General features: G+C 45.6%; 6 protein-coding genes, 1 long non-coding RNA gene and 2 pseudogenes across 17 annotated transcripts; 2 read left to right on the plus strand and 7 right to left on the minus strand.

Moving 5' to 3' along the window:
- Positions 1–7,277: 7,277 nt before the first annotated feature.
- UBR4 (ubiquitin protein ligase E3 component n-recognin 4) lies at positions 7,278–141,506 on the minus strand. 8 transcript variants are annotated; one of them, XM_058553050.1, is made up of 107 exons: positions 141,281–141,506; positions 135,090–135,187; positions 133,717–133,820; positions 132,813–132,942; positions 132,559–132,698; positions 131,934–132,036; positions 131,672–131,813; positions 131,383–131,507; positions 128,212–128,336; positions 127,548–127,607; positions 127,246–127,436; positions 124,028–124,127; positions 123,753–123,890; positions 123,176–123,293; positions 122,143–122,330; positions 121,032–121,191; positions 120,829–120,914; positions 113,494–113,663; positions 111,919–112,201; positions 111,146–111,281; positions 110,121–110,200; positions 109,510–109,638; positions 108,591–108,773; positions 108,318–108,440; positions 107,998–108,227; positions 106,423–106,544; positions 105,091–105,188; positions 103,947–104,104; positions 102,945–103,154; positions 101,774–101,875; positions 101,358–101,458; positions 100,909–101,107; positions 100,343–100,531; positions 99,859–99,922; positions 98,170–98,361; positions 97,562–97,632; positions 97,324–97,471; positions 96,671–96,898; positions 95,550–95,720; positions 94,246–94,428; positions 92,991–93,149; positions 92,465–92,617; positions 91,779–92,006; positions 91,315–91,472; positions 90,152–90,323; positions 89,693–89,894; positions 88,953–89,116; positions 88,303–88,519; positions 87,227–87,443; positions 85,225–85,288; positions 84,655–84,789; positions 83,491–83,665; positions 82,704–82,787; positions 82,474–82,611; positions 81,465–81,586; positions 80,703–80,814; positions 78,809–78,939; positions 78,511–78,688; positions 77,944–78,048; positions 76,254–76,409; positions 75,235–75,409; positions 63,357–63,453; positions 62,614–62,721; positions 62,035–62,151; positions 60,880–61,089; positions 58,947–59,096; positions 57,484–57,711; positions 56,626–56,704; positions 55,901–56,146; positions 54,897–55,065; positions 54,240–54,384; positions 53,597–53,682; positions 52,809–52,896; positions 52,350–52,543; positions 50,485–50,724; positions 49,937–50,075; positions 49,055–49,180; positions 48,813–48,941; positions 47,657–48,000; positions 45,895–45,985; positions 45,440–45,524; positions 45,141–45,268; positions 41,730–41,859; positions 41,447–41,604; positions 40,587–40,696; positions 39,737–39,878; positions 39,263–39,344; positions 38,761–38,934; positions 36,408–36,529; positions 35,285–35,482; positions 34,228–34,308; positions 32,091–32,178; positions 31,428–31,555; positions 30,428–30,535; positions 29,788–29,907; positions 28,847–29,037; positions 28,204–28,377; positions 27,734–27,833; positions 23,262–23,480; positions 22,229–22,342; positions 21,097–21,239; positions 20,514–20,639; positions 19,193–19,387; positions 16,150–16,374; positions 12,814–12,904; positions 11,942–12,104; positions 7,278–9,433 (listed from the first exon to the last, which is right to left on the minus strand). In XM_058553050.1, the coding sequence occupies exons 1-107, from the start codon at positions 141,454–141,456 to the stop codon at positions 9,369–9,371; spliced, it is 15,645 nt and encodes a 5,214-aa protein (XP_058409033.1). In that variant the 5' UTR covers positions 141,457–141,506; the 3' UTR covers positions 7,278–9,368. The 8 variants fall into 8 exon arrangements, with proteins under 8 accessions (XP_058409033.1, XP_058409035.1, XP_058409037.1 ...); XM_058553052.1 differs by having other exon boundaries at positions 78,809–78,936; positions 82,474–82,614; XM_058553054.1 differs by having other exon boundaries at positions 76,254–76,385; positions 82,474–82,614.
- A 22-nt stretch (positions 141,507–141,528) lies between these two features.
- On the plus strand, positions 141,529–143,882 carry LOC131412882 (uncharacterized). Its single transcript, XR_009221867.1, has 2 exons — positions 141,529–141,773; positions 142,217–143,882. It is a non-coding gene; the product is annotated as an uncharacterized LOC131412882 (long non-coding RNA).
- Positions 143,883–150,168: 6,286 nt separating this feature from the next.
- EMC1 (ER membrane protein complex subunit 1) lies at positions 150,169–174,536 on the minus strand. Of its 3 annotated transcripts, none has more exons than XM_058553059.1 (23): positions 174,427–174,536; positions 171,973–172,097; positions 171,229–171,294; positions 170,893–170,986; positions 169,920–170,048; positions 168,908–169,034; positions 168,199–168,348; positions 167,727–167,894; positions 167,149–167,220; positions 166,718–166,777; positions 165,983–166,105; positions 165,117–165,213; positions 164,654–164,776; positions 162,786–162,985; positions 162,477–162,626; positions 161,652–161,813; positions 161,178–161,297; positions 158,888–159,025; positions 155,118–155,291; positions 154,309–154,519; positions 152,993–153,077; positions 151,713–151,842; positions 150,169–151,532 (listed from the first exon to the last, which is right to left on the minus strand). In XM_058553059.1, exons 1-23 carry the CDS (start codon positions 174,519–174,521, stop codon positions 151,353–151,355), a joined length of 2,979 nt encoding a protein of 992 aa, XP_058409042.1. In that variant the 5' UTR covers positions 174,522–174,536; the 3' UTR covers positions 150,169–151,352. The 3 variants fall into 3 exon arrangements, with proteins under 3 accessions (XP_058409042.1, XP_058409043.1, XP_058409041.1); XM_058553060.1 differs by having other exon boundaries at positions 164,654–164,773; positions 166,718–166,780; XM_058553058.1 differs by having other exon boundaries at positions 166,718–166,780.
- A 163-nt stretch (positions 174,537–174,699) lies between these two features.
- On the plus strand, positions 174,700–180,315 carry MRTO4 (MRT4 homolog, ribosome maturation factor). 2 transcript variants are annotated; one of them, XM_058553063.1, is made up of 8 exons: positions 174,700–174,865; positions 176,044–176,102; positions 177,027–177,130; positions 178,056–178,137; positions 178,419–178,486; positions 178,766–178,917; positions 179,288–179,364; positions 179,469–180,315. In XM_058553063.1, the coding sequence occupies exons 1-8, from the start codon at positions 174,838–174,840 to the stop codon at positions 179,616–179,618; spliced, it is 720 nt and encodes a 239-aa protein (XP_058409046.1). In that variant the 5' UTR covers positions 174,700–174,837; the 3' UTR covers positions 179,619–180,315. The 2 variants fall into 2 exon arrangements, with proteins under 2 accessions (XP_058409046.1, XP_058409047.1); XM_058553064.1 differs by lacking the exon at positions 174,700–174,865 and having other exon boundaries at positions 176,062–176,102; positions 177,005–177,130.
- Positions 180,316–180,367: 52 nt separating this feature from the next.
- LOC131412884 (aflatoxin B1 aldehyde reductase member 3-like) lies at positions 180,368–187,579 on the minus strand. The gene is made up of 7 exons (XM_058553062.1): positions 187,342–187,579; positions 184,696–184,883; positions 184,395–184,499; positions 183,758–183,854; positions 183,419–183,518; positions 181,777–181,906; positions 180,368–180,945 (listed from the first exon to the last, which is right to left on the minus strand). The coding sequence occupies exons 1-7, from the start codon at positions 187,577–187,579 to the stop codon at positions 180,775–180,777; spliced, it is 1,029 nt and encodes a 342-aa protein (XP_058409045.1). The 3' UTR covers positions 180,368–180,774.
- Positions 187,580–203,562: 15,983 nt separating this feature from the next.
- Positions 203,563–210,806, minus strand: LOC131412891 (aflatoxin B1 aldehyde reductase member 3-like). The gene is made up of 7 exons (XM_058553069.1): positions 210,556–210,806; positions 207,667–207,854; positions 207,366–207,470; positions 206,494–206,590; positions 206,186–206,285; positions 204,526–204,655; positions 203,563–203,724 (listed from the first exon to the last, which is right to left on the minus strand). The coding sequence occupies exons 1-7, from the start codon at positions 210,791–210,793 to the stop codon at positions 203,563–203,565; spliced, it is 1,020 nt and encodes a 339-aa protein (XP_058409052.1). The 5' UTR covers positions 210,794–210,806.
- Positions 210,807–222,749: 11,943 nt separating this feature from the next.
- LOC131412890 (aflatoxin B1 aldehyde reductase member 3-like) lies at positions 222,750–230,348 on the minus strand (annotated as a pseudogene).
- A 17,732-nt stretch (positions 230,349–248,080) lies between these two features.
- LOC131412887 (aflatoxin B1 aldehyde reductase member 3-like) lies at positions 248,081–255,266 on the minus strand. The gene is made up of 7 exons (XM_058553066.1): positions 255,024–255,266; positions 252,407–252,594; positions 252,108–252,212; positions 251,250–251,346; positions 250,922–251,021; positions 249,291–249,420; positions 248,081–248,499 (listed from the first exon to the last, which is right to left on the minus strand). Exons 1-7 carry the CDS (start codon positions 255,259–255,261, stop codon positions 248,338–248,340), a joined length of 1,020 nt encoding a protein of 339 aa, XP_058409049.1. The 5' UTR covers positions 255,262–255,266; the 3' UTR covers positions 248,081–248,337.
- Positions 255,267–267,372: 12,106 nt separating this feature from the next.
- On the minus strand, positions 267,373–274,367 carry LOC131412342 (aflatoxin B1 aldehyde reductase member 3-like; annotated as a pseudogene).
- Positions 274,368–286,828: the final 12,461 nt, after the last annotated feature.

A 286,828-nucleotide genomic window follows, 5' to 3' on the forward strand; every position in this document is an offset into this window, starting at 1 on the left:
GCCTTAGGTGGGCTTGGACTCGTATCCCTGCTCTGCTGCTTCTGACAGGGCGGCCTCAGCTTCCTCGCCTATAAAATGGGGCTGGTAACGGTGCCAGCCCACGGGGTGGCTGTGAGGACTGCACACTCTGTCAGCACTTTCCACGAGCGAGGCACGTGTGGGCTGTCTATTATGATGTGGGGAAGTGTCTGGCGGCCCCACCCTGGTCTGGGGCCTCCTCTGAACAGCACCTCCACCAGCTTCGCGATGAGGCTGCGCGCCCCGCAGGGCCTGCTTCCCATGAGCCGTGTGCAAGTCCCTGCCCGACTCGGGCCTCAGTTTCCCAAAAAGTTGCTAATTGGACAGATCTCTGTCCACCCTCCACCTCCCGGGATCCTTTCCACCCCGCAGGAGTTAATAAAATGAGAACATGCGTGCACGTATGTGCATCCTGTCGTGACAGCTCTCCCAGGCCGGGTGCAACCCAGAGCATCACAATGCAGCATTGAGGGGAGCCCGGCCTGGCCCGGCCCGGGCCCGACCTACCCACTGGGCTCATGGCTGCCTCCGCGTCCCTGGCAGGAGAAAACCACAGAGCCCAGGCTCCGGGCCCTCCAAGCCCCTCCCGGAGGTGTTGGGGAGGCCCTGGGGAGGCGGGAGGGCCCTCTCCTCAGATCCGCTGCCTCCCTCCAGGTTCCCTTCAGACTCTGAGCAAACCGTCGGCCACTGTCCCCGCAGCCCAGCCCCACCTGCTGGGGGACAGCCAGAGTAGCCGGGAGGGACGGGCGGCTCCCAGCAGGGTGCTGTGAAAGGCTCCTCAGAAGCTTGGTTCCCACACCAGGAGACGCTTCTTAGAAGCCACAACTCTTTGGCACCTGCTCTGAGCCGGGCACTTGGCAAACCTGGTCACATTTATTCTGTGAGGCAGCACTGCTAACGCCTTTAGAGGGGACATCACTGAGGTTGCAGGCTGAAGCTGCTTGCCAAGGTCACACAACACAGAGAAGTCAGAACTAGAACCCAAGACGGTCTGACTCCAAAGCCCTCGACCGTCCTACCTGCTGTCCGGCCCTTAGAGTTGGAAGTGACTTTCAACATCATCATCCATGTGGCACATCTGACCCACGGCAGGTAAACGGGCTTCTGCCTGGATGCCTCCAATAACAGGAGGCTCACTACCTCAAACAGCTCTTGTCACTGTAGAAGACCTGCTGTCAGCTGCGTTTTCCTTAGATGGAACCCAAACCATGATCGCAAAAGCCCTTCCCGGGGGTGAGTCATTCATAACTCAACAGCTCAGGTTTCCGGAGCCTCCTCCGTGCCAGGTGCTGCACAAGCGTTCTCTTGGTTAAACCGATGAGGCATGGTCATCTTACACACGAGGCCCAGAGAGGGGAAGGGCTTGGTCTGAGCACAGTCCTGTGAAAGGGAAGCTGCTGCAGAAAGGCCAGAGCCGAGGCTTCTGGAACCTGCCTCCCCTGCTCGCCACACCTCAGGCTCCTCTCGGCCCTCAGGATGGGCCTCTTCTCCGGCCCGTCACGACCCCTCCCCTCACCCCAGTCCTGTCGACCTTGAAGTTCCCCAGACACGCCCAGCTCTCCCCAGCCTCCCGGCCAGGGCACCTGCTGCTCCCTCGGCCCCCACAATGGGAGCTTCGGGGGCCTGTCTCTCCCTCTGAAGTGGAAGGGGCTTCCTCGACATCAGGGCTGGAGTTTGCTTAAATTTGTGTGTTCAACGAACACCTGAAGCAGGTTGCCAGATTTAGCAAATAAAAGAGCAGGCTGCGCAGTTAAATTTCAGATAAATGATGGGTCAGTTTTTAGTATAAGTGTGTCCTAACTATGGCACGGGATAAACTTATACTAAAAAATTGTCCTGTGCAATAGTCAGGAGATATTTATACTAAAAATATTATTTGTCGTTTATCTGAAACGCAAATATGGCTCAGCACCCAGAGTTTCACCTGGCAACCCTAATCGGAGTACCTACCCTAATCGGAGGCGCCTCCATCCTGGAGGCTCGATTCCCTCACTTTAATGGAATAACGCCTACCTCTGCGAGTCGTGAGCGTAAGGGAGGTGACCGTGGGTGCTGAGGACAGCCTTGCCATAAAGGCCTAAGTAGGGGCTGCCGAGGCTGTGAAGGCACAGGAAGGGAGAAGTGGAGGATAGTGGGCCTGGGACCCCCTGTGAGTTCACTCTCGAGGTGGCCAGAGCCCTTCAGGCTGTCCGGAGCAGGCGGGGAGGGAAGGATTGGTGTCCTGTGCTGTGAGGAGAATCAGCCACTTCTGGAGCCGGGAGAGGAAACAGAGTGGCATTGTGTGGCTGTGCGCAGCCACGCTCTGCAGGGCTGTGACCCCGTCCCCGTGAACGAGCAGAGCCCTGCCACGTGAAGAGGCCAGGGCTGGGGGCGGCCGTGTGACTGGGGCCGGGGCCACCGGCCGCTCGCAGCTGCACGCCCAGCACTCAGGCCCCTCCGAAGAAAAGCCACCTCCTAATTGCTCTGTTTGGCATGAGGGCTGATGGGGCCCACGCATCTGCCCTGTCGTCTCCGTTCGTAGCCAATTCCCAGGGCCTCGCATCTCGTCTGTCCCAGCCCTACACGGGTCCCAGTGCGAGGCGGGTGAACCTTTGGCTGCAGCTGCCCCACCTGCCTGGGGGCACCTGGCTGAGCCCTGGGTCTCAAAGCTGTGCCCTCCTGCTGGGAGCTGGGCCATCTAACCAAATCTGTGCCGAGACCGGATGGGGCAGGACCAAGCCAATGAGCAGGGCTCGGGTGGATAGCAGTGGCATCCCGCTTAGGGGCTGTGCAGCCTTGGGCAAGTGGGTTTGCCTCTCTGAGCCTCAGGCTCATCTGTGGCACAGGAAGAACAACAGTAACCAAGGATTGGAGGTCATGCCTCCACAGTGCTCGGCCCAGAGCAGGTGCTCAGTAAACGAGTCTTGTGGGGTCCCCCAATATCTAAATCCGTGAATGGCCTGACAGGGGGCCAGCAGGTGCCCCTGCGGAGACCAAGTGGGCTGGGGGACGGTTGGGGCAGACAGGGTGACAAGGTCACTGGGCAAAGGTGGCAGAGGGACCTGAGGGACAGAGTCCAAGAGCAGCTAGCCGAGTCCCCCCCACCCCCCATCTCCTCCAGTCCTGCCACGCCCAGAGCACCCACCCCCAGGGTGGCACTTCCCCCAGGTAGAGTTCCGGGCCCACTCACTGACTCCCCTATAAACTCGTCTTCTGGGGCTAATTCTGGTCCTGTCCCAGCCCCCTGGCCCTCCCCAGCCTCCCCTGGCCGTGGTGGCCGTAGCCCCCTTCCTGACAGCTGTTTTCTTGCCCCAGACTTCCAGGAACTCATCTCTCCTGCTCCCAAGAGGCTCAGCCACCCCCCCTCACGCTGAAGCACGGGGCCTGCTCCAGACTCCGAAGTTCATTGGCACGCGTGGGCAGTGGGCAGTGGCCAGAGACCCGCGTTGGGTGTGAGAGCCCAGCGTGGATAAGGAGAGCTGGCGGGGATGCTGGGCATGTACCCGGTACTCTGAATTCCACCTGCCACTTTCTATCCCAAAAGGGAGCTCCTCACTCCTCCAAGCCGGTCACTCTTCCCCTCTCCTCAATGTCAGCCATGATGTGGAAATCTTTCCTCACACACTCGCGGTGACAGGCCTGGAGTGCCCTCTGAGCCCGGGTGCCCTGGACCCTGTTGTCCTGGGATGTGGGAAAGGGTTATGGTTGCAAGCCGGGGGCCTTCGGCAAGCTCTTCTTCCTCTCTGTGCCCCACTGTCCCAGCCATGGAGGGAAGGGGTCAGAGTGTACCTCTGAAGCTCCGAAGCTGGCAAAGGGGCACAGGTGAGAGGTAGGAGGATGTTGGTCCTGGCTGATGGTGCAGCCCCGGGGTCGGGGCCAACAGCGGCGGGCACCTCCCCTCCCAGGCTGGGCCCCAGTGCTCTGCAGGGTGGGGTCTTATGAGCCAAGCAGCGAGGAGATGGCTCTGCGCGTGGACTCGCCTTGCCTGGCTGCTCCAGGCTTGTCAGGGAGGCCAAAGGGGGCGAGCTGGCAGCACATGAGACTGGGCCAGGCTCCGAGATTGGGCAACAGACAGGGATGGGCAGGAAAGGGAGTAGCCCCCGGGGCTGGGACCGCAGAGCAACAGAGACAGAAGTAACGCACAGGAAGCAAACAGAAGAATCACCAAAGCAACAGCCTCGTGTGCAAGCGTGGAAGGCACGTGCACGGCCGTGTGTGTGCATGCCTGGCCTGAACACCTGTCCTGACAGACAGGAGATGAGCCGAGGCAGCTCCTAAGGGCTCCTTGCCTCAGACATTCTGCGTTTCCTCTACACGATACACTCACACGGACCATTGGAGCGACGCTGAAACACGCTGGGCTGTGCCCGGTTCTAGGAGCTTCTCTCGCATTAGTTCACGTCCTCCTCACACTCAGACAGGTGAGGAAACTTGCAGGCTCCACAGCAGACGGGGCCCCTCCAGAGCGCTGGCACTCCCCCACGACACCACGCTGCCCCACGTCTGATGGAGGACAGCACGACAGACTCGGGGCTCACGAGATGCATGCGTTCACTCAGTCTTGGGAAAAGCATCCTCAGGCACAGGCCCCTGAGCACATCTCCCCGGGCCTTAGGGACAGGAGGGAGCGAGCTGGGTCACTGCCAAAGTCACCCTGCACACCCTCATCCTCCTTCTGGTCCCCCCTCCAGGATTAAGTGTAACCAGCTCTCCGCACATCAGCACTCCCGCTGACGACGGGGTCTGGGTTCTAATCTTGACTCTGCCCTTCTCAGCTGTGTGAACCCAGGCAGGCTATTAGCCTCTCTGCACCTCAGTTTACTTGTCTAGAAAAGGGGGTGCCACCCACCACAAGGATGGCAGGAGGGGTTGCCTGAGGCGCTGTAGAAGCACCAGCTTCTAACGGGCACTTGGGGAACTGGTCCTCACCCCTTTCCTGTTCAGAGGCTGCCCTGCTCCCTCCTCTATCTGAGCTGCGACCAGCCAGACCCGAGGCGGAAAGATGGTCAAGAGAAGCCGGAGGATTGGGTTCTGGCCTTGCCCTGTCTGCAGCCGGCTCCAGGGAGCTCAGCCTGGGGACTTACCTTGTCTCTGTCTGCTGTCCCCTGGTGCTGCTGGGAACAGCCCAGCTTAATAAGACTCTCTGTGGCCGGGGAGACAGAGCTAGCTCCAGGCAGAGAAACGGCCCTGCCCGTGGGGTTGTCCATGCCAGGAGAAAGGGGGTACAGGAGCCCCAGCGGGCACTCAGGCCTGGGTGCTCCAACTAGGTCTGAGCCCAGCCCTGCCTTCAGCACGTTCTGGGACCTCGGCCCAGTCTCTGCTGCAGAGACGAGGGGATGGTGAAGGAGGACCCAATGGGCCCACCCCGTTCCAGCCTGTTACCCGAATCAGGTTTAGATTTACTCCCACCGTCCCAGAATTCCACAAAGGGTTGTGGGCACAGCTGATCCTGACTGTCCCCTAAGGAGATCCTGGCGTGCAGCCATCATCCATTCGGCAAACCTTTACTGAGTGTCCATTATGGAGCAAGCGCTGTTCGAGGCACTGAAGATACAGCAGTAACTAAATGCAAGTCACCAGCAGTCTGGGGCTGAGGGAGATGAACAACCCCAAGGCCGTGAATGAGCCCGCCAATTTCAGCTTGTTAAACAGAGTAAGCAGCAGAGAGGGATTTGGCAAGGCACTGCTCTCTCAGGGTCGGCCGTCAGGGACCATCTCTGAGAGGAGGCCCTTGGAGCAGAGGCCTGAATGGAGGGAGCGGACGGGCCATGCCAACGTCTGGGGGTAAAGGGGCAGTGAGTTCAAAGCTTGTGGGTGTGCGAGAGGACAGCGGGGAGGCAAATGTGTGGAGCAGGGGAGGGAGAGGGAGAGGAGTTGAGGCCAAGGGCTGGGTGAGGAGGCCGGTTACACAGGGTCTGGAGGCCACAAGAGGGAGTTTAGACTCCATCCTAAAGGTGAATGCGCGAAGTGAGAGTTTGAGCAGGGAGCAACAGTCTGACTGGCATTTTTAAATGACTAGTCTGGGTGCCCGAAGAACAGACTGCAGGGGGCAGAGAAGAAGCGGGAGACCACGAGGAGGCCCCCACGGGCTCCGGAGACGAGGTGCAGAGGTGAGGAGAAGAGCCAGAGCCAGGCTCTATTTTGAAGCCAGAAAGCAGAGTGAATCTCCCCTTCTGGCTGGTCCCCAGGCCCCCAAGGGCTCACCCAGACAAAGCAGCAGTAACTGCCCAGAAGCCAAACACAGACTAGGTGCCCCACTGGGGTTTGCTGAATGACCACCAAGATGCCCACCACAATGGGGCGTGGGAATCGGGTGGGCAGGTGAGAGCTGGAGGTGCACTGACTCGATCGTCCAACTAGAAAACTGCATGGCGGCCACGGCCTGGTGCCCCACACCACCACCTTCATCCCCGTCTTTACTCAGTTACTGTCGCCCCTCACGGGAATCAGCTCCATGAGGACAGACTGTTGATGCACTGCATGGTGGTGCCTGGCACCAAGCAGACACTAAAGACTCAAGCAAACGGTGGAAGTGGGTGATGTGGAGACGACTTTGGAGTCCCATTCACCTGTCAGCGCCAGACTCCCTAGCAGGCAAGTCACTTCCTCTGGGGGCTGTTTCCGCAACTCTAAGGTGGAAATAACACCACTGAACTTGTAGGGTTGATGCAAGAATTAAATGCAAAGAATCTAGCATAGCCCCGGGTCTCAGCACACATAACTGGGGGCGGGGAGGGACAGAGAGCGGGCCTCGTGAAGAAGGGAGCCACCTAGCCTCCCATGCGGCCCCTACAGAGTACTGAACTTGGAAAGCTGGGCAGGAGAGGTGAGACCCACTGAGGAACGCCAGAGGCTTCAGCAATTCTAAAAGGAAGGTGCTGACATCCCTTCTCTGGCTTTATTGCTGAAGGCTGAGTTCAGGGGCCTAAAATTCACAGCCATCATCAGGCGTAGCCGGTCTAGAAGCATCTGAATTCCCTAACTGGGGCTGCCTGTTGAGAAAGACAGGGACCCACAAGCAATTAGCCCAGAAAATGGCTTGGGAAGGGAAGGGACTAACTGGTTTTTCGCCTGGTGTCCTTCAGTGCTGCCGTCACGAGCCGTGGGCTTGGGGAGGCGGAGTTCTCTCCCCAGACCAGTTTCCACTCCTGCCCAAGCTCTGCCCGAGGCTCTGCTCTGGGACCTGTCACAGACCCGTGTGGCCACCATGTCAGCAGTCTGTCCGAGACTGCGGCAGAGCCACTGGGAAGCATCCAATGTAGACGCCACAAAAAGCTGTGATGGTGAAAACAAGAGGCTTGACGTGTTTGGGTTGGGGCCAAAATTCTCTGAGGTCTTTGCGAGAAATAAAAAAACAAAAGGCAGAGAAAAATAAGTGAACACCTTGTAATGAGCTTTGGCGACTCCAGCTCTGCAGGCCAATGCCCCGAGGTGTCGCTACAAACACGGCTCAGCCGACAATGGCGTCACACGGAACAGCAAGGCCGACACCTGGTAGGCAGGTACAATCCTGTTTACACTGGCACCTTGCCCCACTCTCCCTTCTCGCTTTGCTGGCCCAGATGAAGTCGCTCCAATTTCTTCCCTGCCAGGATGTTATATAACAGCGATTCTGCACACTAACGTATACCTGGAATAGTCTCTTGGGGAGACCATCAGAAAGTGGGGGACCACGGACGTGTGGGAGGGAATGAACTTGCTGTGGTCAGTGTCCTAAGATCGAGGTCCTTCATCCTCCTTCACCAGACACGTTAGGATCTCACCCAAAATATGGAGCTTTGTTAAAGAAAAAGGCAAAATCTTGAAGACTGAAAATGAATTCATTAACAATAAAAGCAGCCTTTTCCTTATTACACGGCCGGCAAACAATCTCACATGAACCTGGCAACCACCCTGCCCCGTAGACACTGATATTCCCAATTTACAGGTGAGGAGACTGTGGAGACACAAAAGGCAGTGGAGCTGGGATTTGAACGAAGGCATGTCGGACACCACTTAGACGATGCTGCGCCTCCCGCCTAGAGCCGAGTCAGTCCCTCAGCAACCCACCTCACCCAACACCAACACAGACGTGCAGAGGGGCACACATGCTTTCGTCTGCCAGTTCTTCCAGCTGAGCTCCTGCAACAAACCACCTTTGTCTCTCTAGCTCAGCCCCAAGGATGACACTCCTGCCTGCTTGTGACTGACTGGTCAGGAGCTCTGGGCAAGGGACACAAAGTCCTGGCTGTGGGGACCTCCTGTCCCCAGTGGTCTAGCCTGAGGATTGAGCCACATAAACTGGACACCAGGATAGGAGAAGCCGTCACTCGGAAAAGCAGTTGGCAGAGCAGCCCACGGAGAACAAAAGGGGTGACCATTGGCAACCTCCTCCTACGCACGTTGCCTGGATCAGGCTTGCCCTAAAATCTGGGGAGAGGCTCTTAGGAGTCCTGCTGCCTCAGAAGCATGGGGAAGCAGTTCTCCAGGCCCCAGAGGCAGCAGCCACAGTGGTTCCGGACATGGCTTCAGAGGCACAAACCTGTAGCTCTGGCAGCTCCAGGCTGGGCGGCCCTGGGCGAGTGACGCTAACTTACAAGTCCTCTCTCGCAGGGTTATTGGAGAGACTAGAAATCACACACACACTGGGTGCCTGGCACGGAGAAGGTGCTCAGCAAAGGGCAGCTACTCCTTATTCTGATTCTCAGGCTGCTCCGGGCCCTCTCCTAGCACGGCAGGCGACTGTCGAATGCCCCACTGCCCTGAGCCTGCCTTTAGCCAAGCACTAGAAAACCACTGGGATCCATGTCTTTGGGTTCCAGCTCTTAAGACCAAAAAATCAAGAGGCAAAGAGTTTGTTTTAGGAAGGACCACAGCCACCAAATGCAGTGCCCCAACTCACTGGCCGAGGACAGACAGGCTCCATTTGGTGCCCACAGGCAGCCCAGAGGAGGCGATTCTGATACATTAGTCTCCTTGCACTGACGCTGTAAGGGCTGTGCGGTCAAGGAAAGTCCTTGGCCAGTGTCACTAAGGATGGGTTTAAGCAGTAGTCAACACCTCCTTTCTCAATGTGCATTAAGTCATTCGTTTATTTCTCCAGATGTGCACACTCAAGTATTAAGTCGGCCAGGACAACTCGTGGCTCCTAGGTATGTACAGGTCCTTCAATGGCTGGGGTTATAAACAACTTCATAGCTAGTGCACCACACACACAAGATAAAACAGGAAGCCTAAAAACCCCAAGCCACTCCAAGAAAAAATGAGGGAGGGGAGGAGGGAGGAGTAATGATGCAGCATCCTGCGGGGGAATCAATGCACAGGAGGGAAGAACACAGGGATGGAAGGCAAGCTAGCTTCAATCTCGGTCCGCTGCAGTTTCTGTGGGACGGTCAGGGGACTGAGTTCAACAAGTCCTTCAGGAAGCTCTCCGGATCAGTGATTTCTGATAAGAGACCTGGAAAACAGAGGTAGAGGCTGGTCAGGACAGGCACGCACAGCCCCCAGCCCCACTGAGTCACAGCTGCCGCGTCCACGCCGAGAACACACTGTGCTCCAACAAGCCCCGACACGGGCGCTCCCTGAAGATCAGCATGACTGGGGAGACAGTCACTGAGCACACACTCTCGTCTGTTAAGAGGAGTCCTGTCTGGAACCAGGCGCTGCTGTTGGACGTAAAGACACGAAAGTGGCCGAGGCCGACCTCACGACAGCCCTGGAGTAGAGGTTCTAAACCTGGATCCCCCCACTGCAGGGGGTTTACAAGTCCACTGATAATGAGTGCAAAATGGAGGGGGGTCTTCTAGAGGGAGAGTGTCCACAGCCTTTAGCATATTCTCAAAGGGACCTAGGACCAAAGAAAGGTTAATACACCACTGCCCTTGAGGTTGGGAGGAGCAGAGTAGGGGGCTCCTCTGAGCTTCCATCCAACCACTAGTCCTGGAGCCTTGAGCAAGCTGCCAGAGCTCAGAGGCTCTGTTTCCAAAACTACTAGACAGGGACAGCGATAAGTCCTTGTTATGTCACTATGGGGATTAAACGAGGCCATGACATGAAAGTGCCCAGTGCACAACAGGTGCTCAATCAGCATCAGGTCCCGTGGCCCCCACCCTCCCTCACTAAGTAGGGCACTCACATTTAACCCATGTGGAGCTGTTAACCCCAAGGCCTGGCAACATGCAAACTGAAGTCACCTCCCCAGCATTTGCATTAACAGAGGGAAGAGTGCCACTGACCATCTCGTGATTTTGGAAGATGTTTTTGTCACTGCATTTGAATAGGGCGTGTCTGAGGTTCTAAAATTTTCTCCAGTTTAAACAAAGTCATACTGTAAAAACCCAACCTCGGAGTGAAGGCCACAGAGGCTCCCCCGGTGGCATTCACTCTCCCGTCTTCAGGCCGGGTGCTGCCACCAGCTCCAGGGTTCACGCAAAGCCTTGAATTGAGGAGAAGACCTTCCTTCCCCTGCCCACCTCCTCCTCCTCTTACTTGGACTCTTGCATTCACGCTGACAGTCTTTGTTCAGACATTCACCAGACCCCTGGGGACAGGCACGGTGCTCAGCACTGAGGACACACACACAGGCGACCTGCTCTCAGTCTCACTTTTTGGAATGAAAGCAAGGAGTGCAGCTAAGGCAGAGGTCTAGGCTGAAATGATGCTTGTGGGAACAGCAGAGTCAGTGAAGTTAAGAAACTGAGGGGAGCGGTGCTCACACCTGATAGCCGATAACAGGGAGGCACGAGGCCCACAAAGGCCCATCCCAGTTCATGGCTTCCACTGAGGCCACGGCAAAGGACGGCCAAACCGGAAGCCCCAGGGCTTTTTGAGAAACTCCACCAGTTGGCGCTGAGCTGAGAGGAAAGAGGAATTCACACCGAGCATCACCTCAGACCTTTGAGGGTTTAGTTCCCAGAGATAAAGACACACAGAAAAAATGCTAATGGAAGTTTTCTCTTGACAGTGGGATCTGGGGAGACTTTTTTCCTGCTTCTTTACACTTCACCAAGTTCCCACTGTGAACGTCAGGGAGAGGAGAAATAAGCTCACAGAAGTGTGAGGCGGGTTCCATCACCTCTGCCTTGGCTCTGGGAGCTGCACCTCAGAAGGGACAGCGGTGACAGGGGCTGTAACGCAGCGCTGCCCACCACCGGAGAGGGCACTGAATTCTTAATCCTAGGTGGACTGTCCCAGGCATCAGCCCAAGTCACCTCCCCCTGCTTCACCTGATGCTTGGTTATAAAGTCCAAACAAATTTTAATGTGTTTGCAATCAGGATGACAAATTTGTTGCATAAAGACTCTGTACGCAGGAGAGAACAATGAACTTCGTTCTTACTAGCTGCAGGATGAGGGGCTGAGGACGCCTCAGAGGACAACAGTTCAAATGCTGCCCTATTCTTACAATCAGAGATGCTCTTCACTCTGTTTTGATATCTCCATTTATTTTAAGAATCAGAGTTGAAATCTCTCACAACTCCCTGGAGGCAGGGAGTGACTAAGAGATCTCAGTCCCCAAGAGGCAGGAGGAAGACAGGTAAGGTCCACGTTAATTCTCTGAACTGTCATAAGAAGCCAGTAATCAAAAAGAGGTTCTACCAATTTTCCAGCTTTGCCCCATTAGAAACTTATTTAACCTTCAAAGCCTCAGTTACCCCATCTATAAAATGGGCATAACCACAGTTCCTACCCCATAACAGGGTTTCCTTGTGGATTGGGAAAGTGCATGCACGATGAGCAGCACAGGGCCTGAGACGTAGTGAGCACACAACACATGTCAGAGCTGCTATTCCCGTTATCAGCAGCCTGGCATTTACACAACTCTCCCAGACCTGGTGGTGGCCCACAGGCTGGTTCTCACCTCTGTTTCTTCTCGTAGGTGAGGATGAAAGCTACGGCCAGCCCCACTGAGACAGACATGGGTTTTACTGCAGAAGATCTTTGAAAGATAAAACCTTGACACTGACCGGCTGCATCAAGGAATTCCGAGAAGGTCTCCACTGGCATGAACTCCTCCTGGAAGGTCTTCAGGGCTCTGTCAGCAGCTTCGTAGATGGGCATGTCGTTGTGGCGGATGTATTCCGCTAGAGAGCAGGACCAGCCTCCCTCCGTGTTGCTGGTAGGCACCTTCTAAGAGAACCAAGAGGAGACAGGCCCAGAGAGTGGATTACTTAATGCCTCAAGTCAGTCAGGCCATTGCAGTCCCAGGGAAAAGAGAGCCCTCCCATACACATCCCAGTTTTCCCTGGAGGATGTGTTTTGCGTCCAGGCACAACAAAATTCCATTTCATTCTCCTTACGGCCCCTTGATTATACGCTGTGTCATGTGAACCCACAAGCTCCAACAAGTGACTGCGTTCTTCCTCCCCGCACATTTCACAGCTGCATTCCCAAAGAAGATGGAATCGACAGCATCTTCAATAGAGCCGTTTCATTGAGATCACAGAAGGTACCGCCCCAGGCCCTCTAACTCTCTCAAGGCAGAGAGGAGTGTCCTGTCATAAGCTGGGCAGGAGTAAGTCATCCGCACACAGGGCAATGGAGTTTCTGCAGCAGAGGGATGGAGCAAACCCAGGGACTCGGGAGGGAAGAGCTCCTGGAGAAGCAGGTTCGCAGCAGGCCTGAGACCAGGTGGTGGGAGCAATCTTGGCCACAAGTGTACATCACAGACATGGGGTCTAAGCTAGAGGGCAGACCCTTCCCATGGCATGTGCAGTCTGTTTCTCGGGAGAGGTCAGTGGAGGAGTAGCCACCCGGCGGCTGAGGCAGGGTGCAAGCCAGCAGCACAGGTATCTTACACCCTGGCAGAAACCAGCCAAGCCTCTGATGGCGTTCTTACCTTAAACATGTTGTAAATGAGATCGACAAGGGCCCAGAAGAGCAGGGAAGAGCGATAAGCAGAGTAGTCCTTCACTGCCTTGTCCGTCAGCCTGGAAAAGAAAACCAAACTCCACGTTCAAGAAGACCCTGGAAGGATACTCACAGGACAGAGCAGAGCATTCTGGGAGCAAGGAGAGAGCCACAGTAACTACTCATCACTCACTCCAGCCACCTGCCTACCTTCTCGGGAAAGAGCAGCTGTGGGCAAGAACTTCTGAGGCCCTGGGCCCCATGGCTTATCTACTACAAAAACGTCCCGTGAAGTACTCATCATTAGTACTGTCTCTCTCCAGATCAGGGTAAATCAGAAGAGGGGAGACATAAGCTGCAACATGGCTACAGCCTTAAAGAGATGCCCAAGAGGCTGTGTTTCCCATCCTTACCCCACACCAGCTCTGGACTTGATGGGACCTCATAAACGAAGCAGGAAACAAGGCCTACTTCAGTCTTCGCAGTCCCACTGTGAGAATTTCTAGTCAGCAGACCCAAACCAACCAAACATAGTAATCTGTCATCCACGTGCTGTTTTAAAAAAACAGCAAGCTGGTGGAAAACATGCTGAGCAACAGTAACATCCAGGATGGAGGCTGCAACCACCCCAACACCTCCACATCCCGGATAATCCAGAGCTGCTCACCACACCCCTTTGTTTCTAACCAGTATCACCTCTACTTAATCCAATGATTCAGTTCAGGATTAAAGACCAGCCAGTCCCTTGGAATCCTTAGGGCTATCTGTGACAATGTCCACTGCCTTCTTGGCAGGCACTCTTGGTGTGAGGAATGGTTACACCAGGTAGAGCCACTGTGAAATAGAGAAAGACCAGACTCCTCTCTGCACAAAGAGTGAAATACTGGTACTGGGATTTGGTTTCTACCGCCCAAGTCTATAAGACGTTTTGTTTGCAAACTGCCTTCACGTCTGTAACAAGCAAATAAAGGCTAGATGAACCACTGTCATAGACAGTCTACACCATGGGACAGAGTCCATAACTAGAGAGACTGGAATTTAGTATTAAAATGTGTGTGAGTGCGGGCACCTGCATGTGCGTGTATATATGTAAGAATCATAAAAATAAAACAAGCATAGATGTCATAGAGGCTAAAACTATACTGTATGTGCCTCAAGTGAAGGGACTGCCTACCATGGGACAGGCCATCCATATCTGCATTCAGTGCATGTTTAATTCATTAACAAAAGTAAAGTAAAATAATAACAAAACAATTCCATTTGCTAAAATATGCTTTCTATACCCTCCCTCCACCCCAATATCCTCTACAACACCCACTTTCCCCCATCTGCCATGCATGAAGATGCCTGAGCCTAAAGTGAAAATCCCTGTAAGGTGGGCCTGTGGATGAGGACGGTAATCCATTTCTTTGCAGTTCTACGGGCTCGCAGACAAGATAACAGGCAAGGCTCTGACAGAAGCCTAAGAAAGTCCCGGGCTTAAATACTTACAAGTTCCTGGCCGAGGACCCTTTTTTCCAAAATGTAAAACATACAAAAGAGGTAAACTTCTCTTGTGCATATTCCTAGAGCTACATTTTTGTGTATCTGCTACTGCTTCCCACCCTACAATGGACTTAGGACAAAGCCTGGTCCAATGACACTGCCCCAACCAGCAGGATGACACCCTTGAAATGTCCTTCCAGCTATGGTCTCTCCTTGGAGGGTGTCCCAATACCGTGCTAGTGCCCAGCACCTCCTGCAGTCTGTTTCAGGAGCGCCCACTCACGCCCCCACGCCACGCCAGGTTTGGTCCTTCTCTGTGGCTGTTTTGCTGTGGTAAGCAGGAATCTTGAGTGACCCTACCCAACTTAATTATTTAAGGCTAATTAGTAAAGGTGACTAATCTGCTACAGAGAAAAATGGCAACTCATGAACAGAGCTCACCCTGGATTTCCTAATTAAGCTATGGCCAAATTGGCTTCTCCTTAACTGCCTGGGACAGTAATGAAGTCTGGTCTCCTAAGTGAAAGCAAAACAGCTCCTGTGGGTTCAAATTTCACACCTGCCACCAAGAGCCTGTGCCCAGTCAACGGCCATTTTATTTGCTATGGATGCAGCCTGAGCCTGGCTTATCGACAACTTACTACCCTCCACATCTAACTTTTGATTTGTAGCAGCTAGTTAACTATTAACGCTTCCGAGTCTCAGGAAACACCGAAAAGCGCTACGTCTGGAATGGGGGCAGGGGTTAGGTAGGAATCGAACAAGACTTGCCCCCTCCTATTCTACACAAAGAACCTGGTACTGGACTCAACAGTAGAGCTCCAACCTGGGGGTGTGAGGTGCCTGCGACTAGCAATGCTTGCTTGATAAACCAGAGCTGATGGAGGTCAAGATACCAGGTGTGCCAATTCAGGCACATGGCTATTTCCATCTGGTCTGTCTGTATCAGGGGCCCGAAAGCTCCTCCTCTGCCCTCCTGTTGGCCTACAAACGTGGAAATGTTCCCTCGGATCCTAGCGAAAACAGACTCACAAAGACAGATCTTCCCAAAGTGAAGCAGACTTTCCTCAAGTGGCAGAAGAAAGCTGACAAACCCATACCCTCCCCTGTAGCCCGGGGCAGGCAGAGGCTGCACAGGGCCACTATGAGCCAAGAGTAGTGCCCACGGAGGCCACTCAGTGTGTGGCAATCCATGCGGTCATCTCGAAGGGCTTGCTGTTGTTTGCAGTCATTTCTCTCAAGACACCGCCCATCTGACCCAATTCACAGCACAAGGTCATGAACACAAAGACCACTTCCCTCCTGAGATGCCACTCCTTTGGAAAGTGTCCACATGAATAGGAGAGGAAGAAGAAAGGCTCAGTAACATAGGAGAGATGGGATAGGAATGTGACCAAGGAGGGAGAAGACAAGCTTCTAATCATCAGAAAACAAAATCCCCAACCACAGCCATGCAGAAGTTTTTCTAGTTTATGCCCAGACCAGGAAGGCTGGGGAACCTGGTTACCTGTCTCAGCCCCTTGCTGGCCCTAATTCTTCTCCTGGCAGTAGTCTCACCAGTGCCTACCTGGCTTCCTCTCTGAAATTTTCCAGAGGTAGGCCCGACTCCAGCTTTCTAGTGGCTGAAGACCAGACCCAGAGGTGGCTAGGCACCTGCCAGCCATCAGACCTAGACTCTCAGCATGACAGACTGAGAAGGGTCAGGGTCAATTGCCCAGCCAAATGAGCACACCTTCACTTAGCACACACACACATTGCTAGGCAGCTTTTAAACACACTGGGACTACATAATCCAGGTCACAGGCAGCCCAGGACACGGCTTCCTGAAGCAACTACTGACCTGGTGGCTCCCCCTGGAGCCACTGCCCGGGCCTGAGAGGTTACCAGCAGCCTCCGTAGGATCTCCACACGTGTGGCTCTCCACTTCTCGGGGGGCAGGATGTGGAGGGCCAGGACTGTGAAATAGTGGGGCCCATCCACCTCAAAGGCACTCTCCACCCACTTCTCCTTGGGCTGCTCCAGAAAGCCCTGGAGGTTCTTCTCCTCTCGGGAAGTTGCTCGGGTTCTGCGACAAAAAGGGCACAATGAAACCAGGGTAGAAGCCGGGCACCAGCAGCAAGAGGGGAGGAGGGTTTGCTCAATTTCTCATCTTCTGTTGAGTTTTTTGAACACTTGGATCACTGAACATCCCCACCCAGCCTCGACGACCCCTCCCACCTCCTCTCTGGCAATCCATGTGCTGCTTCCCCTCCCAAGCCCTTGTTGGTGGCATCTTTCTTGCCCTCCCCACCCCAGGGCTCAGCTCCAGCAGAGTTCCAAACAACTAGTGATTCTTGAGCACCCCACCTCATTCACAAACACTCCACCATCAAAGGGTCCTAACAACTCAGGAAGGCGACGGCTAGTACCTTCTTACCACGATATCTGAAGCCCAGAGCAGTGAAGTAACTTGCCCAAAGTCACCAAGCCAGTAAGTGATGGAGCCAATGTGAATGCAGAATCTCTGACTCTGAGCCCACAGCCCTCATTCTCCCATACTCCACGTGGACTCATTATAGCTAAGTTGTTCACACTGCATTTACATCCAGTTCCTTTCCTGGGCTCTCTACTTTGGTTTGTTTTCTTATGTATCTGTGTCCTCTCTCCTTCATTAGAACAGTTTCTTCCAGGCAAGCACTGCTTCTTGTTCTTGTTCTTGCCTAAATCGCAATGATAACGGTGAGCATATAACGCCTGGCACTGCTGTAAGAGCTTTATATGGATTGCCTCACTTAAATCCTCACAATAACCCTATGAGACAGGTACTATCCCAATTGTACAGACGAGGAAACTGCAGTACAAAGTAGGTAAATACTCTGCCCAAAGTCACACACTGGGGAGTGAAGGAACTGGGCTTTGCACGCAGGCAGTCTGGCTCCAGAGCCCATCTGTCATTAACTTTCCACCTTCCCTCTATGACAAAGCTCTGACCAGCGGGCACTGAATCAGCACTGAGATCACTGGAGTCCTTTCTGGTCTTAAGTCTCTAGCTACACTCTCTCCTTAGAATCTGGACGGTGCTCTCAGGCCAAGAGTGCTTGATGCCCTAGCCTAACTCTGTGGGGGAAAACAAACAAAATGCAATACTAGAAGCCACTAGAATCAAAGTTACCAGGTCAGCAGACAGCACTGCCAGACACCAGACTGTGGGAAAACAGGAGGGGAAGTGCAAGGACACCCTGCTTCCCTCTGCTCCCTGAAGAACAGGCACAGATGGAACAGATGCAGATACTCAACCTGACTTTCCAGAACTGGGGATCAGAAGCTTTTTGCCATTGCAGGACCTGCTCAACTCTGCTCTGGCTCATGGTGTGACATGCTTGCCTTTACATACAAATGTTCCACCAAAGGCGGCTATCACCCCTCCACTAGCCCCTTGTGATCAAGCTCACACCAGTGTGAAACGACTCACTAGGGAAGCAGTCTGGGGCTGGAAGAGAGTGCCTCTCTGTGAAACTTCTGGGTCAGCCTCTAACTGACCAAGATAACCAGGATACAGCCAACTCCCTCTCCAACTAAAGGACTGAGCATGAGTTACAAATGTCGAGCATTTGAGAAACCCAGTGACACTTAAGTCACTGGCTCTATTCTGCTGGGCAAATCATGCTGCCTCTCTGGGTCTGCTTTTCTCCCTGGAGAATGGTGCTCCATTCTCTCTATAGTGGTGTCCACTATACTTCATGGCTGCCAAGAAGAGACATGTCCCTGCAAAGCCAAGGGCTCTGTCCAAGGCCCACAGACAATGGTAAGCAGTGTGGCTCAGGCCTGAAGCACAGTTCAGTTAGTGGGAACACCTGTGCTGTCAGTGAAATAGGTGTGTCTCCTGAAAGTCTAAACAGTTCAGCAGATGATGTAATGCACTGACGGAGACCTGCCCATGCATCTTTTAACAATGAAGCCTGCAGTCTTGAGGTCAGCCTTTTATCTCACAAGGAAATGGGAGGGAAGGAGAAATAATATCGTAGAAAAGAAAAGACCAGAAAGGACAACAGATATTGTCCTGTTGCGTCAACTGAACTGCAGCCACCGTGGGTGGACTGTACACAGCCTTTCAACAGCCTGTCAACTCTCTGCCCAAATTTTGTAAGAGTCTTGATAGAAGATGGGGCCTAAAAGTATGAAGCCATTTAAATCAAATCTAAAAGCTAAAATACATGAAATCTCTTGATTTGCTTTTAAAATCTGGGGTGAGATGGAAGAATATTATTCTCTGCCCCCTAAGTGCTTCTTTAAAATGACACTTGTAGGAATCAACCTAATTGTTCCATAATGCACATATGGACAAAAACACACATCTATTTTTTTCTGGCTGCCTCTTTCTCAGTTGACTTTCCCAGATAATCTTCAAGACCCCTTTCCCCTCCCACTTGCCAGAAGCATTCCTCACTGGAGAGATCACAGGGACAGCAAGTCCAGTTTCCATTTATGAAATGGTCCTTGGTTCTGCACAACCCCCAGCTGTGAAACCACAACCTGGAACAACCTGTGTGCCCTGGACAGTGACTGCGTACGGCCCCAGCCCACAGCCTCCCCTCATCCAAGAGAACAGTCTCGCAAGTAGGAGGAGAGGTTACGTCAACGTAGAAGGGTCCATGGTCTGGCTTCTCCCAGTTCCTGCTCCCCTGTGGGCTGAAGGTCAGTCCAAGGATGCAGCCCTTGGCTGCCTATGGTGGGAGACGGGACAGTTTTGGAAAGGAAGCCACCAAAAAGCTGCAGACGAACGTCCCTGCTTCAGTAAAGGTCAGCACCTGCGCTGGAGTAACTAGGGCAAACACGGGAAACCGGGAGACCTCACTGGGGAGAAGGACACAGGGCGGCCGCCCAGTGGGGTGCGCGGTACTGACGTGTTCAGGACGTAAAGCACAGTGTGCATGATGTATGGAATCAGGTGGATGTTGCTCTCCCGGCCGCCCCCGCCGGTGTCCGCACTGAATGACTGCTCCATGGCAAAGCGCAGGAACAGCAGTTTCATGTCGTGGATGTTGAGCTGGTACGTGGGCTCCCGCTGGCCTGTGCATTCCTGGAGGTAGGTGTTGTGCCTGGGGAGAAGCGGAACAAACGTGGAAATGGAAGCAAGCTCCCTGGTGAAAACCCAGTTTGGAAGGCAGAGCCCCTCTTCGGCACCTCCCTGCCTGAGGGCTGCAAAGCTTACACAAATGGCTAGAGGAACGAAAGGGAGAGTGGAGGACAAGGGCTGGGGCCACTAGGAAGACAAGAGCAGAGGACACTGCAACTGGGTGAGATGCTCTCCAAGCTTTGATGAGAACCCGCCAGTTCTGGGGGGCCCATTTCTTGATGGACAAATGTCATAGGACATATCATGGCCGCATCTACAGGCAGAAATGTACTTCCACATTTTAGAAGAAGAAATGCAGAACTTACCCATCCTGACTGACAAGGTAATCTATTCATAAGAATTATCTCTTCGACCTTCAAATATAAGTTTTTTTCTATGTCAATATACATTGCCATCTATCTGGGCTCTGACTCTGACTATGTGCCCTTGAGTAAGTTACTCAACCTCTCTGTGCCTCAATTTCTTCATCTGTAGAATGTATATTATAATAAAACATGGTAAGCACATCAATATGTTGTCCATTATTATTTTCATCATGATTACTGCCAGGTACCTGTTTTATGGTGAGTACCTTTACAACCCTGGGCTTTAAAACAAGCCTTGGGGTGGCACACCACCCCACAAGGCATCAGCAAGAGACAGGCCCTCTTAGAAGCTTTAGCTACTCTGCTCTGGATTTTTAGGATGAGGGTGGCCTTGTGAGGAACCTGATATTCCCCATGCCACTAGACTAGTTATTTTCATTATTCAAACCTCAGAGGTATGCAGTATAGAACTGAACCCTAGGAAATTTTGGCCTCAAGAATCAAGTCAGGGGTCCCGTGTCTTATGTCCTAAGATCAACAGAGGAGGAGAGGTAGCAGATAACTAAAAATTCCATGTGGTGCACCAGACACTGAGGGTGCTGGCTTCTCTCAGCCAAGTTCCTCTCTGTTCTGACAGCTCTCCTGTCAGCAAGCAAAGAGACATGGGGTCCCAAGGAAGGTGATAGGAGATGGGTGTCCCCACAGGCTGGTCTGATAGCTGATCTTCCCCCATACCTCCTGGGAATCCCCTCTTTTCTACTATGCAAAATGCTCAACACTCACCTTGCCAAGCAGGTGGCAAAAGCTGATTCAGGGACGTGAGGCCCCCAGACTGGAAGGAGCCCATTGCACTTAGTGTTGGCGTTCTGAAGGGCAGCGCTTTCCCACTCTTCCCGGCCTCGAGCTAGCCTGGATTGGGAGGAGAGCAGGGACAAGTGACTGCTGGAATTAATTTGGCAACCAGGTACCTGGGCGAGTGGGGCAGAGAAGGGTTTGCTAACGCTAAGGAAGTAAATTAGCCCATGCTCCTGACTCTACAGAGGTAATTAGCCATTTGTAACCTCAATATGGTAAATGCTGGCTTCCCTGCTTCAGACTGCTTTCACCAGCCTTGGGCCAAAAGCCAAGTGTATTTTCCTAGCCACATGGCAAGAATGGCTCTTGGGCTATATGGTCTAAGACAGAACACCCTACTCCCCAGAGACTAAGGAATAGCATTAAAACCTCAGGTTTGGTGGGCCCACTCCCTCCCCCAGGGCCTTGGGCAAGCTGCCCACTTTTCTCAAGTAACATAGGTCTAGAGCTAAGCACACATGCGAGAGAGGTCTACTGAAGGAGCAGCCACTCTGCAAGAGCCAGGGCCTACCTGACCGCAGCCAGATGGCAATCGTAGTGCACAATGTTGAAGTGGGACACGGTGCTGTAGCCCTGCTGTTTCCGGGGCTTATTCTCCATCTCCTCCAAGGCTACCCGCTTGGTGAAGGTATAAATGCCCAGGACCTTGGTAGGCTACAAAGACAACATAAAAAGGAGAAACTCCAAGACAAGCTTTAGAAGGAGGTGAAGCAGAGCAGAGGGGACCCAAGTGTTGACTTTCCTAGGACGGGATGTGTTCAGAAGAGGGGGTGATGGTGAGCCCCCAGTGTCTTGGTGAAGATCTTGGCTGGGCACAGCCCTAGTGAAACGAGCAGTGTGGGGAACAGCGAAAGAAAGAGGATGGAAAGGCAGAAACGAAGTCTAAACTGTCATTCCTTTCTTTCTGCTTCACTTAGCTGAAAATGAAGAATAAAGTGCCTTCCTGATAAGTCACTTGCTTATCAAAACTCATCAGGCAGCTCTGAGGAGCCCTGTTACAGCAGGACTTACAAGGCTTACAGCCCAGGGCACTTGCCCTTCAACAGCTTGGGTGCTAAGTAGTAAATCCAAGCTGGAGAGGAAGAGAACCCCATTTAGGCCTCTAGGGGAATGAACAGGTCACTTGCTGTTCTGCTCCTCTCAGGTGTAAATCTAGTCTGGTAGAGCCTAAAGAGTTAAGGTCCTAATCTTCTCCCCGGGTATCCTGAGTGGAAGAAGCATAGTGTGATTTTAAAAGGCCCAGGTCTGGAGTCAGAGCGGCCTGGGCTAAAATTCTGGCTTTGCCAGGTGACCTTTGTTTTCTCATCCATAAATTAGGGCTTTTTACAGGTTTAAAGATAAAATTATCCAGTTACATAAAGCTCTGGGCACAGGGCCTAGCATACTGGAGGAATCCAATGAGTGGTAGCTGTCAATGATGACGATGAAGAAGAAGACAACTAATGTTCAAAAGAAGACAACCAATGTTTAGGTCAGTTTGCCTTCCAGCCTTCAAAGAGGACACCTGGCTCTAAGATGCAGGCCTTGCCCCTGGCCTATCTCAGAACAAAAAGGCCTGCGGGACAGGGACGCCAGCAGAGCAGGGGCCAGGCTGCGGCATCAAGGCCAGGCCCTCACGATGGACTGCGGCCCCACAGCCGTACCTGGAACTTGTAGCCCTCCCTGCAGATGCAGCACGTGAGGCCCGGCTCCTCAATCAGCTCTTCCATCTGCTTCAGGAGTGTCGTCTTGGTCACCACCTGGCCCTTTTCGTTTGTCTGTAGGGGAGCCCCAGGCGGCATGTGAGAAAGGGGTTTCCAACCCACCTCCCACCCAAGCTTGGGGCTGCTCAGAATAGTGCTGACCTTCCACACACACTAATAAAACGTCTGCTGCATCGAAAGGAAATCTCTTTAGTTAGCTTCTAATGAGGGTAAAGACCCAGATTCTTCTGCTATTCTCTTCCTACAGGAACCACTGAAGCAGAGGAAACCATCCAGCTGGAACTCTGGCGAGTTGCCACTTGCCACCAAAAAAGCCCCCTTTCTTTGTACCAGCAATACCAAGTCTCAGCTGCCAAGGGCTGCTGCATTGTGATTCATTTACTGTTCCCATGGGAGTTTTAAAACGGCTGACACTCAAGTCTGCTGGTTTGGATAGGAGTACTGCCTCCTCCAAGGTGGAGAGCAAAAACGGCACAGAGCCCTTGGCGTCAAAATCCTGTCAACAGATTATTAGCTATGTGCCTGTTTACTTCACCTCTCAGCCGCAATTAGTTCATCTAAAAAGGGGTATAATAATATCAACCTCATAGAACCACGTGAGGGCTTACATAAAATCCTACAAGTAAGGTGCCTACGCATAGCACCTGGCATATAGTAAATCCTCGGTAAACAAGGGTTAGCATCACCATTTTCACTGTTTCTGTGAACGTGTTAAGTCATTTAACCTCAGTTTCATCTGTATAGTGGGACAACAACAGTCACTCCTCTCAGGGTTGTTGGGAAGATTAAAGAAGGTGACTCACCTAGCACAGCGCCTGCACATCTAGTTCCCTCCTCCTCCTCTGTCCCGCCTTCACCTTCACCTTCACCATTCCCAACCCCAGCTCTCCCCCGAAGCACAAATGACCTTGCCACGGCCGTCTCCTCATCAACAGCGTGGGCAAGAATATGGGGACTCGGGGAGTGGCTTTACCGTCATGCCCAGGGTGCCCAGGGCCTTCTGCCTCATTGCCATGGCCATGCGCTTCTTCTCAGCCCGGGTCTCCCTGCGGGCTGCGTCAATCTTCTTGTTGACGTCAGGGTGCTCCCGCAGTGCCTCCAGCAGGTTCTCTGCCAGGGTCCCAATGCCCTCATCGCTGGACACCTGCTCCAGTTTATGCAGGTTTGTGATGGAGTCAGTTCCAATCAGAACCTGCCAAGAAGGGACCAGAGATGCATGCCTCTAATTATGTAGATAGGTATTCCTCCCAGGAGATTAAAAGTTTAGAAAAATCAATGGAATGTGCACAATTGCATGTCATCTGTTTAGTTTCAATCAGATTCTTTGATTCTACACTTAGAGAGATACAGACAAATAGAGGAAGGTTCAGCTCTGCCACCAACCTTTGACCAGTCACTATGCTCTTTAGCTCCAGCACCTCTATCTATAAAATGGGGGGAATGCCAGGGTGGCTGTGATGATTACAATTAGATGACATATGTAAAGCATTCAGGCACTGTGAAGGGGGCTCAGACAAGATTCCCTGGAGAAGCAGGCCCTGATGAGGCCTGAGTGGTGAACTCAGTGACTACACCCAGCAGAGCACGCCCTTGACATTCACAGGGACTCTGCTAAGTTCTTCATCTGGGGCCCCCTGGGTCCATCAAACCCAGGACCACAGGAGTCTTCTCAACCTAGGGATATAAGAGGTACAACCACAAGTGGGAGTGGGGATAAGAAAACACTTAAAAAAAAGATATTAACAAGAAACCCCCATGCTTGAAAAGGTTGGCAGTCACTGCACTATAGCACCACACTATGAACAGGGGTGGAAGGACATCAGAACACCGAAGGCAGGTATAGTTTGAAAAAGCCCTCCAGGTGAGCTCACTGAGAAATCGCACCATATCATTGAAATCAGCACCACCCTCACCACAAGTAAATTGATGACAATTAACTACATATAAGACAATAAATTGAAAACAACAAAGTCAACTTGCAATGTGCTAACTCAGCACTCAACTCAGATCACTCACTAACTCATAAATCTATTCTCATAGCAGGCACGCTTCAAACTTGTGCCTCAGCAAAATTACAGGTATCTCATGTCCCAGGCTCCTAAACACTGAACCCATAGTTCAGCTGCCTACTAAACTATACCACAGGTACCCCAAACTCAACACTCTGGGTATTTACTGTGTGCATGTGCATGAAACAGTGTTTTAGGTGTTGGGGAAACAAAGACTGTACCTTCCTGAAGCTTACACTCTAGTTAGGAGGCCAGACCATATGTTAATAGTCTAGTATAATGAATTCTCTTCCACCTTACCTCAAACCTCCTAGGTTCTCCATCTCCTTCAATGGCACCACCATTCACCTGGTCACCTAATCCAGAATCTAAGCAGAGTTCTTGATTCATCCGCCTTCTTTACTCCCCATGTGCAATCAATCTCCAAATCTATTTACTCCACCTCCCAGATCTCTGCTGAATCCCTTCACTGTCCACTTCACTAACTAATTCAGGCTGCCATCGTCTCTCACCTAAATTATGATAAAAGCCTGCCAATTGTTTTTCCTATCTCCCATCTTACTTCCCTTCAATTCATCCTCTATAACATGGCCAAGGCCAATGCCCTCATGAGAAAATCTCCCTCCTTGGAGAATGCGATCTGCACCCACGTTATGTCTTCATTGTCAGCTCTCGCCATGCCTCACCTCCCATAACACAATTGCTTTCAATTCCCGGAATGCTTTAAGCTCCCTTGCCTCTGAGCCTTTGAAGATGCCATACTCTTGTTTTTTTTGTTTTTTTTTTTTCTGAGGAAGATCAGCCCTGAGTTAACACCCATGCTAATCCTCCTCTTTTTGCTGAGGAAGACCGCCTCTGAGCTAACATCTATTGCCAATCCTCCCCTCTTTTTTTCCCCCAAAGCCTCAGTAGATAGTTGTATGTCATAGTTGCAAATCCTGCTAGTTGCTGTATGTGGGACGCGGCCTCAGCATGGCCGGAGAAGCGGTGCGTTGGTGCGCGCCCCGGATCCAAACCCAGGCCGCCAGTAGCGGAGCATGCGCACTTAACCGCTAAGCCACGGGGCCGGCCCCATACTCTCGTTTTTAAAATCCTCTTTCTTTTGACTCCTCCAACACTGCATTTACCTCACTGTTCAGTTATCACTATGTATTTGGCTATATTTTCCACCAGACGTAAACTCCCAGAGGCACAGGCTATGACTGTCTTGTTCGGCAACATCACCTCAGCCTAGCACAGCACAGGTACACAATAGGCACTAAATAAATATGTGTTCAGGGACCAGCCCAGTGGCATAGTGGTTGAGTTCATGCACTCTGCTTTGGTGGCCTGGAGTGTGCAGGTTCAGATCCCGGGCTCGGACCAACACACCGCTTGTGAAGCCACGCTGTGGCAGTGTCCCATATAAAGTAGAGGAAGATGGGCACAGATGTTAGCTCAGGGCTAATCTTCCTCAGCAAAAATAGGAAGATTGGCAACGGATATTAGCTTGGGGGCGATCTTCCTCACCAAAAATAAATAAATAAATAAATGGTGTCAAAGATAAGTAAATGGTTAGAAGTACATATGCCAAGTATCTAACCAGATAAAGCCTGATTCTAAAGAAAGTAATTTAATTCAGTAACTAAGAACAGCCTGGAAATCAGCTGACCTGAGTTCTCAGCTCACTGTGCTACCACTGGCCAAATCACAGCTTTGTTCCTTGAGTGATCCACATTCGAAACAGAGATGTTACAGGATAGAGAAAATAATACAAGTGAAGACTCTTACTTAGAAAAAATTACCTCCACAAAGATGTACTAATTACGACTACTTCCCCTGAACTGAGCAAAAGTTTAGAACAATAGAGATTTGGGTAAGACAGATGGAAGAACCTTACGTAACCAATTCACCACGTTTGTGAAGCAAGTTATCAGAACAGGTTACCAAATGAGAATGTGAACTATATTCAAGGCAGAACACTAAAAACAGAAAAAAATCCAGCCCTGAGGACTCCCAAAACTCAACACTGAGAAAAGAAAAGATATGAAGGACATTTCACTGAAGATGCAGAGGAAGCACATGAAAAGATGGGCAGCATTGTTCGCCATTAGGGAAATACAAGTTACAACCACAGTGCGACATCACTATACATCTATCAGAATGGCTACAATCAAAAACAGTGACACCACCCAACGCTGGTGAGAGTGCAGAGAGTGGGTCACTCACGCGCTGCTGGTGGGAACGTAAAATGGTGCAGTTACTCTAGTAAACAGTTTGGTAGTTTCTTGTAAAACTAAATACACAACTGGCAATTGCGCTCTTGGGCATTTACCCAGAGAAATGAAAGTTTGCATTCACACAAAATCCTGCACGTGAATGTTCATAGCAGCTTTATTCATAAGTGCCCCAAACTGGAACCGATCCAGGTGTCCTTTCACGGGTGGATGGTTAAACAGCCTGTGGCGCATCCACGGGCCATGGAACACTACTCAGCAATGAAAAGGAACAAACTATTGGTACATGCGATAACCTGGATGAATCTCCAGAAAATTATGTTGCCTGAAAAAAGTCAATCCCAAAAGGTTACATACTGTATGATTCCATTTTGATAACATTCTTGAAATCACAAAATTAGAGAAATGGAGAACAGATCAATGGTTGCCAGGGATTAGTGGCGAGGACGCGGGGGAAGGTGGATATGGCTATAAAAGTGCAACGGGGGGATCCTTGTGGTGATGAAACTGTCCCAAATCTTGACTGTATTAATGTCAATATCCTGGCTGTGATACTGTACTGTAAGTTTTGCAAGATGTTACCATTGGCAGAAACTGGGTAATGGGCACATATGATTTCTCTGCATTATGTCTTAACAACTGCATGTGATTCTACAATTATCTCAAAATAAAAAGTTTAATTGAAAAAAAAAATCCAGCCTGGCCACCTGTCTGGGCCAGTTAGGGTTTGTGGGGGGTAACAGACACCTCAGCCCAGTGGGGAAGAGATCAAGAATGAGCAGCAGAGTAGAAAGGGTGGGCATCACTGAGGACAAAGTTTTCAGCTGCCTGAGGCAGAGCAGAAAATGGTGGTGATGGTATTACAAATGTCCCGGTGACTGTGACCAGAAATCAAAACTGTTTTAGACTCTGGTCAGCCACACCCTCACAGTACAACTGCTGCTCAGCTGACCCGGGAGATAATGAAGCCCCACATAAGAAAGAGCTGAATGAGGAAATCACAGCTCTAACTTAATCCTCCCTACATACAGAGAGATGAACCAGATGACCTATGAGAGTCCCTTCTACTCTAGGAGTCATATATTAGGGCAAGTCATGTCTCAAGGCTAGTCAAGGTGGTTATCTCCATTCAGTCATGGGAGATGAGGAGCGAGTTTATGGCTCCCTCACACTTCATGTCCTCTCTCCAGACAAGGTCCACATGCATACTGGCTACTCACCTGGGTGGCAGGGTGCTGGATGGCCAGCCCCCGAAGAAGCCTCAAGATAAATGGCAGCGCTGGGCGAGACAAAAACTTTTTCCAGATGTCAGCATCCAAACTACAAAGCAAAGGAAGGCTTATTAGCAGGCCAAAGAAGCAAATCCTACCTAGAAACCAGTTGTTGATTCTGGCTCGTTTAAACATGACCCTTCAAGAGTGCCATAAAGAATCACAAAGGACCACCCAGCTCAGCTGAGAAGCCAAATAGAAATGAGTACTCTTAAACAGAAACCAAAAAGCTGCCATTTTCCCCACAGCCCCAAAGGGCTCTGCAGTGGCTGAGTGGTCACCTTGGTAGTTTCCAGAAGGGGAGGGAGACCCTACGAAAGGTAAAGGGGAACATGTGATGCTTTATGTCAAGAAGATGAAGGAGAAAAGGAACCAGGAGGAGGAGAAGGAAAGCAGCCACTGACAGAGACACTTCTTACTTCTTGGCACTGGGAATGTGCTTTTTCATATAGTCAAGCGCATTCTGGGTAATTCCCTTCTGGAGAATCAGATCCTTCAGCTGATGCCCATTGCTGTTGTTCTTGATGCCGGCCGCTATTTTACAGAAGCAGTCAAGGAAGACTTTATCATCGCCACTGTGATCTTCATCATACCTAGCAGGAAAGATCAAAGAGTCTGAGAGCGTGAAAAGAATAACATAAGCTGATCATGTCATTCTCTTCATTAACAATCTTCAATAGCCTGTAGGATCAAGTCTAAACTCCTCAGCACAACATAAAAACCCTGCTGATCTGGCTCCCGCCACCCTCCGTCTTACTTGCTACTCCCTCAAACTCCTAACATTCTCCTGCATTTTCATGCTTCTGCACACGTGACTCCCTCCATCTCGTCACATCCCCTTCCCGTCTCACCAACCACTTCATCTTCTCTGCGTAGCCAACCGCTACTTGAACACAATCTATTTTAGATATTGACTCCCCAGTTAGACCAAGCCCCTTAAAGGTCAGGCTGGCACACAAAAATCTAATAGAAATTCAGGCGATTCTTCCTGAGTCTCACAGAACTAGTTCAGGGTTCTTTGTGGGGACACTCACTTAGCTCTCTGAAATCTAAGCAACGTACTTATCAAAGCTGCAGTATGGTTTGAACCGCTCCACCAAGATCTGCATTTTCTCCACCTCTCCAAAGGAAAGGTATGGGATGATGCGAAGCAGGCCCTGGAGCACACTAGGGTTGGAGCGAACGAAGGTGCTGTTGATCTGGTCCAAGAGCATCACGAGTTGATCTTTGTCACCCGTCAGGAGAAGGTTGCCCTGCAAAAGGAAAGAGGATGGAAGGCCCATTAACGGGGTTAGGACTTTGGCTGTAGCCAGCATCTGCTCTCCAAAGGTCATCCACTTCCATCAGAGCCATCAGAAGTAGCCCTAGAAGAACTGTGTCTCAGCACTTCCTGGGGAATAATCAACAGTGTGAGTTCCGCTTGATAAATTACTTTCTAAATTCTGTGATGGCTCTGTAATAGTCTCAGGTGGTCAAAATATGCCAATACAATCTCTCCTCCTCTAAGAGAATGCAGGCTACCTGATACGCATTTGGTTTTATCTCTAGCCGAAACATTAGCACCAATAAAAACAGAGAAAGACAAGGGTGCAGTAAGTGGAGAGAAACTGAACTGGGAGCTGGAGATGGGGGATCTAGGCCTGATTCTGCCAGTAGCCAACTATATAACATTGCACAGCTCACTTCATTTCTCTGGGCTTGGAGTTTCCTCAACTGTGAAATGAGGGTTGGACTAAGACCGCTAACAGTTGGAACATGCCAGGATTCCATTAATGAGCAGCTTCTGAGTGAAGAATATCCTTGGCAGCTTTGTTTCCTCTGAATCCACAGATTTCAGGCTTCAATCCAATGATGTCACCATTATTTGGGCCTTGGCATTCTCATGACCTGAGCAGGCTCAATCATTCTTGGTTGACACAGCAAGACACACATAAGTCCGTTGCTGGCAATGAGACAGGGAAGGTTTCCAGTATCTGCGGATGGATATACGAGGCCCCACTCACCTTGTCCTCACTCAGGGGCTCAGCATTGGACTCATCCAGAATGATTTCCATGATGCTAAGCACCTGCTCGGCCACAGCTGCACCGCCACTATCCTTGCTTTCTTGTTCAGCCAGCAGGGCCTGTAGGAGAGGAAGACCCAGTCACTCTGGGAATAAAACCGCAACCACTCATTGCTGATGGGATCTATTCCTCAAGGATGTCCTTCATGGCCTTACTTCCCAGAGACTGTGTGTGTCTGTGTGTCTCCATGTGTGTGCGAGAGACACACACACACAAAAGAGAGAGACGAGCATGTAGGCTATGTGATGTTCCAGATTTCTTTCCCAGTTGCCCTGAGGACAGTGCTACTACTTTTGGTGTGCTGTCTGGACTGTTTCAGGCACTAACTTCCTCTTCTCTCTGATCTGAATTGAGGAAAGAGACAAGAAAGCTCATAGCTATCATGGCAGTAGCACGGGGGTGAGCCAGCAGGAGAAGGGACAGCCTAAATGATCCAAGTCCGTGTGCTGGTCAGCCAGACAGACGAAGGGCTTGAAAAGGCCAGAAATCCATTCCATCTGAGTCCAGAACTGAGATGTCCTCCCCCCACCCAGGACTTCCGAGGCTCATTCTCCACATTTTGCAGTCCACACTCTTTACCAAGTTGAGAGTCCCCAGCATGACATTCAAAGTGTTCATTTCCAGCTTGACCAGCTGCTGTCGGTTGACTTTCACCTTCACGCAGTAACTGAACAACTTCAGCAAGACCTGACAAGAAAAACCAGTCAAAACCCATGAGACCCTCTGAGAGTCTAAGATGAAGACGAGCAGGAAAGAAATGTTGAAGAGGGGCCATGTATGACCAGCAGGTACTCCTCCTGAAATGCAGAGGACAGCAGGGAGAAACGACCCTTAAGGGGTCATAGTAAGGTGGCTGTGATCTCCTATCAGGTCGGCCATTTAAATAACATTGTTCTCCAGTGGTAGCTTGTGTGGGCTGGGTATATCTCCGCCATTTCTAAAACTCCGGCAGTGACACCAATTCCTAATGGAATAGGCGATGCTCTGTTGTCCTGGGAAAAGTCCAGGACTGACTCAGACTCTGAACTAATAGTAAACAGAAAGATCCCAAAGCTCATGGCTTGTGGGAGCTCAGACCATGTAGGTAGGTCATTTAAAACATGGGCACAATAATATTTGTTCTCATGTCTCTTGGAGGTGAAAATAATAGTGTAATATTTGTGGTGCCTTTAGAATCCTCTACCCCTTATCGAGACAGCTGGATGAACACCCAAACAAAATCCTACAAGGAATGAAAGGGTTACTCACAAAATCCATTTAAAAAGCAATAATAATTTAAATAATAATAACTATTGACACAAGTGCAGTTTTTTGGGAAAGACAATTACACATTGGTTCCATGGGTGACTAAAGAGACACAGCAGAAGGCTACCATCACACTGGTTTTTTGGGAGAAGTTGGGGGAGAAGGCTAAAGTGTAGAGGGCTCAGGGAAGCTGCCAGATCCTTCATTGGCTTGCACTGGTCCACAGCACCATGCTGCCCTCTAGGGTTATATGGCACAGTGGCCACAAGCTTCTTTCCATAGCAGCCTCTCTCAAAGCAGAAGGGCTGGTCCCACCTTGCTGCCTCCAACTCACTGTTAGAAGGTGGCGTCCCTGCTTGAAATCCTTGATCCCTGCCAGTCTGTTAAGCATGCAGTCCAGGCCCCCACACTGGGCCATCACACCAGCCATCTTGTACACTTCTTCTTCATCTTCTTCTTCATCTGGGGTGAGCCGGGGAAAGCCAAGCATAAAAGGAGAGGAAGGTGAAGATGGGAATAAAACAGATAGCCCTCTCCCAGGCTGAAAGCTAGTTCCCTTTTCCATATCTCCAATAAAGACATAGCCAATAAAAGGAGTCAACAGTGGATATTAAACTACACTATCTCACTCCCAGTAGGAGCTTTTTTTAAGGTTCAAGTCAACTAAAATTACTTACTCTAATACGTGAAAATCTAAACACCACCTCCAACTGGAAAAAAAAAAACTAAGCTAAAAATAAATCTGATCTCAAGTTTGTTGCTAATTGCATTTTTCCAAGTTTTTCTTTTTTTTTTTTGCCTCCAACCCCAGAGGTGTCTGTATTAGGCCATAGATACCTGTACTTTTCCTCAGTTGGAGAAGTAATCCCCCCTCAATTCTGATCTGAGGTACAAGAGAGTACTTTCTCAGCACACCCCTAAGTCCCAGGAGATGAACCTCTCAGTGGTCCCAAATCTCAAATCCAACATGCAGCAGTGTCTGTGAAAAGGGCCACACCTGTGGTGGAGTCCAGGGACTCGATAAACTCCTCAGTGGCATCACCCAGCAGTCCCCGCATACGATAAACAATCCTCATTGGCTCTCCCTGAGCAGAGAAAGTTGGAGACAGGCACTTGTAAACAGGCGTTTAATTTCATTAAAACTCTATGTAATAACTATAACAACTATTATTTATCATTTTACTCTGTGCTAAGTCCTATGCTAATTAAGCACTTTATATTATCCTCTTATACAAGGTTAAGCAGCTTGTTCAGAGTTATCCAGCTGTAAGCCCAGGTCCAATTCCCAACCTGTGTTGGGAGTAGAAATTCTCTCTAACCAACAAGACCACTACTCAAAGAATTAGGACAAGGAAGGTCAATTAGATCAAATAGCTTTGATTCAAGTCTCAGGAATCAAAAGCAAGAAAAGAGAATACACCAATCTTTGCTTATGGAGATCCTGAGGGCTTCATATAACCTTACAGCAAGGAGAGGGGTCACCCAAATTTCCTCAAGCTAAAACCTATAACCTGATGGAATGACTAGAAACGAGAAGATTACAGCAACTGTACTAAATCGGAGGATCATGAGAGTTCACTATACACCAGGCACTGAGTTAGGTACTCTAGCATACATATTCTCCTTTTGGAGATGAGCAATAGAGGTTTGGAGTCACACTCTATGAAATTCAGTTGGAGAGAAGGTACCACACTAATTCAAGCTGTCTGCCTCTAAGCCCATGTTCAGCTTCAGGAGAGGAAACCCTGGAGGGAGAGAAGACATCAGAGGGGCCAGTTCTAGAAGTGTTTCCAGCTATGGAAGCCCAGTGAGAACTAAAAGAGAGAACAGCCATAGACCATGACAGAGAGAGAAAGACACATAGAAAACAGAACAGACTCTAGTAGCTAAAGAGATGGGCTATGTATCAGGGAAATGGGAGACAAAGTAAGAAGGGAGGTTGATGAAGGCCCAGATAAAAGGCGGCCACAAACTCTGGACTTTGCCAGAAGAACTCCTCAGTGGATTAAGCACACTAATGCGAGGGACCAATGATCCTCAACTTCTACCTTGCCTCGTGGTTCAAAAGGAGAGATGCTTGTGTATACTCTTTGGGTTCCATACCACCATTTACTAGGGTGCCCATAAAAGCTTGGTCTTAATTTTTTATATTCATCAGGGATTAAATCTGTATCATTCTGTTTTGATGCTAAAACGTCAGTGACAAGATGTACTGGTTGGGGCAGTCTCCTGCTGTGTCCCTCTGCCAACAGCGCTATATCTATCCAATTGGTAGCAGACCAACAGTAGACAATGTCCAGGAGTACCAGCACAGTGGGAGAAAGGAGAGAAGCAAAAATACGTAAGAAAGGCCAAAACGTGCCAACAGAACACTACTAATTTAGTCTCAAACTCTACAGAAATATTTGGGACTAAGTATAGAAAAGTTCGCTGTGCTTCACTGGTACATTAGTTTGCTGTAATTCAACTATTTATTTGATTCACTTACTAAAGATACACCTAATAGAGAGAAGAGATGGGAAGGAATGGGAAGGAGAGAAAGAAATGGAAGGGGAGGAAAGCAGACAAAAAGACAGGAAAGGAAGGACCAGAGGAGGAGATTAAGACAAGAGGAGGGAGAGGGGAAGTGGACTATAAGACTCTCCAGAGCAGACAGACAGTACTGAGGTGGTCCAAAGGACCAGAATGCCATGCTTCCTTTATTTCCCTTTCCCCTCTTCAAGAGTAACTGCCTGTTCAAGTCGCAATTCCCCAATCAGTAAACGAGAAACTATGCTCCTTGACACAGCTCTTAGAAAAATGTTCTCATAAGTGAGCAGGCCCACAAAAGCTGAGAATCTCAGTCAAGAGGCACCCGGATATAAAGCGTATGAGACAGCAAGCGTTCCCCAACACACTGCTTCCCCAGACTTTGCCCAGCCTGGGCTGCACACAGCCAGAAAACACTCGCCCTCCCCTGAAGCTCTTCTACCTCACTAGTCTGATGCCTCAAAAGGACAAGACAACTGGTTTTCTCCACAACCACAAACGGGAAGTACAGCTCCTTAGGTGCTGCTACAAGCTCCTCCTGGGACAAGTCCACATGAAGTCAGAAAGGTAAAACCACACCTCCAAGTGAGAAAACCAGCACATACCTCATTTGTGGTACACCAGACCTTCTTGTAAACCTCGGCCACAGGAAGGTCCAAACTAATGATTTTATTGTTCACTAGAAGCTGAAGAGAAAAGTAGATGAGGCTGTTATTCCAAATAATTGCAAGGCAAGAAAATTTCAAGACCAAAGGAGACTTTATGGCAGTGGTTCATAATTCATAATTTTTATGTCATGGACCTATCAACTTCCCCTTTCTGAAAAACGCACGTGTGTGCACAACGCCCAGAATTTTGTGCACTATTTCAGGGGTTACAAACACCCTTTACCCAAACCATGGACTCCAGGTTAAATTTCCCTGCTGAGGGGGCCGGCCCGGTGGCATAGCAGTTAAGTTCACACGCTCCCCTTCGGCGGCCCAGGGTTTACAGGTTTGGATCCCGGGCGTGGACTGACACACCGCTTGTCAACCATGCTGTGGCGGCGTCCCATATAAAGTAGAGGAAGATGGGCACGGATGTTAGCCCAGGGCCAATCTTCCCCAGCAAAAAAGAGGAAGATTGGCATCAGATGTTAGCTCAGGGCTAATCTTCACAAAAAAAGAAAAAGAATCGCTGCTGAGCACCTCCTATTCTGAGTCCACTTCAGGCTCAGCACCAGAAAAAGTAATTTTCTCTATCTCACCCAACATGCTTTTCACCATGTATGCCAGACCCTAGAGGTTATCTGCCAGAAGGTACCAGATATAGGGCCAGAAATCTACACAGGGGCTAAAGTGCCAGTATTTAGGGAGCTTAATTAACCTGGAATCACTGGGAAGCCTCTGCCAGAGCAACAAGAATAACAAAAGCCTATGCCACGACAAGCAAAAGCCACTAACAATTTGCTTACTGCATGCCAGGCATTGGGCAGAGCCCTTTACAGGTAATTAACCTTAACTCCAGGTGAGGTGGGTAGGTGGGAATCATTAGCCCCCATTTATAGATAAGGAAGCTGAAGCAAGCTACCCGCCCAATGCTAATCAGCTACAAAAGAGAGGAAACTGGATTTGATCTTAGCCCATGCTCTTAATCAAAGCAGCACTGTCCCAGGCTTGTTACCTCCATCCCACTGTCATCCTCCAGGAGAGCCACCAGGTCACAGTCCTGGCAAATCTTGTTCTTTATATCCCTCATCAGTGGCCCAATGCCTGGCTCATTGCTGCTATACGGGTTCCCAGGCATCCTGCCCTGTAAGAAGTCTTCTTGTTGGGGATCCTTCTCCAGGGTCACAAAGAACTCAGTGACTTCATTCTCCTCCTAAAGGACAGAGAGAAGGATGCATTAAAAGGGATGGCATAAAGATATGTGTAGAGGGATAGCAGAGGCCTTTTAGATTTATAGCATGCTACCTTGTTCCACGGACACTCTGAGGGAAACACATCAAACTCATCCAGCTCCTCACACATTCAAAGATACAAAGGATAGGAAGCTCAGAGGTGATTCAAAAAATCCAAATATAATTCACATAGTCTTAAATATAAAGCCTGTCCTAAAGCCTAACAAAATAAGCAGATGAGGAGTGACGTAAGAAAGCTGTGTCACTGAAACGAGCGGAGGTCCTGCTCACCTCCTCCTGCTTGTCTCATGCTACGCTAGCCAATCTGGGGCCAGATGACTGTCATAGGTGACCGTGACTTCGTCATCATCATAAGAGGGTACTCTCTATGTTACCTAATGCTTAGTATGCACAACCCCAATGACCTCTCATCATTAACTGATGACACTGGTGTTTTTCATCCTTCTTCAATAACAGGAGGGGTCTTTGGATCACACCACGCTTCTGTATAGCTCAGGCTAGGGAAACAAATACGCACCCACGTGTGCACAAAACAAGGGTGGAAAAGAAGAGAGCGAAAATTTCTTTATACTCTAGCTCAATATTGCCTCTTTCATAGTATAAATTGGACTGATAAGCAACAGGATTTTGGCAATGGGAAGTTAGACCTGATCTTGACCTTGAATCTAGGAAATATGATCAAGGAAGGTCATTAAATTTCTCATCATCAGGAGCAAGAAAATTACGAGGTTGCTTCTGTTTTATGTCAGTGGAGCTTTCTAAAATGTTGAGTAAATGGCCTACAGCTGGTAAGACTGCCCATGACTATAATGAATCACCAAGAGGCTTCATGGCAAAATGGCTCACGCCGAGACCCTGAGAGCCATGGGAAGGATCACTGCTTACAGGATAAATGATGCTGCAGAGCCTCTCAAAGATGAAGACAGGAGTCCGGTAGTCATCCAGATTGTAGCGCTTGGCTGTCTCAATGCACACAGCCATGAAGGCCTTGGTTTCTGACTCTGTACCTGCCAGACATCAAAGTGGCCAAATCAGTTAGGAAAGAGCTTCATCCACAGAAACCAAGATGAGACTCTAAATGAAGTACTGTCGCTGACAGGTTCTTTCTGCCTGGTAAGTTTTTTTTTTTTTTTTTTTAAAGATTTTATTTTTATTTATTTTTTTCCCCCCAAAGCCCCAGTAGATAGTTGTATGTCATAGCTGCACATCCTTCTAGTTGCTGTATGTGGGACTCGGCCTCAGGATGGATGGAGAAGTGGTGCCTCCGTGAGCGCCCGGGATCCGAACCCGGGCCACCAGCATCGGAGCGCGTGCACTTAACCACCAAGCCACGGGGCCGGCCCCTGCCTGGTAAGTTTTTAAATGCCCTATATGGCGATATCAATATTTCAGTTAGAAACTTGAAGTTGTTTGATTTTTATACTCAGACTGCATTCCATTTGAAAGCCTTAATGCCCAATTCAACACAGTGCATCCTGCTTAGTTGCGTACATGTCTTGCTCCCTCTCAGAATTATAACCTCCTTAAGCAGAGAAACTAAGCTTTATTCAACTTAGCATCCTCTTGGCCAGAATAGGTACTCAAAAATAGGTACTCAAATAGTGATCCTAACTGTATTCTAGTCAAATCAAAGGGAAGTTATAGTTTTAAGCTTCATTCTGTAAGATTAAGTAGATTTCCCTCTAGAAGCCAAAGAGACAACTTTAAGTTACAGGAGGAAGAAGAAACATGCTCTTTAAAAGGGTCCAGCTGACAAGGTCATCAACCAGCTCAGCACGGCATGATGAAAACGGCATCAGAAGGACCTCCATGTCTGACAATATGGCAGACTGTGTTCCCTGAACTACCCCCCACTCCTCAGCACTTACAAATAATTTAAAATCTTGAACTGCCACAATAGCCAAGAAAAAATGAAAGCCAAAAACTAAGAGAAATGAGAAACCCAGAAAGGTTATCAAAACTCGGAAGCTGGTTTCTGCCTTCAGCTTTGGTTTCCATAACCTGACAGGATTTGAGAGCTGATACAAAGCCCCCAATCCGCCAAGGTGGAGAGCAAAGAGGAATTCCCTCCCCCCACCCACACACACATAAATCTGGTACCCCAAAAGACTATACCTTTGGTATAAGGGTCAACTAGAAAATTTAACTCTCCCTTTGCCCCAAGAAAATAACTGAAAGGAAGTTGTCTTCCCTTATAATTTGGCACTGAGTAGAGGGGAAAAAAAATCTCCTCGGAGAACACATAACAAGCTGCCTCTCACCTCTAGGTGTTTGTGGCTCAAAATTCACACTACCTAGGTCTGAAAAACCTGAAGCTCAGAACTTCGTCGAAGGCAGCCCCAGATGGCAGTGCCCTGAGACGCCTCACAGAATCCTCACAAATCCTCTCTGGAGAAACCCATCTTTGACTTGGGTCCTAAAGAATTTCCACCTTAAATCCCCGAAACAGGAGCTCACAGTCAAAAATCACAAAATACAAAAGACTTAAGGCACCAAAAGCAAGACCCGGAATAACAAACAGCAGGATCAGATCCATAAATATTTCAAATTTTAGAATTATCAGACACAGAAGTATGTTTGATATATTTAAGGATTATAAAAAGGATGGGAAATGTGAGTAAATAAACAAGAGACTACAAAATCCAGAACTCAACGGGCAGATTAAATAGATTACACATAGTGAAGAAAAAGTTAATGAACTGAATGACAGAACTGAAGAAATTATCCAAAATCAGCATAAAGATACAATGAGACGAACACTATGAAAGAGGTGAAGAGATATGGATGACAGAGAGAGGAGTCCCACAGGGATGAGAGAGGGGTGGTGGGGGAGGGGAAGGGGGTGGGGAGGGGGAGGGGGGAGAGAGACGGGGGGGGGAGGGGGGAGAGGGAGAGAAAGAGGGAGAGGGAGAGAGGGAGAATGGAGCAGAGGCAGTTGAAGAAATAATGGCTGAGAATTTTCCAGAACCAATGAAAGACACCAATCTGAGAAGCCGTGACTTCTTTCTGCTCTGTGAGCTCAGTGCAAATTGACTGAGCCCAGCTCTGGAATTGTATAACTCCAAGAACTAATACTCTCTTGAGAGAAGAGTTTCTTCTCCTTCTTTCCTTGAATGTGGGGAGACACTTGCCGCCCCTCCTCTGGCTCTGTGGAACTCAAGGAAATCTGACTAATGCACCTAGGCAGACCCAGAAGGGGCGTGGGAGTCTCAAGCTCTAGGCTGCTGGGCAGCACTACCTGTGGTCATGTCTTCCAGCATCTCCAGCAGCATATCCTGGGTCTCATCGATCAGCTTGGTCCTCTGCACCACCAGCTTTCGCAAGCACAGGTATCCATTCAGCACAGTACCCACCAAGCGACTTTTAAAGTGCCTTTTGATGGATTCCACCTCGACAAAGGAGGAGAGAAGGCCTGTGGGAGACAGGAAAAAGTTGCTGCAAGAGCCCTCGATGAGAACATGAGCAAGGAAGGACTGTGTCTTCAAAAGTTTATGAGCAACTCAAAAGCAGGGAAAAGCTATCTTTGTGCTTGGCACAGAGCAGGTGCTCAATGAACTGGTCAAAGTGAAAAGGAGCTCAAAAATGTAAACCCATCGATGAGGAGAAAAAGGCAGAGCTTAAATCTGCACTATGGTCGACACAGACGGAAGAGAGTCAAACCCAGCACCCAAGGAACTAAGTGTCAGTCCCCAAAATATACCCAGGGTGCCCTAAAGGAAGGGACAGGTGGCTTTCTCTACCTGTGAGACTTTTGAGGGCATAGCCCTGCTGCAGATCAGTGCTCAGGGTGGCCTCCTCCAGGGCCAGCAAGCGAGCTATTTCCTAAACAGGATGATAAGCATAATTAGTGTGACAACACTGCCACCGACACTGGTCACCTCCACTACCAGTCCAGGAGCTTGCTGCACCAGCCAAAGACACTCCATCATTTTATTCTACTGATCCCTCAAACTGAACATCTGTAGAACTCCTTTCCAAGAAGCCAAGGACAGTTGCAATAACGTTTAGGGATTGCTTAAAAATTGGAAACCACCTAAATGCCCCCAACAGGTTGCTACATCAATATGATAAATACAATAAAGTCATAAAAATAATATTTTCAACAAATTATTTCTTCTCAGCAAAAAAGAACACCACAAAGTTTATATCAGAGAAAGAGTATAATGGAAGGAGAATTAGGGAAAGGGGCTCTCCTGGCCCAGGAGGTAGGATACCTTGGTGATGAGGTTGCCCACATAGGGCAGGACTCCCCGAGCTGCCAGGTAGACTTTCCAGTGAGCTGAAGTGATGAGCTTCTGGTAGAGGGCCAAGTACTCGGCAGCACACTCGCCAGCTATGCTCAGTTCATCCAGATAACTGCCATTGAGAGCGACAGGGAACCGTGAGAGAACTCTATTAGCTCCAATAGTTCTAAACAGTTCCTCTTTGTCCTTCCATCTTTCATGTCTTCTGCTCTCCTTCCCTCCCCTTTCCTTCTAGAGGGTGGAGCGAGGGCACCCAAGAAAACCCCAAACTTCCCACTTGGGAACCTCCCATACTTGGGAACAATTTAGAGCACACAACGAGAAATGCAACGCAATAAACCATAAGCATTTGGAACAATAAGCACCAAAATAGGCATAGTGGTTATCCACGTAGTGAGACTGGTTTTTGACTAAGTCATTTAGAAGGCAAGTATATCCCAGAGTTCAGTGGCCAATGCTGTGGGCTTTAGAATTAGACTGCCCGGATTGCAATCTTGCCTTCCAGTGGACAAGCTAACCAACCACGTTAAGCTCAGGACGCTGTGGGGATTGAACGAGATAATGCACGCCAAGCATTTATAAGCTCATAAGGTCTCAATAAATATTAGCTGCTAGTGCTACTGCTCCTATTACTACTACTGCCACCACTGAAACTCAGCTTCTTAGTACTTGTTTGTTTCCGTGATCTGCTACACGGACTGGGATGGTTACAGAGCAGAGGTGTGCCTCCCATCCCAATTCCCAGAGGATTCCCCCGGGAAAGCAGGAAAAGCTCTAGATGAAGCCTGACCACCCTCCCCATCCCGCCCTCAAATGGCACCTGGTGAGGAGGTCAAGGACCTGCTGCTTGCGGCTGGGAATGGTGGCTAGAGCTTCCACAATGGTACAGGCTGCCTGCCGTGCAGCCTGTGTCGCCGGAGTGAAGAGCACCTGCAGGACACGGGCGAGAAGCTCCTGGTCAGGTGACGGCTGTCTCACCAGCCCCCAGCAGGGCACACTCAACTGCCACCACTCAGAAGTCCTCTGGGCACTTCTCCAGGAAAAGGTTGAAGGTAAAAATCACCAGCTAACACAAGATGCAACTGCTGCAAACTGGGATAGAGGCAGCTAAGAAGTCTCCTTCTTCATGAGATTGTCTCCAAGTACTCTGGAGAACATACCTACAATGACTGAACTAGGAAAAAAGACTAGCGGGTATTTTCCTCAGCAAAGACTCCTATAATTCTATTTTGGGGACACCTATATGCCAAATACATTTGATTTAAACTAAGTATTTCTTATTTTATACACCAATGGACAAATGGATTCTCTAAAACATAATTACTTAAATCCTTTAAAACATCAGCTAGAAAGAAGAGGGAGAGGACAGCAGAAGATATGAAAGATGGAAGGAGAAAAGAGGAGCATAGGCACTGAGGCTGAGTTCCGTTGAGTGGTCAGGAAGGAGAGCAGAGAGGACAAGGAGCTTGATGAAAAGGGCAGAGAAGAGTTCTATTTGGGTCAGTCCACCATGCTGGTGGCTGCAAGCAAGAATCTCCACCTACTTCCTATTCGAAAGGAAGCAAGAAAGCAAAGAGAAAGAAGAGAAAGCAGAGCAGACAGGTGGGGAGGAGCAGAAGCAGACCGCTCGGTATCCGCGGCCAGCATAGCAGGGTGAGGGACCGGGAGGTGGTCACTCACTTGCCGCAGCCAGTTGTTATGGCCCAGTTTGAGATCCAAGGGGGAGGTCCTCTTCCCCCGACGACTCAGGAACTGCTTCCACCTCCACACGTACTTCTCAGTCAAATAGAGATGGCGGAGCTCTGATTTGCTGGGGGACTTCCCATTGCCATCTATCCCTGGCAGGCAAAGGGGTACAGGGAGAGGTATAAGGAAAAGAAAGTAACAGGAAAATGGACTTGTAGGGCTGTCAGGACAAGGGTAGGAGTGACTGATTTCCTAAGGCTTGAAGAGACAGACACACCTCGGATAGGAAGACACTTCTTCCAGGCTTCATAGGATGCTTTGGGGTCTCTCTTGAGCCACAGTTGAGCCTGGGCATGGATCTCATTGCAATATGGCTTAACTGTGGTGAGGGCCTCAACAGGAACATCCTGCGGGAGGAAAGCAGAAAAAGGTGAGAGAGCTCGAGGGACGACTGAGCCAGAGCTCCAATATAATGGCACTAGCACCCCAAGGGGACATATGCAAAGGCAAGAAGATCAGAAGGATCAACATTCATATCTTTTATGCCTGAATATGTGTTTCTGTTAAAGCATTTTGATCCAATTTAGCAGTAGCGTCTCCATGCTGAGCTTAAGGTCAACAATTTTGACTGCACAGGGTAAGATGTAGCTGGCTCCCTGCAGACAATCCTATAGCCGCATACACTAATTCCTATCCCAAGGCTGATGTGCAGTTTCCCAAACATAAATCTTCAAGGGATCACTAAGCAGTCTCCAGAATTTAAAGAGCCATTAGTAACCAGAACTAGCCTGTATATCAAAGAACCTCAGACAGCACTCTAAGCCAGCGGTTCTCAAACTTTCTGGCCTCTGTACCCCATTACACTCTTAAAAAATTATTGAGGGCTCCAAAGAGCTTTTGTGTATGTGGTTCTATCAATATTTACCATATTACAGACTAAAACTGAGAAATTCTTAAAATATTTATTAATTCTTTTAAAAATAAGAATAAATCCATTAGTTATCAACTTAAATGACATTTTTTATATTTTTCAAAACAAAAATAAACTAGAGAAAGGAGTGGCACTAATTTACACTTTTTTTTTTATAAGGAAAGACAACAGATCATTAGTTGCCATTAGTTTTCTTTCTTTTCTTTTTTTTTTTTTAATAGGCTTCTTTTATTTTTTTGTGTGAGGAAGATCACCCCTGAGCTAACATCCATGCTAATCCTCCTCTTTTAGCTGAGTAAGACTAGCTCTGAGCTAACATCTATTTCCAATCCTCCTCCTTTTTTTTCCGCCCCCAAAGCCCCAGTAGATAGTTGTATGTCACAGTTGCACATCCTTCTAGTTGCTGTATGTGGGACACGGTCTCAGCATGGCCGGAGAAGTGGTGCGTCGGTGCGCGCCCGGGATCCGAACCCGGGCCGCCAGTAGCGGAGCACGCGCACTTAACCACTAAGTCACGGGGCCGGCCCTAATTTACACTTTTGAAGATAGTCTAATGACTGCCTTAATAAGACAGCTGGATTCTCATACTTGCTTAGGCAGTCGAACTGTTATATGTTTTGGTTCAAGTATATGAGAAACATCTAGCCTCACACAGATATTAGTTAAAAAAGAGAAGAATATTTTAATAGCTTTTTCACTTAATTGTTGATTTCTTTCTTTGATACTACACCAAAATTCAATAAATCGTAGGTTCTTAAGGATTGGCTGTAATGTGGAATGTGAAACCAATCAATAAACTTTTCACATTCCATCATACAAAAATTCATCTTTTACCCACGCGTGATTCTGTAACATGCATTGGTCATTTGGAAAATACTGGTTCACTGGGTTGTGCCAATTCCTCTTGAAGTGACAGGCTCACTTCATTCATTTTTCAAGAAAATGTCTGCCCAACATCTGCCTCTGAATAACCACAATTTGCCTGTCAGTCCTTGCAAGCACAAACAGGTGCCATGGAAAAAGCAGACGGTTTAGCCCGCATCTCAATGACATGAGTGCTTTTCCTCTAGACAGCCACTGTACTTCAGTGTGCAGCAAAAGCACTTCGGTGTACTTCCTGTATTGTCACACTGAACATTAAAAACATTAGTGCTCGAGAGTTAAGATTTATTAAAATTAACTTGTGCTGCTTGATCAAAGATGCTCTTGAACGAAACCTCACGACAGTGAAGAGCATGACTACAAGGAACGGTGGGGCCACTGCCTGTCATGCCAAGGCCCCAGTGGTCCAACCATCATCGATTCTGCACCATCAGCACAAACATCCTTAGAGTGCAAAGGGCAATCATGCCTTAGGATAATTGCAAAAATAATGTCGACCTCGCAGATTCCCTGATAGTCTTGGGAACACCCAGAGACCTGTGAGCGAAACTGTGAGAACTGCTGCTCTCTCTAGGCTAAAACTAACCAAAATGTGAACATTGACACTGGGCTTCAGTGCTTAGAGGATAAGAATTCTGTGGAAATCTCCTTTTGCCTCACACTGCAGGAAAAAAATGATAATTATGTGGGGATGAGGTTCTTCTTTTCAATCTAGGACGATTTTATTTGTTGGGAATCAGCTCTGAGGGGAAATAAACCTTCACATGTACCTCAGTCTTGCCTTTTCTGAGGACTGTCTGGGCAGACCAGGGCAAGGGAAGTACAGGTAAAGTGTTCAATGTCCAGTTTCCTCCCTAGTACTTACTACTCAGAAAGCAATCTTCCTGCAAGGAAGACTTTGTTTCCCATTAAGGGACTCCATCAGGATGGAGCAGAAATCGGAATGGCCCAAGGACCACAAAGGGGGATTGGAGGCAGGTAGCCTCAGGCATGGCCGAGAAAAAGAATTATGGCCTGCATATTCTACAAGCCGGTACAAGCAAGTCAACCTGTGGCTCAGCTATAATTATTTCAGGATGAAAACTTGGCTTTATTCATTTACTTAACAATGATTAACTGAGTGGCTATTATATGCTAGGTACCATGCTACACACGGGACATAAAAAAAATATTACTAAACTGACAGTCCCTAGATTCAAGGAGCTCACAGCCAGTCTACCACAGAACTGGATCTACTAAGGAGCACTAACAAAGAGAAGGAGAGCATTCTAGGCAGAGAAGACAGCATATAGCCACAGCTAACACTTGTTAAGAACTAACTTGGGTTAGACACTGCTCCGAGCATGTGATCAGCATTAAGTCATTTATTCTTCACAATACCTCAACGTGTTGTATTCCCATTTTATAGATGGGGAAACTAAGAACCTAAGTTAAATAACTTGCCCAAGGTCACAATGCTAGTAAACGGAAGAGCTGAGATTTGAGTTAGACAGTCTGCTCCAGCGCCTAGGATTTTTACCACTGCACAATACCACACACGCCAAGGCACGTGGGTAGTAAAGAACACCGCGCTCTCTGGAGCTGCAAGTCATCTGACGTGACCAGAGAAAGGTAGTCCTCCACAGTGAACCACTGTGTTCTACGCTTTGGTCTTTACGTGTTGATTTAACTTGACTTTCCTCTGTGAAACCTTCCTTCTCAAAAACTCCAACCCATCTCTGCTGAACTACGGCAGAGGAAGTGACCATGCCCCCAAGACCAAAGTCAGGTGAGCTGGGAGTAAGGCAGAGACCTTCGAGAGGTGGGGCATAGCACCGGCTGGGGCAGGAGGGGGCTGCCCCCCTGCCCTTCCCTCTTAGACTCCCCGCCCAGTACCTTGTTTTTCTTGCTGGTTGGAGCAGGTGGTTTAATCAGCTTCTGCAAGATCCGCAGACACATGAGGGTAATGTTCTCCACAACCACTGGGGTCTTAATGTTCACAGCCATGAGGAAAAGGCTGAGAGCTAGGGATGGGGAGGAAAGGCAGAGTCACGACCGTAAACCCCTCGCACCTACCCCAGCAAGGCGTCCAAGTGCAGTTCTCCCCAGCTCTCCCCCTCTGTGGCTAGGACTGCATCTTGAAGCCTCCTTTCCTCTCTCGGAAAAGCTCCTAACCAGGTGGTCCCCAAACTCACCACAGCGTAACCGGAGCTCCCAGCAGCTGTCCTCCTTCGAGATAGAATCTGTCAGCAACAGCATTTCATACTGAAGGCTACTTGCCTAGAAGACCAACAGGAAGAGACATGAGTAGAGAAGGTCTGAAGGGTCAGTCCCAGGACTAGCACTTAGGTCCAAGCTCTGATCTGGCGACTCAGAACTCAAATGTCTGGTCACAGGTGGCACCACCAGAGAGAGAAAGGAGGGATGGAGGCCCTTGTACTCCATATGGCCGAACACCCATTGCTCTTTTCCCTCTGAAGTTGGCTCTGGTCTGGGAAAATTATTCTGGGACGTGAGCTCTGCAAATGTGCTTGCTGATCCTCCCTCCTCAGTCAGCACAATGAGACTGGAGGGGACTGGCGAGGAGGAAGCCGAAAGAACGTAGAAGGAAAGTGAGGGAGGAGTCAGAGGGGATGGCTGTGCAGCTCACCAGATCAGGATTGGCCCAGTGGCCCTTAAGGGCAGTGGAGACTTTGCCAATAATCAGGTCGTTCATTTGCTGAGTGGCTTCCGGATTGTCTCTGGGGAAACAAAGAAATGGAGTCCTGTTATTCACCATTGGTTGTGTCCTTCCTTTCCTCTTGAAGGAGCCCAGAGGAAAAGAAATCAATGTCTAGGGCTACCTGGCTTTCCCAAGGGCAAGACGACAGCACTGCCCCACAAAACTCTGGTTTGTAATAAAAAGGGCATGTCACAGCCGCCTTTCCTGGGAGGAGACACTGACTGAGGGAAGAGTAGCACCAACATATGGGAGATTTTCTCCCCACCCACGTCCCAGGCTGCAGAGCCCCCAGGTGCTGTCTGGCCTAGCACAGTCTCCAAAATCTAGGTGTGCACTCTTTAGTCTTGGCCACAACTCTTTGCTCATCTTTTCCAACTGCCTCCACCTCATTTCCCACAAGGCATCCACATTCCCATCTATGCCCCTTTGTAATAATGCCTACACTGATAACAGCAAAAAACAAATTCTATCTTGTCACTTTCTTGCTTTCCAACACGTTCTGAACAAAACCCAAAGTCCTTACAATGGCCCTACAGGATGTGGCCCCTAGAGACCTCTCACTAATTCCCCCTCCCTTCTGTCCCCTCCTCCATCACACCCTTCGCTCCAGCTACACGGGCCTCCTTGGTGCTCCCCGACCATTCCTGGCACACCCTTGCCTCTTGGCCTTCCACTTGCTGTTCCTGTGCATGTGGCCCATGTCTTAGATACCTGCATGGCTTGTCCCCTTACTTCACACAGGTCTCTCCTCAAGTATCAGCCCCTCAGAGGTCCTCCTTGACTACCTTATCCTAAATAGAATCCCTCCCACAATCAAGGTCGCCATCCCAGCTCAACTTCTCTTCACAATCTAATTTCCTGACACTATATCGTGTAATCATCTATTTACTACAGTTCTCTTCATCTAGAATGTAGGCTACACGAGGGCAGGGACTTTGTTTCATTTACCACTGTATCCTCAGAGTCTAGAACAGTGCCTGGCATGCAGTAGATGCTCAATAAATATTTGTTAAATGAGTGAATAAGTAACATAGCAAGTAATTTTTATCAACCACATAGCGTTCCAGGATTTATACCACATACTCTGTAAATAATCCACATTCAGCTCGTACTGTATCTGACACTTACTAAGTTCTCAATAAATATGAGTTATTACTTATACTACTTATTTCATTCCATCCTCACCACAAGTCATTAGGGTATTTACTATTATCAGTATTTTTCAGATGAGGAAAACTTAGGCTCAGAGAAGTTACGTAATTTGTCCAAGGCAGAGAATACAAAGTATCAGACACTGAGCCTGGGTCTTCTTGATTCAGAGTCCCAGCTCTGAATCACCAGGCTCCACTGCTCCCGTCTTCTCTCGTGTGAGTCGAGTCCAAGTGCCCAGCCACTCCCTTCTCCTCCCTCACGAGACCTCAGAGACCATTTCCTCAGGAAACCTCACGGGAACCAACAAAGTACAAGCCAAAGAGACTATTTACAAGGAAACTTGGGTTTCAAATGCCCCCCGAGTTCACTCATCTATACCCTGGACACCTCATTTTTTCCTCTACTGTCAACTAGCAAACCTCTTAGGCAGTGAGAAGCACAATCCTTTGCACCCCCTAGTGCTCCCAGAATCGCTGCTGCCACCAACCCGAGTGTTAGTAGGAATTACTAGCCCCACAGTCACGATGCAGGCTCTAACCGGGTTAGGAGGCACATGAGCTGGCGGACCTCCTCCCGCATGGCTGCAGAGCCTCGGCGAAGATTGTAATCAAAGAGCTCCCGAATCAGGCCCTGGGAGACGAGGATGTGCCTCAGGGCTGGATTGGTGGCCAGGGCCCGGAGTAGTGTGATACAATGTTCCGTGACAGCCGAGGCGCAGCCATAGCACTTGGTGGAGGACGTGTGGCCACAGCCCAGCACAGATAAGGCGCGGTACTGGCTGGCAGTGAAGGTGGGCTGCACAGAGGTCCGGGATGATTTGGTGGCTGCTTCCCTCTGCTGCAGGTCATATTCCAACAACTCTTTGCGTGAAGCAAAGACTTTCTAAGAACAAAAAAAAAAAACAAAAGAGAAAGAAATTAGCAATTAAAATAAGAGGGAAGAGAAAGTTAACTGGAAAATTAGCTTTGGTTTTGAAAAAACACTATACGTGCATTATCTAATTTAACCTTCTGGATAACCCTACCAGTTAGATACTTTCTCCTCATTTAACAGAGGAGGAAACTGAAGTTTAGAGGGGTTAGCTTGACCAGGGTAAGTGGCAGACTCAGGACTCCGTCTCCAATCAGGCACACGCCCTGAACTCCCACGGCACTGCCGCGTAAAGAGCAAACACCCAGGTCAGGGACGTGGCACGTGTGGTAAAGACGGCAATTTTCAGTGATGGGGAAAGTGGCTGCTCCCTTGTCTGCAGCCAGCATCCCACCCCATGGAAACCAGGTCCGTAACGGTCCATCCGCCACACGGCCCACCTGGTTGAAGGTAGGTGGTGTGCCCTCTCCTATTTGCAAACATGGCATGTCAGAAGAAGAGGAAACAGAATCTTGGGACTCGATTTTTGAAAACCCGTAACCCCTCTACTAAAAGATAGGTTGTATTTAAGGGCCAAGAAAACAGATCTATAATGGTGTCCATTATTCCCAGTTTTCTGAAATGAACTCAGCTCTCTGCCAAGCCCCAGAAACCGCCGTGGGAGAGCAGCTGTGTGGTGCAGCCACTCAGGCTCTGCCTTTCCAGCTGGACCAGGCAAGGGCAACCAAAAGAGCTGAACCGCTGGACAAGAGCAACCTGACTGCTCTGAAAACAATACTGATAACACTGGACAAAACACTCTAAGTCTGCTCCCATTTCTCTACCTGGATGATTTTGGAGAGTTCATCAAAAGAGTTCTTGCAATCTCCACAGTACTCCTGAGCCAACTGCAGAATGTAACGATTCACGCTGGCTGAAGTGGAACTGATGCCCCCAGCTGTTCCCGAGTCATCCTGCAACCCAACAGGTAAGCTGTCAGCTTTCCACCATGATGCTCTCACCCAGGAAAGAGTCTTCTGTTAGGATCCAAAGCCCTCTCCACATGCCCCTGCTAGCTTGGGATTACCTGGGGCTTTTCAGGAGCTGCCTCATTCACTTTGCAGAGCAGGTTCTCCAGCTGTGGCCGATGTCCCATCAGCTGATGATACACTCGATCAGCTTTGTCCAGAAGTGTGTTGATGTTGGAAACAGCCTAGACAGGAAAAGACAGCAATGCATGTTCAGGCTTTTCAGCACAATGATTTTCCCTGAGTAATCCCAACGGCTTAACCGCGTACTGAAACAGTTCCTACAAGACAGCTCTGTGTTTCAGACATTATTTCTATTCCTCACAATAATCCTCCATGGTGGGCGTATTATCTTTAATAATATACAATGTACATATATAACACGACATACATATATACAATGCTGGGAGAAGAAATTTATGCTGGGTCACACAGTATTAAAAAGCACAGCTAGAGCTGAACTTTTGTACTTCTGACTCCAAAGGTAAATGTTCTGCTTTCCCACGCTACTGCTAGTAGCTGTCCCAATAGGTCCCCCTTTTCACTGTCCTCTAATATCCAGTCCCACTACATCCTGCTGGCTGAGAACTAGCCCCTAGACAAGCTAACACTGGGGGAAGGCCCACAGCTGCACATGAAGCAGTCGGGGGACAAACGCAGGGCAAGTCGTCTAACTCCTTTCTGCCTTTCCAAATCCAAAGTTATCTGCCCCTTGAGATACTCTAGTTTCATTACTAACCAACACTTCTCTGAAATCCTATACAAACTATGTGTTCCAATATACCCTATGCCATTACTTGCTCCCACCCAAAAGCCAGGCCCTGCAACTCTTCTGAGTTGGAAGACTTGGGCTAGCAGGAAAAGCACACCACCCTACACCAGCTCTGCCCAAAGCTCAGATCAAGGCCACTGCCCTGAGTCGAGCATGAATCTGGCCTCACCTTCTTCCGGTCTTCTTCATTCTCAATGGGATCCACTGCACAGCAAGGCTTGGCATAGAGCATGAAGTCAAAGCGAGCATATTTACAGAAGCCACAGGCATTGCAGAGGAAGGGATCTTTTTCATCATAGTTGATGGACCTGAAGAACCAAAGTGTTTGGGTCAGGGGGCAGCAGAGGTTTGGTGGAGCAGGGGTGACTCTATGAGGAGATGGTGTGTGCCACATCTATACACTGAAACCACTGCAGGGACTATTGGAGGGACAATAACAAATAGGTAAGGATGACTTAAGCCACCAGAGAACCAGGAAGAAAGACTCAGACCTCAACTTAGGGACCTCCCCTGCCCCCACCCCACAGGACGGGCAAACACACACACACCACTCTTCCCCTCCCTCCCTGTCTCTCTCCATCCACGGGCTCCAGACTCTATATAGACATAATCCTCTAATTATTGTAAGGGCATCAGACACTGAAATTGTCCACACTGAGACTCTTATGGAAAAATACAAGGATGTGGCCCTGGCCTGGGTGACAACCTCTCGCTTACCTGCATTTGTGACACTGGTAGACATTCTCTCCACAGTTGCCACAGACCCCTGGGTTGGCAGGGACTGAGGCACTGCAGCGAGGGCACTGCAGGGTCTCTGTGGAGGCCTGGTAGTTTTCATAGAAGTCTGCAAACTCAATCATCAGATTGGAGGCCACAATGGGCAAAGGCAGATCAATCTTTACCTCCGTCTGCCCAGGGGTCAGCTGAACCTTCTTGGCTTTGTGCCAGCGAGCCGGCCTAGGAGAGATGGTGTCAGATAGAGGAGCCTGGACCTGAGAGCCTCTCATTTAACCCCCAGTGAAGATGGTCTGATGAGACGAAGAGAAAAACTGTCCTATGTACTTTTCTAAGGCAATGAAGTGGTTACTCTAAGAAAAGGACATCTGGCAAATAATAGCAACCTAATTAAAAAAATTTTTTCCACTACCATCTCTCTATAAAAAAGGATAGAACATACAAGTGCTTTAAGATGTTATATATAACATTTGAGATTCCAGAAAAACAACAGAAGTATTTATCAAGGGAAGACATTATTCCAAAAGCATGCCACTCTGAAGCCTGTAATCCCAAGAGGTACCATGAGGATGACTGTCATAAGTTCCCATCACAACTACCTTGTAAGCAGAAAGCTCAGGTTGCTTTAGAGAGGCAGAGGGACACACCAGGATCTGGACCAAGTGCCAAGTAGAGTCAGAAAGAGAAAAGGACTGTAATAATTTAGGGGTAATTATATTAATACAATTAGAACAAATATTTATTTTGTACATAGTTAGTATGTGCTAGGCTTTGTTCTCAGCACTTTACATGTACTAACTCATTTAATCCTTAAAGTGGACCTGGAAATGGACTTATCTTCATTTTACAGTTAAGGAAACTGAGGCTGAATAACTTCTCCAAGGTCAGAGAGAGAGGCAGGTAGTAGAGCTGGGATGTGAACCCACAGTCTTATTGCAGAGTCTGAGTGCTTTACCAGCAGCTGTGCTGACTCTACACAACAGAAAATCAAATCTACCTCCCCTAGAAAGGAATGGGTTATCCCAGTGAGCAGCGTCTACTTGCAGGTCACCAATGTTAACTGCCTTTCAAAGGAAGAGGAGAAAACTTCCTTCAGGCAGAGCTCCTGGGGGCCATTTGTTGATGTGGTACACTCTAGCTTTATTCTGCCTCAGAATAATAGCGATACTTCCATTCTACGTGCTGACAGCACACTGCAAGTCTTAATATTCAAGCAGCATCTACCGATGTTCTTTGTCCAATAGCAATGCCTGACACTTCAACAACAGAGACTTGTCTCTCTAAAAGTCAACACTATCACTCATGCTAGTGCCTTCTTTGGCCCATATACAACATGCCCCACCTCAGACACTGGGATACATGAGCTAAAAGATCCAACATCAGCAGACATAGAGGGAAGGCACCATGCAAAATGGAAGGACTGTGTACTAAAGAAGCTTCCTGAGAAAATACTTCCTGCTCTGTGAGCAAGAGAATAGCTGTCTTAATCCAAGAAATGACAAGTACTTCCCAATATAGAAGAATCTATATAAAAGTAGAACTGCTCTAGTTAACATGGGTTTGAGAAGCCTGGAGACCCCTCACTCAGCTTCCCCTCCCTAGGCAGGCTGTTGAAGAGCTTCCAGACCTCTAGGACTCCACTGGACATAACTTTGAAATAATCTTTGTCAGCATCCTTAGGAACTGGGGTGTTTCACTTTTGTCCCTCAGTCACGACAGAAGTAGGTAAGAGGACATACTAGGCCTCTAGGGATGTGCTGCTTTACCCGATTCCAGAAATCAAAGCCAACAATTGGTTTTGAGCCTTAGAAACCTGTTGCCCCTCTCCAAGCCTGAAAAGCCCATACTTGTTTTTCAACTCCACGATGGCCTGCACAGTTCGGTTGTTGTAATAGAGGTTGATAGTCCGCACCATCTTGGTCCGTTTCAGGTCCCCAATTTTCACCGTCACTTTGCTGATGGTGTGGCTGCCAATGAGCTTCACAACCTGCTGGGTGGTGGTGTACCGCGTGTCCACTTTAATGGAAGACAGCTTGATATACTAAATACAAAAGTATACACAAAACACTGTATTAGTTCAAGTCTAACAGCTCACCCTGTTTTCTTCAAAATTCATCAACATAACCCACTCTTCATCCACGGGTGAAGTTTTTATTCAAGGGAACAAGCATAGCAGGTAAGGATTCATACCACTGGTGACCTACCATTAGGAAAGGAACTCCTATGTGATAATAATCAATCTCTGAAAACAAGAACCCACTGGCCCTATAAGCATCAGGATTGTCCACATTAAGGATATCACTTACACAAAATGGCACTTCTGGATTATTACACACCAGGCAGGGATCACTCTCCAGGTAATAGCCATCAAACTCCACCAAGCCAGACAAGGTGCTAAGGAAGAAACCAGTCTCAGCATAAGGAAATTTTCATCTTAGAAAGTACTGTGCTTCACAAAGAAGCATGGAAAAGCCATGGCTCAATATTCCCCAAAGGGAGCCCGACCCTAGTGAGAACACAGAGAATGTGAGGACTCCCAACAGGGTGCAGAAGTCACAGGAAGGAAATTTCAACTATTAACCTTAGATGTCTCCTATTTCTGAGCTCCCCTGAGGTCAGCGAAATCCTAAAAAGTTACATTAAAATTTGACTCAAAGAAGAATCATAATTAAATTTACTAAAAATCGTTGAATTGTACACTTAAAATAGGTGAATTCTGTGGTATGTAAATCATATCTGAATGAAGTTTGGAGAGAAAAAAAGAACAGTCACTATTAAGCCAGGGAAATAATAAATTGTCAATTTAACCAATGCTCTTTCAAAAGTTTTTTTTTTTTTAATGCAGCCGTTTTCTGTAAACTTGTCCTATCTGATTTAGACTTAGACCTTGAAACTAGAGACCTTCTTAAATTCCTGCTTACCAAATCCTCATTCAGCAATTACATGTTGAGTACCTTCTATGTGCAAGACCCCAGCTCTGAGGGAGGGATCCAAAGATGAACTAGATGGGAGCTTATCAATTCCTATGTCAGAGCCAATCAGTGTGGAAACAGCAACTGGGCTTCAGAAAGGAAGAAAGCAGAACAAAGCTCACTTGTAAATGTTGGAGTTGGGATGGTTTGTAAGAATATGGTTTTGAGTCCGCAGAATCTCTACAGCCTTCTGTGAATATTCCTTCAACTGAAACAGAAGTCAATAAAGGACCATAGTTAAAGCCCAAGAGAAAGTCTTACTGGAAAAGACTTTTGTCTTCTGCTTTCCAACTGATACTGCCCTAGAAATACCAGACTTCTCAGTCTCCATTCGTGTCATACAAAGCTGGGACTAATTCCTAATCGTCTAAAAGATTCCATCTCCTTTAGAAGTTCCCACGATCTTAGTGACAGTCTACTTTTTCACGCCTTGTGGAGGAAGACAGCTTTTACTCTTATGGAGAAGCCACGATATGGTTATCTAATTTAGAAACACTTTCAGGTGTGTAATCAGGGCTGCCAGCAAAACCAGAAGAGTTGCATTTTCTCCCCCACTTGATTTACTTCTATTGGCTAAGCCAAATTCAGATTTTACTTATTTGCTAGTGTATATTACCTATGTGGTATACATATTGCGAGTGCTTAATACATATTTAAGGGATTTCATATATGCACCCCCTATGTGGGTTGGTCATAATGTGCTTAACTTAAAAAAGGTTAAATATGGCAAGTTAGCCTCTCTGACCATAAATCAATTACTGTTACCTTCTTCTCCGTTTGTGGGGTTTTCAAAGAGAAATATCCTAGTAGGTCCACAAACTGGGCAGCCTTACGACCATAGGCTGGGAGTTCTGGCCATATGGACCACATCAGATCTAGCAGGAGCTCCTGTTGAGATTTGCTCGAGTTTCTGTAGACAAATGACAGTTCATATTACAGCAGGCAGAAGAAAACTCTGAGGTTCCTTTATTTATCAACAAGGCCCAGGTTCTGTTTTTGTAGATGTATCTATTTCCCACAACTCTGGGTTCAGTTTGAATGGTTTTGTTGCTCTTCTGACAGTCAATGCTAACAGATGTGCACAGTCCTCTCCTGTCTTCAGGAGGCAGTCTATTCCCATCACCCAACATTACTTAATGGTGGAAACTGAGCTTTGTTACCCGAAGAGTCAAGACTGGCCATTTTACAAACTTCTAAACATAGCCTTCTTAGTCAAAAACAGATTATCTCCTGCTTATGACATCAGTTTAACAGCTAAAAAGCAGATAACTTGAAGAAATCTGTAATAGTCAAGAGAATTCAGGCTGGTGTAAATAATGACACTGTAGCCATGAGCATGTAACATAAAACCAAGATAGAACTACATCATCCATTCTGGTCCTAGACCCACGCAGACTACCAAAACTAAGCCCCGGATCCTACCTGTAGATATGCAGCGTCAGGCAGTGGGCTTGCCAGCGCACGGAGGAAGAATTGGACTCTAACAGAAAGCAACGCAGAAACTGGACCAAGGTCTCCTTATCTGCAAATTTGTTCAGCTGGTTCACCAGAGCTGTGCACAGTTGGTCCTCCTGGCTGCCTGAGCTCTCACCTGTAAGATCAGGGTAGGACTGAGGGCTGAAGAGTTAGGAAGAAGTGGTCCAGGGTCCTACAGCCAGTGCTACCAGATGGAGAGGGATGGGATTCTGTCCATGTCTAAAAGTTTCAACTAAATAGTTATAATTTGAAAATAACTTTCAGTTATTTACTGGGGGACAAAAGGTCAGCCCCAAATGACATATAATAATGCCACAGAAAAAGCACAAAAGCACAGGATGAAGAGCCCATACAAGTCTGGCACTGAACACAGTTACACTGGAGAAGGAATTTCCTTTCAGAGGTTTGCTATCAAAGAGTCAACATTACTACAGAGCTGCACAGACATCTGAATAATTGAGAGAATGTGAACCACCTCCATTGCTCTCCACCCCTGATCACCTGTCTCAGGCTTCCAAGGACCATGTAAAGCACTAGAGCAGAAAGGCTTCTGCCTTTCTGATGGTAAGCGGTCAGCTGAAAAATAGCTTCATTTGTAGAGCATTTAACAGTTTACAAGGCACATTTATAAGCATCATTTTGTTTAATGCTGACAACCTTTGCACAGAGCAGGTGTTAGAATTTCACAGAAAAAGAACCTTGGCCTATTAAAAATGTTCAGTGCTCTTTGACTTTTCCTGTTACTGACAGGTGGTATGGGAAGTCACACTGTTTAAGGTGTCACCTTTAACGTAACTGAAATTGAGACCAACAGTAGACACCAGAGGGCACTTGGGTTTTGGGTCCCCTGTAAATCAAGAAATGACCTTTCAGAAGAAGAGAATAAACCATGTGCTCCAAGAGCGATTAGAATAATCACCCTGGTCACCACACAAGAGGGTAACTCTTACCCTCTTTCTCCTTTTCCTTTTCTTCTTTCTTGCTCTTCTTAGTGGACGACTTGGACTGTGTCGTGGCTTGTCCAGAACTGGTGGCCACAGGGGCTGAGGAGGAGGAAGCACTAGAGGACCCTGCCGAGGCTGCCAGAGCAGCGAGCACTTTGCTGCCACACAGAGCACAGGAGAGCAATTGCAGCAGCACTGGAGACACTCCCTCGTCCACCAGGAAACTGACTTGGAGGAGGAAGTACAGGACAGCTGTAGGCAGAGAAGATGGTGGCTCAGCTCTGAGACGACTACAACCAGACTTACAGCCAAGAAGAGGAGCAACTTCTCTGTACAATTGGGACAGCCCTATTCCCACCAGCTTCCTTGTCCAAGTCCCGTCTGCTGGATGTGCCTAGAATTTATACCCTCTGTAGAAACACCTGATAAGTATCATAACTACATAGTAACTGGCTCCCAGCCCCCACTTCTTTGAACAAGATGATTCTATAGGTTTCGTAGACTCCTCTTTAGCTTTACTACCACAATCTGAGGTCATAGCACCTCCAATTTTGTCTACTGGCCCTTATCACTCTTTTTTCACTTGGCTTCTCTCCTTGGCAGAGTTCCGTCTATATGTCGTGCTCATGGCTGTATCTCTAGTATCCAGTTTATTGCTTGGGATATAGAAGGCCTCAAGGAATAGTTCTTGAAGGCATGAATTGGGTGAATGAATGAAGGAGCTTGCTTACAGTCGTCCTTGATGCAGAATTTCTGCCAGTTGATGGTTCGCTGGGCAGCGATCTCTGCACAGGCTTTCAGGTGCTCCATCTGAAATGGAAACCGATGGCCAGAAATGAGTAATCCCGCCAAGCAGCCCACACAGCACCACACCTGCTGCCTTGCAAACTGAACACAGCCCTCTGTGCAAGCTTGATCCAGTACCCTGGTGAACCTGGGACCAAGGCCCACACACTATAGCTGTCACTGAGCCTCCTACGTTCAACTCCCCACCAAACAAAGGTGTTTTGTTTTCAGGGATCCTTCAGAGCACTCGATAATGCAGCAGCAAAGGTAGGCCATGACTGGGGAAACTACAAGCCAGTTTACTTTTTTCTGCTAAAAGCACAATAGTAAGAACACTACATTAGGAGTCTTTAATACCAAAGATGTTCTTTCTAGATGCTCCCATGCAATACATTCAATTTACTCCCCAAATTCCAAACAATTTATCTTAAGTCAGTAATACATTTTTATACGTCAACCTCCATCATTTCTTTAGCATTCAAGGACAAAAATCAGAGGTGCACAAATTTCAGGTTGATCCATGACATGAGCAAATGACACTCTAAGAAGCTCAAGCCACCCCTCCTCACAATGGAGGAGCCACTGCCAGGTGGGGGCGGGAGTGGTGAGGGGCAACCCTAGACCCCGAAGCCAACTACACCTCGTACAGCACACAGTCAGGTATTATGGATTTACCTTGATCTCAACCCTGGCCATGACATTCTCTACATATTTAAAAGCCCTACTGCTTCATCCTATTACCTACCTACTCGCTGAACCTCATCACATGCCCTCCCTGCCCTACCATTTCCCCCTCCTCATACCAGGCTGATGAGTGTGTCATATTGCAAGGCGGAGCCAGAGCTGGCTGTAACCACACTTGCACGGAGGAATATCCCTTGCTCCTCCAGCAGCTTCTTGATCCCACGCACATGGGAATCCAGGGTGTGCAAATCCCGGAGTTGACGGTATTTCTCCTTTGATCCACAGATGAAGAGCAGAAGTTTGCGGACTTGACGGCGCACAAACGGAGTTTGCTGGATCATCAGGTACTGGAGGGGAGAAATAACACAGAGTCAACAACTCTGGGACTGCCCCTATACCAGCCACGGCTCCCTGAGTTTTCATGAACTGTTATTAAAAACTGGTGAGAAACACAAAGAAATCTATTTCCTCACGGCCAAGCCAGCCTCTGGTGAACTTTAGTATTCCGTACAGGCACCAGGAGAAGGAAAGAAGTCAAAGAGAGAAACACAGCAATATTCCTGCTTCCATTCCCAGAGTACTTAGGAATCTACAGGGAAGCTGGCCTCCACTCTGGCCCACCTAGAGTGAAACTGTAAAGAAAACTACACTCAGAAATCTCTCTTTCAGGTAAAAGAGGTTGGGCTATTATGTCTATACAACTTGAAGTGGTCATTTGGGGTTTGCTAACAGATTCTTCCCAGAGCTCTTGCTGTGCCGGTTAAGCTATTGTCTTTTGGCTCCAAACCCACCCCACCATACCCTGCTCTGTGACGTCCAGAATTATGCTAACTGCATTGCTTCTTTGCTAGCTGGCTCCCTCTTATGTTCTGCCAATAGGGAGCACTAGAGGGACACTGGAACGCAGAAGGAAAAGAAGGGACTTGCTCCTTCCTGTTTGCCTGCTATCCTAGTGACAGCCCTGAAGGGGAACCTGGGCAGCCTCCACCATTTCTTTAGTATTCAAGGACAAACCAACTACAGTTGGTTCTAATCATCAGCTTCTTTCAGTCCTTCCAGAATCAACCACATCACATCCCCTCAGACTCCTGAGGTACCAGTAGCGGCAGCCCCCTCCTCAGAGAGCCAAGTCCCAGAGCCACTGGGCCCCTGCTCTTCAGACAAGGGCTACTGGTGGCTGCTTCTTGCAGTTACTCTCTGTGTTACTTCAACATTCCCTTTTTATCTTTTTGGTTCTTCAATGGCAGTTTAACTAATTCTCTATATTAAAATCTTGGTTAATTTAACTAGTATACTTTCTGCTTTCCAGATATAGTCTGAATTATTAATCTTGACCATTATCACCATATGTGGGAAAAGTTCAATGTATAGAATCAGAAACTACAGTGGATGGCTTGCTTCAATACACACCATCCACGGTTTCACCATACAGTGTACTCCAGAGGGGAAAGACCGAAATGGGTGGGAGGCACTCTGCTGGGGGAAATGCTGCATGAGGGTGAGGAAGAAAGGGGGCCACAAAGGCAGTCACAGCTGCTGTGTCCTCTCCTTGACTGGCACGCTGCTTGGGACCTTCACTTACCTCTGAGAGAAAGTAAAACCAGGAATGATCAAAGACAGGAGGTGGGATTCGAGAATTGGTGTCAGCGATCTTTTTGATTTGGTATGGAAGCCTCAGTACCATCTCTGTTAGAAGCTGAGTATAAGCCTCAAATACATCAGCAGCATGACCCTGGGAGAAGAACATTTTTGTGAGAACCTATGATTGACAGTCTTCCACGACCACAATTAGGAAAAAGGCTGGCTTATTGCTCACTAGGCATAGCTTATGTTGGAGTTGGTAAATAGTGCCTTTCAAAGCTGGAGCCATCACTGACTGACAGTTTAGTTTACAAACCCAGCAAGGCCCTAGGCTCCTGGGGGCAACATGCAAATGTTACAGTGGAGACAGATCTCACTGCTCTTAAAAGTTCTAATGTTTCACTCCGTGGTTTTTGATACTGGATTGACTATACTCTGCTTCCACAAAAATTAGAGTTAGAATGAGAAGAAAACTGAAGAAACAGTAGTGGGGAAAGATTTCTGATCTTCTATGAGAGCTGTATTACATTCTCTAGAACCTAACTTTCCATGGGAACAAGAAATACTTAAATAAACCGAGAGGGAGAGGATCACTACACTCAGTGGAGACTCTGGGTTCATATCATACAAAGAGGCAGGAGACTGAGAGGTTTGAGGACAGTGGAAACAACAGTTATCCTACAAGCTGTGTGTCCCAAGGGAAGAGTCTGCAAGAGTTCGGGGGCATAAGTGGTCTCACATATTTAATCACCAGTTATTTACCGATTTTACACTAAGCACTGGGGGTGTATACAGGAATAAAATATGGTCTTTGATTATAGTTTGGAGAGGAAGACTCCACATGTGCACACAAAGTGCTCTGGAAACCCAGGGAAAGGCTATCTCCATTAGACGTGTGCTGGGGAAGGTTTCCCAAAGATCCAATGCTAGAGCTGGGTCTTGAGGAAGGACTAGCAATTAGCTAGATGGGGGAAGGAAGGGATGCAGAGGAAGAGGAAAGAATTTCAGAAGGAGAGCATGTACAAAGGCAACAGGCCACATGGGGAAATGCACAGATGAGTAGGACTGTATGCAGGCGCTTTGTAGGCGATAAAAGCTAGAGAGTTAAATAGATAGCTGGATCCACAAATAACTTTTTTGGCCTACAAGTTATGGGAAACCACCAAAGGGCTATAAAAAAGAGAGGAACATGATGAGAGTCACATTTTATGCCTGTTATATTCCTATACTATTCAAAGCAGTTCTCAGCACACAGGAAGAAGCACAGCTAGGCCAACCCATCTTGCTCCACCACATGGACTCAGATGGAATAGAAGTGGTAATACTGAACATGTATTGAGCACTGGCATGTACTAGGCACTGTGCTTTACAAACAGGATCTCATCCAATGCTCATAACAACCCTACAAAGCAGGTACTCTGTGTATCCTTATTTCCCAGGTGTGGAAACCGAGACTTACTGAGGTTAGATAAAACTTCTCCAAACTTCATGGCTGCTAAGTGGGAACACTTGTTCCCAGGAACTTTGTTCCCAGACTCACCTGATCAGAAAGCCCATCTTAACTAGCGTGTTAGAAGGCTTCCTATGACAGCAAGGGGTAGTACGTGACATACACATGAGAACATGAGCCACTACTGACAACACTTCCTTGTGCTTGCTCATCTTTTTCTCAGGAGCTTAATGTGCAAGGACACGAATGTCTGATTTCATTCAATTCCTCAGGTTGACAAAGTGGCAGGAATCAGAATCCCAGAAGAAGGTTAGGAGAAATGGTTATGTATTAAAACACACTGAGAGTAAAACCCACCAAGGAATGCGGGCTCCCTCCTGCAGCTCCTTGCCCTCATCTGCTTCAGCTCTACTCACTGCGAGTGAAGAGGAGAGTGCTCTGAAAGAAGGACCAGAGCAGTTCTTTGCCCGGGGAGAGACCTCACCTTCACATACTGGCGGAGGAAGAAGGGGCTCATGTCGGGTGGGGACGAAGTAGTATGTGGTTTCAGCAACTGGCTGGTAGCCACAGGCTCCTCGTCATTCTGTTGGCTCTTCCAGTACTCCAGCAGGGACTTGAGCACGTGCAGGCAGTAGTCCACAGCCCCGGAGCTCAACAGGGCTGCTGCTGTGGCACTGGAGATGAGGGAAGATGACTGGGAGGGAGAAAAAACAGGGAGAATGGCTTATCAATCCAACTAGGTTTTGGGGGTAGGAAACACACAATAGTCTTAGAATTAGCTGTTATGGAAGCCAGTTAGTCAGTCCCTTGAGCTACAAGTTTCCCAACTAGCTCAAACATTTCCCCAAGTCTTTTAAACAACCACGTGTCACCAGAAAACAAAGAAACACCAGTTCTCCACTCTAATCTCTCTACACACATGTGCCAGAGGCCAAGGTGGCAAGGATTAGATAACCTTTCCACCTGGAGGGGACGGGTTTTCTCTTCTTCCTTGGGCAACTAGAAAAGCAGCCCATGTCAAGAAGGAGAGAGAAGACTTGCCACTATAGGCACTTCTTAGCAACCCCATCCTCCCGGTAGGGGCTCTTCCCACAGAACTAGCTTCCAAAGGAGATGGGGTGAGTGATCACATGAATAAAAAAGTAGGAGAAAAGCTACTGTAAATAAAACCATTAGGGGAGCCTTGCAAATCCCAGCAAACCTCACAGCTCATAAGCTCATTAAGATTGGATGCAGTTCAGCCTCCATTCCTACCTTCTCTGCTTTGTGTTAATCTCCTTTCCACCATGCACACACTGCTTTCTCTCTGCTTTATTACCATACCTTATAGCAACATACAGTAGGTGAATCCTCTTAGCCACTCTGCACCTTGCAGAATAGACTCTGCTTTTCAATAATGGAACTTCCAAACCCTTTAACCCCTTCATTGGAGGGATTGTTGGCAAAGAGCAGGGCTTGGAAGGGATTCTGAAAAAGGTGGAGGCTCTACTCTTGAAGAAGTGACAGCTTAGAATCTTACTCCTCTTGGGCGACAATGGCCTTATTCTAACAGAGGGCTATCACCTCTGCCCTCAGCCTTAGCACCAACCAGACAATCCTCTCACCTTTCCCCAAACCCATAAGCCCAAAGCAAAAATACCTCGCATATGGAAGACTTGGATCCAGATTTGGTCCGGGACATGAAGACACTCAGGAGTCTCATGACCACCAGGTGGACTTCATTCAGGGCACTGCGCTCATTCTTCCTGGAGACGTCCTGCAGGCAGAAGCAGAGCCCAGAAGCCCACACTGACTTGAAGCTTGAGGCATCTGAACAAGATTCCCTCACGCCTATCAATGCTATAATGTTCCCCAGATGGAATGAGAGACAGAACAAGCTCCAATGTATCCATGGACTACACCTGGATTACCGAGAGCCTAATACCCTTAGGAAGCCACATTAAGATACAAACAATTAGCTTAACATTTTCACCTTGTGTAGCTACAAAAGGCCCACGAGGGCAAGGACTTGGTCACGTTTGTCATTTATGCCCAGATTCAAAGTGTGCCTGAGCCAAAGTAGGCATGGAAAATATTTTTATTGAGTCAATAGAACTAGAGCCCTCAATGGATCGTTACCACCCGAAACTAGGTGAAGTTCCTCTAAGTGAGGAAGGAAAAACTGAGAACTGATTCAGCCAATCCCTGCTTCTCACCCAGTATGACTCTCCGGTTTTACCTTTTTATCCATGCCCAGTTCAGCAATAAGTTGGGAGAGTAGGTTGTCCAGAGCCCCCTTGTCCTTCTCATCTTCTCCATCCAGATCTGTAGTGAGCATCAGAATAACCTGAAAGTCAACAGAGAGAGAAATCATGAAAACCAATTCCCTACAGAACAACTCTAAACACAAGGTGTTTCAGAAGAAATCCCAATCTTCCTGACCTCCCTGTCAGTCATAACTATAATCCATGAGAAGGTTCTAAATCCCAGGGTATCTGAAGTTCAAGTGTCCAGAGCCAGAAGAGTCAAATTTTGGTCCATGCCACTCTTAGCATCACAGAAAACGTTTTGCAAAAAGTTTACAAAACTAATTGACTAACCTGCATTATATCCAACCAAAGTGTCTTGTGATAGGGCAGTGTGCTGAGCTAAGAATTAAAGAACAATTCTGCCTAAGAGGAAGGCAGCTAGTGGGAGAAGAGCTCTCAGATCACACTGTAGTACTAACAGAGAGATACTAAGACTCTCAGGAGCAGGCTTTTATTCCCAGCACTGTCAACAACTAGCTGGTTGACTGGGGACATTTTTTTTTTAATTCTCTGACCCTCGGGCCTTCTCATCCATAAAATGAAGGGCTGTGACTTGAAGTTCAAAATTGCATTCCATTATTCTATGATCTAACATCAACCAAAGCCAGAGATGTGAGCATGCTTAAGGATGGTCCAACTATTACGTGACAGACCCAGGTAAACCGACGGATACCTGCATGTACGGGATGGCCCGGACACCTCCAACATTTCGTAACTGAGGCAAGGTCTGCAGTAGTCTCTCCAACAGCATCAGACGTACCATGTGCAGCCTAAAAGGCCAAAGAAAATACATGAAACATGAGCTAGTATACAAACACTAACCAGCTGAATATAGCTCTTTCCTCCTGTCACCAAGGTAAACAAGAAGCCTACTGCTTAGGAACAATCCTAACATTAAGGAAATGTTAAGAAATGCCTATATGGTATACCAGCAATATAGAAGGAGAAACCTCACTCTGTTAAAAAGGAGTAAAACTATGCAAAATACAATTGATGGTATTGAAAGCCTAATACAGCAAAGTTAAAATATTTCTCAAGCAATCAGGTCCTACTCACTCTCAGTATCAAAACCAAACATTCAATAGTAAGCTTTATGGCTCTTTCTAACACATCACCGTACTCTGCCTTCAGGCATTATTTTCTAGAATTCTTCTATCTAAAAATTCTACATCATCCAGGTGCACAGTGACTCAACCCTTTCTTTCTCATGCTTCCCAAGTCCTTGGGAAGGCCAGTCACTGTTTTACCCTCTCACACCTTGTCCATCATTTTTCCTAGGGTAAAATTCAATTTCAATGCCACTCTTTCCATACTAGAACCCTGAGTTCTCCCATACATTCAGAAGGCCACAATCTAGGCTTCTTCAGATGCAGATATACAGCTGGGCTTCCATACTAAATGTGTGCCTCTGAATCTCCAGTGACTATGCTGACTCAAGAGGCCCAATATGAAAATTAATTAATTAAGGTCTTGTTGACAAGTTAGTTTGCAGTCTCACCTAACACAATTTTACACAGACTAAGTGTGCATTTGCTGAATGAATTAATGGATTCACTCTCATAGTAAACCATTCTTGCTTCACTTTACTTTACGGACTGTGTGTGAGGAACCACATGCCTATACATTTTTTTGAAATATGATTTTCATGTATTATGTACCCTAGCAGGTATCCAGAATATTTTCAAAATAATAAAAGTTTGAATTAAAGTACAGAGTCTCACTTGAATAATAAATGATTATCATTCTCCAAAGAACTCGAGAGAATGAGCTAAATGAGCTTCAGAATACAGTAACACATAAAAGCCCATGCATGCATCCATGAATAATTAGACAAGCTGTGTGGGGACTACAAATGAGTAAGAATTGCTCAGGATTGGACAAGTACAAGTGAGGAAAGATGCGACGACAGCAGCAGTTCAATACTTTTAGGATAAAACATAAGTTTTGAGATGGATTAAAATCTTCAGATTTGGAGAATGTGCATGTGAATACACATGCATGAAGAAAAAAGTCAACAAAATGAGCAGAGTCTGGACCTGGACCAAGATCACACCAGATTATTGGCTTTTCAAATTCTTAGACAGTACTCTTGAAACTTAACAAAAAAATTAAACACTATACCAAAAATTGTAATTCCCTTTTCTTGTGATTTAAAAGTAAAAACAATTCAGTTATTATATTATTTAAAACAAGTCACTTAACAATTGTTTAATTAACTTATTCCTGAAAAAAAAAAAAAAGTTAATTTAGGGCTGGCTGGGTGGCATAGTGGTTAAGCTCACATGCTCTGCTCCGGCCACCCAGGGTTCACAGGTTTGGATCCTGGGCATGGACCTACACACCACTCATCAAGTTATGCTGTGGCAGCATCCAATATACAAATTGAGGAGGACTGGCACAGATATTAGCTCAGGGACCATCTTCCTCAAGCAAAAAGAGGAAGATTGGCAATAGATGTTCGCTCAGGGCCAATCTTCCTCACCAAAAGAAAAAAAAAAGTTAATTTAAAACCACTTTACTTCTCAGCAGAAACCTCACAGTCTAGAATAGAGTGGCAGGATATATTCAAAATGCTGAAAGGAAAAAACCTACAGCCACAAATACTCTACCTGGCAAGGTTATCATTCAAAATGGAAGGAGAGATAAAAAGTGACCAAGACAAGCAAACATTAAAGGAGTTTGTCACCAAGAAACCAGTACTATAAGAAATGCTAAAGGGACTTATTTAAGGGGAAAAGAGAAGACCACAAATAGGAAAAATTATCTATTTCCATGATAAGACTGTAATGGATAAAAATGCACAAAAAAGAGGTTAGATACGATATCAAAAACGTAAAATGTGAGAGGAGGGGAGTTAAAGAGTAGAGCTTTCAGACAGAGGTCAAACTAAAGAGACCATCAACTTAAAATACATTGCTATATATGTAGAATACTGTATATGAACCCCACAGTAATCAAAAACCAGAAACCTACAATAAATACACAAAAAACAAAAAGAAAGAAACCCAAACATAATACTAAAGAAAGCCAATAAACCACAAGGGAAGAGAGCAAGAGAAGAAAGGAACAGAGAAGAACTACTAAAACACCGAGAAAAAAAGTTAAAAAATGGCAATAAGTACATACTTTTCAATAGCTACTTTAAACATCAATGGACTAAATCCTCCAGTTAAAAGGCATAGGGTGGCTGATTGGATAAAAAAACAAGACCCATATATATGCTGCATACAAGACACACACTTCAGAGCTAAAGACACTCACAAACTGAAAGTGAAGGGATGGAAAAAGACACTACATGCAAATGGCAATGAAAAGAAAGCTGGGGTATCAATACTCATATGACACAAAATAGACTTTAAAACAAAAACTGTAAAAAGAGACAAAGAAGGGCACTACATAACGATCAAGGGAACAATCCAAGAGGATATAATTCTTCTAAATACCTATGCACCCAATGTAGGAGCACCTAAATATATAAAGCAATTATTAACAGACATAAAAAGAGAAATAGACAGTAACACAATAATAGTAGGGGACTTTAACACTGCACTTACACCAATGAAATAGATCATCTAAACAGAAGATCTATAAGGAAACACTGGCCTTAAATGACATACTAGAACATATGGACCTAGTAGATATATACAGAACATTCCATCCAAAAACCAAAGAATACACATTGTTTTCAAATGCACATGGAATAGTCTCCAGGATTGATCACATATTAGGCTACAAAACAAGTTTCCATAAATTTAAGAAGATTAAAATAATACCAAGCATCTTTTCTGACCACAACGGTATGAAACTAGAAATCAACTATAGAAAGAAAATCAGAAAAGCCACAAATACGTGGAGATTAAACAAAATGCTACTAAACAACGATTGGGTCAACGAAGAAATCAAAAAATACTTGGAGACAAATGAAAAGGAAAATACGACATGCCAGAATTTATGGGATACAGCAAAAGCAGTTCTAAGAGGGAAGTTTATAGCAATACAGGCCTATCTCAACAAACAAGAAAAATCTCAAATAAACAATCTAACAATGCACCTAAAGGAACTGGAAAAAGAAGAACAAAGCCCCAAATCAGTAGAAGGGAAATAATAAAAATCAGAGCAGAAATAAATGAAATAGAGACTAAAAAAACAATAGAAAAAATTAATAAAACCAAGAGCTGCTTCTTTGAAAAGATAAAAAAAATTGACAAACTTTTAGCTAGACTCACCAAGAAAAAAAGAGAGAAGGCTCAAATAAGTAAAATCAGAAATGAAAGAGGAGAAATTACAACAGACACCTCAGAAATACAAAAGATTATAAGAGAATACTATGAAAAACTATAAGCCAACAAATTGGAGAATCTGGAAGAAATGGATAAATTCTTAGACTCATACAACCTTCCAAAACTGGATCAAGAAGAAATAGAGAATTTGAATAGACCAACCACCAGTAAGAAGATCAAAACAGAAATCAAAAACCTCCCCAAAAACAAAAGTCCAGGACCAGATGGCTTCCCTGGTGAATTCTACGAAACATTCAAAGAAGACTTAATATCTATCCTTCTCGGGCTGGCCCCGTGGCTTAGCGGTTGGGTGCGCGCACTCCGCTGCTGGTGGCCCGGGTTCGGATCCCGCGCGCGCACCGACGCACCACTTCTCCGGCTATGCTGAGGCTGCGTCCCACATGCAGCAACTAGAAGGATGTGCAACTATGACATGCAACTCTCTACTGGGGCTTTGGGGGAAAAATAAATAAATAAAATTATTTAAAAAAATATATATATCTATCCTTCTCAAACTCTTCCAAAAAATTGAGGAGGGGGTGAAGCTCCCTAACTCATTCTACGAAGCCGACATTACCCTGATACCAAAACCAGGCAAGAACAACACAAAAAAAGACAATTACAGGCCAAGATCACTGATGAACATTGATGCAAAAATCCTCAACAAAATACTAGCAAATCGCATACAACAATACATTAAAAAGATTATACACTATGATCAGGTGGGATTTATTCCAGGGATGCAGGGATGGTTCAACATTCACAAATCAATCAACATGATACACCACATTAATAAAATGAAGAATGAAAATCACATGATCATCTCAATAGATGCAGAGAAAGCATGTGACAAGATACAGCATCCACTTCTGATAAAAACTCTGAATAAAATGGGTGTAGACGGGAAGTACCTCAACATAATAAACGCCATATATGACAAACCCCCAAAACTGAAAGCTATTTCTCTAAGAACAGGAACCAGACAAGGATGCCCACTGTCACTACTCCTATTTAACGTAGTACTCGAAGTCCTAGCCAGAGCAATCAGGCAAGAAAAAGAAATAAAAGGGATCCAAATTGGAAAGGAAGAAGTGAAACTGTCACTATTTGCAGATGACATGATTTTATATACTCTAAAGAATCCACCAAAAAACTTTTAGAAGTAATAAACGAATACGGTAAAGTTACAGGATACAAAATCAACATACAAAAATCACTTGCATTTCTATACACTAACAACGAAGTAGCAGAAAGAGAAATTAAGAATACAATCCCATTTACAATGCAACAAAAAGAATAAAATATCTAGGAATAAACTTAACCAAAGAGGTGAAAGATCTGTACACTGAAAACTATAAAACACTGCTGAAAGAAATTGAAGACACAAAGAAATGGGAAAATATTCCATGCTCTTGGATTGGAAGAATTAACATAGTTAAGATGTCCATACTTGCTAAAGCCATCTATAGATTCAATGCAATCCCTATCAAAGTTCCAACAACATTTTTCACAGAAATAGAACAAAGAATCCTAAAATTTATATGGAACAACAAAAGACCCCAAATAGCTAAAGGAATCCTGAGAAAAAAGAACAAATCTGGAGGTATCACACTCCCTGATCTCAAAATATACTACAAAGCTATGGTAACCAAAACAGCATGGTACTGGCACAAGAACAGACACACAGAATAATGGAATAGAATCGAAAGCCCAGAAATAAACCCACACATCTATGGACAGCTAATCTTTGACAAACGAGCCAAGAACATACAATGGAGAAAGGAAAGTCTCTTCAACAAATGGTGTTGGGAAAACTGGACCACCACATGCCAAAAAATGAAAGTAGACCATTATCTTACACCATACACAAAAATTAACTCAAAATGGATTAAAGACTTGAATGTAAGACCTGAAACCATGAAACTTCTAGAAGAAAACATAGGCAGTATGCTCTGTGACATGGGTCTTAGCAACATATTTTCAAGCATCATGTCTTACTGGGCAAGAGAAACAACAGAAAAAATAAACAAAGGGGACTACATCAAACTAAAAAGCTTCTGCAGAGCAAAGGAAACCATCAACAAAATGAAAAGACAACCTAACAATTGGGAGATATCTGCAAACCATACATCTGATAAGGGCTTAATCTCCAAAATATATAAAGAATTCATGCATCTCAACAACAAAACTAACAACCCAATTAAAAAATGGGCAAAAGACCTGAACAGACATATCTCCAAAGAAGATCTACAGATGACCAACAGGCACACAAAAAGATGTTCAACATAATTAGCTATCAGGGAAATGCAAATCAAAACTACAATGAGATATCACCTCACGCCGGTCAGAATGGCTATAATTAACAAAACAGGAAACAAGCGTTGGAGAGGATGTGGAGAGAAGGGAACTCTCATACACTGCTGGTGGGAGGGCAAACTGGTGCAGCCACTATGGAAAACAGTATGGATATTCCCCCCAAAATTAAGCAAAATTAAGGATAGAACTACCTTACAATCCAGCTATTCCACTGCTGGGTATTTATCCAAAGAACGTGAAAACACCAATGAGTAAAGAAACATGCACCCCTGTGTTCATTGCAGTGTTATTCACAGTAGCCAAGACTTGGAAGCAACCTAAGTGTCCATCAAGGGACGAATGGATAAAGAAGATGTGGTACCTATACACAATGGAATACTACTCAGCCATAAGAAACGATGAAATCTAGCCATTTGTGACAACATGGACGGACAATGAGGGTATTATGCAAAGTGAAATAAGTCAGAGGGAGAAGGTCAAATACGGTATGATCTCACTCATTAAGTAGTAGATAATAACAACAACAAACACATAGAGACAGAGATTGGATTGGTGGTTACCAGAGGGGAAGGGGGAAGGGAGGAGGGTGAAAAGGATAATTAGGCACATGTGTGTGGTGATGGATTGTAATTAACATTTTAGTGGTGAACATGAGAACATGATGTAATCCACACAGAAATAGAAGTATAATGATGTACTCCTGAAATTTATACGTTATAAACCAATGCTACCGCAATAAACAAAAATAACTAAATAAATAAATTAAAAAACACTTTAGAGACTTTCATTACCAATATGGCTAGGTTACCTCCTGCTAAAAACAACCGAAAATCCTAAAAAGATATAACATCATTTTAGAAGCAATGATGAGTCTTAAGAAATTTTAAAGGATTTAAATCATAGTATGTTCTTCAACCATAGTAAATTAAACTATAAATCAATAACAAAAAAAAAAATTTGGAAAATTCCCAAATGTTTGAAAATTTAGCAACATACTTCTAAATATCCCAGGTGCCAAAGACTAAATTACAACAGAATTTAGAAAACAATTTGAACTGAACAGCAATGAAAATACAATATATCAAATTATGTGGATTCCAGCCAAAGCAAGGCTTAAAGGGAATTTTAGAAAGAAATATACAGCTTCAAATATGCATTTAAAAAGAAGGGTTTAAAATCAATGATTTAAGCTTCCATCTCATGATGCTAGAAACAAAAAAACAGAAAATTAACCCCCAAAAAATAAGGTACTAGAAAAAAAAGTAAGCATAGAAAGGAAATAATAAAGAGTGGAAATAAAATAGAAAGACATGTAATAGAGAAAAATCAAAGCCAAAAGTTGGTTCTTTGTAAATCAAGTTGATAACTTCTAGCAAGACTGACTTGTGAAAAACAAAAACATAAGGTACCAATATTAGAAATGAAAAAGGTACATCACTACAGGTCCTAAAGACATTAAAAGGATGATAATATATTATGAACAACTTTATGACAATGAAGTTGATAACTCAAATAAAATGAACAAATTCCTTGAAAAGCACAACATACCAAAACTGACACATGAAGAAATAAAAATAATTCTATATCATTTAAAGAATGAATCTATAATTTAAAATCTTCCCTTAAAGAAAGTCCAGACCCAGACGACTTCACTGCTAAATTTTTCCAAGAATTTATAGTTGAAATAATACCAATCTTACACAAATTCCTCTAGAGAATAGAGAAAGGGAAAATATGTCCTCACTTACTTTATGAGGCCAGAATAACAAGAATACCAATACCTGACAAAAACATTCCAAAGAAGAAAAATTACAGGCCTAAATAAAATATTAGCAAATCAAATCTAATGATACAAAGGATAAAATATCATGATCAAGTGTCCCCACAAGGTTGGTTTAATAAAGAAAAAAATTAATGTAATTTACAACCTTAAACAGAGTAAAGGAGAAAGACATAAAATCAACTCAATAGGAGCAACAAAAACAACTGGAAGGCTTCAAAAACTTACTCAAGATAAAAATCTGCCAGCAAACTAGAAACACAACTTCACTAATTTGATAAAGAATATCCATAGAAAACCCTTCAGTTAACATCATACTTAATGCTAAAATATTGAAACTTTCCCGTTAATGAGATAAGGATGCCCACTGTTACCACTTCTTTCAACACTGTACTAGAAGTCCTAGCCAATGCAATAAGGCAAGACAGGCAATTAAAAGGTATAAAGATTGGAGAGAAAAAAATTAAACTGTCATTATTAGCAGGCGGCAAGATTGTGCATGCAGAATCTATAATTAGAATTAACCTAATTATCAAAGTCTATAATTAGCATTTAAGTGAATTTAGAAAGAATACAAGGTTAAATACATTGAATACAAGTCAAAATAAAAGTAGTAAGGAGATCACCAGCAATTAAGAAATTATTAGGCCAGAGACTAAATGAAGATAGAAATCCAGAGGGGTGAGCAGAGCCCTGAGACTGATTTTACGGCATCTGAAAACTTAAGGCCATGATGCTCTGAAAGCAACTTAAGCATCTGGTGGCTAGGACGTCACAGGGCATCTGGAATAGGAAAAAATGCCCAGAATCTGCCCCAAGTGGGTAGTCTTCTATAAGACTCAGAGAAGAACCACAGAAGGCTACAACTTCAGTTTAAAAGTCAATAGAAATATACCACTTCCCCTCACACCACTTTTTCCTCACCCAGGGGCCTACAAGAAAAATTAGCTCATTCAAATCTTGACACTGAGCGGAAGGGAGGGAAAAAAGAAAAGCTGCTAAGAATATAGTCCAGTTTATACATTTTTTTTCCTTTTAGTTAACAATTTTTGTGGCCTATTTAAGAAATCTTTGCCAACCCCAGTATGAAGATATTTTGTCTTTTAAAACCTATAAGGTGCTATCTTTTGCATTTAAAATGTATAGTTCAACTGATTTTTGGGTATAAGATCAGGTCAAGATTCATTTTATTCTATATTAATTTCCAAGTGACCCACAGCCATTTGTTGAAAAGACCACCCTTTCCTCCACTGTACAGAAGAGTCACCTTGTCATAAGTCTGGTGACCGTGTATGTGTGTGGAACTGTTTCTGAACTCCAGTCTGTTCCAGTAATCTATTTATTTTTCCTTAGAGCAATATCCCACTGTTTTACTTACCATAGCTTTATAATAAGCTACAGTCATGTAAAATCCTCTATCTTTACGGGTTTTTTTCAATATTGTCTTGGCTCTTAGTCCCTTATTCTTCCAAATAAATTTTACTATCAGCTTGTCAATTTTGACACATACATAAAACCAGCTGAGATTTTTGACTAGGATTATACTGAATCTATCAATTTGAAGACAATTATCTTTACAATAATGAGTCTTTCAATACATAAACATGATATACTCCTTCATTTATTTAGATCTTTAATTTCTCTCAATCAGTTTTTAATGTGCAAGTCATATATCTTTCAAACTTATATCTATGTATTTGACATTTTCTGATGCTACTCAAATAGATCTTAAGATACCATAAATAATTAAGTGTGGGGAATTAAAAAAAAGAACAAAGAGACATGGAGAAGAGAACATAACAGTCTAACATCTGTGGAGTCCCAGAAAGAAAAATAACAGAAAATGAGGCAGAAGCAACATCCAATGAGATAAATGGATGAGAATTTTCTAGAACTAATAAAAGACATTAACCCACACATTCAAGCTGAACAAATATAAACAAATCCATCCTAAATATATCCTAGTAAAACTATAAAAAACAATTAAAAAATAAAGATCTTAGAAGCAGCAATAAGGACATTACTTTCAAAGGAGCAATAGTTACACTAGCAGGTGACATCTTATTGGCAATACCAATGGATACCATTTTCAACTTTGGGGAGAAAAGCTGCCAGTACAAAATTGTATACCCATCAAAAATATATCCATAAAATGTGAGCTAAATAGACATTTCCAGACTAACAAAATCTGAGATTTTGTAACCAGGGGACCTCCCTAATAATGGAAAATCTAAATGACATACTTCAAAAAGAAAATGATCTTAGATGGAAGGTCTGAGATGCACAAAGAAATGTTGGGCACAGAAAGTGGTAAACGTGAGTAAATTCAAACAAACACTGACCACAGAAACTATATAAAACAGCAAAAATATCTTGAAAGCTTTGAAAAGACATTTTTTAAAAAATGAACACAAAAATAATAGCTTAAATTGATAAGAAGGAGTAAAGTCTTCTAAGGTCCTCATATTATTCAGAAAGAAGATACAGCTGGGCCGGCCCCATGGCTTAGCAGTTAAGCGCACGTGCTCCGCTACTGGCAGCCCGGGTTTGGATCCTGGGCGCGCACCAACACGCCGCTTCTCTGGCCATGCTGAGGCCATGTCCCACAAACAGCAACTAGAAGGATATGCAACTATGACATACAACTATCTACTGCGGCTTTGGGGAAAAAAAAAAGGAGGAGGATTGGCAATAGATGTTAGCTCAGAGCCAGTCTTCCTCAGCAAAAAGAGGAGGATTAGCGTGGATGTTAGCTCAGGGCTGATCTTCCTCACAAAAAACATAAATAAAATAAAAAATAAAAAAAAGAAGATAGAGCTATTAGTTAACTTTAGTCTTGGATAAGTATGCATGTTGAAATGATCAGTGTAATTATTAAAAGATTAGAAACAGAGTGAATAACCTCCAAACTTGTAGAGTTAGGGATGAGGGAGAAAAAGGAATAAAAAAATAGCAAATCAATCCAAAGGAGGGCTATGAAGAAGACAAAAAGAAACACAGAAATGGGCACAACAAATAAGCACAAAGTAAATGGTAGGCATAGATTTAAATACATCAGTAATTAACATCAATTATAAATGAAATTAACTGATTCAATTAAAAAGCATAGGTAGACTAGATTAAAAATATTTTTAAAAATAAATTTCAAAGAACCAGAAATCACAAAGACCATATTATCTGAATTCATGCAATTAACCTAGAAATCACACTAAGAAAAAAGAAAAAAAAAAAAGACTAAGTAAAAAAAACCCCTCTATGTTAAGAAGTTAAAAAACAAACTCCATCAAAACATCATCAGAGACAGAGGTCATCTTCATCAAAGAGAAGCTGCAAGAGTTTCAGCAGAGATGGCCAGATACACAGAACAGAGGGGACACTCTGATGCCCGGCTGCTTCAGCGACCTTTTCTTCTGATAGAAATCATTCTGTTCCAAGTACTGACTTGTTATTTCTGCACTCATGTGATAACTGCGGGCCTCAACAAATTCAACAAACATTCTGTCACAAGTATATTCTTGGGTTTTTCTTCTTCCTCCTCTTCTATTTCTCTAGTCATCTCTTAGTTAAGAATACATTCACTGTACCAATCTACTACCAAAACACCACCAGAATTTCCTGAGGGGGATGGATTAGGATTTTACAGATTACTTTCAATTTGTCAAACGCCCCACCACTGGTATTTCTAGACACAAACATATATTTTTCTAGAAATGGGTCTGTCTTATTTGTTACCTTATGAACATGCTGAGCAAGGAGCTATTTCTAGTATAAACTTAATAACTATCACTTTTCAGCCTAGAACAATGTCATTTATAAAGAGAACACTACAGAACGAGTTTATGGGTAATGCTGAAACAAGAAAAACTTGAGAAGGAGGATACATGTTTTTATGACAATCACTTCATAGTTACTAAGGGACATAGAGAGGCCTTCAGAGAAAAACCACTTTTGTTCTCTCTCCAATTGATTTGATGCAATTCTAATTAGCACAAAGAACATAAATCTAGAATACTTCCAAAGATTTTAAACTGGGAGTTTCACGAGTTTATTACCTTTATATTTCAAAAGAAACATACTGTTACCACCACTCCACCTCCTGCAACTGATCCATCATCCTACTCCTACAATGTTCTCCCACAGGAAAACCTCTTGACTGGGAATGACCAGGTCCTGACCTGTTGCTAGTGTGGACATCTCCTTCTCCTTCCCCTTCTCCTTCTCCCTCAGAGCCATCTCCTTCCTGGTGTCCAGTGGTGGTGCTGATGGCACCAGTGCTTGAGCTGACACTTCCTGGTCCAGCCGGATGCCCCTCCGCTGTGGCATCGCCATAAGCACTGCTCCTGCCAGATACTAGAGGAAAATGGTTTAAAAAGCACAAATCAACTACCAAAGCATGATGGAATCCAACACATTCTGAAGTCAGTGATAGTTAGAAGATGAGTGATAGCTTCAGACATTTTTTCTTCTGTGTGAAGCTAACTAAGAATTGAATTCATGATTTTGGTCTCACAGCACTATGCTAAATGAATGACTCTCAGGGCAGCCATTCATCCTTCTAAAGAACATAAGATCCACTTACAAAAACAATCTTAATCTCAGCTGCTGATAAATTTCCATCTCATACTCCAGAGGAAACGTACACTGATTTGAGAATCCAGAAATTATCAGCTACTCTTAATCTCCTCCACAGAAAATTTTCATATCCAATTTTTAACCAGAGACTAATTTATAAGATCAAACCAAAATAGCTATAATGCTTCCTGATTCTAGAACCCCACCCTATTAGCTAGTATACTGTGAAGATGCCCTGCTACATTAACACATCAGATCATTAATAGGATTGCCCAAAGATCTTCCCTCAATAGAAGAAGCAACAACTACAGTGTGATGGATTTCAAGGTCGTACCATAATTGTTTTAGATTAATCATGATTTGGGATTATGCATGTCATTGTTTTCTTCTACTAACAGATAATTAAAAGCTGCCTGTAAAACATTTCAATATTAACCTCACTGAGCTTAAGCTATTATCACTGAACATCTGAAACTCCAGGGGTGAGGTCAAATGAATTCCACAGGCTTTCAACAAGTCCTCAAAATTTCCCTTTGCTGAAACCAATCCCAAGACCCAGGCAGGAATTCCTATTTTGTCCCCACCCTCTGCCCAAGGAAATCAGGACCCCTAGCCACATTACCACTGTGCTCGCCAGCCACTGAGTCCACTGCACTGCCCCCGCTCTCCGAGCCCACACTACCACCATGGTCAGCAGGAGAGGTCCGAAGGGTGGAACCATCAGTCGCTGCTGTGCTGCCCTCGTCGTCTGAGGCTGGAGCTGAGAGAGTAACGAGAGCTGTTACAGGTAAAAACCCCTCCTTGGGGCGAAAGCATCAAACCACATAGTGCAGAGGACACAATGCAGTCTATATGTCCTGTCATCAAAGAAGAAAGGGAAAGATTTGCTTTGCTGGTTAATCACTAACAGGAACAAACACTATAACAGGGTGCATTGCGAACAGTACTTAGACAGAAGTGAAAACCCAGTTCACTGGGCATTTCCTTCGCTGTAACGTTACAGTGCAAATAGAACAGTGCAGAGATTCAGTAAGAATCTGTGACAGGGGACTCAGTTTTCTAGCTAAAATGCTTCATGGTCACCATTGTGTAGGTGTTACCGACACCTGCTGAGATTGGAAACTAGCCATTACCAATCAAAGTATAGACTCTGAATTTTAATGATTTATTTCATAATCAGTGAATTTGTGTTTACGTTAGGAAATCACTTATCATGAGCTCTTGAATCAACCCTGTTTGGTTTTTTTTTTAATCAGGTGGTTCAGAGGGGAGCTCATTGGGAAATTTCGCACCTCCTAACCATCCTCATCAGATGCTAATAATAAAGCAAGGAAATTCCCCAGAGACAGCCACAGCATCCAGGATCAGGGCTGAGCTGAGACAGGAGGAAAATGCTGGATGAGATACATGGGGGAGGAAAGCCAAGACAGCTACAGAGCACAGTAGGAACACAACTGGCACAGCATGACAGCAACTTCCAAGCCTGAAATGACAGCAACTAAAGAGACTTAAGAAAAGCAACACGCCAAGGCAGCAGGTGAGAGGGGACAGCCAATTTTTCCCTTTTTTATCTATCCAGGGTAAAACTCCCAAAAGAAAACAAACAAACAAACAAAGAAACACAGGAAAGCATCAGTTTGAAAAACGCTAAATCAACCCTTAAATTGCTCAGGGGTTGGTTTTCCAGTGGATTGTTCAGGTGTGCCATCCTCCTCTATTTGGTCCAACTCTCTACTCAGGAAGTATTATTTTCTTATCAGATTAGGAAAGAGATTGAAAGCAAAGACAAAAACGAGGTCTGAAGACTTAATACGCATTTGCATTGTCCACAAAAACCCTACCTCCCAAGCTCACAGATCCCTGACCGTTAGCCACACTGACCTGAAGCATAACTCAGTTTCCTGCAGCTTCGCTTTTATTTGTGAACGAAGATAAAAAAGTTAAAGGGTATGAGTGATATTTCTTATCTCCCTTTTAATACTGTCTAAAATGTTAGAACTCTAGTGAAGAACCCTGAAAGCTGTAATCTAAGCCCTAAAGCTGATCAACCTGCAGGCCTTTTGGCCTCTTGGCCTTTCCTGGGGGAATTAGCTAAAGCCAGGCAGCATGCAAAGTGTAGGCAAGCAGAGCCATGAGCACCTTTGCCAAGCTGCATCACTATCCCTTCCATACCCATATTTCTAAAGCAAAGGCAGAAGCAGGAAGTCCAGAATGGCCTGTCAAAGCAGCTGCCCATTACACTCTCACAGCACTGGAAAGGAGGCCCAAGGGTCCTGGGGCCCTGAGCCGTGCTCCTTGCTGTGGACAGTTACCTGATGCTGTGGTGTCAGAGAGGGTTCCTGCGTCCAGAGAGGAAGAGCTGGGTGCCTGGCCGGACAGCCCCAGGCTCTGCAGGCCCAGGGCACTGCTGCTGCTGCCTGGGAAACAAGTGGAGAGTGAGCACAACATCCCCTCCAGATCCCATCCACAATGCTACTTTGGCCACCTGCTGCCCTCAGGAGTCTCAACTCACCAGCGTGTGACCCCCTCTGGCCTAGAGAAAGTTAATCAACAGCCAGTGCTGTCCACCCACCAAGTTTGGTTACAGAGATGGTGGATGGCTTCCCTCAGCTCAGGCAGGACACAGGCTGGAGGAATCTAACAGATTTAGGAGGAAATAATCCAAAAGACCAAACTAACAGAAACTATGAGATTGGCTCTGAGACTGAAAATCCCACCACAATCTCTCACTCTCCACCTGTATCTCTGAACAGCTCTCACCCAGATCAACCTCTCCCCAAATCTGGGGACACGCTAAGTCAGCTGGGTATCAGTAACCTCCAAACCGTCTTTCCTGTGCAAGGCCAACGGGCTGCCGTGTTCCTGGAATTGCCTTCTACCTTGTTGGTCCTGCTGCAGGCTCAGGGCAATGGCTAGTTCAACCATGGTCTCGTCGTCTGCATCAGGCGGGATGTCCAGCATGGGGGGGAAGCCCTCTGCACCTGCCAGCAGGGCCTCCAGGGGAGAGGGGTTGCCATTGTTGACATTTTCAGCTGTCTCCAGGACCATCGACTCAGACTGCAGAGAGAAAGCTCTGTCAGTGTCCCATGGTAAATGGTAGCTTTTGGAAGTCCACTGAAGAAGAGCTAGAGGAGAGTTCTGAGGTTCCTCCTCCCTCTCCTACTGCCAGAGACTCACCACCATCTCAAAATCTCCATGGTCCACCTCACTCTGTTCCTGGCTTTCCTGACGGATGTGACCACCATTCGGGATCCCTGATGACTGCATTTTCTCATCTGCGTCATCATCGTCATCATCATCCTTGTCTCCTGAGTCAAAGAAACCCCAGTCACCCGAAGGTGCTTGCTCTTTCCTCCCTCAGCATGTGGTATAAGTCAACGTAGCAAACAAAAACCCAAGACAAGCTACCAGCTAGCCCCCTGTGCTTAAGACGTGAACTCCAGGTGCTATGCCTGGCCTTATTCTCTTGTTTCCTGGACCTGGCCGGACCTGGGAAGATGGGGTTGGCAGGGACAGCTTGCGCCCCTTAGGAAAAGATTTTTCCAGCTGATAAAGGGGAAAAAAAAAAACAACCTTGGATTCCAAAGGGATTTCCATAAAGCAGAGAAATCTAATACCAGTATGCCCCACGAGCTCTCACCAGCCCTCAGGAGACTTTGGGCAAGACAGGGAAATAATATAATCGAGATGTTTATCAATTATCTGTCATGGCAGCTTGGAGTGTTATTTTACTATTTTCTTCCCAAAACAACTGGGTCAGTGAGGTTTTTCACACTATATAATCATTAGGAGAAGAACCAGAATTGAAAGGTAAAACCATCGAATGGAAGCTGAGTTCATCACCACAGGCCCCGCCAAAGCCAGCTCCTGTGCGAAGAGACAGTCTTTCTTTCAACAAGGCAGAAGTCCAGGTCAGACTGCTAACTGTCAAAAGAGGATGGAGACCTCGCCTTCCACTCGATGGGCTGTGAAAGCATGTGAATGTGGCCTTAACTGGAAACAGACTATCTGCACTCGAGCTCCTCACCAGAGAAAAGATGCACACACTGTTGCCTAGCTCATCAAAAGCTTAGATAAGATAAATGATATTCAAGGAAGACTGTCTGAAGGTCACGAAGCTGCATACATTCCTCTAGACCTATGCTGTACCATACAGTAGTCACTAGCCACACTTAAAATGTGGCTAGTCCAAATGCAGAGGTGAAGTGTGTGCATACTACATGCTAGATTTTTAAAACAGAACAAAAAAATTTTTTTAAAGAATGCAAAGTAGTTCACTAATAATTTTTTATATTGACTACGTGTTGAAATATTTTTGATATACTGGATTAAATTAGTATTTCACATATTTCTTTTTACTCTTAATAATGTGACTAATAAAAAATTTTAAATTATGTATGTGACTTTTTTCATTGGAAATTTACTTCTGAGCCAAACCAAGTAACCAGAGAGTTACATAATATAATAACTTTGTAGAATTGTATATAACTTTGTAGAATTGCTTTTACTAAGATGTTAAATGTTATGCCCTTGACTTGTGTCCAAGTGTATCACAAGGGAAATCTCTTGTGAAATTTGCTGTCACTTACTGTCGGTAAGCTCATTGTGGATACTACCCCTTAGGCAACAAGAGAGACCTTAATAAAGAGCTTTTATGCCAGGAAAAGTATATTTTCCCTGAAAAATGACTTGTCTTTAGTCACTGTGATTTTTGTTGACTGTTCTCATTTTATTTTTGCTATGGCTCTTAGGAAGCTTTCAGCCAAATGTAAGATCTTCACTTAACAACTGCGCAGGACCTTGTGATGTGGATTTTTTGTATCCTTGGCTTGGTTTTACTATTGCACCTTTATTTTCCCATGGCCTTGATTTTCTTTATTTTCATTCCACTTACTGTATGCATCTTTATATGCCACCTGAAATTCTTTATGAGATAAGGTGGGGTAAAATAAGAAATATGTAAACAAGTCTCCAGGACCTTAGTCAACATGAGCAGCACACCCTAATGCTACACCTCCCTCCTCCCCGTCCCCACCACACGCACAGAGCCTAAACCCAGACTTCACATTACCCATTGGAGTGTTGCTTCGAGGGGAGGAGGGCAATGTCACATGTCTCCGCTTGTTCCTGGGCCTTAGGACTCGAATTAGAGCTTGTTTACAAGAGAAGCTCACAGCAGGATCCTGAGGTTGAAAAGGAAACTGTCATGCTTAGGTTTTATATTATTCATGAAACTGTCTATAAAGCACTTTCCTTTCTTGGTCAATCACTTACATCAATCTGGAAGATCTACCTACTCTCACCTGCAACCCTGCTGACCAAGTTCAACAATTAATCCCATTCCTGACCTGGCATACATAAGACCCATTCACTACATTCTTGTATCTCAGTTCCTGGTAATAGCCTGGCAGGTCATTTGCTCCTGAAGTCACTTTGGCTCTCTACAACTGGGTTTTGGCTTATAATCAGGCTCATCTTAGCTCTGTGCTAAAATAAGAACTTTTAACACTTAGTTTCTGTGACAGAGTCAATGAAAATAGATCTTGACGATGTTCACATACTGATTTAATTAATACTTACTTAGCACTAACTATGTAGCAACCACCAGTATGTTCCCTGGGGATTCAAGACTGAACAAGAAAGACAAAGTCCATCCCCTTTTCAAACCTTTCTTTTCCATGAAATGAGTAAGATCTTAAAGCCTTTATTGATATTCAAAACTCTTAATTCCCATTATCTTCAAGTTTATTTAATGAGTTAGTAAACTTATAAAAAAAAATTTCTCGACATTCCCAGACTGACAAGGGATACCTGGGGTTGTAATGATACGTACAGGACACAATAGCATCTGCATGTAGATCTTGGATGCTGTATTAATACAGTCCAGCTCACATGTACAGTAGCCATGGATAATGTCTACCAGAGCATTGACGGTAGCTTCAATATGAGTTAGGCCTAGAGGGGAAAAAAATATGGTGGAAAAAAATCCTAACTTCTTGAGAGCTTAAGACAAAAGTACAAATTCTTATCCCTGCATAAAGGTCATGCTAACCAAAAAAGTGACAAGCACACACAGAGCAAAATAAACAAACAAATAAAACACACCCACAGAATGTAGGCTGTCAGCATCATTTGTGATTTGTTTTATTAACAGTCTCCCAATCTCCCAAACTGTCCCCAACAGGCTTTCAAGATATCTTGCATCACAGAAAGGAGTAGTTGTCTACTCTTTATGGATATCAAGAGACAAGGCAGAGAAGTGTGAAGAGGTGAGCAGATTCTAATGTTCCCTAGTATCCCCAAACCTAGGTAACGATAAACATGACCTTGACGTGCCTTTCAGGTTTACTGTCCAAGCCACCTCCAAACACAAAGGAGCACCAGGGGTGGTTCTACTTTTCTAGATTGCTATTCAGATCCTCACTCTTCCACCTAAACTTTGGATAGTGTGTGAAGTTAGATACCAAAGGCAGTGGTAGCTTAAAAATAAAGTAATTCTCAAGGCTGATACTTAACTTTTACCTTTTGAATTGGCTTTGAATCAAGCTTTCAAAGATTTTTTTAAAACAAGTATAAACCCCACCAAGGACACACACACAAGTGTCTCTTTATGTGAAATATTCAACCCGACATGAAGAGACAGAAGAAAATCTCACTTCTCTGCCACACTGCTAAATTCCTGTATCAGGAACAATGCATTGATCTCAGAGACTTCTATTTCCTAACTATTAATCCTGGAAGAAATGGACGCTGAAGGCTAAAGGCTAGGGGTTTGATCTGTTCAGACAACCTATCAGGCTTCGCTATCTATTAAGATTCAAGCATCCCTTTTAACACGATACCTGGTAGGCAGGCGGGTGCCAAGAAGGCATTCTTGGGTTTGGATGCATGGAGTTTCCAGAAATGGTTCACCAGCTGTGTGATGAAACTACAGCACTCTCCTTCCAACTGCTTCTGAGGTTCTCTCCCCTCATCCACTCCTTCTAAGCAGGAGAAGAAAAATTATTAACGACGGTAAATCTGAGATGGAATTTAATTTGTTTTAAGGTTAACTCAGGTCAAGGAAGCTTGCCTGGGGAGGGAGTTTCAAGTGGGGCCCCAATCAATATGCCAACTATCCCTAGACTCCAGCAGGCACATCTAGGAAAAAAACAGTCTGGGAAAGGAATATCACAGAAAACGTATGTTAGAATTAAGTAGAAGGGGGAGCATTCAGGATCTTTATAGCAGATTTTAGAGATTTCAGGTCCAACTGTTCAACTTCTAAACACTAGGGGAACATCTGAGATTTTCTAGAATGATTCCTGGATTATAATACTAGAAGGAGGAACAGGATGATGACAGCATATGGGAGCATGTAAATAAAAGAATTATAGAGGCACCACTAAACCATATTTGACAAAGACAAAACAAGTTTGGTACCCAGCCAACATGAGGAGAGAGGAGGAAAACAGAATTGAGCACTGACAAAGGCCCCTACACATATTCATAAAATAATAGCAAAAGAACAGCATGAAAGCAAAAGATATGACCCCATTACTTTAAAGCAACCAGAGCCCAAGCTTAATCTGACCCTGAAGATCATATGAGGTAGTAACTTCAGAGACAGATTATATCTGATGTCCAGAGCACCAAACAAATACAAGAACAATCCAAGGGGCAAGCACTGGAAAGAGTATTTACTTAAAAAGGTACAATCCTAATGTCAAAAGCCCTACAAGGTATAAAAGACAAGAGAGTAAAATTCCTGTCTCAGAGCATGAAGTCAGTCAGAGGGCAGTGAGAAGAAAAAGAGGATGAGAGAGTGAGAAGGTATATCAAGCAGATTTCAGGACCACGGCCACACAGGCCAAGTTCACCTGTTTCCATCTGGGGCAGCTTTGACTCCGTAAAGTGGACAAGGTTGTTAGGGCGCATGATGGCAATAGAGCGAGCTGTGATCACCAGCCTCTGGAAGACCTCAGGGTCCAAATCCTTGCCTTCTTTGCTGGATGTGTTGAGACACTGCACAGCTTTGCTCAACAAGGCTTGATCCTATAACAAAAGGATCACAGAGGATGAACCAAAAGCAAGGGCTGGGTACTAAAGCAAAGAGAGGAGGAGAGCTGGCAGATCATCAAGATGACCACCTCCTCTCAAGAGAACAGCTTAATTACTGACTATCCGAAACAAATCTTCAAGGCAACCCAGTACAGGTAAACTCCTTAATACATAAAATATTAAAGGCACAGAAAAACCAGAAGCCACGAAATCAGTATCAAAGTATGAGAGAAAAACTAGAAACCACCAAATCCTCCAGAACTGCAACATCCAAGATCTGCTTCCTACAGTAGAAGAGTCACTTCTTTGCAAGTTCATGTCACCCAAAGGTCATGTTTCCACAATTGCCTCCTTGAGAGGTTCAGCAGGTTATACCTACACTTTTTAATTCTCTGGGTTGGGGGCACAAAAGCTAACCAAGTCATCTGGGCTGCTGGACTCTTCCTCATGGATCTGCACTGTCATCTTCTCCACCTACAGAAAGTGGCCTAACTTATTGCCTTTGGCCACTTACTTTTATAGGTGAGACTCTCTCTCACCAGATTTGCCCCTCGGTCCTCCAACAGCCATCCAACTATGTCCTCATAAGCAAGTACCCCTGACTTAGGGCTGTGCCACAGCTGACGGAGTGAAGACGTCAGCAGTTCTGATCTCAGGAGCGAGCCCCCTCCCCTCACTCTCTTCCACAGAAGCCACCCACACTCAAATGTCCTTCCCCTCTTTCTCAAACTTGCTGATCCTATTAGAGTGACAGAAAAAATAAATGCAAACCAGGGGCCCATTAGTCAGCTTGTCCTCAGATGTGAGTGAGCTCATTAATTTCTCAGGAGAAACCTGAGACTGTGGGTGGAATCTCAGTGCTGTCCTTTCCCCACCTGACCTCACCAGGCCCCTGCTTTACATATGAAAAGCCAACTGATTTGACTCCCTGTCAGCACCACAACTCCCACGTCTAGAAGGCATCCCAGAGAGGGAACGATTACCTTGTGGCTGTGATAGGCTGAGCGGCTGGTGTGCAGGCTGGCCAGAAGGCTCTTGGACTGCTGCTGGACACTGGCAGGTGCTGGCAGGGACAGCAGCAAAGTGGCCAGCTCCTGAGCTGCATTCTTGTTTCTCTCCTGATGCAGAAGACAGCAGGGTTATCACTAACCCTGCCAAAGCCATGCAGAACCAACTGTCTACACTCTGCCCACCCCCTTCCTCCCTTCTAAGCCACCAGGGATAGGTCACGCTCCATGGACTGCAAGGGCAAAACAAAAAATTTCAGAAATTATAATCCTCCCACAACACAGGAGCAGAAGTTGACTCCCGGCTCATGGCTCCCAGAACAGCGCTCCTTTACCAGCGCTCATCCGACTCTATGAAACACTCGTACTGTGGCTCCCCCAAAAGTAGGACATGAGGCCTTCAGCTGAAGACTTCTCTGGCGCTCCTTTGCAAATCAAGATTATGCTGTAAATGTTCTTTAGCTGTGAGACCTCAGGACCTCTCACGACTTCACTGACCTCCTGTCTCTTCAGAAAGCTCCCACGTACTTTGAAAAAGTAACTTGCCTTTTCAATGATTGGGCCAACAGCAAAGCAGCTTTCCAGGGCTTCTAAAGAACTTACAACCAGCCTAGAGAGACAGAAAAGCTGGCTTGAGTACAACAAGAACCTTTCTCTCCACCCTGTGCATTAGCCTGTGCAAACTACAGTCATGAGGACCTTGGGGACAGCTACTGAATGCCAAATACAAAATCAAAGCACAATAAGACCTGCCACAGGCACCATGCATATCGTTTCCTCGTGTTATGGGCCAGAAGAAACCTGGCTCCTGCTTGGAGATCAACCTGAGGCCATGTTCGTAATCCATAACTCAACGACAGGGCTTTTCTTCCTCAAAGAGGATGAACATGCTTCCTTCAGCTGCCTGTGGCAGGGACACTGAGATGGCTTCACAGCCTTGATGCAAAGGGACCCAAAGCTCAGTTGCCCACAGTTCCATAGGCACAGGGATACGCGACAGGCGAGGTGAAAGCCGTCTTATTACACTGGGGGGTTATATTTTACTTACACCTCCAAGAAAATGCACAAAGGCACTTCCTCTGAGTCCCTAAGTACGGGGAAGAGAACAAACTGTATTTTCAGGAGCATGCGAACTGCCAACATTCAAAGGGTACTACAAAGCACCCTTAGAAAACAGAGCAATTTTCTCTTAGGGAAGGAAGAGGAAACCCAACCGTTGAAGGGTACAAGTAACATGCCCCCCAGGGCTCACGCCTGTGAGTTTAATGTGGTATCGTAAAAAGACCAACATCCTGATGGCTGAAGCCCTGGACAGAGAGTGAAAAGTATCGAGAAGGCAGCTGGAAAGAAAAAGGTCGAGGGGGAGAGGAAGGCAACAAAGAGCAAGGGAAGAGGGACCTGAGGCCTAAAACCACGTTGGACAGAACAGGCTCTCCGGTGGCTCATCAGATGGGAGGACATTTCCATTGTCCCACCGCCCCCATCCCCTTCTCATCCACGGCAGAGAGGGGGCAGAGAGGAATGGGGTAAGGAAGAGAAAACTAAGAGAGTCTGAAGCAGCCAACATCAAGCGCACACACACAACCCTCTGCATACTCCACTTTTACACAGGATAGCTCTGCAGCCATGCAATGACCACAACAGAAAGAAGCAGGACTCTTCCACAGAAGCAGAATCAACGCAAAGCCACACCATTGGTTACACTGCTCTCTGACACACACTCACTCGTGCAGAGAAAAGAGAGAGGGCATACTAACCGGTCCAGCTTGGTTAAGGACTCAGTTTCAGAACTTGGGGGAGAAGCAAAGAAAAAAAAAAGGAAAAAAATGTGAAGCTCAGAGAAACCTGGAAACACATCCTAAGCAAACAATATGAGAATAAGGTAGGGGAAAAAAGAGAGAGAGAGAGAGAAAAGGGAAGGGGGAAGGCTGCGGGTGGGAGGCAGTGATTCCAAGCCAGGCTATTCTTATGACTTCAATGTAAGAAACGCAACATCTTACATCACGAGTTACTTCATCTACCATGGCAAACCAGCAGCTACCTAGCACAAAGCCAAGCGCAATGCTTAAGAAGGCCACTGGAGGGAGCCGCGGGAGGCTCTGAACTCTGCTACAAGATGCAGCAGACAGCCTCTTGCCAGCACTGTTGTTACCACATAAGTAGCTGCTGCAGAGAAAGATGAGAAGACGATGAAATCAGAATGAAAGGGAAGATTTTTCCCTATAATTTCAGCCAGACTGGATTCTAAGCTATAATATGGCTAAAGCATCTTCTAGTCAGCAGCCTCTGGCTACTCCAAAGGGTACCTAAATGTTAAGAGAAGGCACAGAAGCCCCCGGGCAGAGACTGGAGTCAGATGGCTCTGAGCTCGCTTTCAGGCTTTGTCAGCACACTAAGGAGACACCGAGTGTGGGGAGTTGTGTGAAAACTTGAAAATCACAGGCTAGACTTGGGACAGTTATTAGAGGCTGACTCTCTGAAGACACAGGTTCTGCAGGGAAAGTGAAAAATGGTGAGAACTGAAGCCAACCCCTGCCAGTGTTGGTACCTCTCCAGGACAGTTCCACTGGTGGTCGTAGGGGCAGCTGAGTCACTGTCTCCAGTGCCATTGCTCTGGTTCAGGTTTGAAGGACAGATGTTGCTGACGGAGGCAGAAGGGAATTCTTCTGGGGGCTCATCAGGCCAGCCAAACTGCTCCTTAGTCTTGCCATAAATTTTTACAGCATCGATCATAGTGACACCTGCTGGATCCACTGAGGCCCCGACTGCAATAAGCAAGAGAAACCTTTAGGATGCACATTCTCTAAATGGCTAACACCACCACTTCCAAAGCAAAGACCTGACTAGTTTGGGCAAAGTAGCAAATCACATCGATTTTACAGTCAGAGGAACTTTATCTCCTGAGACTTTAGCAGCACTTTAATCACATATAGATGCTGCGTACATGTAGAAACAGTTCCATCGACCAAAAGCCTAGGAAGTCCCCTACTCAGAAGAGTCCCTAAACATCACTGCAGGAATCTTCTTGTGCTACCTCCGGCCCCCTCACCCGCAGGGATCTCTAAGCACTCCCTTTGTTCAAAGCACAGACCATAGTCATTCATACTAACAGCAACTATTTCTAGGAGAAGGAGTATCAGACAGGGGGCCAGTGAATGGTAGAGAAAGATGCCAGCCGTACGGAAGGCTCAAGGATTTGTACTGAGGGTTTAAAGTTTTCAGTGGCATGGCAAGACAAGGCACTGCTAAACACCTCTCAGTGACGTGTGACCTGAGCCCCTCATCTGTGCTTTAAGAAAGGCTTGAGATTTCACATGCTCATCTTGGTGCCTCTCTGCCTAAACACACAGGCAGCCCCACTAGCAAGGCTGACACAACCCTACAGAAGTGAGCACTGAAGCAGAGGTTTACCCTAACTTTACCCCTCCCATTCTCCAGTGTATCCCTTTCCTGTCATCTTGCCTCCTTTACATCTCAAATGAAGCTCAGAGCGGCATGATGGCAAAGAACACAGAAATATCGGTCGAGTAGAGGGTTCCAGAATACTGGAGAGCCACAGAGAAGGGGTCCCCAAGTCAGCAGTCCTAATGAGGACACAGTCAGTGCCAGGGGCCAGTGACTCACTGAAGAGGTTCAGTTTCTTGTCAGCCTGCAGCGCTTCTTCTCTGGTGAAGGGGAAGTCAAACCAGCGTGAGCGACTCAGGTTAAGCTGCATGGTTCTGCCAAAGATCTCAATATAAGATGGGGCCCGTTCAATTGCCTGGGTCCCGATCTGGATCCGCATGCCTGTCATCACCATAGTGCTGTTGTTGTTAGTAATCTCAATGGTGAAACCACCGGGCTGTAGGGAGCAAAGGCACACGTCAGAAAATGATTACAAGCTCTTCCCTGCACACCTATAACCCTTCCTCGGACAGCGACTCAGTGTGGGATCCTAGACAAGACCTTTATCCTGTCAACTCCCCCGTAATGTCTTCCTTACTTCCAAGGATGGGAATAGAGGCAGGGGGTAGACTCTCCTCAATTTCAGGCTTCTTTCTCCCCAGTATTAACCACCTCCTGCTGCCCTCTGCACAGTAACCCTGCTGGTAACGTTAGAAGTCTTTCTGCATAAAAGTGAAAATATTCATCTATTCCAGGGACCACTTAACTAGAATCAGGGTTAGTGACTATGAGTACGTACTTTATACTTATATTCTGAAAGGAGATGTGTTCTTGAACCACACTGTGTATGAGTTCTTCTACCCAGGGACTGAACCCAGCCCAGTCCTCACCTTGGTGTTGGCCACGTACATGCCAGTGGAATTCAGCCGGTGCTTTATCTGTTGTGCATTGTAGACCTGCAGGAGGTCATTACCACCAAACTCCACATCTGTCAGCTGCTGGTTGTGTTCAAAGAAGTCAATAGGGAAGGTCACTTGGCTAGAGGTGCGGGTTGCTGTGGAGAGCAGCACCAGATTGCCAGAAAGCATGGGTAAGTATAGTCTCTACCACCTCTGTCCCCACCCCACAGGTGAAGACCCCTCCCAGACTGAGCCCACACTCACACACACACTAATCTTTCTAGGCAAACTCTGGATTATAATCTTTGCATCATACTGATGCCTACAGGCGGTTAGCTGTCCAACAGCCATTATCCCTAATCACAACAAGACCTAGCAGGCCAAAGAATTCTGATGTTGGTGTGGGGTATAGTTAATAACAATAGGCTCTCTCATAGCTTCGAATAAGGTCTAAGAGATAATTCTTTACTGGGCACTGCTGACCTGAACTGGAGAGCCAACGGATGCTTGCCATTTGTACTACATGTCTCTAAAAGTCGCAAAGAACATTGGTGCCCTGAGGAACACTGACTCTGCTTTTCGGAAATTAGCTAGCACATATGTCTACCTTTACAAAACGTGAAAACAGGATAGTCACCATTTCCTCAAGGATATTTACAACAGTCTATTTTGAGGCATCATCTAGAAGACTGCTGATTCCCTTCCCCCAGTCTTTGCAGGAGGAGCCTTACTGATGGTAGCTGTTTTGCGCTTTCGAACAGGCTTCATTATGCTGATGACACTGCTGGGCTGCAGGGACGGCTGAAGCCAGTAGGAGGTGTTCTCCACATTGGCCATGTAAATGCGCAGGCTGCCATCCTCACACAGCAAGATCATCGTTGTCCGCTGCTGCTCGTTGCAGGCTGTATGCCTAATGGCGACCATGTCTTGTATCTAGGAGGAGGGGACGAGGGAGAGTGTTAGTTCCCATACCTGTAGATCACTACAGAAAAAAAGAGGCAGAGAAGCAACTGGTTTCATGGTCAGTTGCGGGGCACAGAAAGGTGGCAGAGAAAGGCGTCTAGAAGAAAATGGATCAAAATTCTTTTATAGGCCTCCACTGAAAGAGCTAGGAAAGCGACGTAAGGTACAAACGCAAAGCTAGACCAGGCTCACAGTCTATGCAGGTGGCGGGAGAATCTGGCACTGACCTTTGCTTTAGCAGGAAGAGTCTTAATCTCTTGGATAAGAAAAGTGTCTGGTTTCACCATAACTACCAGTGGCACACCGGTAGTTTGCTGGACACAACACACCAAGCCCGGGTGGTTCATCACCTCAGACCACTGGCAAAGGGCAGGAGATGTCTTACTGCCACCATTGGAACTGCAGACAACAACAATTGCCACAGTTAGAGTGTCAAGCACCACCTACTAGTGCTTTTCTTGACCTAAAGGCTATCCTCACTAAATACTCGACTCCCAGAGCAATGTATCTGCCCAGGAACTCAAATTATCCACGAGTCTCAGTTTCATTCCGAGCTATGTATGTACTCTCATATACCCCAATGTGCACCCTCAGCAGGAGTCCTGGTTTAGGATCTCCACTGCTAGCTTCCACTGTCTGAGGGAATAGGTGGCCCTATGTGTTTAGAGGTTGTTAACTGCATAGGACCATGGAGCTGCTGAAGGCTGACGACCCAGTGTCCTATTAAGAATCTCCAAGCACATCAAGTTATATGTGAATGCTATCCACTTTATTGAATCCCAAACCAGATAATTCACAAAACAGAGGCCAGAGAGAAAGTGCTATAATGGCTCTTCAATGGCAGAGAAGAAAGATGGGAAGAAACTATAAACCTCTTCTTCCTCCTCTCTAAATAAAACACTCACTACACCTCACACACACCTCTATTATCTAGAAACCTGATGGAAGCCTCTACCTTCTCCAACCCCAACCATGCCCCCACTACTGACACCGTGTTCTATTTACTGATGCATCCCCCCAAGAAGGGGAACTTAAAGGGCATTTTGGCAGCATGAGCGTCTCGGAGAAACTTACTCCTCCAACTTCTCAAAACTCAGTAATCACAGTAAAATCAGGTTTGCTGCCTTGACTATACCTTCTCCTTCTGAGTGACACTGGTCCCCCAAACTACCTCTTACAGCTTGAGGTCTCCATGGTGGGAGACAAACCATGCAAACAGCCCAACAGAGCAACATTTGATTTTAAAGATACCTAACAGGGAAGGGAGAGGATGACTGGAGAAAAGCCAGTTTTGCCAGATTCATAACAGATGCCAGCACTTGGGAGTGGGGTGAAGAGCTCCTGTTGAAGTGGGCACTGTGGAAGTAGCACAAGAAGTGCTCATTCTCACCTTTTGATGTTGATGGAGAAGAGCTGCAACACCTCCAGAGTCGTCCTGCTGATGGTGGCTGCAAATGATCTGCCTTGACAATAGCTGAAGAACAGCATCTGCAGCACGTGGGAGTAGTAGACGGAGACCCCTCCACCTGCCACCTGGCTGTTACTGTCCTGTCAGGACAAAGACACATTTGCATTAGCTTCTCATGTTGCCTTGGTACCAGCTTCCTGTTTGCTGGTTACTAGTTTTCAATCAAGATTTTGGGCTCTCAGACTCAAAGCATGAGATCCCTGTGGGTAAATCTTTAAAATACCAAGAGAATAAAGGAACCTCAAATTGAAATCAGTTTAGTCCTAAAGGACAAGACTTTTTGCTATTAGGTAAAAAGTTAGAAGAAAAAAGAACAAGAACAACAACAGAAGAGCTGCTGAGTGAATTAAACCTGGAATAGAAGGGACGGCAACACGAGCTCTAACCTTCAGGTCGTCGTGGTTGATTTCCAGGACGTTAGTGACATAGAAGGGCCCCTGCTGGGCACTACTGGCCTCTTCCATGAGCTGCGTATAGATGTACCCAGCCGAAGACATTATAACAATGATGTTCTTTCCCTCTTCGTTGAACAGGAAGGTAACATCTCTTATCTTTGAGCTCGGCAGGAGAAAGTAGAAAGTTGGACTCAAGGCATCAATGGACAGGTCATAAATCTGTAGGACGGAAGGAAAAAAGATGAAATAAGAGACCTATTCCAGTCTCACCCCTAAATTATCCTGGTGAATCCGAAGAGCTGCAATTGGTGAGTAATGGGCATTCATCTCCATTCAACAGGCACCTCTAAGTTTCCGGCTCTGAGCACATAAAGATGAATAAACTACCTTTTTACTCTCCCTCGAAGGTTAAGCAGGGGAGAGATACACATCAACAAATTCTGTAACAAGTACAGTAATGGCTGTGCACTTGGTACAGGGGGGGTAGAACCAGAATCGATTTCATATTGCCTACACACAGTGAGCTCCTCCTCAGCAACATAACAAAAGGCTACAAAAATGTTAGGATTTTTTATTCTTAATCTCTGGGAGAAGCTAGCAAACAATGGAGATCAGACATTCTGGACTTGAAAGCAAAACGACTGTAGGACCACATGATCAAAGAGCTGTAACTGTACCTTGACAAAGTCTGCAGTGACAATCGCTAACTCGGTCTGTGAACCAGGTAACCACACGGCTTTGATGATAAAGTTCCCTGTTGCCAACTGGGGGTGCAACACCAAGTGATCGGAAACAGAGCCCGAGCTACTGAAGGTCAGCACGTGGCAGTCCTGGACATGGTTGAAGGAAAAGAATGGTTAAAAGATGATCTGGAAAGTAGGCTGATTCATCTCCGAGTTCTAAAGGTTCCTTTTCTTCCCTAATATTCCCTGCCTTCAGAGGGTATTCAGACTTCAAATAGTCAGGTTTCAAGAACACACAAAGATTATTTCCAATACAAGAGAAATCTGGAAGATCTGGAAGAAATTCAGAAAAAGATTTCTTTTGTATTCCAATGACTTTTAAGTTTCATTCTTTTGTGTTCCAATGGCTTTTAAGTTTTAATCTCAATGATGAATAAGAGAAAGCGGTGCTGAGCATAGGTGACAGGAGGTGACTAGGATCCGCAGCTCAAGGTAATCAAACCTGGATCAGGACTGTTACCTTCAGCCCACAAACGGCAAGATAGTCCTCCTTGCAGGGATTCCCGGTGAGGCTCAACACAGTAAAGGGGACAGGGGCAGAAGCCAGGCGAGTCAGAGTCAACTTCCTCTTGCTGGAGTCTGCTTGCTTCAGGAGTGCAGACAGCTGCAGAACAGTGATCTGCAAAGGAACAATTACCAATTTATTCTAAACCCCAGTCCTCTGAGAGAACACAGAGCAATAACAAAAGCTCCTTCAATAGGGATACTAGTTCATAGGCATTTTTTTGTGGATAAGTCTCTAGGGAAAATACTAGACCAATATCAGCCTCTATTTCTCCTGGCTGAAAGATATGGAATGCCTTTCATTTCCCCCTTCCAGTGAGGACAAAACAGAGGAGAAATGAAACCAACTTCTCTTCGTATAATCACGTCATAAAAATAATTAAACAAGTCCTATGTACTACTGTCCTTTCTAGTTTTCTATGAAAATGTTTCTTGGGCCAGCCCCAGTGGCCTAGATGGTAAGTTTAGTGTGCTCTGCTTCAGCGGCCCAGGTTTGGTTCCCAGGCACAGACCTACACCACTTGTCAGAGGCCATGCTATGGCAGTGGGTCACATACAAAACAGAGGAAGATTGGCAGCGGATGCCAGCTCAGGGCAAATCTTCCTCAGAAGAAAAAAGAAAATGTTTTTCAAGGTATTTTAGAGCTGTTTTAAGGACTATTCATATCTCTAACTTGTTTTTCTCTTAAGATAAAGTAAAAACAACTTTAGTGGTGAAGAAACCAGAATATAGAGAAACATGAGTTAAGCTACCCATCACCCTTCCAACTTCTACTGGTTCTATAAAAGGACATAAACTTCCCTGTGTCCTTAGAGGGCTGGGAGGGCAAGGAAGAACTAAATAAGGAACACTGAGTCTCCCCACGAAGACTTTCACCTCTCGGCTTGCGCCCTCCACAGTGACCAAACCAGGCCAAGACTGGAAGCCATGCTGTCCTAGGTAACTGCTAGTCATTACCTTTCCCTGTGGGCTTGAGAGAAATGTTTTGAGTGAGAACTTAATAATTAGAAACAGTCTCTGTTCTCGTCCTAGTGGTTCTAAGTCTAATCAGATAACTCAGGCTTTGACTAGAAAAGCTCATTGAGCTCTGTCCATAAAGCATTCTTGGAAATAGACTTTCCCAGAGGGCCAATCTGAGCAGTCATCTGTTTTGCTTAGCATTTAAGACAAACATGACCTAAAATGAGTGGGAAGGAATTGGGGGACCCACCTTGCCTTTCTCATGGCTGACAGCCAAATGCTGGCGGCGCCCGTGGGGGGAGGAGAGCACACACATAGCCACCCGCCGGAGCACATGGGCACTGATTAGCTGTCGAATAGTCTGGCCCTGGTCTCCACTGTAATTCATCCGAACGTTCTCAAAGGCACCTTCCTGGGATCCTAAGGTGGGAACCTGGCAGAGAGAGTAGGCAGTAATAAGGCAAAAAAAAGGATCAAGTGGATTCATACACTATTCATGTGCCTGTGATACTGCACAATTGAGTCACTCAAAAGCAATGGATTCTAATCTCTAATCCATGGACAGTTAGGTAAATTTGTCCAAATTATTGTTAGGCCAATAAGAAAAATGTAGGGAATGTTCATAAACTTAAATTTAATTAATACAAACTACTGGCTTTTAAAAAATGCTAAAATGCCCTTTTTTAAAATCAAATGATGATCATGATGGACGGAATTTTTTTTCATCCATCTAACCTGGCAAAATTAAGCCAGCAACTTTATGGATCACCAACGCCACCCCAATATCTTTTCACTTCATCTTTAACATCTAAAAGTCTAAAAACCACTACTCTAAAACTGACTGAATTTTAATAAAATATCAGAATATATCGTGTGTATGTATGTGTGCACAGTTCCAAGTGAGTATTTTTCCCTTAAAAACAGTCACCTTGTGAGATATACTCACGTACCTCACTCATTTTTACACTTCCCTTCAGAAGTGCCAACACTTTACATTCCACTACTTTACCACTGCTGAAGAGGCAAGGCAGGCCACACCAGAAATCCTACATTCAGTGCTGAGCAGCAGGTTTTAAAGCTAGTAATGACTTACAACTTATAAACCATATCATATGAAGAAATAAAGAAAAGCTACCTAAAGGGCTGTAAGCAAGAGAGGACAAGCACTATTTGTGAAAGTCAGATGAACCTTAGGAGAGAAGATACAGTGAGGAGGTTTTCTATTTTATATACAGAAGAAATTTCTAACTATTATAATTGCCCCCAAATGTTGTTTCTCACATCTTAAGTGTTCATACAGTTATATGAAGTGAAAAGGGGACTAGGTCACTGGGTTGGTCCAAATGACCTCCGGATTCCCTTCTTTTGAAGACACACCTCATATGCTAATTTTCATACTGGCTGTCATATCTTAGATGAGATTTAAGATAAATTCTGAACGGCCAGGGATTGACTGTTCTAAGGACATTCCCCAGAGTATCAAGCACACTTTGGCATCTCAGTAAATTTGCTGGTTCCTACACCCACTTAACTTCATGACCCTCGCACACTCACCATCAGCTGGTCTGTCATCTCAACCACCTTGTCCACTGTATGCAGCTCACGGAGGGCTTGCTGAGCGCGACTGCTGCTCCCCACAGCTGAAGCCTGCTGAAAGTTGGTCTGAATGGCATCCATGAGGAAATTGAGCATGTCTAACACGAGAGGAGCGAAGGAGAAATTGGCCTGAGAAAAATCCAAATACACAAGTGGAAAAAAAATAAAAAGACAGAAAAATAATGGGTCACACTCATCATAATAATCTTGCCAGTAACTACCTTCAGAATCCAGAATCCAGTTTCCTCTCTTCCAATTCGATATTCTAGCCATCATCTCACTCTCTCCATAATATTGAATTGTTTTTTTTTTTTTGCTGGGAAAGATTCACCCTAAGCTAACATCTGTCACCAATCTTCCTCTCTCTCTTTTTTTTTCCTCCCCAAAGCCGCAGTACCTAATTATATATTCTAGTTTAAGTCCTTCTAGTTCTTCTATGTGAGCTGCTGCCACAGCATGGTTACTGACAAGACGAGTGGTGTGGTTCTGAGCCGGGGAACCGAACTCGGGCCGCCAAAGTGGAGCACGTCGAACTTTAACCACTAGGCCATCATGGCTGGCCCTCCATAATACTGAATTTGATTCCAGTCAATATGCTATTATGCTACTAACCCTTAGAGCAATCTTTCTAAACCAGGAGTCCCAGGCAGATACTCGAATGCTCGAATGCACCCACCATGTATAGTTAGTTAACTTCTCTCCTAGGCATCTAGAATGGTTCTAGTTATGTACCATCCTTGGGAAAACGGAGAAAATAATCACTGGAATCATTTTCTGTATTCTGTGCTTCAGATGAGGAACCCTGGCCAAAAAAGAATGCTCTAGAGTATTATACAACTCAAATTTACTCTCCCACAAACCCCCCATAAACTCCTTGGTCAGAATCCTTCCCTACAAGGTATAACTGACAAGACACACTATTTGTTTTCACACTGTGAAAATGATAACGTAGAAAAAGGAGAAAACAACTTCAAGTCCGACCAGTGGAATTGCAAGGAAAGCCTTGTGCATTGTTTGCTACTGAACCAACCTGGCGATCTGCACTCTGCCCACTGTACTGGGCACCATCAGAGCCCCACCTGGTTCTGCAGCTCCTCCCGGCAGCCCTCTACTGTGCGGCAGAGGCTGCTCTTCTTGGGCTTCTCTTCATCAGCAACCTTTCCATCACTGATGGTGACTTTGGCCTTGTCAGCTGGAGATGTGCTGGTGTGGCGCACCAGACTCTCTGAAACCCTGGGTTCGCTCTGAAATGCTGACTCCTTCATGGTGGAGCTCATGCCACTGCTAGGAGTTCGCTTCACCAGTGCCTAGAGACAGAAAACATCAGAGGCCCTAAGCTCTTGCCACAAGCACGGATGAAATATTGCCTAAGATCTTGGAGGAAAATCTGACCCAAAGGAGAAATTGGCTAACCATTTAAATGATATCCAGTAGTCTGAATTCTGATCTTCATGGTATTCATCTAAGATCTAATACTTTACCCCCTCACAGCAACAAGTCTTGATTATAACATCTGAAATTGTGGGGCAGTCTTAGGAAAAAACCTACAAAGCCTCTAAGGACCCTGCAAGTTCTGGTATTCTAAGTGAAGTACTCAATGATAGAAATAGAACTTACTCCTAGACCCAGGCGACCATGAAGGTGACCTGGGAATTTCCCAGTTTGGCTTAAGCAGCTCCTGTGTCACTAACAAGTCACCCTTTACAGCCCAGCAAATGTCCCAATCTCTCACCAAACAGCTGCCATCTTCCTTGGCTCCACAGTCACAGAAGAAGGATCCATATTTGGCATAGGAAATTTCATGATCCTTGTGGCACACCTTGGCACAAACTGTGCACACACCCACCCCATCAACCATTTTGCAGGTGTGACAGTGGTACCTACGAAGAACAAGAAGCAGCAAATGAGCCCAGAAGTCCCAAAAATCAAGGCCTGGCAAATCCTCACCAAAAAGGAAGAACTACTCTTACCAATGCTGGTTCATGAATTCTTTCTGAGTAATGGTAAAAGTGCAGAGTTTATTGCAAAGAGAATCTTCATCCTTCAAAGATAAGAAGTCCTTTTAATCAGAAATATATCCTTCCATACAGGCACCCACAAAAACATACCCTATGGAAAGTAATCACTTCATAAATGACCAGTAGAAACCTGCTCCAATTGGAAATAGCCTGTAGGCTATAAATGTGCTGCTACAATTTCAGGTGAGACCTTAAGGTTTTGTGGTTAAGAAAAAAATAAATCTTATGCTTTCTCTGCAAGGGAGCCCACACCATCCTCATGAAGAACTCATCCTTTGGAAGCAAAAACTGAGGAATTGCAGGACAAGTGACTCTAGAAGGCATGTGCTCACTAAATAGTCCTTTCCCCAGGAGATTAGATCCCTACGGTTTGCTCTGCAGGCCTGGAAAAAAATCAGTCTGGCACTAGTCCGGTAAGCTGGGAGAAAGCAATAAGGACTGGGAGGTTCTGAAGCTCACAGGGGCTAGAAAAGAGAGCCAAAGGCTTGTTAGCATGAGCTCTGCAAGTGCCAGGCAGCCAGTACCTTGCACGGTTACCTTGGCAGTGACTTGGTACTTACGGAATCCTCAGCCTGGGAGTCTTCCTCTTCCACTGCCAACTCCTCCACCCAGTCTGAGTCCACCTCGATGGCCCGCTCTTCTCCGTCCATTGAGAGGTGACTTGGGCCTTGACCATTACTCTGGCTCAGGGCATTGGTGACATCAGCCAAGTAAGACATAATATGGCATGTGCACTCCAGGACTATTACATGCTATAAGAGAAGACCACCACACCACAGAAAGTTTAGATCTCCATATTTGATTATTACGTAAACTATGTTTTCTCAATAAAGCTCAAGATCAGAAGGATGGTATAAAAGCAGAGAAGAAAAACATGTTTTAATTATCTATTTCCTAAGCTCTTTGCACTATGACCACACGTAGCTGGTCAATAAATTGTACTGAATTAGTGTGATTCATTCATCTTAAGCACAAAAATAACATTTTATAAAACTTTGTAAAATGAAGTAAAACTGAAATCAGGAAAATAGAGTAAAAATGGAGACAAAAATCACTCGAGAAAAAACTAGATTGATAGAGAACAGACTGGTGGTTGCCAAAGGCAGGAGGTGGGAGGGGTGGACGGAACGGATGAAGGGGGTCAAAAGGTACAAACCTCCAGTTATAAAATAAATAAGCCATGGGATATATTGTACAGCATGGTGACTACAGTTGATAATACTATATTGCATATTTGAAAGTTGCTAAGAGAGTAGAGCTTAAAAGTCTTCACCATAAGAAAATTATAACTATGTATGGTGATGGATATTAACTAGACTTATTGCGGTGATCATTTTACAATATATACAAATATTGAATCATCATGCTGTACATGTGAAACTAATATGTCAATTGTACCTCAATTAAAAAAAAAAAAGACTAGATTAGAAGTATGAATAGGCTTTCACTGACATTTCTTCTACCATCAGCATTCTTTTTAACCATTAGTGAAAGACATTTAAATCATTGGGTTTTAAATTAACACAGTAGAGGAGGAATAGCTTCAGAGATCAAGTGAAAAATTTTCCAGCAAACCACCGCAGGTAGTTCACGCTTGCCTTAAAAAACCCAATAGTCTGGCATCAAAGCCTCAGATCTGGAAGTTCCTTCACTCTGAACTCTGACAGTTGAGTGCTGAAAGGATAAAGATTAACAAGAAACGAGGGAGGAACGGGGTGCCATGGTGGGTCTCAGAGGCCAGTTATCTGCTCTTAGCCACCTATGTCAGGTTTACGAGTTGGGTACGGGAAAAATGCCTGAATGCAAGATCTCTGTCAGTTTCAAACCCTCTTTCTCAAAACGGTGCCCTGAACCTGCAGGTACAGTAAACAATTCTAACACCTGGACTGGAGCTGAGAAGGTAGTCTGTAACCCCATATAACATCTACTCAGAGCACACAGTTGCAACGCAGGAGCAGAGGACAATTTTCCAAAGCATACCAATATCTAAAAATAGCAGGAATTCACTGTTTTAAAAAGGATTCTGCTGGATATCTGTTTACCAGAATATTTCCTTTCTATCACTTCTGGCCACCCAGAAGAGGCCTGAGGCCATGCAGTTAGCAGTTACACACTTGGAGGCCTTTGAGATTGTAGGCCTTATCCTCTGGGGGCTAGCCAGGGACAGAAGCCAATAGGAAAGAGAGACCTCCACCTGACCAAAGATAAGAATCAAACTCCCTGACTGTTGTCACTCACATTTCTCTTACCTTTCCATGCATTACATTGGCATTTAGTTTTTCAACCACATTCTTCTGTGACAGGTATTTCTTGCTGTCCCAAAGAAAAAAAAGGAGAGGGGGCACAAAATCATCTAGGGAACCAAAGAAAGGAAGCATCTTCATGAATTTTGCATCAATTTGTGGACACTGTGAACCAAAGGCATTCTTAGAAAACTATGTAGGTAACCAGAGATTTGTGGTGCTCTGGTCTTATCACTGACACTTGGTACAGTTTCCCCAAGACTTCTCCTAGGAATAATGAACAGAAAACTCTACTAAGAAAATAATGAAGATTAAGTCTAAAGCAGAGTTATTGGCTACTCCCTCCATCTCCAATAAAAAGGTAGAGATTCAAGTTTCTTTTATATTCACTCGAAGCTACAAAAAAAATAACCTGCAATTAATCATCCCCCTTTTCTCTAAGAGCAATGTTGTAACCTACAGATGGGTTCCTCCAACTTCATCATCTTACCATCGACTCAACCAGTCCACAGCAGCATTATGAAGCTGAAGATGGCCAGCACCTTGACCTGCACTGGCTAGGGTGGCCATCACAACCATGAGTTCAGGGAAACCAGTCCCATCACCGTTGGCCAGCATCTCTGTTGCCATGGGGATCAGGGTGCCCAGAAGCACAGCACACACACCTTCCCCAACTTGGCTGGTAGAAAAGAAATAGCAAATTGGTAAGTAATCAACAGGAATCTGACTCTGTGTACTTCTAAATTTGTAACAGTAATTAAAAGAAGTTTAAAATTAAGCATTAAATACATGACTTTATATACAAAGCCCAGTTTTGGACCTGGGCTACTGGTGCACAAAATATTCACCCACGTTACATCTGACAGGACAAGTCACTGCAAACGCTTTTCCATGGGAAGTCAAGGAGCTCTACTAGATTCCTTGAGTCTGTCTAGAGGGAGCTGTGGAACTCCTGAAAATGCTAATGACTGATGCCTAAAGGAAAGATAGCCACAAATGCTCTCAGCGTGTTTCAGGGGTTGTTAGGGACATGTGACGTAAATGCAGTTGTTCTACCTGTTTTCCCGAACAATGTACGTAGTCAGTAACTGTAAGAGCTGCCGGTTCTCCTGAATCACATCCAGCTGATCAGAATCTTTGGGGGGTGATGTAGTCATGCGGGTGAGCCAGGCCTGGAGACGCACAGGCTCCACACAAGCCAGCTGTGCCAGAGAGCCACAGAGACGCAGAAGGCTCGGGTTAGGGCTCTTCTCAGCTAGGGACAGACCAAGAGGCGAAGGTCAGAGAAGCAGGGCAGAGGGGGAAAGGAAGGGAGGTGCAAACTGGGAGCCAGGAAAGGGGGAAAGGCTTCAAGCAAGTTTTCAACTTCGTTCCAAACTTTCTCTTAGGGATTCTCTCCACTTGTTAGCATTTTTATGCTACAGTTATACTCAGGCAGAAGATATGCACAGTATTAGCCGGACATCAAAGTTCCCATAAGAAGATTACTAACAGCTGTCACTCACTCAGCTGGAAGAGTTTGGTGAAGAATTTCAAAACTCGGTTACAGAATTTAGCAGAGAGGTTCTCATTGGCTGTTGCCATCATGATCTGCACAAGTTCTCCACTGGGAGGCAAGAGGGGAAAAAAATGAAAGAATCACATTAAGCCTCACATAAAAGGCATCCGTTTCTATTTCTTCACAATCTCATCTCCTCTAGGGAAACTGGTCATTTGTGAGTCAACAACACTAGGTGTTCATGCAATCAACCCCTCATCAATAACCTCAAAGAGTCAGCAATTAACCTAAGTCCTCCTTGAGGTACAAACACCTAAGCAGGTCTTAAGATTCCCTGAGAGAGAATACCTAAGTCAACATAAATAGCTCCTTGCTTTGAGGCATTCAAAAAATGTTCACTGAGTAAAACAAAACACAGCTCACCTGTCAGAGAAAAATTCCTCCATAGCTTTACGAGCCTGGCTGCTTTCCAGTTGTTTTTCCAAATATTGGAGACATTCCTCCAAGATGGATTCATCCAGTCCACTGAGGATCAAAAAGAAAAAGTAACTACCAGAAATAAGGATTGTTTCAATGTCCTCCTAAAACTGATTTTTAAAAATATAGTTTGTTTATGACTAAACCTGAAGGCAACATTCACTTTTGTTTTGTCAAAGCTTAGCATAAAGCCTGGCATGAAGGAAAGAAGGAAAGAAAGGAGAGATGGAGGGTGGGAAGGAAGGAGGGAAAAAAAGGAGCCCTTGATGAAAACCTGGACTCCCCAACAACAAAAAGATGGAAATCCCAATACTTGCACCCTTGATTTGTACAGCTCTCAGTGGGGTAAAACTGCAACTTACTCAATTGTTCTTTACAGCTCACCTACCTCAACATGGCTTAAACTATTAAGGTCAAACAGTGCTATGAGACTGCCTAATTCCATAGATCACCCATCTCAGAAGCATGGTTACAAAAACAGACATTTTATCAAAGCTCCCTTGTACATTTCATCACATCTAGTACAGCACTTGATAAGCACCTGTTGAATTACTTCAAGTTTCCAAATCTGAACATTTTGTTAACATTTATCTCTAAGAATTAATCACAAGAGTATTCCAAATAATCTTTCATGCACGCTCACAAGAACACAAAATGCACACACGTAGAGAACTTTCTATTAAAAAGCACAATAATAAGCTATTAATTAATGACCTAAAGAAGCCGGTGTTGGGCCGGCCCCGTGGCTTAGCGGTTAAGTGCACACGCTCCGCTGCTGGCGGCCCGGGTTCGGATCCCAGGCGCGCACCAACGCACTGCTCCTCCGGCCATGCTGAGGCTGCGTCCCACATACAGCAACTAGAAGGATGTGCAACTATGAAATACAACTATCTACTGGGGCTTTGGGGGAAAAAAGGAGGAGGATTGGCAATAGATGTTAGCTCAGAGCTGGTCTTCCTCAGCAAAAAAAGAGGAGGATTAGCATGGATGTTAGCTCAGGGCTGATCTTCCTCACAAAAAAAAAAAAAAGAAGAAGCCAGTGCTGGTACATTTCATTGAGAGTAAGTAGCAGGAGGTCACAGAAACCTTACTGACTGTTCTCCTCAATCAGGCTCACCTATTGGGATCCGCATGATTGGCCAGAATGTTGTAACAACCAGTGATGAGCTTCTCATAAACGCGAGCCAAGAACTCATCAGACTCCGCAGGGCCCAGGATGCGCTCCAGGGAGTTGCTACTGATCTCAGCAACACTCTCAGTGCTCGATTCCAAAAGAAGGGGAAGCAGGGTCCGAATTACCTGTGGTGGGTTCATCTCATCGGACCAACTTCAGCAAAAAAAATGCAATCAAGTTAGTGAAAACACTCCTCCAAAAGCCACAAGGAGAGGACAGGGCAATTCAATTATTTATTGATGGGAAGGGCTTTTATTCCAGTTTCAGTTTTTTTCCCATAATAGTTGTTTGACATGGGTGTAATCATACAATTCAAATTCTTCTTTTTCATTATTATATTGGAAGCAAAAATCATTTCCAAATGAAAAATCCATTTATTAAAACATTAAATTAACAATCTAAGATGAGTTTTATAATATTCAGAAAAGAAAATTAACTGAAACCTAAGCTAGTAACCTATCCCAGACAACTTTTCTAGAAAAATTGCCAGGAATCTGGATCTCTTTTAAGGCAATGTGATATAGGACTTTACTCATGACCTATGCACAGGAAGACAAAACAGTCCCTCCACTGGCCTGCCCTAGTCCCCACAATGGCAGCATGTAACTCCATTAATGATTCTGGAGAAACGTGATTTCAAATCATTACTGTCACCTTAAAAATTAAACCCAAAGCACCTCCAAATCACAATATGACTTAAAGCCAGCATGCCTTTTCTGAAAAATACTACACAGAAAGAGAGGAAGAAGTACTCTGCTGCCCTTCAGGTCTAAGTTAAAAATCATTCTAGATAAAGGCTCATACTCTAAAGCAACAGGCTCTCTTTGCTATGGAAACATGGAAGAAAAGCACTATCAGATAGCTATAAAAACCCCCATTGTCTTCCTTTAGCTACGACAGGAGACAGGTGTAGAGGGTACGTAGGGCTAGATAGTAAGTACTCACACAATAAGATCACCAGTCAGCCTGACCAGTGACAGAAGAGTGTGCTTCAGGGAAGCAGCCAGGGGCAGACTTTGGCCACAAAGAGTCCCCAGGTGAGCAGCCTGCACAGCACTGATGTAACTCTCTGACGGGATGGTGTCATTGGCAAAGGCATTGCGCTGAATGAAGCAAACGAGACATGAATGGACAGACCGTCTATCTACCCAAGACAAAATTCCTACGTGGCAAAAAAAGAAACCAAGCTGACATAAACTAAGACTCCACTGAGGTTTATACACAATGGCTCTACTCAGTGTACACTATTATTCATCCTGGGAAGGAACATGGGGTGGAGTGAAGGAAGCAGTTAAATTTTAGTTAGTACAAAGTTAAAATTTAGGAAGTTAAAAGTTAAGTTAAAATTTAGTTAGTATACAGTTAGGATACCCAATACCACTTTTCAAATAATTAAAATATACTATATTTAACATTAAAACTATTGTTCATCTCTAATAATTGAGAAGGATCTGGATTTTGCAATGCATCTGCCTTTCCTTACAAATATCTTAACTATCCTTACGCTACAGCTCCGGGTGATGTAAACAGAGGTTCCGATTACAAAGTAGGGATAACAAGATTATAATACTTGGCTTTTCCAAAGAACTGTAATAACAGAATAATCTGTTAATAGAGGTAATCTGAGTAGAGCACACACAAAGATCAAGTAAACTGGCAGAAGACTCAACAGTCTTCCAAGAACCTAAAAGCTACCCCATAAAATTATGACAAAAAAAGCAGGTTCCTCACATATAACCTAAAAAGGAAGGGAAACAGGTTAACATTTACTGAGAACTCAGGTGCCAGATAATGTGCTAGGCACTTTACATTTAATATACTTAATCTTCACATCCCTGTATTTAACAAATGAAGAAACTGAGCCTCATGGTAATAAAGTAGTTGTCCTGTACACAGTAAAACAGACTTCTTAGCAAAAGGACCATATGGGTACCATTTGGGTAATTCAAGGTATCGATTATTGATGTAGCTACAGCAAACACTATCGCAACATATGAAGATCTCTTGGTAGCTAGTTTAAGCCAAAAGAATAAGAACAGAACACAGAATGGCTAGTGCTCCACATTTCTACTCCTGAACAGACACTCACCCAGGATCCAATGTTGGGAAACTCATTGGTATTGATGTTGTTCCAGGATTCACACACAGCTTGCACCGTTGATGGTAAATTCTGAACCAGTGCCGGACCTGGAGGCAACAGAAAGGACAAGAAATCATCACAAGAGAGAAAGAATGACACACAGCATTTTAAAAGCCAAGCCCAAATGCAAAAAGAAACACCACAGCCCAGGCTGTCAAAATAATTACTAAAACAGCTTAGATGGATATTTCAATAGCAGTACTATGTCCAAGAACTACCTAATTGCTTACTAGCTAACAATCTCAATTGTAAGGTTTTCATTTCCCATCATGTCCACTTTCTAATCTTGCAAGTAAAGAAGACAACTGAAAACAAGATGCAAAGTGAGGGCAAGTCATTACAAGTCAGGCTAAAGGCACTATTAAACCTCTATGACACCTTCTATGAAAAGGTATCACTTTGATTTCTTTTCTCCTTAAGACAAATCTTGAGGGTAGGGATCATTAATGCACATTAAGAACAGCATTCAATGAAGTAGTGGAATTTCATTTCTAAAAGTGAGACTATCCGAACACTAAAAGGAGATTTATTTTTTATTCTATTTTTTTTATAATTTTTATTTATTTATTTTTCCCCCCAAAGCCCCAGTAGATAGTTGTATGTCATAGCTGCACATCCTTCTAGTTGCTGTATGTGGGACGTGGCCTCAGCATGGCCGGAGAAGCGGTGCGTCGGTGCGCGCCCGGGATCCGAACCCGGGCCGCCAGCAGCGGAGCCCACGCACTTAACCGCTAAGCCACAGGGCCAGCCCTAAAAGGAGATTTAAAGCTTGAAATTCAGGAAAATACAAATGGCTGTATATTTTAAAGGGTAACTATCGCACTTAACTCCAATCCTGCTCAAGTCCTTTTGATTCCCCATCCTAAAGTTCTACCAGATCATTCCTCACATGGGGAAGAGGTTTTCCCAAGCATGAAGCGGTAGCTTGCTAGTCTTCCTAATCTCTATAAATGAAAAGTAGAACAAAGGAAAACAGTCTAATGCTTCAGAACCAAATGATCTTGGTTTGGATCCTAGCTCCACCACTTACTTGCAAGACATAGGATTTGGGGCAGAGAGAAGTTCTCTAAGCCTCAGCTTTGTAATGAGTGAAAGGGGATAATAACAACACTTACCTCACAGGATTATTGTGAAGATCAAAACAGAAAAACCTATGTCAATGTCTGACACACAGAAAGGTCCCAGTAAAAGGTAAATGCCAGTAGACAGGTAGAGAGGGAGAGAAGTAGCAATACTAGTATACTAGTAGTGACAGTATTATTCAAAAGCACATTCACTCACCCAGAGTGTTCGCCTTACATCTACTAGAACCAATAGCCAAAACAGCAGCAAAGCCATGCAACTTCTCCTGGGAAGGTTTTTCAGTGGATCCATCTTCATTCAAGTTCTGTAGCAAATATGCTCTGAAGCAAAAATAGAGGGATACGTGAAAGCTAAAGCAATCTACTCCCATCATAGTTAGGAGAAACTAACCCTAGACAAATTGAAAAACCTGTATCTCAGTTTCTTAATCTATTAAATGTAGTTGATTGTACCTGCCCCTTTCTGGTCTCATAAAAATTCCAATGGGTAATTGTTTCCCAAAGAATATCTCATCCTCTGGAATGCTCCCAAAACACAACTCCAGGACAAATTACTTTAGGCAACAGTGAATACTATAATTACCCTCTCCCCTCCTGGCCTCAGAAGGTTGGCAATGCATATATTAAAGGTTCTGAGAAGCACTGTAAAAACTGCTTAATTTTATTCATCCAGCACTTCCCAAACTCACTTGCCCAGATCATCTATTCACAGTTCAGTTTAGAAAGTGTTGGCCTAATGGGTCAGATTAGAGCCTATAAGCTCTCAGAAGGCAGCAACTTGGTCAGCCTTGCTAATGCTATACCCCCAGGACCTAGAAAAGTACTTGGCAAACAGCAAGCACTCATATTTGTTATTTACGTTTATTGCTCATATTTGTTCAACAATTTTGACTCAACCAATAGTCCTTTCTCTACTGCAAGGTATTCACACTAAAAGATGTTAGTTAAGTTTTACAATGATCTAAGTCCCTCTCAGCATAAAAGCCCCATAGAACAGGAGGTGAACAGTGAAATTCTACAGGGACAAGAGAAAGAGAAAGAGCTTAAAGGGGCCCAGTGAGAATGCTAAAAGGGGGAGCCACTCCTCAGCTCCAGTTTGTCACTGTCATGTGGGAAGTCGGGCCTAGTTTTGCCAGTTCTTCCAATGTAAGAAAAGCCAGAAATCTTGATTTGTTAATAAACTCCCAATTTTTATACACTGAAAATGATCTAAAATACGTAAACAAATCACACAGAACAAACAAAACAAGTCTACAGGGTGTGCAATTTGCAATGTTTGCTATAGAAAGGGCTGGATCTAGATTTCTAAATACTCTATAATTCATTAAGAAATTTCTTTTCTCCAACTACATACCATGAAATTTAAAGAGCACTTAAAGAGCTTCATCTTAGCAAATAACAGAAATGACAGTATTTGGAAAAATTACATTAACTTTCTTTGTATCCTACAAGTAAAATGCTAGAAAATATTTAAAGATTTATAGAAATTAAACTTCCTGTTGACTCTCCCTGAACTATCTGAAAATTCCCTCATCAGGCACTCCTTCGTATTAGGGAAGAAAACATTATAGCAAGGGAAAAAAGGAAAAACAAAAACCCTAAGCTGATAAAAAGGAAAAAACGTGAAATTCTGCTTCACTGGGGACCTGCAGAGTGATCAGTACTTAGAACTACAAAGTTCAATTGCAGGAATTTTCAGGATCCTAAAGAAAATAAACTACCCAAGGATCCAAATTTCCCATTTCCGACATCCTGGGCAGGCAGCCCGTCACACCTAGTGAAGGATGCATAGGTGTCAATGAGTTGTAGCGTGGCTGGAAGCAGGTTCTTGGTGATCTCAGATGACTTATGAGGATCAGTCTCGGCAGCCATCTTAGAAAAATGTTCATCCAAAGAGACCTGGACCTTCGAGATAGCAGCATCAAGGGTGTAGATGGACTGAAGACTAGGAATTTCATGGAGTTGCAAGATGGTGGTACAGTCGATGCTACAGAATGACGAGATCTTTAAAAATACCCAAGGATATTAATTAGTTGTGGCAAAAGGCTGTGGCAGAACCCAAGTTCTGTCGTTATGGATCCAAAACTAACATACCTGTCGAGCAAAGTACTCCTCTACAATTTCAACATCGTATTTCACTGAGCTGCACTTGGTGGATGCCAGTTCTAGGAGAGAACCAGCATGTTCAGCCTTCATTCCCTGTTTGATAAGGTGATCCTATTTGGACAGTAAGAAAAGTGTTTGGGAGGATCAATAGAGACAGAGTCTAAAACTTTCATTACCCTTACATTAAAAAGTTCCCAGAAGTACAGAGCCTGTCGGCTTTAGCTATCCCTTAGCAGCAAGTTCTGTGTTACACTGTGGTACCTTTATCCAGTTGACATAGGAGCTGATCCGGAGGCGGGAAGACCACCGCAGAGTGTGTAAGATGTCACATTCACTCATCTCAGGCGAGTTCATGGCCAGCTGGTTCATATAAGACTTTGATGGCGGCAAAATTCCTAGGATCCTCCACAGTATCAAGAAGTAATATTGAAGGGCACAGGCTTCCTGGAAGAAGCAGAAAGTGCTGTCACAGAGGTAGTAGCATTTGGTACTGCCACAAGATCTCCCTAACAGTAGAAACTGTTCCAAATACAACTTTTAAAGCAGAATTGTGTGGAGTCCTGATTTTCAACTTAGATTTGGCTCTCAAGTCTGCTCTCCAGGTCTTTCTAGAGAATATACCTAACAATAAAGCAGAAATGGTAAAACACACATATAAATGATTTGCTCCATATTCCGCATATTTCACAGGCCAAAACAGCTGTTCTAAGACAACTTTGCCTTCCTAATAATTTACCAAGTAACCAAGAGGGCAGGACATTCTCCTCCGCAGGCCCACAATCAGCTGGCCCTTTCTGCAACTTGAATTGCTATTATGGCTTCTAGAGGAACAGAGACACATTCATGGGACCAAAGAAAAAGCTCATGGGACCAAAGTGTGAGGCTTTCAATATCACCCATCAACCAGCACTCACAGGAGATACAGTACTTAGGTGGCCATTAACTCTCAAAGTCATAATTCTCTCAAAGCTAACAAAAAACATGCAAAAATGATAAAATTGTCTCTAAGGTGAACACCACCTCCCAAACTACACAGAAATACTCAAGTTTCAGTCAGTTTTACAAATTGATATTTAATAAACTGATTAGATCCCAGAAGGAAACTTCTGATAGAACTGCTACCCAATTATCAAACACATCCTAAACTCTTCATAATGAGCCCGGGCTTCCATGGTCTTACCAGTGCTGTTACATTCTTGTTTTCCTTTCTCCTGACTGTATCAAGCTGGGATCCAGCTGCAAGCAGGGATGTCAGTGCAGTGTAAAGCTCATCATATTTGACAAGCTTGGAGAAAAGAACATCACATGCCTAACATCAAAAAAGAAAGACAATCATTTTTTCTTATTTTTTGAAATATTTTTTCCGACTACCCATACACCATCACTTAACCTCATGATTGACAGAACAGCTCATTCAAACTATAGTTATTAATTTCTCACTGCAGCAAGATTCCCACTCAGGGAATCTTCTAAGTTTATGGGCTATTGTGAGCATACAAGTGCAGGCTTTAGAATGAGGCAACTATGTCCATGAAAATACTAACAGAAACAGTCTTCTGGAACAGTGCGTCAGAGGTGCCAAACACTAGGAAGGACGCACCCTACAGCAACAGTGGAGCCCAGCAAATAAATTTCAAAAATAGTATTTTCCTTTTAGAATGAGCTCAAATCCTAATACAGACCAAACTCCCTCTTTACAAAAAGTAAGTCTTTCCCTTTCCCCCTGACAAACTGATTTTGGAGGAAACCATCTGACCCAAATGTAAAATGGGATTTTAAAATTCCTGGTACCACAGAATCAAGTCGGTTCAAATCATCTTCTGAGGCTTCTGGGGACAGGACACAGTAGAATCTGGGTTGTGGGACAGCATCTGAAAAACAATGTGCTTAGTAACAGGATGGTTTCATTCTCAACTCTGTTTAATAAGTATGAAATGTCACATCTAAGAAAACACTTTGGAACAGGGTTTCCCAACCTCGGCACCGCTAACATTTTGGGCCGGGTCATTCCTTACTGAGGGAGGCTGTCCTGTGCTCTACAGGATGTTTAGCACCATCCCGGCTTCTACCCACTCTCCCAGTTGTGACAACCAAACATGTCTCCAGACAGTGCCAACGTCTTCTTTGGGGGTGGGGGGCACAATCGTCCCCAATTGAGAACCACTGCTCTAGGAGTTAACTAAGGAGCTCTACAATCATCAAGTTAATCACCAAAATTGTATCATTAGACTGACTATGTTAAACTTCAATGCTGGTTCCCCAATATCAAAGGGACTAACTAGTAAGAGATCCCAATGACAGTAAATTCACACTAAGCCTTGATGAAAGTTTCCACAAAATACACTTAACACCTAACAATGCTCAGAATGAGAGTAAACACACACTGAAAATGAACACAAGAGGCACCTCATCAAAAGAACGGACAACTGCTATATGAGAACCCCTGGAGAGCATGTCATGGCTCCCATTATTTTCTGAACAGTATACCACCATGACCCCAAAGGAAATTCAGCCTGTGGGTTAGAACCACATCCATAAGGAAAACTTAAATTTAATCACTCAGGTGCCAGGAATCCATATACTACACTCCACAGCAGGCCACAAGGATTCCTAATTCTTGTCCCAATGTTTTTTTGTTTTTAAATAAATGTGGGATATGTGAGAGTCTAATTCTGAAAATGTTTTGAATCTGTAGGTATTTGCCACCCATAGGGAGTAAACGAAACCAAATGACCAAAGATCCTTGACGAGTCTCCAAGCTCCAAATTCAATCCCGCCAATGACAATCAGTTTCTTATTCACAGCTTCCTTCTGACCTGATGAAAAATGCTTAGACCAGTTTTCTTCTACTTCTTTGAACCCATGATAGAGAGGGGTGGTCGCCCGGCGGCCGCTGCTGTCCTGGGATCCACTTGCCCACCCAAAAGGAGGACTTAGCAGATTATGCTGCACCTTTTAAAACACAAAAACTCAAATTAAGAAAGATACAGTCACCATTCTGCTTCTAACTCCAGGCATGATAACTGATTGGCATATCAAAGTTTGGGAAACTCACAAACCAAAATAAAATTTTAGATTTTTCTGTGACTTGTTTTGGGAAGTATCTTTTTGCTAGAGTATAGAATAGTGCTCAAGGAAACATTTTACAAAATGCTGACTATAATAATCCTTAAATGGCCCTCCCATCTTCATTTTGGATCCCTACAAGAGAATGTACTAATCCATAAAATTTGCCATTCTACCACCATTTGACCACTAACAAATGCTCATTGAGGGACGATGCTCAGGGCACTATGCTAGACACAGGCAAAGCTGGGTAATTCAAAGGAGGACATCTGTGAACAGAGCCTATAATCTAATTTTAACAAACGCAACAAATCAAGTAATCTACATCATCACTTCTGGCTAAGCATTAAGTGTAAATGCACATACACAAGTCCAGGTGGTCTTCCTAAAGACCTAAAGACTTCCTAAAGACTCAAACCGACCACAATGAATAGCTAAAACCTAAAGTGAGCAGGTCATTTTGGTTTTGATCATGGTAACTCAATGGCAGCTAGTAAAGCAAAGAGAATCTGTTCATCTGTACCTGTTCAAACAGATACACAGGGGCTTTGGAGTACTGATGAAGCAGATAATCAAAGATCAAAAGGAGGCGAGCCAGGATGAGAGGCACAGAACGCATCTGGGCATCCATGTTCGCACTCAACTCCTGGATGAGCTGCACGAAAAGGGTCAATATGGCCCGCCGGCCTTTCTCAGTGAAGTTGTGGAAAATGAGAAGGAGTAACTGCAGGTGTTCTATATTCAAATCTTCTGTCTCATTGGGCACCACCCCTTGCAGAGCATTCTGTTTCATTGTCGACAAAAACCTACCACAGAGAAAAGGAGAATATGTCTGGTGGGAAAAAGTCAAAACATTCCCCAAGAGTTACAATGTCAAGTACTAGAAGAGTTAAACTTCTTAAACCCAGGCATTAAGATAAATTAAGGAAATTAAGGACAAATTAAATTAAGGACAAAAATCTGCATGTAAAGAGAAGATAAAAACTAAACCTGGGCTACAAAGAAAGCCAAATCTGGCCACAAAAACATTTCCAAGAACCCTTTAGCAATGTCCACTGTGGCCACAGTAGTGTTACCACCCACCCTGCCATTTCTGACAATGGAAAGAACTGCAAGCTCCCCAAAAGGTGATTTTTTTTTTCTTAATTAATAAACCTGAGCAGGTAGAAATAATTCAATTACTTTCCCCTATACTTTTGATTCTACAGTTTAATTCTTGTGTTGAGAATTTACACTGCAGGTGAAAATCACTGCACGATTTTATTTAAAAATAACTCGGTGCACTAGAAAGCAATAAAAAAGAAATTATACTTCTCAGAGAACTTGTCAGAAGAGCTTTTATGCAAAAAAGGAATGAAGTAGCCAACTGTTCCCACTGCCTTTGGCTATTAGGAAAGAGATTTGTGTTTTAATAAGGGTTTGCCTCACCACATCCCACCCTCCACCTCCTGGCTTTTTTGCAAGATTCCACCAGGAAAAATATACTGGGTCTTTGGCATTCAAGGGGGTTTATGATTTCTCAAATCCAGCATTAGAGCTATTTGATCAGAGAATAGGGAAGAGAAAAGCAAAGGCTTTTAGGAAAACAACCTGCTTTGAAGACTCCTAACCATGTAAACAAAAATGGCAAATATACGTCCATCTAAAGAGGATTTAGATGATTAATTTGAGCTTCCCTCAAGTAAAAAAATTCTTTAAAAGTTGTCCAAAAAAGACTGCAAGTCACTCTAAGTGGTTTTATGTTGAAAGCAAAATAACCAAAGACAGAGTTGGCTTCCCTGCTCTCTCTCTTTCAAAAAACCAGGTCAGGATAAAAGTGGTTACATTCAGGATTCAGATTCTATCTCATAATTGCAACCAAATCCCCCATGTACTAAAGGAAGATTCTGTTTCCAGACCAGAGCTTATGAACTTCTGTGTTTTACACAGTACATCTTCCCCAAGCTACCCGCATCAGAAACACACTCCTCCACCCTCGCCACTCTAAACACGATCGGCAGAGTACCATCTCAGAGCCCCAGAGTAACTACAAAGAAGGCAAACAAATTTTAAGAAGTAAATAACCTTCTCCACAGGGCTTCTCTTGGAGGTATCTTACCTGTCCCAAACTTTAAGGCATTCCGGTACATCGGGATCACCTTGAGCGCCGGCTTTATGCTGCCAGATGAGCAAGAGGCGTGAAAGTACAGAGAGGCTTTGGGGGTGAATGTACAAGGGCCAGGGGCCCTCAGAGAAAGGAGCGATGCCCAGCTGCTGCAACAGTGTGTTCTGACATGAAAGACAGACAAGAGACCATTAGGAAAAAGGAGGGAATGAGGCCAAAAGGTTACTAATGCTCACTAACGTTACTTTTTAATACCGAAAAGAATACAACAGTCCCCCCTTATCTAGGGGGGATATGTTCCAAGACCCTCCGTGGATGCCTGAAATCACAGATAATACCAAATCCTATATATACTCTTTTTTCCTATACATACATACCTACAATAAAGTTTAATTTATAGATTAGGCACAGTAAGAGATTAACAACAATAACTTTTCTTTGCTATATTCGAATTGCCAGCATCACTACTCTTGCGCTTTGGGGCCATTATGAAGTAAAATAAGGGCTCCTTGAACACAAGCACTACGACACCATGACAGTCCATCTGATAACCGAGACGGCTACTAAGTGACTAACAGGCAGGTAGTGTATATAGCGTGGATACCATAGTCAAAGGATGATTCACATCCTGGGTGGGATGGAACGAGACAGCTCAAAATTTCATCAAGCTACTCAGAACAGCACAAGATTTAAAATTTATGAATTGTTTATTTCTGGAATTTTCCATTTAATATTTTCAGACTGCGGTTGACCATAGGTAACTGAAACCCTGGAAAACAATACCACAGATAAGAGGGGACCATTGTATTTTAAAGAAAGGAGGACAAGAAAATCAGATTTAGAAGTGGTTTGGAGAAAGATCATTTCATTCAAAAATGAGAAAAGTATAAAGGAAAAATTACCAACCTAACCCCATTAACAACAATAGTTAATTAGTGTCAGAAATGGGGTCCTGAGAAAAGAGAAATGCACTGAGACAGCAGAATCAGAATAATTTACCAAATAGATAGAACATGAAAAGTCTGTGCCTTCAAAAGAAAACTTTTTGAACAAGTGTAACAGCTAACCGTTTTTCTTTCATAATCAGTTACGTACTACAAATAACATTCAAAAGGTGGAGATCCAACAATGTGTAGGTCTAACAACTTGTATCAACAGTATTAGCAGAGGAATTTTGCCTATAAGATGTCAAGGCATCTAGAACTAATCGGGGTTGTCTTTCCCTTCAGTTGTAGCATGTCTCTCAAATGAGCTTTACTTTCAGCTCAGTTACCTAAGCTGCAACTTATCTTCTCAAACACACACACAAACTGAACAGGATGCCAGTGGAAAACCAGACAAAAGCTTGCTTTCTCATTTGGCTTCAGAAAACACAAATCATGATTACCTCAGGATATAGAATAAATTTCTAAGTCTGCCAAATTAAATTATATTCTTATAAAACATCGACTCCATTCCTTGGAAATAATTATTCAAAATGTCACAGCTATCAAGAGTAGTTCACATGTTTTGGGCTGTTACCACAGCCTAAGTGCTGTACATACACCGTCACACTCAATGCTCAGAGCTGTAACGTTAGGTGGGTATGTGCTCCATTTTACTGATGAGGGAAATGGAGCTCAGAATGGTTTAAGGTGAACACAACCAAAGCCACAAGATGACCAAGTGTTGAAGCCAGATTTATCTCTAAAACCTACATTCTTTTTTTTTTTTTTTTGCTGAGGAAGATTCACCCTGAGCTAACATCTGCACCAATCTTCCTCTATTCTGTACGTGGGTCGCCGCCACAGCATGGCTGCAACGAGTGGTGTTAACTCCACACCCGGGAACCGAACCCAGGCTGCCAAAGTGGAGTGTGCCGAACTTAACCACTAGTCCACGCGGCCAGCCCCTAAAACCTACATTCTTAATCACTATGCTCACCATACCCCAAAACGACTTCTCAATTCCTGACTCACGGAAACAATTCAAAAAAATAAACATGCCTGAGCTATATCAAAAATATTAACTGTAGCCCTACTGTAATAAAAAAAAATCTAAGTGTTCAAATCAAGGGACATGCAGCCATAATGGTGGCAACTATAAAGACCAAGGTAAACATAAAAATGTTATACATAGGGGTTGGCCCCGCAGCCTAGTGGTTAGGTTTGGTGCACCCCACTTTGGCAGCCTGGGTTCAGTTCCCGGGCATGGACCTACACCCCACATTGGTGGCCATGCTGCGGCAGCGACCCACATACAACACAGAGGAAGACTGGCACAGATGTTAGCTCAGGGTAAATCTTCTTCAAGCAAAAAGAGGAAGATTGGCAACAGATGTTAGCTCAGGGTGAATCTTCCTCAGCAAAAAAAAAGTTATATATGTGTGTATACACACACACACACACACACACACACAAAATAGTAAAATTTGAAAAAGCAGAAACCAAGAGATGTTTTGATGTTCTGATTATAACTATAAAACTATGCAACTATCTATATGGATAGGTACTAGAAGGAAACACGGAAAATTAAAATCATGAATTTAGTGGAAGGATTACAGTTAACATATATTCCTTATAATGTTATTTCTACAATATTTTTTTAAGTAAAGTGTTTTTTTGTCTGTCTTAGGTCAGTTGTTTTAGGCCTCAGCGCTGTAAGAAATGAGCTAACATCCCTCACACATCTGGCTTTTCCCTGTCACTGCAACTCTTATTAGCTTAAGTAAGAGGAACTGACTTCTAAGAAGGAAGCCCGAGCCACAGCACAGCAGCACAACCCTGGCCGACACCATTCCCTCCTCCCCTCCAAGTCCCCCTCCTCCACCCCTTTAACATCGGCCTTCCTGCGGCTCCGGCTCCAGCCTTCACCCCTCTCGCTATCCTCCGTCCATCTCACTGTTCCTCATTACTTCAACAACTGCCTCTTGGCGGATAATTCCCAAAGCTGTATTATCAATCTCAGTTTTTTAACTCTTTTTTAGAGTTTTAAATGTGAGTCTAACTTTTCAGACTCACATCTCCAACTATTTTTTAGACGTCTTCATCCTACTAGCACCTCAAAATTTCATCATATTTAAAATGCTTTTTTTCAATAGTTGTAATGGTGACTGTTTATTTAAACTGAAAACATTAATAATATACAATGTACCATTCTTGCATATAATTCTTGAATACAAAATTCTTGTATACAATTCTTGTATACAAAAATACACAATGTTTTTTCTCATTTGACTGAAAGGGCTACATACTGACAAAGGAAGTGATGTAATCACATAGGTAATGGCTCTGCTAACTGCCTTTAGCTTACTCCTTCCTTAATGGAGAGCCTCACACTCGGCTACACAATTTTCTAGACTGCACGAAGGCTTCAAGGCTGGCCTACCATAAGTGACGAAAAGAAAGTTGTGTTGGTAAGCTGACACTGACTTGTTTTTAAAAACAGAGAGAAAACAGCAAATTGTGCCTCGTGTACCTAAAGAATCCAAAGGCTCATTCTGAGTAAATGTGAAATAAATAAGTGCTCCATGAGTAAACACAATCTCTGAGCTGACTTAAACCTAGGAGTGAGCCAACTGAGCATTCAATACCGCTCCTTCTACCTCCAAACTCTCCTTCCCGACTTCCCGATTTCTATTAAAGACAACAGCATCCCTCCAGTTTCATTTGCATTTTAGACCCAGGCAATATCTTAGACTCCTTCCTCTCCATGTCCTTCACCCCATTTAGATAACTTCCTATCATTTCTACGATAGGCCTTTACCTACACCATATCTCCCCCTTTTCTCATGATCCCACACTAATTCAAGTCATCTTTATTTCTTCAGTACCTTTATTTCTTGGCACATAGTAAGTGCTCAATGAATACTTACTGAAAGAATGAACCCAGATCACTGTAGTAGTAATATTATTAATTATAATTTTATATGTAATATTAAATATAATAATAAATACAATATTAAATAAGAATAATAGTAACAAAATAATAAAGACAGCAGCTAATGTTTAACAGGTACTAGTACCATATGGCAGGTACTTTTTTTTTTTTTACTTTTTTTGTGATAAAATAACATAAAATTTACCATTTTTACCTTTTTAAGTGTACAGTTCTATGGCATTAAATACATACACATTATGCAACCATCACCACCATCCATCTCCAGCTCTTTTTTATCTTCCCCAACCGAAACTCTGTACCCATACCCATTATACATTAATGGGTATATTAGTGTATATATAATATAATACATGATATTTTGACATAAGAACTACACATCTTGTCTTTGTCCCATTCCTGGCACACAGCTCTTAAAACTCCTGTAACTTCTTGAGTGATGGGTGAGAGGTGCATCTTTTGTTATAAGCCCCTTTCATTAACACCTCAGTTTATGCTAACGAGGTGACTCTTGGTGGGCCATAGTTAGCTTCAGGATGGGGGCTGGCTGCCAGAGGAACCAACCATGTGATTAAAGGGCTAGAACATTCAGCCCCGACACCCAGAGAAGGAAGTGGGGCCAGAGACTGAGTTACTCACTGATGGCCAATGGAGCAGAATGCCAATGGAAAACCAGACAAAAGCCTGCTTTCTCATTTGGCTTCAGAAGACACAAATCATCTTAGTAGACTGCTTTATTAGACAAATTTGAAAGAAAAAATTGAGGGGCCATGCCAACCAAGCACAACTTCTCCTACAACCTTTCAGCACAAAGTCCTCTTCCCAAGATGTTCATAAGTCATCAATAAGTAAGTTTCAATTTCTTCTCTAATAGAGAATAGTTTTACTAACTCAAAACCATAGTTCTTTATTGCCTTGACAGTTGAAGACAATTCTTAAGACATAACTTTTATTTGTTTACTTTCACAGACTGGGGTACATTTTATTAACCTCCCTTCGAGGACACTGTGTGTGTCTTGCAACATAAGTCAGGCACCTTGGGTAAAGTGGCTTTGTATATTACTCCAAAGAAACAATATCCAAGGTAAGGGAACTCAACAGCAGATAGTCAGATTACACTAACTAGCCTTGGTGGTCTCGTGGTTAAGATTAGGCACTCGCACTGCTGCAGCCCAGGTTTGTTTCCCAGTCAGGGAACCACATTACCAATCTGTCAGTTGTCATACTGTGGCAGCTGCATGTTGCTGTGATGCTGAAAGCTACACCACAGGTATTTCAAGTAACAGCAGGGTCCATGGTGGACAGGTTTCAACAAAGCTCCCAGACTATGACAGAGTAGGAAAAAGGACCTGGCCACTCACTTTCGAAAAAATTGGCCATGAAATCCCCATGAATAGCAGCGGAGCTTGTCTGATACAGCACCGGGAGGTGAGAGGATGGTGCGAAAAGACCGGGCAGGGTTTCGCTCTACTGTACCCAGGGGCGCTAGGTGTCGGGATCAACTCGACAGCACTAACAACAAAGATTACAGACTATCCTTCATTTCTTCCATCATAGCAGTAAAATGTGGGGGAAGAATTTAAAGCCCCTTGTTTGGAGATGGAATGAAAAGGGGGTTTGAGGATTTCCTCTACATAAAGTCAGTAGTGATGGGCAGCCAGTCTGCATGTCCACGCAAGGTCTGTAATTATTTTTAAAATGCTAAGAGGGCAACATCATTACAGGAAATCTTAAGAACTCCTATTCTCTAGAGAAAAATATTTCTTCCCCATTATTTGGACAAGTTTAGACAGGAAAAGGCCAAGTTTATGAACTTTGGAACTTCCCTAATAAACGCAGATCTGGGCAAAGAGCTGATAACTTGGGCAGGACACCGTAATCCTATACAGTATGAGAAGGCACTGCAAGCAATATACTAACTAAAGCATTTCCTTCTCTTCATCTTAGGTAGGTCAACAACTTTCTACTCAATTTATATTCCCTTTCCTGCCAAAAAAAATTCATGTAATAGTAAATACGTATAAATAGGTTTTATAATTATCTTTTTAAACAACAAAAAGAATTTTAAAGAATTTCTCAAATAGCTTGAGATTATGAGAATCAATTTTAACCTCCTGAAATAGTTTCCCGGATTTTGTCCCTGTGGGGGCAAGTGCAAGCCCTTGAATTGTGTCTTAGGATTCCGAGAATCCACTGAAGAGTACCAAAAAATTTTTCAAAACAGTCTTGGGGCAAATCTGGAGATCTACCAAATTAAATTCTGCCGGGGGAGGGGAGTGCTGTAGTAACTAGGAATCTGCATTTTTAACAAACTCCCCAGGGGTCCTCATGTACACTAGAGATTGAGAACCACCAACTTTGACCCCGTTAAGAAAGTTATCATCAAAATGTGACACTGGCAAATGCTGGAGAGAACGTGAATCCACGTGTCTCTGATGCCACTGACGGAAGCAAAAGGTGGAGCAGCTACCTCAGAGTTTGGCATGATCTGCTTGAGGTCACACACTCTATCACCCGTCAGTTCCACTCCTGGTCATAGTCACCAGAGAAGCACTTGTATAACAGGGGACACGTACAAAAAAGATCACAGCAACACCTGGAATAGCAGTAACACTGGACAAAACCCAAGTGTCCATCAGTGGGAGCAGAGGAGAGATGAATAAACTGGTATAGTCACAAACATGATGGAACATCAAATAGCAGTCAAAATAAGGACTAGAGAAATATGCAACAATACAGATGAATTTTGGCAACACAGTAGTAAACGTTATCAAGTGAAAACAGAAAACCTAAAAAGATTACATAGAGCGTGATGTCATTTGCTATAAAGCTAAAAACAATCAAATAATTTTAAAATTTAAGAAAAATGCAAAAAATATATATATGAAACTAAGGAAACAAGGAATTTGAGATTTAAGATTCAAGATGTCAGCTACTTCAGTTAGGAGAGAAAAACTGTAAGATTTAGAAGACCACAATCAAGATCCTAGACTTTATTTTGGTGGTGGGTTTACAAGCAGGAGAGTATATAAGAACATCTATCTCCTGTAATTTGCTTGATTCTTTTAAAACACACATTTTAACTTGTATTTCTTAGATTACTAATGATGGTGAACATTTCCTAAGTTTGTTGGCCACTTATATTTCTTTTTTAATAAATTGCCTTCTTGTCTATTTTGTCCACTTTTCTACTAGGATAGTCATCGGGAGTTATTTGTTTTTGTAGTTTTTCCTTTTCTTTAAGCTTACTGAGTGACTTAGGGATAAAGGACACACTTTCTTTTTCTTGAAATGATCCTAATTAAAGCAGAGGGACATAACAGAATAACCTCTCAACACTCTTTCCAGTGAGGGGATTCCATGACAAACTGTGTTCCTTAGCAACAGGAACAACGGTGCCTGCCGAGAGCTGATGTCGAGAGCTCTTGGCCTAAAGTCACAGTGCACACAAACCTGCAGGTTAGGTGACTGGAGGTCAGAAGTTACCAGCGAGTGGTTGAAGTGATAGAGAGCAGCAGCAAACTCTTCATCTGATGAACCTTGAAGACAAGTGGGAAAACCAGTTACAGAAGCAGCAACTTGATGCATCACACCACCCTGCCAACAGCCAAACCCCACTAGCAAACATCCACCAGGCTCATATCCTATCTACCGACCCTTGAGTCCATCTTTGTCCACCTCCTTAATGATACTGGCCAGGGTGGCCATATGGTGTTCTGAAAGAGAGACACTCAGATAGTTTCGGATAAAATTGTTCCGCGAGTTCAGCATGGAAGAGGTGATGAAGTTCAAAATGCTGGAAGCCAGACCTAAGAACTGAAAACACAAAAAGGCTCGTCTCAGGTTCTTAAGCCCAGCGTTCCTACAAACCCTAAATACAAGTAGGAAATAAAATATGCCCACAGGTCTCATGCAATAAACACAATGAATTAAAGAATTCGATTTTAAATCACGTACAGTGAGACTCAGTTTAATTATGACAGTCTTTCCCGTGTAATTCTACCAGTTATACAAAATGGTGTGCTGGCTTAATACAGCAGACTTCACAAAATACTGTATGAAGAGAGAGGATTTCCAAATAGACTGCCTCATTTCTTTCTTTCCTCTAAGGTCCTGTATTTGTCTAGCTCTAGGACATTATTGATATATTCAATTCTAAAGTCTATATTATCATTATATACATATAGAACTCCCAGCTCTTTATTTCTCTATTAAAATTAAATTGAATTATTGTGTAAATGTTTTATGCCCACATCCTTGACTAGACTAACCTGTATGAAAGCAAGGATTCTATCTGACTTGTTTACTGATATGGCTTCAGAATATGGGTTGACACATAGTATGTAATCAATAAATATTGGTTGAACAAATAGCAAGTATTTATGATGTACCAGACCTATGCTGACTCTAATTCTTCACAATACTCTTAGAGGCAGGTACAAGTACTCCCATACAATAGAAGACAAAACTGAGGCTCAGAAAAGTTCAGATTCTTGCCCAAAGTCACAAAGCCAATAAGTAGTAGAAGTAGGATTCAAACTCACTTGTGTCTAACTCCGAAGTCTATGTCATTAACCATGAATCAGAGAAACAATACCAGGAATACAAGTTATTTAATCAAACATAATTGATACACTTAAGTCCTAAGTAAAAATATCTTGAAACATTACAGTTATCCAACCTTCAAAAATGTTTTAGTTCAAATGATTTGTTTTTCACACTCCTCCCCATTTCTCTGTCCCCTAAACCTCAGAAATCCACTCTTACCAGCTCAGGATCTTTGCGACTAGCCAAAATGTTGCCCTTCTCACCAGGCGCCTGCTTACTGGGGCTTTTAACTCGAGGAGAGCTCTCCAACGGAGGGGGCGGAGGAGGAGGCGGAGGTGCCACTTTCTCTTTACTGGGGGAGATGGTCTCCTCAAACCATTGCCCCAAAATAGGCTCACTGTCATCATCTGAACAGAGGAAGAGAAAAGTAACAAAAATAACGTTTTTTTAAATTTTAGTACATCTGCTTTGTAAAAGGGCCCAAGTCAAAAGGAACATAAAGATATCTTGATTGTAGTGGTAATTATGTGATTGCAGAATTTGTCAAAACTCATCTAATTGTATACATAAAATGAGAGCATTTTATTGTATTTAAATTATACCTCAATAAAACATTTTTTAAAGGAGCCCAATGAAAGAAGAGAAATAACCTCACTTTATTTTACTGGCAACAAGCCAAACATTTTCAAGAGCAAATTTTTACTTATTTATCAATTGTAAACCCCAAGAAGTGTACCTTTGACAATACTCTACATTGTTCCCACAAACTTGATTATAAAGAATCTGAGATATTTGTCTTATTCAGTCTCTCTCCAAACTATGGCAGGAGGGAATGCTAGTTTTGTCCATTGTTCACTACAAGAGAGTGTGGAGTTGCTCTCCCTGTGCTTCCCCAAGCCACAAATCTACGACAGAAGCCAAACCAAACACCTCACACATGACCTTGTGAGTTTCACCTGGAAAGCTCAGGGAAGAGTTCACAAAATGGGTCGACACAAAAAGAAATATGAACAACCGAGCTGTATGTTGATTTTGGAGGGAAAGGAATGAAAAGTATAGTAGTTTCTATCATTTGGTCTTCAACAGCTCAACTTACTCTTAAATAACATGCCACCTTTGCATGCACATGAAAGCAAGACCCAGGCTAGCCAGGAGAAAGGAAATGGTAAACAGGGAACCAAAGGGACCTGTGGGGAGACTTCCTGTCATACTCTGTAGCTTCTCTTCTGGACGAGAGAAGAGAGGCCTCTACCTTGGCTGCTGTCCTCCTCCGTGCTGCTGAAATCATCCTCGTAGTAGGTGTTTGAGTCAGTAGAGGCGCTGGCATCGCTGCTCATGGAGCCCTTCCTCTGACGCTGCAGGACACATGCCTAGGAACACAGCGCGATTTTTTATAATTGATGATCGAAAAACAGAGCCATCCTACTTCATCTCACTCACCACATAAAAAGTTTTCTCCATGTCTTACTCTTTATTCTAATTCCAAGAAGTAGTTCTCCTAATAGCTCCCCTCAGGACTCTCATCACTTTATCCTACAAAAGCATTCCAAAACCAGAGATACGGACAAGAATTGAAAAAGGAAAGTTTCCATAGTGTCCTCTGTTTGCTTCGGCAAGCCAACTGTCACAAATCACCAAGTAGCGATATGCATCATAAGGCTGGTAATCAAGCAGTGATTCAAATGTTTGGTACCATTTAAATATTCCTCTCATCTTCAAAACACGAATTTTGGGTTTATAAAGGTCACAGTGTACAGTCTTATTCATTTTGAGAAGGTTATATTATATAAGAAGATCTTCCAAATTATTAATGGCATGACCCCACCCACCTTTCTGTAGGAAGTTGAGAGTAAAGTCAACAGCAGGTTCGTCAGTGGGACAGAGTCAATCAGCCGTTGAATCCTCTGTATGGAGGTGCTCTGGGCCATAATGCTCAGGACTGCCGGGGGACCGTCAGTCTCCCAACCCTGAGGGCAACAACATCAAAAGAGAACTAGTGATACAACTCAGCAGGAAATAACAACCTGATCTGATGGCTCACCGAGCTTGCCCAGAAGTGGACCCAGCAATCAATATGCTGGTTCCTGGAGTACAACCCCCTCACCTTGTGCAGAGCCTCCACCTGCAGGTCTTGAAAGAGAGATGTTAACAGCTTGACAGCATGGTTTGCCAATATTACTGAGAGCACCCCAAATCCCTGATGCCTAGACAAAGAAAAAGGAAAACACAAACCTTAAGATAACTTAAAACAAATTACAACCTTGGAAACAGTGGATCTTGCCATTTTGGGGTCCCAGACCCTTTCAGAATCTATGGGCCATTCCCCAGAGAAAAAGAATTGCACCAACACACAAAACCTGCATATAATTTCAGAAGCTCACAATCTCCCTGAAGCCCATCCACAGACTGCCTAAGGATTCATAGGCTTCAGGTTGAGAACTCTAGGACTAGAAGAAACTCTTCCAAATCCATGGAAGTTTGGAATTTAAACTATCAATTCAAAGCTTTTGGAGCATATGAAAATGCTGACATTTAAATGTTGGTTGAACTTTTTAAAAGTCATTCTTTTGAGAAGAAAAAGGTTAAAAATTATCAAATTCTATAGAGTATCTGGGCACAAACCAAAGCGAATAAAAACAAAGTTTTACATTAAATCTGAGTAAAACTTCTTCCTTCTGTCCAAATGACCATATGACAAAGGGTTAGTATATCTAATATACAATAAGCTAGTGTAAATCAGTAAGAAAAAGGACAAACACTGAAGAGAAAACTGGGGCAAAGGAAATAGACAGTTTACAAAAGAAGAAACACAGATGATCAATAAATATGTGAAAAGGACCACAATCACACTAGGAATCAAAGAAATACAAATAAGAGCAATATAATAACATCTTCCTCCTCTAAGAGTAGCGAACATGAAGACAAATGATGCCCACTGTCAACACAACCTGGGGAAACGGGCGTTTGCACACACAGCTGGTAGGAATGCAAATTAGAGCAGTTTGGCAAAACATTTCAAATTTTTAAATACGTGTGCCCTTTGTCCTTACAATTATACTTCTAGGAATTTCCTGCAAGGGGATAATGAAATAAGTTTCACAAAGATTTATGTTTTAGAAGGTTTATGAAAACATGGTTTATCAAAACAAGAAATCTGGAACAACCTAAATAAGTGTTCAATAAGGTAATTCGTTAACAATGGTATATTTATATAATGGAATACCGTCAGCCATTAAAAACTTATATAGAATCTATGAAAGCGTCACTGAAAAGAAGTATACAGTATTTTGAAACAATTATCCTATTTTTGTAAACATATCTCTTACATACATGCACAGAAAAATGTCTGGAAGAATGGTAACCAATGTGGGTGGTACAATTTGCAATGATTTTTTTTGCTTTCTTATATTTTGAAACTTATGCAATGTACTCATACTCTTTTTAAATCTCACCAATAGCCATTTTTGAAATGTAACTGCTACTTCTAAGGATGTGCCTTTTGGCTTCTCCCATTTCTCTTTACAACGCCAAGAGTGAAGACAGACACTCACAAAATCACAAACCACTGTTCTCTCTGGAACTCACTTGCCTCCCCACTCTGCCTAGTATCTACTGCCTACCATCCTGACGCCTATTTCAGATTTCAGTTCAATTAACACTTCCTCAGGGAAGCCTGCCTTGACTTTTCTGACCAGGTCAAAAGCCCCTATTATAATACTCTTTAGATAAAATTTTATATATATTTGCATATCAACTTCATGTCTGTTGGTAATGTGTCTATTTTTTTGTTCATCACAGCTTTCTAGAACTGGCACAGAGCATGGGACAGAGAAGATACTCAGTGACTAACGTGTTGAATGAGGTCCAGAATTTGACTTCCTCGTTGAACTCCAGACTCACAGACCCAACTGCCTACTCAACATCTCACCAACAGGTCTGACAGTCATCTCAAACTCGGTACGGCCAAGATTAAATTCTTTGTTTTTTCCCCTTCCTGCCACCCAATCTACTCCTAAGCTGATGTTCCCTCTCAGTTAAGTTACACAACCCAGTTGCTCACGCCAAAAATTCTGATGTCATATTTTTCACACTCAACATCCAAGCTCTCAGCAAATCCTGTCAGCTGTACCTTCAAAACATATCCCAATCTGACCTCCTCTCTCTGCCTTTACCACCACCACCATTTCCAAGTCCCCTTCATCTCTCGTTTGGAGTACTGTATTAGCTTCCTAACTGTTCTCCCTCCTCATGACCCCGCAGTCTATTCTCCACATATCAGCTGGGTTCTCAGATCACTAATAAATCAGATCATAATACTCTCCTGTTGAAAACCCTCTAACACCTACCAACTACACTTGGCCCTAGGTGATCTGGGCCCAGCCTACCTCTCTGACCTAATTTTCCACCACTCTCCTTCCTTGATTTCTTACTCTAACCACACTGACCTTGCTGATCCTAGAAAATGCCAATCATACTTCTACCTCAAAACCTGAACAATTCTACCCCAAACATTCGCATGGCTCATTCTGTCACTTCACATATGTTCTCTGCATCTTGCCTTCAGAGCCCTTTCCTGACCAGCCTGACCAAAGTAACGGCCCCTGTCACTCTCCATTCCCTTGCTCTGGCTTATTCTTCTTCATGACACTCATATATGATCATCTATCGTGAACTTATTAGCATATTTGTTCACTGTTGCCCCAATCAGAAAATAAACTCTACAAAGGTGAGAACATTGCTTTGATTAGTGCTATATCTTCAATGCCTGCCTAGAGCCTAGGACATGGTAGGGACTGAATGAATAAATGATATTCAGAAATGCCTGGGCTTAGGAAATAAAACCTTGAACAGCACAGAAGTCATATCTCTAACTTCTTTCCTTGCAAGCAGGGCTTATTGTCCAGACTTCCTCAAAACAGCAAATGTTTCCAGAAGCAAGCCAGGAGGACCTGACAGGATCCTCACTTTACAGGTTAAACATGCAAGTGAGTAATCAACTCCAAGTCAAACGAGCCCATTTTACAAAACAGCACTATTTTTTTCTGATTTGAACCTCATAAAAATGCTAAAATATATATTACACAGATATTTTCTCTCTCTTATAGATAAGGAAACAAGATCAGAGAGAATGAGTGATTTACCCCAAATCACACAGCTAGGATGTGGAGTAGCAGACTATGATCATCATCTTTGTTGTTAAATTCAGATGGGTATGGAGGTAAATTTTTCTATCAATGTGGAGATGAGAGGAGTTACACTGGCTCCCATCAATATAAAATGGCAGAGAAAGAAAATGTGAGTAGCAATCAAGCAAACACATACCCTTTTCCAGGCCCCAGTTTAGGAGAGCCCACTCCTTCTTTTGTGTGAGAAAGGATGTCTCTGACACGGAGTGCAGCGAGTGGGTCTTTCTCTTTCCCCTTATCAGCCAAGGCAGTAGGACTGAGGTTCAATATGAGGAAAAGGCTGTTTAACAAACACCAGGCACCCAGCAATTGGAAGTTCTGATAGTGCTGTTGGAAAAGGCACAAAAGAGAAATATGAACATAGGGATCTTATAAGCTACAAGACAGGAACACATCTTAGAGGCTGTAAGACAGGAACATAGCGGACACGCTTCTTACCTCACCACCAGCCCGGCGGGAAGTGCTGATTGCTTGTCCAATCATGTCATAGATTTCAAGCTGTGCAATATCAAACAGACACAAAAACCTGAGCAAGCTGACCTATTTCATTATAAATGCTAAATCCTACTCAAATTAACTTAGCTTGAAGAGTTAAATATCCTCAAGTTCAGTGATCCTTTCCAATGACATAATTCCATCACACTTTCCTTGATCTTCACATGGCATCGACTCTCGTTTTTCATTCAGGTCAAATGTCACCTTCCCAGAGGCGTTCTCTCCACCCAATCTAAAGTGGCACACCCAGGCCCACATAAGATCACTTTCCATCACACTTATTGGTCTGGTACACTTAACACTTTCTGAAACAATCTTGTCTCCACTAAAAGTACACCAACACATAGTAAGCCCCCAAATATATTGGCTGATTGAATTACTCATCTTTTACGAGGTCCACTGCCACCAGAAAGTTGCAGTATTTTCTGCAGAGCCAACCAATCTACCAAATAAAGAAGTTGAATGCCTACCTCTCAGACCTACTACCCAGAGGGAAGGAGTGCGGAGAGTACCCCACATCCTTTTCTCCACCAAGGAAGAAGGTGGAGCGGGCCACAGGCCCTCACTGGAACAGTCAAGGCTCCCGCGTCCCCGAGGCCTGGCTTACACATTTCTGGACAATCGTAGCTGCGTCACTCTCATAGTCTTCCTCTTTGGAGCTCGTGGACCCTGTCCGCACCTGCTGGGCACTCCCCACATGAAGGATGGCCATGCAAGTTGCCACACTCACACCTGCAAAAAAAAGATGCACAGATTCCAATCACGGCACAGTCTCAAGAATCCACCAAAATTGAAACACAAAATCACAACCTACCCACAAGCAAGTCCATGATTTGATGACTGACAGTAAATTCCAGAAGGGCAAGACTTAACACATAGTGTTACCATACAATCCAGCAATCACACTCCTAGGTGTTTAACCAAATGAGTCGAAAACTTCCATCCACACAAAAACCTGCACACAGATATTTACTGTAGCCTTATTCATAAATGCCAACAAATGGGAGAAATCAAGACGTCCTTCAATAGGTGAATGAATAAACAAACTGTGGTACATCCATACAAGGAATATTATTCAGCAATAAAAAAAGATGAGCTATCAAGCCACAAAAAGATATGGAGGAACCTTAAATGCACTTTCTAAGCAAAAGAAGCCAATCTGAAAAGGCTACATATAGAATCAACTATATAGTTGATTCTAACTATATGACATTCTGGAAAAGGTAAAACTATGGAAACAGTAAAAAGATCAGTGGTTTCTAGGGGGGTTGGGGGTAGGTGGAGGGATAGAGGAGAAGGTCTATTAGGAGGAGCATAGGGGATTTCCAGGGCAGTGAAACTCTTCTGTATGATACAGTGATGATGAATACATGACACTATGCATTTGTCAAAACCCACAGAACTGTGTAACACAAAGAGGGAACCCTAATGTAAACTATGGACTCCAGTTAATAATAATGTACCAATACTGGTTCACCAATTATAACAAATGTATCACATTAACGCAATATGTTAATAAGGGAAACTGTACTGTGAAGACAGGGTATATGGAAACTCTGTACAACATGCTCAATTTTTCTGTAAAACTAAAACTGCTTTAAAAATAAAATCTATTAAATTTAAAATTTTTTTTAAGATTATGGGGAAAAAAAATCCTACACTTAGTATTTCTCTAAGACATTAAGGTCAAATCTCTTTCTTTAAATCAAATCCCAAGTGACCAAATTTCAAAAAACTATATCTGGGATCTTTAATCCAACCAAGAATTTTTAAGGAATCTTTAATCCTTATTGACTAAGTACTAAGAGATCCACGTGATATTCAAGAAATTCCCTGAAAATTGGAATTAAACCCCAAATTTAAAAAATGCAGAGATCAGAGATAGAGGACTAGGAAATAAACCCTGGAAACAGGCTTGGAGACAGTGCATCCTCACATGTACCCTTAACTTTCTGTTTCTACTGCTGCTGCACTAGCTCAAGCCCTTAATGTGTCTTGCCTGAATGACTTCAAACTCCTCCTAACAGATCTTCTGCCTCCCATATTTCCCCACAAAATATCCTGCATACTACCGCTTGCATGTTCTTCCTAAAATGTAGCTCAGATCACAACACACTTCGAAATCTTTAACGGTCTCTGCTGTCTTGTAGGATATAGGTCCAATAACTGAGACTACATTTCTAAGCCCCTCTGTGATTGGGTCCTACTTTCCCTCCAGCTGCTGTAACACCCACTAATCACACATAGACTTACATACACACACTCTTACACAGTACATTCCCCCATACTCTAGGATACTTTTGGTCCTGCTTTTGCCTCTGCCTAGGGAAACAGCTAGGCTGAAATCCTATCTGCCCTATGAGACACGACGACAGAACTTCACGACTACTACGTTTCCCAGTTGAAAGTGCTTTTATCTTTTTTGTGTGTGCGTGAGGACGATTAGCCCTGAGCTAACATCCGTTGCCTATCCTGCTCTTTTTGCTGAGGAAGACTGGGCTGATGTTAGCCCTGAGCTAACATCCATGCCCATTTTCCTCTACTTTATATGGGATGCCGCCACAGCATGGCTTGATAAGTGGTGCGTGGGTCCGCACCCAGGATCCAAACCCGAGAGCCCCGGGCTGACAAAGCGGAGCACGCAAACTTAACCACTACACCACTGGGCCGGCCCCAAAGCGCCTTTATCTTTATACTCCTATCTGCACATAGATGTTCAAAATAAAGCTGTTCAAAGAATGCAGGGAAATGAGCAATCTCAGCAATTTCTTGGTGCTCCCAAGGTCAGGTATCGAAGACTATTCAAATCCTCGCTTGCAGAACCAAGTAAACTTCGGAAATTATTATACCTTCCAGGACATACCAGGGGTATGGTAACTCGTGGAATTTAAAACCAAGGATCAGTGAATTGGGTCAAAAAGTCACTGTAACAATAACTTAAAAGAAAGTAAACACCAGCTATCAGGACCCACTTCCAAGGCAGCGTGATCAACAGGAAGAAAGGGGATTTTGTAGAACGAAGAATAACATTAGTCATATTTATCAATATAAACAGATACCACTTGTTCCATGCAGCCTTCCCCAAACCTGCTCCCACAGCAAGACTCAATCTCTCCCTTCTTTGTGTGCCGATAGTATTCCATACTTCTCTCACTGCCTTATCATCTCCTGTTTTGTATCATACTATGTAGTCCTGTCTGTTCTCCATTGCTCGGGTGTAGGATCCTTGAGGGTGAGGACTACACATTGTTCATTTCAATATTCCAACAGTACTGGGCATTTTGCTTTTCATCCAGTAGACACTTATTATCTGCACATACTATGAAATCAAATATGCATTTAAGACAATGCCAGCGGTTGAACAATAGGACAATTTACAAGATTCCTATAGAGACTTCATTTCGCCTAGATATTAGGTAAATCTCGAGGGAAGGGACCAAGTAAAGGGGAAGAAAGTAGAGCACTCAGAAATATCTCATGGAGGGCCGGCCCCGTGGCTTAGTGGTTAAGTGCGCATGCTCCGCTGCTGGCGGCCCGGGTTCGGATCCCGGGCGCGCACTGACGCACCGCTTCTCTGGCCATGCTGAGGCCGCGTCCCACATACAGCAACTAGAAGGATATGCAACTATGACATACAGCTATCTACTGGGGCTTTGGGGGAAAAAATAAATAAATAAAATTATAAAAAAAAAAAAAAAAAAAAGAAATATCTCATGGTTTCCTGAAAGTATACATGTGCTTAACTGAGAAAATGAGACCCGACATAGTAACTTCTCACCTGCATACAGACAACTTAGGCTGAGGACTGTCACATCTTGTAGACGAGAAGGATTGAGAGGTTCCAACACAGGTAGAGAAAGGGTATCCAATGCCATAGTTACATCAATCACCAGTGAATGAAAACTGGAACATAACAGAGGAAAAGATTAACAAAAGTGTCTCTTTGAATCACTTGCTTCTACTATCTGACAGTTAAAGAAAGTTGACATGCCATAAAAACTAACCAGTTTATCTCTTTTAGAGAGCAGTATTAGAATGTCAAGTATATGCACCCTGAAGAACCTCACCCATTACGAACAGCAGTGGCATCTGCTACTGTTGCAGGCATGATGAAGAAGGAATTGGCCGACACTGCATCTTGAAACCGATTGATGTAGCGTAGGAAATATGGCAGGTTCAAACACACACGTAGTAGCTTCTCTGAGCCACCTGAATTAACGAAAAGGCTTGACCTCACAAACAGGCCTTTGTCTGCTGCTTGATTCTTTTCCACTTACGGAGTTTTGAAAAGCAGAGAAACCAGTTTTCTGACAACAATTAGAGTCTTACCAAGCTCTTGAAGACTAGCCACGTTCTGAGCTATGAATATATTCTTGGTTTTGACAGCAGAGGCTTGATCTGTGGATGACTGCTCATCATTTTCTCCTTCCGCCTGAAGAGAAACATAGGATGTGAAAGACCTATCAAGACACTATCACCTGTTGACTGCTGCCCTAGTTCAGAACCAAAACAACTGTCCAAAGTAAGCAGCAGCTCCACGGTACTCTTCAGACTCCCCAGTTAATGGGGGGGGGGGGGGGAATTCCTAACAGTGGGGAAAATACAAGCTATTTTCCCAAGAGGAGGGCAAAAATATATAGCTTTAAAATATATATATTTTACAACTAGTAGAGTGATGCCTTTTATGAAAAATTATACATGCTCTTTGTATTTGTTTATTTGCAATGAGAAATGCTGGAAGAATGGTCATCAAAATAGTAATAACTGTGGATGAAAGGAGTTGGGGTGAGATCTGCTTTTTTCTGCTTTGTATTCTTCCATTTTTTTTCTACCATAGGCATGTACATCATTTTATATCACAGATATAAAATATGTTTGTTACTTATTTCTTCTAGTATGATCTATCATTTTAGCAAACCCCATGGGATGAGGACATTTGGCTGAAGTAACTCACCAGAGACTGTGGACCAGTGGGTGGTGATGCTACAGTTCTAGGGTTGAAAACTGACGTCAGCTGGTTCAAAAAATTCATCTGCACCTCCTTCTGCCTCAGCTCTGGGCTTACGGGTGAGGCCAGCTCTTTCTGATCTTCCACTACAAAACACAAAAGCAAACAAAGGGATGAGGACAGTGTCACTAGAAGGCAAAACAGGTAGAAGCTGGACAGAGAAGTGGCCAAGTAACCAGGTCTGGCAAAGGAATCCCCACCATCTGAGAGTGTCTTCACTGTCTGTGGCAGCTTGGCCGATTTCATCATTGCTGTAAACGTGATAATTTCTGTTCTGTCTAGTCGGCTACAGCCAGTGCACAGGCCCTTGATGAGGAGAATCAAGTGTTTCTGAAAGAAAACAAATTCAGTATGTCTTTTAGAACATTCTACTCTTTCGAGACTTTAAGTGGCACAGGGCCAATATGATACATTCATATCAAAAACTGCAAATTAGGAAAAAATAAAGCAGAGATCACAGTCGACCATCCTCAGACCATATCTGGCTTGCACATTTGTCTTATTGTCCTCATAGTGTTGTTGTTTTTAATTTGAAGTTACGGCTAACTTTTTAAAACATGGAAGGTTTAACATATAAATTCAGATTTCCTATCTCTCTCAATAATTCACAAGACACAGCAACTTTGAGCCTCCATTCCTGCATGGCAACAATCAGCTGAAGTCAAATAGTGATTGGCCCCTTTAGCTGGGTCCTGCACCCTTCTCACTAGCACACTTTAACCCATTGGATGTTACTTGCCTGCCCCTGAAGGCATGTAACTGTGCAATCCTTGAAAAAGCCTCGGCAGCTCTCTATACTAGAGGTTAGCAAACCACAGCCCCTATTCAGCCCACTGCCTACTTTTATAAATAACACTTACTGGACCACAGCTACACTCATTCATTTACGTATTGTCTGTGGCTGCTCTCACACTACAAAGGCAGAGTTTAAAAGGCAGAGACTAGTTGCAACAGAGACTGCTTGGTCAGCAAATTATTTACTATCTGGCCTAATACAGAAAAAGTTTACCAACCCCCATTCTATGCCATCCCTTCCCCATCATTCCACTAGTTAGTCACAATCCTACCTCAAAATAAGGGCCACAATGGGCCCCTCACTCTCACCTGGGACACAGCGCAAGCCTCATCTGGATTCTCCAGACGTAGAAGAGAAAACTCAATCAGGACTTTACAGGCTGCGGCCACCGACTGCAGTTGGTTCCGAGGAACTGAGAAAGTAATAAGCTTTACTTAACCCCAGAGTGCTATAACTCACTTCACAGTCAATAAATTACAGTCAACAAATCAAACAAAACAAGAATTGAGCTTCATACATCCAACATTCCCAATATCATTCTATGATAATAATTATTCAGAACCAACAACCCAAGGAGCAAACAAAGACATCTTGGCAAATGATAACTTCCAATGGCTTACAGATCCAGGAAGGCTGGCTCTAGAGTTCATGCTCTTAACCACTAGAATATACTACCTCTCCTTTCCCATAGGTTCTAAATGCGTTTTTGCAAAGGGGTTCCTACACAAAGTTTCTTCAAACTAAAAGTGATGCCTCTACCAGCAGCCAGTGCCTATAACAAACAGCATTAGACACTGAAAGATTATTCAGCAACCCTATAGCTTCCTTTCATTTTACTTGCTTCGCAAACTATTTAAGTAAACAAACAATTAGAATTCTTCAGAACTATGTGAGTTAGGATTAAAAAAAAAAAAAAAACTAAAAATGCAAAAATTCAGAAATAGTGGAAAATAAGGGCTTGGTCACTTTTTGGGTAGAAAAGTTTAAAAGCTGGGGAACTGAAGTTGAAATACCTTCACATACCAGAGAACACAAAAGCAGAATTTACTTTCCCACCAAAACCAAATAAGGAATAGAGCCTTGGCTAGTGGCTGCTAACCCCAGGTCAGCATCTACCCATCCTCTCCACCCCCTAGAAATTAACACACTAGTAATTACATATGTGAAATCAAGAAAATGCTTTTGAGGGACCGGCCCCGTAGCTTAGCGGTTAAGTGCATGCACTCTGCTACTGGCGGCCTGGGTTCAGATCCTTGGCGCGCACCGACGTACCGCTTCTCTGGCCATGCTAAGGCCGTGTCCCACATACAGCAACTAGAAGGATGTGCAGCTATGACATACAACTATCTACTGGGGCTCTGGGGGAATAAATAAATAAATAAAAATAGTTATAAAAAAAAAAAGAAAATGCTTTTGATTAAGAGGGTAAGGAAGGTTTAACTCAATGGGTTATGAAGCAGGTGTCCAAACCAAGTAGTTTTCAAATCCCTCTTGGTTGGCCTAGGTAAAGGAACTTCCAGAGCCTTATCAGACTGACAAGCTGTCTCCACTCTTGGGGGAATAGATTAGGAACGGTAAAATACAGACTTCATTAATAACGCGCTCAAACACCCTAACCAGAAGATACACAACTCCCTACTCACAAGCCCTCAGAAGGGAGTGACAAAAGCGGAACACTTACTGAGGCTGCAAACTGTTGTAATATAGTGTGTGGAAAGTGCAACAAAAGATGAGTAGAATGGCTCGTACTGCTTCTCATGGTGCAAGATTTCTGATTCACTGCAAAGAAAATAATTCAGTCAACATTTATTTAGTGCTTACTATATGCCAGATATTCTACCCCTGTATTGGCATTACCTCACTTAATCCTTATAGCAACCCTACTTCACAGGCTCTGTTATCAACACTATAATCAAGATTAAGAAAGGGAAGCTTAGAGAACTAAAGTTAAGTACCTTGTTCAAGGTATTAGGCTTAGTAAGTGGCAAAGGCTAATAAACAGGAAACATTTTCAAAATCACTTAAAATTAAAGAAATACAAGTGAAAACATCACAAGGTACCATTTTGTCCTATATTACTGATTGGCAAAAACCAAAAGCTAATAATGCCACGTACTGGCCAAAAGGGGGTAGACCAAAGTACTCAAAATACTGTTAGTGGGAATACAGATTATAGTAACCTTCTCTAAAGACCAAACAAGGCCAGTCCATAACACAATAACTTAAAAAGAATCAACAACTCAAGGGAAGAAATCATCTGATCGGTGTTACAATCCAAAATTCAAAATTCACTAGGTACCAGAGCCCCTCTCCCCAATATGACATAGCTAGATCACAACAAATTCAGTGATTTTTTAATCACATCCCCTATTTGTAGCAAAGGAAATGCCCTCTTCTGTGAAAATCCGAAGCCCCACTACATGTAAAGGCTGGATACATTTGTGTCATTCTCTCTATCAAATCAGATGCTAATTCACAATCCATGAAACAAGAAGGTAAAGAAAACACTAAAATGTATCTTATTAAATGAAAGGGCAGAGTGATGTGGCTAAATAGTTTCCTCAGTGAGTTAATTCTCCAGCAAGAAGTATCAGCCTAGGAAGGGAAATGTAAACAGAGTGAGGACTCTATCCATTTGCCAAATCAACACAGGAGCCAAAAAAAACAAGCTCAACATTTGGAAGGTGCCAGTGTCAGTGACGAATCACCTCAAACAGCACTAAAGAGTCTGGCATTACAAACATTTTGCTATTAGGGGATTTAACAAGGACAAATGGGTATTTATCAAAGATCAGTTCCTTATTTTGGAATAACTCCTTCACAAAGAAAAAATACCTATGGAGTACCTATGATGTGCAAGGATCTCCCTGCCCACCAGGGATCATTCCTCCCTATTTGTCAGATGGAAAAAAAGGGGGAAACAAAAACCTTTCAACACCAAGTAGCACTCAAAGCCTCTGCTGGCCATCACATTGGTAAGGGTCATATATCTAAATTCTCTTGCTTCTACCTCATATCCTTAATTATTCCTTCACTTCCATCCTTATACTTTCTTATTCATTGTTCTAAGGTTTTCCCACCCTGTAATTTGATGTATTTTACTGAGTTATTTATCTTCTCTGCTTTATTTCAAAAGTTCCGAGCTGCCTACCTTCATATTTTTCAGCTGAACAGGTTTACCAAAACAAAGAGAAAAACTACTCACCCAAAGGATGAACTTATTCTGTTATTTTCATTCCCATTTGGATAATGAAATATAGCCAAAATATAGGAATAAACTCATTTAATTGCCTTGTTCAATGTCGCCTCACTGTGATTTAAGAAACCCTACTTCCTAGGCTAGAAATACAAAACTGCCTTATTCCAACAAAGAAACAAGAATGCACTTTGGGGAAAGATGACACTGGCATTGAAAAAAATGGAGCAGTCTTGAGCTCCATTTACAATTTGCTTAAGGTAACTAAGGATATACCCAGGGAAATCAGTTTCAAAAAGACTTGAAGGAGGGAGTAGACATGTGGCCCAAAGGACAATGTCATATCTCTTGATTTTAAAGAAACAAGAGTGTATGAGTCATCTCATAAAGATACGCTGTCACACTTCCTTACCCCACCCTCATTTCCCAAGAATCTGAAAGATCAAGACACCAGAAGATGCAGAGAAATGGGAAAATGGAACAAAAGGCAAGCAGTTACGTAGGAAGGAGAAGAATGAAAAGCTAGAAGGCAAATATAACCCAGAAGAAGAAAAATAAGGAGACTTAAAGGTAAAATGTATCTCTCTTCTGGTCAGTCAAGTTATCTTCCTCAAACATCTGCTTCTTCTAACAAACTTTGCAACAACAGCACCACTGGGCCTGAAACACTGCTGAAAGACATGGGATCTGAAGCGTTTGTATTCCATACAAAATAAATGCAGTGCAGAGTACAAAGAGAAGCAGCAGCTAAGCAGCCAGGTCAGAGAAATCCAATTTGACATGTAAGTAAAAACAACTGGCTAGGGCCTGGAAATATCTAGCTTTTTTTAGGAAGAGGTAGAAATCCGAGAGGGCAAATTAAAAGACTAAGGATTCACCTCCCTTCTCCCTCGTAGATAACATACTATTCATATCTTTTTTGTAAACTGTGGAAACTCCACAAACCCCCTTCACCTCATCAGAATCATAAAATCCCAAGTATAGAATCCATTATGCTTACTTGTTCCATGATACTTACAATCATGAAACAAGTAAGTATAATGAGCACATTAACGGATTATAGTCATGAAAAAACATATATGCTTACTGAACATGTGCCGTGTGTCACAGAGTACCTAATACACATTAACCAAAGAACTGAAAGCTTTCAGAGAGTCCCTCACACTCCTGACAAACCTGTGGTGAATGTGACACTAAGACATGGAAACATTAACTAGCCAAGAGGTCTAATCTTACAATTATACTCTATTATTTGATGGCAGGCTTTTTTAAATTTTCTGTAGGTCAATCACAAACCTATGTCCTACAGATATAAACGCAAAAGATCATAGTCATTAGCGCATTCCTTTATCCCTTTCAAGATTTTTGGGAAATGACTGTGCATTATCTAAGGGGGATGTTGTAACAGCTTCTGCCTTCCCAAGTAGGTCTCTCTGGCCTAAATTTTATCAGATGGCTGGGAGGCAAAGACTCAAAGAGGCTTATCATTAAGGAAGCCAGGACAGCGCAGGAAGGCCTGGCTCAGAGAAAAGGGGCATATTTTTTTTTTCTTTGTAATCTACAAAGAGTCAATCAAATTGTTCAATGACAACCATGCTCACCAACATATCTTGCACAGAGTTAAGAAAGGAATTCTATATTTGACAGTACATTAAAACATAAGATTACATTCAGCAATTATACTAATTAATCCCACATACAGCATGTACTCCATTAAGCTAGTTCTAGCTCTATTCCTGGTCTGGAAAAGTAATGGTGTTTAAGAGATAAGACATGCTAGCATCAGGCAGGAGAAATGAAAATGAACTCCCCTTTAAGTAAACTCAGGTATCTTCTTCTTTTAAAAATCTAAAGACACTTTTGAGAGTACCTTCCCAATTTATCCATACTAATCTATTCCTCCTTTGTTTCGCAGCTTGGTTACAAAGTCATACCTAACAAATAGGGTCTGAACCTAGGAACTTTTTTATCTACTTTTTCTTCACATCCAAAGGTCATTGCCAACTACAAAGGTATGAAAGAAAACAGACAGAAAGCAGGACTGAGGAGTCTCTTGGGACATGTGTCATCATCCCCAACAGTCAAAAAGGGAGGCATTCAATGGATGAGCAGGCTGCCAGGTAGGAAGTAAGAGCTGGCATGATGGAGCCAGGTCTTTAAAAAGTGAAGCAGAGAGTAGCAGACTGCAACAGAAAAATAGAAGGTCCCTGGAGGCAAGGAAGAAAAACATGGCAGGCATGACAAGAGAAAGAATCACGAGAACTGCAGAAGATGGGAGTGGCAGCCACAGAAGTAGAGTAACAGCCTAGGCACCTGAACCTTCGTTTAGCTACAAAACGAAGCCCACCATCGCATCTGTATAGTACTGGCTCTGAGGTGGTCCTACACTCCATGGCCACAACTCGATTTTCAAGAAATACTTCCACAATTCTGACACCCTTATTTCATTTTTTTAAAAGTCAAATAAAAGTTTTGAGAGACAGAATACTGATAGCAGGGTACTAATTTTTGTGCTCTATACCAGGGGTTGGCAAACTATGGCCTGTTGGCCAAAACCACTTGGTCGCCTGTTTTTGTACAGCCCACATTTAAGAACGGTTTTTACATACAGCCCACATTTAAGAATGGTTTTTACATTTTTTTAATCACTGAAACAAAAATCAAAAGAAGAGTATTTTCTAACATGTAAATATCATACAAAATTCACATTTCAGTGTCCATAAATAAGGTTTTAGAACACAGCCACGCCCATTCATTTATATAACTGTGTATTGCTGCTTTCACCATACAATGGCAGTGTTGACTAATCCACATAGAGAATATATGGCCGCAAATATTTACTATGTGGCCCTTTACAGAAAAAGTATGCTGACCTCTGTTCTACATCTAACTAAACACTTGATATGTTTAGTTGCTTTAACTGTAAAGAACTTGTAAGCCAGATATTTCTTCTGGAAATTCATCTTAAGATCATATTCCTCTCACAGAGCCTGAAGAGGACACATAACAGGCTTTCAAAATTAACTGAGCCACGAAAACTAGAACAGAAACTTCAAGGATCTTGCCTTCCAATAAAAATTTGTGTCACTAAACACCATTGGTTTGGACTTCTTTTCTAAACTATGAAGAGAGATCTTACTAGTGACTACAAACACAGGCAACTCTTGATTATCTTAGCTACTACAGGATGAAGGAGGGGCCACTATCCCTGATATGGCAGAATTCAAAGCTAGTTTGATGTATTTGGTTTTGGCTCCTTCCACAGGCTGGAGGGAGTTGCTTATCTATTACAGTTTAAAGGCATGGGCCCAGAATACCAGATGTATGGGAGGGTGTCAACAAATGACTTTATAATCTACTCAGCTCATGTCCATAAAAACACAAAAGCAAATGTTCTCAAAAGAGTGGAATACTGTCGATTATAAGTAACATGAGGAGTATAATTCAGGAAAAACACCACTAATCCAAATGTTTAAAACAGTTAAAAAGAGGCTACATAATTTGATAGCAGTATCTCTGATACCTGTCTACATCTTCAGAACATTCTTGGCTTAATAATTAGATAGGGAAATCCATCTGTAAAGTTATCTGTGAAGTTATCAAACCCACCATTATTTTATTATAATAATTAAAAAAAAATTTTAAAACGGCATCCAAAGCATCACAAACCTAACAAAAAGCACTATAATGAACAATTTGTCGAACCATGGGCCTCTCTTGAATAATAAACAGCAATTTCTAACCTTCTGGACAACCTTTAGATATACCCTTCTTGGCATGAAGCTAAAATTGCAGAGAGTCGCTGAAGTAAGGTTTGGAAATGAAAGTGAGACTGGTTTTAAAAGGACGTCTACCATTAAACTAATGAAAGACTGTTCTGAGCCAGGTAAGTCAGGAAAAGGCAGGCACTCTGACTGGTATCACAGCCTTGTATGAACACAACTCTCACAATCTAAGAATCTCTGTACAAAAAGACAAAACCATGTAACGGCAAACCAATAAATAGTTTCGTTTGTAAAAGAGTCTGAAGGTATTTATAGAGAGAAAGGGGAAAAAAAAAACAACATTGTTTCTTTGGGAAAAGGACTTCTCAGACTAACACACCGAAATGTTGCAAATCAAAGACCGTTATGGTAGCAAGACAGAGTAACTGCAACCTGAAAAGAAAGTCATCCAGGGTCAACCAGTGGCTTCAGTCACAGAAAAAGCACGTGCCCGCAGTGATTACAGCACGACCGAGACCGTTATTAAATTATGTGGTAGGTTTCCGAATTAAACCCGGGACTCCGCTCCGGCCCAGGCTAGGGGGATGAGTGCGAACGAGAAATGCAAACTCATCAGCGCTTTGACCTTACCGCAGGGGCAGCCCCGGGAACGTTCCCCTACGAGCGCGATGCATCTCAAAGTCACTCCCGACCAGGTCCGGCCACGCCCTCCCGAGAGGCTTCCTCAAAAGTTTTACTCGGGAGGGAAATTGAGGCACAGACGATTTACATGGGCCGGCGGAAGGCACCCCGGACCAGCCCTCGTCTCCCGGGGCCGGGGAGCCCTAAAGCCGTGGCTGAGGCGGGGGTCCCCGAGCGGCAGGAGACAGCCCGGGAAGCGGGTCCAGACAATCCGGCACGACCTCCCCTCCCCCTCCCTGCGCCCGCCCCGCCGGGGCCACCGCCCGGTACCTCTCGATGACTGAGGCCACCAGCTGCGGCAACTCCTTCATCTCGAAGGCGGAATAGGACGCGGACAGCAGGGGCCGCACCGCCACCTCCCAGCCCGGGGTCGTGTCTGCCCCCGTGGCCGGGGCCCCGGGCGCCGGCGCCCCTGCCGCCGCCTCTTCGCCGCCGCTCGTCGCCATCTTCCGTCGTACTACTGCGGCTCCCTCCGGGGGCTTGCCACCGGCCCAGCGCCGCCTCCCGGGAGGGGGCGGAAGTGACGCAATCTATACGTCAGAGTGCGCGACTCAGTCGCCGTCCAAAACGTGCGACGCGCGGGACAGCCTCCCTCCGCTCGCTCAAGGGGAGCGCGGCGCGGCGTGGGGGCGGGTCAGAGGCGCTGCGCCTGCGCAGGACACAGCGCTTCGGCTGAGGGCGGGGGAGCATTAACCTCCGCGCCTGCGCGCTGGGAGTCGCTCCCGAAGGTGGGAGAAATGTGGCTTCCGGGCGCCGGGGAAAGGTGAGTTTGGGACTTGGTTTCAGTTGGCGAGATCGGGGCAACGGAGTAGATTACGCGTCGGGGAATATAATGACCCCGGCCCGAGACAGCTAAGGACGAGAAGAGGAAGCCAAAGCCTAATCCCTCTCACCCGCTTCTTCCCTTCCCCAGTGCTACCCAAAATAGTAATGTTGCAGCGCTTCCCCGTTTACAAAGCTCGTTCTCCTTCTCACACCGCCTCGCGCTGTTATTGTAATCACAAGTCCTTATTTTCTTCGCGCTCAAATCCCATTTATGTTTTGATCACCCTCATTAGTCATATTACTGGCTCGTAGTTGCATCGCTCTCTGCAATTTGCCACGTAAGGTTCTATTTTCCCTATTTTTCTACTAGTAAAGAATGTAAGCTTTGATTAACGGGGGATAACGTCTAGATTTTTGCCGATAAAATTATCTGCGTTCCAGATCTAAGAGGGAAAAGCAGTTTGACTGGACAGTTTGACTCAAGGAATGGTATGCGTGCGTTGAGGACATGCTCGTGTGGGTGCCGTCTTGGTGGACGACGTCAAGCTCTCAGCTCCGTGGCCCACAGTCCGCCTAAAGAAATCTTCACAAGAACGTGGAGATAGTTTGAAAATCCTGAAACCCTGAAATTCTCCCCGAAGTTTTGGAGGAGCTTCCTTTTGTTAGCGGTGTAATGCTCATAAATAAATTGGTACCTGGTGATCAAGCTCCACTTTTAGTAAGAAAAGATCTATTTTACATTAGAAATAAAATTCAGTCAAGATCAGCCTTGGAGGAGAATGTAGCTTCAATGATAACAGTAGGGATTTTCCTTTAGTGTCTTACTTATATCAGGGGATAATAATAATAACAGTAGGTTTCTTAAACAAAAATATGAAAAATGAAAGATGGGGAGAAAAACCTTTCCGTAACAGTAAATACTGCACTGTTTCAAGCTACTGAACCAGAGTCCTAAGGAGAAGGCTGGAGACCAAAAATGTTATAGTGGCTCTTAGGACACCTATTTTACCCAAAAGACAAAGTTAATCAGCAAAGGTTCTCTTGGAGAGGTTTCAGGAAAAAATAAAAGATCAAATGTTCCTGCTCCCCTCCCTCCCCCTCCATCTGCAGAAGAAAGAGAGTAAAAAGGCAAATGCAGACTATCACAAGGAGATTTGCACCTGTACCTAAACTCACATTATATACTTTTTAATATTTCTGGCTCAGAAAGCACTCTAAAGATCTTTCTTTATAAATACCACATTAATTTGGAGGTTTGTTCTTGTGTTGCTACAAAGATTTGGAATGGCATCTACATTCTAAATGTAGACAACAAGAAAGGAACAGGATAATAGGGGACTAAAAAAGACTTCCAGATGAAACACAAGCTTCTAATCCTCCGCTAATAAGATAGAAACTAAAGAATAGTAATTTTTATGAATTGTTACCTGAAGAACTTAAAATACTAGTTCCTTTCTAATCCCCAGTGTCTGGGCAAGAACTAAAATTTTAAAAGTGATAAAAGAGAGATATGATAATAGGAAATGCAATGAAAGAAAAAAATTAAGCAGCCACAGCTGAATGCATAGTATGGTTTAAAGACCAGTGTGGGAGTACAGACTAGGAGGAAGCATGAGGAGGCCTGCTGGGAGCTGGAAGTTCTATATGGTACAAGTCATGGTTACATGGATATACACACAATATTCATTGAGTTATATACTTATGATGTGTGCACTTTAGTGGTTATAAATTATACCTCAATCTAAAACAAGAGGTCAATGTCACTGCAGGAGCCTCAAAAGCAAGAGATATTGGCATTTTTGTTTCAGAAATATTCCATCTGATACATGCTTGAAATAGACCCTAATAGACACTGTTTAGAAACAATTAGATGAATAAACTGTAGCTATTAGCTCCAAGACCACCAACAAAGGTCAATCTGTTCTGAGCTTTTACAAAGTTACAAGAACCAATAGTCAGTGCTTGTTTTGTGGAAATTCCTAATGCAACACTGAAACTACAAATGGAGAGCGGCTCCTTGCTGGTAATTCACAATGAACAGAGATTTTTTTTTTTTTTTTTAATACCAAGAATGTAAGGCAATAGATTAGAAGCCTAATTCAATTTAGTAATATGATACAGTCGTGTAATCCACAAGTATTGATTATTTTTCCCATAATAGCGCATTCTATATGGTATGAATTTAAAGGAGAAAATGTGCCTTGTGGCCTTCTTGCTTTAAGAGAGAAATAATTTTGACAGTTGTGCAGGGACTAGAATAGAATGTCAGTTTTACAGAGTAGCAGGAAGCAAGATTTATAGGAAACTGAGGAAGGAAAGAGCACAACTGAAACTATTAAAATTAATAAGGTGAACATCAAAATTTACAACAGTGTTCAGTAATAGCCAATGTGAATTAATGAATGTTTGACTGACAAACTATAAAATGAAGCTTAGATATACTAATTCAGCTTAAACCAAATAACTTAGATAAGATGAAAAATATATTAGAAGAGTTTTGTTTTGTAAAATGATTTTTACACTCCTCAGATCTGCTATTGACGTGTTTCAGGATTTACACTCAGCAAAGTTTTGGACCAGATTGAGAGACAGGAGGGAGAAGGATAAGGCAAATATGGTAATATGTTAATATTGGGATGGGAATCCCAGTGAAAGGTATCTGAAAATTCTTTGTACTATTGTAACTTTTCTCTAAGTCTGCAATTGTATCAAAATAAAAAGTTAAAAGAAAAAAAGCCTTGTAAATACTTTATGATTAGAGTACAATAACATATGGCAGGCACTTAGCAGAAGGAAAGTAGTATAAAGCCCAGGAAAAGTGGAGTCAAAGGATTACACTGTATCCTCTAGCACTGTTGGGGGGTGGGGAGGGGCTGTCCTGGTCAGCAGAAGTGAATATTCTGGTCTCTTTTGCAGATAAACACCTATAGGAAAAACTATGCATAGGCTATCACACCCCCTATTCTAACTTCATAATAACCAAGCAAACTTATAGCATTTTAACTTATTATACAAGCTTTTTCATAGAGAATAAATATTCCAACTAGCAGACATAAGTATTCTAGTCCTCTGGGCAATTATAGTCTTCATTATCAATAAACTGGCATTCTGGTTATCAGTCTTCTGGTCTAGCTTATTTTATCACAGCACATGGGATAGACATATCACCAAAACCACAAAGAAGTTACAGCGGTGTTGATATGAGTAAGTGTGCCTTTGAAATGTATTTTTGCTTTCTTTCATTCTTTCACATTGCATATTAGGTGATGGTAGACAAGAGTGTGCTTCAATATAAATCTGTGGCTAGTTTATAAAGACACCTTCCTAAATGGCCTCAGTCTCTATCCTGGAAACGTCACCTTCTCAGTATCATGGATCAGAAATTTATATAAGCCCTAGTCCTGATGTAAAAATGGCTTCCTGGTTGGGGGTCAGTCTCAACTGACATCACACTCAAACTCCATACACAATGAGGAGGAGTGTGTGCAAACCTCCTTTATGCTATTATAAATCCTTACTGGAAAGATGGTCTAAATAATACATGATAGACTTCCCTGAAAGAGCATTTGATCGATCTCATAAAAATCTCTAACGGAATAACACTTAAGAACTTCAACCTTGTGACCATAAAAAAGGGTACGCGAGATCCATATTACTAAGATGGAAAGCTCTCCCTGATATATTTAGTGATAAAATAAAGTTGCTGAACATTATGTGGTCTGGAGAGATCCATACCAAATTGTTCAGTGCTTACCTCTGGGAAACAGAGGGTGGGAGAAGGAGAGACTCACCTTAATTTTTTTGGTATTGGTTATTTTATTTTTTTTGGTTTTGTTTTTTTTTGCGAGGAAGATCAGCCCTGAGCTAACATCCATGCTAATCCTCCTCTTTTTGCTGAGGAAGACCGGCTCTGAGCTAACATCTATTGCCAATCCTCCTCCTTTTGTTCCCCAAAGCCCCAGTAGATAGTTGTATGTCACAGTTGCACATTCTTCTAGTTGTATGTGGGACGTGGCCACAGCATGGCCGGAGAAGCGGTGCGTCGGTGCGAGCCCAGGATCCGAACCCGGGCCACCAGTAGTGGAGCGGGCGCACTTAACCGCTAAGCCACGGGGCTGGCCCATGGTATTGTTGATTTATTTTTTTTTTACTTATATAGTCTGTTAAAATAAAAAACTTGGCAACAAATTGAAGTAGTTCATACAAAGTACTGGTATCTCCATCATTATTGAAAGGTAGATGGTACCCCTCAGTTTACATTTTACAAAGAAATAAAAGTGCACAAAATGTTGTGTGCCTTGTTTTGATCATGGAATGATAACTGTCACTTTTTGAATATTAAGGTACAGTCGTGGGTCGCTTAGCGATGGGGATACATTCTAAGAAATGTGTGGTTAGGCGATTTCGTTGTGCAAACATCATAGAGGGTACTTACAAAGACCTAGATGGTATAGCCTACTACATACCTAGGCTATATAGTACCAATCTTACGGGACTACCGATGTCTATGCAGTGCATCTTCGACCGAAACATCATTATGCGGCGCGTGACTGTAGTTGTCATAAAGAATAGTGTTTTCCAAAGCCTATTTGGACTTTGAGTCTAAATAATCAAAGTTCTTTTATTTTGTTTATATAAGTACATATAAATATAATACCAAAAAGGTATCTTTCCCTTTCAAAATTGAAATTATAGTACCACAGGGCCGGCCCCATGGCTTAGCGGTTAAGTGCACGCGCTCCGCTGCTGGCGGCCCGGGTTCAGATCCCGGGCGCGCACCGACGCACCGCTTCTCCGGCCACGCTGAGGCCTCGTCCCACATACAGCAACTAGAAGGATGTGCAGCAATGACATACAACTATCTACTAGGGCTTTGTGGGGAAAAAATAAAAAAATAAAAAAATGAAAAAAAAAGAAATTATAGTACCACAAAGCTTATTTCCCATATTAATCTTGTGAGCATTTGTTTTAAGTAGTAAAATAGGGTTTGTCAGAGCTCACGTTCCAGAGCACACCAGAAAAAGGTGAGTAGGACTATCTCTTGGCATTTCAATAAATATAAGAATGACTTACTAAGTCACCAAACGCACCATAGAAATTTAGGAAACTAGGGACAAATGTCGAAGAAGGTATAACCATTTGGGAACAATTTGTCAGGTAGCAGCTTCATGGTTAAGACAGCAGGGAGTTCAGAAAACAGTTTAACAATCCCTGAGAGACACCGATTGACTGAAATAATAAAACTCTAGGATGCATCATTCAGGAAATTATGTGGTTAACCAAGAAATTCGGAGGTCCTGGGCAGCCAGAGTCAACAGGGAAGGTTTCATGGAGTTCAGATTTGGGACAAGCCAGATTTTGAGAAGGAAAGAAAGCATTCCAAGTCAAGAATATACAGAAAGTTGGGGCCGGCCCTGTGGCGCAAGCGGTTAAGTATGCGCACTCCGCTGCGGCAGCCCGGGGTTCACTGGTTCGGATCCCGGGCGCACAGCGGTGCACCGCTTGTCATGCCATGCTCTGGCAGCGTCCCATATAAAGTAGAGGAAGAGGGGCATGGATGTTAGCCCAGGGCCAGTCTTCCTCAGCAAAAAAAAGAGGAGGAGTGGCAGACGTTAGCTCAGGGCTGATCTTCCTCACAAAAAAAAAAAAAGAATATACAGGAAGAATAGATTCCTGATTTATTTATTTATTTATTTATTTTTAAAATAATTTTATTTATTTATTTTCCCCCCAAAGCCCCAGAAGATAGTTGTATGTCATAGCTGCACATCCTTCTAGTTGCTGTATGTGGGATGTGGCCTCTGCATGGCCGGACAAGCAGTGCGTCGATGCACGCCCGGGATCCGAACCCAGGCCGCCGCTAGTGGAGCGCACGCACTTAACCACTAAGCCACGGGGCTGGCCCAGATTCCTGATTTAAAAACAAAATTTTAAATGAGCAGAAGTCAGATAAGTCTTGGGATGATTCTGATAATTATAGCTTATGACTAGGCTCTGACAAAGAATACAATTTATAAAGGCAGTGAGATTACAAATCTGAAATTATCAAGCTGACAGACACCTTACAGACCACAGAACCTGTGCCCTCACACAATTAATGAAACTCATTCAGAGAGGTTAGGTGACTCGCATTAAAGCCTCTAACACATACTTTAGGAGTTGAGTTATTTTTTTCTATCAGACTTTGTTCCAGAAAGGATTTAGGGCATCTCTATGAATATTAGATGTTCAAAATACATTAGTTGAAAAAACAAGTAGCAGAATTAAATAGTATGATTATGATCCTATTAAAGAGTGTGTACACGAGAACATTAAACTCAGGCTATCAATGGCCATATGAGTAATTAATATTAGTACTAGTTCACAAAGTAATTTTTATACTTTAAGTTTTTCTACAATATGCATGTTCTATTTAAAGTCAAGGAAAAAAAATTTTCTTAAGTGACTTAAGAGAGACAACTATTCCTAATACTGAGACCAGAGGGACCAGAGGATTGGCTATGACAAAATACTGCCCCCAGAATTCAATCTACATGCATAGCTAGTTCTCTGCCGGTCTGGCTTATCTAGGGATCGACTTGAGAGTAGCTTGAAGAAAAGATGGATAATATATGGTGGGTGTCCACCACAAATGTGTCTCAACCAACCTCCTTTTGAGTTATGTTTGTTCTTGTTGCTCTCTTCACCCAGTTAATTTTCATTTTATCGTGTATCATTGTGTTTGTGTAAGCTGTCCCAAGTGTTTTTTGTAACAAGGATTAACATCCTATCATTAAAATGACAGGGCCTGACAAGGATTTATGGCTAAACAGAGGGCCAAAGGATGCCTTCAAGAAGTTTCACATCTGCTCCAATGCAGACAAAAGGGCAGTCAAGACCCAGAATTTTACCCCATTGAGAAGGGCAGAATGAGTTAACTCAAAATTCAGAATTGTGGACTCAGCAAAATAAATATTGGAGGAATGCTAACAAAAATTATTGGGTTTCAGAAAAGCGTAAGCCTGTCAGTTGTTTTGGTAGTTATTAAATTGTAGGGTAAGTTGTTTATTAGAGCCATTGCTAATTTATGACAATAAAACCATCTTATCTGCAAATGAGCCTGCTCACCTTTCTTTGCTGGGGATAGGGGAAGGGGAGCAGGTATCAACCTTTTCCAAAAGAGGTTTTAAATCACTAAGTTACAATTTAAGAAAAGGGTAGGTGGGGCATAATACATTAGTGTTTAACCCCCCTTCCAAAAACATTATGTCACCTCTCAAAATTAAAAAAAGGTTCTTACCCTGAATTTCTGTTATAACTGCAATTCTGTATGTAATTCATGCATGTTACCTAATAGTTGATTCCTGCCCAGAGTCAAAGGCTAAGGAAAAATCATAAATTAAAGACACAAACTATTTTACATTATTCCCAACAGGGACTGAGAATCACTAAATACTATTTAGCTGCAAAATTTTACAAGAAAAGATCTTGTATGTTGACAACTAATTAAGAAATGACATCAAAAATACTGAAGAATCTACTTTTTTAAGTGAAACATTGCAGGGGGCTCCAAAATTAACCTAATTAATGAAAATAGGGGGAACAGATGGCTCAAGGGATGTGCACAGAAAAAGAAGACTACAACACGAGAGATGAGAGCATTGAGAGGAAATAGTTTCAAAGCCATAGGTAGAGGCTGCTTGAAGATTAAGAAAGGCTGAGGACTAAGACGACTTAGATTCGACCACACCATTAGCTCTAGCTATTTTAAGCACCTGCTTTGAGGTAACCTTCAGCAAAATAGTAATGATTAAACCCAAAATACAGGGAATTTTACACAAGGGCAGATAACTTTCCTCCCATTAGCTTGTTCTCTCAGATGCTGGCACACTCATAGGTAAATGAAAACTAGAATCTAACAAATTTATTGGGCCGTGCAAGCAGAACAGAGAGCAAGGCAAAAGCTAATGATGCAGCTTGCACATATTTATACAGGACACTCAAATTCCAGGCAGGCTTTCTCAAAACTAGGGCAGAATTTTTTTTAACTCATACTTACTCTCTTCTCCCAGGTCACTTTGAGCAAAATATGCCTTGAGTCAGGGTGAAGAGATCCCTGTATTTTCTGGAGATGCTTATATGTTCATTCATTCACTGAGATCAATTTCACAATCTTATTACTAAAGTAAAATTATTCTCATTTTTCTTCCTTCTCTGCCATAATCTACCACCAGCATCTGACCACAGAAAGATAAAAAATTATGTTTTTAAATAACACAACTGTTATAGGATTAAATTGGCATGCTTCCTGATTGAAATACACTCGCTCCATTTCCACACTGCTTTTTGTCCCCTCTAATGCAAACGTAGCCTCAAAGTGATGTTCCTAAACCATAAAAAAGGACTTAAAACAGTGTCATTCATCACTCGCTTTATTTAGACACTTGCATGTACCTCTCTCCCCAAAGGGCTAGAGAAGGTCTCTCTCTGTACATTTCATTCTTCACAGTAAAGAAAAACCCCATCATTCCCCAAATCAATAAACAAGGGAAACCTTTAGGATTTCCTAATCTGTAGCAGCGACAAGAGCCCAGCCAACCAGCATGCTACTCCACACGATGCAGCTTCCCACCCCGGCCCTTTCTCTCCCCTCTTTTTTAAAGATCAGTAAGATTTAAAATCTGCTCGTTTTAAGAGAGATATAGTGACCCACATGTTATTTCTAAAACTAAAAATAAATAATGAGGTTCTTAAACAAGAACGACTTTCTTTAACGAGGTTATAAGATGGCTAGGCCAGCCAGTGGGTGAGCTCAAGCATCAGACAATTCAGTAGTACAAACGAGGCCTCAGCTCAGACACATCTCAGGTGAATAGTACAGGCACTGACCCACAAACCAAGATGCTATTATACACTCAGCTTCTGACAAACTGCAACAAAGACTGAGTGGCCCTACCTGATGAATGCGAGCATGAAACTGGAGGCTTCAATAAAATACACTTGACACCACACAGAGATTCCTCAGCCCTAAGTTATGTCGGAGAGAAGCCATAAGCAGCTGGATCAGTCCTCAAACCTCAGCTAAGGATGGATCTTCTTTCTCCCCAATGTAAAACAGCAAATGCACCTATCAGGTGGAGTTGTCAAAAAGAGTTCCCTCCCAACTTTGAAGCATGAGGCAGGGAAACAGTCTGAAGGATTTCTAAAGAGAAACCTGGGAAACAGAAGGTAAACCAAAAGCAATTTAAACAGGCCACACAAAAGAGAAAAATCTGTTGGAGGTCTTATAAAACAACAACAACAACAACATTCATGGATGGGCAAAGAAAGGTAACAGGGCAGTGGCCTTTGGACTTCAGGGGAAAGTTCATCAAGACGCTTAGAGATTCTCGGCAGAGAGAGTGAGTTCGGCCTCCGTCCCCCGACGACGCTGCAGCAGACGTATCCCAAAAGGAGTCTCCATGAGAGTCCACCTTCTCCACAACGTTAACCGAAGTGAGTGCCCAACACGTTCTCACCAACCTGTCAAACTCAGCTGGAGCTTCTCACCTGACCCTCCGTCCCCTCGGCCCCGCCCTCTGGCAGTGGCTCTTGGGCTTCACCGCCAGGCACGATTCAGGAGTTTCACCTGTGCCAGTCTCTTAGTGATCATGGTGGCAAAAACCAGGCCAAAGAGGACACTGCTGATTAACACATAGTCATAGTCGTCCTTCAGGACATCAAACTGTTTGGATGGGTAGACTCGAGTTTGGTAAATGTCCAAACCATAGGCCACGACCTGGAAGGCAGAGGGAAGGAGAAATCCTAAGAAAGGCAGCCAGTGATCTGCCACAACCTCAAACTCCAGTAAGAAAGGAAATGGAATCCTCGAGCTGTTTTCCCAAGGGTGAAACAAAGAGCAGCTGTCACCCAGGGTGGCTGAGAAGGTGACACGGGCTGGGCTGTGGGCTCGACTCACCAAACAAGTGGACTCCAGGCCTGAGGGGGCTGTGTAGATACCTCTCATTCGAGAAACCGTCTGGTTGTAGTTGATGAATCGCTCTGCGTGTATCTGTACATCTGGAGAATACGGGATTAGGTTCTCCTCTCTGCAAAACATCAGCCAGGACCGGCACTCACAAGGGCTGTAAGGGGATCTCTTGGCTGCCCTGTCTGAGTCCAGGGAGGTTTCCAGGCCACACATCTAGCCTCAAATCTTCCTTCAAGGTCTACTTGTATTAGGTAGTTAAAAATTTAGCAGCTGAATGTTAGGAAGGGCTGCAAGAAAGAAAGCTGTGCAGAGAGTAAGACAGATCTGGATTCCTATCTTCTAAATCTAAAAAAAATAACAGACAACCAGTATTTCACACTAGAGGAGGAAAGTCAGGGCCATTTTAAAACCAAAACATTAAGCCACTAGGCCAGTTCCTGCTCTTCCCTCCAGAGTGCCCCAGTCCACACTCCTCTGACAACCCTACCACATCCAAGTGTTCCCCAGCTTTAACCTCCCATCTCTTTCCAGACCATACTCCTCCTTTCCTCATGTGCAAGGACAGATCTACTGTCTTCTGCCCTGCCCACAGTTCCTCACACCCAAGGGAACAGAATTCAGGATGGAGGTGAGAAAATATGCAGAGATGATGGCTAGAAATACAAAAATGAATACCAACAGTGACAAGCTATTGGCTTCCCCACATGATCCAGTCCCCATTACCTCCCCCATTACCCCCCACTACCTCATTTCCTGGTGTCCCCACGACTGGCTGCTCCAGCCAGTGGCCTCCTGCCCTCCCTCTAACTCACCAGACATGATCTCAGGGGATGTGCACTGTTGCACTGGCTGTTCTCTCTGCCTGGAAAGTTCTCCCTCGGATATCCACAAGGCTAGCTTCTTACCTCCCTCAGGTCTTTACTCAACAGTCACCTTTTCAGAGGGGCTTTCCCAGGCCACCCTCTCCAATTTCACCCCCACGTACCCCTCAACCCTTCATAGCCCCTGTCCCTTTTTTATTTTTTCTGCTCAGCATTTGAGTACCTAACACAGTATTATTTCACTTGTTTATCTTATTTATTGTCCATGTCATCTCCCCGACCAGAATGGAAGCTCCATGAGGGCAGAGGTGTCTGTCAGACTTGTTCACCGCTACATCTCTAGCCCCGAGCACAGCAGGACAACACACAGAGACCAAGGACCAAACTTAATCAACATCTTAAGTTTCTTAAGGTCAGAGCCTTCAGCACTGCCAGCAAGGGTCCCACCTGCTTTGTTCCGTTGGAATCTCAGGACGGCGGGGATCCAGCAAGGCCTTAGGAAGGGAAAGAATTGCTCCAGAAGGTAGCCCAACTGCACAGAAAGATGTCAACAGAAGTGAATGTTCACAGCAATTCCACCCCAGATTACAGCTAGTTACAAAAATGCCATTATCACAGAAATTTAAAATAGAACTTAAAATCAAAAAATGGGTCAATGAGGCTCCCTTAAATGGCCAAAAACAATAATCTAATAACATGCAAAGGTCTGAATGAAGGTTCCCACTTTTGAAGATACTGGTTTCTTCACATATCATTCTGAGACATCAGAAAATAAAATTCTAGAAATCAAAAAATGGATAACGATGAAAGAGAAGAGCATGGAAGGCCACTTGGATCTCTTCATCCCTCTCCTTTCCCTCCAATACCTGCCCCAACCAAGTGAGTCTCCTTGTTCTCAGCCAACACAAGCCGTGTGCGAGGCTGCAGCAGGGAGGCCGGGGAGGGCCCAAGGACCAGGCAACATGAGAGCCCGCTGCTTTCAGGGACGGTGGGGAATAAACTTGGGAAACTGCCGAGAGGGCTGTTCCCCTCACATTTGAGAACAAAATAGCAATACCAGGTGCCTGTCAAAGCTGAGAGCCCCAAATGCCGTGGTAAAATCACTACGCTGAGCAGCCTGTTGAACAATCACTAAGTCCTGAACTTGACCATATACGGATGAGACCCTAAACCTTGCTAGTTTCTGCAGCCCATCAGCACAGACTATCTATGTTAGGAATGGTATCAGGGCTCAATTTTCTTTGTTTTTTTTTTTAGGAAGATTGGCCCTGAGCTAACACTAGTTGCCAATCTTCCTCTTTTTCTTTTTTCTCCCTAAAGCCCCAGTACATAGTTGTATATCCTAGTTGTATGTCCTTCTAGTTCTTCTATGTGGGACGCCACCTCAACATAGCTTGATGAGCGGTGAGTAGGTATGCGCCCAGGATCTGAAACCATGAACCCCAGGCCACTGAAGCGGAATGCGCGAACTTAACCATTCCACACTGGGCCAGCCCCAAGGCTCAATTTTCTGAGCGAGGTGAAAAGACACAACTGAGAAGTGAAGTGGTTCATCAGAAATGAGGACTAAGAGAGATGTGTCATCTTTATGGGTGGCAAAGCGGAACTAAGGAACTTGTTCTGCTGAAGTAAAGCCCTCCTCACTAACCTTCCCTTGCCGTGGTCAAACAGGGCTCTGCTGGCAATGCATCCCCAGCCCTGTCCTTCAGTGTGGCTGCCTAAGGGAACCTGGTCACCCCAGAGACCCTCCCCTCGTCACTCACTAAGCAGGTGTCGGCTGGTGATGCCCCGCTCAGTGATGGTGGCTTCCATGGCGCTGATGGAGGAGGGGAAGATGTAGGACTGCTGAAGGACCTGGGGCAGCTGGGGACGGTCCAGGGAGCTGAAGGCGGTGGCATTGTATTGCTCGGTGCCCTCGTAGAGCTCCAGTACAGTAAACTCATTGCGCCGGGCCTTGGTGTTCCAGTACTGGTACTGCAGAGAGAAGAGGTGGCAGCTCAGGACTCGGCTGCTGGTTCAACCGGAAAGGGGAAATTACCTGAGAAGACACTTCGCCACAGAGCTCCCATCTAGGAAGGAAGGAAACCACCCAGTTCCCCAGTTTTCTTCCTGGAGACCAAGTTTAATAACTTGCAAGGTACTTTTATCAGGCTCTCCAAAGTTCACCATAAGACAAAGGAATTCTCAAGGCACTTAGAAGTCAGCAATAATAACAGCTAACATCTGCGTGCTCACCATGTGCCAGGCACTGTTCTACGCTGAACTAGAGGACACTCTTACTACCCTACTTCACAGGTAATGCAACAGAGAGCTGAAATAACTAGTTCAAGGGTGTACAGCCAGGAAACACAAGAGCTGGGACCAAACCTCAGCAGTCTGATTCCTGAGCCTAGCCCCCTAACCAGCCCCTCTGCTGCCAACCAGAGGTTCTGGATCCTAGGAAAACACAAAGCAGCAACTGGTTTCTGGAACAAGAGGCAAGAAAAGGATTTACGATGCAGGGAGACCAGCCATACATGCGTGAGCTTGTCATGTCCCTGGTGGTGACACAAGTGTATCTGCCACTCCTTACCACCACCCAGTTCTCTGAGTGCACGATGTGGACGGGGCCCTTGGCTTTCCTCTGCACAGACGAATGGATGATGCGTCCGGTAACACCATCCACGAGGAAGATGCCGATGAAGGTGCGCTCATGGTGCACATCTGTGCTCTCTGTCACCACTGCCAGCAGGTTGGGGTTCAGGCTCTGGGGAGAAGGAGAGAAAAGCTACTTCAGAACCACGACGGCAAATCATGAGCTCCACTCCACCAGGAGCCCTGGGCGGTGAGGCAGACCTGCAGCTCTGCCCTGGCAGAGGAATCAGCTTTTCTGGTTAGAAGAGCTTCCTGTTTAGAGTTTGCCATCACTCTGTTTGTTTAGTGTCCACTGAGGGCTGGGGGCCATGCCAGGCGCCTTGCATTGAATCCTGTCAACAGCCTTGCAAAGTAGCTATTATCCACATATTACAGATGAGCAAAGCCTTCAAGTAGTTGACCAATTTACTCAAGTCATAGACACAGCAAATGGTAACTTAAGATACGATCCAGGTCCGTCCACTCACTGACCTGAGGACACTGCTCCAGCATTGCTCATTCCCTCCACCAGTGCCCTCCCTATCGCTGAATTGTGGACAAGTCTCAGTCCTCACCTTCCTTTACCTACTAGTACCATGTGACCACGCCATTCTTGACACACTTTCTCCACTTGGCGTCCAGGACACCTGCTCCCTGGTTTCTCTCTGCCTTAGCGACCACTCCTTCTCAGTCTCTTCTGCAAGTTCCTCCTCATCTCCCCAGTCTCCCAGGCACTCCTATCTACACTCGCTCTCACGGGGGCCTCAGCCACACTCGTGGCTTTCACACCACCTGTGGGAGTGGCAATGCCTAAGTTTACACACCCAGGCCAGACCTCTCCCTGAACTCCAGACCTAACAGGCTGCCATCTCAGTACCTCTTCTTGTATGTCGCATCTCAAATTGGAATGTGCCCCAGACTGAACTCCTCTTTGACTGAACTCCTCTTTTACCCCTTTAAAACCTGCTTCCCTCAGGCCTCCCCACGCATCAGTGTCTACACCTGGAACCCGAGTCATCCCTGACTCCTTTCTCTCTAACACAAACACAAACATCCCATCTATCAACATATCCTATTGGCTCTACCTTCAAAAGTATCCAGGGGGCCGGCCTGGTGGCGCAAGCGGTTAAGCGCTCGTGCTCTGCTCGGCGGCCCGGGGTTCGCCGGTTTGGATTCCAGCGCGGACCGACGCACCGCTTGGCAAGCCATGCTGTGGCAGCGTCCCATATAACATGGAGGAAGACGGGCACGGATGTTAGCCCAGGGCCAGTCTTCCTCAGCAAAAAAGAGGAGGATTGGCATTGGATGTTTGCACAGGGCTGGTCTTCCTCACAAAAAAAAAAAAAAAACAGTATCCAGAATCTGATCCCTTCTCACCACCCCCACTGCTGCCAACCCAGGTCAAGCCACCATCATCTCACCTGGATTACGACAGCCTAACTGGTCTGCCTGCTCTCCTCCTTGGCCCTCTACAGTGTAGTCTCAACATAGCAGGCCGAATGAATCTGTTAAACCTCGGCCATTTATGTCACTTCTCTGCTCATAACTTCCCAGTGGCTCTTCATCTCACTCTAAGGCCAGAGCGATGGCCTGTGATCAGGCCCCATCACTTCTCTGACTTCAGCAGTGTGACTCCTCCTCACACAGCCTGTTGAGTCACACTATTCTCCTTGCTGTTTCTAAAAGACTTCCGGCATGCTCTGGCTTTCTGTCTGGAAGTCTCTTCCCCTAGATATCAGACGACTCATTTCCTCACTCCTTCAAGTTTCACTAAGTGTCACTTTCTCAATGAAATCCTTCTTACCAGCCCTTGTTAAAATTACACCCCTTCCAAGTCCAGCACTCCCTTCCCTATCCTTGGCTTGCCATCTTTCTACAGAACTGGTCACCCTCTAATATGCTATAGGATTGACCCATTTATTTTCTAATTAGCCTCTCCCAAATACAACCAGAGCCTCCTGAGGACAGGAAACCTTGTCTGTTTTGTTCACTGATGTAGCCTATGGTCCAAAAGAGTGTCTGGCATCCAGCTGGCATTCAAAAAGAAATTGCTGCTTCACCTCTGTGATGTTCCTTCCAAAACCCCATAACCACAGTTTAACCATGAGAAAAACATCAGACAAACCAAAATTGAGTGACATTCTACTACCTGACTAGAACTCTTCAAAACTATCAAGGTCATGGAAAACAAAGAAAGGCTGAAAAACTGTCAAAGACCAGACGAAACTAAAGAGACCTGACAACCAAATACCATGTGAGATCCTGGACTAGATCCTGCGACAGAAAAGGACATGTGGAAAAACTGGTGAAATCCAACAACATCTGGAGTTAACAGTCTTGTACCAACGTTGGTTTCTCAGTTTAGACAGACGTACTATAGTCCCCAGAGGAAACTAGGTAAGGGCTATATGGGAATTCTATGTGCTATCTTTGCAGCTTTTCTGTAAATCTAAAACTAAGCCAATGGAAAAAAAAAGTCTATTAAAAAAAAAAAAAACCTAGGGGCCAGCCCGGTGGCGCAAGCGGTTAAGTGCGTGCGCTCCGCTGTGGCAGCCCGGGGTTTGCTGGTTCGGATCCCGGGCGCGCACGGACGCACCGTTTGTCAAGCCATGCTGTGGCAGCGTCCCATATAAAGTGGAGAAAGATGGGCACGGATGTTAGCCCAGGGCCAGTCTTCCTCAGCAAAAAAAAAGAGGAGGATTGGCAGATGTTAGCTCAGGGCCTATCTTCCTTACACACACACAAAGAAAAACCTAAAAAATTTGTATAATGAATATAAATCCAAAAATCCTACTCCTAACCACTATTCCTTTCAATATATGAAAAGATAAGTATTCTAGTAAATTTTACCTTATAAAGGTAAATTTGAAAGGTCATCCTGAACAAGTAAAGCTGACTGCAGCCACATGGAAGGTACCCATCTATCAAGATTTCAAGTCCATAGCACTAATAATAATGTGAACTGTGTGGCAGGCACCGTTCTAATCACGTTACATGTTATCATTCACCTTCAAAACAATCCTGTGATGTAGGTCCTACTAGCCCCATCACATGGGTGAAAGTGGACGTTCAGGAAGCCTAAGCATACCACCCACGAGGAACACCTAGTCTGCAGTGGAGCCCAGTCTGAACCTGGACAGCCCGACTGGAGGCCTGCCCTTGGTGGTGCTGCCTCCTGCTTAGTGAAGCAGCTTCCCTGTTGAGTTCCTTGGTCATGTTACCCTGTTCTATTACAATCCCCTCCAACTCAGTCTCTGCTCCGCCAGAGGGTGCAATTAATGTTCACTACTACAGTGATTACGTTCTCTCACAGGACAGTTTTGCAGCCCACTAATCACCTGTCCGTCTCCCTCCTTTTACCAATAACTAGAGTGACGGATCACACAGACGGAGTTTCTGATGGGTTAACTAAGGTTTATCAGTACTACCAGTACTGATACTGGTAGTATCAGTATAGTAACTGAAGTTCTATCAGTACTACCACTAATGATGATAATAACAGCTAACATCTTTTGGGGAGTGGCCACACGCCAGGCACTATGCTAAGCATGGGTATCTCATGGGATCATCACAACAACCCTAGGAGAGGGCATATCATGTCCATTTCACAGCCAATAAATTAAGGCACAAAGGGATTAAATGACTTGCTCAAGGTCATGTATCTACCAAATCCTAGAGCAAGGAGTCAACGCTCGCATTTCCACCCTCTGCCAGCCTGCCGTGCCGGACCTTGTAGAGCACGCTGCGGTCCCCCATGACACGGCCCTGGGAGTGAACGTGCTCGCTGCTGCGCTTCCCCTTCACCTGCACGATGCGCTGTACTTCTGCGGGAACGGTCAGCTCCCAACTCAGCTCCGTGGTGAGATCCTAGGGCAGAGCAAAAGAGCCAGCACTTACAGTCAGGAAGGTATACTTAGGCCTGAGACAGCTGTGGCTAAATGTGTCCTACAGCTCATTATTTGGGGCCTTTGCGCTGGAAGACACCAAGATCAGAGCTCCTAGGAAAACAGCAATAAGGACCTAGTTTGTAAAGAAGTTTTGGAACTCTCGGTTTGATTAAGAAAGACACCAAAGCCAATAAAAAGAGGGAAATATTCAGTAGTATCCCATTGTTTATCTGGGTAGGAGATAGCCAAGGAAAACTTACCACTTATTACTAAAATCTTAGATGCCTGTACACTGAGCCAGCAGGGAATTACTAAGCCGGTGGGGACCTCAAAACGAAGAAACCAATAAACAAATCTTTGTGGTTAAGTATACGTCCATACTGTGGAATTACACGGAGCCCTGGGGTTGGGGGGTAGTGACTGGAAAGGGGTACAAGGACCTCCTGGGTTGCTGGTGCCATTCTGCTTCCTGATCTGACTGCTGCGTGCTCAAGGGTGTTCCTTTTGTGAAGGGTCACTGAGCCGTAACCTCATGATTTTGCAATTTTCTCAACATTATACTTTAATAAAAAATGGGTTTAACAAAATAATGAAGTGGAAAACATATTAAATTAAAAAAGCAAATTTCACATTAATAAATATAGTCAATTCCATTTCAATAAGAAAAAATATATATAAACCACATAGATATGTGGTCCAAACAGTTGTTTATCCAGTACTGTAAATACACAGAAAGGACAGCAGGAAGACGCACAGCAAACTACTGACAGGCGTACCATCTGGAGAAGCAGCTGGGCATGGGGCTGAAAGGGTCCATTCACATTTTTGCTTTTGCAATTCTGTTTTAATCTTTTACAATGAGAATGTATTCATTCATTACTTATTTAAATTTTTGAAATAATAAAAATTTTTATCAAGAACAAATAAGGCTCCTGTGAAAACATCAGAATTCACTAAAACATCCCCAGAGAATAAAGTCACCAGTAAACTCACTTGGAGGTCAAAGCCTCTCAGACCACACTTGGCTTATTTTCCATGTCAGCTTTGCCTCCCTCGTCTGCCCTCTGTCGATTACTCCAATGACATCCTCTGACTCCACTGACTGCTGACACTCACGTGCCAGGTCACTCCTCTCTATCGGCAGAGAACTCTCTTTCCAGCTCCCTTTTTTATCAACTTAGCAGGTCAATTTTTTTTCACCCACAGGGTAAAGAATGTGTTTTCTGGGTAGACCATTTCCTGTGCTGTTTATGCTAAAGGTTAGCTCTTACAAAATGTCAGGAAAGGGTACTGCATTTTTAAAACAACTAAAACATAGATGGCATTTACCATGTGCCAAGCATTGCTTTATGTGATTTACATGTATTAACTCCCTGAATCCTCACAATCCTACCAAGTAGGTACTATTATCATCTTGTTTTACAGACAAGAAAACAGAGGACCAGAGAAGTCAGATGCCCAAGGACACAAAGTTAGTAAGTGATAAAGCTAGGTTTCACAGCCAGGCAGCGGGGTCCAAACTCCTAACCTTTATGCTATAGTGCCTCTTCGAAGGCCTTACGAACAGGATGGAAGGGCCCTCTGGGGCGTACACACCGCAAATTACTCCTCTACACAGCCCTGCTAACAAGGCCAAGGCCAGCCCCTTCTGAACCTCAGAGCTGGACTTCAGAACCAGTGTGTATCACTATTTGCAAGAGTTGGACTCAAGTATGTCAGGATTAGAGCAAATCGATCCCATTTCTAGAAATAAAATTCAAAGCACACATTCTATCAAAAGTGGGTCAATAAGATCATCTTCATATAGAAAGGACTATTACTCAGTCACCGCTCCCACCTCCCACCCTCCCAAGAATGGAGAACATCCCTTCTCTCTGCTATAGAAAAGGAACATGGAATGAAAGCTCCATGAGGGCAGAGACTTTGTCTAAGGTGCACTGCTCTTTCCACAGCACCTAGAACTATGCCTGCCATGTAGTAGCTGCTCAATAAATATGAAAATGACTGACTTTGAGTCAGACATTAGGATTATGCTAAGTTTACAATAGAAAAAATAGTGTAATTCACTTCTAGGCGAAATAACACATCCCATCCCTCCTACAAAGGGTCCTGCCAGGATGCCCCTTCCCTACCTTTCGAAGTCGATATCCACATAGCCGTCCCTGTTCTGCATCCACCAAATAGAAGAAGATGGATGGGGCGAGCTCATGTAGCTGTCGTAAGACATTCCGAGTGGCTGGGAAAGCTGTGACCTTGAAAACCACAGAGAGCCCAAGGAAAGAGTTAAAGGGAAAGGAATCGTGAGCCCAGTTGCTCAAGACTCATTAGTGTTTCCCATCAAAGAGAGCCTTAAGAATAAAAGAGCAAATCTTAAAAAGAATTAAAGTCTACTGAACACAATTAGGGCTTAAATTTAGTCCTGTTAGGACCCTGAGTTGTCACAAGGGCAGAAAGAGCAATCAAGTCGCTTAGAGCTGCCCTTCAAGCCCAAATGTGTCCTGACTGCAGACAGCTCCCATCTCTGGTTGACCAGCTGCTGTCTGACCACCCCTCCCCCACACCTGACTCCACTTGGACGTTCTCCAGCCACTCTGAAGATGCCCTACCTTGTACTCATCATCTATCAACAGCAGCACCTTGGCATAGTCTTGATCCATGACGGGGAGAAGCAGAGACTGCAAGATGGGGCGCTTCAGCACTGGGGGAGCCACCTGACTCCACTTCCCAAAAATGGGATTGAAGACATAGAGAGAACTCATTCCCGTCTCCTGAAATGCACAAACTGTCAGATTCCACTGACATGAAAAGATGCAAACCCTAAGGATAAATCTGGAAAGCTCAGCTATGAGGGGTTCCCTAGTCTTCACCCTCTTTGTGGAAAATAAAATCTTGGCTGAAGGTGCATGGTCCTCGAGGCTAATGTGTCAAAAGGATAAAAGTCACACTGCCACTAGCTGCAAAGCTAACCGAGAACTGGACGTGCTGAGGGACAAAGCAAAAGGTCAAGCACCAATTCAGCAACCTTGGGGCAGCCATCCCGCAGAGTGTCCATCAAGCCGCTCTCTACTAACACTAGAAGAAACCCACAGACAGCCGTCTAACTGGGAGGCAGAGCTATAAATAGCTTTGTGCCCTGCTCTCCCTCATCTAGAGAAGAGAAAACAGCCGTTCAGCTACCAACAGCCGCCTGTTTGGGAAGAAGCAGAGCTGGCATACTACAGATCTGGTGACATCACACCCACTTTACAATCAGTTCCACATCAGTCCTGGATGGGTCCTCCACTGGGGCAAAAAACAGGAAGAAACAGAGCTCTAACCCCTGAACACCTGACTTTAACTCACAGAATTCCAAAGGCCTAGGAGAAATTTAAGTTACAAAACACCGAAAAGCCATCCCCACTCTGGCTCAAATCAGAGGTGGCCGGCCTCACCTTGTCCTTTACCAGGAGGGTGCACTGTGGGGGGTGGGGGAAATGGGCGGTAGTCCTCTGGACCATCAATTTAAAGGAGGAGTCTGGCTTGACGCTGGGGAGATATTGTTTCCACAGGATGGTGCCAGAGCTGCTCTCAATGCCAAAAAGCTGCAAGATAAACAAATAATTGGCTCACTACTAGAAAGACAAACCAAAGAACTGATTCTATCCTTGAAAATTAGAACGAGCGCCATTCCCTACCAACGGGTTTTTGTTTTCCACTCCCGGAACCTCAGGTTTGGTCCCTGGGGCTTAAACCCCTCTCACCTTGCCTGAGGCTGTTACCATCACCATCATCTTCTGGAGGTTGAACTCATCTCTGGCCAGGGTGTCAATGTTGATCTCATTCTTAATCTGACTTCGGGGCTTCCGGGCATCGTAAAACATCTTCCAGAGGTGGGAAGTCCACGCCTGCAGCAGGATGAGCTGGGAGGAGAGGCGTTTCAGGAACATCCCCAGCAAGCCGTCTGGCATCAAGGAAAAGGTAATGCAGCTGAGGCTCACTGCTCATCAGACTAGGTGTTTCCAGCAACAAGGTACTTGCTTTTCCTAATGAGGGGTCTCTCCCTCTCCTGTGGAGCATTCAAGTCATCCACAACCCAGGCTACAAGCCCAAGGGGCAGTCCTGTGTCTGATGACAACAGCCTCACACACAGGTACAGCCATGCAGGAACTTTAAAACCTACCTACCTGGCTCTTAGTACTTCACCTGCTGGAATCTTGGAATAGGAGACTAAAAGGTCAGGGATCAGCCATGCAGGATGCAGCCATGCTGTGCATGTGTCCACCACAGCCCCACATCCAGAACGGCCAGAGGAAGGCTTCTGGGTGCCATGACAAGACCAGAAGAAGGAGGGTGTGGGGGTGCAGGGGTGCAGATGTATGTGTATCATGAAGAGGTACTTCTACTTCCCACTGCTTCATTCCTACTTTGTCAACTGTTTAACCTGCACCCAAGAGACCTACCTGCAACCCATTCCCAGGGCAATCCTTCACTCTACCCCTGACTCTGTCAATGAGGCCAAAATCTCCATAGAGTAGATTTGGTCACCAAAGCAAGGTAGCATGGTAAGGAGCATGGCCTCTGGGGTCTGGCAGACCTGGATTAAAATCCCAGCTCCATTACTTACTAGCTGGGTGACTTTGGGAAAGGTACTTAACCTTCTGGCTTCTGCTTCCTCATCTGTCAAAAGGCATGTAACCCGTTGGGCTGTTGCAAAGATTAGACCACATGATGTACATACAGGATTTCGCACAGTGTGGGGTTCATGGTAAGTGCTCACTGAAGAGGACTAGTGCCTTTGCTTATCCTAGTTTCCATCAACCTCAGCTCAAGGAAGAGAAGTGAGAGACAACCAGGACAAGTCATAGGCACCCAGTCCACACGCACACAGTATATACTTTGTTGATGCAAGTCAGGAAAACAAATAATTAACCAAAAGCTAGCTGTGTGAGCAGGCAACAAGCAACAAGGCAGCAGGAAGCAGATTTTACCTTGAATTGCTGGATCCAGGCAGCAGAAATAAATAGTAAAGTCAAATTAATCCTCGGCTTAAGAAAATCTGCAATGCCTAGCATGGTGCCTGGCCCAGAGTAGGCCCTCAACAAACACCTGTTGGATAGCGAGGGGAATGGACGGAAGGGAGAGAGGTGGCAGGCAGGACTGATTCAGAGTGGAGTGACCCGAGTTCATCCTGGTGTTGGGACTGTGGCTGGCTTCAGAGGGCACTGGGCTATCACCACAGTAACTGGATCAGCACAGTCACGTCTCTCTGAAAGGTGTGGCTGCTGCTTTGGGGACAACGGATGTACAGTGCCTGACACAGTGCCGGACAAACTTCAGGTACTCAGACAAGTGTAGCTCTTACTATACTAAGTTAAGGTTCTTTTTCCTTGTGATCTTTCCCCAGAGAGAGTCACAGGTCACTCCTTTCAGAGAAGAGAATGGTTACATAAACCACACGGGCAGAAACGCATTGGAAACTGGTCAGAGCTAGTTCAGAACAGACTGACAAAATGGCTGCACCCAGGAAGCCAGGGACACCCTGAGATAGCATCTTTTGTGGTCCAACTAACAAACCCACTCCCAGAGCACCCTCCAGCAAGTCTGCTGTGCCAGCCTCTTTGGTTCATACCTGCCTTCTTGCCAAATTCTCCTTCCAGCTCAGCCTGTGCCCCAGTCAGGGGGAGATCCACCATCTCTAGGCACACCACCTCTGCCAGTGACTCCTCACGGCTCCACAACACCACCTTCCCTGCTATAGAAGCCATGGTTACAAAAGCTAGGCCCGCCTCCCCCATCATCTGAAGGGACTCTGCTAGGTGGCTCAGAGATCCCCCGTAACTCTTGTGTAGAAAGAGAAACGGCAGAACACGGGGCTGGATTCAATAGATCAAGTGAGAAAAATTCTATATCCCACCCTAGAATGCTAAGGAATTACTCAAAAGCAGGTGACATACAGCTCTGGAAAAAATACTCAGGGTCTACTCCACTTGAATCTTTCCCAGAAGCCTATCCATAGCCCAAAAAATATAGTCTGACTGGAACTCAGGGACAGGCCTGAAAAAAAAAAAATGGGTTGAATGACGTCCACTCACCCAGCTGCTGCAGGAAAAGTAGCAGATGGTCCTCTGTCTGGACCAAGGCCCGGTAGCCCACCGAGTCATCCTTCTTCAAGAACACCTGGATGTACAGCTATAAGCCAAACAGTCAAGACCAGTGCAGTCAGCGAGAATCCAAATGCCTCTCAGAGCACCAGACCCCAAGATTCAAAGCGTCAGGAGCTGTGAGAGGTCCAGATCATGGCACTCTTTGATGTGTAAACAACACAGCCATTACCCGGACGCCAATATAACATGTATTCACAGGAGCCGACGCAACAGTCCCAGGCTGTAGCTCAGACCTCTCCCTGGGGGAACTCGAGAACTTCTCGGGGACTACATCATTCATCATGCTCCAATTACACAAAACAAAGCAAGCGGGAGGCCAAGGTTAGACTCTACATTTTAGAGATGAAGAAGCCACCGCCCAGAGAGGCTGCAGAACACAACTAAATGTGCGCAGAAGCGATGATGGACAGCGATTAAGAGTGCAGGCTGTGGAGTTAACGACCTCTTACTAGCTCTGTGACCCCGGACAGAGTCCTGATTCTCACTAGGCACAGCTTCCTCGTTTGTGAAACATGAGCAGTAATAACCACTTCACAAGACCGTTGAGATGGTTAAATCAATTAGGGCGTAAAGCTTAGCATGGTGCCTGGCACAGTGACCACTTGGCATAAATGGTACCTGCTTTTACTGTTACTCACAGGGATTTAAGACAAGTCAGTGGCTCAGGAAGAACTAGGGCCCACGTCCAGAGAGCCCTATTCCAGGCCCATGGCTGTCACTCGGCCCTCAGGAAAGGGAGCCCCATGTTGAGAAGCCCAGAGGGCAGAGCCTGAAGACAAGAGACTCCGACTCACCCGCTCTGGCTGCGTGCCCTTCTGTTCCAGGCTAAAGGTGATCGTGGTGTCAAGCAGCCGCCGACCCGTCTCCACTAAGTAGAGGTTAATGGTATAGGTCTGGTTGAAGCAAGCCAGCGAGTCCTGGGGGTACAGACAGCATGGGTGAACTGGAGGGATTCCCCCAGAGCAAAGGCCCGCAAAGGAAGTCCAAGAATTGGGGGGTGGATACCGTAGAGAAGGAGCCGGGCCAGGTGAGGAAATACATGCAAAGGAAAATAAAAAAGAAAGCTGAATCCCAAGACAGAAACAAGGTGCCTGAGGAAGTAAATGGAATCACAAGCACTACACTTGTTCAGAGGGAGCCAGGGTGGTGTAGCAGAGACGTCCCAAAGAGGGTGAGACTGAACAAAGGGAGACCACAAAGCCCTTGGGAAAAGCTGAGGAGGGCCCCACACTCGGCTTCAGTGCAACTGCCCAGATTGCCATTCAGCTCTACCAGCCGGGATCCCAAAAGAAAGGGGGAAACTGAGGCCCAAAGGAGAAAAGTGGTTCAGTACAGATTCTAGGGCTTCTACTTCCTAATCTCCCAACTAAAAACGATAAAGACACACGATTTAACTTCCAGAACTCAGAAAACCCCACCTGAGCCTGGGAACTCGAGGAGACCTGCTCAGATCCCAAGCTGCTCCCCCACCTTTGTTGGGTGGCCTCCTGCGTCTCCAGGTCTGGCACACTGCCCAATGCCACACCCACCTGTGGACTAGGCTTCTCCGAAAAGCTCCCCATTGACCCATCTTCAGAACTGCCAGGTTTCTGCTAGGGAAAGGAGAAGGACAGGAGAAAATTTAGCCAAAGGGTCACTTCCCAGTCACCAAAATGAAGCTTTCATTTCTGTGTCTCCTCAGCACCTCGGAGAAGACAAATCTCATTCCTGCCCACAAAGCCGATGCAACCCTTAACAGTTCCCGGTTGAAGGTGAGGTCGTCATATTAGAGTCCCATTCCTAGGACAGAGGAGGTGTGCAGAGAGCTCTATAGATGAAGTGAGAACTTATTTCTCAACAGCCTCCTGCCCCCCGGGATCAAACTGACCAGGCGAATATGCCCAAGCTTTTGGTTCTCAGGGCTCCTGGCAGAGACGAGGAATGAAAACCCCAAGTGCTGCTCGTTATTCTCAGTACTCACCACTTCATTCCGACAGGTCATGACTGCAGCCACCGTCTTCTCCCCGGTGGTGGCAAAGCTCACTAGCGCAGTCTGGGGGGAAAGCAGGGTGTCAGTTCCCAAATGAGGCCTGTACTAGCCAGCAGCCTTCCCAAGGATCACCTCTACAGGAAGGCCCTTGGCTTTGGAGTTGAAAGTGCTCCCGACTTCGGAGCATACTGGCCAGAGCATTTGAGAGGAGGCCCCAGTGGTGAGGCCCCAGGAGGCCCACAGTGGAAAACAGGCCTCTCCCCCACCCCCAACCCAGGCACAGGTCAACCCTAAATCCCACACTGCTCTCAGTATCTACTGGGAAGCTCTAATTAACATCCCCACTTTCCTGCGGACTCAGAGGAAGGCACTAGCTTTATTCTAAAGATCCTTCGCGACTCTCAGAAGAAGTATTCCACTTCTGCTCTAAGGTTAACCCCTCTCAAACTACTATGGAAAGATGTCTTCTATCTCGAGCAAAGGTCTCCAGCTTCAAAAGCAGGGATTTCTAGCTCCATGTCTTGGCTAGATCCTCCTGAATCCTAGCAAACCATATTTTGCTAGGTTACCTGCGGGAAGTTTTTGAGCAGACTCAGCTCCGCATGATGGTAGTGCAGCAGGGCATAGTGGCTTGGGGACAACTGCAGGAAGAACTGGGCCCGAGAAGGACCCACCGGGCTGGGCTGTGTGGGCAGGACCCGAGGTTGGAATTCACTTGCAAATTCTAAGTCGAGAGACTGGGAGGCAAGAAGGAGGAGGATTAGGGCTGGAAGCCAAGAAGTCACTGATCCGTCCCAGGCTTGCATCCTCTGCCCCACTTTGCCAGTGAACGTAACTAGGCCACGGCAGTGGCTCCAGAAGCTCCCATTCAGGTTCTCCAAAAACGAGAGCAGCCCATTTCCCCTTACACTCATTCAGACAGAGGCCTGAACTCCCAACGGCTGCCAAGGCTCAGGAAGGAAGCAGCGACACCGGGGTAAAGACTTTTCTAAGTGGTAAGGGCCATGTCTCAGGCCAGGGGAAGCAGCGCTAGCCTCTCACCTGCAGTGGGATCTGCCTCAACTCCCACTCTGTCTCCAGGGCCAAGGTCTGGAGGGAGCGTGAGCTCGGGTCCAGGCACACCAGGACAGCCTCATCCACCACACCACAGGCACCAGTGAGACCTTGCAGCCAGGGAGTCGAAACCCTGACCTATGGGAAAGACATTGTAACAGGAGGCCCATGGGGATTTTTACACTTCCCTCAGCTCAGCAGCAACGTCATGCCAGATCCCACTGGGGAGCCTAAGCACAAAGGTTCTTCATGGTTGGTTCCAAAGGAGTTCTTCCCATCCCCCCAGCCTCCAGAGACCTCCAAAGCTAGAAAAAAATCGCAATTTTATTTATGGTTACTGGAGAAATATACTAGATTGTTTTTAATACCTGACACTTCAGATAAGCATTTCTCTACTGTATTTATCATATGTGGTTTCCTATCATTATTTTACAATATTATCTTGTAAGATAGTTGCAGTCAATGAATAGATCTATGCAATTTTCTTAGCCACCTCAAGAGAACACCATGTGCAAGCGTGAGGGCTTTAAATAAACGCTTGACGAGGAGAAGGCAGCCTCCAAGTGACCAGAATCAAGGACTACAAATGGGTTTTGCATCTACCCAGCTGAGTTCCCTGGTCCAAACAAGGGCTCTCTCTGCTCCTTTCACAAGGAGCAGATTCAAAAGGCTCCTCGAGGCAGATGCCTGACCATACCTGCTGAACAATCTCTCCATCTTCCACGTTAAACTTGACAATGTTCACATGGCTGAAGGGAGCAACTCCGAGGGCCCACACCACCCCCGAGCCGTAGGAATACACCATCTGGTAATGGATGCTGTCACTAAGAGAGGGAAGAAGAGCAGGGAGCAACAGCTTTAGCCATAGGACCGTCCTCTGGGTTCCTCCAAAACCAGGCTGCCAGGTCCTTAGCCAGATGTCACAAACTAGCAGTCCCTAAACAGGTTTTGTTTGGCTCGCAGTTTGTTTGCTTTTTTAAATTTGAATGGGTTGTCAAAATCTAGAGGTGAGATTTCACATGTAAAAATCAGATTTCTAGCTTTTCTTAAAAAGTAAGATGCAGCAACAGTAAGGCTACCTACACTCTCATGGGGCACCAACCAGCCGAGCAAGGCTGCCCCCTCGAGGTAGGCCAGGCATGCTGCAGTTCCCAACAATCGCCCCGGGCCTGCTTTGCTCCTGGATGCTATGCACTTGGCCCTGTAGGAATTTGAGTTTTGGTTCCCTGCCTTAAATTCTGAAAATGGCTACACACGGTCTGAGCAGATCCTTTCCTTTCCTCCCTCCGTCCTGCTCCTTCCCAGCTTCAATGCTTCCCACCAGCAGGACCTCTGCAAACCATCTCAAATCTCACTCAGCTCCTACCCTGGGCTCTTCTTGAGTTGTTCTTATCTTACAATGAATGAAAGGCTCAGTCTGACTTGAACTAGAAGTCAAAAGGCCCAAAGTCCTATGACCACGAGCGGGTGCCACGCCCCAGGCTTGACTGGCTCTAGTGACCAGCTGGAGTTTTCTCACTGCAAAGGAAACTTCAGAGGTAGCCAGGGCCTTGGAGTTCAGGCCCAGATTGAGCGAGCCCAACAGGCTACCCAGGACGCCAACACAAGGTAAGCCTGAATCAAAGCAAATGCTTCCACCCTCAAGGAGAAAGAGGGGCTTGTAGAAAGCAGGGCCAGGTAGCCGGCACCTGGTGGGAGGGCAGCCTCACCTTTCTGGGAGATGTTCCACCCACTTCAGGTGCCCAGTGGAGAGGTGATGGAGGGCAAGAGTGGTCTTCTTCAGGACTGCAATGTACCTCACTGACTCCTGCAGGCCCACCAGCCCAAGTGCCTGGAAACTGAGCACAGGGACAGGGGTGAGCACTGCCCAGAGCCCCCAGAGCCTCAGGCTAGAGGAGACAATCCAGACCACCACCACCACTGTAGCCTGGTAGGTACGAAAATAGGCTTTGAGTCAAACACGTCTGGATCCTAATCCTGGTTCCGCCTCTGGTTAGCTGACTTGAGACTGCACTTTCAACCACTTGGCTACTGCTTCCCAGAAACCCCCTGAATCGCCTAAGGGTTGTTCCCTCCTTCTCCCGGGACTTCACAGCAACCAGGCCAACTCTCTATCATGGCACCCATCAGGCAGTACTGTCATTACTGGTCTACATGCCTGCCTCCCCCAACAACAAGTTCCAGGATGACAGAAACTCTCTCGCATTCACACGTGTGTTCCCACTGCCTGGGGGCTCACCAAGCGTTTACCAAATGAATTACTACCAGAAGATGTATAAGCTAAGGCAAGCGATCCTATCATTTAAACAACTTTAGCAAGATGTAACAGTAGCTCTAGATGTAAAAATTAAAACACTGGAAGTTTCATATTATGTTCTTATATCTAGAACATGGCGAAGCTCTCAAGTCACGTAAGATTAGGACAAGCATTCAAGTAAAGACTACACGCTGCCCCCAGCACAGACCTCTGCATCTAATAGGTGCTCAAAATAAGTGCTGGCTGAGTAAACACACGTGTTCCATAACCTCAAGAACAGCAAAAACTGGGTGTTTGCTGCTCTTTGCCTCTGTTGTGGTCCTTGGGGAAAAAGCCAAAAGGCCAGGAGTCGCTGTCCACGCAGATCTGCGTTCCAGCACAGCCTTGAACCAAGTCAAGATGAAACACAGCTTCTTCCCCTCTACCTGCCGCTGTCCAAGGTAATTTCCCAGTTCAGGCCCCCGATGTTAGTCTCCCAGGAACGCATGATCCGGCCTCCATTGGACACAGTGATTGCATCTAGAAGAGAAAAGACCACAGTGAAGTCATCTCCCAAACTACTCAGCTGAGCCTCCTAGGGCCTATGAGCAGTGGCCTCTCCTCTGATGGATGAGAGCAAATAGAAGCTATCTGCATACCTATCCTTTCCTGCCGGGAACACCCCTTCTTCTTTCCCTACCAGACCCTGTAAAAAGGAAGGAACCAAGGAGCGGGGAGATGGAGCTGACAACATGACAGAGACAAAGCCGGACTCTGCTTACCCTGTCCGTAGAGCAGCATGGCGTCCACAGCCCCCTCTGCTGTGCCCTTGTCAACATGGCGCCACACTAAGAGACACGAGAGTCAGACATTACTAGGAACCGGAGAGAGGGAGCCAAGAAGACGGGTAGGAGAAAACTTAAGAGGTCTTCATTTGCACAGCAGTGTCCAATTTTATTTCAAGGGAGGGAGGGATTACAACTAACTGGCAATGATCCACTCCCACTCACTGGGTAATGAGGGGAGGAGGGGTTGACAGGAGCCACTACTGTCCCAGTCTGAGGTCCCTGTACTTCCTCTGCCCACCCACTACCATCAAACATAAATAAACAATGACAAAATTAACAAAATCCATACAATTCACCAGAAAAATAGTGACAAATTACATTTCCATGATTTTAGTGCCCGAAAACATCCATAAAAGCAGTGTAAGTAATTTACGGAGGATATTCCAATCTTTACTGCAAAACTGATCAATGCGTTTTTTGCAGCAATATCTTATTCAAGAACACTCAAGACCTGGGCTTACGGAATAAACTACAAAGGCCAGTTATAGGAGTATCTTAAGTATTCAAAGATGACAAGACATTAAAAAAAAAGGTATCAGAATCCAGTAAGAGATCCCTCTTTTGGCCGACTCATCCCTAATTTGGGAATCAGCCAGGCAGACGTCACAAGCCACAGGCCTTCTGGATCCACTACGTCAGCCATTCCATCTCGAGCTAACGTCTGCACAGTTCACTCACAGATCTCCCCGGTCCGAGAATTCAATGCTGCAATCACATTTTTCTCTGTGGCCACAACCAACTTCTTGGATCCAGGGGAAAACTCCAAGGAGGCAAACTTGAGCTTCCCAACATACTGCTGTCTCCTGGGGAGAGAGAACAGGGAAATAAATGTAAGGGGCCCAAACCATCACTGCAGAAAATACTTTGGAAAAAGGCAACTGCACAAATACATGAGGTTATCACCATCATACCTATCTTAGAGCGTATGAGAAATGTTTGTTAACAAACAGATCTGACCAAAAGCAAGATTTCTATGCAATGTAGTCAGAAGCAAAGGGAACAAGAAGAGAGAATACCCCCTAGCAGATAAGAAACGCGACAGTCTTCCTTCTAAATGCAAGCACATATTTTGCTCGAGATAAGTGACACCCAAGAGAGCACGTGGCCTAAATCCCACTAGAACAAACATTACAGTCCTCTCTGTATTCGATAATAGTGGGACTAGACACTCACGTTACATGCGACAGAAGAGACACAAACCCTGTTGTCAACGAGCATACAATCCAACTTTCCCTTCTACTTTCACGACCTCTGGAGAAAAAATGATGCCAATTTCCCAACAAAACTCCAGAGACCGGGTCAGGCCTTTTGTTCTCTACAGCCTTTTCTAGCTCACACCATGTTCAGGATCCATTTGACTCATTGTTCATATTTTCCTTGGAATATATCCCATCACTTTCAACACTCCTACCTAAGCATAAATGGAACATACTAGCTTTGCATGGATACTATCAAATACACAGGAGGTGCTTGCACATTCTTTTTAATTAAGAAGTACGGCAACCACTAGCTAATTAAACACACGTGACGTTTACACTGAATTTCTCTTGTTGTGATGTTGTTTGCTCTACTTTTTCAAAAAAAGAAAAGACTAAGCCCGGTAGAGAGACAGGCTTATATGACATTTGACAGTTTCTACCTGCATTTTCACATACTTTTTCGTTGTACGCACTGAACAATCTGAAGTATGTAGAACAAACATTATTACTCTCATTTTACAGGTAAGTAAATCAATGTCTACTGACATCAACTAATCTCTGTCAGAACTAGACCACAAAACTAAGACCTTCTGACTCTAAATCCCATGCTCTCTTTTAAACTAAGTGCTGCCTTTATCTGGACTATAAAAGTAATGCCTGCTCGCTGTAGAAAATGTGAAAAATACATAAAAGTATAAAAAATAAAATGAAAAATGCCTAAAATACCACGACCATAAACTTTTTAATGTTTTGGTGTATTTCCTTCTATTTATTTCTCAATTTGTAAATTGCATATACCTAATATTCTGTTAAATTGGAATATCACATATTGTGCATACGTGTAATATATACATATCATACTACACATTTTCCCACATCATTAAAAACGTGACTTACGTTGCATTTGTTACACCGTCTTATATCACATACTTATATATCTGCCCCGCTAGACTGAGCTCCTTCCCATCTCTGTATCCACAGCATCTGAACATCTGTCCCACCACAGGCACTCAACAAATACATCAATCAATTTGTCTGAGACACAAAAGACTTCAGAGAGGAGAAGATAGCTGAGCTGGGCTCTGAAGGATCGTGTTCCCTGATTAGTAATAATGAGCAACATTTACTGACTGCACTCAAGGAGCCAGGTATTGTGCTAAGTAATTTAAAGGAATTATCTCATTCATCCTTACAGCTACTGTAGGAAGTAATGAGCTATTTGTAAACCCATCTTACAGATAAAGAACCAGGCACAGAGTGGTTAAGTCTCTTCCCAAGATCACACAACCTTTACGTCACAAAATTGAGATTCAAACAAAAGCAAGCCAACTCCGGGGACTTAAGGAAGGGATGGGTGAGTGAGTGAGTGGGTGAATGAGTGAGTGAATGAATGAATGGCACTTAGGGGCTGATGTGAGTATTGGACGGCCCTGTCCTGAGCTGGAAGGGAGGAGAAAGAGGACTCAGTTTAGGACTCAATAAAACCCAAGCCCCTGTTCACACGCCCAAGAGATGCCAATTCGAGGAGGAATGAGAGTTCACTGCAGGCTGTCGACTTGTGACACACAGTGGATCAGAAACCTGACGGCCACAGAAGCGGGGCCCGGCGGGGGAGGAGGGAACAGTGACCTCTGACCAGAACCCCGAGCGTGTCTGAACAGCAGGGCCGGCTGCATCGGCTTGCGACCTGTATAGTTACACAAGGACCGGCTTAGAAGCGCCCCCAACACTTGGTTGCATGCTGTGCTGTCGCCACCTTAAAACTCTTAATTTTTGAACGAGAGATCCCACATTTTCATTCTGCACTGGGCTCCGCAAGTTACGCAGCCAATTCTGCCACATGATAACGATAACCTCCCTCCCTTTAGCCGAGAGAAGACAGGTGCTGGGAAAATAGCCACATATTTCCCGAAGAGGCCCCACACGTACGCACCAATCAAACTTGCCCACTTGGTCTTCGTAGACCGCGGCCGCAGGCACAAGCAGGGCAGCCCAGAACCAGAACCGGGAAGCCGCCGCCGCCGCCATGATGGGAGGCCGGTCCCGCCCGCCGCCGGCCCGGCATGCACCGCGCCGCAGGCCCCGCCTCCGCGGAACCATAGAGTTGGGACGGCACGCGAAGCCCCGGGTGGGGCGCTCAGGACTCGGAGGACCCCGGACGGGCGAGAAATCGCCCTGGAGACGCGGGGAAGAGCGCAGGCGGTGGCCAGCAGGAGGAGGGGGCCGTAGCGCAGATTGAGTCAGGCACGCGCGAGGGCAGCCCCCGAGGGCCATCCCAGAGTTCCCCGCGCCGCCGGGGTCCTAACAGGCAGCACCGTCTTCCGCCGCACGTGCCTGCAACGAGATGCCCAAATCTAAGCGCGATAAGAAAGGTGGGCGAAGGGGGCTTTGGGACTCGGTGGGGAGTGCCGCCGGCTGGCTGTCAGCTGCGGTGGGGTGCTTCGAGAGGACGGAATGGGACGCCGGGACCTCGGCGAGGAGCTCCGCGGGCTCGCTGCGAGCTCGGATGGGGGCGTCGGAGCGGCGGGAGCATCGGAGAGGGCTGGAGCGTGGTGGGGTCAAGGGATCGGAGAGCTCCTTAAGAGCTCTTCCAAGGCCGACTGGGCCGACAAACAGCCTCTGAACACGCAGGCTGCGCCCCATCTCGCTTTGGCCCACCCCTCCCACCTCAATTTCACTCTCTGAGCTCTGCGCTCCCGCCACCCTGGCCGCCTTTCCTTTCGTTCAGCACAGGCTTATTCCCTGCCCTTTGTTACTTGCAGTTCTCTCTGTCTGGCGTGCCTTTATGCTCTGACCTTCACATGGCTGGTTCTTTCTCGGTTCTCAGTTCATAGGGCACCTTCTAAGAAACCATTCCTGACCATCTTTACAATTTTGGCTTCTCCCACCCTGGCTCTCCAGCACATTCACTCAACGAATATTTAGGGGGCCTGGAACTCTCTAGGCGTTGGAGGATATAGCAGTTACAACAAGAAAGGCCTAGAGCACTCATCGCACTTAACGTTTTAGTCATGGGATACATATCTCCCCCAAATACCAAAAGTCTCATCAAGTCAGACAGTCGTGAGTCCCATGGAGAAAAAGTAACAGAAAGAGGTGATATTATTTTGTGTAACGTAGCCAGAAAAGGTCTCTCTGATGAGGTGACAAATGAACAGAAACCTGAAGAAAGAGAATAAGCAACCCATGGAGTTACCTTCGGGGAATGGTGTTCCAAGTCTAGGTCTGCCGCTTACAGCGCTCCAAGAGCAGGAACAAGCCCTGCCCCCACACTTCAGTAGGGGTTTTTAGGTTAGCCTAAGAGGGCTGAGGAGCACCTAGTTTGTCTAAGCAACAGAAAATATATCAAAGGGTCTCCAGGCTCAGGAATGCTAGAGAGTAGGCACTCTGAGGACCCCAGGAATAGCCTTGTGTGCCAGTAGTGGCTGCATCAGCCTTGCTGCCCTTCCTCAGAGTGGCTCGGTCCAGCTGAGCAGCCAGGGAGAAGAAAAGGAGTCTCCAGGACATCCAGATTTGTTTTTCATCATCTCCTTTTTCTTCTTTGTATTAGTTTCCTTAACCAAAACTGCCAAGAAAGGCTTGGAACTGAAACAGAACCTGATCGAAGAGGTAATAGCTCATTCTTTTTATTTTTTCGGATCTTGTGTTTGGTTTATAAAGGTGGGTGTAGGGCTGTTTGTCAGGGAAACATACTGTTAAAAAAAAAACAAAAACAGCTGCCGATGCAGGCCTTTTTCCACCAGTAGCAGCACCACCAATCATCCCACAGCAATGATTTCCAGCTTTCACTGAGCTCTTACTCTATGCCCTGCTCGGTGCTGAGCATTTCGTATGTGTTGTTCACTCCATCCTCACCACATCCCTCTGGGTAGATGCGAGGTGACGTTATCACTGTTATGCAGTTGGGTAGCTGAAGCTCACAGAGATTTGCTAGCCTGTTCCATGTCAAAAAGCTGGGGAGTTACCAGTTGTGGGCAAATGCACCAGCCCGCTGTCTGCACTGCTTCAGGGCTGCAGGCTGGCTGACAGCAGCATCTCCTCCCGCACAGATTGTGTCTTTGAGACCACCTCATCGTGGCTGCAGCCAGCAACGTGGGGGTGGAGAAGGGCCGTTGAGCTGCCTCCCCTTATGAGTAAATAAGGAGGCTTTCTATGCTTCCAGCTAGCAGGAGCCTTCCTAGCGTAGCTGAGTATTTTTAGGTTGTCAGCAGTTAATGGACAAGGCAAAGAGAAGTGGTGGATTCCACTGTTGGCCACAGATAAGTCAGGAATGTGGGAAGACTGGGATCTTGACCCATGGCTCAGCTTCCCCTGCCCTTTGAGGTCATGTCTGCTTGGCCTCAGGGGAGCCCCTATCCTTAGGGATCCTGGCTTCAGTAATGGAGGTGAGGAGGAGACAACTAGATTAGAGGCCTGCAACTCTCAACTTCCACAGTTGTAGAATCTAGAGCAGATTCTTTCCCATCTGAGGCCAGAGTATTGCCCAACTCGTGCTGCCCCTTGAACTCCAGAGCCCCATGAATTGTCCCACAGCTTCGGAAATGTGTGGACACGTACAAGTACCTTTTCATCTTCTCCGTGGCCAACATGAGGAACAACAAGCTGAAGGACATCCGGAACGCCTGGAAGCACAGCCGGTGAGCAGGCAGTGGGAAGAGTGGGGAAGGGGCCAGGCTGCTCTCAAAGCACAGGGGCAAGTATTGACCCTTGGGTACCTGGTACCTTAATAAGGGCAAAGGGCCACTCCCACTGAAGGGCGCTTTTTCAGCATTAAAGCTGGTCTTGCACTGAGCTTCTTGAGGGACAGGACTTGATAGTTGCTTAAGGGATGTCTGATCAGTGATCCCTCCAGGAGAAGGGGCTCCCTTCACCCTGGGGTCTGATCCTTTTAGGAACATCTCGTCAGTTTTAGAATGTCAATACAGTCACGTGCTGTCCAACAATGTTTCAGTCAACAACGGACCACATACATAACAGTAGTCCCATAAGATTAGTACCACATAGCTTAGATGCGAGGTCGATTATGCCATCTAGGTGTGTGTAAGAACACTGATATCCGCACAATGATGAGATCGCCTAACGATGCGTGTCTTAGAACCTATCCCCATGGCTGATGTGCTCCAGGAGGCACACAATGACCCGAGAGCAGGCTGCATGAGCCCTTTGGCGAGTACCTGTCCTTGGGCTGGATTTGTGACAGTGCAGGTGATGACTCCGGTTGTCTCTTGCTGCACCAGCTCTGGTTCAGACCATGGCACGTGCCTCGTCTGCACTTCCAGCCAGGGCAGCACGGGGGGCGGGTTCACATAACACTCACACTGGGTTGGTAGACAAAATATTGTGAATGCCAGGTCTGTGGCAGGAAAATAATGAAAGAGATCCTGGGCTGGGGACAGAGCGGGTAGGGCCACATGGAAGAAGTGGGAGCCTTTGGCCACCCCTCCCGCTACAGAACAGCCTAGGCCTGGGCTTGGGCCCCCGCGGACTAGAGCTGGCAAGCACTTAACTGAGGGGAGGGCTGGGTAGGGCACCCCCTTCACGGAGGCCTCCTTTTCTCTGTAGGATGTTCTTTGGCAAAAACAAAGTGATGATGGTGGCCTTGGGTCGAAGCCCATCTGACGAGTACAAAGACAACCTGCACCAGGTGAGGCTGGCCCTCTCCGGAGGGGCCGGGGCCAGGCCGCTGCTCACAACACACTCTCCGGCCATCAGGCCCGGCCGGGATCAGGGAGGGCGAGGCCTGGCTTAAAGCTCCGGTTCTCCTTTAACCTCCAGACACAGCGAGTAGTGCCCCTCCCAGCTGGGACAACCAGAAATGTCTCCGATGTTGCCAGAGGTCCCCTGAGGGGAGGGGGGTGCAAAATTGTCCCCAGGTGAGACCCACTGCTCTAATGTGACCGAGCTGATCCTCTGTTTGTTTCCTAGGTCAGCAAGAAGTTGAGGGGTGAAGTTGGTCTCCTTTTCACCAATCGCACTAAGGAGGAAGTGAACGAGTAAGTGTTTTTGAGGAGTGGTAAGGAAGAGAAAGATTGGTGAGGACTCTAGGGAAGGAATAATCTAGGGGCTTTGTACAGTGGAGGCATCAAGGAAAAACTGCTTCCTAGAACCCAGTTTACTGAGTCGTTATTCTCCAGCACGGTGCTCCAGGCTGGCTGCCAGCCAGCAGCTGAGATGGACGGGGAGGGGAGGCGAGACCCACGGGGAGCCTGATTGTAGGTGGGCGGGTGGGCCAGTCAGGAACCTGCCCTCCTTCCACTTCTCTTTCCCTTCAGGTGGTTCACCAAATACACAGAGATGGACTACGCCCGAGCTGGGAACAAAGCAGCGTTCACCGTGAGCCTGGACCCAGGGCCCCTGGAGCAGTTCCCCCACTCCATGGAGCCACAGCTGAGGCAGCTGGGCCTGCCCACTGCCCTCAGGAGAGGTACGGGGAAGTCCCTGGAGCTGAAAGGTCCCAGCTTCGAGGTCAAGAGCACAGGCCCCCAAGCCCGACGGGCCCTCCTCCCCGTCCTGGCTGAGTGGGTTTTCCCAGCCTCCATTCTCTCATTTGAAGATGGGGCCGAGAGTGCCCGCCTCATAGCTGGGGGGAAGTGGACAGCGACTTAGAGCCAGAACACAGCACTGCAGGACAATGAGGGAGGTGGTCACTGCCCTGAAAACCCTCCCAGGCAGCTGGACACGTCTGACTGAGCTGCCCTGGCATGTGCGGGGGGCCAGCCAGCTTGCTCCTAGCTCTGGGCAGTGGGCAGGAAGCTCTGTCAGCAGGAACTGCTCAGGGGCCCCCTTCTTTGCAGGCGTGGTGACCCTGCTGTCCGACTACGAGGTGTGCAAAGAGGGCGACGTGCTGACCCCAGAGCAGGCCCGCATCCTGGTGAGTCCGCCCCCTCTGGCGGCTGCAGGCTGTGGCGGGCGGGGCCGCAGACGCTTGTGATACCCTCGTACCTCCTAACTCTTCGTTCCCTTTGTCTCTCACAGAAGCTTTTCGGGTATGAGATGGCCGAATTCAAGGTGACCGTCAAATACATGTGGGATGCACAATCTGGAAGGTTCCAGCAGATGGGAGATGAGTTGCCAGAGAGCGCGCCCGAGTCAGAAGAAGAATCAGAACAAGAAGATGACAACTGACGGTACTGGGGACTGAAGGCCTCCCGGCCGATCCAGGTCTCATCTCAACTGGACCCGCGGGACTGCCGCCACCCCTCTTGGGGCAGCAGCTGTTATTCTGCTGTGGATCAAGACGAGGGAGGGCAATAGGGACAGACTGTTGTTCCATAAAGAATAAAACTTCGTCAGCAGGGTGTCTCCCTGTAGACGGAAAAGGAGACTTTTCTCAGAAAAAAGGCCTCTGGGTTTGGGCTTTTGTTTGGATTCCCAGGGTTCCCACTGTTCACCTCTCAAGCCAGCTTCCAGCACTGGCTTCTGCGTGACAGCCGTGGCCGTGTGACTCTGGGGACGTGAGACCAGCCACCAGAGCTGGGGCTTTTCCTTTTGCCTGGCTCTCAGTGCCCCTTGCTTGAAATGGGATTTGCTGAGAACAGCAGGCCCCCTGGCTGCCCTTCCTGCCCAGCCACATCGACGTGCATACATGCATGCACACACTCTTAAACCAGGGCTGAGGATCCTGTGTGACCAGAAGACAGGAGGCTTCAACTAAGACGAGTAAAGCCACAGCTGAACTTGAGAGCATCTGTTAAAATGTTCCCCAGCATCCTGGGAGGTTTTATTTCTCTTGGTGACAACTCTAATGGTAGGTTTCTGCCCCAGCAGTTCTGTTTGTAAATATTCAGTGAGGGCATTTCGAAATGAGAGTAGATCCACTTCAGGGCATTTGGCCCTCTTTCTCTACTGTGTGTAGAAAAGTAAGGGCCACCTCCAGCGCTGCAGTGGAGAGGTCAGGCTGGGTTCAGGGTAGGAGGTTGGAAAGACCCTCCCACTGCCTCTGCCCTTTGAAGACTACTCCACACTCCTGCCCCTTCTCACCATGCCCCTGGGGAGGACAGGAGACAGGCCAGCAGCAGAGGAAACAGATTCACCAGGTTTGCTCTGGGCCTCGGCTACGGCCACGTCAAGTGCCTGCTTTATTCAGAGAGAAAACACCGAGTAGATCACAGCCCTGGCCTTTTCACATCATGAGGGCAACTGAGAGTATTGCAAGAATATAGGAAATAAACAGTTTGTGAACTGGGATGATGAGGAAAGGCTAAAGTAGCTTAATGCCAGAACCAACCAGGGTGAGAGAATGAAAGAGGTGACAGGCAGAGGGTCCCTCGGCCACCTCAAGTCAAGAGAGGTCTAGGAAGTAGTCAGGACACTCATGGGCAACCAGGTGCCAGGCTTGATCAAAGGCCTGCACGACGGCTGGCTCCAGGGGCCCTTCCTTAGCCGCTGCCAAGTTCTGTGCCAGCTGTTCCAGGCTGGACATGCCCAGGATGACCGCGTCCCCATGGGCACCCTGCAAGGGGAGACGGCCAGGTGTCAGCACACTTCTGCAGCACAGTGACTCCGGTCACACACTCGCCATCCCAGCCTCGCCCCTGCTAAGACTTGGGATCTGATGTCTATTTATACCCTGTATTATTCCAGAAAGAACTTACATTGCTTTAAACAGCTGTAAAGCCTTGCCTCCACAGTCTCAGCAGACAGCCCCGAGTTCAGAGCCACTCACCTCTGCCACTCTGCAGCTGGGGAAACCTGGGTCCACCTCTCTGGGTCTCAGACTTCCTTTATTTTGCAGGGTGATTGTGGGAATTAAAATTTTCTGAACTACTTTGCTTCAGGCCTGGCACTTAACAGGTGCTCAAGAAACGGGAGCTGTTACTATATGATGCCCATGCTGGAGGAAGGTGTTAGGGAAACATGGGACAGCAGGGAGAGAGGGGAACCCTGCCAGGTACACAGAGTGCGCAGCCAGGGACGGAATAATTGCTACTGGTTAAAAGCACGTAGGTTCCAGAGTTAAACCTGTGCTCAGGCCCTACCACATGTAGCCGTGGGACTTCAGTCAAGTGAAGTAGCCTCTGTGAGCCAGTTCCTCATATGTAAACTTGGGATAATCATACTTAATAGGACCAATAGTATGTGTAATGTGGCTCTTAAGAAACTTTGTTAAGAACAGGATTGCCCCCCAAAAGAACTAGGCCATGGAGAAGCTGAAGAGGAAGAAAAGGACTAATCTCAGAAATCACCACATAACTGGGTGGCCCTCTCCTTTCTTCCACGTCCCGCCTCGACCCCTCCAAAAAAGGAAAAGGCAGAAGCAGATGCTCAGGGGCAGCCGGGATACCTGCAGCTGGGAGTGGTGGTACATCCACCTGAGGACGGCCGAGGTCATGCTGGGGGCGCTGGTCCCATAGGCAGCCTGCAGGGCCTTCTCCATCAGGGCGATGGCCTTGAAGTGGTGCTCCTTCCAGTAGCTGGGCAGGTGGGCAGGGTGACACAGGGGTCAGTACCATGGGGTCACTCCAGGGTGGCCGCACCCATCCCAATCCCAGAGGCACTGAGGTGTCACCGTCTCCTTGTCGAGGTTTTAATCCTTGCATGCCAGAATCCATGTAGGCTTCTGGGCCCTTCATCAGGGTGCTGTTTTCAGTCCAGTGGCGGGAGGAGAGGGGATGCAGTGGGCAAGAATCCTTGCATTTCACATGTTCATCAGATGTGAACAACACAACCGCCAATCAGGACCCAGGAGCAAACACAGCACCACCCCTCAGCCCTGGTCACAGACTGGCCCCTTGAATAGTCAGGCTCCAGTCCTGGCTCTGGTCTTGGCTGAGCCACCTGCCTTCACTTTTCTCACTGCTCAGCGAGGAAAGGAAACACCCCACGCCAGCCCCGAGTGCCACATGTACACCGAGTGCAACACGGAGAGGAGAAAATGGACCTGACGATGCTCTGTAAACTGCAGAGAGCATCGATTCTCCAGGCTGAGGCCCAGGCCCTGGTGGTGTGAAAGATCCTCAAGAAACACTGCCTAGGGTGACAGTCCCTACACCTGGCCAGGGTCACCAGAGACCCTTGGGGTGTGGCGGGTCCTGGATTAGGATTTCAATCACAGCAGTGCACACACAGTGAATCCAAATATTAGACACTTCGCCGCTTAAAAAATCCTGGGCCATTTCCACAAAACTCGCATCAGAGCCCCGTGCACGGAGCTCACTTTGCTGTTCTCCCAGGTGGGAAAAAACAGACAAGGAAAATCGAGCAGGTTATACAGAGAAATTAACCTTGGAGACTCAGCTTCCATAAATCTAGAAAGATGAGCTTTCCATCAGTCCACAGATGATGTCTAAATTTGATAAATTAAGAAACAGCAATAAAGTGCATCCTTTAGAGAGAAAATGCCAGAGGGAAGAGGGCTGTAAGAGTCTAAAATCAGCCCCTCTGAGAACTGCAGCTGCTAATGGGGTGCTGTTCACCGTGAACAAGGCCTGTATTAACTTTGATAAATTTTTTCAGAATTTAAAAAGTAAAAAATGGGAGGAACACTTGCCCAACAGCAGCTCACCTATACCTTCAGACATTGATGACAATTTTATGCCAAGAGTTTACAAACTTATACTCCTTGGCGCTAGGTGACAGGGCCACCTATTTGTGGGGGAGCAGCAAGTCACAGGTTTCCCTAGTCTCAATCCACGCTTCTCCCGCTAACGGCAGGGGGTGAGCTCTTCCCAGGGTAGAGACAGTGTCTTGAGACCTGGCAGAAGGCCCAGGGATCCACATTCCCAATTGAGGCCCCCAATCCCTCCCCAGAGACACGGAATATTCAAGCAGGGAAGGGGGCTCGGTAAAGCTGGTGGGAATCCAGAGGCCTAGGTCTGAGCTCCGGGGGAGTCCTGGCCCCCAAGAAAGCAGCCCCAGGGCCTCCCTATTTCACACCAAGGGGACCCAGACCACCACCTGCCCTCACGCAGAGGTCCCCAGCTCACCGATTCCTGTAGAACTCAGCCCACCTATACCCAAAGAAGCGGCCCGAAGGTTGTTTCTCGTCCTTGTCCTCATACTTGTACTTGCCAGTCAGCAGGCCCCCTGCGGGAAGGCTGCCATCAGACCTGCTGACCACATTGCGACCAGAGGCTGCTCTGGACTCGGGGGGGGGGGGGGGAAGGTCGGGGAGCCAGGAGGGATGGAGGACAGCCCCGCCTGCGGTCAAACCCCTCTCTGCTTCCCAGGTCCCAGGCCGGGATTTCCGGTCAGGAGGAGGCAGAGATAGGACAGGGCCAGGAATCCCTCCCCCCAGGAGGAGCTGGGCCCCCTGCAGCCCATACCAGCCAGAGGGTTGTAGGCGTAGAACCTCAATCCAAAGTGCCTGAGGCAGGGGAAGAGCTCTGTTTCCACCTGCCGGGTGACAACGTTGTACATGCCCTGCAGGGAGAAGGGCCAGCTGGAGAGGGTGCACCTGTCAAGGGGGGGACCCCAAATTTCCCCTTGGAGAGCCCTCAGGTCAGACCCTAACAATCCCAGGACCTTGACCATCAGGGCACAAACTTAGCGGTGGTAGTGCAGGGGGCTTGTCCCCAAAGAAAATTCATTCATTCAGCCAACATTTCTGAGCACCACCTACGGGCTGGACATCGGACTTCCATCCAGGAGCCAAAGGACAAAGCCCTGCCCTCTGAGATGTAACAGTGAAGGAAAGTGTGACAGGTATGCTCCAGAACAGAGGCAATCATAATACTGGTAGGTAGGAATACACGCAGGCAGGAAGGGGAGCCAGGACCCGAGCGAGCCTGCTGGCCAGGCCTAGGAGCTTGTATGTCACCCTGAGGACACTGGGGAGCCATCTACCGGCTGTGAGTACGGAGAGCTGCTATGGAGAGGGCATGGGGGCAGTCAGAACAGCCAAGAGACCCCGGGACCAGCCGGAGCCCTGGAGACTGAGGCCTCTGCAGCCCTGGCCCTCACCTGGTACACGGTGGGCAGGATCCAGCCGTTGCTCTTGCAGAGGGTACAGATCTCGGCCACCTCCCAGGAGGCATAGTTGGAGAGGCCCAGCTCCACAAACTTGCCCTGCAGGGGAGACGCGGCCGTCAGAACCCACTCCAGCCAGGGGACCAGGAAGGGGAGACCGGGGTGGGGGCCCTGGGATGGGGTCTGTCCCCAGCTGCACTCTGGGGCAGCCCTGCACCCTCCCATCTCCAGGATAATGACTGGGCAAGGAGAGGAGCAGGACACCTCCTCCCAGAGCTCCAGGAGCCACCCTCACCTCCTGGTGCAGCTGGTGGCAGGCGCGCAGCGTCTCCTCCACGGGGGTGTTGTGGTCCGGCAGGTGCAGGTAGAAGAGGTCCACCCGGGGACACTGCAGCCGCTTCAGCGACGTCTCCAGCTGGAACCGGAGACTCTCAGGCTTCAGTGAATTTTCACCCACTGGATTGGCCTTGGTGGCAATTTTCACTTTGGGAGGAAAGAAATGGAAGTTCAGGCTGGTTTACCAAACATTGGGAAGGGTCTACCGTAATGGTTAAGGGAGACTTGGGTTCACATCCCTGCTCTGCCGTTACTAGATGCGTGACCTTGACCAAGTTACTTAACCTCTCTGAGCCTCAATCCCCTCAACTGTAAATTGAGAGTGACAATGGTACTATCTCATTCGGGGTTCCGACGATTGATCAGAACGTGGAAAGATGCGCCCATTATGAGCTGCTAACGTTCTCACTATGATGATTCTCTACCAGTCACCTGTACAAGCCCGGCCTAGAGGAAGCCAGCACTCCATCCCTGCCCTCAAGGATACACTGTCTAAGGCCTACTATACAGTAAGCGAGGCAGAGATACACACAAGGTAGCAGAGGAGCCCAAGGCAGTGTCGTGAGGCCCACTGGGGGTTCAGGGAGTCTTTGCTTAGAATCTGAATCGGAATCTCCAAGGGGAAGTCAGGGCCACCCAGAGGCAAGAACGTCGCGCGTGACAAGCCATGCCTCCAGTCCCTGGATCTAGAGCACCAGGTCCAGGGGGCACATGAGGAAGAGAAGAGGCCAGATCAGATGTAAGGGGTCTTGAGTGCATCCCAGGGAATCCAGACATTAGGGGGCCAGGGAGAGCCTCTGAGCACTTTTCAGCCAGGGAGCTAAGTGGTCAGCTTTGCAGTCTTGAAAGATGACTCTGAATGAAGCACAGATGAGGAACCTCAGGTGCAAGTATGGAAACGGGCAGACCAGCAAGGAGAGACTGCGGCAGGAATTCAGGAGACAGGTGCAAGAGGCCTCATCTTGGCCCCAGAGAAGGAAAGGCAGGGATCCCTTAGAGAAATAGCCCACTGGGAAGAGGCCAGTGTTCTGGGTTCTGTTGAGTCAGGAGTCAGTGAACTAAACACTTTTCTCCCCGCCCCCCAGTAAGAATCTCAGGTGATGGACCAGTGGGTGAGAGGAGGCCCTCTCTGCACTTTTCAGGCTCAGAAAGTCACCTCGCAGGCCAGAGGGCAGTCACCTGACCCCTTGAGAGGTGAGAGACAGCAGGCTGGGGAACTACTCATTTGGAATTTTCCCATCCCCCCACCTCCTCACCCTCTGCCCCACCCCTTCTTGATGGTAAGGGACCTTCAGATCTGAGGTTCAAGGACCTGGGCCCAACCAGCTCTGGCCTGAAGAAGGGGTTGGAGAAGAAAAAGCAATCAGAAGTAAGATCAGAGTTGTCACAGAGAGGCAGCCAGGTGATGTAGAAACAGGGAGACTCTGAGATGCACCGTATTCTCGATTTGTTCCAGATCTCCCATGCTGTGAATCGCAGGAGAAACCGAGCAAGCCTCTACCAGAGGTGATAGGAAAAGAGCCTCCGAGTGAAAGTCGGCACAGTGTGTTAATGATTATCCTAATAACAACCGTAACAGTAACAGCTAACACTGCCAAGCCCTCCCTACTGCCTGCCAGGCACTGTCCTAAGCACTTCGAGTGGCATCAGACTGAAGAGGGCCACCCCTTGCCCCCATACACCTCCCCACTGAGCTACATCTGCCTGCTCCAACACCCTTGCCATTGCCTCATCTCCCCACCTTTGCACACCTTCTGCACACCCACTGCCACGCTCACACCCTGGAAGGCCCTTTCTCCTATTACTCCTCCTGGCAAACTCGATCAGTTCTTCAAGGTCTAAAGTGCCTTTTCTGAGCTTTCTTCAATAGCCCCTCCCAGGAAGGGCTCCCTCCTCAGGGCTCCCCAGCCAGCTCTAGAATCTGGCTCCCTGGAGTGGGTTAGTGTCAATCTCCCTTCTACAGCCTCAGACAGAGGCTGGCACAGACAGGGCCCTTAGATGCAGTAACACACCCACTCCCCCACCTCGAGGCGCTGCCGCCCTGGTGAAGCCAGAGGCACCGCCACCCGAACAGGACACCCGGAGCTCCAGGGAGCAAAGTCTAGGGCCCAGAGCAGGGAGGAATCAGAACCCCCGCCCATTCCAAATTCTGATCTGGGGCTGTGCCAGGGAAAGCCAGGGCCGTGAGGGCAGGATTACTGCAGATCAGGTCAGAACGAGGCGCCTGCGGGGCACGGGAAGGAGGGCAGGGACTGCAGAGCGCCAGACTCCAACGTTTGCAGTGCCCCGGAGAACGGCTAGCCAAGTCGGTCCAGGCTAGACTATAGTTGGGACGTTTGTGGAGGGAGCGTCCTGGGCTACCTTCTCAGAAGGGAAAAGGAGAGGAAAGGACTCAAGACCCAGCAGTGGCCGGCTGTCGGGGTCTAGACGCGCACGGGGCCTGAGGAGCTGGGGGTCACAGAGCTGCAGGGGGCCAGGGGAGGATGGTGCCCTGGAGGGGACGAAGCTGTCGGTGCTGACCGCGGTGGGGGCAGGGCTGGGGCGGGTCAGCGGGGCGCGGTGCAGGGGGAGGGCCGGGGGCCGGGGCGCGGGCGCCAGGCCTTACCTCTGCAGTCGCCGCCGCCCAGCCCGAGCCCCAGGCCGCCCAGGATGCTCTCGGACTGGCCGTCGCTATACGCGAACGCCGTGTCTATCTCGGTGTGTCCGCGCTCCAGGAAGGCGCGCACGGCCGCGGCGCTGGCGGCTGCGTCCAAGCTGTCCCCCATCGCCATGGCGCCCAGCACGGTGGCGGGCCGGACCGGGGCGCCCGAGGCGGCCCGCGGGGCAGACAGCAGCCGGGACATGGGGCGGAAGCGGGACACTCGGACAGCACGGGAGCGGGCGCAGCGGTGAGCGACAAGCGTCGGTGCGTGGTCCGCGCGCCGCTTTAAAAAGCGTGTTTTGGGCCCCGCCCACGGGCGTTGGGGGCGGAGCGCGCGGGGGAGCAGGACGAGCGGAGGAGCCGCCAAAATGTGCGCGGACCCCCCACGCACGCGGCTGCCGCCGAGCACGGGGGACCGTCTGCGCTTCCAGGGGAGTGAACCCGAAAGCTGAGAGCTGGAACTCCGGGGGACACTGTGCGGCGTCTCCCCACCTCCCTTGGCTTCGCGCCTGAACGGTCCCGGGGTCCCTGAGCCCTCCCGACGGGGGCTTTCCTAAGCGCTAAAGGACCTAGAATGAGGCCTTGGCTCAGTGGTGGTGGCCCTCGGGGCTGTCCGGCCGCCATGCAGTCCCAGAGGTCGGCTCTGTGGTGCTCTCCTTGGAACTTGCCAGAAGCTCCAGCCAGCGTCCCTGTGGAAAGAAATGTTCAAGTATTAGAGGAAAGGAACTGTTAGCCTCGAATTCTCTACCCAAGTGAAAACACCTTTCAAATGTGAAGGCTGAATGAAGACTTTGTTCAGACAAACAAAAGTAGACAGAACTCCTAGCAAACCTTCGCTATAGGAAGTATTTGAAACAGTTCTTTAGACGGAAGGAAATTTGGATTTAGACACCAAAAAAGGAAGATCGCTGGGAATGGTACATGTGGGTAAATATAAAAGACTTTTTCTCATTTTTAACCTTTTGAAAGATCGTTGAGTTTTTCTAAAGTTACACATATGCTTACCACATGACTCAGTACAAACCTACGTTCACACAAAAAACTATACACGAGTGTTTCTAGAGGCTTGATTTGTAACTACGTAAACCTGGGAATGACCCAACAGCCCCCCCCAGCTGCAGAATGGATAAATAAACTGTGCTATATTCATACAATGGAATGAATTACTGGAAACACAATAATGTGGATCAATCTCAACTGCTGAGCCGGCCTCCAATGGCTACATACCACCTGGTTCCATTTATAGGACACTCCTGCAAAGGCAACACTAGAGAAGCGGATCAGTGGTTACCAGGGGCTGCTGGTAGGAGGAGAGAAGAATCATGGGGAGTTTTGTGGGGTCAGGGAGCTGTTCTGTATCTTGATTGTGGTGGTAATTACATGACTCGACACATTCATCAAAACTTTCAGAACTGTACACTAAAAAGGGTGAAATTACAACATGTATATCATATATAAATACAAAACTTGGAAAATAAAGATACTTGATAGTTTAAAGAAAAAATAATAGTCATGTATTGTTTATTATAAAAAAGTAGTTTGTAACAAAAGTAGAAGTAAACTATATGAAAAGAAGAGCACAAATGAAATGAGGGGTTGAAATGGCAGTATACTGTTTCAGGGTCTCATTCTGTATGTGAACTGGGGTACTATGATTTGATGGTGGACTGTGATAAGTTAAAAATGCAAATCATAAACCTTAAAACAACCACTGAAATAAAATGAAACAAAGCGGTATGACTAATAAGAAACAGTAGAGGTAAGATTATTCATTAAAATATACTGAAGTAAGCCAAAAGAAGGCAGATAAGGATGAAAAAAGGCTCTTAGAATGGACAGAGCAAATAGAAAACAAATAACAAGACAGATCTAAGCGCAATCATACCAATAATTACATTAAATAGAAATGATAAAAACATTCCCAAATAAAAGGCAGAGATTGTCAGAATGGATAAAAAAGCAAAACCCAACTATATGGTAAGTGCTAGAATCCCACTGAAATGTATAAACAGAGATAGCTTAAAAGTAACAGGATGGAAAAAGACATACTTTGACAAAACTAAGTAGAAGAAAATTGGAGTGGTTATCTGAATCTCAGACAAAGTAGATTTCAGAACAAAGAATACTACCAAAGACAAATGGAAATTTCGTAACAACAAAGAGGTTAATTAATCAAGACAACAATCCTAAAGTTGTATGCACCTAATGATGGAGTATCAAAATACAGGAAAAGAATTGATGTAACTAAAGAAGAAATGAACAAAAAGGCAATTATATTTGGAGATTTCAACACTCCTCCCTCAGTACAGTCATGTGTTGCTTAATGAAGGGCATATGTTCTGAGAAATGCATCATTAGGCAATTTCGTCATCGTGTGAACATCATAGAGTGTACTTACACAAACCTAGATGGTATAGTGTACTACACACCTGGGCTACATGGTACTAATCTTATGGGACCACTGTCATATATGCAGTCTGTCATTGACCAAAACATCATTATGCGGCACATGACGGTAATTGTAGAACACTCATTAATCATAATTGACAGAAACTCTGTAAAGATATAACAGATATAAAAGACCGAACAACTCCATTAACCAATTTAACATAAACATTAATAGAAAACCCAATAACAGCGGAATATTTATTCTTTTCAGGTGCATATTCACCAAGATGTGCCATATTTGGGTTCCTAAAACAAGTCTTAATAAATTTAAAAAGATTCACATCTCTGACCATAATGGTATTACACTAGAAATCAACAAGAAAATGATTGATTTCTGGAAAAATCTCCAAACATTTGGACATTAAATAACACACTTCTGAATAACTCATAGATCAAAGAAGTAATTGCAAGAGAAAGTGAAACATATTTTGAACGAAATGAAAGTGGAAATATAATATACCCAATGTTCTGAGATGCAGCTAAAGTAGTGCTAACAGGGAAATTTATGGCACTATGTAGACATATTACAAATGAAGAAATGTGTCATCAATGATCTAAGCTTCCACTTTAAGAAACCAGAAAAAGAAGAGCCAATTGAACCCAAAATTAGAAGGAAGGATGTAATACAGATAAAAGCCAAAACAAATGAAATACAAAAGAGAACATCAATAAAACCAGAAGCAAGTTCTTTGAAAAGATCAATAATATTGATAAACTTCTAGACAAACTGATCAGGAATAAAGGAGAGAAGACACAAATTGTCTATTTCAGAAACAGAAGAAAACACATCACTACAAATATTGCAGAAATTAAAATGATAGTAAGGGACTATTATGAATACTTCTATGTTAATAAATTTGATAAATTAGATGAAATGAAAAATTCCTTGAAAGACACAAATTGCCAAAGCCCATTCAAAAAGAAATAGATAATTTGAATCATATTATAGATATTAAAGATATTGAATTCTTCATTAAAACAATATTCCCACAAGGAAAACACCAGGTCTACGTGCCTTCATTAGTGAATTCTACCAAACATTAAAGGAAGAAACAATACCAATTCTTACACAAATGTTTCTACTAAATAGAAGAGGAAGGATCACTTCCCAACTCATTTTATGAGGCCAGCTTCAACCAGATACAAAATGAGACAAAGAAAACCAAACCACATGCCAACATCCCTCATGAACCTAGACACAAAGTCCTTTAGCAATCCTTGAAAAAATGGAGTTCAGTGATATATAAAAAGGTAATACATCAGGACTCAGTGAGTTTCATCCCAGGAATATAAAGTTGGCTTTATTTGAAAGTCAATCCGTATAATTGAGTATCATAACAGGCTAAAAAATAAAAGCCATATGACCATCTCAATAAATGCAGAAAAAGCATTTAACAAAATTCAATACCTATTCAAGAAAGAAAAAAAAAAAAAAACTTCTCAGCAAACTAGAAAGAGAAGGAAATTTCCTCAAACTGATCAACAGCATGTAAAACAAGCCTATCACTAACATTATATTTAATAGTGAAAATCAGAAAGCTTTCCCCCAAGATTGGGAACCAGGCAATGATGTCTGCTCTCACCACGTTTATTCAACATTGTACTGGAAATACTAGTTATCCCAACATATTCCACTGGGCTTGAGTAATAATGATAGACAATTTCCTGCATAACTACAATGCCTTTGCCACCCTAACACAATTAACAATTCCTTGGTGTCACCTAATACCACATCCGTATTCAAATATCCCTGATTGTTTTAAAAAATGTGCATTTCAATTGGTTTGAATTAGGATCCAAACATGATTTACACATTGCATCTGGTTGTTATATTTCTTGTCTTATTTTAAATATTTTGATGCATTTACTTGTTGAAGAGACCCATAAGTTGAGCCACAGTATGTCCCACATTCTGTTTGCATAGTCATAGTTCCAATCAACTTGTTCCTCTATCCTCTCATACTTCTTATCAAATGGAAGTTAGTGCTAAAGGCTAGATCACACCCTAGTTAAGCTTCTTTGTCTTTTTCTTTTCTTTTTTTTTTTTTTTGTAAGAATAGTTCGTCAATGGTGCTGTGTACTTCTTGAAGCATCACATCAAGGAGGCACAAATAGCCTGAGTGACCCACTCCCAGTAAAGCTGAGATCAAGCAGTGAATTTATGTGGTAAACTGGAAAGTGCCCATCAATCTTTCATCTTATGGTTTCACCTATTGATGATTTTTGCCAAAATCAATCAAGATAGAGTTTTTTGCTTTTTTTGGCTTTTGGGGGGTTTTTGCAGAGAAAGATTTGTCCTGAGCTAACATCTGCTGTCAATCTTCCTCTTCTTTTTTTTTTTCTTTTTTCTGCTCCCTAAAGCCCCAGTGGATGGTTCTATATGCTAGTTGTAAGTCATTCTAGTTCTTCTATTGAGCCGCTGCCACGGCATGACAACTGACAGATGGGTGATGTGGTTCTGTGACCACGAAGTGAACCCACACCTCCAAAGCAGTGAGCAGTGAACTTTAAACCACAAGGATATCAGGACTGGCTCAAAATAGAGTTTTTAAGTCTGAGATTATGTTGTGTGCATTCTAATCACAAGTCTTAGTTAGGACCATAAATTAACATATATGATCTCTCGGAGTAATTTTAAATAAGTACAGTACAGCTGTTCATTTTTTTTTAATTAAACTTTTCAATATTTGAGATATTGTTAGATTCATATGCAATTGTAATAAATAATACAGGGAGATCTCTTGTACCCTTTTCTCAGTTTCCCCTAGTAGTAACATCCTGCATAACTATACCAAAATATCACAACCTGGATACTGCCATTGATATAGTCAAGATACTGCTGTTGTTGGGTGGAGTGTCCTGTGAATGTTGATTAGATCCTGCCGCTTGACGGCTCTTTGGAGTTCTTCTAAATCCTCGCTGATTTTCTGCATAGATGTTGTATCAGTTGTTGAGAGAGAGGTGTGGAAGTCTCCAGCTACAATGGTGGATTTTTCTATTTCTACTTTCAGGTCTATCCATTTTTGTTTCATATATATATATATATAGTTTGTTTGTTTGCTTGCTGAGGAAGACTTGTCCTGAACTAACATCTGTTGCCAATCTTCCTCTTTTTTATGCTTGAGGAAGATTAGCCCTGAGCTAACATCTATTGCCAATCTTCCTCTACTTTGTACATGGGTCTCTGTCACAACATGGCCACTGAAGAGTGGTGTAGGTCCATGCCCGGGAACCGAACCCGGGCCACCAAAGCAGAGCATGCCAAACTTAACCACGAGGCCACAGGGCCAATCCCTTGTTTCACATATTTTGGCACCTCTGTTTGGTGCTTACACATTTAGGATTGCTGTGCCCTTTCATCGTTATGTACTGTCCTTCTCTCTCTGACAATTTTCTTTCTTCAGAAGTCTACTTTGTCAGATATAAATATAGGCAATCCTGCTTTCTCTCTCTTTTTTTTTTTCAGGGGGATATTTACCCTAAGCTAACATCCTTTGCCAATCTACCTCAATTTTTCTTTTTACCCCCCAAAGTCCCAGTACATAGTTGTGTATAGTTGTAAGTTCTTCTGGTTCTTCCGTGTGAGCTGCTGCCACAGCATGTCTCCTGACAAATGAGTGGTGTGTTTCCATGCCCAGGAACTGAACCCGGGCTACTGAAGCGAAGCATGCTGAGCTTTAACCACGAGGCCATAAGGTTAGGTTCCCACTTTCTCTTCATTAATGTTTGCATGTTATAGCTTTTTCCATTCTTTACTTTCAACCTGCCTATATCACTATATTTGAAGTAAGTCTCCGCAGAAAGCATATAGTGAGGTCACTTTTTTTTAATCCATTCTGCCAAACTTTGCCTTTTAAGTGGTATATTTAGACCATTTACATTTAATGTAATTATTGGCATGTTAGGACTTAAGTCTGCCTTTTCACTTATTGTTTTGTCCTCTGTTTTTTGTTTCTCTCTTTTCTTTTTCCTGATTTCCTGTAGGTTAATTGAACTTTCTTTTTAGAAGTCTATTTTGATTTAACTGCAGTGTTTTTTAGACTATCTCTTTGTACAGCATTTTAAATGATTGCTTCTAGGTCAACAATCTACTGGTGGCATCATTTTACAAGTTTAAACTCAACATAAAAGCTTACTTCCTTTTCCACTGATTTACTCTCCCAGTTTGTGGTAGTCATATATTTCCTCTACATGCATTTAGAACCACATCAGACAATGTTATAATTTTTGAGGCAACCATCAAATGAACCTTAGAAAACTTAACAGAAGGAAAACCTATTGTATTTACCCATATTTCACTTACCATGTTCTTTCTTCCTTCCTTATAATGTTCCAAGATTCCTTCTTTTATCATTTGCTTTTCGTTTAGAGAACATCCTTTGGCATTCATTTACAGTATGTCTGCTGGCAACAAAGTGTCTCAGTTTTTCTTCATCCCAGAATGTCTTGATTCCATCTTCATTTCAGAAGGACCTATTTTCTGGGTATAGGATTCTGGGTTGATGGTTCTTTTCTTTCAGCACTTGAAAAAAAGTTGTGGCCTGTCCTTCGAGCTTTCATGTTTTCTGATGAGAAACTTGCTGTCATTGGAATTGTCTTTCCCTTAGAGGTATCATTCCTCTCTTGTTCTCTGCTCTTGAGATTTTATTCATTGTCTTTAATCTTCAGAAGTTTGACTATGATGTGTCTTGGTGTGATTTGGGGGTGTTTATGCTGTTTGTAGTACATTTCACTCTTTGAATGTGTATGTTTATCTTTTCTCAAATTTGGGAAATTTTCAGCCATTATTTCTTTCAATACCTTTTCAGCCTGCCCTGTTTCTCCTTCTCTTTCCAGGACTCTGATGACATGAATGTTAGATGTTAGATCATTTGTTCTAGTCCCACAATCCCTGACATTCTGCTTTTTCTTTTAAGCCTATTTTCCCTCTATTGTTCAGATTGTGGAATTCCTATTATTCTTTCTTACAATGCATTGATTCATTTTCTGCCCCTTCATTCTGCTATTGAGCCCATCCACCAAGTGTTTTATTTTGTTGTATTTTTCAGTTCTACAATGTCCATTTAGTTCTCTATATCTTGGATTTCTTTGCTGAGACTTGTATTTTTTTCATTTGTTTCAAGCATATCTATATTCACTTATTGAGGCATTTTCAGGATGGCAGTTGTAAAATCTTTGTCAGATTATTCTAATATCTTTGTCATCTTGATATTGGCATCCATTGATTGATTGTTTCTTTTTCATTTAGTTTGAGACCTTCTTGGTTCTTGGCATAACATGTTAGGTTTTGTTGAAACCTGGACATTTTGGTTATTATGTTATGAGACTCTTGATCTTATTTAAACCTTCTGTTTTAGTGGGCTTATCCTGACACTGCTCTGGGCCTCATTACTGCCACGTGGGGGTAGGAATTCAGGCTCCTCACTAGGCCTTCAGAGATACCTCCCTGGCTAGGAGGTAGGAGTGCCTCTTTACTGCTCCCCAGGGGGCCTCTGCTGACACCACTGGGGCAGGGGGGTGGGTCACCTCGTTAGCACTGGGTGCAGATGAATGTCCTGACTCTCCACTAGGCTCTCTGACATCACCCAAGTGGGGAAGGGGAAGGGCTCCTCCTTACTGCAAAGTGGAGGTGGAAATCCAGGCTCCCGTGTGGTCTCCACTGACACAGCAGTGTGGGGGGTTGGGAGGCCTTGAAACTGCCTATTGGGGATGAACGTCCAGCTCCCTATTCATCCTCTCTGACACCACTCCATCAGGGGGTTGAGTGCTTCCTTATAGTCTGGCAAGGATGGAAGTCTAGACTCCCCATTCAGCATTCGCTGGCATGGGTGGTAGTGGAGGTTCACGATCTTTATTCTGTGATGTATGGCTGGAGTAAAAAGTTTGCTAAAACTTTCCTGGCTTGCTAGGCTGCCCCTTTCCTGGTTCTCTGGCTATAGAAGACTGGCTTTGGTTGGGGCCTTTTCTGTCCGTGCCAGTTGATATTTCCATGTAGTTGGCTTCTTCAGCTCCAACTCTGGCATATCTGAAGTGAAAAGAAAACCCAAGAAACTCACCTCTGTCATTTCTTGGGTCCTGCGGTCCCGAGCTAGTCTGGCTTTTTCTTTCCATCTTTCAGGGTCCTCTTCTGTTTGTGTTATACGTAATACCCAGAGTTTTTGTTTGTACTTAGCAGGAGGAATAAGGAAAAGTATGTCTACTCCATCTTCCTGAAAGAAGTCACTTTGGCATTTAAAAAATAAAGTTACAAATACACTTTGCATATGATTTAGCAACCCCACTTCTAGATATGTACCAAGGAGAAATAAAAATGTATGTTGAAAAGCTTATACACAAATGTTCATAGAAGTTCATTCATAAAAGCCCCAAACTCAAAACCAAACAAATTGTGAATGGACAAAATGTGGTATATCCACACAATGGAATACAAGATAATCAGCAATAAAAATAAATGAACTACCGATACACACAACAACATGGATGAATCTCAAAAACATAGTGCTAAGAGGAAGAAATCAAACACATATTCTACATACTCCATGATTCGACTTATATAAAATTCTGGAAAAGGCAAATTAATAGTGACAGAAAGCAGAACAGTGGTTTCTAAGAGCAGAGTTTGGGAGGTAATTGACTACAAAGGAGCATGAGGAATCAAGCAAACAAAATTGGTGAATATTATTGTATGTAAACTGTACAATAAACCTGGTTGTCAAAGATGTATATTATTCCAAAATGCAAATTAAAACCACAATGATATACCATTACACTCCCCATAACAGGTAAAATTAAAAGAACTGAAAATAACAACTAGTTTACCATCATAATGATTGATGGCTACAGTGCTCCACTGTACTGAGTCATGCTTTCATATCAGAGGGCAAGTCTTGTCCACCAGGCTCCATAGAGCCATTGGTTTGGGTAAAGCAGTTGAGATGGTCTCTGTGTTTAAAGGTTGAACAACCACTTATTCATGAACACAGCTAAGGCCTTGGGGACCAGGCTTTGTCTTTGATTGGATCTTCTAATATAATATCACAATGGTTCTTTTTTAGACATACCGAATTTATGTTGTTTTGATTCAGAAAGTACTTATTGAGGATGGGAATGTTGGATCTGAGAATCAGAGCTTCCTCTTAAATGAGACAATCTCCCTCTTAGGGTCTAGTAATAGATAAGCTCAAAGGGTAAGCACTGGGAAGTAGGAGGATCAAGTTCAAAGTTCAGGGTAGGATCAAGTTGAAAGTTCACACAAATATCAACAGTATCTAAATGCCACAGCCTTTAATTAGTTATGGGATTAGATACTTGTAATTCCTTAGGGTGTGAAAGGGACAGAGGACCTGAAAGTAGAGCTGGATGTGCTGCTGCCTAGACCCCTCCACAGCTTATTACTTCAGGAGGCTCCTTTCTCATTTAAGTGTTTGTCTGGTAACTTGGTACAGAAGATGTAACAGAATTTCCAGACATAGAATGTGCTGTCCTCAGGCTATCATAACGTAAGTCTTTATCCTCCATCACTGGGGGCCATGAGCCAATACTTTGTCTTATACAAGCTGTGAAATGCCTTTGGAAGCTACCTAATTACCCCTCATAAAGATGATTTGAAGGCTATGTCTTGGATTTTGTCCTCATTCAAGACCTGTCCATTCTGTTTAGCTGTGCTTGGATGGCATGCAGTGACAGCATTTTCTTCCATGGGGGCCACTATCTGAATATGCTGATTAATTTCATTATTGTAATGAAATGTTTCCACATCTGTCATCAGATATTTTTATCCTAGTGTTCGTATGACCCATTAGTGGAATAATCCAGGGGAATTTAAATAGCCCAGTGAAAGGAAGAGAATGTGTATTGCATACCTTGCCAGGTGAAAGCATATTTGCCTGAATGGATACTGAAGAGAAGACATTAGCAAAATCCAAGGTCACAAACCAAGTGCCAGTAGTGGCAACAATTCAATCACCCATTTCAGTGCTGAGGGAGTGAACACTTTTTACTTAAACCTCAGTAGTCCACAATGATTTGCCAGCACTGGTATCTTTTTTCACCTACCAGACAGGGCTGTTAAACAGAGATAGCATTGCAGAATCCTTGAATGAGGAGAGTACTTTTTTCTCTCCTGGATGTGGTGCTTGTTACAATTCCTTGACATGCAGGCTTTGGAATATAGGCATTCCCCTTAATGCTTTCTGCTGATTTTATGGACGCAATTCCATGGGGATCATGAGTCTTTCTAACCAGCCCATCAAAGCATTTGCACCTTGTTCAAACAATTCTAAACGGACATATCAACCACACAGTCCAGTAAGGGAATGGCCATTGCACTCCAATAAAATACTCAGAGCTCTCATATTAATTTCATTCTCAGGCCATAGGTAGTAGTCCCTTTATCCACATGCCAGAGCAACACAACTTTACATGAGGGGAACTTCTGGGGAGAATCAATTTTCCCCCCCAAACTGGTCATAAACCTAAGCTACTTTCTCAGGCTCTTGGTGCTTCCTCCCGGAAGGATATACATCAGTACAGAAGACCTACTCTTCTAACAGGGTTAGCCAAAGGATCAGAGTCAAAGTAATTGCCAATTTGGAAGGGCCTGATGCCTAGTTAAATCAAATATTAAATACCGGATTTCCATTTCTCAGGAAAGTTGCTAATAAATGTATAACTTATAGTATTTGTCAACATTTTCCATCTACCACGAGGAATGTAATGATAGCACTGGCCACACGAAAATCAGAAACTACAAACCTGAGCTGGTGCTACAGACTGAATGTTTGACTGCCCCCAAAATTCATAGGTTGAAACCCTGACCCCCAATGTGATGGTATTGGGAGGCAGAGTCTTTGGGAGGTGGTCAGCATTAGCAAAGCTGATGAAAGTGAAGCACTTATGACAAGATTAATCTTCTTATAAGAAGAGGAAGAGACTGGAGCACTCTCCCGCCACGTGAAGGTGCACCAGAAGGCCACTGTCTGCAAACCAGGGAGAGGGCTCTCACAGACACCGAATCTGCTGGCACCCTGATCTTGGACTTCCCAGTCCCCAAAGCTGTGAGAAATAAATGTTCACTTAATCCACCCAGTCTATGTTATCTTGTTACAGCAGCCTGAACAGACTAGGACAACTGGCATGAACATCTTGAACTCATTGTTAATTTTGAAGTAGAAGATTGTGTCTGAAGATTACAATTTAACCTGTGCAACAGAGAAGGTCCATTTTCTTATCACTATGACACACAGATTTTGATCTAGATTAAACAGAAGAAATAACTGTTCTTCCCAGTCAAGTCTGCTCATTTTTCATTCTATGTTTCCTTACGCATGTCAGAAGAGTAAGGCGGTAGCTGTTGATGTGTTGGTATCAATAAAAGAAATACTTCACAAGTAGAAAATAATACCAGTTTTATGTCAGTGCCAGATACTTCCAATAGAAAATCAGTCAACTCCAATAATAATTAAACTTTCCTTCCATCCAATTCATGGAATCAAAATAAAGCTTTTGAAAGTTCACTTTGTCAATGGTGAAACACCTCACACTATTGTGAATGTTATTTTAAATTCAGTTATAAAGTTCAATACTGATGATAAAAATGTTTTTGTGGAGGACATACACTTATAAATTTTGGTGGGGCACAGTGTTGTGTTCAAAATAGTCTTTTTAAATTAAAACTCTATGGAGCAGAAATGTACTTTCTCATAAGCAATTATGTCCTGACAGTCCTGCCTTCTTTATCGTTTCTAAGAGGTATTCGGAGGGCAGATTGGAGGCCCTGGCAACGTTACCCATCACAACCACCAGTAACAAGCAGGCCAGAAGGGAAAGGAAGCAAGCAGGTCAGCCCAGATGCCCTCGCTCCCGCCTGTAGCGTCAGTAGTCCCTGTTCTGTGCATTCATTCACGCACACACCACCCACACCCACTCATCCTGCAGCTTTTACACACTACTGACTGAAAGGCTTCCTTATTTTGAGGTTGATTAAATGTATGTTGCCAGTTTCCAGATCCAATTCTGTCCCTTCGTCTTTTGAAAAAGCTCTCTGGGTAGGAACTGGCTGAATTCCAGTGACCATCAAATATGTGTGAGATACGCTCTCTGAAAGGTTCTAACGGATGGGACTTGACCTAGCAGAGAACACCTCCCTGACCGGGATGCTCAGGGCTGAACGTCTCCCGGCCAGACAAGAGGCTCATCTTCTCCACTTGACCACTCAGGACTATTGCTCCCGGGACAGAGTTTATCTTCCAAACATGACCCTCTGTTCTCTCACATCCTCTGTTTACAACACAACTTTGACACTCCTCCCATCGGGCAAGAGGGATGCTACGGGCTTCAGAAGCTGGGACGTAAAAGGCATTACGGCTTCTGTCTGGTTCTCTTGGATGCTCACCTTTGGAAGCCAGCGGCCATGCTGTGAGGAAGCCCAGGCCACATGGAGGGGCCACGTGTCAGTGTCCCAGTTGACTACAACAGCCGATATTCCAGCTGACGGTCAGCGTCAACCGCCAGACACGTGAGTGAATCAGCCTTCAGTGATTCTAGCCTCCAGCTCAAGGTCACCTCTCAGACCTTGGGGAGGAGATGAGCATTCTCCACTGAGCCCAGCCCAAACAGCAGCTGGTCAGCCAAATGTCTGTTGTTGCTTTTTTTTTTTAAAAAAAAAAAAACAGCTTCATTGAGACATAATTCACATATTATACACCCAATTAAAGTGTTTAATTCAATGGTTTTAAGTGTATTCAGAGTTGTACAACCATCACAATAAATTTTAGGGTATTTTCATCACCCTAAAAAGAAACTTCATTAGCAGTTACTCATTAGCAGTTAATCTCCATTTCCTCCCAACACTCCTCTGAGCCCTAGGCCACCACTAATCTACTTGTTGTCTCTAATAATCTGTCTATTCCAGACATCTCGTGTAAATCAAATCCTACCACATGACGCCTTTCGTGACTGGCTTCCTTCACTTAGCACGATGCTTTCAAGGTTCATGCACATTGTAGATGTTTCATTACCTCATTCCTTTTTATTGCTGAAAGTACTCCACTGTATGGATACATCACTTTTTGTTTATCCATTCATCAGATGATGTGCATTTGGTCTGTTCCCACTTTGGCTATCATGGATGATGCTGCTATGAACATTCGTGTACAGGTTTTTGTGTGGACATGTTTTTGTTTCTCCTGGGTATATCCGTGAGGGGTGGAACTGCTGAGTCATATGGAAACTCACATGTTATCTTTTTTTTTTTTTTTTTTTTTTTTTTGGTGAGGAGATCAGCCCTGAGCTAACATCCGCCAATCCTCCTCTTTTTTTTTTTTTTGCTGAGGAAGACGGCCCTGGGCTAACATCGGTGACCATCTTCCTCCACTTTATATGGGACGCCGCCACAGCATGGCTTACCAAGCAGTGCGTCGGTGCGCACCCGGGATCCGAACCAGCGAACCCCGGGCTGCCACAGCGGAGCGCGCGCACTTAACCGCTTGCGCCACCGGGCCGGCCCCCCACATGTTATCTTTTGAGGAACTGCCAGACTGTTTTCCAGAGTGGCTGCACCATTTTACATTCCCACCAGCAGTGTATGAGGCTTCCAATGTCTCCAAACTCTCATCAACACTCGTCACTGTCTGTCTTTTGTCACTATAGCCCTCCTACTGGGTGTCAATTGGTATCATTGTGGCTTTGATTTACTGTCCTCTGATGGGTAATGTTGCTGAGCTGCTTTTCATGCACTTTTTGGCCACATGTATATCTTCTTTAGAGAAAGGTTATTCCGATCTTTTGCCTGTTTCTAAATTGGGTTTTCTATCTTTTATTACTCAGTTATAAGAGTTCTTTTTATATTCTTGACATAAGTTCCTTATGAGATATGTGATTTGCAAATATTTTCTCCCACTCTGTGGGGTGTCTTTTCACTTTCTTGATGGAGTCCTTTGAAGCACACACATTTTAAATTTGGATAATGTCCAGTTTCTATGTTTTCTTTTGTTGCTTGTGCTTTTTGTGTCATTTCTAAGAAACCATTGCCAAAATCATGAAATTTACTCCTATATTTTAAAGGTTTTATGGTTTTAGCTTTTAGACTTAGGTCTACATTCCACTGAGTTAATTTCGTGTAGTACGTGAGAAGTGGTTCAACTTCCTTCTTTGGCATGTGGATGTCCAGCTGGCCAGGCACCATTTGTTGAAGACTATTCTTTTCACAATGAATTGTCTTGACACTTTTGCCTAAAATCAGTTGACAGTACATGTAAGGGTTTATTTCTGGACTCTCAATTCTATTTCATTGATCTATGTCTATTCGGGCACCAGGATCATGCTGTCCTTATTACTGTAGCTTTGTAGTAAGTATTAAAATCAGGAATTACAGGAATTATTCAAGATTATTTTGGCTATTCTGTGCCCCTGAAGTTCCATATGAATTTTAGGGTCAGTTTGTCAAATTTCTCTGAGGAAAGAAAAACGAAAAAAACAAAAAGAAAAACCAGCTGGGATTTTGATGGGGATTACATTGACTCTTTAGATTAATTTGGGGGATTCTGTCATTTTAAGAAACTCAATTTTGGGGTGGTTTCTTGTGCAATAACTGATACACCAGCCTGCTTCGAGGAAGCATCATTTTATTATGGATGAAGACAAAGGAGGGGGACGTGGTTCTGAAGAGAACATATTTTCTCTGCAGGGTGTCTTCCTCTAGACGGCCAATGGAACTTTTCTTAGAACAAAGAGTCTTTGATGGTGGTTCTGTCTGGATTCCCAGGAATGACCCCTTTCACCACTTCAAGATGAGCCAGCTCCAAGAGCTGACTTCTGCGGCTGCTTGGCCCGCCCACCCCTCCACCCAGGGCTGGGGAATTTCTCTGCACTGGGAATGGTCAAACGTCAACCCCCAGACCTGGGATTTCTTTTCTGCTCCAGCTCTGGGTGCCTCCTGCTTAGAGTAGGGATTTGCTGAGAGAAATGGAGACCCTGGCTGCCCACGCCCCACCCCCACTCCCAAGAGCAGCAGGCCCAGGACAAGGGCTGGGAACCTGATGGATGACCTGACGACAGGAGGCTTTAGCTAAGACTCAAGTCACAGCTGAACTTGAGAGCATCTGTTCAAAATGTTCCCCAGCGTCCTGGGAGGTTTCAGTCTTCTTGGTGGTGACACCAATGGTAGGTTTGTGCCCAGACTTACTGTTTGTAAATATTCAGTAAGGGCATTTCTAAAGGAGAGAAGATCCACTTCAGGCCTTTAGCCCTCTTTCTCTACCATGTACACAGGAGTGAGGGCCACCTCCAGCCCCACTGTGGAGAGGTCAGGCTGGGTTCAGGACAGGAGGCTGGGGAGGCCTCATGAGGGCAGTGTGCCCTGAGACCTGCTCACCACCTCTGCCCTTTGAAGACTCCAGCTCATGGTTCTGCCCCTTTGGCAATTAGCCCCCAGGCAGGATGGAAACAAGCTGCAAACAGTCACAGAGACTAGTCTGTGGGTTTATCAGGACCTGGGCTACAGCCGCGTCCAGCGCCCTCTTTATTCAGGCAGGAACTGTCCGAGCAGGGCTCTGCCCCGGCCTTTACACATTGTGAAGGCAACTGGGAGCAGGGCAGGAATCTAGAAAATTAATGCATGGATCCAGACAATCAAGAAAGATCACGCTCAATCAGCTTAAGGCAAAGACTGGCGGGGTGAGAGAACAGAAGAGGTGGGAGGAAAGAAAGAAACCTCTAGCAGCTTGAGCCACTGGGGGCCTAGCGGAAGTAGTTGTGACACTCGCGGGCAACCAGGTGCCAGGCTTGATCAAAGGCCTGCACGACGGCCGGCTCCAGGGGCCCTTCCTCAGCCGCTGCCAAGTTCTGTGCCAGCTGCTCCACGCAGGACATGCCAAGGATGACCGCATCCCCGTGGGCACCCTGCAAGGGGAGACAGCCAGATGTCAACACACTTCTGCAGCACAGTGACTCTGGTCACACCCACTCCCCCTCCCAGCCTCGCCCCTGCCAACAGGTGGGATTTGATGGTCATTCATGCCTACACACTTCTACAGAGAACTTACGGTGCCTTCAACAATTGTAACTACATGTCTCCAAACCCTGTCTTCTTCCCCCTGCTGGCACACTGCTCATCCCTAGACAGACCTACGTGCAGAGCCCGGGTCTGCCCCTCAGCAGCTGTGTAAACCTGGCTTAGTTATCTACCCTCTCTGAGACTCAATCTTCTCTATTTTCAGCGGGGTCATGGGAATGAGAAACTGTGTAAAGCACGTGGCTCCCACTGATTGAGAACCTTCTATGTATATGCCAGGCAGTATGCAACTGTACGAGGCTGAAGCTAGAGAAAAGTTTCAGCCCCGGAAGACAGGGGACACCAAAGAGAGAGGGAAACCCCACCTCCCACCACAGGAGGCACTAATGGGTTTTCAGTCAAATCAGTGATAGAGTTGTACCCGTTTTCCAGTAGTGTGACGCATTTCCTCATCAGTATAACTAGGATTATCACACTTCATCAGGCCGAGGTAATGACTAGACTCATGTTTGTAAAGCCCTCAGCACAGAGCCTGGTACCCAGACAGTTACTAAGAACAATGGAAAGATGGCCACGAGAATGGGAACAGAGAGAAATTTCAGAGGAATAAAACTATTTAGAAATCCCCTAAAGGTAATTCTGGCTGCCTTAAAGGAGCAGAAGCATCCATAAAGGAGACGTCGGGTTACCTGCAGCTGGGAGTGGTGGTACATCCACCTGAGGACGGCCGAGGTCATGGTCGGGGGGCTGGTCCCATAGGTAGCCTGCAGGGCCTTCTCCATCAGGGCGATGGCCTTGAAGTGGTCCTCCTTCCAGTAGCTGGGCAGGTGGGCAGGGTGACACAGGGGTCAGTACCATGGGGTCACTCCAGGGTAGCCGCCCCCACCCCAGGCCCCAAAGCTCTGAGGGGTCAGCATCTTCTAGTGGAGGTTTTACATCCTTGCACGGCAGTATGCATGTAGGTCTCTGGGCCCTTCATCAGGGTGCTGTTTGCAGTCTGCTGGCGGGAGGAGAAGGGATGCAGTGGGCAAGAATCCTTTCATTTCACATGTTCACCACATATGAACAACACAACCCCCCAATCAGGACCCAGGAGCAGCCACAGCAGCACCCCTGGGCCCCAGTCACAGACTGGACCCACGATGAGTCAGGCTCCAGTCCTGGCTCTGGCCTTGGCTGAGCCACCTGCCTTCACTTTTCTCACTGCTCAGTGAGGAAAGGAAACACCCCGTGCCAGCCCCGTACACTGAGTGCAACATAGAGAGGAGAAAATGGACCTGACGATGCTCTGTAAACTGCAGAGAGCAGACAAGGTGGAAACCATCAGCCTCGATTCTCCAGGCTGTGACTCCGGCCCCGGTAGTGTGAAAGGTCCTTGAGAAACACTGCTCAGGGTGACAGTCCCTACACCTGGCCAGGGTCACCAGAGACCCTTGCAGGTGGTGGTGGCTGCATTAGGATTTCAATCACAGCAGTGCACACGCAGTGAATCCAAACATTAGAGACACCCCGCCTCTTAAAAACTCCTTGGCCATTTCCACAAAACTCGCATCAGAGCCCCGTGTACGAGCTTACTCTGTTGTTCTCCTCCCAGATGGGAAAAAACAGAAAAGGAAAATCGATCAGATTATACAGAGAAATTAACCTTGGAGACTTGGCTTCTATAAATCTAGAAAGATGAGCTTTCCAGCAGTGCACAGATGATGTCTAAATATGATAAATTAAGAAACAGCAATAAAGTGTCTCCTTAGAGAGAAAATGCCAGAGGGAAGACAGCTGTAAGATCTAATATCGTCCCCTCTGGGGAGTGTAGCTTAGAAACGGGGTGCTTTTCCCTGTGAACAAGGCCTGTACTTTGATAAATTTTTCAGAATTTAAAAAGCAGAAAAAGGAAGGGAGGAACGCTGTTCCCAACAGCGGCTCACCTATACGTTCAGACGACGATGACAATTTTATGCCAAGACTTTACAAACTTAGACTCCTTGGCCCAAGGTGACAGGCCAGCTAGTCGCGGGACAGCAGCCTGTCCCAGGTTTCCCTAGTCCCATCCAAGCTTCCCCTCCCGCTGTGGGCAGGGGGTGAGCTCTTCCCAGGGAAGAGACAGTATCTTGAGACCTGGCAGAAGGCCTAGGGATCCACAGTCCTAATTGAGGCCCCCAATCCCTCCTCAGAAACACATGGAATATTCAAGGAGGGAAGGGGGCTCGGTAAACCCCATGGGAATCCAGTGTCCTAGGTCTGAGCACCAGGGGGAGTCCTGGCCCCCAAGAAAGCAGCCCAAGGGACACCCTATTCCCACCCAGAGGACCCAGGCCACCTCCCGCCCTGACGTAGACGTCCCCAGCTCACCGATTCCTGTAGAACTCAGCCCCGACATAGCCAAAGAAGCGGCCCGGAGGCTGCTTCCCGTCCTTGTCCTCATACTTGTACTTGCCGGTCAGCAGGCCCCCTGCGGGAAGGCTGCCATCAGACCCGCTGACCGCACTGTGCCCAGAGGCCGCTCTGGACTTGGGGGGATGGTGGGGGAGCCAAGAGGGATGGAGGACAGCCCCGCCTGCGGTCAAACCCCTCCCTGCTTCCCTGGTCCTGTGCCGGGATTTCCGGTCAGGAGGCAGAGACAGGACAGGGCCAGGACCCGGGCCCCCTGCAGCCCATACCAGCAAGAGGGTTGTAGGCGTAGAACCTCAATCCAAAGTGCCTGAGGCAGGGGAAGAGCTCTGTTTCCACCTGCCGGGTGACAACGTTGTACATGCCCTGCAGGGAGAAGGGCCAGCTGGAGAGGGTGCACCTGTCAAGCGGGGTCCCCAAATTACCCCTTGGAGAGCCCTCAGGTCAGTCCCTAACAATCCCAGGACCTTGACAATCAGGGCACATACTTAGCGGTGGTGGTGGAGGGGGCTCGTGCCCAAGGAAAATTCATTCATTCAGCCAACATTTCCCAGGAACAACTACGTACGGGCTGGACATCAGACTTCCATCCAGGAGCCAAAAGGACAAAGCCCCGCCCTCTGAGATGTAACAGTGAAGGAAAGTGTGACAGGTATGCTCCAGAACAGAGGCAATCATAATGCCTCTGGTAAGTAATCACTGGTAAGTTCTGTGACCAGTGCCTGGCACGAGGCAGCTGCACAAACATTTGCTGAATCATGCGGAGGAGATAAGGAGAGCCCGAGATCAGACTCCGCTGGGTGGTAGAAAAGGCTTTCAGAGGACCAGGCATCAAAGTGAGCCCCAGGCACTGCTACCAGGGGAGGAGCGTGGGGGCTCCAGGCTGCAGTGAGGGCAAGGAAGAGGGAAAGACAGGACAAGGTGCGCAGGCAGGAAGGGGAGCCAGGGCCCGAGCGAGCAGGTGCCTGCTGGCCAGGCTGAGGAGCTTGTACATCACCCTGAGGACACCTGGGAGCCATCTATCGGCTGTGAGTAGGGACCAGCTGCTATGGGGTGGGCATGCGGGCCGTCAGAGGGGCCCAGAGACCCCAGGACCAGCCGGAGCCCTGGAGACTGAGGCCTCTGCAGCCCTGGCCCTCACCTGGTACACGGTGGGCAGGATCCAGCCGTTACTCTTGCAGAGGGTACAGATCTTGGCCACCTCCCAGGCAGCATAGTTGGAGAGGCCCAGCTCCACAAACTTGCCCTGCAAGGGAGACGCAGCCATCAGAACCCACTCCAGCCAGGGGATCAGGAAGAGGAGACCGGGGTGGGGACCATGGGATGGGGTCTGTCCCCAGCTGCACTCTGGGGCAGCCCTGCACCCTCCCCTCTCCTGGATAATGACTGGGCAAGGAGAGGAGCAGGACACCTCCTCCCAGAGCTCCAGGAGCCACCCTCACCTCCTGGTGCAGCTGGTGGCAGGCGCGCAGCGTCTCCTCCACGGGGGTGTTGTGATCTGGTGCGTGTAGGTAGAAGAGGTCCACCCGGGGACACTGCAGCCGCTTCAGTGACGTCTCCAGCTGGAACCTGAGACTCTCAGGCTTCAGTGAATTTTCACGTACTGGATTGGCCTTGGTGGCGATTTTCACTTTGGGAGGAAAGAAATGGAAGCTTTGGCCACTTTACCAAACTTTGGGAAGGGTCTAGAGTAATGGTTAAAAGACACACCTGCGTTCACATCCCAGCGCTGCCATTACCAGCTCTGTGACCTTGAGCAAGTTACTTAACCTCTCTGAGCCTCAATCCCTTCGACTGTAAATTGATAGTGACAATGGTACTATCTGATAACGGGGTTTGACGATAGATCAGAGGGTGGAAAGATGTGCTCATTAGGAGCTGATAACGTTATCACTATGATGATAACGTTATCACTATGATGATTCTCTACCAGGCAGCTGGACATGCCAGGCCTCAACGACCCCAGCACTCCACCTCTGCCCTCAAGGACTCACTGTCTAAGCGCCACTATACAGTAAGCGAGGCAGAGATACACACAAGGTGGCAGAGGAGCCCAGAGCAGAGTGGTGAGGCCCACGGGGAGTTCAGGGGAGGCTTTCCTTAGAATCTGAATCAGAATCTCCCAGGGGACGTCAGGGCCAGAGGCAAGAAAGTGGCGTGTGACGAGCCATGCCTCCAGTCCCTGGATCTAGGGCAACAGGTCCAGGGGGACACGAGGAAGAGAAGGGGCCAGACCAGATGCAACAGGTCTTGAGTGCCTCCCTGGAAATCTGGACACTAGGTGCCCTGGGGAGCCTCTGAGTACTTTTCAGCCAGGGATCTAAGTGGTCAGCTTTGCAGTTTTGAAAGATGACTCTGAATGAAGCAGAGACAAGGAAACTCAGGGGCAGGTCTGGAAGCGGGCAGACCAGCAAGAAGAGACTGGGGCAGGAATTCAGGAGACAGGTGCAAGAGGCCTCATCTTGGCCCCAGAGAAGGAAAGGCAGGGATCCTTTAGAGAAATATCCCTCCGAGAAGAGGCCGGTGTTCTGCCATCTGTTGAGTCAGGAGTCACTGAACTAAACACTTTTCTCCCCGCCCCCCAGTAGGAATCCCAGGTGATGGACCGGTGGGTGAGAGGAGGCCCTCTCTGCACTTTTCATGCTCGGAAAGTCACCTTGCAGGCCGGAGGGCTGTCACCCAACCCCTTGAGACGAGAGAGACAGCAGGCTGGGGAACTACTCATTTGGAATTTTCCCATCCCACCACCTCCTCACCCTCTGCCCCACCCCTTCTTTTATTTTTTTTAAGATTTTATTTATTTATTTATGTTCCCCCCAAAGCCCCAGCAGACAGCTGCATGTCACAGCTGCACATCCTTCCAGTCGCTGCACGTGGGACGCGGCCTCAGCATGGCCGGAGAAGCGGTGCATCAGTGCGCGCCCGGGATCCGAACCCGGGCCGCCAGCAGCAGAGAGCACACACTCAACCGCCAAGCCACGGCGCCGGCCCCTGCCCCACCCCTTCTTGATGCGAATGGAACTTCAGACCTGAGGTTTAAGGACCTGGGCCCAGCCAGCTGTGGCCTGAAGGAGGGGTTGGAGAAGAAAAAGCAATCAGAAATAAGATCAGAGTTGTCACGCAGAGGCACTCAGGTGATGTAGAAAGAGTGAGACTCTGAGATGCACCATATTCTCGATTTGTTCCAGATCTCCCATGCTGTGAATCGCAGGAGAGACCGAGAAGACTCTACCAGAGGAGAGAGGAAAAGAGCTCTGAGTGAAAGATGGCGTGGTGTGCTAACAATATCCTAATAACAACCGTAACAGTAACAGCTAACCCTGCCGAGCCCTCCCTACTGCCTGCCAGGCATCGTCCTAAGCACTTGGAGTGGCATCAGACTGAAGAGGGACGCCCCCCTGCCCCCATACACTCCCCCACTGAGCTACATCTGCCTGCTCCAACACCCTCGGCACCGCCTCATCTCTCTGCCTTTGCACACCTTTTGCACACCCACTGCCCACGCCCACAGTCAGAAAGACTCCTTCTCCTGTTACTTCTCCTGGCAAACTCCCCTCAGTTCTTCAAGGTCTAAAGTGCCCTTTTCTGAGCTTGCTTCAACAGCCCCTCCCAGGAAGGGCTCCCTCCTCCGGGCTCCCCAGCCAGCTCTAGAATCTGAGGTCCCTGGAGTGAGTTAGTATCAGTTTCCCTTCTACCGCCTCAGACAGAGGCTGGCACAGAGAGGGCACTAGACTCTGTACCACGCCCACTGCCCCATCCCCCAGGTGCTGCCACCCTGGTGAAGCCGGAGGCACTGTCCACTGAACAAGACACCTGGAGCTCCAGGGAGCAAAGTCCAGGGCCCAGAGCAGGGAGGAAGCAGAACCCTCACCCGTTCCAAATTCTGATCTGGGGCTGTGCCAGGGAACGGTAGGGCAGGATTCCTGCAGATCAGGTCAGAACGGGGCAGCTGCGGGGCACGGGAAGGAGGCCAGGGACTGCATAGCTCCAGACTCCAACGTTTGCAGTACCCCCGAGAACGGCTAGCCAAGTTGGTCCAGGCTCTACCAGAGCTGGGACGTTGCTGGAGGGAGGGTCCTGGGCTACCTTCTCAGAAGGGAAAAGGAGAGGAAAGGACTCAAGACCCAGCAGTGGCCGGCTGTCGGGGTCTAGACGTGCACGGGGCTTGAGGAGCTGGGGTTCACAGAGCTGCAGGGGGGCCAGGGGAGGATGGTGCCCCAGAGGGGACGAAGCTGTCGGTGCTGACCGCGGTGGGGGCCGGGCTGGGTCGGGTCAGCGGGGCGCGGTGCAGGGGGAGGGCCGGGGGCCGGGGCGCGGGCGCCAGGCCTTACCTCTGCAGTCGCCGCCGCCCAGCCCGAGCCCCAGGCCGCCCAGGATGCTCTCGGACTGGCCGCCGGTGTAAAGGAACGCCGTGTCTATCTCGGTGTGGCCGCGCTCCAGGAAGGCGCGCACGGCCGCGGCGCCGGCGGCTGCGTCCAACCTGTCCCCCATCCCCATGGTGCCCAGCACGGTGGCGGGCCGGACCGGGGCGCCCGAGGCGGCCCGCGGGGCAGACAGCAGCCGGGACATGGGGCGGCGGGACACTCGGACACCACGGGAGCGGGAGCAGCAGGCGGCCACAAGTGCCTGTGCGTGATCCCGGCGCCGCTTTAAAAAGGGGGCGGGAGGGCGCCCACGGGCGTTGGGGGCGGAGCGCGCCGGGGAGCAGGAGGAGCAGAGGAGCCTCCAAAATGTGCGCGGCGCCCCCCAGGCACGCGCCTCCCGCCAAGCATAGGGCGCTGTCTGCGTTTCCACGGCGTAAGCGGCGGGAGGACTGTGGCTTTGGGAGGGTGACCTGGGTCTTGGCCGCAGTGCAGGGAAGGGTGAGCTAGTTGCCAGAGTGACTAGCGAACCCAAAAGCTGAAAGCTGGAACTCCGGGGGATCCCCCTGCCAGGTCTCCACACCTCCCTTGGGTTCCTGCTTGAACCGCCCCGGGGTCCATGTGCCCTCCCGGAGGGGGCATTTCTATGTGCTAAAGGTCCTAAAATGAGGCCTTGGCCCAGGGGTGGTGGCCCTAGGGCCTGTCCGGCCGCCTTGCCGTCCCAGAGGTCGGCTCTGTGGTTCTCTCCTTGGAACTTGCCAGAAGCTCCTGCCTGCGTCCCTGTGGAAAGAAACGTTCAAGTATTAGAGGAATAGAACTGTTAGCCTCTAATTCTCTACCCAAGTGAAAACACCTTTCAAATGTGAAGGCTAAATGAAGACTTTGTTCAGACAAACGAAAGTGGAGAGAATTCCTAGTAGTCAGCTTTTGCTAGAGGAAATATTTGAAACAGTTCTTTAGACGGAAGGAAATTTGGATTTAGACACCAGAAAAGGAAGATTGCTAGGAATGGTAAACATGAGGATAAATATAACAGACCTTTTCTCATTTTTAACCTTTTAAAAAGATCATTGAGTTTTTCTTAAGTTACACATATGCTTATCATATGACTCAGCAAAAACCTATGTTCACCCAAAAACACTGTACACAAGTGTTTCTAGAGGCTTGATTTGTTACTGCCAAAATGTGGAAACGACCCAAGAGCCCCTCAGCTACACAAGGGATAAATAAACTGTGCTATATGCATACAATGGAACGAATTACTGGGAAACACAATAACATGGATGAATCTCAACTGCTGAGCCAGCCTCCAAAGGCTACCTACTATCTACTTCCATTTATATGACACTCCTGCAAAGGCAACGCTAGAGAAGCTGAGCACTGGTTACCAGGGGCAGCTGGTAGGAGGAGAGAAGAATCATGGGGAGCTTTGTGGGGTCAGGGAGCTGTTCTGTATCTTGCTTGTGGTGGTAATTACATGACTCTACACATCCGTCAAAACTTTCACTAGAGAGGGTGAAATTACAATATGTATATCATATATTAATAAAAATTAGAAAAGATACTTGACTGTTCAAAGAAAAAATATTAATCGTGTATTGTTTATATAAAAGAAGTAGTTTGTAACAAGGGTAGAAGTAAAATATATGAAAATAAGATCACAAAGGAAATGAGGGGATGAAATGGCAGTATACTGTTTCAGGTTCTCATTCTATATGTGAACTGCTGCACTAGGAATTTGAAGGTGGACTGTGACAAGTTAAAAATGTAAATCATGAACCTTAAAACAACCATGAAAAAATGAAACAAAGTGGTACAACTATTAAAGAAACAGTAGAGGTAAAATTATTCATAAAAAATACTGAATTGAGCCAAAATAAGGCAGATAAAGATGAAAAAAGGCACAAGGAATGGACGGAGCAAATAGAAAACAAATAGCAAGATAGATCTAAGCACAATCATACCAATAATTACATTAAATATAAATGATATAAACATTCCCAAGTAAACGGCAGAGATTGTCAGAATGGATAAAAAAGCAAAACCCAACTATATGGTAAGTGCTAGAATCCCACTGAAATATATAAACAGAGATAGCTTAAAAATAACAGGATGGAAAAAGACATACTTTGACAAAACTAAGTAGAAGAAAATTGGAGTGGTTATCTGAATCTCAAAGTAGATTTCAGAACAAAGAATACTATCAAAGACAAATGGAAATTTCATAACAATAAAGAGGTTAATTAATCAAGAAGACATAACAATTCTAAAGGTGTATGCACCTAATGGTGGAGCATCAAAATACAGGAAAAGAATTGATGTAACTAAAGAAGAAATAAATAAAAGGCAATTATATTTGGAGATTTCAACACTCCTTTCCCAGTACAGTCATGTGTTGCTTAATGAAGGGGATATGTTCTGAGAAATGCATCATTAGGCAATTTCGTCATTGTGTGAACATCATAGAGTGTACTTACACAAACCTAGATGGTATAGTGTACTACACACCTGGGCTACATGGTACTAATCTTATGGGACCACTGTCATATATGCAATGTCATTAAGCGAAACAGTGTAATGCAGCACATGACTGTAATTATCGAACAATCATTAATCATAGTTGACAGAAACTCAGTGAACATGTAAAAGACCTGAACAACTCTATTAATCAATTTAACACAATTAATATAAATAAAATACCCAACAACAGCAGAATATTCATCCTTTTCAAGTACACATTCACCAAAATATAAAATATTTGGGTTCCTAAAACAAGTCTTAATAAATTTAAAATGATTCACATCATACAAGGGATGTCTCTGACCATAAAGGTATTAAACTAGAAATCAATAATGAAATTATTGAAATCAATAATGAAATTATTGATTTCTGGAAAAATCCCCAAATATTTGTAAATTAAATAACATACTTCTGAATAACCCATAGATCGATGAAGTAATCATAAGTGAAAGTGGAACATATTTTGAACTACATGAAAGTGGAAATATAATACATAGAACTTTCTCAGATGCAGCTAAAGTAGTGCTAACAGGGAAATTTATAGCACTATGTGGGCATATTATAAAAGAAGAAATGTTTCAAATCAATGATCTAAGCTTCCACTTTAAGAAACCAGAAAAAGAAGAGCCTATTGAACCCAAAAATAGAAGGAAGGATATAATACAGATAACAGCCAAAACAAATAGTGGGTCTTCTGGCAACAATGTCTCTTAGATTTTCTTCAGCCTAAAATGTCTTCATTCCCTCTTCATTCCCGAAGGATCTATTTTCTGGGTATAAGATTCTGGGTTGATGGTTCTTTTCTTTCAACACTGGCAAAAATGTTGTGCCACATCCTTCTAGCCTCCATGTTTTCTGATGAGAAATCTGCTGTCATTTGAATTGTCTTTCCCTTAGGGGTATCATTTCTCTCTTGTTCTCTGCTCTTGAGATTTTATTCATTGTCTTTAATCTTCAGAAGTTTGACTATGATGTGTCTTGGTGTGATTTGGGGGTATTTATGCTGTTTAGAGTACATTTCACTCTTTGAATGTGTAGGTTTATATGTCTTGTCAAATTTGGGAAATTTTCAGCTATTATTTCCTTGAATACCTTGTCAGCCTGCCCTGTTTCTCCTTCTCCTTCTCCTTCCAGGACTCTGATGACATGGATGTTAGATGTCAGATCACGTCTTCTAGTCCCACAGTCCCTGACACTGTGCTCCTTTTTCAAAGTCTGTTTTCTCTCTATTGTTCAGATTGTGGAATTCCTATTATTCTTTCTCAGAATGCATTGATTCATTTTTCTGCCCGCCTTGTTCTGTTCTTGAGCCCATCACCAAGTGTTTTATTTTGTTGTATTTTTCAGTTCTACAATGTCCATTTAGTTCTTTATATCTTGGATTTCTTAGCTGAGACTTCTATTGTTTCATTTGTTTCAAGCTTATCGGTAATCGCTTATTGAGGCATTTTCATGATGGTGGTGTTAAAATCTTTGTCAGATAATTCTAATATCTCTGTCATCTTGGTATCGGTATCTATTGATTAATTGTCTTTTTTGTCATTTAATTTCAGACCTTCTTGGTTCTTGATATGACAAGCGATTTTTTTATTGAAACCGGGACATTTTGGTTATTACGTTATGAGACTCTTGATCATATTTAAACCTTCTATTTTAGTGGGTTTTTCCTGACACTGCTCTGGGTCTCATTACTGCCAGGTGGGGGTAGGAATTCAGGCTTCCACTAGGCCTCCATGGATACCTCCCTGGCTAGGAGGTAGGAGTATCTCCTTACTGCTCCCCAGGTGGCCTCCACTGACACCACTGGGGCAGGGAGGTGGGTCACCTCGTTAGCACTGGGTGGAGATGAATGTCCTGACTCTCCACTAGGCTCTCTGACACCACCCAAGTGGGGAACGGGAAGGGGTCCTCCTTACTGCACGGTGGGTGGAAACCCAGGCTCCCATGTGGTCTCTGCTGACACTGCAGCATGGGGGATTGTGAGGCCTCATTACTGCCTGTTGACCATGAACGTCCAGCTCTCTATTCATCCTCTCTGGCACCACTCCGTCAGAGGGTTGAGTGCTTCCTTATAGTCTGGCAATGGTGGAAGTCTAGTCTCCGCATTCAGCATTTGCTGGCGTGGGTGGTAGTGGGGGGTCACGATCTTTATTCTATGGTGTTTGGCTGGAGTAAAAGTTTTCCTAAAACTTTCCTGGCTTGCCTAGCTGTCTCTTTCCCGGTTCTCTGGCTAGAGAAAGCAGGTTTTGGTTGGTGCCTTTTCTGTCTGAGCTGGTTGGCATTTGCAGGTAGTTGGCTTCTTCAGCTCCAACTCTGGCACTTATGAGGCAAAAAGAGAACCCAGGAAACTCACCTCTGTCATTCCTTGGATCCTGAGTTCCCGAGCTAGCCTGGGTCCTTCTTTCCATCTTTCAGAGTCCTCTTCATTTGTGTTATACATAATATGCAGAGTTTTTATTTGTACTTAGCAGAAGGAATAAGGAAAAGTATGTCTACTCCATCTTCCTGAAAGCAGAACTCATTCTGCCACTTAAAAAATAAAGTTACAAATACACTTTATATACTATTTAGCAATCCCACTTTTAGATATGTACCAAACAGAAATAAAAATTTATATTCAAAGACTTATACACAAATGTTCATAGCAGTTCATTCATAAAAGCCCCAAACTGGAAACCAATCAACTTGTGAATGGACAAAGCGTGGTACATCCATACAATGGAATACAAGATAATCAGCAATAAAAAGAAATGAACTACCAATACACACAACGACATAGATGAATCTCAGAAACATAGTGCTAAGAGAAAGAAATCAGACACAAAAGTCTACACACTCCATGATTCCACTTATATAAAATTCCAGAAAATGCAAATTAATAGTGACAGAAAGCAGATCAGTGGTCGCTTGGAGCAGAGTTTGGGAGGTAATTGACTACCAAGGAGCATGAGGAATCAAGCATACACTTAAAATTGGTGAACTTTATTGTACGTAAACTGTACAATAAACCTGGTTGTGACAGACTGATATTATTCCAAAATGCAAATTAAAACCACAATGAGATACCATTACACTCCCCGTAAGAACAGATAAAATTAAAAGAACTGAAAATAACTAGTTTACCATCATCGTGAGTGATGGCTGCAGCACTCCGCTGTATTCTGTCATGCTTTCTTATCACAGGGCAAGTCTTCTCGACAAGGTTCCATAGAGCCATTGGTTTAGGTAAAGCAGTTGAGACGGTCTCTGTGTCTAAAGGTTGAACAACTACTTATTCATGAACACAGCTAAGGCCTTGGGGACCAGGCTTTGCCTTGATTGGATCTTCTAATATCATATCACAATAGTTCATTTTTAGACATGACAAAATTTATGGTTTTTCAATTCAGAAAGAAATTATTAAGGATGGGAATGTTGGATCATAGAATTAGAGCTTCCTGTTAAATGAGACAATCTCCCTCTTATGGTCTAGTAAGAGATTAGCTCAAAGGGTAAGCACTGGGCAGTAGGAGGATCAAGTTCAAAATTCAGGGTAGGATCAAGTTCAAAGTTCAAATAAATACCAACAGAATATAAATGGCAAAGTTTCTAGTTCTGTGATTATCATAGATACCTGTAATTCTTTAGGTTTTGAATGGGATAGAGGACCTAAAATTAGAGCCGGATTTACTGCTGCCTAGACTACTTCCACAGCTTTTTACTTCAGGAGGCTTCTTTCACATTTAGATGTTTGTCTGATAACTTGGGACAGAAGATGTAATAGAATTTCCAGACATAGAATGTGCTGTCCTCAGGCTATCATAATGTAAGTCTTTATCCTTCATGAGTGGGGGCGATGAGCCAATAATTTGTCTTATACAAGTTGTGAAATGCCTTTGGAAGCTACCTAATAACCCCTCATAAAGATTATTTGAAGACTATGTCTTGGATTTTGTCCTCATTCAAGACCTGTCCATTCTGTTTAGCTCTGCTTGGATGGCATGCAGTGACAGCATTTTCTTACGTGGGGGCCATCGGAATATGCAGCTTAATTTCATTATTGTAATGAAATGTTTCCACATCTGTCATCAGATGTTATCATGCTAGTGTTTATGACCCATTAGTGGAATAATCCAGGGGAATTTAAATAGCCCAGTGAAAAGAAGAGAATGTGTATTGCATACCTTGCCAGGTGAAAGCATATTTGCCTGAATGGATACTGAAGAGAAGACATTAGGAAAATCCAAGGTCACAAACCAAGTGCCAGTAGTGGCAACAATTCAATCACCCATGTTCAGTGCTGAGGGAGTGGCCACTTTTTACTTAAACCTCAGTAGTCCACAATGATTTGTCAAGCACTACTATCTTTTTTCACCTAGTGGGCAGGGCTGTTAAACTGAGATAGCATTGTAGTAATCCTTGAATGAGGAGAGTACTTTTTTCTCTCCTGGATGTAGTGCTGTTACAATTCCTTGACATGCGCAGGCTTTGGAGTATAGGCAGTTCCCTTAATGCTTTCTGTTGAATTTACGGACACCATTCCTTGGGGATCGTGAGTGTTTCTAACCAGCCCATCAAAGCATTTGCACCTTGTTCAAACAATTCTAAATGGACATATGAAACATGCAGTCCTGTAAGGGAATGGCCATTGCACTCCAACAAAATACTCAGAGCTCTCATATTAATTCAGTCTCAGGCCATAGGTGATAATTCCTTTATGCACGTGCCAGAGCAACACAACTTTACATGAGGGGAACCTCTGGGGAGAATCCTTTTTCCCCCCAACCTTGTCATAAACCTAGGCTACTTTCTCAGGCTCTTGGCGTTTCCTCCCTTAAGGGTATACGTCAGTACAGAAGAGCTATCGTTGTCACAGGGTTAGCCAAAGAATCAGAGTCAAAGGAATTCCCAATTTGGAAGAGCCAGATGCCTAGTGAATCAAATATTAAATACTGGATTTCCATTTCTCAGGAAAGTTGGTAATAAATGTATAACTTATATTTGTCAACATTTTCCATTTCGCATGGGGAATGTAATCATAGCACTGGCCACACAAAAAGCAGAAACCACAAACTTGAACTGGTGTTACAGGCTGAAAGTTTGAGTGCCCCCAAAATTCATAGGTTGAAACCCTAACCCACAGTGTGGTGGTATTGGGAGCGGGAGCCTTTGGGAGGTGATCAGGTTAAGTGAAGTGATGAAGGTGAAGCCCTTATGATGGGATCAGTGTCCTTATAAGAAGAGGAAGAGACTGGAGCGCTCTCCCCACCACGCGAAGGTGCACCAGAAGGCCACTGTCTGCAAACCAGGGAGAGGGCTCTCACAGACACCGAATCTGCTGGCACCCTGAACGTGGACTTCCCAGTCTCCCAAACTGTGAGAAGTAAATGTTTGTTGTTTAAGCCACCCAGTCTATGGTATCTCATTACAGCAGCCTGAACAGACTAGGACAACTGGGATGAACATCTTGAAATCATTGTTAATTTTGAAGTAGAAGATTGTGCCTGAAGATTACGATACAACCTTTGCAATGCAGAAGGTTCATTTTATTATCACTATGACACGCAAATTTTTATCTAGATTAAACAGAAGAAATCACTGTTATTCCCAATGAAGTTTGCTCATTATTCATTCTAAGTTTCCTTATGCAACAGAAGCCAGCAGTTGATGTGTTGGCATCAATAACAGAAATACTTCACAAGTAGAAGATAACACCAGTTTTATGTCAGTGTCAGATCCTTCCAATAGAAAATCAGTTAATTCCAATAATAATTAAACTTTCCTCCCATCCAATTCATGGAATCAAAATAAAGTTTTCGGAAGTGCATTTTGTCAATGGTGAAACACCTCACACTATTGTGAATGTTATTTTAAATTCAGTTATAAAGATCAACACTGATGATAAAAATGTTTTTGCAGAGGACATACACTTACAAATTTTGGTGGGGCACAGTGTTGTGTTCAAAACAGTCTCATTAAATTAAAAATCTATGGAGCAGAAATGTACTTTCTCATAAGCAATTACGTCCTGACAGTCCTACCTTCTTTATCGTTTCTAAGAGGTATTCGGAACGCAGATTGCAGGCCCTGGTGACGTTAAGCATCACAACTACCAGTAACAAGCAGGCCAGAAGGGAAAGGAAGCGAGCAGGTCAGCCCAGATGCCCTCGCTCCCGCCTGTAGCGTCAGTAGTCCCTGTTCTGTGCATTCATTCACGCACACACCACCCACACCCACTCATCCTGCAGCTTTTACACACTACTGACTGAAAGGCTTCCTTAGTTTCAGGGTGATCAAATGTATGTTGCCAGTTTCCAGATCCAATTCTGTACCTTCGTCTTTTGAAAAAGCTGTTTGTGTAGGAAATGTCTGAATTCGAGTGACCATCAAATATGTGTGAGATACGCTCTCTGAAAGGTTCTAACGGATGGGACTTGACCTAGCAGAGAACACCTCCCTGACCGGGATGCTCAGGGCTGAAGGTCTCCCAGCCAGACAAGACGCTCATCTTCTCCACTAGACCACTCAGGACTATTGCTCCCGGGACAGAGTTTATCTTCCAAAGGTGCCCCTCTGTTCTCTCACATCCTCTGTTTACAACATAACTTTGACACTCGTCCCATGAGGCAGGAAGGATGCTATGGACTTCAGAAACTGGGATGTAAAAGGCATTATGGATTCTGTCTGGTTCTCTTAGGATGCTCACCCTTGGAAGCCAGCTGCCATGATGTGAGGAAGCCCAGGCCACATGGAGGGGTCACCTGTAAGTGTCCCAGTTGACTACAACAGCCGATATTCCAGCTGACAATCAGCGTCAACTGCCAGACACGTGAGTGAATCAACCTTCAGTGATTCTAGCCTCCAGCTCAAGGTCACCTCTCAGACCTTGGGGAGGAGATGAGCATTCTCCACTGAGCCCTGCCCAAACAGCAGCTGGTCAGCCAAATGTCTGTTGGTTTTAAAAAAAAAAAAAAAAAACAGCTTCATTGAGACATAATTCACGTATTATACACACATTTATACTGTATAATTCAATGGTTTTAAGCACATTCAGAGCTGTTCAACCTTCACAGTCAATTTTAGAGCATTTCCATCACCCTAATGTACTCATTAGTAGTTAATCTTCAAGTCCTCCCAACACCCCTCCCCACCTTGGGCCACCACTAATCTACTTGTTGTCTCTAACAGTTTGTCTACTGCAGACATTTCATGTAAATCAAATCCTACAACATGAGGCCTTTCGTGACTGTCTTCTTTCACTTAGCACGATGTTTTCAACGTTCATCCACACTGTAGATGTGTCATTACCTCATTCCTTTTTATTGCTGAAAGTACTCCATTGTGTGCATACACCACTTTCTATTTATCCACTCACCAGATGATGGGCATTTGGGCTGGTCCCACTTTGGCTATTATGAATGATGCTGCTATGAACATTCATGTACAGGATTTTCTGTGGACAAGTTTTCATATCTCCTAGGTAGGTACCTGAGGGGTAGAACTGCTGAGTCATATGGAAACTCACATGTTATCTTTTGAGGAACTGCCAGACTGTTTTCCAGAGTGGCTGCACCATTTTACATTCCCACCAGCAGTGTATGAAGCTTCCAACTTCTCCAAACTCTCATCAACACTCGTCACTGTCTTTTGTCACTATAGCCCTCCTACTGGTGTCGAGTGGCATCTTTGTGGGTTTGATTTACTGTCCTCTGATGGGTAATGATGCTGAGCTGCTTTTCACGTGCTTATTGGCCATTTGCATATCTTCTCTAGAGACAGGTCTATTCCAATCCTTTGCCTGTTTCTAAATTGGGTTTTCTATCTTTTATTATGGAGTTGTAAGAGTTCTTTTTATATTCTTGATATAAGTTCCTCAGGAAATGTGATTTGCAAATATTTTCTCCCCTTCTATGGGTTGTCTCTTCACTTTCTTGAAGCACAGGTGTCCTTTGAAGCACACACATTTTAAATTTGGACAATGTCCAATTTCTCTATTTTTTCTTTTTGGCTTGTGCTTTTGGTGTTGTATTTAAGAAACCATTCCCTAAGCCCAGGTCATGACGATTTACTCCTATATTTGGAGAGTTTTATGGTTTTAGCTTTTACACTGAGGTCTACATTCCATTGAGTTAATTTCCTGTATGGTGGGAGAAGGGTTCAACTTCCTTCTCTGGCATGTGGATATCAAGTTGGCCCAGCACCATTCGTTGAAGACTAGTCCTTTCCCATTGAATTGTCTTGACACTCTTGTATTAAATCTATTCACAGTACATGTAAGGGTTTATTTCTAGATTCTCAATTTTATTCTGTTGATCTATGTCTATTCTGATGCCAGTACCACATTGTCTTTATTACTGTAGCTTTGTAGTGAGTTTTAAAATCAAGAATTACAAGACTTCCTCAAGATTATTTTGGCTATTCTGTGTCCTTTGAATTTCCATATGAATTTTACAGTTAGTTTGTGAATTTCTGAAAAAAAAACACACACACAGAAAACTCAGGTGGGATTAGATAGGGATTTCATTGACTCTTTAGATTAATTTGGGCAATTCTGTCATTTTAAGCAGTAGAATTTTGAGATGGTTTCTTGTGCAATAACTGAAACACGAGCCCACTTGGAGTAAGCATCGTTTTATTATGGATGAAGACAAAGGAGGGGGATGTGGTTCTGGAGAGAATATATTTTGTCTGCAGGGTGTCTCCCTCTAGACGTCCAATGGGACTTTTCTTAGAACAAAGAGTCTTTGATGGTGGTTCTGTCTGAATTCCCAGGAGTGGCCCCTTTCACCACTTCCAGATGAGCCAGCTCCAAGCGCTGACTTCTGCTGCTGCTTGGACCATGCCCACCCCTCCACCCAGGGCTGGGGGGATTTTTCTGCACTGGGAACAGTCAAACGTCAACCCCCAGACCTGGGATTTCCTTTCCACTCCAGCTCTGGGTGCCTCCTGCTTAGAGTAGGGATTTGCTGACGGAAATGGGGACTCTGGCTGCCCACACCCCACCCCCACTCCCAACAGCAGCAAGCCCAGGGCAACGGCCAGGAACCTGATGGATGACCTGACGACAGGAGGCTTCAGCTAAGACTAGAGTAAAGTCACAGCTGAACTTGAGAGCATCTGTTCAAAATGTTCCCCAGTGTCCTAGGAGGTTTCAGTCTTCTTGGTGGTGACACCAATGGTAGGTGTGTGACCTACCATTTACAAAGACTGTTCTTTTTGTAAATATTCTGTGAGGGCATTTGTAAATGCGAGAAGATCCATTTCAGGGGTTGGGCCCTCTTTTTCTACTGTCTGCACAGGAGTGAGGGCCACCTCCAGCCCCGCAGTGGAGAGGTCCGGCTGGGTTCAGGACAGGCTGCTGTGGAGGCCTCATGAGGGCAGTGTGCACTGAGACCTACTCACACCTCTGCCCTTGGAAGCCCAGCTCATGGTTCCGCCCCTTTGGCAGGAAGCCCCCAGGCAGGATGGAAACAAGCTGCCAGCAGTCATGGAGACAGTTTTGGGGGTTTATCGGGGCCTGGGCGACAGCCAGGTCAGCTGCCCGCTTTATTCAGGAAGGAGCTGATCCAGACAATCCAGAAAGATCAGGCTCAATCAGCTTAAGGCAAAGACTGGCGGGGTGAGAGAACAGAAGAGGTGAGAGGAAAGAAAGAAACCTCTGGCAGCTTGAGCCACTGGGGACCTAGTGGAAGTAGTTGAAACATTTGTGGGCAACCAGGTGCCAGGCTTGATCTAAGGCCTGCACGACGGCTGGCTCCAGGGACCCTTCCTCAGCCGCTGCCAAGTTCTGTGCCAGCTGCTCCAGACTGGACATGCCCAGGATGACCACGTCCCCGTGGGCACCCTGCAAGGGGAGACGGCCAGGAGTAAACACACTTCTGCATCACAGTGACTCTGGTCACACCCACTCCCCCTCCCAGCCTCGCCCCTGCCAGAGGTGGGAGTTGATGTTCATTCATGCCTACACACTTCTACAGAGAACTTACGGTGCCTTCAACAATTGTAACTACGTGTCTCCAAACCCTGTGTTCTTGCCCCTGCTGGCACACGGCTCATCCTCAGTCAGACCTACGTGAAGAGCCCAGGTCTGCCCCTCAGCAGCTGTGTAAACCTGGCTTAGTTATCTACCCTCTCTGAGACACAATCTTCCACTCTATTTTCAGCCGGGTTATGGGAATGAGAAACTACGTAAAGCACGTAGCTCCCACTAACTGAGAACCTTCTATATATGCCAGGCAGTATGCAACTGTACAAGGCTGAAGTTTGAGAAAAGTTTCAGCCCGGAAGACAGGGGACACCAAACAGAGAGGGAAACCCCGCTCCCACCAGAGGAGTCACTAATGGATTTTCAGTCAAATTTGTGATAGTGTTCTACCCGCTTCCCAGCTGTGTGACCCGTTTCCTCATCAGTATACCTAGGATAATCACACTTCATCAGGCCTAGGTAGTGACTAGACACTTTTTTGTAAAGCCCTCAGCACAGAGCCTGGCACCCAGACAGTTACTAAGAACAACGGGAAGACGGCCACGAGAATGGGAACAGGGAGAAATTTCAGAGGAATAAAACTATTTAGAAATCACCTAAAGGTTAATTCTGGCTGCCTTAAAGGAGTAGAAGCGTCCATAAAGCAGACACCGGGTTACCTGCAGCTGGGAGTGGTGGTACATCCACCTGAGGACGGCCGAGGTCATGGTGGGGGGGCTGGTCCCATAGGCAGCCTGCAGGGCCTTCTCCACCAGGGCGATGGCCTTGAAGTGGTGCTCCTTCCAGTAGCTGGGCAGGTGGGCAGGGTGACACAGGGGTCAGTACCATGGGGTCACTCCAGGGTAGCCGCGCCCACCCTAGTCACAGAGGTTCTAAGGGGCCATCTATACTAGTGGAGGCTTTACATCCTTGCACAGCAGAATGCATGTAGGTTTCTGGGCCCTTCATCAGGGTGCTGTTTTCAGTCTGGTGGCGGGAGGAGAGGGATTGAAGTGGGCAAGAACCCTTGCATTTCACATGTTCACCAGATGTGAACAAAACAACCCCACAATCAGGACCCAGGAGCAGCCACAGCACCATCCCTGAGCCCCGGTCACAGACTGGACCCGCGACAAGTCAGGCTCCAGTCCTGGCTCTGGCCTTGGCTGAGCCACCTGCCTTCAGTTTTCTCACCGCTCAGTGAGGAAAGGAAACACCCCACGCCAGCCCCGTACACTGAGTGCAACATGGAGAGGAGAAAATGGACCTGACGATGCTCTGTAAACTGCAGAGAGCAGACAAGGTGGGAACCACCAGCCTCGATTCTCCAGGCTGAGGCCCAGGCCCCGGTGGTGTGAAAGATCCTCGAGAAACACTGCCCAGGGTGACAGTCCCTACACCTGGCCAGGGTCACCAGAGACCCTTGCGGGTGGTGGGGGCTGGATTAGGATTTCAATCACAGCAGTGCACACGCAGTGAATCCAAACATTAGACACTCCGCGACTTAAAAATCCCTTGGCCATTTTCACAAAACTTGCATTGGAGCCCCGTGCACAGAGCTCACTTTGCTGTTCTCCTCCCAGGTGTGAAAAAACAGAAAAGGAAAATCGATCAGATTATACAGAGAAATTAACCTTGGAGACTCGGCTTCTATAAATCTAGAAAGATGAGCTTTTCATCAGTCCACAGCTGATATCTAAATTTGATAAATTAAGAAACAGCAATAAAGTGCATCCTTTAGAGAGAAAATGCCAGAGGGAAGAGAGCTGTAAGAGTCCAAAATCGGCCTCTCTGAGGAGTGCAGCTTGGAAACGGGGTGCTTTTCACCGTGAACAAGGCCTGTATTACTTCGATAAATTTTTCAGAATTTAAAAAGTAAAAAATGGGAGGATGCTATTCCCAACAGCTGCTCACCTATACCTTCAGATGTTGATGACAATTTTATGCCTAGGGTTTACCAACTTAGACTCCTTGGCGTGAGGTGACAGGGCCAGCTAGTTTTGGGGCAGCAGCACGCCCTAGGTTTCCCTAGTCCCATCCAAGCTTCCCCTCCCGCTGTGAGCACGGAGTGAGCTCTTCCCAGGGAAGAGATAGTGTCTTGAGACCTGGCAGAAGACACAGGGATCCACGTTCCCAATCGAGGCCCCCAATTCCTCCCCAGAGACACATGGAATATTCAAGGAGGGGAAGGAGGCTCAGTAAACCCCATAGGAATCCAGGGGCCTAGGTCAGAGCACCATGGGGAGTCCTGACCCCCAAGAAAGCAGCCCCAGGGACTCCCTACTTCACAATAGGGGATCTAGGCCACCTCTGGCCGTCACGCAGACGACCCCAGCTCACAGATTCCTGAAGAACTCAGCCCAGGCATACCCAAAGAAGCGGCCCACAGGTTGTTTCTTGTTCTCATCCTAATACTTGTACTTGCCAGTCAGCAGACCCCCTGCGGGGAGGCTGCCCACTGTCCACACTGTGCCCAGAGGCCGCTCTGGACACGCGGGGGATGGTGGGGGAGCCAGGAGGGATGGAGGACAGCCCAGCCTCTGGTCAAACTCCTCCCTGCTTCCCAGGTCCTGGGCCGGGATTTCTGGTCAGGAGGCGGCAGAGACAGGACAGGGCCAGGAATCCCTCACCCCAGGGGGAGCCGGGCCCCCTGCAGCCTGTACCAGCCAGAGGGTTGTAGGTGTAGAACCTCAATCCAAAGTGCCTGAGGCAGGGGAAGAACTCCGTTTCCACCTGCCGGGAGACGACGTTGTACACGCCCTGCAGAGAGAAGGGCCAGCTGGAGAGGGTGCACCTGTTAAGGGCGGGACCCCAAATTTCCCCTTGGAGAGCCCTCAGGTCAGACCCTGTCAATCCCAGGACCTTGACAATCAGGGTACATACTTAGCGGTGGTGGTGGAGGGGGCTCGTGCCCAAGGAAAATTCATTCATTCAGCCAACATGTCTGAGCACCACCTACGGGCTGACATCAGACTTCCATCCAGGAGCCAAAGGACAAAGTCCCGCCCTCTGAGGTGTAACAGCGAGGGAGAGTGTGACAGGTATGCTCCAGAACAGAGGCAATCATAATACACTGGTGAGTTCTGTGACCAGTGCCTGGCACCAGGCAGCTGCACAAACATTTGCTGAATGATGCAGAGGAGATAAGGAGAGCCCGGGATCTCAGGCTCCACTGGGTGGGGGGAAAGGCTTCCAGAGGATGAGGCATCTAAGTGAGCCCCGAGCACTGCTACCAGGGGAGGAGGGGGAGGAGGGCTCCAGGCTGCAGTGAGGGGGAGGAAGCGGGAAGGACGGGACAAGGTGCGCACGCAGGCAGGAAGGGGAGCCAGGGCCCAAGCAAGCAAGTGCCCGCTGGCCAGGCGGGGAGCTTATACGTCACCCGCAGGGCACCCGGGAGCCATCTACAGGCTGTGAGTACGGAGGGCTGCTATGGGGAGGGCATGGGGGCCATCAGAGGGGCCCAGAGACCCCGGGACCAGCAGGAGCCCTGGAGACTGAGGCCTCTGCAGCCCTGGCTGCTATGGGGAGGGCATGGGGGCCATCAGAGGGGCCCAGAGACCCCGGGACCAGCAGGAGCCCTGGAGACTGAGGCCTCTGCAGCCCTGGCCCTCACCTGGTACACGGTGGGCAGGATCCAGCCGTTGCTCTTGCAGAGGGTACAGATCTCGGCCACCTCCCAGGAGGCATAGTTGGAGAGGCCCAGCTCCACAAACTTGCCCTGCAGGGGAGACGCAGCCATCAGAACCCACTGCAGCCAGGAGACCAGGAAGGGGAGAACGGGGTGGGGACCCCGGGAGGGGTCTGTCCCCAGCTGCACTCTGGGGCAGCCCTGCACCCTTCACTCTCCTGGGTAATGACAGGGCGAGGAGAGGAGCTGGAGACCTCCTCCCAGAGCTCCTGGGGCCGCCTTCACCTCCTGGTGCAGCTGGTGGCAGGCGTGCAGCGTCTCCTCCACGGGGGTGTTGTGGTCCGGCAGGTGCAGGTAGAAGAGGTCCACCCGGGGACACTGCAGCCGCTTCAGTGACGTCTCCAGCTGGAACCGGAGACTCTCAGGCTTCAGTGAATTTTCACCCACTGGATTGGCCTTGGTGGCGATTTTCACTTTGGGAGGAAAGAAATGGAAGTTTTGGGCACTTTACCAAACTTTGGGAAGCGTCTAGAGTAATTGTTAGGAGGCAGACTTGAGTTCACATCCCAGCTCTGCCATTACTCACTGTGTGACCTTGACCAAGGTACTTAACCTCTCTGAGCCTCAATCCCCTCAACTGTAAATTGAGAGTGACAATGGTACTATCTCATAGCGGGGTCCTGACAATGGATCAGAGGTGGAAGGATGCGTTCATTATGAGCTACTAACGTGATCACTATGATGATTCTCTACCAGGCAGCTGGACGTGCCAGGCCTAGAGGAAGCCAGCACTCCATCCCTGCCCTCAAGGACTCACAGTCTAAGCACCACTATACAGCAAGAGAGGCTGAAAAACACACAAGGTATCAGAGGAGCCCAGAGCAGAGGTGTGCAGCCCACAGGGAGTTCGGGGAGGCTTTCCTTAGAATCGGAATCGGAATCTCCAAGGGGAAGTCAGGGCCACCCAAAAGCAAGAACGTGGCATGTGAAAAGCCATGCCTCCAGTCCCTGGATCTAGTGCACCACATCCAGGGGGACATGAAGAAGAGAATGGGCAGACCAGATGCAAGGGGTCTTGAGTGCATCCCAGGGAATCCAGACATTAGGGGGCCAGGGAGAGCCTCTGAGCACTTTTCAGCCAGAGAGCTGAGTGGTCACCTTTGCAGTCTTGAAAAATCACTCTGAATGAAGCACAGATGGAGAAGCTCAGGGGCAAGTATGGAAACGGGCAGACCAGCAAGGAGAGACTGCGGCAGGAATTCAGGAGACAGGTGCAAGAGGCCTCATCTTGGCCCCAGAGAAGGAAAGGCAGGGATCCCTTAGAGAAATAGCCCACTGAGAAGAGGCCAGTGTTCTGCCATCTGTTGAGTCAGGAGTCACTGAACTAAACACTTTTCTCCCTGCCCCCCAGTAAGAATCCCGGGTGATGGACCAGTGAGTGAGAGGAGGCCCTCTCTGCACTTTTCAGGCTCAGAAAGTCACTTAGCAGGCAGGAGGAAGGTCACCTGACCCCTTGAGAGGTGAGAGACAGCAGGCTGAGGGATTACTCACTTGAATTTTCCCATCCCACCACCTCCTCACCCTCTGCCCCACCCCTTATTGATGCAAATGGACCTTCAGATCTGAGGTTTAAGGACCTGGGCCCAGCCAGCTGTGGCCTGAAGGAGGGATTGGAGAAGAAAAAGCAATCAGAAACAAGATCAGAGTTGTCACGCAGAGGCACTCAGGTGAGTAGAAAGAGCGAGACTCTGAGATGCACCATATTCTCGTTTTGTTCCAGATCTCCCATGCTGTGAATCGCAGGACAAACAAAGCAAGACTCTACCAGAGAAGAGAGGAAAAGAGCCTCGGAGTGAAAGTTGGCGCAGTGTGTTAATAATTATCCTAATAACAACCACAACAGTCACAGCTAATGGCACAGACTAGGAGCAGCCAGAAACTCAAAGGTGGGTGTGAAAGCAATCAACTGTTTTTCCAATGATTTCTTCTCCTGTTTTATGTTAAGAAGATGTAAGTACCAGCCATCCTGAAACTGACCAAGCGAGGTACCCAAGGGAGATGTAACCACCAGCCATCTTTAAACTGACCAAGCCTCACCACAAGAGCTATGCCCATGACCTCTGCCTTATCTTTAATGCCAAGTTCTCTCCAGGAGGTGCTTAGGCCTCATTTTGAGGAAGCATGTTCTCTAACTGAGCCTGCGCAAGTGAATAACCGCCTCTCCCTTTTGAATATTCATTCCCCAACCAAAGAAAAGTTCCTCCTTCCCTTTGTTCTGGGATGCCATGACTCTGGAAATGATTCCTCATGGCCTCCCATTTGCTGCAAATACAATTTACTTTGTGAGACAACTTCCACTGGTGTAGAGTCTTATTTAACTCACAGGAGGCGAGTCCACTTTGTTCGGTATCACTAACACTGCTGAGCCCTCACTGGGTGCCTACCAGGCACCGACCTAAGCACTTCCAGTAGCAACAGATTGAAGAGGGATGCCCCCCTGCCCCAATACATACCCCCTACTAAGCTACATCTGCCTGCTCCAACACCCTCCCCATTGCCTCATCTCTCTGCCTTTACACACCCGCTGCCTTGCCCACAATGGGGAAGGCCCCTTCTCCTCTTACTCCACCTGGAAAACTCCCATCAGTTCTTCAAGGTCTAAAGTGCCCTTTTCTGAGCTTTCTTCAGTAGCCCCACCCAGGAAGGGCTCCCTCCTCCAGGCTCCCCAGCCAGCTCTAGAATCTGAGCTCCCTGGAGTGGGTTACTGTCAGTTTCCCTTCTACTGCCTCAAACAGAGGCTGGCACAGAGAGGGCACTAGACTCTGTACCACGCCCACTGCCCCATCCCCCAGGTGCTGCCACCCTGGTGAAGCCGGAGGCACTGTCCATCGAACAGGACACCCGGAGCTCCAGGGAGCAAAGTCTAGGGCCCAGAGCAGGGAGGAAGCAGAACCCTCACCCATTCCAAATTCTCATCTGGGGCTGTGCCAGGGAACGCCAGGGCAGGATTCCTGCAGATCAGGTCAGAACGGGGCACCTGCGGGGCACGGCAAGGAGGCCAGGGACTGCACTGCGCCAGACTCCAACGTTTGCAGTGCCCCGGAGAACGGCTAGCCAAGTCGGTCCAGGCTCTACCAGAGCTGAGACGTTGCTGGAGGGAGGGTCCTGGGCTACCTTCTCAGAAGGGAAAAGGACAGGAAAGGAGTCAAGACCAAGCACTGGCCGGCTGTCGGGGTCTAGACGCGCACGGGGCCTGAGGAGCTGGGGTTCACAGAGCTGCAGGGGGGCCAGGGGAGGACGGTGCCCTGGAGGGGACGAAGCTGTCGGTGCTGACCGCGGTGGGGGCAGGGCTGGGTCGGGTCAGCGGGGCGCGGTGCAGGGGGAGGGCCGGGGGCCGCGGCGCGGGCGCCAGGCCTTACCTCTGCAGTCGCCGCCGCCCAGCCCGAGCCCCAGGCCGCCCAGGATGCTCTCGGACTGGCCGCCGGTGTAAAGGAACGCCGTGTCTATCTCGGTGTGTCCGCGCTCCAGGAAGGCGCGCACGGCCGCGGCGCTGGCGGCTGCGTCCAAGCTGTCCCCCATCCCCATGGCGCCCAGCACGGTGGCGGGCCGGACCGGGGCGCCCGAGGCGGCCCGCGGGGCAGACAGCAGCCGGGACATGGGGCGGCGGGACACTCGGACAGCAGGGGAGCGGGCGCAGCGATCGGCGACAATTGTCGGTGCGTGGTCCGGACGCCGCTTTAGAAAGGGGGTGTCGGGCCCCGCCCACGGGCGTTGGGGGAGGAGCGCGCGGGGGAGCAGGGGGAGCGGAGGAGCCTCCAAAATGTGCGCGGCGCCCCCCACGCACGCGGCTGCCGCCGACCGTGGGGGCCCGTCTGCGCTTCCACGGCGTAAGGGGCGGGAGGACTGTAGCAGGTGGGTAAATATAAAAGACCTTTTATCATTTAACCTTTAAAAAAGATCATTGAATTTTTATGAAGTTACACATACGCTTTTCATATGACAGCAAAAACCTATGTTCACACAAAAAGCTATACCCAAGTGTTCTTACAGGCTTTAGTTTTAACTGCCAAAACCTGGAAACAACTCAACTGCCTCTCAACTGCAGAATGGATAAATAAACGGTGCTATATTCATACAATGGAAAGAATTACTGGGAAACCCGGTAAGTGGATGAATCTCAACTGCTGAGCCGGCCTCCAAAGGCTACCTACTCTCTGCTTCCATTTATATGACACTCCTGCAGAGGCAACACTAGAGAAGCGGATCACTGGTTACCAGGGGCAGCTGGTAGGAGGAGAGAATCATGGGGAGCTTTGTGGGGTCAGGGAGCTGTTCTATATCTTGATTGTGGTGGTAATTACATGTCTCTACACATTCACCAATACTTGCAGAGCTGTACACTTAAAAGGGTGAAATTACAACATGTATATCATATATAAATAAAAAAATTGAAAAGGAAAGATACTTGATTGTTTAAAGAAAAAATAATAATGGTGTATTGTTCTTTATTATAAAAAGGTAATTTGTAACAAAGGTAGAAGTAAAATATATGAAAAGAAGAGCACAAAGGAAATGAGGGGATGAAATGGCAGTATACTGTTTTCAGGTTCTCATACTGTATGTGAACTGGTGTACTATGATTGAAGGTAGTCTGTGATACATTAAAAATGTAAATCATTAACCTTAAAACAACCACTGAAAAAAGTGAAACAGAGATATGGGTAAGAAGACAACAGTAGGGGTAAAATTAATCATAAAAAATACTGAATTAAGCCAAAAGAGGGCAGATAAAGATGTAAAAGAGAAGAATGAATGGACAGAGCAAATAGACAACAAATTGCAAGATAGAGCTAAGCACAATCATATCAGTAATTACATTAAATATAAATGATATGAACACTCCCAAGTAAAAGGCAGAGATTGCCAGACTGGATAAAAAAGCAAAACCCCACTATATGGTAAGTGCTCGATTCCCCCAGAAATATATACAGAGATAGGTTAAAAGTAGAAAAATGGAATAAGACATATCTCGACAAAACTAAGTAAAAGAAAGTTGGAGCGGCTATATGAGTATCAGACAAAGTAGATTTCAGGACAAGGTATACTATCAAAGACAAACAGGGAAATTTCATAACCAAAGAGGTTAATTAATCAGGAAGACAGAACAGTCTTAAAGGTGTATGCACCTAGTGATGGAGCATCAAAATACACGAAAAGAACTGATATAACTAAAGAAGAAATAAACAAATTTGCAATTATAGTTTGAGATTTCAACACTCCGACCACCCCCAATACAGTCATGTGTTGCTTAATGAAGGGGATATGTTTTGAGAAATGCATCATTATGCAATTTCGTGATTGTGTGAACAACATAGAATGTACTAACCCAAGCCTGGATGGTATAGCGTACTACACACCTAGGCTATATAGTACTAACTTTATGGGACCATTGTTGTATATGTGGTCTGTCATTGAATGAAACATCATTATGTAGTGCATGACTGTAATTGTAGAACAGTCATTAATCATAATTGACAGAAACTCAGTAAAGCTATAAAAGACTGAATGACTCTATTAACCAATTTAACATAATCAACATTAATAGAATACCCAACAAAGCAGAAATATTCATTCTTTTCAAGTGCACATTCACCAAGATATGCCATATTTGGGGTCCTGAAACAAGCCTTAATAAATTAAAAAGGATTCAAGTCATACAAAGTATGTCTCTGACCATAATAGATTTAAACTAGAAATCAATAATAAAGTGATTGATTTCTGGAAAAATCTCCAAATATTTGGAAATTAAATAACACACTTCTCAACAACCCATAGATCAAAGAAGTAATCACAAGGGAAAGTGGAACATATTTTGAACAAAATGAAAGTGGAAATATATCAAATTTTCTGAGATGCAGTTAAGTAGTGCTAACAGGGAAATTTATAGCACTATGTGGACATATTACAAAAGAATAAATGTTTCAAATCAATGATCTAAGTTTCCACTTTAAGAAACCAGAAAAAAGAAGAGCCAATTGAACCCAAAGTTACAAGGAAGGAAATAATACAGATAAAAGCCAAAGCAAATGAAATAGAAAATCAATAAAGCCAGAAGCGGGTTCTTTGAAAAGCTCAATAAAATTGATAAACTTCTAGGGCCGGCCCAGTGGCGCAAGTGGTTAAGTGCGCACACTCCACTGCGGCAGCCTGGGGTTCGCCAGTTTGGATCCCGGGTGCGCACCGACGCACTGCTTGGCAAGCCGTGCTGTGGCAGTGTCCCATATAAAGTGGAGGAAGATGGGCACGGATGTTAGCCCAGGGCCAGTCTTCCTCAGCAAAAAAAAAAAAAAAAGGAGGAGGATTGGCAGATGTTAGCATAGGGCTGATCTCCTCACACACACAAAAAAAAATTTATAAACTTCTAGATAAACTGATCAGGAATGAAGGAGAAAAGACACAAATTATCTATTTCAGAAACAGAAGAGACATCAATAGAAATCTTACAGAAATTAAAATAAGAAGAGGATATTATGAATACCTTTCTGTTAATAAATTTGATAAATTACATGAAATGGAAAAATTCCTTCAAAGACACAAACTGCCAAAGCCCATTCAAAAAGAAATAGATAACTTCAATCATATTATATATATCGAAGATATTGAATTCTAAATGAAAAAAATATTCCCACAAGGAAAACCCCAAGTCTACATGCTTTCATTAATGAGTTCTACCAAAATTAAGGAAAAAACAATACCAATTCTTACACAAATGTTTCTGCTAAATAGAAAAGGAAGAATCACTTCCCAACTCATTTTATGAGGCCCACATTGCCCAGATGCAAAATGAGAAAAGGAAAAAAAAAAAACTACACACCAATATCCCTCATGAACGTAGATACAAAAATCCTTTAGCAATCCTTTAACAAATGAAGTACAGTGATCTATAAAAAGGTAATACATCGGGACTCAGTGAGTTTCATCCCAGGAATACAAGATTGGCTTTATATTTGAAAGTCAATCAATGTAATTGACTATACTAATAACAGGCTAAAAAATAAAATCCATATGACCATCTCAATAAATGCAGAAAAAGCATTTAACAAAATTCAATACCCATTCATGAAGGAAAAAAAACTCTCAGCAAACTAGGAAGAGAAGGAAATTTCCTCAAACTGGTAAAGAGCATATAGAAAAAGCCTACAGCTAACATTATATTTAGTAGTGAAAACAAGAAAACTTTCCCCCAAGATTGGGAACAGGCAATGATGTCTGCTCTCACTACATTTCTTTTTTTTTTTGTGAGGAAGATCAGCCCTGAGCTAACACCCATGCAGATCCTCCTCTTTTTGCCGAGGAAGACCAGCCCCGAGCTAACATCTATTGCCAATCCTCCTCCTTTTTTTCCCCTTTTTCTCCCCAAAGCCCCAGTAGATAGTTGTACGTCACAGGTGTATGTCTAGTTGCTGTATGTGGGACGGCGCCTCAGCATGGCTGGACAAGTGGTGCATCGGTGTGCACCCAGGATCCAAACCCGTGCTGCCAGTGGTGGAGCACACGCACCCAACCACTAAGCCACGGGGCCGGCGCCCTCTGCTCTCACTACTTTTATTCAGCATTGTACTGGAAATACTAGTTATCCCAACATATTCCACTGGGCATGAGTAATAATGATAGACAATTTCCTGCATAACTACAATGCCTTTGCCACCCTAACACAATTAACAATTACTTGGTGTCACCTAATACCACATCCGAATTCAAATATCCCTGATTGTTTTTAAAAATGTGCATTTCGGTGGTTTGAATTAGGATCCAAACATGATTTACACCTTGCATATGGTTGTTATATTTCTTCAGTCTCGTTTTAAACATTTTAATGCATTTACTAGTTGAAGAGACCCATCAGTTGGGCTATAGTTTGTCCCACATTGTGTTTGCATATTCATAGTTGCAATCAACTTGTTCCTCTGTCCCCTCATATTTCTTGTCAAATGGAAGTTAGTGCTAAAGGCTAGACCACATTCTAATTCAGCTTCTTTGTCTTTTTCTTTTCTTTCTTTCTTTTTTTTTTTTTTTGGTGTGTGTAAGAGGACTTTGTAAATAGTGCTGTGTACTTCATGAAGCATCACATCAAGGAGGCACAAATAGCCCGGGTGACCCACTCCCAGTAATGCTGAGATCAAGCAGTGAGTTTATGTGATAAACTGTAAAATGCCATATCAATCTTTCATCTTAGGGTTTCACCTATTGATGATTTTTGCCAGAATCAATCAAGATAGAATTTTTTGGGTTTGTTTGTTTGTTTTGCAAGGAAAGATTTGCCCTGAGCTAACATCTGTTGCCAATGTTCAACACTTTTTTTCTCCCCAAAGCCCCAATAAATGGTTGTATATGCTAGTTGTATGTTATTCTAGTTCTTCCATTGAGCCACTGCCACAGCATGGCAACTACACCAACTTTAAGGTGGTGTAGTTCCGTGTCTGGGAAGCGAACCCACACCGCCGAAGCAGTGAGCACCGAACTTTTAACAATTAGGCCATAAGGACTAGCTAAAGATGGAGTTTTTAAGTCTGAGATTATGTTGTGTGCATTCTAACCACAGGTCTTAGTTAGGACTATAGATTAATATATATGACCTCTCAGAGTACTTTTAAATAAGTAAAGTACAGATGTTCACTTTTTAATTAAAAGTTTCAATTTTTGAGACAATGTTAGATTCATATGCAATTGTAATAAGTAATAGAGAGATCCCTTGTACCCTTTTCCCAGTGTCCCCGAGTAGCAACATCTTGCAAAACTATGCCAAAATATCACAACCTGGATACTACCATAGTCAAGATACTGCTGTTGTTGGGTGGAGTGTCCTATTAATATTGATTAGATCCTGCAGGTTGATGGCTCTTTGGAGTTCTAAATCCTTGCTGATTTTCCACATAGATGTTGTATCAGTTGTTGAGAGAGAGGTGTGGAAGTCTCCAGCTACAATGGTAGATTTGTCTATTTCTACTTTCAGTCTATTAGTCTTTGTTTCACATATTTTGGCAGCTCTGTTTGGTGCTTACATATTTAGCATTGCTGTGCCTTCTTGCTGGGTTGACCCTATTCATCATTATGTACTGTCCTTCTCTGTCTCTGATAATTTTCTTTCCTCAAAAGTCTACTTTGTCAGACATAAATATAGGAAATCCTGCTTTGTCTTGACTAACGTTTGCATAATATATGTTTTTCCATCCTTTACTTTCAACCTGCCTACTTCATTATATTTGAAGCAAGTATCTGTGGAAATTATATAGTCAGCTCAATTTTTTAAATCCACTCTGCCAAACTTTGCCTTTAAAGTGGTATATTTAGACCATTTACATTTCATGTAATTATTGACATGTTAGGGCTTAAGCCTGCCATTTCATTTATTGTTTTGTTCTCTGATTTTTGTTTCTCTCTTTTTGTTCTCTTCCAGGTTAATTGAACTATTTTCTAGAAGTCTATTTTGATTTAACTACAATGTTTTTGACTATATCTCTTGGTATAGCATTTTTTTTGTTTGTTTAACATATATTTATTGGGTAGTAATGAGCTTCGTATTTTGTGCATTCATGTAACAAGTCCAGAATGTTAACAAGCACATCTAATTACACACTTCACCGTCATGTACATCCATTCTATACGAATTGAGTTGTTTTATTTTTCCAGTTTCTGAATAATAGCTGAGTACTCAGTATAATGAAGCCTTCTTTTAAAAATCGAGACCACTTGGCTGGGGCCCTGCCTTCAAGTGTAGCCAGTATTAGTTTATTTTCCCTCGGAGTGAGACATAGTTCCCATAGTATCTATCTGAGTGTATAATTAGTATTCTACCTAAGACCATAGGTGAATCATCTCTCTTAATTCAAACATTGCTTCATAATATAGACCATTTTTGACACATCTAACCCAAGGTATATGATTCCTCTGCTGTCAGTCTTGGCTAAGAGAATGTCTTCATAACTGCATATCATTTAATATTGAAATTTGTTTTGCCACCTATCACAGAAGCCCAGCCAAAACCTCCATTTGGTGGAGTATTGGTCCTAGTATTACTTCCTAGGGTCATTTCAAAATACTGTTGGAGCATACCTATGACACTTCTATTTTAGGTGCAGATTTTATGATGTTGCGAATAAGAGCTATACATCAGAGCTCCCTGAAATCAGGACTAGGCATTATACTTCTATGCGTCTTCAGCCCCTGATGTAGAACCTGACAACTTAAAAATCAAAAATATTATTTGCTGAATGAAAGAGTCTATGCCCTACTAAGCATATTATTTTATTATAATGTTAAACTAAAAATAATAATTTTGTTGATCTAAAGATCCTTTATTCCTATATTTATGATCTCATATTTTATCCTAGTCTTAGGTGGAGGGGGGGATGCTCTTTTTCTTTCTAAAATTTAGGACTCTGGTTGAGCCTTACATTCTATTACTTCCTATATCCAAGGAACGTTTATATCAATGATATGTCCTTCAAAATTCAGTAGTTTTTCTTTTTTGCAAGATAACATGTTTAAAACTTGAAATTCAAAAAAATAAGTAAAAATAAAAATACACTAACTTTTAATGACAAGCTACTAATATTATGAAGTACACCAATTATTCTCTCACATCTTGAGTTACACTTTTTGTTTTGTTTTGTTTTGTTTATTGCAGTAACATTGGTTTATAACATTGTGTAAATTTCAGGTGTACATCATTATACTTCTATTTCTGCATGCATGTTCACCACCCAAATACTCATTACAACCCATCACCACACACATGTGCTGAATTATCCCTTTCGCCCTCCTCCCTCCCCCCTTCCCCTCTGGTAACCACCAATCCAATCTCTGTCTCTATGTGTTTGTTTATTGTTGTTATTATCTACTACTTAATGAAGGAAATCATACGGTATTTGACCTTCTCCCTCTGACTTATTTCACTTTGCATCATACCCTCAATGTCCATCCATGTTGTCACAAATGGCTGGATTTCATCGTTTCTTATGGCTGAGTGGTATTCCATTGTCTATATATACCACATCTTCTTTATCCATTCGTCCCTTGATGGGCACTTAGGTTGCTTCCAAGTCTTGGCTATTGTGAATAACGCTGCAAGGAACACAGGGGTACATGTATCCTTACGCATTGGTGTTTTCAAGTTCTTTGGATAAATACCCAGCAGTGGAATAGCTGGATCATATGGTAGTTCTATCCTTAAGTTTTTGAGGAATCTCCATACTGTTTTCCATAGCGGCTGCACCAGTTTGCCCTCCCACCAGCAGTGTACGAGTGTTCCCTTCTCTCCACATCCTCTCCAACACATGTTGTTTCCTGTCTTGTTAATTATAGCCGTTCTGATGGGCATGAGGTGATATCTCATTGTAGTTTTGATTTGCATTTCCCTGATAGTTAATGATTTTGAACATCTTTTCATGTGTCTGTTGGCTGTCTGTGTATCTTCTTTGGAGAAATGTGTGTTCAGGTCTTTTGCCCATTTTTTAATTGGGTTGTTAGTTTTTGTTGTTGTTGAGATGCATGAGTTCTTTATATATTTTGGAGATTAAGCCCTTATCAGATGTATGGTTTGCAACTATCTTCTCCCAATTGTTAGGTTGTCTTTTCGTTTTGTTGATGGTTTCCTTTGCTGTGCAGAAGCTTTTTAGTTTGATGTAGTCCCATTTGTTTATTTTTTCTATTGTTTCTCTTGCCTGGTCAGACATGGTGCTTGAAAATATGTTGCTATGACTGATGTTGAAGAGCGTACTGCCTATGTTTTCTTCTAGAAGTTTCATAGTTTCAGGTCTTACATTCAAGTCTTTAATCCATTTGGAATTAATTTTTGTGTATGGTGTAAGGTAAGGGTCTACTTTCATTTTTTTGCATGTGGCTGTCCAGTTTTCCCAACACCATTTGTTGAAGAGGCTTTCTTTTCTGCATTGTATGTTCTTGGCTCCTTTGTCAAAGATTAGCTGTCCATAGATGTGTTGGTTTATTTCTGGGCTTTCAATTCTATTCCATTGATCTGTGTGTCTGTTTTTGTGCCAGTACCATGCTGTTTTGGTTACTATAGCTTTGTAGTATATTTTGAAATCAGGGAGTGTGACACCTCCAGCTTTGTTCTTTTTTCTCAGGATTCCTTTACCTATTCGGGGTCTTGGTATAGCATTTTAAATGATTGTGCTAGATCAACAATCTACTGGTGGCATCATTTTACAAGTTTAAATTAAACGTAAAACCTTATCTCCTTTTCCATCGCTTTACTCTCCTCATTTAAAATACTAGTCTTATATATTTCCTGCACATGCATTTAGAACCACATCAGACACTGTTATAATTTTTGCTTCAACCATAAAACGTAACTTAGAAAACTATAGAGAAGGAAAACCTATTGTATTTACCCATATTTTGCTTACCATGTTCTTTCTTCCTTCCTGATATTCCAAGGTTCCTTCTTTTATCATTTTCTTTTCATTTAGAGAACTTCTTTTAGGCATTCATTTACAGTAGGTCTGCTGGCAACAAAATCTCTGGATTTTGTTTTTCTTCAGCCTAGAATGTCTTGATTCCCTCTTCATTCCAGAAGGATCTATTTTCTGGGTATAGGATTCTGGGTTGATGGTTCTTTTCTTTCAGCACTTGAAAAAAGTTGTGTCACGTCTTTCTAGCCTCCATGTTTTCTGATGAGAAATCTGCTGTCATTTGAATTGTCTTTCCCCTATAGGTATCCTTTCTCTCTTGTTCTCTGCTCTTGAGATTTTATTCATTGTCTTTAATCTTCCGAAGTTTCACTATGATGTGTCTTGGTGTGATTTTGGCGTGTTTATCCTGTTTGGAGTATATTTCACTCTTTGCATGTGTAGGTTTACATCTTTTGTCAGCTTTGAGAAATTTTCTGCCATTATTGCTTTGAATACCTTGTCAGCCTGCTCTGTTTCTCCTTCTCTTTCCAGGACTGTGATGACATGAATGTTAGATGTTAGATCATTTATTTTAGCCCACAGTCCCGGACACTCTGCTCTTCTTCTTTAAGTCTATTTTCTCTCTATTGTTCAGATTGTGTGATTTCTATTATTCTTTCTTCCAATGCATTGATTCATTTTTCTGTCCCCTTCAGGCTGCTATTGAGCCCATCCACCAAGTGTTTTACTTTGTTGCATTTTTCAGTTCTAAAATGTCCATTTCATTCTTTAAATCTTTGATTTCTTTGCTGAGACTTATATTTCTTCATTTGTTTCACGCATGTTCGTAATTGCTTATTGACGCATTTTCATGATGGCAGTTTTAACATCTTTGTCAGATAATTCTAATATCTCTGTCATCTTGGTCTCGGTACCTATTGTCTTTTTTTCATTTAGTTTGAGACCTTCTTGGTTCTTGGTATGATAAGAGATCTTTTACTGAAACTTGGACATTTTGTTTACTATGTTATGAGACTCTTGATCATATTTAAACCTTCTATTTTAGTGGGTTTCTTCTGACACTGCTCTGGGCCTCATTACTGCCACGTGGGTGTAGGAATTCAGGCTCCCACTAGGCCTCCATGTATACTTCCCTGGCTAGGAGGTAGGAGTGCCTCTTTACTGCTTCCCAGGGGGCCTCCACTGACACCACCCGGGGCAGTGAGGTGGGTCACCTCATTGCATGAATGTCCTGACTCTCCACTAGGCTCTCTGGCACCACCCAAGCGGGGAAGGGGAAGGGCTCCTCCTTACCGCAAGGTGGGGGTGGAAGTCAAGGCTCCCACGTGGTCTCCACTGACCCCGCAGGGTGGGGGGTTGGGATGCCGTGTTACTGCCTGTTGGGGATGAATGTCCCACCACCCTATTCATCCTCTCTGATACCACTCCATCATGGGGTTGCGGTGCTTCCTTATAGTCTGCCAGGAGTGGAAGTCTAGGCTCCGCATTCAGCATTTGCTGGCGTGGGTGGTAGTGGGGAGGGTCACAATCTTTATTCTATGGTTTTTGGCCGGAGTAAAGCAATTATTTCCTAAAACTTTCCTGGCTTTCCAGGTTGCCGCTTTCCTGGTTCTCTGGGTAGAGAAAGCAGGCTTTGGTTGGGGCCTTTTCTGTCTGAGCTGGTTGGCATTTCCAGGTTGTTGGCTTCTTCAGCTCCAACTCTGGCATATATGAGGCAAAAAGAAAACCCAGGAAACTCACCTCTGTCCTTTCTTGGGTCCTGAGGTCCCGAGCTAGTCTTGCTTCTTCTTTCCATCTTTCAGGTCCTCTTATGTTTGTGTTATACATAATGCCCAGAGTTTTTACTTTTACTTAGCAGGAGGAATAAGGAAAAGTATGTCTACTCCATCTTCCTGAAAGCAGAAGTCACTTTGGAATTTAAAAAATAAAGCTACAAATATACTTTGCATATGACTTAGCCACCCCACTTCTAGATATGTACCAAGGAGAAATAAAAATGTATGTTCAAAGACTTATACACAAGTGTTCATAGCAGTTCATTCATAAAAGCCTCAAACTGGAAACCAATCAACTTATGAATGGATAAAGTGTGGTACAGCCACACAATGGAATACAACATAATCATCAATAAAAAGAAATCACTTACTGATACACACAACATGGATGAGTCTCAGAAACATCAAGCTTGGAGAAACAAACCAGACACAACAGTCTACATACTCCATGATTCCATTTATAAAAAATTCTAGAAAAGGCAAATGAATAGTGACAGAAAGCAGAGCAGTGGTTGCTAGGAGCAGAATTTGGGAGGCAGTTGACTACAAAGGAGAATGAGGAATCAACCATACACTTAAAATTGGTGAATTTTATTGTGTGTAAATTGTACAATAAACCTGGTTGTGAAAGAATTATGTTATTCCAAAATGCAAATTAAAACCACAACGAGATACCATTACACTCCCCATAAGAACAGGTAAAATTAAAAGAACTTAACAACTAGTTTACCATCATCATGATGGATGGCTACAGTACTCTACTGTACTGAGTCATGCTTTCATATCAGAGGGCAGGTCTTGTAGATAAGGCTCCATAGAGCCAATGATTTGCGTAAAGCAGTTGAGACGGTCTCTGTGTCTAAAGGTTGAACAACTGCTTATTCATGAACACAGCTAAGGCCTTGGGGACCAGGCTTTGTCTTTGATTGGATCTTCTAATATATCACAATAGTTCATTTTTGTACATGACTCAATTTATGTAGTTTTGATTCAGAAAGAGCTTATCAAGGATGGGAATGTCAGATCACAGAATTAGAGCTCCCTCTTAAATGAGACAATCTCTCTCTTAGAGTCTGATAATAGATTAGCTCAAAGGGTAAGCACTGGACAGTAGGAGGATCAAGTTCAAAGCTCAAACAAATACCAACAGTATCTAAATGCCACAGCCTTTAATTAGTTATGGGATTAGATACCTGTAATTCTTTAGGGTGTGAAAGGGACAGAGGACCTGAAAGTAGAGCTCGATGTGCTGCTGCCTAGACCCCTCCATAGCTTATTACTTCAGGAGGCTCCTTTCTCATTTAGGTGTTTGTCTGGTAACTTGGTACAGAAGATGTAACAGAATTTCCAGATATAGAATGTGCTGTCCTCAGGCTATCATAATGTAAGTCTTTATCCTTCATGGCCGGGGGGCCATGAGCCAATAATTTGTCTTATACAAGCTGTGAAATGCCTTTGGAAGCTACCTAATTACCCCTCATAAAGATGATTTAAAGGCTAGGTCTTGGATTTTGTCCTCATTCAAGACCTGTCCATTCTGTATAGCTCTGCTTGGATGGCATGCAGTGAGAGTATTTTCTTCCATGGGAACCAATATCAGAACATGCTGCTTAATTTCACTATTTTAATGAAATGTTTCCACATCTGTCATCAGATGTTATCATGCTAGTGTTTGTATGACCCATAAGTGGAATAATCCAGGGGAATTTAAATAACCCAGTGAAAGGAAGAGAATGTGTATTGCATACCTTGCCAGGTGAAAGCATATTTGCCTGAATGGATACTGAAGAGAAGATATTAGCAAAATCAAAGATCACAAGCCAAGTGCCAGTAGTGGCAACAATTCAATCACCCATGATCAGTGCTGAGGGAGTGGCCACTTTTTACTTAAACCTCAATAGTCCACAATGATTTGCCAAGCACTACAATCTTTTTTCACCTACCAGACAGGGCTGTTAAACAGAGCTAGCATTGTAGTAATCCTTGAATGAGGAGAGTACTTTTCTCTCTCCTGGATGTGCTACCGTTACAATTCCTTGACATGAACAGGCTTTGCAATATAGGCATTCCCCTTAATGCTTTCTGCTGAATTTATGGATGCAATTCCATGGGGATCATGAGTGTTTCTAACCAGCCCACAAAAGCATTTGCACCTTGTTCAAACAATTCTAAACGGACATGTCAACCATGCAGTCCAGTAAGAGAATGGCCATTGCACTCCAACAAATTACTCAGAGCTCTCATATTAATTCAGTTCCAGGCCATAGGTAATAATCCCTTTATCCACGTGCCAGAGAAACACAACTTTACATGAGGGGAACTTCTGGGGAGAATCCTGTTTCCCCTCAACCTTGTCATAAACCTAAGCTACTTTCTCAGGCCCTTGCTGTTTCCTCCCTTAAGGGTACACATCAGTACAGAAGAGCTATTATTGTAACAGGGTTAGCCAAAGATTCAAAGTCAAAGTAATTGCCAATTTGGAAGGGCCAAATGCCTAGTTAACCAAATGTTAAATACTGAATTTCCCTTTTTCAGGAAAGTTGATAATAAATGTATAACGTTCATATTTGTCAACATTTTCCATTTCCCATGGGGAATGTAATGATAGCACTGGCCACACGAAAAGCAGTGCTACAAACCTGAACCTGAACTGGTGTCACAAACTGAATGTTTGAGTGCCCCTAAAATTTATAGGTTGAAACCCTAACCCCGTATGAGATGGTACTGGGAGGCGGGGCCTTTGGGAGGTGATCAGGTTTAGGCGAGCTGATGAAGGTGAAGCCCTTATGATGGGATCAGTGTCCTTATAAGAAGAGGAATTCCCCACCATGTTTGTTATTTAATCCACCCGGTCTACGGTATCTTGTTATAGCAGCCCGAACAGACTAAGACAACTGGCCAGAACATCTTGAAACAGTTGCTAATTTTGAACTGGAAGATTGTGTCTGACGATTATGATTTAATTTGTGTAACACAGAAGTCCATTTTCTTATCACCATGACACCTAACTTTTGATCTAGATTAAATAACTGTTCTTCCCAATTAAGTTTGCTCATTTTTCATGCTAAGTTTCTTTACGCATGTCAGAAGAGTAAGGTGGTAGCTGTTGATGTGTTGGCACCAATAATAGAAATACTTCACAAGTAGAAAATAATGCCTGTTTTATGTCAGTGTCAGATACTTCCAATAGAAAATCAATTAATTCCAACAATAATTAAACTTTCTTTCCATCCAATTCATGGAACCAAAATAAAGCTTTTGGAAGTTCATTTTGTCAAAGGTGAAACATCTCACACTATTGTGAATGTTATTTTAAATTCAGTTATAAAGTCAACATTGATGATAAAAATGTTTTTGCAGAGGACATACACATAGAAATTTTGATGGGGCACAGTGTTGTGTTCAAAATAGTCTTATTAAATTAAAAATCTATGGAGTAGAAATTGGGGCTGCCCAGTGGCATAGTGGTTAAGTTTGTGCGCTCTGCTTAGGCAGCCTGGGGTTTGCAGGCTCAGATCCCGGGTGCGGACATACACACCCCTCATCAAGTCATGCTATGGTGGTGTCCCATATACAAAAATAGAGTAAGACATGCACAGATGTTAGTGCGGGGCTAATCATCCTCAGCAAAAAGTAGAAGATTGGCAATGGATGTGAGCTCATGGCCAATCTTCCTCAATAAAAAAATAAAAAACTGTGGAGTAGAAATGAACTTTTTCATAAGCAATTATGTTCCAACAGTCCTACCTTCTTTATCGTTTCTAAGAGGTATTCAGAGGGCAGATTGGAGGCCCTGGCGATGTTACCCATCACAACCACCAGTAACAAGCAGGCCAGAAGGGAAAGGAAGCAAGCAGGTCAGCCCAGATGCCCTCGCTCCCGCCTGTAGCGTCAGTAGTCCCTGTTCTGTACATTCATTCACGCACACACCACCCACACCCACTCATCCTGCAGCTTTTTACACACTACTGACTGAAAGGCTTCCTTAGTTTCAGGGTGATCAAATGTATGTTGCCAGTTTCCAGATCCAATTCTGTTCCTTTGTCTTTTGAAAAAGCTCTCTGGGTAGGAACTGGCTGAATTCCAGTGACCATCAAATATGTGTGAGATACGCTTTCTGAAAGGTTCTAACGGATGGGACTTGACCTAGCAGAGAACACCTCCCTGACCGGGATGCTCAGGGCTGAAGGTCTCCTGGCCAGACAAGAGGCTCATTTTCTCCACTAGACCACTCAGGACTATTGCTCCCGGGACAGAGTTGATCTTCCAAAGGTGACCCTCTGTTCTCTCACATCCTCTGTTTACAACAAAACTTTGACACTTGTCCCATGGGACAAGAGGGATGCTACGGGCTTCAGAAGCTGGGACATAAAAGGCATTATGGCTTCTGTCTGGTTCTCTTAGGATGCTCACCCTTGGAAGCCAGCTGCCATGCTGTGAGGAAGCCCAGGCCACATGGAGGGGTCACCTGTAAGTGTCCCAGTTGACTACAACAGCCGATATTCCAGCTGACAATCAGTGTCAACTGCCAGACTTGTGAGTGAATCAACCTTCAGTGATTCTAGCCTCCAGCTCAAGGTCACCTCTCAGACCTTGGGGAGGAGATGAGCATTCTCCACTGAGCCCTGCCCAAACAGCAGCTTGTCAGCCAAATGTCTGTTGGGTTTTTTAAAAAGACAGCTTCCTTCTGACATAATTCCCATATTATACACCCAGTTAAACTATACACCCATTTATAGTTCAATGGTTTTAAGTGTATTCAGAGTTGTACAATCTGCAGAATCAATTTTAGGATATTTCCATCACCCTAAAAAGAAATTGGTACTCATTAGCAGTTAATCTCCATTTTCTCCCAACACCCCTCCCAGCCCTAGGCCACCACTAATCTACTTGCTGTCTCTAACAGTTTGTCTACTGCAGACATTTCGGGTAAATCAAATCCCACAACGTGAGGCCTTTCGTGACTGGCTTCTTTCACTTAGCACGATGTTTTCAAGGTTCATCCACACTGTAGATGTTTCATTACCGCACTCCTCTTTATTGCTGAAAGTACTCCATTGTGTGCATACACCACTTTTTATTTATCCACTCACCAGATGATGGGCATTTGGTCTGTTCCCACTTTGCCTATTATGGATGATGCTGCTATGAACCTTCATGTTTTCGTTTCTCCTAGGTATATACCTAGGGGTCCAATTGCTGAGTCATATGGTGACTCATGCTTTACCTTTTGAGGAACTGCCAGACTGTTTTCCAGAGTGGCTGCACCATTTTACATTCCCACCAGCAGTGTATGAAGCTTCCAATTTCTCCAAATTCTCATCAACACTCGTCACTGTCTTTTGTCACTATAGCCCTCCTACTGGTGTCGAGTGGCATCTTTGTGGGTTTGATTTACTGTCCTCTGATGGGTAATGATGCTGAGCTGCTTTTCACGTGCTTATTGGCCGTTTGCGTATCTTCTCTAGAGACAGGTCTATTCCAATCCTTTGCCTGTTTCTAAATTGGGTTTTCTATCTTTTAGTATGGAGTTGTAAGAGTTCTTTTTATATTCTTGATATAAGTTCCTCAGGAAATGTGATTTGCAAATATTTTCTCCCCTTGTGTGTGTTGTCTTTCCACTTTCTTGATGCTGTCCTTTGAAGCACACACATTTTAAAGTTGGATACTGTCCAAGTTCTCTATTTTTTCTTTTCCACTTGTGTTTTTGATGTCGTATCTAAGAAATCATTGCCTAAGCCAAGGTCATGAAGATTCACTCCTATATTTTAAGAGCTTTATGATTTTAGCTTTTACATTGAGGTCTACATTCCATTGAGTTAATCTCCTGTATGGCGTGAGAAGGGGTTCAACTTCTTTCTTTGGCATGTGGATACCAAGTTAGCCCAGCAACACTTGTTGAAGACGTTTTTTTCCCATTGAAATGTCTTGACACTCTTGTATTAAATCTATTAACAGTACATGTAAGGGTTTATTTCTAGATTCTCAATTTTATTCTGTTGATCTATATGTCTATTCTTATGCCAGTACCACATTGTCTTTATTACTGTAGCTTCGTAGTGAGTTTTAAAATCAAGAATTACAGGACTTATTCAAGATTATTTTGGCTATTCTGTGTCCTTTGAATTTCCATATGAATTTTAGGGTTAGTATGTCAATTTCTGTAAAAAAAAAAAGCACACGCAGAAAACTCAGGTGGGATTTTCACAAGGATTGCATTGACTCTTGAGATTAATTTGAAAGATTCTATCATTTTAAGCAATTCAGTTTTGGGGTGGTTTCTTGTGACTTAACTGATACACCAGCCTGCTTCAAGGAAGCATCATTTTATTATGGATGAAGACAAAGGAGGGGGACGTGGTTCTGGTGAGAATATATTTTGTCTCCAGGGTGTCTCCCTCTAGACGACCAATGGGATTTTTCTTAGAACAAAGAGTCTTTGATGGTGGTTCTGTCTGGATTCCCAAGAGTGGCCCCTTTCACCACTTCCAGATGACCAAGCTCCAAGAGCTGACTTCTGCTGCTGCTTGGCCCGCCCACCTCTCGCCCAGGGCAGGAGGGATTTCCCTGCAGTGGGAACGGTCAAAGGTCAGCCACCAGACCTGGGATTTCTTTTCTCCTCCAGCTTTTGGGTGCCTCCTGCTTACAGTAGGGATTTGCTGAGGGAAATGGGGACCCTGGCTGCCCACGCCCCCCCCCCCACCCACTCCCAACAGCAGCAGGTGTACGGCAAGAGCTGGGGACCTTATGGAGGACCAGAAGATGGGAGGCTTCAGCTAAGACAAGACTAAAGTCACAGCTGAACTTGAGAGCATCTGTACAAAATGTTCCCCAGCGTCCTGGGAGGTTTCAGTCTTCTTGATGGTGACACCAATGGTAGGCTTGTGCCCAGACTGTTCTATTTATAAATATTTAGTGTGGGCATTTCTAAAGGAGAGAAGATCCACTTCACACCTTTGGCCCTCTTTCTCTACCGTGTGCACAGGTGTGAGGGCCACCTCCAGCCCCGCATTGGAGAGATCAGGCTGGGTTCAGGACAGGAGGCTGGGGAGGCCTCATGAGGGCAGTGTGCCCTGAGACCTGCTCACCACCTCTGCCCTTGGAAGACTCCAGCTCATGGTTCTGCCCCTCTGGCAGGAAGCCCCCAGGCAGGAGGGAAACAAGCTGCCAGCAGTCACGGAGACGAGTCTGTGGGTTTATCAGGGCCTGGGCTGCAGCCGGGTCAAGTGCCTGCTTTATTCAGGCAGGAACTGCCGGAGCAGGGCTCCACCCCGGCCTTTACACATTGTGAAGGCAACTGGGAGCAAGGCGGGAATCTAGGAAATTAATGTATGGATCCACACAATCAAGACAGATCACACTCAATCAGCTTAAGCTGAGACTGGCGGGGTGAGAGAACAGAAGAGGTGAGAGGAAAGAAAGAAACTTTTGGCAGCTTGAGCCACTGGGGACCTAGTGGAAGTAGTTAAAACATTTGTGGGCAACCAGGTGCCAGGCTTGATCAAAGGCCTGCACGACGGCTGGCTCCAGGGGCCCTTCCTCAGCCACAGCCAAGTTCTGTGCCAGCTGCTGCAGGCTGGACATGCCCAGGATGACCGCGTCCCCGTGGGCACCCTGTAAGGGGAGACGGGTAGGCGTCAACACACGTCTGCAGCACAGTGACTCCGGTCACAGCCACTCCCCCTCCCAGCCTCGCCCCTGCCAGATGTTCATTCATGCCTACACACTTCTACAGAGAACTTACGGTTCCTTCAACAATTTTAACTATGAGTCTCCAAACCCTGTCTTCTTCCCCCTGCTGACACACTGCTCATCCCTAGACAGACCTAAGTGCAGAGCCCAGATCTGCGCCTTAGCAGCTGTGTAAACCTGGCTTAGTTATCTACCCTCTCTGAGACTCACTCTTCTTCTCTATTTTCAGCGGGGTTATGGGAATGAGAAACTATGTAAAGCACATGGATCCCACTGATTGAGAACCTTCTATGTATATGCCAGGCAGTATGCAACTGTATAAGGCTTAAGCGGGACAAAAGTTTCAGCCCGGAAGACAAGGGACACCAAAGAGAGAGGGAAAACCCAACTCCCACCAGAGCAGCGACTTGTGGGTTTTCAGTCAAATCTGTGATACGTTTTCTACACCATTCCCAGCTGTGTGATCTGTTTTTTCATCAGTAAAATTATGATAATCACACTTCATCAGGCCGACATAATCTCTAAATCCATGTTTGTAAAGCCCTCAGCACAGAGCCTGGCACCCAGACAGTTACTAAGAACAATGGGAAAACAGCCACGAGAATGGGGACAGAGAGAAATTTCAGAGTAATAAAACTATTTAGAAATCCCCTAAACGTAATTCTGGCTCCCATAAAGGAATAGAAGTGTGCACAAAGGAGACGCCGGGTTACCTGCAGCTGCGAGTGGTGGTACATCCACCTGAGGACGGCTGAGGTCATGCTGGGGGCGCTGGTCCCATAGGCAGCCTGCAGGGCCTTCTCCACCAGGGCGATGGCCTTGAAGTAGTGCTCCTTCCAGTAGCTGGGCAGGTGGCAGGGTGACACAGGGTAAGTACCATGGGGTCACTCCGGGATAGCCGCCCCCACGCCAGTCCTGGAGTTTGAGGGACCAGCGATACTAGTGGAGGCTTTACATCCTTGCACGGCAGAATGTATGTAGGTTTCTGGGCCTTTCATCAGGGTGCTGTTTGCAGTCCGGTGGCGGGAGGAGAGGGGATGCAGTGGGCAAGAATCCATGCATTAAATATGTTCACCACATATGAACAACACAACCCCCCAAACAGGACACAGGAACAGCCACAGCACAACCTCTGAGCCCTGGTCACAGACTGGACCCTCGACAAATCAGGCTCCAGTCCTGGCACTGGCCTTGGCTGAGCCACCTGCCTTCACTTTTCTCACTGCTCAGTGAGGAAGGGAAACATGCCATGCCAGCCCCGTACACCGAGTCCTACACGGCAAGGAGAAAATGGACCTGAGGAAGCTCGGTAAACTGCAGAGAGCAGACAAGGTGGAAACCATCAGCCTTGATTCTCTAGGCTGAGGCCCAGGCCCTGGTGGTGTGAAAGATCCTCAAGAAACACTGCTCAGGGTAACGGTCCCTACAGCTGGCCAGGGTCACCAGAGACCCTTAGGGAGAGGGGGGGCTGGATTATGATTTCAATCACAGCAATGCACACACAGTTACTCCAAATATTAGGCACTTGGCCGCTTAAAAAGCCCTTGACTGTTTCCAGAAATCTCGCATCAGAGCCACGTGCACGGAGCTTTCTTCGTTGTTCTCCTCCCAGATGGGAAAAAAAAAAAAGGCAAATCGATCAGAATGTACAGAGAAATTAACCTTGGAGACTCGGCTTCTATAAATCTAGAAAGATGAGCTTTCCAGCAGTGCACAGATGATGTGTAAATATGATAAAGAAACAGCAATAAAGTGTCTCCTTTATAGTTAAAACGTCAGAGTGAAGAGAGCTGTAGAAGTCTAAAATCGTGCCCTCTGAGGAGTGCAGCTTGGAAAAGGGGTGCTTTTCACCATCAACAAGGCCTGTATTAATTTTGATAAATTTTTCAAAATCTAAAAAGCGAAAGAAGGGAGGAACACTGTTCCGAAAAGCTGCTCACCTATACTTTCAGACGTTGATGACAATTTCATGCCAAGGGTTTACAAACTTAGACTCTTTGGCCCAAGGTGACAGGGCCAGCTAGCCGTGGGGCAACAGCAAGCCCCAGGTTTCCCTAGTCCGATCCAAGCTTCCCCTCCAGCTGTGGGCAGGGAGTGAGTTCATCCCAGGGAAGAGACACAGTCTTGCAGACCTGGCAGAAGGCCCAGGGATCCACATTCCCAATTGAGGCCCCCCATCCCTCCCGAAAGACACGGAAAATTCAAGGAGGGACGGGGGAATCCAGGGGCCTAGGTCAGAGCATATGGGGAGCCCTGGCCCCCAAGAAAGCAGCCCCGGGGACTCTCTATTTCACACTAAGGGGACCAGGCCACCTCCCACCCTGACCAGACGTCCCCAGCTCACCGATTCCTGTAGAACTGAGCCCTGATATACCCAAAGAAGCGGCCCGGAGGCTGTTTCCCATCCTCGTCCTCATACTTGTACTTGCCGGTCAGCAGGCCCCCTGCGGGAAGGCTGCCATCAGACCCGCTGACCACACTGCGACCAGAGGCTGCTCTGGACTTGGGGGATGGTGGGGGAGCCAGGAGGGATGGAGGACAGCCCAGCCTCTGGCCAAACCCCTCCCTGCTTCCTAGGTCCTGGGCAGGGATTTCCGGTCAGGAGGAGGCAGAGACAGGACAGGGCCAGGAATCCCTCCCCCAGGGGGAGGCTGGCCCCCGGCAGCCCGTACCAGCCAGAGGGTTGTAGGCGTAGAACCTCAATCCAAAGTGCCTGAGGCAGGGGAAGAGCTCCGTTTCCACCTGCCGGGTGACAACGTTGTACACGCCCTGCAGGGAGAAGGGCCAGCTGGAGAGGGTGCACCTGTCAAGGGGGTACCCCAAATTTCCCCTTGGAGAACCCTCAGGTCAGACCATATCAATCCCCGGACCTTGACCATCAGGGCACATACGTAGTGGTGGTGGTGGAGGGGGCTCGTGCCCAAGGAAGATTCATTCATTCAGCCAACATTTCTGAGCACCACCTACAGGCTGGACATCAGACTTCCACCCAGGAGCCAAAGGACAAAGCCCCGCCCTCTGAGATGTAAGCGAGGGAGAGTGTGACAGGTGTGCTCCAGAACAGAGGCAATCATAGTACACTGGTGAGTTCTGTGACCAGTGCCTGGCACCAGGCAGCTGCACAAACATTTGCTGAATGATGCGGAGGAGATAAGGAGAGCCCGAGATCTCAGGCTCCGCTGGGTGGGGGGAAAGGCTTCCAGAGGACGAGGCATCTAAGTGAGTCCCGGGCACTGCTACCAGGGGAGGAGGGGGAGGAGGGCTCCAGGCTGCAGTGAGGGGGAGGAAGAGGGAAGGAAGGGACAAGGTGCGCACGCGGGCAAGAAGGGGAGCCAGGGCCCGAGTGAGCAGGTGCCTGCTGGCCAGGCTGAGGAGCTGGTACATCACCCTGAGGACACCTGGGAGCCATCTACCGGCTGTGAGTACGGAGGGCTGCTATGGGGAGGACATGGGGGCAGTCAAAGCAGCCAAGAGACCCCGGGACCCGCAGGAGCCCTGGAGACTGAGGCCTCTGCAGCCCCGGCCCTCACCTGGTACACGGTGGGCAGGATCCAGCTGTTGCTCTTGCAGAGGGTACAGATCTCGGCCACCTCCCAGGAGGCATAGTTGGAGAGGCCCAGCTCCACAAACTTGCCCTGCAGGGGAGACGCGGCCGTCAGAACCCACTGCAGCCAGGAGACCAGGAAGGGGAGACTGGGGTGGGGCCCTGGGATGGGGTTGGTCCTCAGCTGCACTCTGGGGCAGCCCTGCACCCTCCACTCTCCTAGGCAATGACACGGCAAGGAGAGGAGCAGGAGACCTCCTCCCAGAGATCGGGGGCCACTGTCACCTCCTGGTGCAGCTGGTGGCAGGCACGCAGCGTCTCCTCCACGGGGGTGTTGTGGTCCGGCAGGTGCAGGTAGAAGAGGTCCACCCGGGGACACTGCAGCCGCTTCAGCGACGTCTCCAGCTGGAACCGGAGACTCTCAGGCTTCAGTGAATTTTCACCCAGTGGATTGGCCTTAGTGGCGATTTTCACTTTGGGAGGAAAGAAATGGAAGCTTTGGCCACTTTACCAAACTTTGGGAAGGGTCTAGAGTAATGGTTAAGAGGCAGACTTGAGTTCACAACCCAGCTCTGCCATTACTAGCTCTGTGACCTTGACCAAGTTACTTAACCTCTCTGAGCCTCAATCCCCTCAACTGTAAATTGAGAGTGACAATGGTACTATCTCAAGACGAGGTTCCGAGAATGCATCAGAATGTGGGAGGACAAACTCATTATGAGCTGCTAACGTGATCACTATGATGATTCTCTACCAGGCAGCTGGACATGCCAGGCCTAGAGGAACCCAGCACTCCATCCCTGCCCTCAAGGACTCACAGTCTAAGCGCCACTATACAGTAAGCGAGGCAGAGATACACAAGGTGGCCGAGGAGCCCAGAGCAGAGTGGTGAGGCCCACCAGGAGTTCAGGGAGGCTTGCTTTAGAATCGGAATCGGAATCTCCAAGGGGACGTCAGGGCCACCCAGAGGCAAGAACATGGTGTGTGATGATGCATGCCTCCGGTCCATGGATCTAGAGCACCAGGTCCAGGGGGACATGAGGAAGAGAATGAGCACACCAGAAGCAAGGGGTCTTGAGTGCACCCCGGGGAATCAGGACGTTAGGGGGCAGGGGGAGCCTCTGAGCACTTTTCAGCCAGGGAGCTGAGTGCTCAGCTTTGCAGTCTTGAAAGATGACTCTGAATGAAGCACAGACGAGGAAACTCAAGGGCAAGTCTGGGAACGGGCAGACCAGCAAGGAGAGACGTGGCAGGAATTCAGGAGACAGGTGCAAGAGGCCTCATCTTGGCCCCAGAGGAGGAAAGGCAGGGATCCCTTAGAGAAATAGCCCACTGAGAAGAGGCCGGTGTTCTGCCATCTGTTGAGTCAGGAGTCAGTGAACTTTTCTCCCCGCCCCCCAGTAAGAATCCCAGGTGATGGATGGACTGGTGGGTGAGAGAAGGCCCTCTCTGCACTTTTCAGGCTCAGAAAGTCACCTCCCAGGCTGGAAGGTGGGATCCCTTGAAACAAGAGAGACAGCAGGCTGGGGAACTACTCATTTGGAATTTCCCCATCCCACCACCTCCTCACCCTCTGCCCCACCCCTTCTTGATGCAATCAGGACTTCAGATCTGAGGTTTAAAGACCTGGGCCCAGCCAGCTCTGGCCTGAAGGAAGGGTTGGAGAAGAAAAAGCAATCAGAAACAAGATCACAGCTGTCACTCAGAGGCAGCCAGGTGATATAGAATGAGCAAGACTCTGAGATCCACCCTATTCTCTATTTGTTCCAGATCCCCCATGCTGTGAATCGCAGTAGAAACGAAGAAGACTATACCAGAGGAGAGAAGAAGAGCCTCCGAGTGAAAGTCGGAGTTATATAAATAAATAATATATTTAATTATTATTAAATATCCCAACAACAAACATAACAGTAACAGCTGACACCGCGGAGCCCTCACTGCTGCCTGCCAAGCACCGTCCTAAGCACTTGGAGTGGCATGAGACTGAAGAGGGAGGCCCCGTGCCCCCATACACCCCCCACGGAGCTACATCTGCCTGCTCCAACACCCTCCGCACTGCCTCATCTCCCCGCCTCTGCGCACCTTCTGCACACACACTGCCCACGCACACAGCCCCCAAGGCCCTTTCTCCTCTTACTCCTCCTGGCAAAGTCCCATCAGTTCTTCAAGGTCTAAAGTGCCCTTTTCTGAGCTTTCTTCAATAGCCATCAGAAGAAGGGCTCCCTCTTCCGGGCTCCCCGGAAAGCTCTAGAATCTGAGCTCCCTGGAGTGGGTTAGTGTCAGTTTCCCATCTACAGCCTCAGACAGAGGCTGGCACAGAGAGGGCACCTAGATGCAGTACGACGCCCACTGGTCCAACCCCCAGGTGCTACCACCCTGGTGAAGCCGGAGGCACTGCCACCGGAACAGGACACCCGGAGCTCCAGGGAGCAAAGTCCAGGGCCCAGAGCAGGGAGGAAGCACAACCCCCGCCCATTCCAAATTCTCATCTGGGGCTGTGCAGATCAGGTCAGAACCGCGCACCTGCGGGGCACGAAAGGAGGGCAGGGATGGCACAGGCCCAGACTGCAGCGTGTGCAAAACCCCTAAAAGGGCTAGCCAAGTCCGTCCAGGCTAGGCCAGAGTTGGGACGTTACTGGAGGTCGCGTCCTGGGCTACCTTCTCAGAAGGGAAAAGGAGAGGAAAAGAGTCAAGACCCAGTACTGGCCAGCTGTCCGGGTCTAGACGTGCACGGGGCCTGAGGAGCTGGGGTTCACAGAGCTGCAGGGGGCCATGGGAGGATGGTGCCCGGGAGGGGACGAGGCTGTCGGTCCCGACCGCTGTAGGTGCACAGCTGGGGGTAGGTCAGCGGGGCGCGGTGCAGGGGGAGGTCAGGGGCCGGGGCGCGGGCGCCAGGCCTTACCTCTGCAGTCGCCGCCGCCCAGCCCGAGCCCCAGGCCGCCCAGGATGCTCTCGGACTGGCCGCCGGCGTAAAGGAAGGCCGTGTCTATCTCGGTGTGTCCGCGCTCCAGGAAGGCGCGCACGGCCGCGGCGCTGGCGGCTGCGTCCAAGCTGTCCCCCATCCCCATGGCGCCCAGCACGGTGGCGGGCCGGACCGGGGCGCCCGAGGCGGCCCGCGGGGCAGACAGCAGCCGGGACATGGGCCGGCGGCAGCGGCGGGACACCTGGGAAGCACGGAAGTGGGCACAGTGGCCGGCCACAAGACACTGTGCGTGATGCGGACGCCGCTTTAAAAAGGGGGTGTCGGGCCCCGCCCACGGGCGTTGGGGGCGGAGCGCGCGGGGGAGCAGAGGGAGCGGAGCAGCCTCCAAAATATGCGCCTCGCCTCTCAGGAACGCGGCTCTCGCCGACCATGGGGGCCCATCTGCGCTTCCACGGCGTACGCGGCGGGAGGACTGTGGCTTTGGGCGGGTGACCTGGGTCTTGGCCGCAGGGCCGGGATGGGTGAGCTAGTTCCCAGAGTGGCAGGCGAACCCGAAAGCTGAGATCTGGAACTTCGGGGGTCTCCCTGCCACGTCTCCACACCTCCCTTGGCCTCGCGCCTGAACTCTCTAGGGTTCCCTAAGCCCTCCCGGATGGGGCTTTCCCAAGCGCTAAAGATCCCAAAATGAGGCCTTGGCCCAGGGGTGGTGGCCCTCGGGGCTGTCCGGCCGCCGTGTGGTCCCAGAGGTCAGCTCTGTAGTTCTCTCCTTGGAACTTGCCAGAAGCTCCAGCCTGCGTCCCTGTGGAAAGAAACGTTCAATTATTAGAGGAATAGAACTGTTAACCTCTAATTCTCTACCCAAGTGAAAACACTTTTCAAATGTGAAGGCTGAATGAAGACTTTGTTCAAACAAAAGTGGAGAGAATTCCTAGTAGCCAGCTTTCGCTAGAGGAAATATTTGAAACAGTTCTTTAGACAGAAGGAAATTTGGATTTAGACGCCAGAAAAGGAAGATTGCTAGGAATGGTAAACATGTGGGTAAATATAACAGACCTTTTCACATTTTTAACCTTTTAAAAACATCATTGATTTTTTTCTACAGTTACACATACGCTTACCATATGACTCAGCAAAAACCTATGTTCACACAAAAAACTATTCGCAAGTGTTTCTAGAGGCTTGATTTGTTACTGCCAAAACCTGGAAACAACCCAACTGCCCCTCAGCTGCAGAATGGATAAATAAACTGTGCTATATTCATACAATGGAACGAATTACTGGGAAACACAATAACATGGATGAATCTCCACTGCTGAGCCGGCCTCCAAAGGCTACATACTATATGCTCCATTTATATGACACTCCTGCAAAGGCAACACTACAAAAGCTAATCACTGGTTACCAGGGGTGGCTGATAGGAGGAGAGAAGAATCATGGGGAGTTTTGTGGGGTCAGGGAGCTGTTCCATAGCTTGATTGTGGTGGTGATTACATGACTCTACACATTCGTCAAAACTTTCAGAACTGTACACTAAAAAGGGTGAAATTACGACATGTATATCATATAGTAATGTAAAAATTGGAAAATAAAGATACTTGATAGTTTAAAGAAAAAATAATAGTCATGTATTGTTGTAAAAGATAATAGTCATGTAAAAAAGCAGTTTGTAACAAAGGTAGATATGAATATATGAAAATATATGAAAAGAAGAGCACAAAGGAAATGAGGGGATGAAATGGCAGTATACTGTTTCAGGTTCTCATTCTATATGTGAACTAGTACCGGTGTACTATGATTTAAAGGTGGACTGTGATAAGTTAAAAATGTAAACCATAAACCTTAAAACAACCACTGAAAAAATGAAACAAAGCGGTATGACTAATAAGAAATAGTAGAGGTAAAATTATTCACAAAAAATACTGAATTGAGCCAAAAGAAGGCAGATAAAGATGTAAAAAGGCACAAGGAATGGACAGAGAAAATAGAAAACAAATAGCAAGATAGATCTAAGCACAATCAAACCAATAATTACATAAAATATAAATGATATAAATAGTCTCAAGTAAAAGGCAGAGATTGTCAGAATGGATAAAAAAGCAAAACCCAACTATATGGTAAGTGCTACAATCCCACTGAAATATATAAACAGAGATAGGTTAAAAGTAAAAGGATGGAAACAGACATACCTTGACAAAACTAAGCAAAAGAAAATTGGAGTGGTTACCTGAATCTCAGACAAAGTAGATTTCAGAACATAGAATACTATCAAAGACAAACGCAAATTTCATAACAACAAAAAGGTTAATTAATCAAGAAGACACAACAATCCTAAAGGTGTATGCACCTAATGATGGAGCATCAGAATACATGAAAAGAATTCATATAACTAAGGAAAAAATAAACAAAAAGGCAATTATATTTGGAGATGTCAATACTCCTCCCCCAGTACAGTCATGTGCTGCTTAACGAAGGGGATATGTTCTGAGAAATGCATCATTAGGCAATTTCGTCATTGTGTGAACATCATAGAGTGTACTTACACAAACCTAGATGGTATAGTGTACTACACACCTGGGCTACATGGTACTAATCTTATGGGATCACTGTCATATATGGGGTCTGTCATTGAGCGAAACAGCATTATGGGACACATGACTGTAGCTGTAGAACAGTTATTAGTCATGATTGACAGAAACTTAGTAAGGATATAGAAGACCTGAACAACTCTATTAAGCAATTTAACATAATTAACATTACTAGAATACCCAACAACAGCAGAATATTCATTCTGTTCAAGTGCACATTCACCCAGATATAGCATATTTGGGGTCATAAAACGAGTCTTAATAAATTTAAAATGATTCACATCATACAAAGGATGTCTCTGACCATAAAGGTATTAAACTAGAAATCAATAATGAAATGATTGATTCCTGGAAAAATCTCCAAATATTTGTAAATTAAATAACACACTTCTAAATAACCCATAGATCAACAAAGTAATCACAAGGGCAAGTGGAACATATTTTGAACTAAATGAAAGTGGAAATATAACATATAAAACTTTCCAAGATGCAGCTAAAGTAGGGGTAGCAGGGAAATTTATAGCACTATGGGGACGTATTATAAAAGAAGAAATGTTTCAAATCAATGATCTAAGCTCCCATTTTAGGAAACCAGAAAAAGAAGAGCCTATTGAACTCAAAATTAGAAGGAAGGATATAAGACAGATAACAGCCAAAACAAGTAGTGGGTCTGATGGCAACAATGTCTCTTAGATTTTCTTCATCCTAGAATGTCCTGATTCCTTTGTCATTCCTGAAGGATCTCTTTTCTGGGTATAGGATTCTGGGTTGATGGTTCTTTTCTTTCAGCACTTGCAAAAATGTTGTGCCACGTCCTTCTAGCCTCCATGTTTTCTGGTGAGAAATCTGCAGTCATTTGAATTGTCTTTCCCTTAGAGGTATCATTTCTCTCTTGTTCTCTGCTCTTGAGATTTTATTCATTGTCTTTAATCTTCAGAAGTTTGACTATGATGTGTCTTGGTGTGATTTGGGGGTGTTTATGCTGTTTGGAGTACATTTCACTCTTTAAATGTGTAGGTTTATATCTCTTGTCAAATTTGGGAAATTTTCAGCCATTATTTCCTTGAATACCTTGTCAGTCTGCCCTGTTTCTCCTTCTCCTTCCAAGACTCTGATGACACGAATGTTAGATGTCAGATCACGTCTTCTAGTCCCACAGTCCCTGACACTGGGCTCCTTTTTAAAGTCCATTTTCTCTTATTGTTCAGATTGTGGCATTCCTGTTATTCTTTCTTAAAATGCATTGATTCATTTTTCTGCCCCCCTTGTGCTGCCATTGAGCCCATCCCCCAAGTGTTTTATTTTGTTGTATTTTTCAGTTCTAAAATGTCCATTTTGTTCTTTATATCTTTGATTTCTTTGCTGAGACTTCTGTTTTTTCATTTGTTTCAAGAATATCTGTAAATGTTTATTGAGGCGTTTTCATGATGGTGGTTTTAAAATCTTTGTCAGATAATTCTAATATCTATGTCATCTTGGTATCGGTATCTGTTGATTAATTGTCTCTTTTTTTTTTCATTTAATTTCAGACCTTCTTGGTTTTTGGTATGACAAGTGATTCCTTATTGAAACCAGGACATCTTGGTTATTATGTTATGAGACTCTTGATCTTATTTAAACCTTCTATTTTAGTGGGTTTATCCTGACACTGCTCTGGGCCTCATTACTGCCAGGTGGGGGTAGGAATTCAGGCTCCACACTAGGCCTCCATGGACACCTCCCTGGCTAGGAGGTAGGAGTGCCTCCTTACTGCTCCCCAGGTGGCCTCTGCTGACACCACTGGGGCAGGGGGACTGTGTCACCTCCTTAGCACGGGATAGAGATGAATGTCCTGACTCTCCACTAGGCTTCTCTGACACCATCCAAGTGGGGAAGGGGAAGGGCTCCTCTTTGCCGCAAGGTGGGGGTGAAAATCCAGGCTCCCATGTGGTCTCCACTGATACTGACGGGGGGGGGTGGTTGGGAGGCCTCGAAACTGCCTATTGGGGATGAAAGTCCTAGCTCCCTATTCATCCTCTCTGATACCACTCTGTCAGGGTGCTTCCTTATACTCTGGGAAGGATGGAAGTCTAGATTCCCCATTCAGCATTTGAAGGCATGGGTGGTGGTGTGGGGCGGGTCACAATTTGTATTCTGTGGTGTATGGCTGCAGTAAAAAGTTTGCTAAAACTTTCCTGGCTTGCCAGGGTGACCCTTTCCCAGTTGTCTGGCTAGAGAAAGCAGACTTTTGTTGGGCCTTTTCTCTCTGCACGGGTTGGCATTTCCAGGTTGCTGGCTTCTTCAGCTCCAACTCTGGCATATATGAGCCAAAAAGAAAACCCAGGAAACCCACCTCTGTCATTCCTTGGGTCCTGCGGTCCTTAGCTAGTCTGGCTTCTTCTTTCCATCTTTCAGGGTCCTCTTCTGTTTGTGTTATACGTAATACACAGAGTTTTTATTTGTACGTAGCAGAAGGAATAAGCAAAAGTATGTCTATTCCATGTTCCTGAAAGCAGAAGTCATTTTGGCATGTAAAAAATAAAGTTATAAATACGCTTTGCATATGATTTAGCAACCCCACTTCTAGATGTGTACCAAGGAGAAATAAAAATGTATGCTCAAAGATTTATACACAAATGTTCATAGAAGTTCATTCATAAAAGCCTCAAACTGGAAACCAATCAACTCATGAATGGACAAAGAAAGTGTCATATATCCATACAGTGGAATACAAAATAATCAGCAATAAAAGGAAATGAACTACTGATACACACAACATGGATGAATCTCAAAAACATGGTGCTAAGAGAAAGAAATCAGACGCAAAAGTCTACATACTCCATGATTCCACTTATATAAAACTCTAGAAAAGGCAAATGAATAGTGATAGAAAGCAGAGCAAGGGTTGCTAGGAGCAGAGTTTGGGAGGTAATTGACTACAAAGGAGCATGAGGAATCAACCATACACTTAAAACTGGTGAACTTTATTATATGTAAATTGTACTATAAACTTGGTTATGAAAGAATTATGTTATTCCAAAATGCAAATTAAAACCACAGTGAGATACCATTACACTCCCCATAAAAACAGGTGAAATTAAAGAACTTAAAATAACAACTAGTTTACCATCATCATGATTGATGGCTACAGCACTCCACTGTACTGTGTCATGCTTTCTTATCACAGGGCAAGTCTTGTCGACAAGGCTCCATAGAGCCATTGGTTTGGGTAAAGCAGTTGAGATGGTCTCTGTGTCTAAAGGTTGAACAACTACTTATTCATGAACACAGCTAAGGCCTTGGGGACCAGGCTCTGTCTTTGATTGGATCTTCTAATATCATATCACAATAGTTCTTTTTTAGACATGACAAAATTTATGGTTTTTCCATTCAGAAAGAAATTATTAAGGATGGGAATGTTGGATCATAGAATTAGAGCTTCCAGTTAAATGAGACAATCTCCCTCTTATGGTCTAGTAAGAGATTAGCTCAAAGGGTAAGCACTGGGCAGTAGGAGGATCAAGTTCAAAATTCAGGGTAGGATCAAGTTCAAAGTTCAATCAAATACCAACAGAATCTAAATGCCAAAGTCTCTAATTAGTTCTATGATTATTATAGATACCTGTAATTCTTTAGGTTTTGAAAGGGATATAGGACCTGAAAATAGAGCTGGATTTACTGCTGCCTAGACCACTTCCATAGCTTTTTACTTCAGGAGGCTTCTTTCACATTTAGATGTTTGTCTGATAACTTGGTACAGAAGATGTAACAGAATTTCCAGATATAGAATGTGCTGTCCTCAGGCTATCATAATGTAAGTCTTTATCCTTCATGACTGGGGGCGATGAGCCAATAATTTGTCTTATACAAGTTGTGAAATGCCTTTGGAAGCTACCTAATTACCCCTCATAAAGATCATTTGAAGGCTAGGTCTTGGATTTTGTCCTCATTCAAGACCTGTCCATTCTGTTTAGCTGTGCTTGGATGGCATGCAGTGAGACCATTTTCTTCTATGGGGACCGCTATCAGAATATGCTGCTCGATTTCATCATTGTAGTGAAATGTTTCCACATCTGTCATCAGATGTTATTGTGCTAATGTTTGTATGGCCCATTAGTGGAATAATCCAGGGGAATTTAAATAACCCAATGAAAGGAAGAGAATGTGTATTGCATACCTTGCCAGGTGAAAGCATACTTGCCTGAATGGATACTGAAGAGAACACATCCGCAAAACCCAAGGTCACAAACCAAATGCCAGTAGTGGCAACAATTCAATCACCCATGTTCAGTGCTGAGGGAGTGAACACTTTTTACTTAAACCACAATAGTCCATACATATTCCACAATGATTTGCCTAGCACTACTATGTTTTTCACCTACCAGACAGTGCTGTGAAACAGAGAATAGCATTATAGTAATCCTTGAATGAGGAGAGCACTTTTTTCTCTCCTGGATGTAGTGCTGTTACAATTCCTTGACATATGCAGGCTGTGGAATATAGGCAGTTCCCTTAATGCTTTCTGCTGAATTTATGGATGCAATTCCATGGGGATCACGAGTGTTTCTAACCAGCCCGTAAAAGCATTTGCACCTTGTTCAAAAAATTCTAAGTGGACGTATCAACCATGCAGTCCAATAAGGGAATGGCCATTGCACTCCAACAAAATACTCAGAGCTCTCATATTAATTTCATTCTCAGGCCATAGGTAGTAGTCCCTTTATCCACATGCCAGAGCAACACAACTTTACATGAGGGGAACTTCTGGGGAGAATCAATTTTTCCCCCAGGCTTGTCGTAAACCTAAGCTACTTTCTCAGGCCCTTGCTGTTTCCTCCCTTAAGGGTACACATCAGTACAGAAGACCTATTATTGTAACAGGGTTAGCCAAAGATTCAGAGTCAAAGTAATTGCCAATGTGGAAGGGCCAAATGCCTAGTTATTCAAATATTAAATACCAGATTTCCATTTCTCAGGATAGTTGACAATAAATATTTAACTTATTCATAATATCTGTCAACATTTTCCATCTACCATGGGGAATGCAATGATAGCACTGGCCACACAAAAATCAGAAACCACAAACCTGAGCTTGTGTTACAGACTGAATGTTTGAGTGCCCCCAAAATTCATATGCTGAAACCCTAACCCCGTATGAGATGGTATTAGGAGGAGTGGCCTTTGGGAGGTGATCCGGATGAGGTGAGCTGATGAAGGTGAAGTGCTTATTATGGGATCAGTGTCCTTATAAGAGGAAGAGACTGGAGCACTCTCTCCACCATGTGAAGGTGCACGAGAAGGCCACTGTCTGCAAACCAGGGAGAGGGCTCTCTCAGACACCGAATCTGCTGGCACACCGATCTTGGACTACCCAGTCTCCAAAACTGTGAGAAATAAATGTTTGTTGTTTAATCCACCCAGTCTATGGTATCTCATTAAAGCAGCCCAAGCAGACTAGGACAACTGGGATGAACATCTCGAAATCATTGTTAAGTTTGATGTAGAAGATTATGTCTGAGGATTATGATTAACTTGTGCAACACAGAAGGTCCATTTTCTTATCGCTATGACACATAACTCTTCATCTAGACGAAATAACTGTTCTTCCCAATTAAGTTTGCTCATTTTTCATTCTATGTTTCATTATGCATGTCAGAAGAGTAAGGCAGTAGCTGTTGATATCTTTGTATCAATAATAGAAATACTTCACAAGTAGAAACTAATACCAGTTTTATGTCAGTGTCAGATACTTCGAATAGAAAAACAGTTAATTCGAATAATAATTAAACTTTCCTTCCGTCCAATCCTTGGAACCAAAATATAGCTTTTGGAAGTTCATTTTGTCAAAGGTGAAACATCGCCCACTATTGTGAATGCTATTTTAAATTCAGTTAAAAAGCTCAACGTTGATTATAAAAATGTTTTTGCGGAGGACATACACTTACAAATTTTGGTGGGGCACAGTGTTGTGTTCAAAATAGTCTTATTAAATTAAAACTCTATGGAGCAGAAATGTACATTCTCACAAGCAATTATGTCCTGACATTCCTGCCTTCTTTATCGTTTCTAAGACGTATTTGGAACGCAGATTGGAGGCCCTGGCGACATTACCCATCACAACCACCAGTAACAAGCAGGCCAGAAGGGAAAGGAAGCGAGCAGGTCAGCCCAGATGCCCTCGCTCCCGCCTGTAGCGTCAGTAGTCCCTGTTCTGTGCATTCATTCACGCACACACCACCCACACCCACTCATCCTGCAGCTTTTTATACACTACTGACTAAACAGCTTCCTTAATTTGAGGTTGATTAAATGTATGTTGCCAGTCTCTGGATCCAATTCTGTTCCTTTGTCTTTTGAAAAAGCTCTTTATGTAGGAAATGTCTGAATTCGAGTGACCGTCAAATATGTGTGAGATATGCTCTCTGAAAGGCTCTAATGGATGAGACTTGACCTAGCAGAGAGCACCTCCCTGACCGGGATGCTCAGGACTGAAGGACTCTCAGCCAGACAAGATGCTCATCTTCTCCACTTGACCACTCAGGAACATTGTTCCCTGGGACAGAATTGATCTTCCAAAGGTGACCCTCTGTTATCTCACATCCTCTCTTTACAACAAAACTTGGACACTCCTCCCATGAGGCAAGAGGGATGCTATGGACTTCAGAAGCTGGGATGTAAAAGGCATTATGGTTTCTGTCTGGTTCTCCTGGGATGCTCGCCCTTGGAAGCCAGCTGCCATACTGTTAGGAAGCCAGTCCACATGGAGGGGTCACATGTAAATGTCCCAGTTGACTACAACAGCCGATATTCCAGCTGACAATCAGTGTCAACTGCCAGACATGTGAGTGATTCAGCCTTCAGTGATTCTAGTCTCCAGCTCAAGGTCACGTCTCAGACCTTGGGGAGATGAGCATTCTCCACTGAGCCCTGCCCAAACAGCAGCTGGTCAGCCAAATGTCTGTTGGTTTTTTTTAAAAAACAGCTTCACTGAGACATAATTCACATATTATACACCGAATTAAACTGTATAATTCAATGGTTTTAAGTGCATTCAGAGTCATGCAAACTTCAGAATCAATTTTCAGGTATTTTCATCACACTAAAAGGAAACCTGTACTCATTAGTAGTTAATCTCCATTTTCTCCCAACACCCCTCCCAGCCCTAGGCCACCACTAATCTACTTGTTGTCTCGAACAGTTTGTCTACTGCCGACATTTCGTGTAAATCAAATTCTACAACGTGAGGCCTTTCGTGACTGGCTTCTTTCACTTAGCACGATGTTTTCAAGGTTCATCCACATTGTAGATGTTTCATTACCGCACTCCTTTTTATTGCTGAAAGTACTCCATTGTGTGGATACACCACTTTCTACTTACTCATGCACCAGATGATGGGCATTTGGGCTGTTCCCACTTTGGCTATTATGGACGATGCTGCTATGGACATTCATGTACAGGTTTTTGTGTGGACGTGTTTTTGTTTCTCCTAGGTATGTACCTGAGGGTTGGAACTGCTGAGTCATATGGTGACTCATGTTTTACCTTTTGAGGAACTGCCAGACTGTTTTCCAGAGTGTCTGAACCATTTTACATTCCTACCAGCAGTGTATAAAGCTTCCAATTTCTCCAAACTCTCATCAACACTCGTCACTGTCTTTTGTCACTATAGCCCTCCTACTGGTGTCGAGTGGCATCTTTGTGGTTTGATTTACTGTCCTCTGATGGGTAATGATGCTGAGCTGCTTTTCATGTGCTTATTGGCCATTTGCGTATCTTCTCTAGAGACAGGTCTATTCCAATCCTTTGCCTGTATCTAAATTGGGTTTTCTATCTTTTATTATGGAGTTGTAAGAGTTTTTTTTATATTCTTGATATAAGTTCCTCAGGAAATGTGATTTGCAAATATGTTCTGCCATTCTGCAGGTTGTCTTTCCACTTTCTTGATGGAGTCTTTTGAAGTACACACATTTTAAATTTAGATAACGTCCAATTTCTCTATTTTTTGTTTTTGGCTTGTGCTTTTGGTGTTGTATCTAAGAAACCATTCCCTAAGCCCAGGTCATGAAGATTTACTCCTATATTTGGAGAGTTTTATGGTTTTAGCTTTTACACTGAGGTCTACATTCCATTGAGTTAATTTCCTGTATGGTGTGAGAAGGGTTCAACTTCCTTCTTTGGCATGTGGATGTCCAGTTGGCCCAGCACCATTTGTTGAAGACTATTCTTTTCCCATTAAATTGTCTTCACACTCTTGTATTAAATCTATTAACAGTACATGTAAGGGTTTATTTCTAGATTCTCAATTTTATTCTGTTGATCTACATGCCTATTGTTATGCCCGTACCACATTGTCTTTATTACTGTAGCTTCATAGTGAGTTTTAAAAACAAGAATTACAGGGCTTATTCAAGATTATTTTGGCTATTCTCTGTCCTTTGAATTTCCACATGAATTTTAGGGTTACTTTGTCAATTTCTGTAAAAAAAACAGACACACACAGAAAACTTAGGTGGGATTTTGCCAAGGATTGCATTGACTCTTTAGATTAATTTGAGAGATTCTATCATTTTAAAGAATTCAACTTTGGGGTGGTTTCTTGTGCAATAACTGATACACCAGCCTGCTTCAAGGAAGCATCATTTTATTATGGATGAAGACAAAGGAGGGGGACGTGGTTCTGGAGAGAATATATTTTCTCTGCAAGGTGTCTCCCTCTAGACGGCCAATGGGACTTTTCTTAGAACAAAGAGTCTTTGATGGTGGTTCTGTCTGGATTCCCTAGAGGAGCCCCGTTCACCACTTCAAGATGAGCAAGCTCCAAGAGCTGACTTCTGCGGCTGCTTGGCCCGCCCACCCCTCCACCCAGGGCTGGAGGGATTTCTCTGCACTGGGAACGGTGAAACGTCAACCCCCAGACCTGGGATTTCTTTTCTCCTCCAGCTTTGGGTGCCTCCTGCTTAGAGTAGAGATTCGCTGAGGGAAATGGGGACCCTGGCTGCCCGTGTCCCACCCCCACTCCCAACAGCAGCAGGCCCAGGGCAAGGGCCAGGAAGCTGATGGATGACCAGACGACAGGAGGCTTCAGATAAGACTAGAGTAAAGTCACAGCTGAACTTGAAAGCATCTGTTCAAAATGTTCCCCAGCGTCCTGGGAGGTTTCAGTCTTCTTGGTTTTGACACTAATGGTAGGTTTGTGCCCAGACTGTTCTATTTGTAAATATTCAGTGAGGGCATTTCTAAAGGAGAGAAGATCCACTTCAGGCCTTTGGCCCTCTTTCTCTATCGTGTGCACAGGAGTATGGGCCGCCTCCAGCCCCGGCAGTGGAGAGGTCAAGCTGGGTTCAGGACAAGAGGCTGGGGAGGCCTCATGAGGGCAGTGTGCCCTGAGACCTGCTCACCACCTCTGCCCTTGGAAGACTCCAGCTCAAGGTTCTGCCCCTTTGGGAGTAAGCCCCCAGGCAGGAGGGAAACAAGCTGCAAGCAGTCATGGAGACGAGTCTGTGGGGTTTATCAGGGCCTGGGCTACAGCCGCGTCCAGCGCCCGCTTTATTCAGGCAGGAACTGCCCGAGCAGGGCTCCACCCCGGCCTTTACACATTGTGAAGGCAACTGGGAGCAAGGCGGTAATCTAGGAAACGAATGCATGGATCCAGACAATCAAGAAAGATCACACTCAATCAGCTTCAGGCAAAGATTGGCCATGGTAGAGAACCGAAGAGGTGAGAAGAAAGAAAGATACTTTTGGCAGCTTGAGCTACTGGGGGCCTAGTAGAAGTAGCTGGAACATTCGTGGGCAACCAGGTGCCAGGCTTGATCAAAGGCCTGCACAACGGCCGGCTCCAGGGGCCCTTCCTCAGCCGCTGCCAAGTTCTGTGCCAGCTGCTCCAGGCTGGACACGCCCAGGATGACCGCATCCCCGTGGGCACCCTGCAAGGGGAGATGACCAGATATCCAAACACTTCTACACCATAGTGACTCTGGTCACACCCACTCCCCCTCCCAGCCTCGCCCCTACCAAGAGGTAGGATTTGATGTTCATTCATGCCTACACACTTCTACAGAGAACTTACGGTGCCTTCAACAATTGTAACTACATGTCTCCAATCCCCGTCTTCTTTCTCCTGCTGGCACACCGCTCATTCTCAGAAAGACCTACGTGCAGAGCCCAGGTCTGCCCCTCAGCAGCTGTGTAAACCTCGGTTGGTTATCTGCCCTCTCCGAGACTCAATCTTCCACTCTCTTTTCAGCCGGGTTATGGGAATGAGAAACTACGTAAAGCATTTAGCTCCCACTGATTGAGAACCTTCTGTATATGCCAAGCAGTATGCAACTGTAAAAGGCTAAAGCTGGAGAAATGTTTCAGCCCAGAAGACAGGAGACACCAAACAGAGAGGGAAACCCCAACTCCCACCAGTGGAGCCACTAATGGGTTTTCAGTCAAATCTGTGATAGAGTTCTACCCGCTTCACAGCTGAGTGACCCGTTTCCTCATCAGTATACCTAGGATAATCACACTTCATCAGGCCGAGGTAATGACTAGACCCTTGTTTGTAAAGCCCTCAGCACAGAGCCTGGCACACAGACAGTTACTAAGAACAAGGGAAAGACGGCCATGAGAATGGGAACAGAGAGAAATTTCAGAGGAATAAAACTATTTAGAAATCACCTAAACATAATTCTGGCTGTCCTAAAGGAGCAGAAGCGTGCACAAAGGAGACGGCCGGGTTACCTGCAGCTGGGAGTGGTGGTACATCCACCTGAGGACGGCCGGGGTCATGCTGGGGGCGCTGGTCCCATAGGCAGCCTGCAGGGCCTTCTCCGCAGGGCAATGGCCTTGAAGTGGTCCTCCTTCCAGTAGCTGGGCAGGTGGGCAGGGTGACACAGGGGTCAGTACCATGGGGCCACTCCAGGGTAGCCGCCCACACCCCAATCCCGGAGTCCTAGGGGGCCAGTGATACTAGTGGAGGTTTTACATCCTTGCATGTCCGAATGCATGTAGGTTTCTGGGCCCTTCATCAGGGTGCTGTTTTCAGTCCGGTGGCGGGAGGAGAGGGGTTGCAGTGGGCAAGAATCCTTGTATTTAACATGTTCACCAGATGTGAACAACACAAGCCCCCAATCAGGACCCAGGAGCAGCCACAGCAGCACCCCTGGGCCCCAGTCACAGACTGAACCCGCGAAAAGTCAGGCTCCAATCCTGGCTCCGGCCTTGGCTGAGCCACCTGCCTTCACTTTTCTCACCGCTCAGTGAAGAAAGGAAACACCCCGTGCCAGCCCCGTACACCAAGTGCAATACGGAGAGGAGAAAATGGACCTGACGATGCTCTGTAAACTGCAGAGAGCAGACACAGTGGAACCATCAGCCTCGATTCTGCAGGGTGAGGCCCAGGCAACAGTGGTGTTAAAGCTCCTCGAGAAACACTGCTGAGGGTGACGGTCCCTACACCTGGCCAGGGTCACCAGAGACCCTTGGGGGTGGCAGGGGCTGGATTAGGATTTCAATCACAGCAGTGTACACACAGTGAAGCCAAATATTAGACACTCCGCTGCTTAAAAAGACTTTGGCCGTTTCCACAAAACTCCCATCGGAGCCCCGTGCACGGGGCTTGCTTTGCTGTTCTCCTCCCAGATGGGAAAAAAAAAAAAAAAGGCAAATAGATCAGATCATGCAGGGATTTTAACCTTGGAGACTCGGCTTCTATAAGTCTAGAAAGATGAGCTTTCCAGCAGTGCACAGATGATGTCTAAATATGATACATATAGAAACAGCAATAAAGTGTCTCCTTTATAGATAAAATGCCAGAGGGAAGAGAGCTGTAAGAGTCTAAAATCATCCCCTCTGAGGAGTGTAGCTTGGAAACGGGGTGCTGTTCACCGTGAACGAGGCCTGTACTTTGATAAATTTTTCGGAATATAAAAAGTGGAACAAGGAAGGGAGGAACGCTGTTTCCAACAGCGGCTCACCTGTACCTTCAGACGATGATGACAATTTTATGCCAAGACTTTACAACCTTAGAGTCCTTGGCCCAAGGTGACAGGCCAGCTAGTCGTGGGGCAGCAGCACGTCACAGGTTTCCCTAGTCCCATCCAAGCTTCCTCACCTGCTGAGGGCAGAGGTGAGCTCTGCCCAGGGAAGAGACACAGTCTTGCAGACCTGGCAGAAGGTGCAGGGATCCACATTCCCATCAAGGTCCCCCAATCTCGCCCCAGAGACACACAGAATATTCAAGAAGGGGAAGGGGGAATCCAGGGTCCTAGGTCTGAGCACCAGGGGGAATCCTGGCCCCCAAGAAATCAGCCGCAGGGACTGCCTATTTCACCCTAAGGGGCGCCAGGCCACCTCCTGCCCTGACACAGAAGTCCCCAGTTCACCGATTCTTGTATAATTCAGCCCTGATATACCCAAAGAAGCGGCCCACAGGCTGTTTCCCCCTCCTCGTCCTCATACTTGTACTTGCCGGTCAGCAGGCGCCCTGCGGGAAGGCCGCCATCAGACCCACTGACCGCACTGCGCCCAGAGGCTGCTCTGGACTTGGGGGGATGGTGGGGGAGCCAGGAGGGATGGAGGACAGCCCAGCCTCTGGCCAAACCCCTCCCTGCTTCCCAGGTGCTGGTCCACGATTTCTGGTCAGGAGAAGGCAGAGACAGGACAGGGCCAGGAATCCCTCCCCCAGGGGGACCCGGGCCCCCTGCAGCCCGTACCAGCCAGAGAACTGTAGGCGTAGAACCTCAATCCAAAGTGCCTGAGGCAGGGGAAGAGGTCCGTTTCCACCTGCCGGGAGATGATGTTGTACATGCCCTGCAGGGAGAGGGGCCAGCTGGAGAGGGTGCACCTGTCAAGAGGGGACCCCAAATTTCCCCTTGGAGAGCCCTCAGGTCAGTCCCTAATAATCCAAGGACCTTGACAATCAGGGCACATACTTAGAGGTGGTGGTGGAGGGGGCTCATGCCCAAGGAAAATTTATTCATTCGGCCAACATTTCTGAGCACCACCTACGGGCTGGAATCCGACTTCCATCCAGGAGCCAAAAGGACAAAGCCCCGCCCTCTGAGATGTAACAGCGAGGGAGAGTGTGACAGGTATGCTCCAGAACAGAGGCAATCATAATACACTGGTAAGTTCTGTGACCAGTGCCTGGCACCAGGTAGCTGCACAAACATTTGCTGAATGATGCAGAGGAGATAAGGAGAGCCCGAGATCTCAGGCTCCGCTGGGTGGGGGGAAAGGCTTCCAGAGGACGAGGCATCTAAGTGAGCCCCGGGCACTGCTACCGGGGGGGAGGGGGAGGAGGGCTCTAGGCTGCAGTGAGGCTGAGGAAGCGGGACGGTCGGGACAAGGTGCGCACGCGGGCAGGAAGGGGAGCCAGGGCCCAAGGGAGCAGGTGACAACTGGCCAGGCTGAGGAGCTGGTACATGATCTTGAGGGCACCTGGGGGCCATCTACAGGCTGTGAGTACTGAAGTCTGCTATGGAGAGGGCATGGGGGCCTTCAGCACAGCCAAGTGACCCCAGGACCAGCAGGAGCCCTGGAGACTGAGGCCTCTGCAGCCCTGGCCCTCACCTGGTACACGGTGGGCAGGATCCAGCCGTTGCTCTTGCAGAGGGTACAGATCTCGGCCACCTCCCAGGAGGCATAGTTGGAGAGGCCCAGCTCCACAAACTTGCCCTGCAGGGGAGACGAGGCCATCAGAACCCACGGCAGCCAGGAGACCAGGAAGGGGAGACCAGGGTGGGGACCCTGAGATGGGGTCTGTCCTCAGCTGCACTCTAGGGCAGCCCTGCACCCTCCACTCTCTTGGGTAATGACAGGGCGAGGAGAGGAGCAGGAAACCTCCTCCCAGAGCTCCTGGGGCCGCCCTCACCTCCTGGTGCAGCTGGTGGCAGGCGCACAGCGTCTCCTCCACGGGGGTGTTGTGGTCCGGCAGGTGCAGGTAGAAGAGGTCCACCCGGGGACACTGCAGCCACTTCAGCGACGTCTCCAGCTGGAACCGGAGACTCTCAGGCTTCAGTGAATTTTCACCCAATGGATTGGCCTTGGTGGCGATTTTCACTTTGGGAGGAAAGAAATGCAAGTTACGGCCACTTTACCAAACATGGGGAAGGGTCCAGTGTAATGGTTAAGAGACACACCTGCGTTCACATCCCAGCTCTGCCATTACTAGCTCTGTGACCCTGACCAAGTCACTTAACCTCTCTGAGCTTCAATGCCCCCGACTGTAAATTGAGAGTGACCATGGTACTATCTCATAGCAGGGTCCTGACGACTGATCAGAACCTGGAAGGACGTGTTCATTATGAGCAGCTAACATTCTCACTATGATTCTCTACCAGGCAGCTGGATGTGCCAGGCCTAGAGGAACCCAGCACTCCATCCCTGCCCTCAGGAACTCACTGTCTATTGGCCACTATACAGTAACAGAGGCAGAGATGCACACAAGGTGGCCGAGGAGCCCAGAGCAGAGTGATGAGGCCCACCGGGCTCTGAATCGGAATCGGAATCGGAATCTCCAAGGGGACGTCAGGGCCACCCAGAGGCAAGAACGTGGCGTGTGACGAGCCATGCCTCCAGTCCATGGATCTAGAGCACCAGGTCCAGGGGGGACACAAGGAAAAGAAGGGGCCAGATCAGAATCAAGGGGTCTGGAGTGCACCCCGGGAAAGCTGGACGTTAGGGGGCCCGGGAGAGCCTCTGAGCACTTTTAGGCCAGAGATCTATGTGGTCTGCTTGGCAGTTTTGGACGACAACTCTGAATGAAGCACAGACGAAGAAGCTCAGAGGCAGGTCTGGAAATGGGCAGACCAGCAAGGAGAGACTGCGGCAGGAATTCAGGAGACAGGTGCAAGAGGCCTCATCTTGGCCCCAAAGAAGGAAAGGCAGGGATCCCTTAGAGAAATAGCCCACTGAGAAGAGGCCAGTGTTCTGCATTCTGTTGAGTCAGGAGTCAGTGAACTAAACACTTTTCTCCCTGCCTCCCAGTAAGAATCGCAGGTGATGGACTGGTGGGTGTGAGGGGAGGGGTTGTGGGGGCGGGGGGGTGGTCACCCAATCCCTTGAGAGGACAGAGTCAGCAGGCTGGGGAACTACTCATTTGGAATTTCCCCATCCCACCACCTCCTCATCCTCTGCCCCACCCCTTCTTGATGCAAATGGACCTTCAGACCTGAGGTTTAAGTACCTGGGCCCAGCCAGCTCTGGCCTGAAGGGAGGGACTGGAGAAGAAAAAGCAATCAGAAACAAGATCAGAGTTGTCACAGAGAGGCAGCCAGGTGATGGAGAAAGAGCGAGACTTTGAGATGCACCCGTATTCTTGTATTGTTCCCGATCCCCCATGCTGTGAATTGCAGGAGAAACCGAGCAAGACTCTACCAGAGGAGAGAGGAAAAGAGCCTCCGAGTGAAAGTCCTCACAGTGTGCTAACAATATCCTAATAACAACCATAACACTATCTGCTGACACTGCTGAACTCTCACTCTGTGCCTGCCAGGCACCGTCCTAAGGACTTCCAGTGATATCAGACTGAAGAGGGACGCCCCCGTGCCCCCATACACCCCCCACTGAGCTACATCTGCCTGCTCCAACACCCTCGGCACTGCCTCATCTCCCCGTCTTTGCACACCCACTGCCACGCCCACAGCCGGGAAGGCCCCTTCTCCTCTTACTCCTCCTGGAAAACTCCCATCAGTTCTTCAAGGTCTAAAGTGCCCTTTTCTTAGCTTTCTTCAACAGCCCCTCCCAGGAAGGGCTCCGTCTTCCAGGCTCCCCAGCCAGTTCTACAATCTGAGCTCCTTCGAGTGGGTTAGTGTCAGTTTCCCTTCTACAGCCTCAGACAGAGGCTGGCACAGAGAGGGCACTAGACTCTGTACCACGCCCACTGCCCCATCCCCCAGGTGCTGCCACCCTGGTGAAGTCGGAGGCACTGCCCACCGAACAGGACACCAGGAGCTCCAGGGAGCAAAGTCCAGGGCCCAGAGCAGGGAGGAAGGCGATCCCCCGCAATTCAAATTCTGGTCTGGGGCCCGTGCCAGGGAACGCCAGAGTCGTAAGGGCAGGATTCCTGCAGATCAGGTCAGAACGGGGCACCTGCGGGGCACGGAAGGAGGACAGGGACTGCAGAGCGCCAGAGTCCAACGTTTGCAGTGCCCCGGAGAACGGCTAGCCAAGTCGGTCCAGGCTCTACCAGAGTTGGGACGTTGCTGGAGGGAGGGTCCTGGGCTACCTTCTCAGAAGGGAAAAGGAGAGGAAAGGAGTCAAACCCGAGCACTGGCCGGCTGTCGGGGTCTAGACGTGCACGGGGCCTGACGAGCTGGGGTTCACAGAGCTGCAGGGGGCCAGGGGAGGATGGTGCCCCGGAGGGGACGAAGCTGTCGGTGCTGACCAATGTCGGTGCACGGCTGGGGGCGGGTCAGCGGGGCGCGTTGCAGGGGGAGGGCCGGGGGCCGGGGCGCGGGCGCCAGGCCTTACCTCTGCAGTTGCCGCCGCCCAGCCCGAGCCCCAGGCCGCCCAGGATGCTCTCGGACTGGCCGCCGGCGTAAAGGAAGGCCGTGTCTATCTCGGTGTGGCCGCGCTCCAGGAAGGCGCGCACGGCCGCGGCGCTGGCGGCTGCGTCCAAGCTGTCCCCCATCCCCATGGCGCCCAGCACGGTGGCGGGCCGGACCGGGGCGCCCGAGGCGGCCCGCGGGGCAGACAGCAGCCGGGACATGGGGCGGCGGGACACTCGGACAGCACGGGAGCGGGCGCAGCGATCGGCGACAAGTGTCTGTGCGTGATCCGGGCGCCGCTTTAGAAAGGGGGTGTCGGGCCCCGCCCACGGGCGTTGGGGGAGGAGCGCCCGGGGGGAGCAGGGGGTGCGGAGGAGCCTCCAAAACGTGCGCGGCGCCCCCCACGCACGCGGATCCCACCGAGCATAGGGGACCATCTGTACTTCCACCGCGTAGGGGGCAGGAGGACTGTGGCTTTGGGAGGGTGACCTGGGTCTTGGCCTCCGGTCCATGGGTTAGCTAGTTCCCAGAGTTGCAAGCGAACCTGAAGGCTGAGGGCTGGGATTCCCGGTGACCACCTGCGAGGTCTCCACACCTCCCTTGGCTTCGCCCCTGAACCGTCCGGGGGTCCCTGAGCCCTCCCGCCGGCGGCTTTCTTAAGTGCTAAAGGTCCTAAAATGAGACCTTGGCTCAGGCGTGGTGGCCCTCGGGGCTGTCCGGCCGCCTTGCGGCCCCAGAGGTCGGCTCTGTGGTTCTCTCCTTAGCACTTGCCAAAAGCTCCAGCCTGCCTCCCTGTGGAAAGAAACGTTCAAGTATTAGAGGAATAGAACTGTTAGCCTCTAATTCTCTACCCAAGTGAAAACACCTTTCAAACGTGAAGGCTGAATGAAGACTTTGTTCAAACAAAAGTAGGCAGAATTCCTAGTAGCAAGCTTTCAGAATAGGATATATTTGAAAAAGTTTTTTAGACAGAGGGAAATTTGGATAGACACATTAAAATGAAGATTGCTGGGAATGGTAAACATGGGTAAATATAAAAGACCTTTTCTCATTTTTAACCTTTTAAAAAGATCATTGAGTTTTTCTAAAGTTACATATACGCTTACCATACCGTTACCACACAAAATTGGCGTTCTCTGCCCAAAGTTCAGAAAGAAGCCAATCTATTATGGCACCAGCCTTTGAGGGGAGAAATCAGCTTTTATTCTACGAGACGGATCTCCCGGGACACAGGGGGCGTGTGCCCTCAGATCTGTCTCCCTGATTCAGGATTTGGGACAAAATTTAAGAGGTCAGGGAGAACAGGTTGGCACATGGAAACACTGGGGGGACTTGTTTTGATTGGTGTGCTTCAGGTATTTATGGTAAGGTTTTAAACATTTATGATGAGGTTCTAAATATTTTGCATGAGCTGGAAAGGAATTTTAACACTGGATCTTCCTGAATGAGGGACCCCTCGCTTCTGATAAGAGTTCGGCTTCCAAGTTCTGGTTGTGGCCCGGTCCTTGGGTTCCATAGAAGGAGGATCTTTGGTTCCGAGGTCATTTCAGGTCACGATTTCTTCTTTTGTGCACGCCCTGGCTAAGTGACTTTGCAGTTTTTCTGAAAGATAATCCTTAATCACTTTGTTGATAAGAGATGGGGTGTGTTCAAACTGGCTCTAAAAGGGCCCGTGGTTACAAATCCCCCCTTCTTTTTTGTTCTTTCCTCAATCTTGAGGGAATGGGTTGATGACAGCTCTAGCTGCTTCCTGCTCGTAAGGGGCGTAGGCCTAACAAGGACTTGAGGAATGACTAGCTTTTAATGGTAACTACTCACAAGTTCCAGAGCATTGTTCCCAGAGCGATTGATATCCTTGGGTCTCTGGGAATAGATTTGACAAGAGGATTAAGAATCTTGAACCTGAGCAGAAGGTGTAACAAAACCATGACCAAAGGACCTATTAGTAAGTACAACCATACCTCATTGGGAAGAAATTCTTATTTATAAAGAGATGCCAGGGTAAGAGGGAAGCTGTCATCCCTATCTTGGCTTTGGGCCATTGTAAACATTTAAAGCAGATGTACAAAGCCTGCCCAACAGGCCAATCAGGACTTTTTGTAAAAAATTGGGTTAGGCCAAATTAATTTTAAACCAAATGGCTCCCTCATATATTATAACATATCCTATTGCTCTCCATTTATTTCTCATTTTCCCGCTTCTTTGGTAATGTTTCCATAGAAAGCATTGATGATCAAAATATCATCACTCTGTGCCAGGGTGGTTGCTGCCTGCCCTGGGTCCCTCAAGTCCCTCGGTGCTAGGCCTTTATCTCATTGGTTCTCCTAGTTATCCACGTTGGGGGGAAGTAGTGTATAAACATAGATATATATATATACATATTAGCAGAGGAAGCTCTTCATATGTTTTCATAATTAGTTTTAGATTGTTGAGCAAGCATTGTACATGTACTTTTTGTGACTCTTTATGATTACATTGTCTACAATGATAGAAAAGACTAGTTTTAAAATAAATTCTTATGGTTTATCAGAAATAGTCTTTATCAGAGAGACAAATTCACCCAGAGTCATAAAATTGATCGACCATCTCGAATTGTTGAGCCATCATTACTTTAGCTTGCACACTAGTCTTACAACACTGAGTAAAGAAAACAGTAAGTAGTTTGAATATTATCACTAATATAAGAATTCCAAGAAGTAACAGAAATAGAAATTGTAATCCGGATCTCAAAAAGGAACTAACACCTGAGGGAAGCCAACCAAATAAATCAAGACCGAGTGTGGGGTCACTCAAGGCATTCACTTGCTTTCTCATGTGCTTTAAGATGACACATTGGAAGATTCATCAGGTATATAGAAACAGCATTCAATCTGAATAATTGTACATGTGCCACCTTGGGAGGCTGTTAGAATATCTAAGGCCATTCTGTTTTGAAGGACAGCCTTCCTCTTTAAAGACACTTCAATATTTAACAAGGCTATTCCTGCTTGACTACCGTTAAGGGCTTGTTGAGTACATTTAGTCAGAGCTTCTACATGTATTATGACATCTTCTAGCCCCACAGAAGAGCAAATATAGCCACTAGGTTTTCATACCAGTGGTACACTGAATGAGCCCATCTGGCCTTAAGGAGAGGAAGATTAGCAATGGATGTTAGCTCAGGGCGAATCCTTCCCCGCATCCAAGGGAAACCCAGGGTGCAGCGTCCTAGCCATCTGCGTGGTAGCCAAGGCCAGAGGTTTGTTCCACACAACCACTGACTTCCATTAGGAGCCCCCCAGTAAACGCCTGGCCACCGAGACCAGTCTGTTCCAAACCAATCACTTTCTTTAAGTATGATAGTATTTTGGCATCACTCAGGGGATAGCCATCCCGTATTTCGAGTGCAATTCGGGAAATTTTGTTTGGAATGATTTCTTTGTTCCCAACATAAGGGTACTGGTGTATTTACAGATCCATAACTAGGAGTAAGCCAAACAGATGCGTCCCAGATTTGGGTAAAACCTCCCATAGTTCTCGCAGTAGTATCTATCTTCTTTTGTTTCTTTGCAAGTTGTTGGGATAATTGTATAGTCCGAGTAAGAGAGAAAGAGTAGCCGTGCCCCGTATCATTAACAGTGTGGGGTATTGGCCGTGTTTCAGGATCATAATTAGTAATATTGGATGTACTATGAATATTAGATCTTTCCATCATAATAAATTGTTTTAAAGCTTCCCAGTCCATATCTTGTAAGGGAGAAACCCACCAAGGTAACCCAGATGTACTAGAAAGGGGAAGTTGGCCACATATCCAACAATTGGACTGATTTTTGTGTGTGGCAAAGGAGTGAGCCCATTGTAAAATAACATTGCCATTAGAGGCCCATTCAGATGTGGACTGGAAAAACAAACACAGTATCAGGAAAATCTTAAATGGCATATCTGTGGTTAATCAAAAAGGGTTTTGTAATCAGGTTCTAATCTATCTTATAGTATTGGAGGGGTAGGGTATTGGGGTAGGTAAAAAGTAAGGCAATCTAGAAATTAATTGTTTAGCAATTATACAGAGTCTAAACTTCACAAGCATTTAAATGAGGAGATGTAAGGTTAAGAATGCAGGCCTGGTCCGGAATCTTGGGACAGCTGTCTACAACAGAGGTCATCTTCTTCTCATCCTGGTTTGGAAGTAATTGTATTGGTCAGTCGAAGTCAGGTGTCAGTAACGGAGTTGAAACCCACTCAGCCTGGTACCTGGAGACCCAAGAGTTTCCTCAGTTTTTGTTGCTTTTTCTGAAAAGTAACTTAAGGCCAGTTAGGGGTTCACAGGCATACTCTCAGGTAGAACTGCTGGCTGTAGGCCTCCATGCCCACCCAGTGTTTGGATGATTTGGTCCTTCCGTCTCCTGCTGTCCCTAAGGGGCGTTAGCTGCTTGAGAATTATCAAGGGGACGAGGGAGGTCCTGGCTGGAAATGGGTGATATTTTTACTCGTGAGTGGTGTACCCAAGGCTTAACTCCCTTTAATTTTACTGAAGACTGTGTACCCAGAAGGGTATTTACTGAGTACCCAGAAGGACTTCATAGAGTCCGTCCCACTTAGGCTGCAGTTGGTCCTCAGGGTGTTGACTTTTCCAAGTCTGGAGGAGGACCCAATCCCCCGGGCTTATGCAATGCAGGGGAACATCGGTAAGAAACGTTAATCGGCTAGAGGCATATTTATGTATAGCAGATAAAGTAGCACCTAGAGACTGTACGCATTTTATAGCATCCAGCCTTTTACAACATGACTATTTTCAAGATTGCAATAATACTTAGTCTTAAGGAAGGGTCTCCCATATAACATTTCATAAGGGCTTAATTGAAGCCTACTTCTAGGGGCTACTCTTACCCTAAGCAGGGCAACTGGCAAGACCTTATCCCATGTTAGGTTGGTTTCCTGGCATATTTTAGCAACTGTTTTCTTTAAGGTGTGGTTCACCTTTTCAGTCTTTCCTGTGGACTGAGGTCTCCAAGACGCATATAATTTCCATTGTATCCCGAGGGCTCCAGACACCTCTTGTGTTACTTCGGCTATGAAAGCTCCTCCGTTGTCACTGTGAATTGAAAGAGGCGGCCCAAAGCGGGGGATAATTTCCTTTAGTGAGGCTTTTGTTACTTCAGAAGACTTTTCTGTCCTGCACGGAAAGGCTTCGACCCATCCTGTGAACGTGTCCACAAATACCAGCAAATATCTATAATTCCCCATGGCTCTTGGCATAACAGTAAAGTCTGTTTGCCAGTCATCTCCTGGCTCTGTCCCTCGGGTTTGCACCCCTTTGATTATCGGCAGTGGCCCGGTTTGGGGATTGTTTCTGGCACAAATCAAGCAATTTTGTACTACCTTCTGGATAGTCCTTTGCATTTGTGGACCAACAATAAACTTTTGTAGCCAATGATAGGTTGCATCTGTCCCATAATGGGTTCCCTGATGCAGGTGAGTAATGATTTTTTCCATTAAGTGCTTGGGTATAAGCACTAGTCCCTGTTCATTATAAATCCAGCCTTCATTAGTTGTTTGGTACTGATTACCATCTGACCTTCGAGAGTCTGTATGAAATCCCCATTCGTCTGCTCTGTTGAAATCCGTTTCTGAATACCGAGGCTTAAACAGGGACAAATCCATACTCGGGGTGAGTGCGAGGGCCTTAGGATTTGGGGTTTGGGTTCTGGCTGCCTGTTTTGCCTCCTGATCAGCCAAATTATTTCCTTTAGCTGTATAACTATGATCTGTTGGTGGCCCTGGAAACGTACTATGGCCACTTTTTCTGGCATCACAACAGAATCTAATAAGGCCAGTATCTCTTCTGCGTGTTTAATCTCTTTTCTTCCTGAAGTTAGTAAACCTCTCTCTTTCCGTATAGCCCCATGTGCATGCACGAAGAGAAGGCAGACTTAGAATCAGTATAAATGGTTACCTTTCTCTTAGCTCCAAGATGCAGGGCTCTCGTGAGGGCTATGAGTTCTGCCTTGCGGGCAGATGTACCCGGAGGGAGGGCTTCTGCTTCTAGGACTTCCTGATGAGTTACTATTGCATACCCAGCCTTTCGAAGTCCATGGTCCATGAAGCTGCTCCCATCAGTAAACGTTGCTATATCTGGATTCTCCAGAGGCTGGTCAGGTCGGGTCTGCTAGAATAAACTTCTTCAATTATTTGTAGACACTCATGGACAGGTTCTCCTGCTGTAGTGGGAAGCAAAGTGGCTGGATTTAGAGTGGAGACCGCCTTTAATTTTATATTCGGGTTGTCCAGTAGTATGGCGTGATATTTGCCTGGCCTCCCAGAGGTGAGCCAGTCCCCTCCCTTCTGTTCCAAAAGAGGAAGTACACTGTGAAGGGTGTGCACAGTGGCGGGCTGACCCAAAGTAAACTTTTCTGCCTCCTGTAACAAGTGACAGGTGGCCGCTGATGCCCTCAGGCAGACCAGCCATCCATTAGTCACTTTATCCAGCTGTTTTGAGAAGCAGGCAACAGGCCTTCTCCTGTTACCCAAATCCTGGGCTAGTACCCTGAAGCTAACTCCTTGCCTCTCATGGACAGACAGGTCAAACGGCTTTCTAAGGTCTGGGAGGCCTAGAGCAGGTGCCGTAAGCAGCTTCTCTTTAATGGTTTGGAAGGCTCTATGGCATTCTCCAGTCCATTTAAGGGGTTCCTTGTCTCCACCCTTGAGAGCCTCATAGAGGGGCTTGGCTATCAGTCCAAAGTTAGGGATCCAGATACGGCAGAATCATGCCATACCCAGGAACCCTCGCGACTGTCTTCTGGTGGTGGGCACAGCCACCTTAGCTAACGCCTCCCTTTGATCTGGCAGTAAGTTTCTTTGTCCTTTTGATAACTCAAATCCTAGGTACTTTACAGTCGGTTGGGAAATTTGTGCTCTTCTCTTAGAGACTTTATATCCCCTTTTTGTCAGAAAGTTTAAAGTAAGGATTGTATTTTGGTCTGAGGCTTCCTTAGTTTTACTAGCAATCAGTATGTCATCCACATACTAGAGTAAGACTCCTTCGCTTAACTGGAGATCCCTTAAGTCCTTGGCTAAGGCTTCCCCAAAGATGGTGGGGGCATTTTTAAATCCTTGCGTAAGTACCATCCAACAATATTGTTGTTTTACATTAGTCACTGGATCGTCCCATTCAAAGGCAAACAGTTCCTGGGACTCAGGATTTAGGAGTATGCAGTAAAAGGCATCCTTTAAGTCCAGAACTGTAAACCAGCAGAAGTCTCCAGATAAAGTTGTAAGCAAAGTATAAGGATTTGATACCACCAGATGTATATCCTCTACAATTTGGTTAATGGCTCTCAAATCCTGTACAGAACTATAGTCTCCGGTCCCAGGTTTTTGTACTGGCAAGATGGGAGTGTTATATGGAGACTGACAAGGTCAGATTAGTTGGCCTTTCCGAAAGGTGGCTATCAGAGTCTCTATACCCTCTTTCACATGTCTCTCGAAAGGGTATTGCTTTAAGTTTGGAGCCTTGGCGTCTTGGCACAGTTTAACTACTATTGGATCCACCGTCTTGGCTCTTCCTGGCCTCCTGTCAACCCAAACATCCACTCTTACCTTTTGCTGAATTTCCTCAGGGACTTCTGATTGAGGTTCTTCTCTCAGTTGTAACAGCGCTGCTTGGAAGGCACAGGCTTGATCTGGGAGGACTTTAATGTCTACTTTTTCTGGTGAAAAAGTTACTTGGGCATTTAATTTGGTCAGCAAATCTCGTCCCAACAAGGGGATAGGGCACCCAAGCATATACAGAAAGCTGTGCTTTAGATATGTTTTCCCTATGTGACACTCCAGCAGTTGTAGGAAAGGCTTATGGGAGACTTCCCCAGAAACACCAGTAATGGATGTGGTCTTGGGGGGGGGCCCTGCCTGGCGTTGAGTACAGAATAAGTAGCTCAGGTGTCAATTAGAAAGTCTATCAGTTTCTTTCCCACTGCTACTGTGACCTGGTTCCTTGTGGGAAATGTCAATGGAGCTAATGGATTTTAAAGGAGCCCCCAGGCTCCATCATTCCTGGTCCTTGTCTGTGAGCCGAGACATCTGGTAGGAAGCTTTGAGGCAAGTCTCTTTCCCTTCCTGCCTAGGAGGGTTGGGACATTCTTGTTTCCAGCATCCCTCCTGCCTACAAAGGGCACATTGTCTTGGCCCCAGGCCTGAGTACCTCTTCTGGTTGGAAGGTGGGGGCACATGGGGTCTTACCCATGGCTGTCTCTCTGCTCTCATTGGCCCTGGCAGATTGCGACAGAGGGCTGCAGTGAGTGGAGTAGCTTACTTCCGCATCTCCCGCTGTTTTTGTTTCTCTTGTTCCTGGTCTCGGCTGTTAAACACCTTAAACGCAATCTCAACAAGTTGTGAGATGGGCGTCCCTAATCCCCCTTCCAATTTTCGCAGTCTCTTCCTTGTATCAGGGGCATTCTGACTGATACAGGTCATATTGATCAGCCTCATGTTATCCGGGTGCTCTGGGTCAATGTCAGTGTACTTTCTGTAGGCTTCAAAGACTCTCTTCGGAAAGGTTGAAGGACTTTCCTTTTGCCCTTGTTGTACCTCCTGGACCTCATTTAAGCTTTTTGGTTTTGGGACCCCCTTCTGCATTCCAGTTATTAAACATGCTTTATAATGGTTTAACCTTGCCCGGCCTCGGGGGTCATTGGGGTCCCAGCCTGGGTCAACTCCGGGCATGGCCTCTACCGCTGGAGCGCTGATTGGGTTGTTAGGCTGCAACTCGTGGAGTCTCTCAACCTCCTGGTGAGCTTTGTCCAGTACCATCCTGCGCTCCTCTGGGGTGAGGAGGGTGTTCATAAGGGCCTGAATGTCGGCCCAGTTGGGTTCAGGCGTAGCAAAGATGGATGTGAATAAACTTTCCATCTTTTGGGGATCATCTGGATAAGCAGGCATGTTGTTTTCCCAGTTGTATAAGTCCCAAGTTGAAAATGGAGTGTGCACATACAAAAACTTGCCTTAGGGGGAACTGCCCTGCCTGGGGTGGAACATTCCCCTGGCCCAATTGGGTACCCCGATGGGTATGAGGCGGGGAGACCATTCCTCTCTGACTATTAGGAAGAGGGGGGTATAAAGCTAAGCCATTGGCTTCAGGGGGGGTCATTCTGCCCTTCCTGGTTATCTCCAACTGAGCCTCCAGCCTACGGTGGAGGCACTGTAGGAGACAGCAAACTCGGAAAGACAAGGTCATCATCTGACTTTGATTCTGGGAGAACAGGTTTTTTCTGTGGATCCTCCCTCTGAATCATGATCTTACATCTTTTTTCCAAATCTTATTCTGACATAAAGACACAAAAGACTATACATAAGGGATTTCATCCCATTTCTTTTCTCTTTTACAGAATAGGTCTCCTTGCAAGTTGGTATTATAGGTCAGAGACCCGTTCTGGGGCCATACCTCATCTGACTCCAATGAGTATTGAGGCCAGCTTGTAATACAAAGGAAAATCATTTTCTTTTTCTCCATAGGCTTATAACTGAACATTGCACAATTTTGAAGAATGTATCCCAGTGGGGTACATTCTGGTATACTATTTTTATTTCCCATTTTGAGGGGGCTTTTATCAAGGTGGCCACAACAAAACCTTTCTAGGGAAAGGTGTTTTAAGGTGTGCTTGTGGGAACAGCTCCCCCGAGAATAATCAAGCCTTTCTAGGGAAAGATGTTTTAAGGTGTGCTTGTGGGAACAGCTCCCCCGAGAATAATCAAGGGGTTGGCTCTTTCTCTTACGTATTCTGGCACCCACAAACTTCAGGTGACTTAAGCCCCGGATGAGCTGCCATTGCTGATTGCCTCACCATGAACAATGAGGACCCAGTAAGATGTGGTCTTCAGGTGGGGTCCCTATGAGGTCATTGCGCGTCATGGGCAGTCACCACAACATCTCTGTAAAGTCCCCAGTCACCTGGGAATGTCCCGAAGGAGCAGAGGGAACAGTGCCTCTTATCTTCAGAGTCAGAAGACCCTCATAAGATTAGTCTAAAAGGCAGTTTGTTACAGTTACTGAGAATTTCAGTCCCCAGCAGCCAATTTTAACAGATAACACAGTCAAACATAGACAAACAGAAACAGACACAGAAATCCAATACTCTGGGACCCTACCCCAGAGCTTGGGACTCTAACCCGATCCTTTTGAGTGCCCCAGCAGCTGTAACCCTTTTATATTGTCTCCCTAAAACCCATAATCCTAGCCTTGGGACTTTAATCCAGCAACCAAATCTCACCAGTGGGGCCTCTAACCCACAATCCTGACAAGATATTAGACAACTTTAGGTACAGATGCATTTTAAGGGGGTCACTCACCCAAAAGACATCCGATCCTGGAGCTGTTTTCTTCTCCCAAAGGGAAAAAAATGCCTTTGGGCCTGGAGCACTGCAGCAGGGAAACGGGAATCCAATCAGTCAAGCTTCTAGATGAAATTGTCTAGGCAGCTGCTTAGGGTGGGTGTAAAGACCGCACACCCTGCCAGGGGTTCCAGAGCCTTGGGCAGGCAGTCATAGGACCTTGTCCCTTCGTGGTCGCCAAACGTTACTGCAAAAAATTGGGGTTCTCTTCCTGATGCGCATAAACAAGCAAATTAATTATGGCACCAGCCTTTAGGGGAGAAATCAGCTTTTATTCTGTGAGATTGATCTGCAGGGAGATGGAGCCTGTGCCCTCAGATCTGTCTCCCCAGTTAGGGTTTGGGACAAAATTTAACAGGTTAGGGAGAATAGGTTGGCACATGGAAACGCTGGGGTGAAAGGTTTTGATTGGTGGGCTTCAGGTATTTATCGTAAGGTTTTAAACATTTATGATGAAGTTCTAAACATTTCTGATGAGGTTCTAAATATTCTGCATGAGGTGGGGAAGGAATTTTAACACTGGATCTTCCTGAATGAGGGACTCCTCGCTTCTGATAAGAGTCCAGCTTTCAAGTTCTGGGCATGTCCCAGTCCTTGGGTTCTGAAGGAGGAGGATCTTTAGTTCCGAGGTTGTTGCAGGTCATGATTTCTTCCTTTGTGCATGCCCTGGCTACGTGACTTTGCAGTTTTTCTGAAAGATAATCCTTAATCACTTTGTTGATAAGAGATGGGGTCTGTGCCAACTGGCTCCAAATGGGCCCGTGGTTACAATATGACTCAGCAAAAACCTATGTTCACACAAAAAACTATACACAAGTGTTTATAGAGGCTTTATTTGTAAATGCTAAAACCTGGAAACAACCCAACTGCCCCTCAGCTGCAGAATGGATAAATAAACTGTGCTATATTCATACAATGAAATGAATTACTGGTAAACACAATAACGTGGATGAATCTCAACTGCTGAGCCGGCCTCCAAAGGCTCCATAGTATCTGGTTCCATTTATATGACACTCCTGCAAAGGCAACACTACAGAAGCGGATCAGTGGTTACCAGGGTCTGGTGGTCGGAGGAGAGAAGAATCATGGGGAGTTTTGTGGGGTCAGGCAGCTGTTCTATATCTTGATTGTGGTGGTAATTACATGACTACACATTCGTCAAAAGTTTCAGAACTGTACACTAAAAAGGGTGAAATTACAATATGTGTATCATATATTAATAAAAAATTGGAAAATAAACATCATTGATTCCTTAAAGAAAAAATAATGATTGTGTATTGTTTAGTATAAAAAAGCAGTTTGTAACAAAGGTAGAAGTAAAATATAGGAAAATAGCACAAAGGAAATGAGGGGATGAAATGGCAGTATACTGTTTTCAGGTTCTCATTCTGTATGTGAACTAGTGTACTATGATTTGAAGGTGGACTGTGATAAGTTAAAAATGTAAATCATTAACCTTAAAACAACCACTGAAAAAAATGAAACAAAGTGGTATGACTAATAAGAAACAGTAGAGGTAAAATTAATCATAAAAAGTACGGAATTGAGCCAAAAGAAGGCAGATAAAGATGAAAAGAGACACAAGGAATGGACAGAGCAAATAGAAAACAAATAGCAAGATAGATCTAAGCACAATCATACCAATAATTACATTAAATATAAATGATATAAACACTCCCAAGTAAAAGGCAGAGATTGTCAGAATGGATACAAAAGCAAAACCCAGCTATATGGTAACTGCTAGAATCCCACTGAAATATATAAACAGAAATAGGTTAAAAGTAACAGGATGGAAAAAGACATACCTTGACAAAACTAAGTAAAAGAAAATTGGAGTTGTTATCTGAATCTCAGACAAAGTAGATTTCAGAACAAAGAATACCATCAAATGGAAATTTCATAACAACAAAGAGGTTAATTAATCAAGAAGACATAACAATCCTAAAGGTGTATGCACCTAATGATGGAGCATCAAAATACATGAAAAGAATTGATGTAACTAAAGAACAAACAAAAAAGCAATTATAGTTGGAGATTTAAACACTCCTCCCTCAGTACGGTCATGTGTTGCTTAATGAAGGGGATATGTTCTGAGAAAGGCATCATTTCGCAATTTCGTCATTGTGCGAACATCACTGAGTGTACTTACACAAACCTAGATTGTATAGTATACTACAAACCTAAGCTACATGATACTAATCTTATGGGACCACTGTCATAGATGTGGTACATCATTGACCTAAACAGCATTATGTGGCACATGACTGTAATAGAACAATCATTAATCATAATTGACACAAGCTCAGTAAAGATATAAAAGACCAGAAAACTCTATTAACCAATTTAACATAATTAACATTAGTAGAATACTCAACAACAA

This window comes from Diceros bicornis, chromosome 13, assembly GCF_020826845.1.
Source record: "Diceros bicornis minor isolate mBicDic1 chromosome 13, mDicBic1.mat.cur, whole genome shotgun sequence".
NCBI lineage: Eukaryota > Metazoa > Chordata > Mammalia > Perissodactyla > Rhinocerotidae > Diceros > Diceros bicornis.

Excerpts from the sequence above, each read along its gene's own strand:
- UBR4 (XM_058553049.1), bottom strand. The coding sequence starts at position 141,456 with ATGGCGACGAGCGGCGGCGAAGAGGCGGCGGCAGGGGCGCCGGCGCCC. Across the intron at positions 88,520-88,952 it reads TGTACGTGGCCAACACCAAG|CCCGGTGGTTTCACCATTGA; the intron begins GTGAGGACTGGG and ends TGCTCCCTACAG. Across the intron at positions 82,788-83,490 it reads GCTGCCCCAGATGGAAACAG|ACTGTTTTTTTCCTAGATGT; the intron begins GTGAACTTGGCC and ends TTCCTTTCCCAG.
- EMC1 (XM_058553058.1), bottom strand. The coding sequence starts at position 174,521 with ATGGCGGCGGCGGCGGCTTCCCGGTTCTGGTTCTGGGCTGCCCTGCTT. Across the intron at positions 169,035-169,919 it reads GTGGAACATCTCCCAGAAAG|TGACAGCATCCATTACCAGA; the intron begins GTGAGGCTGCCC and ends TCCCTCTCTTAG. Across the intron at positions 167,221-167,726 it reads TGCTCAAAAACTTCCCGCAG|ACTGCGCTAGTGAGCTTTGC; the intron begins GTAACCTAGCAA and ends CTTTCCCCCCAG.
- MRTO4 (XM_058553063.1), top strand. The coding sequence starts at position 174,838 with ATGCCCAAATCTAAGCGCGATAAGAAAG. Across the intron at positions 176,103-177,026 it reads AACAGAACCTGATCGAAGAG|CTTCGGAAATGTGTGGACAC; the intron begins GTAATAGCTCAT and ends ATTGTCCCACAG. Across the intron at positions 178,487-178,765 it reads ACTAAGGAGGAAGTGAACGA|GTGGTTCACCAAATACACAG; the intron begins GTAAGTGTTTTT and ends CTTTCCCTTCAG.
- LOC131412884 (XM_058553062.1), bottom strand. The coding sequence starts at position 187,579 with ATGTCCCGGCTGCTGTCTGCCCCGCGGGCCGCCTCGGGCGCCCCGGTC. Across the intron at positions 184,884-187,341 it reads GGGCGGCGGCGACTGCAGAG|TGAAAATTGCCACCAAGGCC; the intron begins GTAAGGCCTGGC and ends TTCCTCCCAAAG. Across the intron at positions 183,855-184,394 it reads TCCTGCCCACCGTGTACCAG|GGCATGTACAACGTTGTCAC; the intron begins GTGAGGGCCAGG and ends TTCTCCCTGCAG.
- LOC131412891 (XM_058553069.1), bottom strand. The coding sequence starts at position 210,793 with ATGTCCCGGCTGCTGTCTGCCCCGCGGGCCGCCTCGGGCGCCCCGGTC. Across the intron at positions 207,471-207,666 it reads GCCACCAGCTGCACCAGGAG|GGCAAGTTTGTGGAGCTGGG; the intron begins GTGAGGGTGGCT and ends TCTCCCTTGCAG. Across the intron at positions 206,591-207,365 it reads TCCTGCCCACCGTGTACCAG|GGCATGTACAACGTTGTCAC; the intron begins GTGAGGGCCAGG and ends TTCTCCCTGCAG.
- LOC131412887 (XM_058553066.1), bottom strand. The coding sequence starts at position 255,261 with ATGTCCCGGCTGCTGTCTGCCCCGCGGGCCGCCTCGGGCGCCCCGGTC. Across the intron at positions 251,347-252,107 it reads TCCTGCCCACCGTGTACCAG|GGCGTGTACAACGTTGTCAC; the intron begins GTGAGGGCCGGG and ends TTCTCCCTGCAG. Across the intron at positions 249,421-250,921 it reads GCTCAGTTCTACAGGAATCG|CTACTGGAAGGAGCACTACT; the intron begins GTGAGCTGGGGA and ends CCACCTGCCCAG.